The 250,050-nt window shown below is 37.0% G+C and overlaps 3 protein-coding genes and 2 non-coding genes across 12 annotated transcripts; 3 read left to right on the top strand and 2 right to left on the bottom strand.

Annotated features, from left to right (window-relative positions):
• The first annotated feature begins 11,769 nt into the window (after window positions 1–11,769).
• On the top strand, window positions 11,770–96,847 carry KLHL5 (kelch like family member 5). 4 transcript variants are annotated; one of them, XM_074349089.1, is made up of 13 exons: window positions 11,770–12,115; window positions 31,602–32,078; window positions 33,196–33,294; window positions 44,365–44,547; window positions 47,191–47,327; window positions 47,957–48,153; window positions 52,426–52,638; window positions 60,594–60,780; window positions 66,131–66,355; window positions 69,842–70,004; window positions 75,197–75,409; window positions 76,915–77,086; window positions 80,602–81,765. In XM_074349089.1, exons 2-13 carry the CDS (start codon window positions 31,696–31,698, stop codon window positions 80,626–80,628), a joined length of 2,199 nt encoding a protein of 732 aa, XP_074205190.1. In that variant the 5' UTR covers window positions 11,770–12,115; window positions 31,602–31,695; the 3' UTR covers window positions 80,629–81,765. The 4 variants fall into 4 exon arrangements, with proteins under 4 accessions (XP_074205190.1, XP_074205206.1, XP_010960971.1 ...); XM_010962669.3 differs by lacking the exons at window positions 11,770–12,115; window positions 80,602–81,765 and adding an exon at window positions 81,784–96,847 and having other exon boundaries at window positions 31,623–32,078; XM_074349105.1 differs by lacking the exons at window positions 31,602–32,078; window positions 33,196–33,294; window positions 80,602–81,765 and adding an exon at window positions 81,784–96,847 and having other exon boundaries at window positions 11,983–12,115.
• Window positions 90,445–90,548, top strand: LOC123618983 (small nucleolar RNA U13). Its single transcript, XR_006727479.1, has one exon. It is a non-coding gene; the product is annotated as a small nucleolar RNA U13 (small nucleolar RNA).
• A 2,843-nt stretch (window positions 96,848–99,690) lies between the features above and the next one.
• On the top strand, window positions 99,691–176,642 carry WDR19 (WD repeat domain 19). 4 transcript variants are annotated; one of them, XM_074349083.1, is made up of 38 exons: window positions 99,691–99,773; window positions 101,612–101,703; window positions 102,003–102,068; window positions 103,896–104,021; window positions 108,146–108,261; window positions 111,894–112,009; window positions 115,251–115,331; window positions 116,491–116,603; window positions 116,881–117,054; window positions 118,850–118,920; window positions 119,384–119,556; window positions 119,644–119,758; window positions 120,601–120,707; window positions 121,442–121,564; window positions 126,965–127,114; window positions 131,030–131,177; window positions 131,306–131,510; window positions 133,980–134,139; window positions 135,009–135,119; window positions 136,738–136,847; window positions 140,248–140,305; window positions 142,602–142,742; window positions 142,822–142,904; window positions 143,365–143,448; window positions 144,742–144,888; window positions 145,209–145,333; window positions 147,346–147,458; window positions 148,943–149,011; window positions 156,186–156,263; window positions 157,786–157,882; window positions 159,419–159,543; window positions 162,102–162,183; window positions 163,970–164,120; window positions 165,938–166,061; window positions 166,810–166,886; window positions 167,215–167,339; window positions 173,128–173,171; window positions 176,147–176,642. In XM_074349083.1, exons 1-36 carry the CDS (start codon window positions 99,768–99,770, stop codon window positions 167,324–167,326), a joined length of 4,029 nt encoding a protein of 1,342 aa, XP_074205184.1. In that variant the 5' UTR covers window positions 99,691–99,767; the 3' UTR covers window positions 167,327–167,339; window positions 173,128–173,171; window positions 176,147–176,642. The 4 variants fall into 4 exon arrangements, with proteins under 4 accessions (XP_074205184.1, XP_010960969.1, XP_045378339.1 ...); XM_045522383.2 differs by lacking the exons at window positions 173,128–173,171; window positions 176,147–176,642 and adding exons at window positions 100,965–101,134; window positions 172,797–173,111 and having other exon boundaries at window positions 99,732–99,773; XM_010962667.3 differs by lacking the exons at window positions 173,128–173,171; window positions 176,147–176,642 and adding an exon at window positions 172,797–173,111 and having other exon boundaries at window positions 99,692–99,773.
• TRNAG-ACC (transfer RNA glycine (anticodon ACC)) lies at window positions 155,902–155,974 on the bottom strand. Its single transcript has one exon. It is a non-coding gene; the product is annotated as a tRNA-Gly (tRNA).
• On the bottom strand, window positions 174,409–238,120 carry RFC1 (replication factor C subunit 1). Of its 2 annotated transcripts, none has more exons than XM_010962662.3 (25): window positions 237,780–238,120; window positions 228,037–228,162; window positions 221,782–221,857; window positions 219,436–219,558; window positions 204,159–204,391; window positions 203,224–203,301; window positions 199,944–200,021; window positions 198,703–198,790; window positions 197,541–197,821; window positions 194,870–194,977; window positions 191,898–192,077; window positions 190,605–190,709; window positions 188,078–188,477; window positions 186,492–186,604; window positions 185,116–185,230; window positions 183,695–183,786; window positions 183,361–183,498; window positions 183,116–183,211; window positions 182,894–182,992; window positions 181,566–181,720; window positions 181,323–181,440; window positions 179,757–179,902; window positions 178,145–178,358; window positions 176,817–177,008; window positions 174,409–175,799 (listed from the first exon to the last, which is right to left on the bottom strand). In XM_010962662.3, exons 1-25 carry the CDS (start codon window positions 237,780–237,782, stop codon window positions 175,716–175,718), a joined length of 3,441 nt encoding a protein of 1,146 aa, XP_010960964.1. In that variant the 5' UTR covers window positions 237,783–238,120; the 3' UTR covers window positions 174,409–175,715. The 2 variants fall into 2 exon arrangements, with proteins under 2 accessions (XP_010960964.1, XP_010960965.1); XM_010962663.3 differs by having other exon boundaries at window positions 186,492–186,601; window positions 237,780–237,938.
• Between the last annotated feature and the right edge of the window lie 11,930 nt (window positions 238,121–250,050).

Below are 250,050 nucleotides of genomic sequence, written 5' to 3'. Positions count from 1 at the left end.
ACCCCCTTTTAAGTGCCGGGCACAGTCCTGGATTCTGGTGTTCAGAAAACAGTATGTCTAGAAGATAGCAAACAGTACACAATGTCAGGATAAACTAGAGACACATGTAAAATTTTGGTTCTACTTTGCTACATTGTATAAAAGCAGAAGAATGGGACTCATCATTCTACCTATAAACACTGTGATTATTGTTACAGAATCCACATTTTCAGTTCCCATTTCAAAAAACAAAAATCTTTCATTGTGGTAATCCCAGTGAAATAAACTGCATTGTCTTAGAATACAAATGAAGGGTAGGCAAAATTCATGGTGAATAAAGAATATGTGCCAACAAATATTTTTATTCTCTTGTTCTTGTATTCTGGTTTAAAAAAAAAAATGGTACCAGATATTAGCAAACATTTTCTCCTTGCTCACTCCCTCTTGTACCCCTACCACCCATCCCATTCCATTTACCCTATTTCTTGTTCTTACCCACCCAGCCCTGGGCTTTATGGAATGATGGGTGAGCCAGCACTAAGAAGCAGGGAACAAAGGTGAGTATGAATTAACTGTCTTTTCTTCTGATCGGCTGCAACAGTTTGATGAACAAATGGAATCATGGGATAAGAGACCTTATGACCTGAGTGTAAGAACAGTCAAAACGGGAGTAGGACGTCAAACACAAGACTTATTTTATGAACAGCATCAAGGAACATTCAAAAGAAGAGAGGAATTGATGAGAGTTATGGCCCACACCAATTACTGCACTGAGACACACTGAATTACAGGTCAGGCAGTGTCTTCAGTAGAGATGCTGGTAGGGACGGGTGGGATATCCTGTTCCTTAATTCTTCCTTGATCTTACAGGTGTCACTAAATGGTCAATGGACACTCTACTCCCCATTTTGACCCCGTTTTGATTCCCTCAGACATTCTCTTACTTATGAATACAAACACTCCAATCATAACTTTACCAATGGAGATGAAATTGTTCAAGAAAGTATTTACTTGATATAACACCATTAAGTCAGTTTAGTTCCTGGTTGAATTTTCCTATAAAGGCAGTTAAACCACTTCTATACTTTTCCTCTTTAATTTTGATTTTACTGAAACTAGTTTTGTTAGAATCTGTTCTTTTCTATGAATGACAGTGCTTTGATTCATTTATTAATTCTTTTGTCCATATTGCATTTTATGGATTTGTGAGGGTTTTGTGTGTGTTTGATTATACTTGTAGATCTTCTGTCTTCCTCCCCACCTCCATCCCTCCTTCCCTCATATGAGCTCAGGCTGGTATTCCTATTCTTGAGCACCTGGAAGACAAACTTCCCTGGCAGTTCCATGGGTTCTTTGTCATTGTTGGGCTGTTTCATGTTCTCTGCAGCTGACTTCTCTGGTGCTGTACAGATGGTGGACATCAAGAGACCAGTCCAGGGTCCCTAAGTCCCAGGACACTGCCTGACTGCTCTGAGGACACAGGGATCATTATCTCATATCTAGTGGTGACCACTAGCTGGACACCAATGTGTCTCTCTGATTTAGTAAATCATAAGAAAATCATGATATGCTCTCAGATATTTCATGAACCTTTTATTCCCCTCAATTGTTCTATTTTATTTTAATCTAATTGTTACAAATACTTTTGATCATTCTACCTACAATGACTAACTGCTGAAAGTGTTAGAAGAGCAATAGCCAGTAACAAGTTCCAAATATCCCCTGGGCCAAATCCTCCAAGATTCAGTAACAAGGGTAAAAAGGGTTGAAGCATCTTGCTTTTTCTGACTGTCATAATTTATCCACTAAAATATTGCATTATTGAAAATTGCCACATAGAGTATGTCATTAAATATTTGCATTTCAAAGACCAGCAATCACTAAAATTTAAGAATTAAGCTGCAGTTTCTTGTAGGTAGTGCCTTAGAAATAAATAAATATGGGTTGTGCTAACTCTTGATTTTATTTAACTTTTCATATTATTTTGAAGATAGAACTGAAGCAACAGAAATGTTGGAAACAAACAAATCTGGAGCAGACAAGCATATAGTGGTATATAAGAAGCTTTAACAATGTTATTTGTGGCTTGGATTTATACACTATGAAGGACAGAGATGTGGCAAGCTCTAAATTTTTAAGTGTGACTCTGAATCATTGTTAGAATTTAATGTGGATATTTACCCTAAGGAACTGTGAAGCCCTGAGTTACTCCCAGAGCTCAAGGAATGGGTAATGGTTCTCCTCTCTGCCTGATATTCTTCTTTAGATAATATTTTTTAGATTCCTCCCTTGCATCTGTGCTCAGTTTTCTTTTGTATTTCTGGACCACACCTCTCTGTCAGCCAAATGTGAAAACTCTGCAGAGTAAGTTATTTCTAAGGACTTTATTTGATTTTTAATAGCCCACAGATCAAAATTTATTTAACTGTACTCCAATTGTGTCTTTAAAATTTTTTTGATATAGCATTACAGTGTGAATAGTCACATGTATAAATGTGTGCAAGTCTGATTATAGGGTAGGATTATGAAGACCAATAGCATAAAGATTTTTGAAGTTCTTAATTCAACAGCTGTCTCCCAGAAAAGCTGTGTCAACGTACACTCTACCAATGGTAAATGAGCATGTCCATGTAGCACCAAACTTTGACACTGGCCTTTTGTTCTTTTAACCTTTGTCAGTTTGAAAGGAAAAAAAAAAAAAACTCAATATGCATTTCTTTGATTGCCAGTAAATCAGAACATTTTTGATATTTGCTGGCAATTTGAATTTCTTCTCTTGTGAATTGCCTCTTCGTGTCTTTCACTGGAGCACTCATATCCTTGTTACTGCTTTACAGGCCTCTTTTCTCTAGTGGGAACATGGATCCTTTGCCATGTATATTGCAAACACTTTTCCCAGACTGTTCGTTTCCCTTCTGTGGATGATTTTTTCTCCCTCAACTAGTTTGTGACAATTTCCAAAGCATCTTCACAAACATCAGACTATTAAAGGAGCATGACTACAATCCTTCAATTACTCATCCACTGTGGGCTTCTCCCTCCTACCTCAATGAAGGAATAAGACATTAATATATGTAAAACAGAAGAGATAGTTGATACCACACTAGTGTTTAACTTTCCTAAGTCTTATAGTTCATTTTTGATACTCAGGTTCTCAAAATGCTTTAATGTATCTACACTTATGATCAACTGATAATCTTAATTAAATAACTGTACATTGTGTGCTAGATACTTTTTTTAATGAGAAAACCCCTTATTTCAAGGAGCTGCTCTACCAGGAAAGTAAGTGCAACATACTTTTTAAAAATAATAATAAGTAACCTTAAAAATGATGGTTTGGGTTTAATGTCTATGTGGTTATCTCTTATGTGAAATATACACTTGTTGTAATACTTTATATGAGCAATATTTTTTCTATTTTTTCCCTTGCTGAAACTACCCCCAACCCCCTCACTATGTTCTGTGGAAAAATCTTTCAAGGTGAACAAAAACAGTAGCAATGATCAATGACATTTATTGAACGTTTACTATCTGCTACTGTACATTGTTGACCTAAAACAATTAGATTGCCAATTATTTCTCCAGGAAAAAAAAAAAAAGAATGTATTCAGGATCAGCAAAGAATTGCAATTCAGAGTCTGTCACCATGGCGAGCCACATGCAGGTCTCTTGTATAGAGGCAAGAAGGAAAGGTGAAATGGCTGTAGTAAACAAAGAGTCCATGGCTTTTCATTGGCTGGGTTGTGGCAGCCTCTCATTGGCTGAGCGCCTGCCCAGCCCAGAACAGGGTCTTTCTTCTCCCTGTTGGGCTTTGCTCTTGTTGTAGGGTGTGAGAACTCCCCCTTCCAGCCTCCCAACTCTATTTGATTGAGGTTTCTGTTTATTCATTTTTTACAAAGTTATTGAACGTTTTATGTGGATTATTTTATTCAATCCCCCAGCAACTTTCTGAGGGAGTTTCTATTGTTATTCCATTTTTATAGGCAAAGAGTATGAGCTATAGAGAAGCCAAGTAATGTGCTTAAATTCACATCGTGAGTAAACAGTAAAGCTAAGCTTCAAACCCACAGTCTGACTGCAGACTTAATGCTCTCAACCATTGTGCTATACCCCTAGTTTCAGACTGCATGAGAACACTTGTCTGTCAGGAAGGGTCACTTATAAAATAATAATAGTAGCAAACACAAACATAGCCCTTTCTGTGTGCCAGACACTTCTCTAGTCCAGGGTTTCTCATGGGTGGCACTACCGACAATTTGGGCTGGGTAATTCTTTGTCAGGGAGTGGAGGGGCTGTCCTGTGTGCTGTAGGACGTTTAACAGCAGATGCCTGTAGCAACCCTCCCCACCCCGTTTTGATAACAACAACAAAAAATGTTTCCAGACAATCCCAGATGTCTCTGGGGTGGGCAAAACAGCTCCCGGGTGAGAACTACTGTGCTAAACACTTCACTTACATTAAGTCATTTAATCCTCACAACAACCCTATGAAATAGTTACTATTATTTCCATTTTACTGACTTCAGACCAGTTCTATTCTAGGTAATCTAACATCCAGCAAGTGAATGTGAAACACAATTCATAATCTGGATCAGCCTAATTAAGTCTGATTGTATTACCTGTGGATAAGCCATCTACTTTGGCAACACACCAATGCTTGGATTAACACATTTTGTTGGGGGAAATAAGCTTCTATTAATGAGGTCTGCCTAAGTATAAAGGGGGTCTGGGGAAGCTCCAAAGTCCTCATTCATTTTGCAGTTCATTCAATATACTTACTGAACACCTGCACGGAGTCAGGCAGTATCCCGAACCCTGGAGGTGAAGTGGTACATGAAACAAAGTCCTTGCACTCATTCTTGTGGGATGCACATTCCAGAGACAGCAGTCAAGAAAATAATGACAATAGTTTATTTTCAGATAATGTTAAGTGTTCTGGAAAAAAAACCAAGGCAGAGTATGATATGCTAACAGAGAGTCGAGCAAGACACATGTTGGTTTAAGTAAGGGTGTTAAAGAAGGCTTTATATGATTTCTTTTATACGGCACTAAGGAAAAGCAAAAGTGCAGGGACAGAAAACAGGCCAGTGGTTGCCAGAGGCTGGAGATGGAGGGAGGGGTTGACGACAAAGGCACACGAGGGAGTTTTTAGGGTGATGGAAATGTTCTAAGTCTTAGTTATCTCTTGATGGTGGTGATTACACAACTGTATGCAAAAACTCTAGAACTGTATACCTAAAAGGGTAGGTTTTACTTTATGTAAGTTGTAACTCAATACACATAATTCTCTCTCTCTCTCTCTCACCCATCTTTCTCCACACAGGCTTTTTACTGTTTTACGAATGGAGGTTGTTGAGAAAGGGGCGTGGGTGTTGTGTCGGAGGCTGGACTGTGTGCTAGAACTCGCATTGCAGAGCAATTCAGAGAGATCCTCAGGTCAGGCCGGCAGGAGACCACAGCCTTGCCCCTGCTTACCCTGCGACCTTCAGGGGCTGTGGTGACGTTGTTGCAAAAAACCTCAGAGCACGTGGGCACATGGGAGGTCACCCTCAGCAGCCAGTTCAGCTGGGCCAACCTGGGGAGTACAGCCGGCCCCAGAACCAGAAAATGTGCTCAGCACCGCTCAGACCACAGGCTGCGGTTCATTGAGCAGCCTGCTCTCTGTTCACCTCCTTTCTCGGGGAAGATCTGGTTTAATCTGCCACCACCGTGTTTAGAACGCTCGAGACTGGGCAGAGTTCACCTGAGGTCTCACCCACAGGCCTCCTCAGAAGTGTCACGCCCTCACGTGCCCAGCCCATATATGGCTGCTTGGCCCCCACTGTCCCCACACCACCACCTGTGGCAGGAAAAGCAGGGTTTGTTTCCACTAACAAAACCTGCTGCGCTGAGATAGCAGCCTGTGCAGGAAGGAACCTGCTGCGGTCACTTTCCTTAAAAGGAATATGAGGCAGGCTGGTCCGCCCCAACGGCACACTCAGAGAGGGGAAGCAAGAGGGAAAGTCTTCCTGGAATGGATTCCTAGGACCATTGCTGTAGCTCAGCCGCTGGGAACAAAGTTTCTGGAAATTAATTTGACCTTGAAATGTATTATTGTGTTAGTTACATGTATAAAGAGATAGAAAAGCACAATCGAAACATTCTTCATGACGCTAGAATAGATCACCTTTGACCCTTTAGGAAACAGAGTGAAATCAATAGTAGTTGAGTGTCTGATAGTTTTAGGTCCAATAGGTCTAGTCTCAGGTAAAAAGAACCGGCTGCAACAAGAAGGCTCTTCTAAATTTCAGTAATACTATTTCTTGATTTTCTTGGTAATGGAGGGGAGGAGGATGAAGTGTACTCACAATTTGACATTGAAATGCCCTATTGTTGCAGCCAATTCTTTTTATCTGAAGACTGGACCTACTGCATCCAATACTTTCAGACACTGAGCAATTGATTTTATTCTATTTCCTGAAGAGTCAAAGGTGCTTATACTCTAGCATCCTAAGGAATGGTTTTGTGTGTGCATGTGTGTATGTGTGTGTGTGTGTGTGTGTGTGTGTGTGTGTTTTATTTTTTAGGTTTTAAATTGAATGAACAATGTTTTGGTTGTGCTTTTCTGTCCCTTGATATATGGAATCTATAAGTAGTACTATTTCTTTATTTTCTTGGGGATGGAGGGGAGGCGAGTGAAATGTTTGTTTTCTTCCGTCTTCATGCTGCTGAGACCATTGGCGCTAATGTGTACGGTGCGTGCCACCTTCGATTCACCCACTGTTTTTGTATCTCAGGTCAGCTGCTTGTTTCTCAGCCAGAATCTTTCCTCAAGAATTCTGTGCTAAGTATAGTCACTGAATATAGAATGCAAGTGTGAACACAGAGGGATGCGTGCTTTTAAAAAAGATAAGCAAAATGGAGGAGGAAGATGAAGCATGATGACTGATAAGAACTTTCGAGTTTGCATGTCTGTCTGAATCATCTTTGTTATTCTCTCCCCCGTAACAAGCAGCACAGGGTCTTCCATGTGAAGGCCTCTTCATCATATCTGGTAAGTATTGCTGAATGAATATTCTATAGCACAGTGACAAACCTGAATTCTTAACCCTACATAGTGGTGATAAACTTGTTCTCTGAGACCATTGAGATGGAAGCCAAAGAAGTGGTTCCTGCCTGTTAGGCAGTGAATCCAGAAGCAACATATTAAATATGAAAATACATCCTAGAATATTGTTTAACTAACTCATAAGAAATCAACATTAGTAATTATGCAACTGTCATTTTAAAAGGCAAAACAAGCATATTGAGGTGCTGGAAGAGTCTCTTTAATGCATGAAAATAAATGCAAGTACTTTGTGTTTATTGCCTTGCCTTACGTGTTTATAGAATCCTAAATTAAAGGCCTTCTAAAGTTTTGTAGTCTAACACTATGAATTAGAGGAAAGGTTCCATCCATGCATGTTATAATGCTAAGGAAAGGAAATGCTCACAATCTAGTAAGTTGCCATTTCTTAAGGCTTTAGAGGCAAAGGGTTTTTTTTTTTTTTTTCATTCATTCATTCAACAAATATTTATGAGTACCTGCCATCATAGAGCCCTCAGTCAGTCAGGGAGACAGACAGTAAATCAGTGTTCATATCCCATCAAGTACCTGCTTCTTAGAGGAGCCTGCAGGGTATTATGGGAGCACAGAGGAGAACATGCTCAGCCTGGAAGATTCAGGAAAAAGACTGCCAGAGGAGGTGACCCTTGAGTTGAATCTTAAGGACTCGTGCAAGCAGAGATTAGAGAGGCAGGGCATTCCAGATGAAGGAAATGTATTTAAAAATATAATTATAGAAGAAATGATACATCTGGACACTGCAAATCATTCAGAATGGTCACAGACGTGGTGAGGTAGAGAGGGGTGAGATTATAAAGGATCTTACCACCACACTAAGATGTTGGAACTTGACCTTGAAGGCAACAGAGTCACTAAAACTTCTTAAGCAGGATCCTGGGGGATGAACAGAATTAGGTTCCTGTTTTAGAAAGGTTACAGAGACTGGCAGGAAGTGTTTAAATTTGTTTTACAAATACCATTTTTTCCCCACCAGAGTGTGGCCTGATTATAGGAGGCCTACTTATGAATGAGTGGATGGAAATATATAAGACAACACACATTCCTTCCCCCACATCCCGCACACTGTGTAAGGCAGGGGCAGGTTGTGGGGAGGGGGGTCCCTGGTTTTTTCGTTTTTTTGGTTTGTTTTTTTTTTTTGGTTTTTTTTTTTTTCGGTTTGGTTTTTGGGTTTATAATGAGAAATACTATTAAAAGTAATCCTAAAGCCTCTAAAAAAGATACCATTCCTGGGATCTAGATTTTGAACACAGATACTGTATATAATGATATTGAAGCCTTTAATTCTCCCCACCCACACAATTGGTAGTCAGAGCAGAAAATGAAAAGTCAAACCATTTCTCTACTAAGGGCATACTAGGATTAAGCTTCATTTGCTACCTATCAGTACTACTCTTTAACCAGATTAAAACATTCATTGTTAACCTTACTATCGTGATTATTATCAACTGAAGTCATTTGAACACTCACAAAGGACACTGTATTAGCACCATCTATCAAGTTATCAGTAGAGCAATCACATTTTATGTTCCATTATTCCATTTCTGATTACCGCTACATCGTTTCATCTCAGGGTAAAATATTAAAACTTTGACAACATTTTCTTATCTATCATTACTCTCTGATTCTGTGGATCCATTTATTGGCCAAGTTGTTAGATGTCACCATAAATTCTTAACTATGAATGCTTCTTCAATTTCTGTTTCTTAGTATATTGCCAGAATAAGAGATTAAAAGCTGCCATTTTCAAATTCTAATTTTAAACTGGGTAAAACCAGGCTGTATTTTAGACCTTATTAATACGTGTAAGTCATATGATTCAGTTATAAAATAAACTTCATGAAAGCCCTTTGGCCATTACAAAGGAATACAAGCTATCTTTCCTAGGTGAAGTTGATACACAAAAAAATGAATGTGGGTCGAGAGGAGGGCCGTGTTCCAGGTCTTGGCTGAGTCCCTGGGATGTGCCCTGCCAAGTGTGAATCCTTGGCTTTGCGCAGGAAAGAATTCAAGAGTGAGCCACAGTTGAGTAAAGGTAGATTTATTTAGAGAGATAGACATTCCATAGACAGAGAGCAGGCTGTTTCAGAAGGCAAGAGAAGGATCACAAGGTATGGGCACTGGGTGCTCAGTTTAAAGTAAAAGTAGCTATAACTCCATAGACAGAGTGCAGGCCATCTTACTCAGAAGGGAGAGCGGCCAGGAGCTGTGGGGGTTGTTAGTTTTTATGGCTCAGTAGCTTCACATGCTAACAAGTGGGAGGATTATTCCAACTCTTTGGGGAAGGGGCTGGGATTCCCAGGAATTGGGCTACTGCCCAATTTTTGACCTTTTATGGTTAGCCTTGGAACTGTCATGACACCTGTAGGAGTGTCACTTATGATACTAATATATTACAATGAGCATATAGTGAAGCTCAAGGTCTACAAGAATTCAAATCTCCCACCATCTTGAGCCTCAAGGCCTACTGGGAGTTGAATCTTCCACCATTTTGGTGTTAACTTCTGTGTCATTCCTTGAATGGCCGTACTCTGCCCCCTTCCTGTCTCAAAGTCATTCATTCATTCAAAAAATATTTGCTGAGTATCTACTATCTGACAGACACAGTACGTAACAGACACTGGAAATACAGCAGTGAACTAAATGGACAAGGTTCTGCTCTCAAGGAGCTGACATTCTAGTGGGAGTAGAGAAACAGATATATTGTCAAGTGGTGGTAAGTACTGAGAAATGAGCAGATGGTGTGGGAGTGGGAGTGGCAGTTTGCAGGTTTCCATAGCATAGTTGGGAAAGGCAACAGGAAGGAAAAGGGAGACGGTGAACGGCTAAGAGCCTTCATAAGACAGAGACATGCAGAAGCTTCACTGGCAAGTGCTTGGTGTGTTGGCAGAAGAGGAAGGAGTCTGCTGTGGGGCACGGCAAGCGTGGTCTGAACTGAGGCCAGCATCAGGATGTCAGATCATGAAGGATGTTTGATTTGATTTGCCTTCACCAGGGTGGTGGAGCAAATGAACTGAAAATACAGAGTAGTAAATCAAACAAAATAGATTTCAGGACTGAACAAATAATATAATTAGCATGAAAAAAAGAGAAGAAGGTATATGGGAATTCCTAGTTCTTAAATTAGGATTCATTGTTTGTTTTTACTGCAAATGTAATCTGATTTGATTGTAATGCTTTTCTAGCCTTTCTTACTGTAAATGCAAAAGAAAAAAACTGAATTAAGTTTCCAAAACGGAACAATAAATATGAGAGGAAAAACAGGAGTATGAGAAGAATGTCATTTGCTGTTAATGTACACAAATGTTAACATTGAGAAATCAAATGAGGGCTAAAAAATAGTATCAAATTCCAAAAATTCAGGCTATGGGTATACACAGCTGTCTTTTGTACTTGAAGACAATGTTACTGAAGTAATTTTTATCTGTGCGTGTAGGTGTGATTGCCAAGAGGGAACGGGGAGTCTCTTCCAGGTGGCTCTGATAAAAAAATGTTTCCTGTGCTTTGTGGTTGGAGCCCTCAGTGGTAGATTTTGTGAAGTATCTCTTCCTGATTGTAACAGTTTTAAATCAGCCCTTTCAACTAGCAGTCCATGTCAGTGCTTCATTGTTTTATATTATGTTGCTTTTTCTAACCACTTCCCCAAGTGGGAATGTTGAAAATAGATCCCTAAATAGATCTCCCAGCCACCTGAGTTTGTTGCCACAATTTGGCTACGTTATTCCACTAGTAACTTAACTCATCAGTCTTCTGAACCATTTGCTTGCAGTTTTCATTATGGACACATATTGAAGATCTCCTGATCAAATGTCATTTTGGGAGGACTAACCACATTCAACCCTCCCATACTGGATAGAGATGGCTCAGAGTAGTAAACATTTAATCTGCAAATAATGAACATATGCATTACTCTGCGAACAAAAGCAGTTGGACATTGCCTTTACACATCACTTGAGACAAACCAAGGAAACACCTTCCCTTTATCCACCATGAGCTCAATGGGGGCAGGGACCTTAGCTGTTTGGTTTAAGATTGAGTCATCATACGTAAAGCGTTTTAGATTTGTGTTTGGCATCTAGGCGCTGAATAAACTAGTTACTTTCAATAAAATATACACTGGCTAGAGAAGACTAAGGAACCAACTTTTGTGTAATTCCTATCATCCCACCATTGGAAAACAATGCTTATGGCCACAAAGTTGAAGATCATAATTGCTATGGCACAATATCCACAAATCCACTACCTGGAGCACAGTAATTATCAGATAGTTGCTAGGGGAAGGGTTGCAGAGGCTGGAAAAGAGAGGCAACTCTTGCTGAGTTCCCTCAAAGCTCTAGGACAAAACAGCCCTATTCTGCAAGGAATCAAAAAACACAGGCCGTTCTCTGATCGTCTTCCAGCCCTGCAGAGGGACCTCTTCCTAAACTTCCACCCCCAGGGGCCGGGAACAACTGGAATCTTTGTCAGGTCCTCCGCGCCCCTTCCCCTCCCCCCAGGGCCCGGCCCAGCCTGACGTCCCCCTCCCCCACGAGCTCCCCTCCCCGCAGCCCGCGCCTTCCCCTCCCCTCTCCTCCCGCCCCTCCCCCGTCTCCTTTCCCTCCCCGGCCCAGGCCATCGGCGCCCCCCTCTGGAGGGGAGAGAAACCCCCAAGCGGGCAACAGAGGCCGTCTCCCGGGGCAGGCGGGCGGGCGAGGAGGGGGCGGGGCCTGGCGGGAAGGGCGGGGCGGGCAGCCGCTAGCGCCGCGCCGGGACTGACGGGCCAGCCAGTGCCCGACCCCCACCCGGCCGCCCGCCCCCTTCGGGGCTGCGCGACGAGTTTCTTCCCCCAGGCCTGGTGCAGCCTGACGGAGGGGGAGTGGCCCGCTCCGGGCCAGCCGGCGCCGGGGGTGAGGCTGCCCGGAAGGGGCTGGGGGCACCCGAGGGGCCAAGCATCCCTCTCCTCGGCCCGCCGGCCCCCACCCCCCGCCTTCCCTCCGCCTCCCGCCTGGCCGCCCCGCCCCGCCGTGACCCCCGGCCGCCTACGGAGCCCGACGCGGTAAGTGCGACTTCCTCCTCGGCGTCGGGGAGGGGGCCGCGGCGGGTAGCCGCGCGTCGCGGTCCGCTCCCCGCCCCCACGCGACCCTCCCGCCGGACCGCTGTCGCCCGAGTCCCTCTGGGGGCCCGGAGGGGTGGGCCAGGCGGGGACCTCCCCGAACCGCGCCTGGGGCTCGAACCCCGGTCCGGCCTCCCGCCACGCAGCCGAGAGCCCGGAGCGGAGTCTGGGCCGCCCTTGAGTTGTGCAAAGTTCTGGACGCGGCGTTTGTGGCCGGCCGGCCGAGATCGTGGGCTGCTGTCCAGAATCAGTGCTTCTTCCTTGTATTCTACCAATAAAGCAAACTGGAAAACATACCGGATTTTTTTTTTTCATTGTTACCCGCAGGCTATCATAATCTTAAATTTTTAAGTAATTGCCTCACCCCCGGAGTGTGGAGAATCAGAAAGGGACTTTATTCCAGTAAAACCGGCGTGTCTGGTTGAAACTTTTTCATTTAGGTATTTCATTGCATTATCTGGGATCAAAAGCTGACAAAGAAAGTTTGCTGTGTCCAAAAGAAAAGCATTTCTGCCGTCTTTATTATAGTTCCTTTTTTAAAAAAATATTTTTGAATTATTGGTACATTGACAAAATTCAAAAAGTTCAAGAGATCACAGTCTCCCCACCCGCCAGTATTACCAGTTTCTTGTGCATCTTTCTAGAGATTATGCCAATGTCCTTGCTTCTTTTTAAAAATGAAACTGCTGTGTATTAAGTGCTAGCAGTTACTGGTACCCAATAAATGGTAATTCTCATTCCTTTGAGAAACAGTTTAATAAGTCTTTTTTGGTTGTTAGACCGCTGAAGAACTCATAATGATTTTTTTTCTGGTTTTAAGCATTTCGAATTTGATTTTATTGTGAATGTGTATGTTTTATTGGCTTGTCATAAATACGTGAATACTTTTTTACACAAAGGTGACACTGATTTGGGGGGTAATAGGACGGGTAGGGAGAAATCAATATGATATTGTAAGAAAATAGGACAGTATATACAATAGATAGTTCCAAAAATGACTGGAAGCAACTTAGTGTCCACATACTACTATAGGGTAAAACAAAACTAAATGAGAAAATTGAGGCAGAGCAGGGAGAAAAAAAGACTACAAAGTCAAGGGTAAGATATTAACAAGTGTGTACTGTAAGATCCCCTACTTGAGATGAGTCATAGTTTTGGCTCTGGGCTTCTCTAGCGGGTGGGGGTGGGGGGGTTGTAAAGTAAGTTTCAGTGTATTTCTAATTCCAAGAAGAGAAAAACAAACCAGTTCTTCTGCCTAAGCAGGGCATTTTTTAGTAATGAGGCCCAAGAGGAACATTTTTCTCATGGGCCCTAATAAAAAGGGAGACTGTTGTGTTGCAGTTGACAACACCACCTTTAAAATACCCTTACAGAAAATGGTGACTTTTGGATAACAGTGTTCTTCAGTATAGAGCAATAGTAAGACTCTAAAGATAAGTTCTCTGAAGGCTTAACTTGAGCCATTTGTAAGTTTAGATTACCTAGAACCCTGTTTCCCAAACTGAGTTCTAAGGCATGAGAAATCAATAGTTTATTTCTTGAAATAAGGTTCCAAACTCAAAATAACTTTGAGATAGCTGGGTCAGACAAATTTCAAAGGTTTGTTTTTTTTTTTAAACTCAATTCCTTGGCTAATGTTCAAGTTTACTCTCTTAAGGGGGGATATATTTTGTGACCCTGTCCAAATTTATTTGACTATGAAACAAATTGAGAACCAGTGAACCCATAGAAATGGATGGATTGCCTATTCTTCAGGTGATTCTTCGTGAATATTTCTTACAGCTGAGATTTGATAAGAATTAGGGAGCAAAGAGTTTGAGGTTAGCCAATTTATTAAGAACCAAAGTGAAGATAATCTAAAGGTCAGAATTTAATAGACTGTATATCAATGGAAAAGGCTACTTTTCCCCAGATTTCTTTTATAGTTCTTCATTGTTCTGCAAATTGCCTTTTGAACCAGGTGATCTCTAAGACTTGTTCTGTGCTTCAGGGTATTCAGGGTCTTGAATTAGACTAGGTTAGGCAAGTAGAACTCCTTAAAGGATGGCTTTATTCTTGGATGTAAATATGTCATTGATTTTTTCTTTTTATCATAAATACTGTGGATACTATTAATTAACTATGAAACCCCAGAATTCTGTAGCTGTAAGAGATCTTGGAAAGCATAGTACATAGTGGAAAGGGATTTGGAGCCAGAAAATCTGGAATTGTGCCACTAATGTGCAGGGTTGTTTCCAGTAAGTTTAGGAACCTCTCTGAATCTGTTTCCTTATTTGTAAGACTAGAATGATGACAGCACACAATTTATTCAATAGAGGTTGAGTATATTGAGAGTCCATTGGTACTGGGTAGTAGAAAAACTGCTTTAAGGATGCAAATGAAATAATGTATCAAGAATCCTTTACTGTCTAGATTTTTTCCATTCCTGAGTGTAGATCACAAGAGTTTGAACGGCAAGGAATATCATCCTATCCAAATGTATTTGGTCCCTGAGTTTCAGATAGTAAGTAGTGAGAATTGAGAGAATAAAGGATTAGTCCAAAAACTTACTTGACTCTATTCAGTTCTTGTGTTTGGATTTTGAGAGTTTGGATAATGAGGGACACTTCTATAAGAAAGTATTTGATAATTGATGCAGTGCTATGCAAAATGTTACCATTCTAAAGACAAATTGAAGGCCAGAGCTATTCATTGTCTTCACTCCATTTGTGAGTGAGGGGTTTATTGAGTTTGTCAAGTAGGGTAAATAATGATGGGGATCAAAAGACCCTCACTTCTTAGTGGTTTAAAACAACAAAGGTTTGTTTCTCAGTCACATTACATGTCAGGTTAGGGTCAGCAGGAGAGCTCTGTTCCAGTAGTCATTTAGAGCCCCAGATTGTCAGTCTCCATCTCAACACCTGCTTCCATGTGTGTTAGGGCAGGGGAGAGGGTGTGATAAATTGCGCATTGGCTCTTAAAGGCTTCTACATGAAAGTAACTTCCACTGCCACTTCATTGGCCAAACAAGTCATATGACTGCAACCCAGTTTCAAGAAGGTGGGGACGTGAAATTCTACCTTGAGCCCAGAAGGCGGAAAGTGGAAATAGTCTGTGGACAATCTTAAAGACTACGACTAAGCAGACTTCATAGTCCCATATGTTAACACAAAATTCTGAATAAATCAAATCCAGATTATGTTTTTCAGTATTCTATTTAGAGAATAGAAAACAGCATTTCTTTGTGTATATTTAATCATAGAATTATGCTAATGATAATTATAAAGAACATCTTTTGTTAATTGGAACTGAAATGCTTTTGAAAACTTTCAATTAGATGAACCGTTTGGCCAAGTGGATTTCATTATTCTTTAATTATATGTCCATTCAGTAAATATTTGTTAAATACGGTGTGTATGCAGCACTACGTTAGATCCCATGAGGATAAAAAAGATGACTGGAAAATTTACACCCCAACAGAAAATAGCTATAATTGAGTTCTCACTCTTTCCCTTTCTCTTTAAAACAACATTAACAGCGTCTTTCAATATGACAAAACCTGATTATGTACACAAACACCGTTACACTTTGCCTCTAACCATCTTTTTTGGTCTTAGAGATTATTTGGTGACAACTTATAGAGAATTACTTAAACTAATTTAAGCAAAAAGAGTGTTTTGTCAGAAAAAGGATATAGCTTTATGTCAAACAAGGGCAGGAAGTGCGGCTGAGTCTCAGAGGCACCTGGCATCAATAACAGAAAACCAGGATGGGGGCTGCTTTCCCTCTCCAGGTCTATATGATTTTTGTCAGTGTCTCTCTCTGCACATATACTTCATTCCTCTTTTTCTCTGTTGACTCGTTTTCTCTATTTTGCTGTTAAATGGGTGTGTTTAACCTAAGAGTTCACATGCTAGAAGCCTTTAGCCATTACAGAAGAACTAATTTTTTTCAAAGTGCCACATCTTGATTAGTTTGTAAGTTAACCACTATCAGAATTTGGAAATAATAGAGTTGGCCTAAAGTATAACAAGTTAGGTTAATTGACAACTTTGTAATAGGGAAGGAGGCAGTTCTAATAGCCTAAGATGAAAGAAACCTGTGATGCTGGTGAAAGTTCTACTGCATAATTAACATCAGCTTGCAAATCTAGTGGGACAGGCTGATTAGAATAATCAGGATAAGAAGGTAGAACTGGAGCTGACTTGCAGCAACAATATCCCCTCCCTGAACACTGGCAAATGCCATCCCCATTGTAATCCTTTCATCCATCCCTTTTCCCTCTCCCAAGGTACAGATTACTGAGTTGTCTAACTCTTATTAAGACGCCTACTTTTGATGCTGATACATACAGGGCTCCTTGGTTTTTCCCCCTGGCCAATAATGCAGGAAGATGGAAGTACTTAATCTACTGCCTTTCTCTGCTCTTTTCTTCCCTCCAAATTGATCTGGACTCTACTCGGACACTTCACCCTTTAACATTCTATTGCCGTATTTCTCCACCAATGTAACCTATTTTTATTCTCAATAAATTTCCATTCTTTTTCTGTAAACTTTGTGCTTAGCTTCTCTAGCGAAGTTGGCATTCTTTACCTATGCAATATCGCCTTTCTTCTTGGTTGAAAAACATCCATAGCTTCACATCAGCAGATGGCTGAACGGATGGACTGTGGTGAGGTAGTACATGTTTCCTGGAAGAGGGGATCCCCAGAAAAAAAGAGTAACAACACAGGAAGTTGAGTGAAAGCTGTGAATGACTTCAGGTGGGGTTGGTCAGGAATATATATTAGGCTAAAAAAAGAGACAAAAAAAAGAAGGGACTTGGGTTCAGTTTGTAGAACATCTGGAATGTCTTTCTAAGACATTCTTACAGTCTTGTTGCTGTGCAAATGAATGGGTCTTCCTGGATTCAGATTCAGAACTACCGTAAGTGTCTTTACTCAGAAGGGTATCAGAGAGAAACCACAGGCTGCCAGCAAGGCCGCAGCACATGTGCCTCATTAGTGGTTGTGATCCTCACAGCAGGTCATGCAAGCAGGTCATGTCGCCAACTGGGAGACAGTGTGCCACGTGAAGGCTCAGGTGTGAGCACACAAAGCTCACATCAGGTAGTGACAGAGCTGATTTGACTTAAAAAAAACCTCATGTCCCACAGAAGACAGTATCTCTTATGTGACTTCATAGGCTTAACTTCCCGGGTCCCCACAAGGGATAAGCCAATTACAAGAGCCATCACACTTAGTAAAGTCAAAGCTATGGCTTCCTATGAGGTATTCACAATTCATTTACTGTTCCTCTGAGTCCAGATGCAAATTTACTAATCAGGGGGATCATTTTTACTGTAAGCATTGTTGCCTGGTAACGTAGTTGACATACCTGTTTCCATCAGGTTGCCAGGGGAATAGAGGTAAGAGAGTTAACTGAAGGTTATTGGCAAAAGGGAAAAAGATTTGACCCACACTTGTCCACAGTGTCTTCCATTGTCCTTTTCATGTGGGAAGTATTCAGCAATATTCATTTGGTTTACTTTGATGTATTGTGTTTCAACTATTTTTATGACAGGAAAAGTGTGAAACAGGAGTTGAGAGTAGGGAGGTAAGGCTGGGCAGTTCAGCTAGGACTACTAGATTGTTAAAAAGCACTGAATTCCGTACTAAAGATCTTGGCTTTTATTTATCTTGTAGATGTTCAGGGAGGAAAAAAAAAAGCTTTGAGGAAGAATGATGTGGTCAAGAATGACACTTCGGAAGGTCACTTTGGCTGTAGTGTGGAGAGTAGATTAGAGGAGATTCAGATTTGAGGCTGGTTGGTTCATTTCTACTAAGTATTTACCTTCTTTTGGGGAGGTATTTCTTGGTAAGCAGAAAGAAGGAATACTCAGTTCTGTGTTTTGCAGGAGTTTAGAACTGCTGGACAGATTCTGCATGATCCATTAGACGGGCCTGAACCAGATCGTCTTTCTAAATTTATTTGCCACTCCCCTACCCACAACTTGGAGACTGGGTGTTTGGGAGGATTACTCTGAACTGCCTCCTAAGAACATTGGATTAACACTAAGAAATAATCCTAACGTCCACTGGTCTTCCCTGATCACCATTTGACTCACTAGTATGCCGTATTTTGCTTTTTGCCAGAGTTAAATTATAGAAGTCTTTTGGTGGCTTTTTCTCTTCTTTCTTTCGTTTTTGTTTTTTTTTTTTTTTTTTTTTAAAGTCGGTTGTACAGCAAGCCAGGGAGTTTCTTTAATGGCTAACTGGTTTAACATTTGCAGTGATTAACCGTTTCTAATTACAAGAAGTTGTGAAACACAGCGCTTCACGTTTTCTCCTCTCACTGCTTACGGCACCCTTTTTACCCTTTCCTTACCCAGATTACACCATTCCATCTAATATAAAATACAGGTTATAAAATCTGATTGGTCCTACTGCAGAACCAAGTTGATCTGTCGTGGTCGGCTCATTGTGTTCAAAGAACTCAGGCAATTTTGCTTGATTCTATTTGTGTCTATAGAGTACTGATTGATTACTTTTTCCCAGCATCATAAAGCTGCAGAGAAGACAGAAACACTTACTGGATTTGGTTCAGGTCAGTAAAAGATAAAATTATGGCTATCCAGATTATTACTTTTTATGGCACAGAAGACAGCTAGGTGCACATGCCAAACCTAAAGTATGCAGCAGGAATTGAGCAGTGGTTTGCCATCATATTTATGGTATTATAGTTTTCATCCTTGGGCCACAGCAAATATATACTTAAATTCACAAAATCTGAGGAGTAGGTGGCAAGGAAATCTTTCTTTTTTACCTGTTGTCAAGTCAAAGATCTATTTTAAAAAGTAAATACTCTGTTATAATCTTGCTATGGTTTCCATAATACCCATTGTGATAACTTTTATAGATGAGTTTGGGGATAAAAAGGCCGTATAATATTAATTTAGCAGGTTTTTAAAATTTTACTTGCTCTGCTACCAGTCACTAGTACCATCTGAGGGATGAAAAGGCACTTTTGATGTTAATGTGGGTTAACACTTCATCCTGTAAGAAGTAATGACAGAAATTGGGAGGGAGCCAAGTGGGGTGAAATAAAAGTCACATGGGCACTAAACTGCAATTATGATGAACTTAACAATATTTTATTATATTGGGAGTGATGTGTTAAGTACCCTTTTTTTCTTGTGTAGTGCCTATTTGATTTTAGTTTGGTCATCTTATTGGTGAAGCGTTTAAGTCTGCTCTCCCGCTTTCTTCTGGACCTTGATAACCTAGATAACAAATCAACTGTGCTCTTAATCTGCCTCCCAAGTTGGACGATGTGGGAAATACTTCCTCAACCTTCTCACAAGGTAGTTGCGAGTTGTGAATGAGACTACTTTAAAAACAAGAAGCAATGTGGTGTACTTGAATGTGTATGGTCTTTAGAGAGACCTAGGAGACGGCTCTGCTGCTCTGCAACCCAGCAGAGGGGTCCAGACTCCTCGCCCTAACTTTCTGATGACCCCTTCTTTGACTTTGGACTTGATTCTTTGTAGCAGTAGCCTTCTTCCCTTTGGGAAGCCAAAGAGTGTGGTGTTTTGAGCTATATATGTGGCTGCTATTTTTATCTTGTCTGTTGTAATGTGAGGAACTCCTCTGGGTGGGCCTGGTGAGGAAGGAGCCGGCTGTGTGAGGAGCCAGAGCGTGGGGTCCCTGAGCGCTGTGGGCAGATCCAGGAGCAGCTGAGTGGCCTAGGATTACGGATGACCCCAGAGTGCACTGCAGGGAGGGCAGTGATGTCAGAGCACAGACGAGGACAGCACTCTTTGGATCTGAACGGGACACTGACTTGAAGGACTCTGGACAGCAGGCTGTGATGGACACTGGCCATGTTCTTAAAGGATACTTCTCACGGCAAGAGGCAGGGTGGTCAGAGCTTTTGGGGGCTTGGTTAGGTCTCCCAGAGGAGGGCTGTTGTGTTTTGCAAGTTGGATTAGGGAGAGGCCCAGGTCCAGGCTTAGAATGCTATCGATGCTGATCGGTCACCTTGGGAAGCCAGATGTCACCTGCACCACCTGACTCCCTGGAACACGGAACCGCCCTGCAGACACGCGTGGGCCTCCTGGGCTGTCCCGCTAACACCTGTCGCCGAGTCATTGCTCCCGGGGCCCAGCACGTCCTTGACCTCCAGCTGGCCAGTTCGCTCTTCACCAAGAGGGGGTGCCCACCGAAGGGGGAGCCTCCTCAAGGTGTTGATCAGGCCATTCTGAGCTTTTGCACCTGTGCAGCGGCCCTCCGTCTGTGTGGACTGCAGCTCGAGCCAGGGCCTGTGCACTGAGGCAGTGGGGTCCTTTCTTGGCGTGTAGGGGTGGGTGCTGCAGGGGCTGCCAGCCTGGGTGTGCACTTGGGGAGCTCCTGTTTGCAGTGATGGCGTTTGGAAGGGGTTAGCTCTCTGATACCCATGCCATGTCCATCCACCCCACCCCTTTTCCAGTCATGAGCACAATGGTCTTACATTGGATTTTTGTAAAAAAATAAAATAAAATGAGACTCTAACTCAAAAAAAAAAAAAATTGAATTCAGATTGAACCCTGCTGCTCACCAGAGACATGCAACCTCACTTCACATCAGTATCCTCACGTGTGAGGGGAAAGGGGAATGAACCCTGTTTGCCCGAGTGTCTGTGACAACTAAATGCCCCACTCAATATAAAGTATTACGCTTGTTATCGTCCACATTGACACAATCAGGAAATAGTAGCTGCTATTACAAATCTAGATTCTTACTCACTTGCACATGCTACTTACTTAATCCCATTTAACTGAAGAGAAAACCAGAGATTGAGGAGGAGGTGAAGCGTTTTGTCCAAATTGTACATCTGGCTGGGGAGTGGCTCAGTTATTGACTCATGTTCTTGGGACATCATCTCGATTAGTAGGCTGCCACTAACCAGTGATAATGCGGGAGAATGACAGCAGAAGCACCCCCACCAGCTACCTCTGAACTGACCCATGGCTTTAACCTGATGCACTCTATTCCCTTTATAAGTTATACTTACCCATCCCAAGAGCTAACTGATCACTGGCGGATGGGTAGGCGGTTCCACAGCAGACCCACGCGACTCTGTGCCTACCTCTTGAGTTGGGTACTTACCAAAAGTTGGTTGTGTTTGTTCACAGACCTGTTTTTAACAGTTATTCTTGTTATAGTAACTATAAAATCTTTGTAGACATGTAAATTAATGAGAGTATAAGGAAAAGAGAATTCATTCTTGGAAAATTAAGTTGACTGCTTTGGAACATCATCTCAACATAAGTGAATTGTTAACAAATTTGCTGTCAAATTTGATGAAGGCTGGATAACTGTAAAAGACGGGGGAGGGGGGCGGAATCATCAAAAGTATAAAGCAGAGCCTGTCAAAGTGCCCAAGTTCATGGTCCAGCTAACTGGTCTTTAGACTGTTAGTGGTTCTCAAGGAAATAAGGACCCCACACCAGAATGTAAATTAACTACATCACTAAGCACTCTGTTTGGTTCAGCTAACAGTTTTTTCGTGGTAAGACTTTCCCCTTGAAGGAAGCAGTGCATTAATTTACATTCTGGCACAGGCTTTTTGTCGCGTGGTGGATAGACCACTGGTCTAATGGATTCTGTATTCATATTCTTTCAGAAGTGCTTTCAAGTTTTGTCTCCATTTATAGAAATCATAAGTGGAAATCATAGATGATGGGTCATTGTGGGCATGGCTTATGCAAGAAAGAGGGCACAAACGTAGCAAGAGACCCACATCAAATATATGGCATTAACCCTATATGAAAAGATTTGTGAATGAATGTGCATTTATGTTGAAATAAAATCTTTAAGGATATGTAAATATAATTTTTATGATTACTGACTTTTTCATTTAATGGAGTAACTATAGGTTTCATCCAGCAAGAGGGCTTTTATTATCCTCAGAGTTCCAGCTTAACTGGAAATATGTCTTCGACTTCTGCAGCTGTCTTAGCATCCTCTGCACACCTTTGTGTTTTTTGATCATGTTGTACTGCAGTTTTTAAATTGAATGTCAGTTCTCGTATTGTAAGTGCTTGAAATGCCATAGTAGCCCTTTCTGTAGCCTTCATGGAGTTTCCACTCTAGGAGAGAAAGCAAGCATTAAATAATTTCAATGAAATTATTGAGCTATCTGAGCAAGTAGTTTGGGTTGCTGTGTGATCGTATAACAAGGAGACATAGTTTAAAGGTTAAAATTTGTCCCATTTTCACCTTGATCTTGTGTAAGTATGCAAAGGGTACCCAAAGAAATAAAATCCTTGTCTTAGATGGCTTTTTCCACGAGATCACACTTCAATTTTCAATGTATAGCAGAGTTCTCAATTGCTGAGCTTTCAATCTACCATATAACTTACAAAGCTAAATCTCTCACCTTGTTACAGCTGAATTCAAATTAGATACTTATTTTTAGTTTTCATTTACTGATAAAATCAGAAATATACCCCAAATATTTTTAACACAGCGAAAGATTTGACATCGTGCTAGAAATCTAATTTTGGATTTCAGAGTGTATTCTAAGCTTTTTTTCATTACGAAATAAATTTTGATGTCATGTGTTTGTAAAACATAGTGAAAAGAACGCAAAGATAACCAGTGTTAATGGCCCAGGAGTCATTTCTCTACACTTTAAATTTCTGATTTCTTAAATAAATTGATTTTTAATTGTAAGCTAAATATGGCTCTAGATCCCATTTTCCTAGCTATTTGGTTGGTAGATACATAATTAAAGCTAAATTTGTCTGAAGCTACACTCAGCCATCCTGAAACTATCCTTCTTACTTTCTTATTTATGTTACTATTACCACTCTTCTTCCAGTTGCCCAGGTTTGAAAATACTGTCATCTATTTGTCATCCTGTCCATTTGCCACAGATATTTTATCAGATCTGTCTCTGTAATATCTTTAACATCCATCCGCCTTTCAGGCCTCATTGCTTCCAAACAAGGTTACTGTCCTCTCACTTCAAAGAATTTTCTAACTGGTATTCCTACCCATAGCATCTTGCCTCACAAATCCATTCTTTACTTGCCAAATTAATTTTTTTGAGGCATACCTCTAAAATCTCAACTCAAGAACCTCATTCTCTCCCAAATAAAGGACATACTCCCTGATAATTCATCAAGGGTTTCATTCAAAACTTTCTCCTCCTATATTTTTAGATCTTTCAAATCACAGTCTGTGTCATTCATTTATTTCATTTACTCTTTGGTTTAAATCCAATAAATGAATGCCATGCACTCTACAAGTTGTTAGGGATAGAGTGGCCCTTGACCTGATGAATTTTCCTGTCTGTTTTTTCATCTGTGAGTTCTTTCTGCGTACAGTACAATTTGTTGAGTTTACATAAATAACAGGATTTTTTTTTTTAATTTCTAATACTTGCTCTTTATGATGTTGAAGAAGAGGTAAAGAATATCTGATATATTTCTGGAATTAAAGTTAAAATTAAATCTCAAAACTTTTCTGATATTTTTCTGCTATCATACATTTTTAAATGTTACCGAAATTATAGCAGTCTTCAAAATTTTTTTAAATAAGCCAAATTTTGAAAAAAGACGTAATATGACAGAGTTTTAAAAGTATCCTGGAATTACCAAACTTTAAAGGGTTCTTTGAAATTATGTGTTGTCATTTTTTTAATTGTTGAGGGAAAACTTGGGGAGGTGAAGTGCTGCTGAGTTAGTACAGTAATATTAATTCTGGGTGTGTTTTATGTGATATATATAACACATTTAAAACTATAGAGATAGATCCATTAAAATTGATTACTCATAAAACAAATACTGTTGTCTTAAAATCTCTATGTGAAGAGAGGTTTGTATAACGATTACCCACATAAACCAGTTGGCAGAATGGCTGCAACTCGAACTGTTGAGAGAAGCCATAGCTTTAAAAGCCACACTGTTGAAGTGAGCCCATCTGCAGTCTATCTTAATGACATTTCAGTGTTACTGTTGTAACACTGAATAGTATCATCTTTTAAATTCACAAACTAACATTTGAGCAGTTTTGAAGCAGAAATTGCATGTGAATTCCTTAATTACATTTTGAAAAATGTATTCATAATCGACACTTAATCTATTTTAAATAGGGTGTGAGCTTTTGTATCTCAAGTTTAAGTGAAGCAAAGTTACTTTGAAAAGGTACAGAATATAATTTGATAATCAGTTTGAAGAAAGTTTTGTGTCAGTATGAAAAGACATTTGCTGTTTAGCCAACAGATTTCAAAGTGATAAAAATTTTATGCCTTAAGAATGAAATAGAAAAAAGAAATTCTTAAAGCAACATATTGTGATTTTTCTCTTAGGTTGAAAAATACTGAAAAGGTTTTTGTTGCCAGAGGTAAATGTTTTCTAATATTCTTTTTAACATTTGGTTCTTTATTTTATAATTTAAAAAATGTACAGTATAAGTATATACCTTTTATTATTGCTCTTACAGTTGTTGGATTCATTCTTTCATTAGAGAAATATTTATTGAGCACCTGTCTTTCAGGTACTGTTTTAAGTGCTAAGGGCTAAAACAATGAACCAAGTCAGTCTCTACTGCAGCTAACTTTGTAGTGAGGATAAAGATAACAAATAAGGGAGAGAACAGCTAATATATCAGGTGGTAGTAAGTACTACAAGAAAACCCAGGAGGCTCAAGGGGATAGAAAATGATGAGGGGGTCTAGTTAATGTGGAGTAGCCCATGCAGGCCACTTTGGTAATTTAACAATGTAATAACTTTTAATATGTGTTGATCTTTCATAAATAATTACCCTAGGAAGTACTACTCATCAGAGCTGGAAGAATATTTGAGTGAAACAATATTAAATTACATGGTAGAACTTGATGGGACAGAAAAAGTGTTATTTAAATAAATGCTGAATTCCATGCCATGAAAGCATTAATGTTTAAATTTACTACATATTTTTCATAAAGTATTTGATCCAAGAATTCAATTAAGGTAGAAAATAGTTCTGTGAACCCGTTTCTAACTTTGGGGCTATAAGAAGCTACTTTACCAAAAAGATAATTTTTAATGTATTTTGTTAGAATGAAGATTTTCCTGCAAGGTACCCATGCTTAGACAGGCTTAAGCTTAGGCAAAAATTATTAAATTAGAGATCTAGCTGTAAGGGATTTTGAGCAAATTCTGTCTTTGAGGAGTATTTTCTAGTTTTGCTTGCCTAAATTCTCCCCATTTGTCAGCATTTCTCGTAATCAATTTGACATTTACAATTTTTTTAGTAATACTGATTTTTTTAAAACTTTAATTTTATTTAAATATTCTATTTTAATTGTTATTTTTGTCCTCTTTCTAAGTTCTGTTTTTTTTTTCTTTGATTATATTTACTAGAAGATAAGAGAGTATACTGGCAAATTTTTTAAGAGCTAGATCTTTATTAATTCTGTCATTTTTCTTCTTAGTTTCTCTCTAATTTTTATTATTTCATAACTCCTTTTAGAGGACTGATTTGGCTTTCAACTTGGGTAGACTGCTTAGTGTCTGTCTTTTTTTCCTTTTTAAATAATGAATGCATTTAGAAAGTTATAAATCTTACAAAGGAAATATTCCCCTTACTGTAACAATTTAAGCCATCCACTGTGCTTAGGTGCCATTCCTTTTATCAAAGCCTTCAGTTTTGTTTTGTTTTGTTTTGTTTTGTTTTTGCTTCATGGTTCTGCCTACAATCATCAATCTCATCTTCCTGCTGGAGCATTCTCATCATTCTGAGATGTTCCGTATCTTTTAAACTCAAATAAACAAATGAGCAAAACAGATGCATTGTCTTGATTCCTCAACTCTTCCAGCTGCAGGCTCATTCCACAGCCTCACTATTCGGCAGAACTTTCCTAAGGAGTTGTCTATACATGCTCTCTTACTTCTTATCTTCCATTAACTCTTCAACCCACCATAGTCTGGCTTTTGTCCCTATCCCTTAACTGAAACTGTTGCTGTCTGACTTGGCAAAATTTTTACATTGCCTACTCCAGTGGGCATTTTCCACTCGACCTCTTATTTGACACAATGATCATCCCTTTTGCTTTGAAACACCTTTATCCTTTGACTTGCCTTAAACCATGCCCTGCTGATTTTCCTCTACTTCATTAGTTGTCCCTGTCTCCTTTGGTGTGTTTATCTTTTAGAGTTCCTTGGAGCTTGGATCTGAGCTCCAGGAACATTTGCCCAACTATCTGACATCTCCACATAGATGTCTCAAAGTTACCTCTAACTTAACAAGAAATATACACTAATTTTAAAATATCATAGCTAATGAGGGAGTGTGATAAAATGACTAGATACAATATAAATGTACTCAAACTTTTGTTACAGTGGCAATAACCATGTGGAAATGAAACTAGAAAGGTATTGCATTTACAACAGTGAGAAAAAAAAGGAAATGAAAGAACATGATAAAAAATTTAATAAGAAATGCACAGGACCTATATTTAAAAGATTTTAAAGTCTTATTGATGAGCATGAGATCTGAACAAACTATAAAACATATATTCTTGGATTATATTTACTAGAAAAATTTTAATGTCATAAAATGCCAGTCATCTCAAAATTAACATACAAATTTGATGCAGTTCTGATTAGAATCTCAATAGGGTTGGGGCTTTTTTCAGAGGAGAGGATTGGGTCATATTATTTAAAGTATATATACAGAAGAGTAGATAATTAAAATTAGATTTAAAATTATTTTAAAAGAATATATGTGGAAATAAGAACTTGCTTTAACAAATATTAAACATATTGTAAATGTACTATAATTAAAACATTGCAATACTGGCATAAAATAGACAAATAATGGAACATAATTAGCATTCTGAAATTGATCTCTGTATATGGGAAGCTAATTCATAACAAAAATAATACCTCAATTTAGTGGGAAAGGGTGGCTTATAGTAAAATGATGTTGATAATAGACTGAGGGCTCATATTAGAAATATAAAGAGCTCCTACAAATCAAGAAGATAAAGACAGACAAGGTAATAGAAAAAAAAAGAGAGAGCAAGGGAATTTAAAAAAGGACCTTTCACAAAGAGGCAAGCCAAATGACCAATTCACATGAAAAGTTACTCAACCACATTAATAATCAGAGAAATGTAAAGTAAAACCAAATGGGTACCACTACACCACCATCATCATGACTAAAATTAAAGTCTGACAGTACCAGTGTTGGCTGCATATGGAGTAACTGGACTTCCCATATGCTGCTTGTAAGAGTGTAAATCAGTAACAAGAATCAAAGTTGAATGCATATGTACGAAAATGTTTATAGAATTACTTGCAAAAGTCTAAAATCAGAAACAACTCAAATGTCAGCAATGAATGGATTTGGATGGTCATATATTTATACAATGGAATAAAAACCAGCTATCAGCTGCTACAGACTACAGCACGGATTAATTTCAAAGCAATGGTGAGTAAAGAATATATGAGATTCAAAACAGATAAAATTATGCTAAGGATGGTGGTTACCTTTGAAGGTGCTTGTGGAAGACTTTTGAATGCTGGTAATGTTTCTTTTCTTAACCTGAATAGGGTTGACATTGTGATAATTTATTGGGCTCTCTACTTATGATTTGTACATTTTTCTATTGTATGTCAAACTTTAATTTTAAAATGTTTCTAAAGGTTGCTCTCCATTTGGGAAATAGATTAGAAAAAGTATTTGTAAAACAAGACAGATGAAGAGTTAATATACAAAGAGCTTCTAGTTGATAATAAGGAAAAATCAAACAGCCCAAGAGAAAAATAGGCAAAGAGTATAAGTAGCTAGTTCAGAAAACTACAAATCAAAATGGTCTATAAACCTATGAAAATATGCTTAAGCCCGGTAGTCATCAGGAGTTTAAAGAATTACCATATTCATTGTTGACTGGTGGGTCTATAAAAGTAAATGAGGATGCCCTCACTTCACTTTTGAAAACATGAATCTCAGGCAAGTGAGTTATCTATTCATTCCTTCAGCCCAGCAGTTCCACTCCTGGGAATAAATTCTATAGACAGAAAAGTCTCACAAGGACGTTTATTTCAACAGAAACAAAAACCTGAAGTCAGTTCACATGTCCGTTAGCAAGGAGGTAGTTTAATAAATTGCATTTTATAATTATGAAATATTATGCAACTATTTAAAAATCATTATTAGTTTATATTTCCATATATATAATTTTGGTGAGAAAAGCAAAATGCCAAAAATATGTATACAATCTGATCTCTTTTATAAAACAATAGCAAAATCCCCTGTATATGTGTATAGAAGTTTGGATATGGCTTTTATTAAACAAGGACAAAGGTGTGAAAGGCTGTACACCAGGCTGTCAACACGATCACCAGGAAGAAAGAATGGAGGAAAATTGACAAAATAAATGTCTCTGAAAAAAAAAAAACATGCAGAATGAGTCCACTGATGCAAAAGATTGGGGTGCTGGGTTTTTTTTTTGTATTGTATGTATATTATGTATGTATGTATGTAACTAAACCCATGATTATGACAGCAGGGGCTAAATATTGGACTTGGCCTTTGCCAACCCAAATCCTAGCATCCCTTTTAAAATCTGAAAGCCTATTTCAGTGACTAACTAATCTCCTACCTGCATCTCTAGCCTACTCAGAACAGCTACTGTATTAAAAAAGTATTTATTTAATGTATATCTCAATATCTTGGTGAAAAGGGTCTGTGGCCCCTCTTGAGAGTAGAAGCATGGTTTAACATTTTAACATCCATATCTCCTTAAGTCTTTGTATTTCTTCTCCATATCAAATTGAGAAACATCTGGCATATCAATGGCCTTCAATGAAGTCCACTCTTGTGTTGAGACTTCATCTGATCCACCAAACAGCAAAACAATTAAAATTAGCTATTGGAGCTAGCACGTTGTAAGTGGACTTCTCTGGTAAGTGTTCTCGTATTGGCAGAATGAATCCAATTTAAAATTAATTTATATAAAATTATATGTATTAAAATGTATTCTTTATAATGTTCATTTATTCTTTTCTCTGCCAGAGTATAGCCTTCTTAAAAGAAACATTTGTTTCTTATTCATCTTTCTACCTCTTGTGGTACCTTGTACGTATAAATGCTTGGTAAATACTTACTTGAATGAAGAGTGATGGTAAGATCATTATGAACTACTGCAGTGGCATTTCTTCATTGTGGGTCTATACCGTGCACTGCAAGATGTTTACCATCTCTGGCCCCTGCCCATACAATTGCCCATAGCCCTCTCTGGTCATTCCAGCAACTAAACATCTATCCCCCCTACTTCCAAGAAGGTTTTTTGGGATGCAAGACCAGAGGGTTGGTGCTACCCTTGTTGAGAACCACAAGGCTAGAGTAATTGGAGAAGCCATTCTCAGGGCAGCAGTTCCTCTGCTAAACCTTGAAGGATGAATAGGATTTCAAAACCAGAGAAACTGGGGCACAAACAGCATATGAAAGAGGAAGCAATATAACATAGACCCTGTCTTAACTGATGAAGTATGTGTCTCTGTTGGAAAATAGTTAGAAACAATGTTGGATAGGTAGAGTGGAGTTAGAAGGGTGTTGAGAAAAGGAGTGTGACAGAGGTGAGAGTAGAGGGAGAAGTGTCGATCACTCTCTAAGGCATCCTGCATATTACCGCCAAATTCATTTTCTAAAACATTGCCCTGTTCAGCAGTCCACTTAACATTGCCTGCTAGCCTTTATATCTTTGCTGGGTGCTCACGGCATTGTATCTCATCTTATGCATCCATCCTTATCTCTTACTACTCCTTAAAATTAATTAAGTATGTCTGGCTGGCTGATCAAACTGGTATTTCCCTGTCTGTCTTTGTCGATATGCCCACTTCATTCTTTTATTAGTATCTTTCTTCCTTTATAAGATCTTTCACCATCCTGACTATACAATTTCTTGGTATTCTTAGAAGCCTTTTCCCTAATGAAACTGGCCCATAGCACTTCACACAATCTTGGCATTTCCTGTTTCTCTGATAGTATTTATGGTTTGTCCTGTGCTGTTTAGCACAGGTTATATATGCTTTTCATTCCACTCATTCTTATTTCTCTGAATAATTTTTATTCTCCTAAAGAGCTTTGTGATGTTAAGATACTTGCCTCACAGTATTTTTTGTAATCCTCCAAAGCAGATCTTTTCCCCACTTCACTCATTTGATAATAGTAATTGCCTTTTGAGTAAAACTATTTGATGTAGCATTAGATATTGAGCACCCTGAAAACACAAATTCTGTATTTGTAGATTATAAAATGTTCATACTGCAGCATTATAGTGTTTCTTATATTTAAGTTATCAAATATTTTTGTTTCAGTAACTCAATTATTTTTGAGGTTAGGAACCAAGATGTATATATCTGTCCCTCCCAATGCCTAGTAGAGTGTCTTGCTCACAATAGCTGTGCAGTATTTTAAATTTTGATTGCATTTGATTGATTTTTTGAATTTGCTTTATCAATTCGAGCTATAACCATGATCAGACCATTGTTCTGTTTTGCTAACAACAGGGGGCACCATTAGGGTACTTATACGCCCAAGAAATAATCCTGTCCCAGTCCTAGGGAGCTTTCTGGAGCCGCACTTTCCTTTTCCTAAGTAGTGTCATAGAAATCTGGCTATTGTACTAAATCAGCGTGGCCCAATCCTAATTATAGACCAATATTGACTTCGGGTTATTTATTTGAAAAAGAGTAAGTACTGTTATAGTTTGGTCCTTTGTAGTTTTCTAACTTTGTCTTTCTCCTTGTTCCCAATATTCTTTGCTCAAATAAAATCTTACCAGGATCTTCCTATATTAATGAAATACACTCCTCTTCTGAAGAAAGAAGATAGAGGTGGAGAGCAGTGAACGGGAACCCCACCTTTTTATTCCTCCTCCTTCCTCGCCCCTCATCCAAAGAGCACAGCTTGAAAAATCTAACTCATCTAATTTTAAAATGCTTTAAATAAAAAAAAAATGTTTTATGATAGCTCACTTAGGAACTTAGAATAAAAATAGGAACACTTTAGTTTTACAGTGATTTTTTAAGTACAAAGGAGAATGCTGTGGACTACATTTCTTGTTTCAGCAATAAAAGAGTTAATATACTAAGCAGCAGAGACTGAGATACTGCCACGGGATAGTGCTTTCTGTCTCTGTCATTTGTGGTTTAAGAAAAGGGGGTGGTGTTCTGCATTTGAAAGGATTTTAATGAATGCTGTCAGTGTTTGCGAGAGCTAATGGTCAGTATGGGAAAGGAGAGCAGGGGAAAGTGGTCTAGCTGCTTCAGGATAGGTGGATGAGAGTTTGTTCTGATTGAACGGAATGTTCCACCGTGTTTCATCTTTTTTCATTGTCCTTTGTTCTTTATAATGTGATATATTGGTATAAAAGTAAATGTAGATATATATGTGAATGTGATTTATCTTCCTTTCAATTTGTTTATTGTGTACAGCAGGGCATATACTTCTCTTGTCTTGGTTGGATGCATAAATCTGTGTGCAGTGCTTTTTGCCCGTTGCCTAGACGATCACTTGGTTTCTCTGAGGATGTCTGGTTCTCGTAAAGAGTTTGATGTGAAGCAGATTTTGAAAATCAGATGGAGGTGGTTTAGCCATCAAGCAGCATCTCCTAATTCTACAGTTGACAGCCAGCAGGGAGAATTTTGGAATCGAGGACAGACCAGAGCAAATGGTGGGAGAAAGTTTTTAGATCCATGTAGCCTACAATTGCCTTTGGCTTCAATTGGTTACCGAAGGTCCAGCCAACTGGATTTTCAGAATTCACCTTCTTGGCCAATGGCATCCACCTCTGAAGTCCCTGCATTTGAGTTTACAGCAGAAGATTGTGGCGGTGCACATTGGCTGGATAGACCAGAAGTGGATGATGGCACTAGTGAAGAAGAAAATGAATCTGATTCCAGTTCATGCAGGTCTATTATTTTCTTACTGTTAGAAGTGGGGTGTGGGGTATATTCTCTATACTGTTTAAAATAATTTAGTATTATTATTTAAAATCTATGATTTTATATATATATATATATATGTATATATATATACATATATATGCATATATAATATCTTGGTATGTAGTACTTTTGCTGGGATTTTAAAAATTGTTCTAATATTGACTTTAATTCTATAAAATTATAAAGACAACAAATAGCTTTGAAATATGTTATGTTCCATATATAGATCTGGCTCTGCCTTGAAAATAATATATGGTAGCAATTTTATGCATCATTGCTTTGCAGTTTGCTTCATCCATTTACCTTCTATAGTTATAGCAAAACTGTAAGACATTTCTATAATATAAAAATTTTTAGGACATTTCAGTTTGCAACAGATTATAGAGTCATGTTTTAATTTTAATGAAAATGAAAGACTTTACAAGGAGATGCACATTGCAGTTGCCAATAATTTTTTACACCCTTGCAGTTGTCAATAATATTTTTCTTATTATTTCTCTTTGTCCTATGTCGCAGCCCTTCAGAGTAATACAGAGAATACAGTAACATGTCTCTTCCTAAGATGACAGCTACTAATTCCTGTTATCTTCACTTCACTGAAAATTGTGCTATTTAGGGAAATGAAGGACATTCCTTCAGTAACGTATAAGGGAACATAGAAGAGCTAGTTGTGTGTGATTGGCTAGTGAAAAGGGGGCAAAAATAAGGGGAAATGAGTTTGAGGAGAGAAAAATCGGTAATTTTGTAATGACTTTATCTTCACCCATGTGGAGCCAGGCTTATCTTTGAAATAAATTTTCTTAATCAGTTTAAACTACTATGGCATATTATGTAACAAGTTAGAGTCTTGAAAGTCATCTTTCTGATCATCTTCACTCAAAAATATTTAAAGGCTTATTATTTTTCTAAATTGATTACTGGATCCTTTTTCTTCTAAAATTTCTCTGCAGGTTTTAATAGCACTTGTAATTTGTATGTTGGTTATTAATATAGGCATCATAAGAGATGGAGACAAAATGAGTTCATATATTCAATAATCTCTTACTGGGGAATATTTACTGCCTTCTCTTCTAATCTTCAGAATATGGAATTCTGAACTGTGGTGTTGGAATAATAATAAATATAGACCAGTCATCTATAATCATATGTATAATGAAGAGAGGGGAATATCTCTACATAGGTAACTAGTGTATTTAATTACAATTTTTAAAATTAGTTCATGATTTAGCAGTATCTTAAGGGAATAGGAGCCACTAATAATTTTAATATGGAGAGCAACTGAGTTAATATGGTTTGATTGTTTTGTATTTTCTTTGGGTACTTGTTGCCATAAAGAGAGTAATTTATATAGTAAAAGGTTCAGGGTTTATCATTTTTGTGGGAAACTGAAGAGTAATCATCTTTTCATTTGGAAATCAATACAAAGTATCAAGAACATTTTTAACAAAATTAGAAAAAAAACAAAACATTCATTCATTTACCAGCCTAAGTATAAAAACCTTAACATGTATCTACTACCTGGAGAGATTATACATAATGTGAGTATAAAACTTATATACATGTATAATCTTAGAAAGGTTATACACACATGGTATAATTTACTTCCTTAGAGCAAAGGTAATTTGCATAGCTAATGATTACTGAAATTAAGTTAATCTGTTCTGTAGAATCCATATTGAAATATCTTGATGGGATATTCATTATGACAGAAAAAGATTGCTTTTTTTTCATTAAGAGATTGCTATGTGCATCCTTCAAGAACATAACTGACATTTTTATTTAGAGAAGTTATAAAAATAAGAAACTTTTTAAATCTAAAATAAGTTGTTTTAAAAATACTAATTGTTTTAACATGCTAGTTGTTTTAAAAATGCTAATCAAGAAAATTGAAAGTAAATAACAAGATGGGGAGTAAACAGTTTACATCTGTAGTCACCAATTTCTAAAATATCATTTTGAAAATAAAAGGGATTAAAGAAAATGTCTCTGATTTTTAGATATAAGAGAGGAAATGTGTGAAAGATATTTAATATTCTTGATGGCTTGAAATTTCTATCTTAACATCTTACTGCAAAAAAGTAAAAAACATTCAGATTTTAGGTATGTCAATTGTGTGTATACTTTCACTTTTCCACTTTTTTCTAGATTAAATATATTTAATTCTCACATTCTCCTTTGATCCTTCAGCTATGAGTCTTTGATCTTTGTCATGAGGATACATTTATTTTCCTCCAGCTTTTTGATTAAGTGAGCAATCTCTCTAGGTGTTTGCCCTCTACTGTAAAACAAATCAAAAACTATCACCATTAATGTCAAAAAAAAGCTACACTGACATTCATCAAATTTTGTATATAACTTGGGAATAGTCCTTTTTCTTATATAATATTTGCAAATAATAAAATATATAGTAAACATTTTATTTGCATATACTATATAGATTGATATCTTAAAATATTGAAGGCATAATGGGAAAATACATAAGATATATGGAAAATTTCTCATTTACATGGCCATAATACTTACACAGATCTCAGAACTTAGACTGAAATTTTGAGTTATTAGAAAAAGAGGAAATCAGTTGAGTGTATTTATACATATACCTACAGTGGGTAGACAATTTAATTGAAAGTGGAAGTTAGGAGGCATCACATGTTGCTAATGTGTTTGATCAGTTGCAGTCTATGCAGGAGAAATGTCTTCTTGAGCCTTAGACTTAGGGTGATTTCTGCTGCCACATATCTAAGTGATTTAAAAGTTTCTCACCTTTTAACTTTGATCTTGGGTCTGTAGCCTCGCCACTTTTTCTCCATAGGAATCATCTAAGCCATTACTTCATTGTTAAAATACAAACTTTGTTTTTTACACCGTGAAGAATTTTAGATCTTAAGCAACAGAGTTGTCACCTTCTGTGTGAGCAGTAAGTTCCTAAGACTTTCACTCAGGATGAATTTTCACCAGGGCTGCAAGGTTTACATGGTGGCTCACCATGTGCCTATAGTATAAACACAGTTTACACTTTACTTGATTTGCCAGCTTTGAAATTATGTAATTTTGACATATTGGGTGAAATCTCTTATTTCAAACTTTGTTTATAAAGTTAGGGTTTAATATTTTATATGTCAGACTATTTTTAGTCAATGTATATAAAATATTACTCTACAGTATCCACAAAAAATAATAGCTCATATTGACTGGGTACTAACTGTCTGTGAGACACTGTTCTAAGCATTTTAGTACTATATTAACTCATTTAATCTTTACAAATTTCTGAGTTAGATTGCTACTATTATCATTCTAATTATACAGATGAGGCCAGTGAGGCACAAAAAGGGTAAGTAACTTGCTCAAGGTTAGTAAGTGAAATGAAACTGCATTTTAAAAACCTATATAAATTTACAACAGTTTTAGATTTACAGGAAAATTGCTGAGATAGTAGAGTGAGATCCTATACACCCCATACCCAATTTCTCCTCTTATTAATGTCTTGCACGAGTATGGTATATCTGTTACTATTGAACCAATATTGATACATTATTGTTAACTAAAGTCCATACTTTATTCAGATTTCCTTAATTTCTACCTAAAAATCCTTTTTCTGTTACAGGATCCTGTCCAGGGTACTAGTTACATTTAATCATCTCATCTCCTTAGGCTCCCCTGGGCTGTGACAGTTTCTCAGACTTGGTTTTGATGACCTTGGCAGTTTGGGGAGTCAGGTGTTTTGTAGAATGTCTTACTCAACTGGGATTTTTCTGATATTTGTCTCGTGATTAGACTGAGTTATGAGTTTGGGGGAGGAAGACCAGAAAGGTAAAGTGCCATTTTCATCACATCTTATCAAAGATACATCCCATCAATCAGACTTGTCATTATTGATATTGACCTTGATCACTTGGAAACAGCTGCATTTTTGAACCCAAAAAATTAAGATGTAGACTTCATGCTCACATACCAGTAGGCAGCTCTCTGTGCCTATTCATTTAATCACTGACTTCAACTTGGGTTAACATAATAGTTAATGATTCATTCTAACCAGTTTCACCTGCTCTCCTCGACTAATTTTCCCAGGCTGGCTCTTGGAAAAGCCAAGGCTGGCTGGCTTACAGGTGTAGTCTCTTGACATGCCCACAGCTCTTTACCCACAGTCACCCAGTCCATCTTGTTGGATGCTTGCTACCCTGTGTTTCAGCTGCAGATATCACTGAACTCTTCTATCCCTTGTCAGTTGATTTACTATTCTTTGACTCATCTTGAAGGCATTTAGGCTCTTCTCCTCTCCCAACAAGGGGGTTATCTTTATAATATACCATTTCTCAAGCGCCATCTCCTTTTGCTTGACCCTCTTTATGCTACTTCTCCCTGTGTAAATCAATCTGTTAATTCTGGTTCAGTTTAAAATTAAAATCTTCCACATTTCCACATGAAAAAAAATTTGTTTCCAGAGATGGCAAAGTTCAACTACAATGTACTCGTATATAGGAAGGATGTATTGCATTGTCCTCCCTCGCACATATAGGCCCAAGTCATAGCATGGATTCCCTTGACATAAACTACGGAACCTCTCCCCAGAAACCCTCCACATGTGTGTGCAGGTATGTGCATGTATGTGCACTCGTGTGTGTTAAGTATTTCATGTAGGGTTCAAGGAGTTCATGAACCCCCTAAAGCTTATCTGTACACTGTGTCAATCAGTGTTCTTAGTTTTAAGCAACTGAAATTGACTGACTGATTTAAACAGAATAGGAATTTATTGGAATCATATTAGTTCCCAGAAAGAATCAGCTTAGGGAAAAAGACTCTACAGTGGCACAACTGGCCTTTATAACCCCAGATTTTTGAGACAGAAGAACCTATCTTTATGACACTTATTGCTTACATTTTATTTTCATCTATTTGGAACTGGATAGTGAAGTTTTATGTTTTTAGAATTAGATAATTAGGCATGAAAACAATGATAAACACACACATAATCACTCATATGCACAGAGACATGTAATTTGGTTATTTAACTTTAGGGAGTATATTAGTAGGGAAGAGGCTAAGATAATATATCAACGAGATTCGGAAATACAGTGGCTCAAATAAAATAGAAGTTTGTTTCTCTATGACCTAGCAGATGGGCCAGTGGCCCAGGACAGACAGGTAGCTCTGCTATACAAGTTGATTCAGAGATCCAGGTTCCTTCCATGTTGTTTCTCCATCTTGTTGGGTGTTATTCCTTCTTTGTGGTCAGTGTTTCCTCAGCTCCCCCTCTGCATCCTAGCCTGTGGAAAGGACCACGAAAGAAAAGGAAGGAAATTAAATAACACAAGTTGCATTTATCAGTTCTGTTCACATTCCATTGTGGAAAGCCTAGTCACGTGGCCATGACTAGTTGCAAGGGAGGCTCAGATATAGCCTCTGCCTGGGGAGCCATGTGTCCTGCTAAAACTCATTACTGTGGTAGATGTGAAGAATGGTTTGGGGGTTAATCAACAGGGTGCAAGAGGTGAAGACAGCTGGTTAGAACTCTTCAGAAATCTTTGGATCTAATTTTTTAATGAGCTTTTTTCCCCGCATATTTTGTACTATTTTTACCAAAGGGATATTCACAAATAAAGATAAGCAAAAATGGAAAAAGAAAAATCACTAGTTACCCTGGTACCACAAAATAACAACCATTAACAATATGAGGAAGTATCCTTCCAGTATATTTTAAATATAATGAAATATGTTTTTAGAATAAAAATATGAATCTTACTGTACATCTTATTTTGTAAACTTTTTTGCCCAATGTAAACGTTAAAATTAAGACTCTTTTAGTCACAAATAACAAGCTCAAACTAACTTAAGCAAAAATTAGAAATTTTTGATTCACATAAGTAAATAAAAAGTCTAATGTCTTTAGACATGTCTGAATCCAGATACTCAAATAATGCCAGAAATCTTTTTTTCTCTCTAGATTCTCTTTTCCTTTGTGATGGCATTTTCTCGGGCAGGCTTTCTGTGTAGTAGCAAAAAAGCCACTAGCAGCTCCAAATTTACTTTTTATCGGCTTAGCCTCCTCAATGGAAACAGAGTGACCCTTTTCCAAGATTGCCAACAAACATCTTGAAACTGACTCTGATTGGCCTTGTTTGGATCATATGTCCACCCAAACCAATCATCATTGCCAGAAGAGATGATACTCTTATTGGCCAGGCCTCAGTCCCTACCTCACCTTTGCCCAGGGGGAAGCTTCAGCTCTGCCTGTTGTGGACTGAGGTGGGGAATGTGCGGTTTCCCAAAAGGTAAAGATGGGTCTGTTACCCTAAGAAAGACTCCCGAGTAGGCAAAAGCAATATCCACTAAAACAGCTTTCCATGTCATATGTTCTATGTCTTTAAAAATGTTTGCACAAACACACCTTTTGTTTATTTAACCGTTACTCTTTTTTTGTTTTTTGAATTTAGACTGTTTCCAATATTTTCCTGTTAGAAACAGCCTGTGATAAACCCTCCCTGTAGCCAGATCCTACATACAGGTCATTATTTCCTCTGGATAAAGTCTCAAAGGTGTGCACATTTTTAGAGTTTTTGATTTGTATTCTCAAATTCAGTTCAGGAACATCACTGCTATTTTAATTCTCAGCAGCATTGTATGAGAGTGCCCAGTGTCCCTTCCCCTTCACACTGGTTATTATCTTATTTAAGAAAATTTGATTCTTACAAACAACATTTAACTTTCACCATAGACAGTCCGGCCACAGGACCAGAAGAGAACCCCTTAAATTCTAAAACGAAACAATATTTCTCTTGAGAAATATTCTTTGCCTCTTGTCGTTTCTTTTTATACACCTGCCTTGTCCTGTCCTTAATGATAACCCCAACTCCTCCTCCTCCTTACTCGTCTGAACTCTAGGGCGTATTTCAGATCTCATCCGCTACTGTTGCCTTTCGAAACACTAGCCCATATGGATCTTTCCTTTCTGTATATTCTGATAGCAATTACATTCCAACTGGGGATGTATCAGGTGATCTGTTGGAGAAATAGTAAAATATATATATGCGTATATATATATTAGAAAGTCTATTTACATTTTATCTCTTAAACCTCATTTTTCTATTTTATAATATAAATAATAATTATACAATGGTATGCATATGTATATATATATATATATATATATATATATCTTTTATAAACTAATAAATATCCATATATTGGGGTACATGCCTAAAAGTATACTGAAAAGGATATACATAAATTTTTTTAGAGACTGCTAGTCTATAGTAAGCAATGTACATTCTTAGTTTACATTTGTGATTTTGAATATGCGTAAAAGATGCCAAAAGATTCATGATATAGTCATTTGCGCTTTGGCAAAAACATGAATTCTGAATGCCAGAAGCTGAGGCAGGGGGCTGGGAGTGAATCAGTTACCTGGGGAGTGAGCCAAACGGACTCTTTAGAGTTTCAATGCAGCTTTGTTTTCTACTCAAAGTCATATACAGTATAATTCTTGTGAATTGATTTTTTAAAACTTCTTTTGAAAAATTACTCTGTTAAAAAAGCCTCTTGCAAGTTCTGGTGATGAAAGTGGAGAAATCTAAATAGTTTGCAATAAAATGGTAATATTGGCCACAGTACATAGTCTGTGCCTCTACACACGTGTGTGAAATCTGAAGAATTGCAAGTATTAGTGTTGCTGGTTAATTTTTTCCACTTTACAGAACTTGAATCTTCAAATTCCAAGTCCCTTCACTAAACAAGTCATATCTTCTTAACATATCCCCACAGTTTCTAACAACTGGTGCCATGCTGCATCTAAGAGCTACTCTGTAAATAGCTGGTGACTTAATTTGTTTGGTATTTACTTCTTTTCTACATTAAGGCATTTTTCTGACTTTCAAATTCATTGCCTACTGCAGAGGGACAGTAAGCTAAAAATTAATGTTTCCTTATAGCCTGGAAATACTTAGCAATGTAGAGTTCATGACAGTGGAATGTCTGTTATAAAAAGATTTGAATGATCTCATGATCATGATGCAATTCTTTGAAATGTGACTTACCGTCTTAGTAACATCAAAGAAATAAAACTAAACAGAGGTGTTAGATATATTTCCTCTGCTATCAGGTAAAGATCAAGTTAGAAATCCCAGAGAAATATGTCTCAGTGTTCCATAAATGGCCTATTCTCAGATGTTTATATTATGGATTAGGATGTCCATTGAGTTTATTAAAGGCCATTTTTACTTAGGAATTATGAAATTTAGTTACAAAAATTGATAATACTGGGGACCACTTTAGGAGGACAACCAAACAATCAACGTTATATAAAGACAAAAGGCTGAGATTACAGGCCTTCCCTTTGGCCTTTGAAAAAGGAGGGTCTACTAAGAGTAGTTTATTTACCTTGATTGTGTGCTTATTCTGTGCTGGGGCTATGCACTTATTATTTCATTTAATAATCCTCCCATGAAGGATCCTTTAAAAGAAAGTACTATGTGTTACTCATTACTGTACTGCTGTTGAAGGTAAGGTTTAGAGAAGTTAAATAACTTGTCCAGATACTAGTGACAGAGCTGAATCAACGCTATGTAATAGAACCTTCTGCAGTGATGGAAATGTTCTGTATCTGCAGCATCCAGTCTGGCAGCCACTAGCCTCAGGGGGCTGCTTGAGCATTTGAAATATGACTAGTTCAACTAAAGAACTGAATTTTTATTTTATTTTATTTTATTTTAATTAAAATAGCCCCATGGGCGTAGTAGCTACTATATTGGATAGCACGGCTCTAGAGCCTTCCTTCGTAAAATGCTCTTAGTCACTACACCATACCTCTCCAATTCAACCTTCAAACCAAATCACATAATTGGAAAAAACAGTAAGAAAGTATTAACACCGTAATTAGACAGAGCCAGAGTATTAAAAACATTTGATTAGTAAGGGATAGAGATATTATCTCCGTCCCATAGAAGCCTAAGAGACGTGCTCTCTTACACCCAGCTAAGGGGCAGTGACATAGCAGTAGACTTTTGTCTAAGATCCTTAATTTTAATGCCCCTTTTTCTGGTATGTTATCTTCATTCCTGTTGTACCATCTGTCTCCCTTCATCCCCTTAGTCCTTACACTCACTGACGCCTTAGGGTAAAGGTAAGCAAAAATGTCCATTCTTTTGCGAGTGGTTTGACCAACATTCCAAATGTCTCCTGATCCTGGCTTTATAATCAGCTACCTGTATGTCCTTGGTTGATCACTTTGAGCCATTTTGAGCCTCAAATTTTCTTGTCTGCAGAATAAAGGAGTTGAATTAAATGACTGCATAGGTTCCTTCTAGGTGTAAAAATTCTGTATATAATGGTTCTCATACCTAGAGAACCTATACTTAGGGTATAGAACCATACCTAGGGTTCTGTAGTTGGGATGGATATGCAGTAAATTCTTTTTTCAAGTAAATTCTTGCATTATTAAAGTTGCATGTGCAAGGTCCTACGTTTCTTAAAAACAAGGCAGAACAAGAAATGCTAGAAAGCTGTGCAGCTCTTCAAGTCTGAGTAGCTCTGTTCCTACCTCTTCCATGTTCCTTTTGTGAATGGATGGCTTCACTTTCCCATAGTCTACAAATCAGACGCCTGCACTTCTTTTGATCCTTCATTTGGAGCAGTGGGAGTGATTGCTATACCCAGAAACCTCAGTGAATTGTCACATTGAAATAATATGTTTATTCAACGTATGCTAGCAGTCAAAGCCTTGAAAGGAAATCAAGAAGTTTGAAATACTGTTTTATAGAAGCATAGTTGTTTTGTTAATGCATATGTATATAAACAATTTTGATGTTTTACCTTTATGCTCATTTTGAAAAATATTCTATTAAGTTCTGCTAGTTCATTGAAAATAGTGAAAGAAATTCAAGTTTACACATGTCTGAAGTGTTGTGTATATCAGTGTTTTAAATCTGTAAGTTCATCACATGCTGATTTGTATAATGTATCCATCTCTTGTCTGAAGTGTACCGATGGTCTTCAGCCTGCGATGTGTGTTAGGATCGCCTGTAAGGCTTTTAAAAAATATGATGTTTAGGTCTCACCTCAGACCTAGTGAATCAGTCTTAAGGAAAGAGACCTTGAACACAATGCTGAAATGCTTTCCATATTTCCACTATTAAAGTTCTTGTCAAGAAAAGAAATGGTCTCTTTATTAAATGAGCTTATACCAACATCAAAGCTAGCCTGTAATAACTTAGTGATGTTAGTATTATAAATTCTGTTGTTTTTTCAAAATTTAACATTGATTAGCATTTATATTTGGATGATGGCAATTGATCACTCAAAAAACATTCAACTAACTCATGTTTAGTCATTACTGAGAATTTAATATAAAGTATAAGAAATGTGATACAAAATATAGCAGCCCCAAGAAAAAAGTTACTTACCTCATTTTTTCTTGTTCTTGGAAGAATTTGGGCTTATACAAATCAGTGTTCTAATCCTCCCTCCTTCTTAGATCACTAGTACTCATAAATCATTTGTCAGTATTTTCACAGTATACAAACTTCATTTTCTTGAGAAATGTTTTCAATCTTCAAGTTGTTATTTATCAAAGTCAACGTTATTTATTTTTGCTTATGTTACATTTTCCCTAGATTTTTAAATAGTTTCTAATTTTCATTTATTTGCATATATAAGCAACATATTACTCAATACATTTTTATACTAATGATCTTAAATATAAAGTTGAGTATATTCTACCAGATTTTCCAAGTGCCAGTATTATTCATAGTGCACAGTATATACCTTCTAGATAATACATATTTTGCTTCTATTATCATTATTGACAATTAACCTCCAAGAACATTTTTTAGGGCCCATATTTGTATGGCATTGACAATGTGATGGGCTGGGAGAATTTAGGTAGAGATATGTATTAGTCAAGGCACTGATAACTTTTGAAACTGATAAACCTCAGTCAACATGAGCATTCTTACTTGAGTGACTTTGCATGTGTATATTTTACTCTTCTTCCATGTAAGTCCTTGGTACCCGTGGATAGAGAAGGAAAGAATGGGAACTACATACCTGCTCTTAGCCACTTTAGCCTGTAGGTGACATGGTTCATTTCCATCATAAGACTGCACCTATCTGAGAGAGAGGCTGGGAAATGATGTCTAGCTATATTCCCAGGAGAAAAAGAAGGAAGTTTTTGTTGAGCAATTAGTAGTCACTACAACAGCTCTATTTCTGCCATGAACAAACTCTGTGGCTTCTGGCAAGGCACTTGATCTCCTTGGCTTCAGTTTCCTTTATTTTAAAAGATCCAATGAGGTTTTTCTTTTTTGATAAGGTTATTAGCTATTTATATTAAGAAAATTCTCTTAAGATATAGTGAGGCTAGATTCAACAAAACATCAGAATCACAATATCCTTAAAGTAAATCTGACAAGAAATGAGAACTAAGTTGTGGCACAGTTGGTGGCTTTGTAGTTAATTATGTAACTAAGGGATATTGATTACATAACTAAGGGATCACTTGATTCAAGTGATCTTGGAGAAGAGATCTTGGGAGGAGTGGATGTAGGATTTCATTCTTAGTCCCAATTTTTTAATTTTTTCACCATTTCTATCAGTATATCATAATGAAAACAGAACTCATACTCTTCAAGTTATAACTTGGAAATTTCAGACAGTTTTTAGATACCTAGATTAGGCCATCAAATTCTTTTAAACTGTGATCTGAGTTATAGGTTACTCCAGCTTTTGAAGACTAGCCAGAGAAGCAAATGAATTATTTATAATACTGTTTTTATGATAATATATTTTGTATTCTAAATAGTTATCTTATAAATCAACTGTGAAACATAACCCATTTTTAAGTAAAGGATGGCTTGGATTTAAATCTCCAAGATAGTTTAATTGCCTTCCTACCCTTCCAAAAATGATCTCTTAAACCCTTAAATATAATGTTAGGAGCTATAGCTATCAATGTGAATATATTTTGGCTCTTTTTCAGCAGAGGTGTTGTACTGACCAGAGGAGAGACCTCAAGAATGGACAAAGAATATGTGTAGCTATTAACTAGAAGATGTCACAATCACTCACAATGTTTGCAAGACACACATATGCTTTGAGCCATAACCAATTTTAAAAGGCAAAAATGATGAATGATTACATTAGTACTGGCTGGTAGCATCACTTCTATTACATTTAAAGGCTCTAAAAGGACTTGATAGGAAAGAGAGATACTTTTAGCGTGATAGTGACATTTCAAAACATGTGTTCTCTTTCTTTTCAGGACCTCCAATAGTAGTCAGACATTATCATCCTGCCATACTATGGAGCCATGTTCATCAGATGAATTCTTCCAAGCCCTTAATCATGCTGAGCAAACATTCAAAAAGATGGAAAACTATTTGAGGCACAAACAGTTATGTGATGTAATTCTGGTTGCTGGTGATCGCAGAATTCCAGCTCATAGGTAATTGTTTTCTAAACTTCTTTATGTGTGAACTATTTTCTTGATAATTTGATTATGCATGTTAAGGTAACTTGTTCTAATTAATTATTCCATGGAGTATTTTGGTGATGGTTTAAATTTCATGGAATTTCTGCAAAGAAAACAGTGCATATGATGTTATTACACATTAAAAGACCCAAAAAAGGTCACTTCATCTCTAGAAGCATAAAAACAAGACATACCAGCCTGAAATCAGTCAATATTATTTGATATAGATTTCAGCTACTATGAGCAGCACCCCACCTAATTTTCCTATTAAATAAATTTAAATAAACCCAATGGAAATTAGAGCTGTGAGTATTTAGAAACAAAAAAGCTGGTGGAATGGAGTGACAAAACTGTTGAGTTTTTAAGTAGTCACATCTCTCCCAACTTCTGTTTGCTGACCTCCAGGAAATATGAAAGGCAGTGGTGCTCAGGAAAAAAAAGCCTTTAACACAAATGAAGTATTATTTCTTGATGTAAGGAAAGGAAATGGGAGCCATTTAATAAAGAACAATTCATTATTTTTCTTCTAATAATTCCGTATTTATTGTTCATTGTTAATCACTATTATGATCCCAGAGGTTTTTGGTTTTTTTTTTTAATGCCTTTCAAGACTAATTAACACTCTGTCCCAAAAGTTTTGTTAAACCCTCTGAGTGAAAGTAAAATCAGGAAGAATGGGCTTGGTCTTAGAGTTTTCAGTGACTCAATCAGCATACATTTATTGAGATGCTACTATATATTGTGACAAAAGGTCCATATTATGAGCATGGGTTTATTAGAAAGATAGTTCAATCTGAATTTCATAAAATCACCTCAAATTCTCTGTTTCCAAAGCAGAACTCATTACCTTACCTGCGACACTTGTGTCAGCCATCACCATCTCACTTGGATTGCAAGAAACTCCTGTTTTCACTCTTTTCCTCTGCATTCCGCATTCTGTTTTCTACCCAGCAACCTGAGTGGGCCTTTAAAATGGAACTCAGATCTGGTTGCTGCTCTGATCAGACTTCCCAGTGACCGCTCATGTCACGCACAGTGTGAAAGCCATGTCCTCACAGTGGCTGGTGTGGTTCAGCCTGCCATTACCTCTTGACTGTTCTGCCCTCCTGCTCTCCTCCTTGCTCACTCCACTTGAGAGCCTACTGACCCTTTTGTTCTTTGCACCTGCCAGGCATACGGCTCATGCCTTTGGATTTTTGCGTTGGCTGCTCTTCTGCCTGAATGCTTTTCCCAGATACCTGTATGATGAATTCCTGCACCTCCTTCAAGTCCCTTCGCAAATGTCACTTTCCAGTGAGACCACCTATTTAAACCCACCATCCACTCCCCATTTGCCCTTCTGCTGCTTTTTCCCCCATGGCCCTTGTCACTTTTTGATGTGCTATAGAATTTACTTCTGCTGTGTATTGTTTGTCTCCCTTCCCTGTAGAATATAAGACTGCATAAGAGAAGGAAACTTTTGTCTATTTTTTACTCTAATGTATCTCAAATATCTAGAACAGTGCCCAGTGTTTACTAGGTGTGCCTTAGTATTTGCTCAGTGAATGAATGAATGGGCAGTTCTCAGAGGAACCTGAATGGCCAACAAACATTTGAAAAGACCTTCCACCTCACTAACAATCAGGTGAATGAAAATTAAAAGAATGATGAGGTACCATTTAACACCTTGCAGATGGCCAAAAATTTTAACATCCGACAATATTGTGGGGCAATATTAACTCTTAAACAGTGCTGGTGGGAGAGTAAATTGGCACAGCACTTTGGAGAGCAATTTAGCAAACCCTACAACTCAGCAGTGCCCTCCTGGGGAGAGAGGAGAAGGGAATTACAGAGGAACACAGGGAGCTTCAACTATTATCTGTATCAGAATTTCTACTTCTTTAAAAAACAAATAAAGTAAATCTCTGTAAGTGTGCTGATATGGAAATATGTTCCAAGACACATTATCAAATAAAAAATGTATGTTTTGAAAAATATATATATAAATAACCTATTTTTGCTTATATGTGACTCAAAAATCTGGACAGAGACATACTTAATATATAGTAATGTATTGTAACAGAATACACCGCTTTGTATTGTGGTAACAAAGATAATTTTATGACAAAGCACAAACATTATAATATACTGTAATAATTGAAAAATCATAAAAGTTAAAAATAACCTACTAAAACCAGTCTCAAATGTCTCATATATTTACTACTTCTACAATTAAAAAAAAAACAGGTTATTTTCAGAAGTGATAAACAGGAGAACCTTTACATTTCCCCCCACTTTTTATATTGTCAGCTTAATGCTGTGAGCTTGTAGCTTTTTTTTCAGGATGTTAAAAGGGGATATTTGAATAGTGAATGGGTAAGTCATTTATCTCAGCAGAAAATTTTCAGTAATGGTAATTTATTATTCAAAGGGAGGAACTAGAGCATAAAGCAATTTGTCAAACTTAAAATGCATTTCTCAGGACCAAGCACTTTCTGTGGGTAACAAAGTTTAAAAAAAAAGAAAGAAAGAAAGAGAGAAAGAAAAGAGAAAGAAGGAGAGAAAGCAGCCGCATTTCCTAGTGAACATCAGCTTCGATGTTGTCACTGATCTTTTTTTCTTCTAATATGTTCTCAGATTGGTGCTCTCCTCTGTCTCAGATTATTTTGCTGCCATGTTTACTAATGATGTCAGGGAAGCAAGACAAGAAGAAATAAAAATGGAAGGTGTAGAGCCAAATTCACTCTGGTCCTTGATTCAGTATGCATATACAGGTAAGAAATCTGAAAATAGAAACTTGATACCTCTTAGATTTAAATTTCATTATTAGATCTCAGATTTCTGCTTTTAATAAAGCCTGCCACAGCCAACAGTTAATTCTACTGTTATAACCACCACCCCTCATGATTCCTGTATCTATATTAGAACCTTTAAAATGATTATCATAATTAAGCTTTTGAATGATATTTTTAAGTGTTCATGTAATAATTAGATGAGCTATGTAATGTTTTAGAATTATCACACTTAAAATTTGAGTTTTATATAATAGATATGTTACTAATTAAATCATTCTTTAAAATTCTGGAAACAAGCTATTAGTTTTTATTTTAGTAGGAGTCACAAAGAGCTAATAATTCTTTTTTCGTATTTAGTACTTTTTTTTCTTTTTTGAATGTCTTAAATCATCTATGTCTGGAATATGTGTAATGAGCTCTTACTTTAAAATACTACGCACAAATTGTGCTGAACACTGGAATTTGACACAACATTGTAAAATGATTATAAATCAATAAAAAATGTTAAAATAAAATAAAATAAAATAAAATAAAATACTACGCCAGTTACCTTACAAACTAAAGTTCATATGTTTCCACAGTTAACGTAATTTCTTTTTGTCGTTAAGGCCGCCTTGAATTGAAAGAAGATAATATTGAGTGCCTGTTATCTACAGCTTGCCTTCTTCAGCTTTCACAGGTTGTAGAAGCATGCTGTAAGTTTTTAATGAAACAGCTTCACCCATCCAACTGTCTTGGAATCCGTTCTTTTGCTGATGCTCAAGGTTGTACAGATTTGCATAAAGTGGCTCACAATTACACTATGGTATGTATTTTCTGGAAAGCCGGAAGGCACATGCTCTCTGCCTGATTCCTTACTGCTGCAGGCTTATCTCCATGTTGCTGTTCTCCCAGGGCTCTGCCATATGTCTTGAGGTTCAGGTGCAGGTTCACTGTCTAGTGTGTCATAGTTCCATTGAGTTATGAGGGAAAACACCAAATAATATTTCTCCTGGGTATGAGAGTCAAGCCTCAAATTATCACAGCCACTAATAAGCTGAGCAGTGGCCTAGGACCATTCAGTCAAGATTTTCAGATCTGCTCCTTTTTGAAGCCGGATTTCTCCCGAACATTTTACTCTGTAGCACATGGATGAATTTCAGAATTGTCCACATATTCACTGACGAAAGTTGGTGGTAGTGACTGTAGTGTATCGGTGCAGTACCGGTACAGCAGACAGGAGATGAAAGGGAGGCTTTTTCTTAAGGATAAGTCTGACTACATGATAAAAAATGTTTGTAGCTATGTAGAAAGATGTTCTTATTAATTGTAGCAAATGACATACTCAAAATAAATTGCAGGGGGTTCTGATTCAGAAGCCTAGAGGATAATGATTTACAGATTGATCTAGGACAGCAAGAAAATAAGGGCACGTGGAGGGCATACTGCTAGGACCAGCCTCACCGTTTTAAGAGTAGTGGGGTTTGGAGAAGGGATGCGTGGGGATTTTTAAGGGATGACCATCTTGCCACATGTGGATCTTCAAAACTGGGCAATGATGAAAGACTTTTGCTTTAAATGCCTCCAATAACATTGACATACGAATATATCATTATCCACGTTACTGACTTTGTCAACTTCTAGATGATTTTTTTTCAGGGGCGGTCAACCCTCTCTACCATCCCCTGCCCTTCCATTGAACTGGTTTGTATGTGAAGGGATTGACAAGTACTTTAGGAATATTTCACTAGCAAAACAGAGATTTGGAAAAATTGTAAGAATAGGTATTTACAACTATTGAGGAGATTAATTCTACTTACTTCATAAGTTTGATGTGGGGATTAAATGCATTAATGGAAGTTTAGCACTTAAAACACTGATTGATACATCATATACCCAGTCAGTAATGATATCATCACCATCACTGCATAGATTTGCTCTATTCAGCACAGTAGGGATCTGTGTGGGTGAGCAAAAGCACTCAGACAAAAGCACAACCTTTATGATTCATTATTCTCCCTGTGGTGTCATCACTTCTCAGAAATGTTTCTTGTTTATGATTTGCAAAGTGCTTCAAGTGAAAAAACAGAGAGTGTGCAACAGGGCAATACTGGGCAATACAGACTTAGCATGGTTCTAGGTTAACATCTTTTGAGTTAAGTTCTTTGAAATATTTTTCTCCCTCCGTCTTTCTCCTTCCTTGTAGATTTCATGTTTTAACCTTTACACCTCAAGTTCAAAAACTTTTTGAACTAAGATGAATATAAGTAAACTAAAGCTGGGTTTTTTTTCCTTTGTAATCAGTTCATAATTTAAGTAATATCTCTTTCCTACAAAGGAGTTTTACCCACATGAAAACATTTGTATGCATTTAGGTCATTCCTGTTGTTTACAGTAGAGGCACAATTGCTGCTTAAAGGCTTAGATACAAATTAAATTTAAATTAGCTCGATGTTTATAAAGCTATTTTCATAGCCAATTAGTTGTGGTAGTTTTTTTTTTCTCAGGGCCATTATTTGACATTATTCAGTTTCAACAGAGACATGAAATTGAATTCTAGTAACAATAAGTAATTTAGAGACAGATTGTGTAATGTGAATTGTTGCTATGGGAACTGAATGAAATGTATAGCAAAGTTCAATCTTCAATTTAAATAAATCCCTCAGTAATTTCATTTGCTTAAAAACTATTCCAAAGGGAGAAAGAGCATAATGCTAGCAAGTGTTTGGTAGTATGATAGCTGTTTGTATCATAAAGTGGAGTTAAAATATGAAGTAAGCACGATGCCATAGAGTGAAATCAGTTACCACAATCAGTAAATAGGGCGCGTACTTGGGATGTTCACTGATCCTGCGTGAATACAAGTAGAAAAGGATGGGGAATTCCCTCTTGTAATCCTGAAATCTGGAAACTTGTTCTCATTGCCAGTAAATGTGACCTGGAATACATAATTTATCCTCTAAAAAAAGTTTAATACTGGTTATAACATTACAAATATTTAATATTGTTATCGATTTATAAAATAAACATTTGATTTTACAATTTTAAATTTTGTTTCTTCATCTAGAAAACCTATAAAAACATTGGATTTTGCTAAAATACCTGCTTCACACCAAATTAATACTTTTGAGAAGCACTTTGTGTTTAACCTTGTTGAGTAGTATTTCCGCAAGGTGTTGAAAACTCAATTGTCACTTAATACGAATTATACTAGAATGGAGTGGGCATTGTTCTGAAATAGATATATCAACAAATAAACTATTAATGAAATGAAAATTTATGTAATCTTTTTCTCATTGATGAAATCCAGTTAATACCATTTAAAAATATGGCAGTAGTTACTTCAGTGTTGTATAAATGTTGGCTGTGCTGTATACTATAATCTAGAACAGTTAGAAATGTACATTATTTTGATTGCTTCAGAATCTCATCTAAGATTATGTAACAGATGTCTTTCCATGTACCCATGTAATCTTTTTCTTTGAAAATTTTAGTGCCTAAATAACAGTCCATTGAGTTACAACTCCATAGAGCTGGACATTAGGCTATTTCCCATTTTTTACTGTTGTAAATAATAATACAGAGAGACACCATCAGAAAAGCATCAGCTTTCTTTCCCCCTCTTGTGAATTATTTGCTAAGGATTAGACTACTCATGGGATAACTAGGTTGGGAGCTTCAACATTTTTATAGCTCTTGCTTTGTGTTACCAAATCATTTTATAATGTCAGTATGCAATTGAGTAGAACAGTTTGCTTGAAGCCATTCCAGCCCTGAGATTTTATTAAAATATATTTCTGAAAAATGATAATCAGTCATTTAAAATAGATTCATTTGGGCATCTTTAACAAATCATGATGAATTGAAGCAATTGAATTTAGTTAATTATTCATGTATGGTTTTCCTCTTAAGAATTTCTAGAAAAGGAATGAAATGTCAACCCAAGATAAATTTTAGATTAGTACCTAACTTGGGTTACTGGAGGCTATGTGAAAAATATAATACTCATTTTAATATAGAAGATAATTATTGATAGTCCTTATCTCTAGCTCTAATTTAAGTAGCTTTAGCTATTTTTAAACAGCTCTAATTTAAACAGCCTTACCTTTTTTACTAAAACTCTGTGTGTTGAGCTAGCCACAGTGCCTTATGAAGCATAAGAAAAACATTAAGGGACAATACATCTAGCATTTGCTTTTATGTCATAACTATGTAAACAACTCATGCGTTAACATTTGTAACCTTGCACACCAAAGAGTATTTCCCTTCTTTTTAGATTGTTTAGCGTAATAGCCTAGTAAAAGTTATTACCTCACACCTAAGGGCATTTTTATCTTCCATTTCAAATTATAGAGGGCCTGATTCTAGAATGTGGCCAGAACTGAGTCATCTTTAGTCTAAAGTCCTGTAGTCCCAGTGCATTCTAGGTCAACATTTTTATTTTGGCTCTTTTTGCTATGAGACCAAAAAAATTTTGTATGTAAATCTGGTTAAAAGAGATTGAAGTTTTCAAATCAGACCTAAAATCCTTGGTGGTCTTATAAATAACATTAAAACACTTTTAAAGGCCAGTCTGGTTCTAGGATATCCCTAAGGACACTTGTGGCCCAGAATGGCCTTGGGAAATTTAGCCACCCTGGAGGCCATTTCTGGGTAAGAGAAATGACTTCATGCTCACTCAGGTATTTGGCTTCCCTGTTGGCCAGATTCTTCGGCAACCACAAATCTCAACCTACTTTTGATGTTAGAGTATCATACATCTCAGTGTCTATTTCATTTTTCCTATTTTCCTTTGAAAAACTTGCCAAAACTACTCCCTAACTTGAGCAAAGTGATACCTAAAGTCCCAAATTTATTTTTAAAATTGTAATAAATAATATAACACTTTAATTCTACTTAAATAGAAATAAGAATTTTAACAACATAATTACAGTTTAAATGTTATTTTCTAAGGTTTCTTTCCTAGCAAGCAATAATACTAGGAAGAGCTAAAGTATAAACTTTTTTGGTATCTAATTCAAAAGTGTTTCATTTCTTTTAAGTAAATTGTGATGGACAAAAGAAACAATATGGTTTGTATGCTCTTTTTCCCCTCTAGGAACATTTCATGGAAGTAATTCGAAACCAGGAATTTGTATTATTACCAGCCAGTGAAATTGCAAAACTCTTAGCAAGTGATGACATGAACATTCCTAATGAGGAGACAATATTGAATGCACTTCTTACTTGGGTCCGTCATGATCTGGAACAGAGACAGAAAGATCTCAGTAAACTTTTGGCTTACATTAGGCTACCTCTTCTTGCACCACAGGTAAACAATTTTTAATCATTTAAAATCAGTGTCATAACTTCAACAACAGTAGTTGTTGTGACTTTGAGTAGTCAGCCTTCCACATTCTCAGGCTTTGCATCCACGGGCTCTGCATCCTGGGTTCAACAAAGCATGTATTACAAAAAAAATTTTTTTTAATTTCCAGAAAATTCCAAAATGCAAAACTTGAATTTGTCCCATGCCGGCAACTATTTACATAATATTTACATTGCATTTACCACTGTTTACATAGCATATGCCTTGTATTAGATATTGTAAGTAATCTAGAGATGATTTAAAGTGTACAGAGGCTGTTCAGAGCTAATATGCAAATACTACACTGTTTTATATCAGGGACTTGAGATGTTGGTATCCGCAGAGGTCCTGGAACCGATCCCCCCACCCCAGAATACTGAAGGACTATTGTAGTCCCTTTATGCTAATTACATTAACATGAGCTTGTCTGTAGGTTTTTTCCTTTAACTCTTCTATTCAATAAGGTTATTATACGTATATGCCTATGAAATGTTAAGGTGAAAAGATAGTGAGCTGAAAAAAGATCTGTTTATGTTCTCAGCCCAGAAGGTCTGACTACCTAAATTGCATCCTTTAAGTAACATTGTTGCTTTGGGGTTAGTAATTTTATTTGACTCAGCTATAAACCTATCCTGGCAATTGAAGAATTAATAAAGCTGCTAATGAAAGGAACACTGGACTCCAGGAACCAGGAAATTTAGATTAATTCATTTGCCACACATTGATTAAATATCCACTAAATGCTGGATTCTGGTGATATATAAGTTAATGAGACATGGTAACAGTTCTAGCTCTGATGTTTTAAAACTGTGATTTGACATGTTCACATACCTCGGTTTCTTCATCTGTCAAGAGGAGGTAACATCCTTTATATCTGACAGGATTTTTATGAGGGTCAGAAAAATGTTCTGTGAAGTAAAATATGCTATAAATAATAATAGTATGATTATTATTATTTTTAGAATTGAGAGATATTTGGTTGGTATAGTCAAGGCAATCAGTCATAACATATTTACATGCATAGTTTCCCCTTTTAATAATTTCAGCTAGAATAAACAAAAATGTCCTCTGCATACTTTGCTGCTTATTTTGAGGCCTTAAATAGAGTCCTTGAAAGTAGAGAAAGAATGAGCTGTTACTGTTCAAGATCACATTTTGTTGTTGTTTAAAATGCCGTGAGCTTCCTTTTATTTGTATTCATCTTGAGGATTATGTATTATTTCAAGTTGTTGTGAGCAAAAGTTACTGTTTGCTCTCTACCGTACAGAAACAAAAATCAGTGCTGATGCTTTTATAAGAAAGATCTCCCTCTTCAGAGTAAAATATTTTATGAATTCGTAGAAGTGAAACTGCATGAATTGATAACAATTCAGGAAAAATAACATCAGAAAACATTTCTCCTTAGTCTCACAGACATAGGAAACAAACTGTGGTTACCAGAGGGGAAGGGTCGGGGGCAGGGATAGATTAAGGGTTTGGGATTAAAAGATACATATTACTATATGTAAAATAGATAAACAACAAGTACCTACTGTATAGCACAGGGAACTATATTTAGTGTCTTATAATAAGTTGTAATGGAAAAGAATCTGAATATATACATATATATATATATATACACACACATATACATATATTTTTTTTTTAAAAAGCATTTCTCTTGAAATCAGATTTAAAGAGAGAGCTGTTTTTACTGGTACCTAACAGAATGTTTTTCTTACCCTTTTCTACGAGAAAGAAAATAAAATCTGAAAAATCCTAATAGACTTTTAAAAGAATCTGTGCAGTTGAGTAACCTGACAATTTACTTTAGTCCTGCAGTTTCAAATATTTATGATACTATATTTGCATGACTCTCAGAGACCTTTAAAATTTCTTTTATCCAGGATACTGCTGATAATCGTAGCCATAGTTGAAAGGCACTTTGGAGATCATTTGGTCTAACACCTGTTGTACAAATGAAGTAACAGAACAAGAAAGTAAAACTGTATGTTTGAGATTACAAAGTGATTGCATAAATCCCTGTCCTTCTGCACTGTAGTTTTATTTGCCTTTGCTGCTTGGCTAACATCATAGATTAGAGCTAATAAGAGTCACAGGTAGAACTTGAACCCAAATAAAGTTCTGTGCCTTTTCCACTGAACTGTTCTGCCTCTTGAATGTACTTTGTGTAAAATTGCTAGGATGAAGGCTATGATAGATATATAAACATGACATTATGAAAATAATTGGAGTAGCCCACCCAGACTGATCATGGGGAAGCTGGAGAATCTCTGAAGTGTCAATCTGCATCCTTAGTTAGCTACCAAAGGAAGGGGCATGATAGCTCAGGCAAGTGGGAGATTGTACCTAGTTATGAAGTCGTGAGCAAATATATTGTGTTCTGGAATTTGAAGATAGCTTGCATGGCTAGAGTGCAGAAATAAAAGGGCAGTGTTGAGAGATGAGGCTGGAGAGGGAAGCAGATCACGAAGAATCGCTAGTCATGCCACAGGGTTTAGATTTTATCCTAAAAGCAATGAGAAAGCACTAAAGGATTTTAAATAGGGAATGGCATTATTAGCCCTTTGTTTTAGAAAGCTCCTATGACTGCATTGCAGAGGATGGATTGGAGAGGTCAAAATAGAAATCCATTAGGAAGTCTGTTGGATTCAGACAAGTGAATTAAGCACTCTCTGGCAGTAGAGGTAAAGAAATTAACTACCAGGGTCAAAAGCTGCTTAGGAGGTAGAACTGATGCAACTTAATGACCATGTGAATGCTGGGGAGTTGGAAAATGAAGGGTCAAGAAGAATTCTGATTTGTACAACTAAGTTAATAAAGGTGCTGTTATCTAAGACAGAATACAGAATGAAGAGCTGATTTTTGAAGGTGGGGAAAGAAGCTGAGGATGGAACCTTGTTCCCAGAGCTTCTTGACACCTTTAATCTTCTTAAATTCTAAGGAGAAGTTTTGAAAACTACTTCTTTAGGTTGTTGAAGCCAAGGGGAAGAGAGTGACATCAACCAAAGAGAACACAAAAGCATAGGGTTGGAAACCTAGGAAATACGAATATTTATCGGTAGTTCCCAAATCTGCCGAAGGAAGAAATTTTAACATCATGGGATGCTACAGAGAAGACAAGATAAAGACACAAAATAATCCACTGGATTAGCCCAGTGGCTTCCAAAGTGCCATCCTAGCTGTAGGATCATCACTATGTGGGAAACTGTTTAAAATCCAAATAATTAGGCCACCACTCTACACCTACTGCATCTGAAACTCTGGGGATGGGCCTGGCAAACTGTGTTTTAAAAAGCCCTCAGGTGCATCTAACGCACACTCGAGTTTGAGAACCACTGTTCAAGCCTGATGAGTAGCAATGCTGGAAGCCACATTGCCCTGTATAATGTAAACAAGTTAATAACACCTTTTTGAGCAATTTTTCTTTTTTACAGTGATAATACTGTTTGCACCATTGTGACATTTAGAAATAGTAGAGGGGTTTTTGTTTTTGTTTTTTTCCTTACTAAAAGTAAAGGGCAAGTTTGCAGAAAGGAGTTGTCAAGTCATAAAGCTTTGAAGTAGACTAAAATCATCAAGAAAATGTTGGATTATATTCTGAAAGTTTTATTTTAAAAGATAGGAAAATGATGAAGTAGCTAAGAGAGTAGATCTTAAAACTTCTTAAAAAAATTGTAACTGTGCAGGGGTAGATGTTAACTAGCCTTACTGTGGTGATCATTTTGCAGTATATACATATATCACATCATTATGTTGTACACATGAAACTAACATGTTACATGTCAAATATATCTCAATAAAAATTAAAACAAAAAGATGAAAACAAAAAATGTCTAATGCCTATCAAACAAATGACTGATTTTTTTTTAATTGCCATTGGGTCCAGTTACTTAAAGAATTTACTTTTGTGAAATAGTTCCTTTCTCAATGAGGTCTTACTCTTCTCTGTTTATATGAAACATTCTATTTAACCTAGCTAGAAGGGGTTCAACTTAAACATTAGTAAGTTTATGGTCGTGTCTCCTTAAAATGACGTAGGAAATAATATATATAATTATAATCCTCTACCAAATGATCATTTCAGTGTGGCTTTTTAAAAAACCGAATAATCCAGAAGACAAATGTGTGTGGTTTTATTTTACCTTTGAAAGTTTCTGGACTTTTCTGTTTGATCACATTTTAAATAATGTGGATAGAAATACAGGAGACCCTTGAACAGCATGGGGATTAATCTATGTATAACTTATAGTCTGCCCTGCATTTCTGAGGTTCCCCCACAGCTGTGGATTCAACCCACCACAGACTGTGTTAAACTGTAGTATTACTATTGAAAAATATACATGTATAGGCCAACTGGTGTAGTTCAAACCAATACTGTTCAAGGGTCAACTGTATTAGGACATTATTTTAAAGAGTTTGACACCTAAATTCTCAATGTTCCCAGTGGTTAGCCTGTATTACAGGTATCTTGGTCTTCCTGTTCTCAATTCTCATTACTGTTTTTGACTAAAATTCAGAAATACAAAATGTCAGTATTTACCTTTAGCATTCTTTTAATATATAAGTTTTGGATACCAAAACATTTTTTAAAGCCTATAGAGTTCATAAATCATTCACAGTCTATTTTTCACTCTGAGTAGTAGGGGGGACAGTTTTAGAGAATAGTCATATGGTGAACAAGTATGTGAGTGAAGATAAAAATTTACAAATTGAAAATGTTTCTTCTATTTTCTAAATGCTCCCATTTTAATAATTTGCCATTCTCTTATGGCAGAGAAGTTACATAGTATTCACCTAAATGCAGAGTATACTAGAGTTTCTATTTTGTAATCCTCTCTCTGTGCCTTCTGAATGATTTTCCAGATATCTGGTGCCTTCCATTTGATTAATTGGACCCTTGGATTAATGGATTCATATTTTCTTCCATTACTTTCCTTTCTCTACTTCAATATAATTAATCCTATTATTCATAAATGATAGACATTGTCCAGCATGCTGAGAAATATATTTTATTTCATATTGCAGTCACTATTAAGTCTTCTAAAGCTTTACTTTCTATAGTTTTTTCACATTTATTTCTATTTAGAAAGGACTAAAACAATTACGTCTATATAATGAAAGTAATATAAACACTAAGATTAATCTAAATGAGCCAACTCAATGCATATTCATTAATGATTTCTCTAGCAAGTATAACTATATTTTGTGTGCACAGAATATGGAATAATTAATACCAGAATTTATACTCTGGCATAGGTCTTGAGACTTATGTCTTAATTTGGCTTTTTTGCCTTTAGCATGCTGTTCTTGGTTTCCAAGTGCCGCAAGCTATTACAGTGACTTTTGTTAGAGACTCTTCCTTCTTTTCTATTATCAAAATATGGACATATTCTCAACATTATTAACCATTAAGGAAAAGCAAAGTAAAACTCCATTTCCCACCCACTCAAGTGGCTAAAAAAGTAGTAATAACTAGGGTGAGAATGTGAAGAAACGGGAACCCTCATATACTGCTTGAGTGAATATAAAATAGTGCAGCCACCTTGGAAAACAGTTTGGCAGTTTCTTAAAAATTGAATACAAATTTACCATATGCTGCAGCAATTCTACTCCTAGGAATCTACCCAAGAGAAATGAAAATAGATATCCACACAAAGACATGCACACAAATGTTCTTAGCAGCTTTATTCATAATAGCCCAAAACTGGAAACAACATGAATGTCCGTCAGCTGGTGAGTGGATAGACAAAATGTAGTGAATCCATACAATGAATTATTATTCAACAATAAAAAGAAATGATACACATGGATGAACCTCAAAAACATCCTAAATGAAAAAAACAAGACACAAGAGACCACATATTGTATGATTCAACTTACATAAAACATCTGAAAAAGGCAAATCTATAGAGACAGATTAGCACTTGGAATAGAAGATGGGAACTGAGATTAACAGTAAACAGGCATGTAGAATCTAATTGGGGCGATGAAAATGTTCCAAAACTGTTTTATGGTAATGGTTGCACAACTTGGTAAATTTACTAAAAATCATTGAATTGTATACCTCAATGGTGAATTATATGATGTATAAAATATACCTTATATTATCAAATACAATCCTGCAGTGTTTCAAAAGGATAATACACTATGACCAGGAAGGTCTTTTTCCAGGAATATAAGAATGATGGAGTATTAGGAAATCTGTCAAGGTAATTATATCAGTAACTTAAGGGAGAAAAAGCCATGTATGATCATATCAATATATGGATAAAAGATATTTAGAAAAAATAAGCAACCATTCTTAATTTTAGAGGTCTAAAGTAAAATAGAGAAGAAAGCAACCTATGTATAATAAAGATAGATTACTAAATGCTATATTAACTATTATCCTAAATAATGAAACACTAAAACCATGTCAGTTTAAAACAGAAAAATGGATATTTGATATCACCTGATTATTTAACATTGCTTTGAAGATTTAGCAATTGCAATGATAAAATAAAAATGAAATAATTGGCACATACATTAGAAAAAGATGTAACTATCCCTGTTTGGTGATTATTATGATTGGGTGCCTAATAGCTAGAGTTTTATAAAGGAATGTGGTATAGTAGTAGGTTATAATAGAAGTGTACAATAATCAGTAGAGTTTTCTCTCCTCCAGCAAAATATATGCAAAATGGAAATTCAAAAATCCACTCCCAATAACAACAAAAATAATAAAATTTGTACAAATATATTTAATAAAAGAAAGGCAGATACCTATATAAAGAAAGCTATAAACAAATAGAAAAGCTTCTTGAACAGAAAGACTTAAATCATAAAAATGTAAATTTTCCCAAAATAATAAATAAGTTTAATGTAGTTCTAATGTGTTAGAATTCCAACAGGATCAAGATGGTGAAGGGGAATTAGATAAATTAATCTTTACTTTATGTGAAAAGTAAAATCTCAAAAATAGCCAAGAAAACTATGAAAATAAACAGTGAGGGTAGATTTATATCATAAAAACAGAATATGCTATAAAGACACTGTAATAAAACATAGTATTAGAAAAGAAAAAGACAAATAGACTAATGGAACAGAGTAGAGAATCCGCACCACCCCCCCAGAAAAAGGGATCTCAGACATCTAGAGATCTAGTTATGACCAAGGTTCAATTCAGTTGGACATGGAGGAAATTATTTAGTAAATGGCCCTGGTACAGAACAAGCTATCCATCTGGAAGAAGAAAAAAATATTCCTCAACTCATACTCTTTTTAAAAATTAGTTTCACATGGATCAATAGCCTTAATAAAAGAAATAAGGCAATAAAGAGATAGGGGAATGGAGAATCAAGCACAAAAGGAAAAGAAATACATTTTTAAAAGGCAGTTGTAATTATATTTACAAATTTATATAAAATTACATAAGTAAAAAAATAGAATTCAGTGAAGCACAAGGATTTTAATTCTTTTAGAATAATCACCATTTGAAGTTCTTTGCCCTTCAAAAAATTGGGAAGTTTTGTTTTTGCTGTTGTTGCTGGCTGAACATTGTTTAGAGAGGTCAGATAAATGCAGTCTAATTAGTCAACTCCTACTTATAATTATTCTTCAGTTAAAACTATTTCTAATTTTAAAAGGAAAATCATTTACTTTGGAAAATATAGAAAAGTACTAAGAAAAGGTTATTGAAAAAGCCATTTCCCCACTACCGAGAGATAAGCACTATTAAGATCTTAAAGTACCACTTACCTTCCTCAGTTTTTGTTTTGAAATGTAAAATGTAAATGTTGCATTTTTTTTTTAGTTAAAAATAGATGTCCAGACTTGGATATTTTTAAAGGAGATCATTTCCATTTGGGACTAGCTTATTCTTTTAACCTTACAATTTTCACGGTCATTCAGTATATATGCTCACTATTCTTTTCTAGTTCTTGGCAGACATGGAAAATAATGCACTTTTTCGAGATGATATAGAATGTCAGAAGCTCATTATGGAAGCAATGAAGTATCACTTATTACCAGAGAGACGGCCCATGTTACAGAGTCCTCGGACAAAACCTAGGAAGTCAACTGTCGGTACATTGTTTGCAGTTGGAGGAATGGATTCAACAAAAGGTATTAAGTAATCTTTTATTTGAAGGAACAGGAAAAAATGAATATAAATTAGTAATAAATATGGCCAGAGAGCTCCTGGGAGAAGCAGCTGGTTCTAGCACTGGGGTCGGAAAAGTACCAGATAAGCCTAGAACATCATGTTATTCCAGAAAGTAAGGTAGCGCTCAAAGAATGATGGAGACAGGTCAAGAGACACAGGAGACAGTGTGTAGGGGCTCCCACTGTCCAAACCAGAGATAATTTCAGCATCAAAGTAAAGAATGATAATAAAAGATTATAAATAGGGGAATGCTAACTGATTAAAACATAGAAGCAAGGATGGGATTAGAAAAATCATCATTTGGCAGTCACCATATTAATAACCAATTCAGTCAAGAATCATCAACGGATGTTAAGGCTGGTAGGTAAAAGTTTGAGGACAGGATTTTTAGTCTCAAATTATCTCCCAGCTGCTTGTTTATTAGTTACAAAACATAAAATGGTATCTTTACAGTGGAGAGATCTGGCACACAGCACCTTAACTAAATAATCAAAGTTCGTGTCGTCAGTAATGAGACTAATCAGCAGCCTGTGCTTCTTATGATGCCCTGAGAACTCAGCTGCACATCTGTGGTGTTCTTGCCAAAAGTGTATAATCCAGACTTCACCATGAGGAAAAGACCAATTCACGTTGAGAGACATCCTTCAAAAGAACTTGTGTGAAGTATTCCAAAATGTTAATATCAAGAAATGCAAAAGAGACTGGGGAATTGTCTCAGATTAAAGAGACTAAGGAGGCATGACAGCTATTATAAAACATCATCTTAGATTGTCTTCTGCTGTTAAGGACATAGTTGGGACAAATGACAGAATCCAAACAAGGCCTGTAGATTAGATAGCAGTATAGTATAAATGTTGATTTCCAGATTTTGATGGTTATATTATGGTTTTGTGAGAGGATTTCTTGTTTTGAAGAAGATACACCACAGTATTTACGGGTACAAGGGCATCATTTCTGCAACTGACTGTTAAACAGCTCAGAAAAACCTCCTACATACATATACACATGCATAGAAAGCAAATGTAAAAGATACAGGCTGGGGAAATCTGGCTCAAGAGTATCTGAGAATTCTTTGTGCCCTTCTTGCAGTAGTTGTTACCCAGAGTAACAGTAACAGCGACAGACACCATACACAGTGCCTACTCAGTGTCAGGTATTGTGCTAGAAGCTTTTGTGTATGTATTATTTCTAAGTATAATGTATCTACTTCCTCTGAATTGCTGGTCCTAATAGTCTGCTGTCCCCTGACAATACTTCTGACTTCTGGCTACCTCTCTGGTCTCAGCTCATTCTACTTCTCCCCTCCCTCCTTCTGTTCCAGCCTCATTGGCCTCCCTGTTCATCTGACATTGCATTAGCTGTTCCGTCTCACTGGGAGGCTCTGCACCCTGATATCAGAATGCCTGGCAGAAATTCTTCACTCAGACCACCTCTCAAATGTCAGTTTACCAAAGAGGATTTCCATGACCATTCAGGAGCAACCTCTTGCCCATCACTTTCTAATCTTCTGCTTTCCACTTTCTCCTTACTCTGCTTCCTGTTTCTTCATAGCATCTAACACATTTGTTTGTAGTCTGTCTACCTCTTCCCCCCAAATAAGCTCCAGGAAAGCAAGGATTCTGTTTGGTTCACTGATATATTCCCATAGCCTAGAACAGGATTTTTTACATAGACAGCATCAGTAAGTATTTGTCAAGTGAATGAAGGTTGTCCGCTGCCATCTCTTGTATTACTTGTATGACTAAAGCACTTGATGTACTGATCATTTCTAAAGGTTTCTCTTTTATGTGACATCTCTAAGGAATATAAAAATAGCAGCTCTAGCTGAAAATCTTGCATTGTTATTTAACTGTCAGGTTCATGAAAGCAGAGATATTGATATAGATATAGTGATTATCCCATATAGCATATACCATAGTGCTAGGTAGGTATAGATGCTTAAGTTTTAAATATAGGTTTGATGACTAAATGGTACAGAAATATATAAAGTAAGATAACTGACTAGAGTTATAGAAAATTTTTGGAGATGTCCACTATCCAGATAATCAGTCTGAAAATGGAAATTAAGTATCTACTTTGTGCCAGGAACTGGGATTGGCTTTGTAGTCATTACTAGCGCTTCCTCTTTCCCTCTTTCTTTCCCTTTTGTTTTTCAAGACTTTTAACTGTTGTCTCTTTATCAATTATACTCTCTCACTTTGATTTTATTCTCATACTTCCAACTTGTATAAAATATCTGCTTGATGTTCAACTTCCACCACAAATTTGGTGTATCCAGATCTTCTCTGACCATGTTGCTCAGACTTTAGAACTTGGGCTCATAATTCAGTGCTCTTCAATGGACTCAACTCTGACTCATTTAAGCAGGCAAGGAATTTTTTGGAAGGCTACTGAAAAATGGATAGGACTACATCCACTGTCCCTGCTTCCTTATAATTCTTGCTTTAGACTTTTTTTAAACTTTTTTATTTTTAATGATTTTTTTTTCTCATTTTTAGGGGAGGTACTGGGGATTGAACCCAGGACCTCGTGCATACTAAGCATGTGCTTACCAGTGAGCTATACCCTCCCCACTAGATTTTAAATTCTAGGTGCAAGCATCCATTTGACTAGCTTTAGGTCAGTCCTGGGCCCTAACATTCCAAGGACAAAGAGAAGGAATATCTGTCTTTTCAGTCTTCTGGGAGATAGGTTCCTGTTCCTGCCTCCCACCAAAGCTCATACATACAGTGAAAAATTCTGCAAGCATGGGAAGGGAACTCGGCTACTAAGTAGCCAAGTAAACAGTATAGATTTCCTCTCTCTCTCTCTTTGTCTTCCTCTCTCTGACTTAAACTCCAACAGTCACCAAGTAGCTTCTTTCAAATGACTCTTATTCTTCCAAATTTCCACTGCCGTCTTGCTATTTCCATTTAGCCTCCTATCAGCCCACAAATTTTAATTATGTTAGTTTTATGGGAATAGCATTCATTATATTGTTAATAGGTGCCAGACATTATGCTAAGCCTTTGCCCTACATTATTTTATTTCATCGTCCTAGCAACTCTGTATTATTGCTCTTTTATAGGGGAGGATATAGGAGGGTACTGAGACTTAGAGAAGTTAATTAACTTTCCCAGGATCACACAACTAGTGATGGAATCAAGATTCAAGCAGGCATTTTGACTCTGAAGACTCTACTCTGCTTGACTCTAATGTTAACTCTTCTGTTAGCATGCCATTACTCTGCTCAAAAACTCCAGCAATCTCTATTTCTTACTACATAAGGTGTAAATTCCTTTTTCAAGACTTTCTATAATCTGCCTTTGCGGCTTGACCCACTTCATTTCTAAGTCTTTTTAATAATCAAGAACTCTGAGGTTCTGTCCTATTCACACTGTCTTCCCAGGCCTTAACTTATCTTATTCCCAATGTCTTCATAATGAAGAGCAATTTGCATTAGTTGGATGGTAGTCAGATTATTGGGTTCTTAGTCCCTTTGTATATCTGTTTAGTATAGACATCAGCAAATAAGCCGATAATGGTTCTAAATAGCCACTAAAAAAGTCAGAATATATTTGTGCTTACTTTTTTTTAAGATTAGTCCTTCAGTATAAATTATGGAAGTTCCAAACTTTTACATAGGATTTTGCAGTTTCCTAGGATTTTGTTATTTAAGGATATATTTTTAAGATATATGTTTTAGACTATATTTTAAGATCTTATGTCTTTAAAAATTATATTTGGTATTTAGCAAAAGACTCTTTAGTTCCCCATTCATAAGACTATGATACTGCTTAGTGAACCATATCTAAAAGAAATAACTTAAAATTCAGATTTAAAATATTCTTTAAATTCATTGGTGAGGAGAGATGATTAGCATTGCCTTTTTTTTGGAGGAAGGAAGGTCAAGTTTAGAGTGATTATTCAAGTATACCATTACATAAAATAATCTAAGAGTATGAGTAAAATCTCATTATAGTTAAAAATTACAAAGAAAGAATATTCAAATTCAAAAATATTTTTGAATAGCTACTATGTATAATGGAGTCTATTTTATGAAAATGCGAAGATGGAAAAAGACTTGGTATTTATCCCAAGTAACTTAAAATTTGTATAAAGTAAATAAAAATAATAAAAGCTATAATATATGACAAAAAATATATTTCATGTGTATGTGTGTGTATTTCTAAATTTTAGGAGATTGTCAATAGCATTAGTTCTCTGATGATCTAATTGTAACAAGTACCTTAGAATAAATGTTTGTCTTGATTGTCATCCTATAAGAATGTCACTGATTGCATGTTGTATTAGAAGCTTGGAAGAGAGAAGTAAAGTAGATATTGATGGAACTCTTCATAACTGAGGGTTGGGTAAATTTGTTTTAAAGGAGTGGGTCTTTTTTTTTTCCCTTAACTCCACTGGTCTAACCTCATAAAGAGAATAAAAGAGTTCCTTGGATCTTTTAATTCTTAAAAAAAATGTAGACACCATCTGATAGTTGTTCCCTAAACTTTCCACTTTCATAGTTCCCAAAGCACTTGATCCACACTTACGCTCTTGCCCTTCCCAGTTGCAGTAGAGTGTGTATCCCCTCCCTCCTCCTATGAAAGCCAGCCCCTCACCTGTGCCCTGGCACTGCCCTTTCCTGCCTCCTCAGGAACCTCACACTGTGAATGAGCATCCCTTCAACTCCTGTATTTTCAGCTTCTTTCCTCACTACTAGATCCTTCCCATTAACATTTAAGCAAACTCAAGTTTTTCCAATTTTGAAAGCAAAACAGAACAAAACCTCCCTCAACCCACCTAGTAATTCTTCTTTCTCTCCTTCCTTTTATAGGCACACTTCTTAGAAGAATCATCTGTGCTCAGTGTCTCCATTTTCTCACCTCCCAATCATGTCTCAACCACTCAAACAAGGGACTTCCCCTAAAGTCATCCATGACCTCCATGTAGCTAAATCCAGGAGTATGTTTTAGTCTTCATCTTATTTGATCCTCTCAACAGCTATACATTTTTTTACTTTGGCTTCCATCATGCTAAACCACCCTGATTTCCTCCCATTTCTGGCTGCTGCTTCTGAGCCTCCTTTGACAGATAATCCTTTCTCACTTGACCTTTTAATACCAGAGTATGGTGTACATTCTAGAGAATAGTAGGACATGGGGGCAGAGATATTAGCAGAGACCAGATCATGCAGGGGTTTATTGGAATATAATAGAAGTAGTATTGTCAATGCTAATAGAATTATACTTCTGTATGTGTAATTTCATAAAATATTCAATCATGGTAAGCTTTGTATTTGCATCACTTCTACCAATTACTATCAAGGAGCAACAAGCATTGAAAAGTATGACCTCCGTACAAATATGTGGACTCCTGTAGCAAATATGAATGGGAGGAGGCTACAGTTCGGTGTTGCCGTGTTAGATGACAAACTGTATGTGGTTGGAGGAAGAGATGGACTGAAAACTTTGAATACTGTAGAATGCTACAACCCCAAAACAAAAACTTGGAGTGTGATGCCTCCTATGTCTACACATAGGCATGGCCTTGGTAAGTATAATGGCAGATTTGTTCATAATGTCATATCCTAGGCTTGCGTGGCATTTTACATTCTTTACCAGGCAGAAGATCAGTTGTGGCAGCTGCTCAGTCAGCAGCAGTCACCAAGCATTGCTTCACATGCTGCCTGTTATCTGAAAAGTAGAAGCAGAGAAAACAAGCAGGTGCACAAAGGTATTAAGTGCAACCAGCACAAGTGAAAACGTGAATATTTAAGAATTGGGGTATAGCATGGACTGACAAGCCACCTTTTGATGTATGTGTTCTGTGTTGACAATTAGTGTTATCTGACCTCACTGAAATGCTTATTTAAAAATCTTTAGCATTATTGTGTTTCGTCTTTATCTCTTGGTTTTTAAGCAGAAATGAATAAAACCCAGAAAAATTTTGAGGTAGCATAGAGTATGTAATGATAGAGACTTTTCATTCTTTAATTCAATGATTGACTGAGTAGACATTGATTAACATGTGCTGTGTACCGCGCTCTCTGTTCTGTAGATGTACAAAGATGAGGAAGACACTATTGTTACCCTCAAGGAACTGATGCTTATTCTGAAATGAATAGAATAGAATTTAGGGTTTTTGTATCAAGTGACCTCTCTTTCCTCATAGGAGAAAGAATAGATGAAATACAAAGAACTGTTTACTGAGAGTGAAGGAGAGGAAAATAAAATTAAGTGGGTCTTGAGTGTATGTGTATCACCCAGATTTTGCTGCATAACAAACCACTCCAGAGCTTAGAGGCTGAGACCAACAACCATTTATTTAGCTCATGGATCTGTGCATCAGCTGGGCAGTTCTTCTGGTATGGGCTGTCTTAGAAGATTTCTGCGGGGTTTTCTCGTGAATCTGGGGTGGGCAGGTTGGTTGGCTAGTTGCTCTAGAATGGCCTCACTCACATGTGTAGTGGTAGACAGGCTGTCAGCCTGGGCAGTAGAGGCAACTGGACCATATGCCTCTAATCACTCAAGCTAGCCCAGGCTTCTTGACATGCTGACAGTCAAAGAGTTTCAAAAGCAGCAAGAGAAGCTAAGTCCCAATGCACAAAGACTTTTCAAGCTTCTGCTTGCATCATGTTTGCTAACATCCCATTGGCCAAAATAAGCCACATGGGCAAGTCCAGATTCAAAAAGTAGAGAAATAGACTCCTCCTCTTGATGGGAGGACCTACATAGTCACATTGCAAATAGGCATGCATTCTGGGAAAGGAAGAATTTGTGACTCTATTGTTAATTTATCACAGTTTGGAAAAGGTTGAAAATAGTTGTAGTAAAGAACTTGATAGGTCATCATAAAAGATGAATTAAAAGATGGGTGAGTAGCAGTGAAGGAATAGTTGAGTATGGATAGCATTGCTCTATACTATACTCAGTTTATTAGTACTGAGCACAAGAGTAGAGGTTGCCCAAAAAGCCAAAAAAAAAAAAATTATCTAGGCATGAAGATTGGTATGGTAGTGGGTACAGCGAAAGATCAAAGAGACAAGGGATTCTACTAGTTGCTGTTAGGTTTCAGTGAAAGATGGTCTTAAGTTTCAAGTTAGGTAAGGGAATAAAACCAGAGAGTTAGGGCTAAGGTACTGAGAGAGGAGCTTAAAATCAACTGTATGAAATTTAACAAAGAAAACTATAAAACGTTACTCTTGAGTCCATAAAATCAACTATTACATAGTACGGAATGGTAAGATGTATCTTAAAAGCAGCATGAACAAAACATATAAATTTGTGTTGACCATAAAATCCAGGCTCAATAATGTGAGGCAACTGCAGAATTTCCCCTACTATGGGGAAAAGAAAGTCAATTCTAACTTTATGTAAATTATAATAGACATAGTACATAGAATGAGCATCCCCATGACCCAGCTATGTCTCACACAGATTAGATTGTGCATGGAATACTATCATTAGTTCTCGGTACCATGCAGAAGACTTTACTGAATTGCACCAAGTTCAAGGGAGAATGATCATATAGCTCAAAGTATCTTCCTTAAGTCTTTATTTCAAATTTTTGTGCCATTCAAATCAGGCCTTGTTCTTAATTTACCTTATGATAAATACTGTTTTAAATTTGAACTTATAAAATAAAGTTTTACTTAGAAACACTCCTTTTATCTCTTTATACTTGGAAATTACTTCAGACTTCATTTGAAAAAGTAGTTCTGCTGCTAAAATTTCTTTTCAAAGCTGCTATTAAAGGATTGGATTAGATGGATTAGATGGACATTTAATCACATTAATTAGATGTAATTAATCAAAGGGCTCTTTCTTCCAGCCCTTTGATTAATTACACATATACACATACACACACATATATGTATAATTGGATATATGTTATAGATATTTGGAAATAGATAAATAGATCTCCCATAGCCAGTACTGGTAAGACACAGATAAGTGGAATAATATGTTGGTTTGGGTCCTACATGAATGATGAATATTTATATCTCATCTGGCCATTATTTCACAAAAATAAATATATTTGTGTCGCAAAATTTTTATTTTGGCCCTCAAGTGATACATATTTATATCTCATCTGACTATGATCGTGTCACACCTCTTCTCAAAACCCTCTGCTGGCTTTCCATCTCTTTTAGAATAAATCCAAAGTCCTTATAATAGTCCTGACCACCCTGCATAATCTGACTCCACCTTCTCCCTCATCTCCTACACTCTCCCCCTTACTCACCCTGCACTCAACTGGCCTCCTTGTCCTGTGTACCACAGACACCCTAAGCAAGCCGCAGGGCCTTTGTACATATTGTTTCCTTTACCTCACCTCCTCTTCCCCCAGGTACTTTCCTGTCTAGAGTCCTTAACTTCTTTCACGTTTTTGTTCAGATGTCACTTTATCTGGGAGGTCTCCCCTGATTCTCTCTACCCTTTTATTTTGTTCCTTTTTTCTTATAAATACCTGAAATATACTTTGCATCTGTTTCCCAACTAAAATATTAGGTCCATCAGGGTAGAGCCCTTACCTGTTATGTTCTATTAAGTATCTGTCACTTAGTAGAAACTCAATAGATAGCTATTTGTTGAATAAATGAACAAATGAATATGACTTGGTTGCCTCATGATGAATCACACAAATAGATTGTGGTATCAAATCTAACTACAGCAGAATCTCAAGAATTTGAATTAAAGAGGGAAAGGAATAAAATTGCTGTTTTCAAATATATTGTAAATCCGAATGATTGAGAAGTGTTTTAAATATGGCAATCTGTACATCTTGTATACTTTTTTAAATAACTTTGTCCTGTTGAACCTCAAAATACTTCCTCTAAAACTTTTAAGACCAGGGCTACAGTGTTATTTTTCCTCCTCACTCACTCACTTGCCTACTGAGAAGAGCTATGAGGAAGTCAGGTATCTTTATCATAAATTTTTGCTTAGTTAAATTTGCATGTTAAAAGTTCGTTGTATTTTTATTTCAGTTAAGATGTGATTTTTAGGTCATTGCTTCTCTCCTGTCTCCTTGTAGGTGTGGCTGTGCTGGAAGGTCCTATGTATGCAGTAGGAGGGCATGATGGCTGGAGCTATCTGAACACAGTGGAAAGATGGGACCCTCAGGCTCGCCAGTGGAATTTTGTTGCCACTATGTCCACTCCCAGGAGCACAGTAGGTGTGGCAGTGCTCAGTGGAAAGTAAGGAAATATTTAAAGTTCCAGTTAAAACACAATAAAAATTTATCAAGCGATATTACTGTCCAACTTAAAGATATATAGAAATAAATCATGAGAGAAATACTTTCAGAGTGATGTAAACAAACTTTAAGATAGTCTCTTTTTATGCTAGTTCTAAATATAAATAGCTCAACATTAAGTTAGTCTTTCATTCTAATGTGTAGATATTATAAATTTCTAATTATCATTTTGAGTGGCGAAATTTTATAAAAATATTCAATGTAGTCAAAATCCAGTGGTTTATGTAGCTTTAAAAGTATATGGTCTTTTTTATTTTGTTTTTGAAAAGTAATTAAAATCTTTATTATAGTCTCTCTAAGATGCTTAGGAGTCATTACATGTATAATGTACAGCAGAACTTCAAATGATCCCTCACCCCATCTTTCTCTCAGTGTTTCATATGTCATGAAGAGCTCTCCTCTTCACCCCTACTCCCAAAATCCCCCAGATAGTTCCCCTCAAAACTAGTCTTTGTTGAATCTAAAAGTTTACAGTCTTTCAGAAGTTGTGTACTCTCTCTCAGTGTTTCCCTGAATAATTCCTTCCATCTCTTCTACTGATTTATTCTTGCTTTTACTTCCTTTTTATCTCAATAAACTGCTGAAAACTGGAATGGACTTAGAAAGAAGTGCTTTTTGCCTCTTGCCTGCTGTAAATAAACAGATTTGGGTAGAGCCACCACCAATAGTTCTTGGTAACTCAGAGGCTGACTACATGGTTTCTTTTGCAGGACTCTTCCGTAAAAATGAAGCCCTGCGTGGTTATTAAATAAAAGTTGTTTGTTGCATAGCTTTACTCACTTAAAATACTTTATCATCATTTCCAGAAAGAGGAAAGAATCAAGGTTAAAATACAGGTTTAAAATTATTTGTAAGATTGTTATTGATTATTAAAAGAAAAATGAGAAAATATTGGTGATATTTTTATATTTTATGACCTAAGATCTTGTTTCCTCAGGGCCTAATATTTTTGTTATTTTTTAGCACTCTTACAAGTGATGATAGAGAAATAGAAACCCATTTTTTAAATGCATCTGATCTCAGTACCCCTCCTCTCATTTGTTTTAGCTAAAGAAATAACTTCAAAATCCATCACTACATCTCTTTCCTAATTCCTGGTAGAAGAGTCAGCCACCAAAGAATATAGATATTGAAAAAAATGACTGTATCTGGCTAGAAATATTTATTTCTAATAGAGGATAAAAGAGTAAGTGCATTCTCTAAAACCTGACTTCCAGACCTACAGTACCCTGGACTTCTGGGCATAGAAGTATCTTACTTTCTTACCTTTTCTTGCACTCTAATGAGAATTCAATATTTCAGTCTTTAACCTACCTGAAGCACAATGTATTGAGTATAATTCTGAGACAACCTAATAATCGTATCAGAAGCTAAGGATACTTATCTACTAAACAGTAAGTTGATTTTGAGAGTACAGTCTGTCCTACATTGTGATTGTAACTGGTCTATTGGGATATCTCTCAAACTGGTCACTTTGCCCCTAACCTGAACTCTCTCCCTTTCATTCTTCATTTTAGAGACTCACCTAGTGTTCTACCTAAAACACAAAGAGGACCATGTCACTTCCCTGCTTAAAAGCTTTCAGTAGCTTATCTGATGAAGCCTCCTTTACAATCTTGCCTCTGTCTCCCTCTCTAGCCTCTGCTCTCTCCTCTTCCCATGCCTAATACACCTCAGGAGAACTAATCTATTTGTGAAAAATACATTGTTTCACACTCCTGTTGTCTTTTAACCCATACCATCTGTCTTAGAATGTTGTTCCCCCACTTTCCTACCTGGCAAACTCAGCATCCTTGAAACTTGCTCAAAAATCACCTCCAGAAGACCTTCTCCAATCCCCACTTTTGTCTTTTCATTCCTGCTACACTCATTGTCCATTCCATCCTCATCAATTTTACTGTAGATAATTTGTGTATAATTGTACTGCAACATGTACCACTCCATTATTGTAGTCTTTGACTAGTCCATCTCCTATAGCAGATCATGGTCCTGCATGACCTGGTCTGACTTTTTATTCCTGATACCTAGCACACTACCCAGCACATAAGTCTGAAGTGTGCAACCTTGCTGAAGAATATCCTGGTGCCAGTCAGATGCAGTGGTGCTTTAATCACTCCAAGGAGAGGATATGTTAATCCATCAACCAGCGTTTTCCTAAGCTTGCTCTAAAATAAAGTAACAATATTTTAAAATATTTTGTTAGTTTCCATTTTGGGGTACATATCCAGAATCTGGAAAAAATAGAAGTTGTTAATTTTTTAAAAAATAGGCCATTGATTGAAAAAATTAATTTTGTATCTTCTCTCTACCAGTCCTTTGTGATTTAGAATAAATCATTTCACTGTGCCTCATTTTTTTTAATCTGTAAAATGAAAAGCCTGGATTAACTGCTGTTTTTGTTATTTTAAATTACTTTACAGTGCTTCCTGATGAAAAACATAGTAGTTTTTTTAGGGAAGAACTGTTTTGATGTTTTATAAGTTTTATCTTAAAAATTTCAAAGTGTTAAGTTGCATTCCTACCATGTTTGACAGAAAGATGCTTTACTTAGATTTCCAACTGCTCAGGCTTCTTTAAGCCACTGGCTTGCAAGTACTTTGGCAACAGAATCTCTCTTTCAAGTGAAATCTTGTAAAAACCTCAATACTTGAGGCAAATGGAAGTTCAAGTTTATTAAAAGCTTATTTTAAATTTATCACATGTTTGAGTTATAATGTTTACTTATAAAAATCAGTGTAGAAGAATAATCTGTTTTAAAAAACAAAGATTATTTCTATATCTTGTTTTGGTTTTGTTGTCTAGTATGAAGAAAATTCTGATTGACAGTTCTAAGAAGCTAAAAATGGAAATAGTTATTTTAACTACTAGAGCGATTTAATTGGAATCTCAGGAAATTCTTCAGTTAAATTGCTCAAGTGGTTTGTAGGTTTGTAGAAATTTTTTTTTCTAAGCTGAATATCTACCAACCACTTCTATTCTTGATCATAATTTTTGAAGTCAGGCAAGACCTAAATCTTATTTTAAGATATATAGTATGATACTATCTCAATTTGACAAAATCTCTCTCTTTTTATTGTAGTAGTTACAGTCTTGGGGAAGAAAGTTGAGTTCTGAATCTTGCATGGCATTTAATTGAGCCAGGTGATATTTTTGAAAATGAAAACTACTTTTTAAACTTCAATTTCAAATGAACCATTTTGGGGACTTTCTCAAGTTCTCCACAGAGTCCTAGTCTTCGAATACAGTTTGAGAACCATTGCATGAGATAATGATTCATCAGGAAGTGTTACCAATAATACATTTTAGCCCTTAACATTAGCTCAGTATGAACACTGTACATTTAGCATCTCCTAAAATGCCATTTTCTAAAAGAGGGCCAGTGGAGACAGATTTTTTTTTCCCCTTAAACACTTATACCATGTTTACCATGCGTCAGGCAATGTTCAAAATACTTTAAATTTGATCATCAATAATCGTGTGAGGCAGGGCTTATAGATTTTATGGATGATGTAATTCAGGCAGATGGAGATTAAATAAATTTTCCACAGTCACGGCTAGTAAGTGATAAGCAGTAGAACCAGGATTCAAACCCAGAGAGTTGGGCTCTGAGTTCGTGCTCTTAATCACTGTACTACACCACTTTTCACAAGGAAGAATTCGCTATCAAGAAGGTAGGATGCCTTGAAGCCTATTATAGTATGTGTGTGTGTGTACATGTATTTTTAGTTATTGACATCTTCTGGTTATTGATACCTTCTAATATTCTGTGATACATATTTAAATAATTATTTTGCTAAGTATTAAAGATGAGGACAGTTTAATGTTAAGAACAGTAGCACAAAAAGTACTTTTAACAAATAAAATTTTTAACAGATTAAAGTTTCAAATAAATTTCAAATTGCATACTGTTGATACAGTATAAATTTAGAACAAAATACTGCTACAACCATATTTTGCTGTTTAAGATATGGTCATCTTAAGAACCAGTTGAGGGGCATAGGTACTTCATGAATTAAAATTATGAAATCTGTCTTTTAAATAATGTATATTTAATCATAAATAGAGTTTTAATGGGCAGAAATTTGACATAGTTGAAGTATTATTTCTTGAGAATAAAAAATAACTAAACATTAACAAAGGCATCCATAAATTCAAAATGTATGTGTTTTTGTACAAATAGTGAACTGAATTTGTTATTCTTTCTTAAAAACTGATAGAAAAAATATCTACAAAGAGCTTCCCAAGTAAGCAGCAAATATAAGATTTTTATGCTTAATAAAAAATATTCAGATGTTCAAATATTTTAAATATTTTATGTATATTTTAAGCTCAGAATAAAAAGACTTTTAAATTAGTGCAGTATATTGATTGAGAATGAATTAAAATTGATTTACAAAAATTGACTTACATATTTATTTTAGATAATATAGTGTGTTAATGTCCTAAACATTGCCTAGGAGATCAATACATTTCAGTCTATAGTTTTATTCTCATATTTTACTGTTACAAGTATATCCCAGAGGACAGTTGACTGTACAACTGTACATTAATATAACTCTTATCCTTCTTCTGCTTCTTACTGTGTGACCATGTGCAAGCCTCTTAATCTCCACGAGCCCCGGTTTCTTCACCTGTGAAACAGGGATATAAATGGTTTGTCATAGCGTCATTGTAATGATTAAATTAATGCATGTAAAGTGCCTCGCCTGTGGTAAGTGCTCAAAGAAGGTTAGTTTCTTTCCTTTATCGCCAAGTCCTATCTTAGCTATTTAAGAAACGCCATGGTATATTTATACACCATATTTTATCTATTCTAAGACTCATTTTAACATCTCTAAAATTGCGATGCATTTTACAGTCAATGGTAGCATGTGAAACAGATGGCAGCTGTGAAAAAGTTGTCATTGCTTTCATGTGAGTTTGTTATCTTTTTTATGTCTTTACAGAATAATATATGATATATAATGTGCTGCTTAATTGGTGACACACCTTCTTTCTTAATGTCACATAAATTGACAGTGTATCTTCTAACTGACGTCATCTTAAATCCAGTTAAATACCATAATAACCTCTGTCTTAAGCATAACAAAAGCACTGTCTCTTAGTTATCATTCTGTTTGTTCTTTTTTACAGACTTTATGCAGTTGGTGGTCGTGATGGAAGTTCTTGTCTCAAGTCAGTAGAATGTTTTGATCCTCATACTAATAAGTGGACACTCTGTGCACAAATGTCAAAAAGGCGAGGGGGAGTAGGTGTCACGACCTGGAATGGACTGCTGTATGCTATCGGAGGCCATGATGCTCCCACGTCCAACTTGACTTCCAGACTCTCAGACTGCGTGGAGAGGTAAATTCCTGTGAAGGAAAACTAGGAATAAAAAGACAAATATAAGCCTCTGCCACTTCCACACAAACTGGTATTCTTTGTTGAGCAGCCACCATGGGCAAGGTGGTTCCTGAGGAGCTTTGTAAACATCGTGCTTTCTGTCTGCTCAGGCCGCCTCTCGGTCTGTCTCCAGCAGCCTGTTCAGAGTCTTCTCTCAAACTTTAGAATTGCTTATAGAATTTATTAATCGAATCATATGACAAACACTTATTGTGTACCTATTTTGTACTGGACATTGTACCTAATAAGGAAAGGAGTTTGATGAATTTCACAGCAAATGAATTAGGAGCTAGAGGCCAAATAAAAAGTGAAAAGGAGAGGGACACTTCTGACATATTTTTATATAAAGTGAGGTAACATGAAATAACAAAATGAAGGGCTAATAAGGCTTAAAAACTTGAACAAGTCATCCTTGTTCAAAACTCAAATATAGGGCCAGGTAAAGAGCCTGATGTCACTGGAAGCTCTGGACAGCGGTTCAGGCTCCCATCTGCTGTGTTTAATGGAATGGAGAGAGCTGAAGGGATTTAAGAGGTAGAGTCAATAAGAGCATGTGTGAACACTCCAGAGGAAAAGGAATGCTTCATTCAGTCAAGTGGATGGCGGCCACTGTCACTAGAGAACAGAGTGATGGAGAGAGTGGCAGGAAAGGAGTGAGAGGAGGTAGGGGCAGACCATGTAGAGTCTTTCAGCCTTACTAAGGATTTTGGACTCTAAAGAGCAGTGGGAAGTTAATGAATGTGTGTGTTGTATTATTTAATAAATTATAAATGACCAGAGGAAGAACAAGAAGTGAAATGAAGGTTTGTTGATGACAACAGGTACTTTCTATGAAATGATAAGTAGAGTTGGTTGGTGGTTTTTGAAAAAGTGGTGAAGTTACACATGCATTTCACCTGTGTTCAGGAGAAAATAATTCAGACTATGCTTGTTACCTGTTATAATCCAGGAAAAAAATATGGAAGTCTTTAAATACCTTGTGCCATAAAATGCAGGCTGCACCCAGTGAAAAGTTGTTCACTGATACAAGAAGTATTGGAAGCAATATAGATCATCTTAGCATGATGTTTCTGCTCTTAGACAGACAATTCTGGGCAGTTCTACTTAACATACTTCATGAAATGAATAGGAAACTCCAAAAATGGAGAGTTACAATGTTTGAGACTGTAAGTCATCTTAGCTGGAGCTTCATATAATGGTTTCCTCAAATTTTTGGTAGGCAACCTAAAACCTTAAAGCAGTTGTAAACATTTACATTAGCTCTTTTGACTAGTTTAAGTGTTATGCATATGCAAAATTATAAGTTAAAGTTTTCAGGAGAATATTGATATTTTTCTCTAAAACTATGTTCAAATGTACTTTATATAGCAGATAGTAAGACATAAGATAGGATTAAAGGACAAAACTATTTTTATGTCAAACATTGTGGGAACAATGTCAGTTCCAGTTCTAAAATTTTCTTTCAGATATGATCCCAAAACAGATATGTGGACTGCAGTGGCATCTATGAGCATCAGCAGAGATGCTGTGGGGGTGTGTTTACTTGGTGATAAGTTATATGCTGTCGGAGGGTATGATGGACAGACTTACCTTAATACAGTGGAAGCTTATGATCCCCAGACAAATGAGTGGACCCAGGTATGGCCTTTCATTTTTCCATCATGACACTTACTCTGTTTTTGTTAAAACAATTCTATTGGTAAAACAGATCTCTCAATTATGTCCAATATCAAAATATATAGCAGAAATATAGTAAAATCATCTCTTAATTAAATATAAGAAAACAGAGGGAATGTTTAATTTTATAGTATAGTTAAAATCCAGAACAGAGGTAGTTCTAAAGTCTAAGTTAATACTCAGAGAAATTACTTGTTTGTTTTTCTTTTTTTTTTTTTTTTCTTTTTATTGAGGTATAGTCAGTTACAGTGTGTCAGTTTCTGGTGTGCAGCATCATGCCCCAGTCATGCATACACACACACACACACACACACACACAACACATATTCACTTTCATATTCTTTTTCATTAAAGGTTATTAAAAGATATTGAATGTATTCCCTGTGCTATACAGAAGAAATGTGGTTTTTATCTATTTTAATATATAGTGGTTAACTTTTGCAAATCTTAATCTCCCAAATTTGTCCCTTCTCACCCTCTTTTCCCCAGTAACCATAAAATTGTTTACTATGTCTGCGAATCTGTTTCTGCTTTGTAAATGAGTTCATTACTGTCCTCTTTTTTCTTTTTTTTTTTTAAGATTCCACATATGAGTGATATATGGTATTTTTCTTTCTTTCTGGCTTACTTCATTTAGAATGATGATTATTATCATTATTATTATTAGCTGCCACCGTTTGCTTGCTGAGAATTGATGAGATGTTCTAGCACTGATAGAGCTGATAGGACCACAGGAAGGCTGTATAACTAAGGGAGGGGAGATTGTGGAAAATAAGAAACAAAGATGGTAGTCACAAAAAAATGAACAATGATTTTTACATACTCATACCACTGATATATGGGAGCAGATCAAATGTCTGGTCATAACCTAATTAAAGATGGGAATCCTAAATTACATTAACAGGTGAGAAACTTGATCAGCAAGCTTATTAACAGGAAGAATTCTGTCTATGTCTGGGCAATGCCTAGCACTTCTAAGAAAGATCTTTTGAGATCTTTGTTTCCATCATCATCAAGAACAGAACCATGAATCTTGTACCTCTGGCACCCAGTTTAGTATCTAGTATACAGAAGACACTGAAATGTTTAATTGAGCCAAGGTTTTCCTATATACAAGGAGCAACAGTAACTGCTGTCAAGAAAACAAAACTTAGGAGAATTCCTGCTGTCATAGAACTTAACTGCTTAGGTGAGAGCTGCACGTTTAAGGGGAGGATCCACCCTGTGCAGCAGCTGGTATGAAGTGCCCCGTGGTACAGGCAGTGAGCGCATAGGAAATCAAAGAGAAGAAAGAAAACGGGTGTTGAGAAGGTTTCATTGAGAAGAAGTGGGATTTAATTTAAGCCTTAATGAGTCAATCCAATTCAAAAAAGTAAAAGGAAAGGGGAAGTTTGTATGAGAAAACATGAAAAAAATGTGACTAAAGCAGAAATACGCAGGCTATATTAAGGAAGTATGGCTGGTTATAAGGCTCCATGCTTGAGAAGAGTTGGAGTTCTTATGGAGAGGAAGGCTGGATTCAGGATGGAGGTCTGTGATGGTCAACCTTAAGAGGTTGGTAATAAGAAACCAGTGGAGACTTTTAACCAAGAGAGAGATGCAGTAATAGAAAGTCCATGTGTCAGCAGCTGGGGACAGAGTAAGTTGGATTAGGAGCAAGGGAAATGAAGGTTGGGTGAAAGGAAAACATTTAGAAGGTTGCTTCTGTTGTAAGGCTTGAGGTGTTAAATATATAGATGGATTCAAGAGATGGTACCAAGTCCTGTCTGTTTTTTCTTTATATGCTTTCTGGCTTGTATAGAGATGCAGCTTCTGATGAAAACAGCAAAGGAAAGATCAGATAGCATCTTATTAGATAATGAAATAGAGCATTTAAAGAGAGGAGAGAGGGTTTCAACAGTGCAAGAAAGAATGAAGAAAATTTGTCATTCATGAAGTTGTCAGGACCTTTGAGAATATGATAGTAGCAGAAGCCACCACCCAGTGTAAAAAGTAAAGAGAAGAATAAAAGTAAATGTGGGAGCTAGAGGGGTGTACAATTTTTAAATGATGATAGAAAGTTAACACTTACTGAGTGCATTTTATGTACCCAGCTCTATTCCAAGCACTTGTCATTAAAGAACTTATTAAATCTTCTCAACAACCCTGTGAGGTAAATACTGTTACTTTCCCATGATATTGCATGAGGGGTCTGAGACAGAGAGATTAAATAGCTGACCCAATATTGCACAGTAGATAAATGGGAGAGTTAGATTTGAGCCTAGGGTCTTTTTCACAATAGAGATGAGGACAAGAGAGTTGAAAGAAATTCAAGACCAGAAGGAGAAAGCAAAATTGAAGGGCACTTTCCTGAATGTAGGACAGGAAACAGAATTGAGGGCAAAGGCTGGTACTCCTCAGACTGGAGGAAACGATCTTACCTTCTAAGACCGGAGAGAAAGATGAGAATATGAGTATAAAGGATATAAAGTGTTTTAAAATGAAGAGAAGGATAGAAAAAGAGACTTAGATTGTATGACTGTGATCTTGTTTCTTTCTTAAGTGAGCTCACTCAGTGAAGGGTTGAGAAAGCATAATTTGAGGGCTTCAACTATGGAATTTCATTAGAAACCATGTGGCCACCTACCGTCAGTCTCCCACCATGGCGGAAGTAGTTGTGAATGACAGCAAAGGAACCCCAAAAGAGACAGAGGAATCTTTTTCTGAGATGTATTTGATTTAAGCCACAAGGAAGTCGATTGGCCAGTATTTCAGATTTGGTATTACAGATAATTAATACTTTATGCTGAGTCACTCTGTATCAGAATTAATAATATGTGACCACATAGCTCTTTGGTCTGCAAGCCATCTCTATTACTATTTTAAAGCACCTAAATGTGAACTTATAACCATAGTATCTGAAGAATAAATGTTTTCCATTTAATGTTCCAACAAATGGACAAGAGGACATTTGTACAGGGAATGAAATGAGATGACCAAGTCTTAAGCCACCACCCACTCCACTACCAGCCTTGACCCACATCAGGAAGTGACTGCATTGTATTTAATGAATTCTCCAAACTATACTTTCTAGCTGGTTTTCATAACAACAGCAACTATTCACAATATAGAGATTTTAGTGTCTTGGGTGTTTTGAGGAAAGCTGTTAATTTCAAGCAGACATTTTGATTTAATTGACATAGAGATTACTTCTAGAATACTGTAAGTATATATGGTTTTAAAATAGGTTATTAGTTCAAGGAGATATAACAGTGATCAAAACCAAAACAACTGATTCAGATGAAGAACAACTAAGAATTCTCTTACAATTGAAGTTGGATGTGTTCTTAAAATCTACTCATTGGTGCAGGGTGCAGGTGTCAAAATGATTAAGAAATCTTTTTTTTTAATAACATCTTTTTAAGCACTATTCTCATGTATTTTTATCTTATTTTATTGAGAGGGAGGTAATTAGGTTTATTTAATTACTTTTTTAGTGTAGGTACTGGGGATTGAAGGATTGAACCCAGGACCTGGTGCATGCTAAGCACACACTCTACCACTTGAGCTGTACCCTCCCCCAAGAAATCATTTTAATATCACATATTTGACAAAAACACTTTATGACATACCTCCATATACATAAGTACAAAACAAACTTTCTTAATACATTATATTAGTCATCTGTTCTCAAATGCCAATTTGGTGGGGGTGATTAGGTTTATTTTCATTTATTTATTTGTTTATTTTTTAATGGAGGTACTGGGGATTGAACCCAAGATCTTGAGCATGCTAAGCATATGCTTTACCACTGAGCTATACCCTCCCCCCAACAAATGCTAATGTTTTAATTCTCTTAGGTCAGATACATAGTTTGCTGTGCATTCTTACTGTGTTCAAAGTAGCCCTTTAAAAACTATCCTTGCCCACACTTAGTTTCACTGTGAATTTCCCAGTGTCTAGAGTACTCAAAAGACAAAGATTTAAGAATTGTTCCTTATCCATAAGTGACGATTATGTTTTGTCCCCTTTCACTTGCACTTCTCACTGTCATAGAGTTTAGTCACTAGGTTTGTTTCCACTCCTAGGGAGTTGGATGGGTGGTATTTATTATTCATTCCCTCCACTAAAAAGGAGTAGAGTGGGTTTACACTTTCCAGCCATGTGGAGAAGGTCAGCAATAAATATGAACTTAGCGGTTCCTCCAGAGGAAGCAGATCGTGGGCATACGGTGTATTTGTGTGCTCTCTCTGCAACAGCATTTCTGTTACCCGGCCTCTCTGGGTAGTACCTGGTATTTTCTCCATGGTAATCACAAAGTTACTTTAGGTATTTAGCATTCCCTCACATCCATATTGTGCATCATTTTGGCCAAAATAGGGTTTCACGTAGAACAATTCGAGAGCTATTAAGAAAAAAGATCACCCTTAAAGAGAAGTGAATACTAGATAATTATGTCCTATACCCAAACCAGTTTAGTTGGTGAAGCTTTGGCATCAGGAGGGAGGTCCTGTTCAGATGGAACAGGGCCAGCAGTGGGGATAGAGCAGCAGGGTGGGGGCAGCAGCTCTTTTGCCTATAAGTACAGACCGTTTCAGTGTTGCACCGACTAGTGTGGTATTATCAGCGTTTTTACCTACAAACCCAACACCTATGTTTTTTTTGTTTGTTTTTTTTAGGTTGCTCCACTGTGCCTAGGAAGAGCTGGGGCTTGCGTTGTGACTGTAAAATTATAACTTAGTGCTTTGTTTTCTAAATGAAGATATCATCTTCCTTTATGAATTTAGTATAATTATTCTACTATCAATGGGTATGTTTTTAGTAAATTAGCAAGGCCGCATTCCTGGGCACAAAGTGCCTGATCTCTAAGTGAAGATGTTAAAACAAAGGAGGAAAGAGTGGACAAACCAGGATTAAATATTTTCATTTCTTAGTAAATCAAAACTGCAGCTGGTGGCTTGTGAACATATGTTCCTGATACAAAATATGAGGACAAATGCACTGCTTCTGAACACAACCCAGTGCTAACTGGGAGTTTCGTTTCTTAATAATCAAGCACATTTCACTCACGTTATCTAGGCTGCTTTTATTACAGTGCTAATACAGCGAATTAAAACTTGTAACGTTTTACTTCGTAACTTTATCATACATGAGTTACAGTAATTTTTATTTGTTTGTTTAACCACAACCACTGTTTTAATGACATACTGAAGACTATGCATTTAATTTTTCTCAGAAATAGCTGCCATATATGTGCTTTGGTTGAGGATTGTATTTCTAGAATTGGCTTAGTCCAATGAATAAAGAAAAACGTTAAAGAATTAAAACAACAATGACCAAATAAAAACTGGATAGGATCTTTGGGATCTATTTAAACATTCATTCCATCTAGATTCAACAAGAACTCCATGTTATGATATTCTTAAATTGGAATTGAAACATGGTGTTTTGCATTAAATTTAAGATATGCAGTTTTATGTGGAGAAAATACATGTTCTATGCCCTCTAATGTTCTTTCACCTAATTAGTATTTAATTATGTGGATTTGCTTTCTTTTGTATTATTAAAAATGTTCTGATTTTGTCTTTTGATATTGACAGAATTGTATGGCTGTTCCTCTTTTCTCAAGTCTGTGTTTGCGCCCCTGCCTTGTTTCTTACCTTTTGCCACAGTTAGTAATCCTTTGTGCTTCTTTGTAATCAAACAGTTTGGGGGGAATGGGTTTACTGAATGTTTGAAAAATAAGTTTAAAGTTTATTACCCAAAGTTTTGTACATTTGTAAGCTCTTAATTACACATGTGAATGTTAATATTCTCAGTGAATTATTTATTGTTTGCAAAAAATGCACTGGGCAGTAACATTTTACGATAAATCTTTTAAGGTATAAGTCATTAACTTACATCTTAATATAAAGTGAGTACAAACTAAATTCCCATCTTTTAAAATACTATATTGTGGTTAATGTGTTTTTTATTTTGTATCAAGGTAACCTTTCTTTTAGTTGCTTCTTTTAAGAATTAAAACAAACGTTTTTTTAGCTGATTTTGAATGCTCATAAAATATTTCTACCTTTGAAACCAAGAAATTTAGTACTTCTAGTCCCAAAACAAATTCCATGGGCATTTTACTGATGTGGCCACTAAGAAAATAATAGTGATAGTGACAAATATGTTAATATTTCATATATTCATTATACTGTGGATATAAAGTCAGTTATTTTCCTGATAAAGAGGGATCAGCTGTAGAATATATTTACAAATTTAGGGTAAGGGAGAGAAGAGGAAAAGGTGTAAGAAACAAACAAGAATTCCCAAAGCAGAAACATACCAGTACATCCCTTCTTGACTTAGAGACTTAGACCTGTGACTTGAAAAGAAAATGCTTCTACTTGTGATCATTTCTCATCTCCACTCGCTTGTTCCCTGCACCCTCAGTGGAGCCAGACTCACCTCAGCGTAAAGGAACTGATTCTCTTCTCTGAGGATCTTCCTTTCCTTTACAGGATTCATTAGAACAGTCCCTTTGATTTTCTACCCCATTTGAGGGCCCCTCTAATGCAGTTTTGTAGTCAGTAGGATGTGCTCTCCTGGATACTAGTGAAGACAGCACTTCTTCTCTAGTGACAGAGCATTTGCCAAAACATTTATTCCACTCCTAGTCTGGGATCTTATAAATCTAGAGGAAAATACTGCTCTTTCTTGTATGCATCATCCAGCATTGCTGCCTTGACTTTTGCTGTTAACTTCTCCATTGACATGTCTGGCTGCTCTTTATTTTAACCCCAGTTAATGACCACCACATGAAAAATAATACTTGCTAGTAATTATTGAATGATTATTATGAACTAGCAACCAAGGTTTTTGCATGCATTAATGCACTTAAACTTCATAACAACTTTATGAGGTAAGTTCTATTATTATTCCCCCTTTATACAGATAAGGAAACTGGGGCAAAGAGAATTAACACCCAGATTTATATATAAGAAGATTTATATATTTATATAAGATTTATATATAAGAACTAAGTGGCAGAGCAGGGATTTGAATGCAGACAGTCTGGCTCGGGAGTCCTTTATCACTCCTGCTTCTAGGTAGAAAAGAAGTTTTATTTTATGTGAGAAATTATTTGTTTTAATAAAAAGAAAAGTAAAGGAGGTTTATGCCTTTTAGAAGTAAAATTTATCAGTCACACTCTTATCAGAAATTTTTGGTTCCTTAGTATCAGGGGGAATTTTGTCTAAATCTCTTATAGAATTTTATATACATTTTGCTTTAGAGAAGTAAATGCAAGAAAACATATTTAAAGTTTTATATGAAATATTAGATAAATTGCATGGTGTTTTGGATGAATGAACCATAAACAAATTCATTCATCAAAAATACACTTTGCTGCCACAAAGCAGATAACCTAGATGAAATGGACAGATTTCTAGAAACACAAAATTACCAAGAAGAAAAAAATCTAAACAGACCTATAGTAAGGAAGAGATCGAATCAATAATCCAAAAACCTCTCAACAAACTACAGAACCAGAATTTGGGTTGACAAATACAGACTGTATACTATGACAGACTAAGATTCGCTGCAGGAATACAGGGATAGTTCAACATACAAAAATCAATCAATGTGATATACCATGTAGTAGAATGTGGGGAGCTCAGCCTGAAGAAACCAGAACAGTGCCATGAAAATAAAGCTCTTTGTTATTTAAAAAAAAAAAAAAAAAAAACAGAATGAAGGGGAAAAGAAACAGAATGATCATCTCAACTGATAAGAAAAAGCATGTGACAAAAATCAACACCTTTTCATGGTAAAAGCAAACTAGAAGGAGAATGGAATGTCCTCATCCTGTTAAAAGGTGTTCATGAAAAACCCACAGGTAACAACATACTAAATGGTGAAAGATTGAAAGGTTTCTCTGAAAGTTCAGGAAAATGCCCACTCTGCTAGTCAACATTATACCAGAAGTTATAGGCAGAGCAATTAGGCAAGAAAAAATAAAATAACAGGAATCTCAATTAGAAAAGGAGAAGTAAGATTCTCTCCATTAGCAGCTGACATGATCTGACATATTAAAAATCCTAATGTTTTCAAGGTTCATCCATGTTGCAGCAGGTATCAGTACTTCATTTATTTTTATGGCTGAAAAATGTTCCGCTATATGTATGTACATCACAATTTGTTTATCCATTTGTCAACTCATGGATATTTGGGTTATTTCCACTTTTGACTACTGCGAATAATGCTGTTATGAATATTTGTGTGGAAGTTTTTGTTTGAACACATGTTTTCGGCGTTTTCTTTTTTTTTTTTTTTTTTTTTTTGGTATGTACCCTGGGTGAAGTTGCTGTCTTATAGGGAAATTCTATGTTTAGAATGATGCCATTTATATGAAATACCCAAAATAGTCAAATTCATAGAGACAACCAGGGTCTGCGAGGAAGAGGGAATAGGGGATGAACACGGGTTTTCCTTCTGGGGTGATGAAACTGTTCTAGAACTAATTAATGGTGTGGTTACACAACTTGACGAAAGTACTAAATGTCACTTATGGTCAATTGAGTGCATATTTTACAACAATAAAAAGTTTTACTAGGTACATTACAAATTGTTATTTAAATGTCATAGCAATATATATAACTAGGAGTAAAACTCTGCATTTATATACATTCCAAGGAGAATTTTTAAAAGTGTAATTTGCAAGTAAACAGATGTTTTAAAAATCTGACAGAAAGGCTCTTTAGATTTTAATTCTGGTCTAAGAAGAGAGTGAGAAACAATGACAAACCTAAGGGGAAAGTTTGATTGGCAGCTCTTCCCCAATGCTTGGTACACAACTGGCATTCCATAAATGTTTGTTGAAAGTCAAGACCAGTATCTTTTCATAAACTCTGTATAATGTTTGAAATTGTCGATAATATCTTAATTCTTACTCAGGAACAAACATTCAGTAAAATGATATATAATTTTACTATGAACTAGATTATAAATTCCCATGGAATATTTTCATTCTATTTTACTTTTTCAATTGGAGTAAAACAAAAATCAAATGCCATGAGAAGTTAAAGCCTAGTTTTGGCATTTCCTCCCTCTGGATCTCAGATACCTTTATCTTTGTAAGACTGCACCGTCTGATGGGAGACTCCCCCATCAGAGACTCTGTCCTTACGACTAAGGACTGAGAAAGTATGATGTTTATTTTTTATCTTCTCCGGGGCCTCAGCGACTCTGGTATCTCGTGAATTGCTTAAAGATGTGCGGTATTGATTGATGTAGGTATCAGCATCGTGACCAGACTTTACCGCCACCCTATTTTCCCCCAGCCCTGGGTAATTATTTCCTTTGGGCTAATGAGGTGCATCTAGAGAGGGAAGCCAGGGAAGCTTGGGAACCATATTCAGTGCCCTAGGTCTCTGCCCAGGCTGGTTGGTTTCATTTGATGAGATTTCTTTTGGATTAAAAAAAAATTATATTTAATTGATGTGTTTTAAAGTAGCTTTATATTAGTGAGTGACTAATACTAGTATAATGTTTGTGCCTTTAAAATAACTAAGGTAAGCTGGGAAGGCACACAGTGACTCAGTGACCATTTGATTGTGCTAAATGGTAGCATGCTCAGGGTATTAAAGTTACCATGAGTATACTATGTTTCAAAACTATTGACTGTTTATTTTATTTTTCTGAATAAATTCTCAGAAAATTCTATTGTCACTTCTAAAAAAAAGTAAACATTCTACTTGAAATTAAAAAATAGAATCAACTAAATTTTAAAAATAGTTTTCCTTAAAGTTATGCATCTTTATAAATCTGAAATACATGGTAAACTGGGCAGTTCAAAAGTGACATTGATGGGGTAAATTCTGTGGAAGGAAAGAAGTCCTTGCTTAGTGGTGGCTGAAGCCATGAGGTTAGAAGCTGTCATTCAAGAGCTGTCTGGGTCAGGGACAGAAGAGCTGCTGCACTGCATGTGAACTTCAGAGAAAGAAAATGCTGGGAAATAAGTTTAGCAAAAGCTGACCTACTTATCTGTCTGATTCTGTATCAGAAACTCAGCAGCAGAGCTACAGAGAAGGACTGAGGGAGTTAGTTAATCCAGTGGAGAATTCATTTATCTCAGAAACTTTCTGATCAATAAGGCATTGAGCAAATCAGTCGGGAGACTAAACTCTTACACGATAATAGATCATAACACAAAGGAGGAGAAAGAATGTTAGTTTCTTAAGGGCATGTACTGGGGTGTATTACTGTGTTCCCTGCAGCACTTAGCGTGTGGTCTACTGTTAAACCTTCGCGTAATAGGCTCTTGCTAATTACTTGTTGAATATAAATATCAAGTAGACTAGGTCCCTGAGGTAAAACACCTCAGAGGTATTGGAACCTAGGTTTACAGTCAGGCAGATTCTGAATCTCAGAACAACAACAACACATTATGAGATTTCTTTGTTCACATATGGAGGTGGGTGAAGGTAAAATTAGAAGAGGGGTGCAAAGCACTAGCATGGACATGGAAAACCAGAATATGTTCAGGAAGTAAGGAGCAGCCCTGGTGAGCTGACTGCAGCATCAAATACGTGCAGAGGAGTCGAGGGAAGTGTCAGCTAATTTATTGTTTTATTCAAATTAAGGATGACACTTACCCTTCTATCTGTGCATGACTCTAAAATAACATGGAGAAGCCCCAGATGGTCATAATAACGGCCAGAGATGCAGTCTGCACACAGGCCACCGTCTACTCCCTCCCCTGCTCTTCCCTCTGACTTTATTTAAACAGCCATATGGACCACTTAAATAGCTAAAGTATGTTAACTAAATGATCTATTTTCTCTTCTCCCAGCAAGATTATGACAGATTTTCAAATGTCACAGGCATTTTACCCAATATTTGGGTGGTAGGAAATGTTTATAATAATTTCTCTGCATTATATAAATTCTTCATAATAAGAAATCGTCATTGTGAAGATGGTACTAGATGATTGTTTAGGTCCCTTTCAGCTCCAGTAGTCAGTAATGCAGGTTGAGTATCATCTGACCCTGTCTTGACATTGGTACCCACCAGATATAACATCTTGGGATTTCCATCCCAGACGGAATCCAGAATGCTACAAAAGTTATCCATCCCCCATTGCTTGAACTACCTAGTCCAGTGATTCTCAACCATGGCGTCATGTTAGGATTACTTGAAGAACTCTTAAAATACCTAAATGCCTGGACTCTACCCCAGATATGGGCATGTCAGCCCCAGCTGGAACCCAGGTGATTATGTGCATCCATACCAAGAAACATTCCTTTTTGAAGGCCAAAATTAAGAGAAAAGTAGCCAATTCAAGGTTACACTTCAGCATCTAGGTCAAAAGAGTAAAGGTGGAGAAACTACAGGTCTGAGGTAAGCACACTGCAGGCCATAGGCCGAATCTGTCTGCTGTTCATTTTTGTAAATAAAGTTTCAGTGGACACAGACACGCCAGTTTGTTTGAATATTGTCTCTTGCTGCTTTTCTGCTATGACAACCTAGTTGAGCAGTTGTGAAAGAAACCATATCTTTCTCTTGATGTTTACAGAAGAAGTCTGCCAACCTGTGCCTCGAGGAGCAGTCTTCATCACCTAGGAAATGAGGCCTCTGAGGATGGAAATGAGGAAAATAATTACCTAGCAAAGAAAACGGTAAACCAAGGTGGAACTCCCAACATCAAGAAAGGGATTGAAAAAAGACAGAGCGAGGATGAAAGGCTGAGGAACAAGGCCTTGAGCTCGGCCTGTCAGGCCTCCCCACCAAGTCTCTAAGAAAGTCTACTCTGGGCCTGAAGGCAATTAGAGCCTTTCTCAGGTGTTGAAGCGTCTGAATGAAATTGGGCTAAAAGCTCATGTTTTATTCAGTTGCCTCCACCTTGGTAATTTGTTGAATATATAGGGAGGTTGAGTCCCCTTGATTATGTAGTGGACAGTGTGCTGAGCACTTTGTATATGTTAATACATTTCATCTTTACAATAGCCCGATGAAGTAGATATGATTATTCCCACTTAACGATGTCGAAACTAGCTAGTAAATAATAGAGCAAAATTAAAAAACCAACCAGACATGTATGACCTTAGAGCCTTTAAAAAAAATCTTTGCAGGATTGCCACATGGAGGTGAATTTTAGCTGTCTCGATTACATAGGATGATACATATTTGATGCCAAAATCAGATATTGTGATAGTGCCCTCGTCACATCTGTGCTACCTGTTAAGTTTTTACTTTTAATGAGTAGGAACAGGCTGGGTAGTCCTGTATACCCTACACACACACACACACACACACACACACACACACACACACACACACACACCTTACTAAGTACCTTTCTGTGGTGAGAGGACAAAAGAAGGGCATTTTGTAAGGATGGCATATTCAGTGTCCTGGGTACAGAGAAGGATTGTTGTTGTTCATAGAGTGAAGAGCAAGGATGCTGAGTAGAGCAGTAATGGATGGAAATGAGAAGAAGAGGCATTAGTAGAAAGTCATAAATCAATTATGAGAAGTTTAGTATATTTTAAGAGAGACAAATGCTTCAAAATTCTAAGGATATGAGGAAGATGCTTCTGTAGCTATGATATATTAGTCAGGGTCCAGTCAGGAGACAGACACCACATAATCGTTTGAACAGGGAAGTGCTGATATAAAGAATCATGTGCTTTAATAAAGGATTGGACTCATGAAGGATTGGTTATTAAGGTCTGGGATTTGATTCTGCCTATTTGCAAATTAGTAACTTAGCCTGATAATGTTTCATGGATGCTGGCAGAAGACACAAAATTCCTGGATCAGAGACAAGGGGCTTTATTACTGAAGCACAGAAAGCAGCATGACTATCATCTTTGGGTTAATTCCCCTTGCCTCCCAAGTTCCCTAGAAGCAGCTTGGAGGATCCCAGGTGGGAAGTCCCCTGACATGAGGAATCTCCTGCCTTTGGAGTAAATGGTAAACAACCCTAAATTTAAGCTGTGTCTCAAATTTTAAACTTAATGTGTACTATTTATTACTCCTCCCATGATCTGATTCCCTTGTTCAGCCTCAATTAAACTTCAGATTCAGAAGTTCAACAGAGACGTGGAAGTAAATCTCATGTTCTAACAAAAGGTCAACTGAGAGAGGCAAAGTGATGTTCTCTTCCTTTTCTGCAGGAACTAACAATAACAACAAAACCGGCTCTGGCCATCTTAGACTATGACATAGCAGACTATGGACCTTTCCTTGGAGAAATGGGAGGGAGAAAAAAAAAGAGCTACTAAGTACTGGAAGGAAAAAAAAATGATTTATAGGGGATATCACAGAGCTGAACAGAGATGGGGAAAATAAAGAATAGTAGTTCGTAGTTCATGAGCGTGATGATTGGGTGCTCATGCACCTGTGTGACATGTGCCTCCCTCGAACCTTGTTACAAGGTTGGCACATTACCCATCTGACATGAGAAAAAAAAAAAAGAATAGAGGATGAAATATTAAGATTTACATGGCTTTTGAAAGTAAAAACAATAGAGAATTAATCTAGTAAAATAAAAACAATAAATAATTTAAATTTCTTTTTTAAAAAATCATTTTCCTTTCCTAATAATGCAATCTAAAGCCATTAGGTGGAGCATGGTAAGGATGGCGTCTGCAGTGGTGCTGAGGGAAGTCATGGTGGTCCAGCTTCAAGTATTAGAGTCCAAGTGGGGTGAAGGGGTCATCCTACCGAGGAGAGGGGTGGGCTGGGGTAGGGTGTCAGACCCCAAGCAAGGTAAGGAACGTAACCACACAGGGGGCAGCCTGCATTGGAGAGTCAGAGCCTGAGCAGTGAGGAAGGGGTGTGTGTGGAGAGGCTGACTCGAGAAAAGCCTAGAGAGGAGTTAGAGCCCAGCAGGGAGGGGTGGGCATCCGGGCAGAGGGGTTGGGGGAAGGGATTAGAGAGTGTTTGCATACAAGGGTGTGTTACTGAGATTTGTAATAAGAAATAACATATTTGATCTTCCTCCCAGTTTCTAGCACACAGCTCCTGAAATCCTTGGAATTTCCTGAGATGAGGTCAATTCGTTGTGTTAATGAGGTGAATTTTGGAAAGCACTAAGGATGGAGATTGGTTGCCAGGAGAACCAACTTAGTGATTAGTCCCACCTCCCTGACCTCAGGGGAGGGGGAGGGGCTGGAAGTTGAATTAGTTGCAAATGGCTAATGGTCAATGATTTAACCAATTGTGCTTATATGATAAAACCTCTATAAAAGCCCAAAAGGATGGTGTTCTGAGAGCTTCCGGGTTGGTGAACAGTTGGAGGCTCGAGGAGAGTGGTGTGATAGGTGAGGGCATGGAAGCTCTGAACCCTTTCTCCATACCTTGCCCTATGCATCTCTTCCATCTGGTTGTTCCTGAGTTATATCCTTTTATTATAAACCAGTAAGTAAAACATTTCTATGAGCAACTCCAGCAAATTAATGGAAACCAAGGAGGAGATTGTTGAAACCTTCAATCTATAGCTGGTTGGTCAGAATCACAGGTGACACCGGGACTTAAGATTGGTGTCAGGAGTGTCTGGGTGGGTTGGGGAGGGGCAACGGTCTTGTAGGACTGAGTCCTTAACGCTTGGGATCTGATGATATTTCCAGGAAGTGTCAGAATTGAGTTAAATTGTTAGGCCACCCAGCTGGTATTGGAGAATTGCTTGGTGGTGTGGAAAAACCCCACAGACAGCAGAATTGGTCCCAGAACCATTAAAGAGGGTTGATCAAGTTAGTGATTATATTAAGGATAATGAAATACTAGAATCTCACTGTTGGAGAAGGGAGTTATAAATACAAACAAGCAAACAAACAAACTAGAATGAACCCTGATAGTATTGAATTGGAATTGGACACATCAGTGTGAATTCAGTTTTCAAGAAAGATTTAGATAGATACATAGATAGATAGATAGATAAATATTCCCTAGCTGAGTCCACAGAGAGTCTGGGAATAGCAATGACCATACCCTGTACCCAGACCTTGGCTTCTAAATACCATTTTTTACTAAAAGGAATGAAAGATCCTTGGAAAAATGGCTAGTTCCAGAGATAGGGCAGGGAAAATACAAGGTGAACCTGGAACATATTATTGTGCCAGTGAACAAGGCTGTGCTCAAAGAATGTTGGGGGCATAGCAAAAGAACATGAAGTCAGCTTCCAGGAGCTTCTACTGGCCAAACTGGAGCCAATTTAAGCATAAAATAGAGTCATGAACTATATCCCTTTGAATAAAATAAGAACCCATACAGATATAAAAAAAACATACAAACTGAAATTTTGATATGGGACAAGTTACTTATATAGTTTTAAAATATCTCCCCCCAAATATTCATTTATTACAAAGGGCAAAGAATAACTTTACAGTTGAGAAGTCTGGCAGATACGGCTTTAATCAAATGATCAAAGTGAACATCATCAGAGTGGGACAAATCAAAATCTTACATCACATGATAAGATGGGGTGAGACGAACACAGCATCACTTCTGTGACATTCCTGCCAAAGATGCACAATCTGTATCTAATCATGAGGAAATATCAGACAAAGTAAAACTGAGAGTCATTCTACAGAGAGTAGCCTGGAATTTTTAAACATGTTGAGGCATGAAAGTTAAGATTGAGCAGCTGATTGAAGACTAAAGAAACATGACAGTTAAATGCAGATTAACTAGATTGAATTCTTTCACTGTAAGGGACGTTATAGAGACAACTGTCAAAATTTTTATGGTTCTGTGAATTAGATGATAGCCATGTGTTGATGTTAACTTCTTGGTTTGTATGGTTGTATTGTGGTTTTGTAGATAAGTGTCTTTGTAGTAAATACAAAGTATTCTGGGGTGATGGGCCATCATGCTGGCAACTTAGTTCAGGGAGAAAAAAAGTTACTTTCTGTAACTTTTGATTGTTTCAAAATTTGGTAATGTGGTGTTTTAAAAAAAAAAAAAAAGCCCATTTTAGGCTTGACAACACGTTCTCCATGTTCTAAGTGTCCTCCCAGTTTTCCACAAAGCAAATTTCCTGCCCTCCTCCGGAGTTCCTCAGAATGTCTTTATATCTTCTCTCTCTCTCTCTCTTTTTTTTTTTAAATAAAAATTCATATTTATGGTGTGTTTTCAAGAAAAAACTTGGAAGTCTGCCGCTACTTAATATAATATTCACATCTCTCCATCCTACTACTATGATCTTTCCTATTCTGTTTTTATTTTCCTTAATTTCTTCCCCTTCCTTTGGCATACTTCTCCTCTGTTCTTTTAGAGAGTTGTCTTCAATCAATTGTTTACCCTTGGAGGACAGGCCGAGAAGTTTTTGAATCACTTATTTTTGGGACAAGGACTACGCTTTGGTCCCTGCATGCTCATTAGTGAAGACCTAAACACCCAGTTTAACAAAAGATTCAAAGTCTCCAGATACAGTATATTCTTAGGTATATTCAGAATATAGGCAAGTCACAGCTTCTACCTAAGGCTCTTTATGAGACAAAAAACTTGGATCATGGGATTAACTAGAGCCAATAGTTATTTTATGACAAGCTTTAATCTGATTTTCAGAAAAGCTAGTTTTGTTTTATCAAGAAAATCACACTAAATGTAAAGATTTAATGTTTGTGCATAAGGTTGTTTTTTTTAATTAAGCTTTTTTTTTTTTTTTTTTTTTGGTTTGATTTTTTTGGGGAGGATGGGGGTAATTAGATTTATTTATTTTAATGGAGGTACTGGAGATTTAACCCAGGACCTTGGATATGCTAAGCATGTGCTCTACCACTGAGCTACAACCTCACCCTAAAAGTAACCATTTTAAAGCAAACAATTCAGTAGTATTTAGTACATTAATAATGTTGGGTAACAACCACTTCTGTCTAGTTCCAAAACATTTTCATAAGTCCAAAAGAAAATCCCTTAGTCACTAAGCAGTTACCACCCCCACCCCCCATTCCTCCTTTTCCAGTCCCTGATAACCAGCTATCTGAATTCTGTCTCTATGGATTTACCAATTCTGGATACTTCGTGTAGAATTATACATTTGTAACTCTTTATGTCAGGCTTCTTTTATTAAGCATATTTTTAAGATTCATCCATGTTGTAGCATGAAATGTATCAACACTTCATTCTTTTTATGACTGGAATAACATTCTGTTGTATGTGTCTATTTCAGTTTGTTCACCCATTCATGGACATTTGGCTTGTTTCTACTTTTTGGCTAACGTGAAAAGTGCTGCTATGAACATGTGTGTACAAGTATTTGTTTGAATCCCTGTTTTTAATTCTTTGGGGTATATACCTAGGAGTGGGATTGCTGAGTCATATGGTAATTCTACGTTTAACTTTTTAAGGAACTGTCAAACTGGTTTCCAAAGCAACAAAGACATTTTGCATTCATGAGTATAGGTTTTTAAGAGAAGTAGCCATCCAACTTCAGAAACAAAACAGGCTTTCCATCTGCTTCCTTGGATTTGGCAAATCTAGAATAAATCAATAGTTCTCACTCTGACTGTACACCACAGAGTTAAAAAAAAAAAAGAAAAGAAAGAAAGAAAATACAGTCTTCATTTCTAGAAATTCTGTTTCAATAAATCTCAGTTGAGCCTGAGCCACCCCAAGTGATCCCCAAGTAGTTCTAGTGGCAGTTGGGATTCAGAACTAAAATGCGAACTCAGGGGAAGTAGTGCAAAAAATTCCCTCTAGAGAAGAGGAATCATTAAATTGTCATGGACCCAGAGCTAATTTTAATTTCTTAATTTCCTTGGATATTTGATTCACAGCCATGTATCTGCACATAGAATCATGCTTGACACAGAATTGGACAAAAATAATTGGCTTAATGTTGAATATTCAATTATATTTTAAGCTTAAAATTAATCATATATAATAGCAATTAATAATTTTTTAAACGACATTCATATTTTTAGCTACTGATGTTAGTTAGGAAACCAAAGGGAAATGTGTTCAATTTAGGATCCCTGATCAAATATTATTTTTGAATACACCATCTTTCCCTAATTATTGTTATGCTTAGTAGACTTCCTTTCTCTATAATATTGGTAGGAAATTATTTCTTCAAGTGGCCATCATTTTAAAGTCTAGAAGTATAAATGATAAGTTGGAGGCAAAATATAAGATAATCAAACAATACTGGCATTTACTGGAAATGTAGTGTGCAATAAAAACTCTCTATATTTATATCTACTTATTTTAAAATCTGAATTCTACCTAAATTTCCTAGTTCCTTTTTCTATACTTACTATTAAACATCATTATTTTTTCTCCCCAAGCCCATGCTATTCTCTTTCTCTTCACCTTGGTAGCTCTCCTCTCTCTCTCTCTTTGAAAAAATATTTTCTGGATATTATAGTAAGTTATGTTACTCATTTTTTCCCTAGTATCATTTTGACAAGCTTCATGCAATTTTTACCAGTTTTTATAGCAGATTCTGACAAATATTTTTTCATAATGCCATGCTTTTCCAAATAAATTAGTGGTTCCTGAAGACTGCTGTAACACATACTTATTTATGCTTAAATAAACAATTAATTATAAGTTGTATAGTTTATATTAAAAAAAATAGCTTTGTGCTCTCTAGAATTACCCCCTCCCATAGGTTGTATAATGGATTGGCTAATTCTTCAGGGAATCTCTCCCAACAAGCAGACAACAGATCCTTTCCCAGATGAACAAGCTTAATCATGTTCCTGGTTCTTAAGTTTTAGAATGGGAAGCTGTTTTTCCCTTTTCTCTCAAATATTATATTACATAAGATTTTGTATTCAGGTGAGGATATATGTATTTCCAAAGGATACAAATATTTCCAGCTAAAAATATTTTTTTATCAATTTTCAAGTTCCAATATAGAAAAATGAAGCTGATAATTATCACTACAATGGTAATCATATTACAATATATAAATGTAGCAAACCAATAAGTTGTACACCTTAAATTTATACCATGTTGTATGTCAAACATATTTCAATTTTTAAAAAGTGAAGCTGAGAAAGTTAAGTACATTATCTAAGTTACTAAGTGGTTGTTACTGGGTTCAAATAACCTTGTCTACATCTTCCACTGTACTTCATTACCTCTAAATAGCTTTTGTCCCTTATCTATTGAAATCCTACCTATCCTGTTAGCCTAATGAGAAAAACAGAACCTTTAAAAACAAGAAACCTAGGCATTAATTGGGATCCCTGATTTATGTAAAATAGTAATACTAAATGCTTCTTGCAGCCTAAAAATAATAAATTGAAAAGTGACTTTCATAAGGCATATACCAGGAAAAGATTTGTTGCTTTGTAAACTTAATCAACATTAAAAAAATACAGACTGTTTTTAGTACAACACGTATGACAAAGGCTTCAAAAAGTCTTTCGTTAGGACTAAGGGTCATTGAGTGGGCAGTATAGTGTATATTATTAAATAATTTGCAGAAGAGCATGTTAAAGTGGCCCACAAATATTTGAAAAGTTTTCAAATTTATTAGCTCTCAGAGAAATGTAAGTTAAAGTGACAATGAGTATCCTTATGAAGCAATCTCTTGTGGTTTTGATTTATATTTCCCTGATGACTCATGATGTTGGGCAACTTTGCCTAAGTTTATTAGTCATTCATATATCTTCTTTGGAGAAAAGTCTATTGAAGTCATTTGCCCATTTTTAATGGGGTTATTTGTTTTTTTATTGTTGTGTTGTAAAACTTCTTTACATATTTTGGATGTAAGTCTCTTATCAGATAAATGACTTGCAAATATTTTCTGCCAGTCTATGGGTTGTCTTTTCACTTTCATGATGGTGTCCTCTGGGGGACAAGAGTTTCACATTTTGATAAAGCCCCATTTATCTATTTTTTTCTTTTGTCATTTGTGGTTTTGATGTTGCAAGATAATAGGAAGTAAATATATTGATCTCTGCCCCTGGTTCCTGGCACAGAGCTCCTGCAACTTTTGTAATTTCCTGGGCGATAGGAGTGGCTTTTGTTGTAATGAGGTGACTCTGGATGGGCTCCTGGATGGCTCCTGGATGGGGGCTGGTCACCAGAAAGACTAAGGCATGATTGTAAGCTTGGAATTTTCAGCCTCACCCCATATTCTCTTGAGAAGGGAGAAGGGCTGAAAATGGACTTAATGATCTACCATGCCTACGTGATGAAGCCTCCATAATCATCTGGGGTTTACAGAGCTTCCAGGTTGATGAACACACCCCTCATCGGGAGGGTGACACACCCCAACTCTGCGAGAATAGAAGTTACTGAGTTCAGAGCCCTCCTAGGCCTTACTTACCCTATGTATCTCTGCATCTATCTGTTCACCTGTATCCTCTAATAAAGTGGTAAATGTTTCCCTGAGTTCCGTGAGCTGCTCTAGCAAATTATTTGAACCTGAGAAGGAGGCAGTGTGAACCCCTGATTTGTACCAAATCCAACAGAAGTTGTGTATAACCTGGGGGCCTATTATTCGAAATTGGCATCTGAATTAGGGTGGGACTGAGCTCTTAATCTGTGGGATCTGACACTATCTCCAGGTAGTGTTAGAATTAAGTCATAGGATACCCAGCTGGTGTGAAAGAGAATTGCTTGGTGTGTGGAAAACCACATACACATTTGGCGACCAGATGTGAAGTGATAGTTTCTGTATAAATAATAAAAGGAGACAAACGGGAGAGAAAGACAAGGTAGGGAAGAACTGGGTTTTTCTCTACACAGGAGGTGGAAGACTGAGGGTTTTTTCCAACTCAGGTGTCATATCCAAGAAATCACTGCTTACACCAAAATCATGATCTTCTATTTTTCCTCTAAGAATTGTATAGTTTTAATCCTTACATTTAGGTCTTTAATTCATTTAAGTTAATTTTTGTATATTTTGTGAGGTGGGGGGGTCCTACTTCATTTTTTGCATGCATACCCAGTTGTCCCAACACCATTTGTTGAAAAGACAATTCTTTCCCTCATTGGATTGTCTTGACAACCTTCCTGAAAATCAGTTGGTCACAAGTGCTTATTTTTATTTCTGGACTCTCAAGTCTATTGCATTGATCTATATAGCTATCCTTATGCCAGTTTCACACTGTTTTGGTTCCTATAGTTCTGCAGTAAGTTTTGATGTCAAAAAATGTGAGTCCTCCAACTTTGTTCTTTTTTTTTCAAGTGTTTTGTTTATTCTGGCTCCCTTGGAATTTTAGGATTAGCTTTATTTCTATAGCTGGGAATAGACCCATAACAAGAGATGGAATTTGCAACTGAAACAACTTCCCACCCAAAAAAAAAAGTGCTCAATAAGACTAATTGCCTAATATCTCTTAATAAGTTGACTTCTTTCAGTTCCTTATATCTATTCTTACTCTATCACTTTACAGTGACCTCTTCTTCTGAGAGAAAACCAATAGTCTTAAAAATAACTACTATGAACCTCTTGAATTGCTTCTCCGTGGTTTGCAGGACTCTATACTCTCCTGATTTTCTTTCTTTCTCTCTTTCTTTCTTTCTTTCTTTCCTTTTTTGTTGACCTAATTTAACTTTTCTATATGTAAACTTCCACTGAAGGGTGGTAGAATATATCACCCCAAAATATGCCACTTTGGCATAAGGATTATTTTGAGCTAAAGGTACAGGAGATGCAAAAGGACATTCTACTCTTCCCTTTTCATCCTGAAAACAGGAGATTAAAAACTCCCATGTAAAAGATGCCCTCCCTGTACCAGAAGGAAAATAACATTCCTACTATCAAGGAGAAGTTGAGATTAATTCTGTACAAACAGACCTTGTTAAAATTATTTTCTTCCTTTAGCTTTACTACATAATTTAGTTACTTTTTCACAATTGTCTCTCTTTGTTTAATCCAACAGAAAAGCATATAAGTTTCACCAATTCTTTGGATCTCTTCCTTATGAGGGCTCCCATATCATGTAAACATAACACATCTAAATTTGTATGCTTTTCTGCTGTTAATTGGTCTTCTATCAGTTTAATTCTCAGGCCCTAAGAAGGTAAAAGTAAAATTTTGTCTCCTTACATTCCCTAAATCTAAAAAGTCCCATTCACTCTTAAATATTACAAGGACAATTTCTGAATTTCTACTTCTCCAACCTTTTTCTCCTTCACCCAATGACCTATTAAAGAAATCGTTTACTTTGCAATTCTTGCATCCAAAATTAAAAATCTGAAGATACGACCAGCAGAAATCAGTCTTCAGCTTTAACATCCTTTGAATGGCTGCAGAGTAATCTCTTTCGAGGGAACCAATTCTTAGCTTTTATCCAACACTTAGCTCCTTTCTTTTCTTGAACTTCTCAGCGCCCCCTCTGGCCACCAGGCTCCTTAGCAGCCCCTGTTGCAATTTACGCAGGCGCATTCCAGGTCTCACAGTGCCCGCCTCCTCGCGGTGAGTCTCCGAATCTCATCCAATCAGGGCCCAGCCAGAAAGCCCAGGCTCAGCAAGGTCTCGCGACGCTCAGCTTCTGAGGGTTTTGCTTCTCTGGCGTCACGTCATCCCAGTCCACGCCTCCTTCCCTCCCTCCCCGGCGCAGGGCTCCGAGAGGCACCGCCCTTCAGCTGGCGCTCGCTGATTGGTCACTGCTCGCGCTGTCTCCTGGGTGACGGGAACGCGGTAGCCTTCTTGGAGGAGACCGGGTGCGCCTGCGCACTTGCTAGATCGCGCGGCCGCTGGAGCTTTGAGATGAAGGTAAATAACCTACAAACCCCGGGGGGGCGGGAAGACGCGACCCCTGACCCTCCCCTTAGCCCTTCGAGCATCGCTTTGAAGGTAGGGTTTGTGACTATCTCCCTCCTCCCGAGTGCGTGAGGACTGGAGAAAAGAGCGGGATGACCAAGGATGGAGAGAGCAGGGGCGAAGTTGAAGGAATGGGGAGAAAGGAAGGAAAATTGAAGAGGAGAAGGCGGGGAAGGAGGCCTCTCGTTTCTGGGATCGCGGACGGAGGTGAAGCTGTGTGGGAAGAGGGAACGCCGCTGCGGCCGGCGGTGAGCAGACTGGATCTGAACACCCCGGACTTCGCACGGCAGAAGGAACATGTCGTGTGAATGTATTTGGAGGGTCGTGGTGAAGTTGACTCGTTCGGACGTCACGAGCTGCCTAGTTTCTTGCAGCTAAACCCCTGGCAAGCCGCGCAACTGCTCAGCACCCTAAAAAGAGTGAAAGCCTCCGAAAGAATAACCTCAAATTGTACTGCCTGTGACTGGTGCAATTTTACAGATCACTTGGTGGCAGTGTACAGTATTCACGGGGAAATTGCACACGTAGATCTCACACTCAAGAGCGTCATCCTCTGCGTGCACAATTCCTAGGCTTGGGCTTCTCGTGAACCCTATTCCCCGGTCCCTGGCTACAGCTCATTCACTCTTTATCAAGTAATACCCCCGCCCCCCGGCCCTGATCTGGTAAAGAAATGGAAAGCTCGATTTTAAAATTATTTTATGCATTCTCATGGCTATTAGTGTGGAGATTGGAATTGACGGACCGGTAATCTTAACTCACATTTCTAAAGCTCTTCACAATTTATGAAGTACCAGAAGTAATGAGATAGTTATACCTGGTTTACAGCTGAGAATTCTGTGCTTGAGGCAATTTAATCTACCTGCTTTAAGCCCTACAGCTAATAAATAAAGGCAAGGTCTAAACGTTGGTTTTCTGGTTGTAAAGCTAGCACCTTTTCCATCTCATTGTATGGGTAGCGAGCATCTATATAGCTACTTTGAAGAAAATTAATATGTAAATTCACAACCAGAAGGAGATCTGCCATGAAGCTAGTGAAATTCAAGTTTAGGGATCTCTCACTTGCATGGTAGGATTCCAGGGCAATGTGGTCATAAAATTGCAAAGTAAGATGCGTTTAAACTTCTTTTTTTTTTCTGTAAGGGTGTCTTTGTGCTCCACAAAACTTGGATGTACCTGTGATTATAGCACATCCCTGTTTTCCACAGAGGTGGATTTCATCTTCGCTTTAACATAGGAAATGCCTATGATTGGTGTTTAATTTTGACCACTGGAAGAGTTTTATGTTGCCAAATTAAACACTTAATGATGAAGTAAGTAAGTAATAGATAAAGGAAAAAAATAATTTTGAAGGAAGTATGGGCATTTTGTATTTCTATCATGGTTAAGTTTTTAGTGGCAGTTTTGTTAATCCCCCCAAATCCATGCCATTGATAACTAGCTAAATTCAAGTTTAAATTAGTTAAATCTTTAATAGCTTTAAAACACTAAGGTTATAAATTTTTATAAAATTAATATTGAAAAACATTCAAATGCAAAAAAGTTTTATTGCAAACGCTTCCATACATATTGAGGTCTGTGCTTTACCAACCAGACTGTGGGTTTTTTGTCTGGTTGGTTAATTGATTCATCATTTTGTTTGTTATATTGACTTCTTTTGGGTAATCTGTACCATAAGCCCTCACCATCCTGAATCCTACTGTTTTCATTATTGTGTTTTGACATCTTTTTTGATCAACACTTAATTGTATATTTTGAAAATATAAAGATTGTGGGTTTTTGTTTTTTAGTGTGTTTTCTCACTGCTAGAAAAGACTTGGCTTGGCACACCGATACAGTTTACCTGGCAGAAAACATCAGGAAACTACCTTGCAGTAACAGGGTAAGAAATCATTAAATGTTAGTATGTCATCCTGACTCCAAATGGTTGTATGCCCACCTAACCCCACCATCTATTCAGTAGAAATTCTTGGATGAAATTAAAATGGTGGGAAAAGTAATATATTCATTTCTGTTAACATCATAGTTCATAGAAATTTTTTCCTGATAATAATTTTTTAGATATAAATTATGAAACTATCATGAGAGAATATTGAAATCACTTGGATGTAAAAGACTTTTTATATAGAGAGATAAATAAGAAACATTTACATCATATCTTTGTGTTCTAATTGCTTTTAGAGCTGATCATATTGTGAAAATCTTTGATCGCCATGGTCAAAAAAGAAGTGAAATTAACTTATCTGGGTAAGTACAGAGGTAGATCAAAAACTTTTTCAGGCTTTATTGCCTAAAAGATAAAAAAAAAAGCACTGTTCTAAGACTATAATCAAATAGAATTTTATGATTTATATCTAAACTGTATCTCCTCTTTTGCTTTCTCCAGTTTCAAAGAGGTTTGTTTTTTTATACCATAAGCAGTCAATGAAATATGTAGCTATATAGCATATAAGTTAGAGTTTATACTTATAAACACTCATACATTCACAGATGAGCTTTAAGGCAGAATTATAAATGAGTCTTAAATGAGAATTCTTACTTCATTATAAATAAGCCTTAGTGTGTATATATGCAGCTAAGATATGCCTGTATGACATGTATTATTTCCTCTCTAATAAATTCTTGGAAAATACTTTCCGTATACTTCTTAAAGGATGAAGACTTTATATTATCCATTTTAAGGAAATCCTTCTAGATTCCAACAAGCATAACGAAAGCATTTTTAATGGTTCCATGTAATCATTACCTGTGTTAGTTATTTTACTGATAGTCTCAGTGGTTATTAACGATGTGTCGAGTCCTTCAGCTGAATGGTCTTATGCTGCCAGGCATTTTAAATTCATGTCTGCTTTCTGTAGTTTATTGCCACCATCTTTGCAAATCAGGTTGTTTTACTTCTCTCCCACCCACCTGATGGCACCATGTTGCTATTTCTCATCGCTCTCTTAATTGTTGCTTCTGGCTTCTGTATTCTGGGGTACAGAGGGAAAGCTCGTTATAATCTCGTCTAAAGTAAAGTAAGAAGGCACTTAGTAGGAAAACTTCTTTGAGTAAATTATATGAGCTTTATTACGTGATCTCTGTGACATCTATTTTGATTATATATGGCCTTATTTTTTTTACATCTAAGTTCTTTGCTGTATTGATTAAGTTGAATTACACTGATAAAAGATCTCCAGATAAACCAATTGATCAACAATTTGAAGGCCTCCCTCTTCCATGCTCCACATATCTCTGAAAATATAGAAAATTAAGATCCGACAACATATTTTAACAGTTTGAAGAATAACTGAAGTAATTCCCCAGCTGTCTTAAATGTAAGTCTGAGTATGGCTTACCCAGATACCCAAAATAACATCAGAGAAGGAAAAGCTAATCCTCAAGGAAGTTTCTAAATTATAATAAATGCTCTGGAGTAATTTTAAACAGTAAGAAACATGTTAAATAGACCATTTCCTATTTATAACTATTTTGGCATGTTAATTGAATCACTCTTCTTATTCTATTAAGGTATGAAATGAAAGTAACATTTCTTACTATTTCAGAATTCAGTCTTATTGTTGTTTACAATCCTGCACCTACCCAGCCTTGATCTGTTTAGTACACAGCTTATGTAGATATAATTTCACTTCTTATCAGTACCTTCTTTTTCCCTTTGTAAATCTGGAAATAATCTTTCAAAAGGTGATTGTACAAATTACCTCCTGATTCCCAGATGTGATTCATTTCTAGAGGTGCTGGATGAGTTTGTTTTACCAAAAGGCCAGGTTCCTTCTAGGTATCAAGAAAACCTGCTAACTTATCAGGTATAATTGCATTTAATATTGTATATGAGAGTGATATTTAAAATAGAATTCAATTTTTTTCTGTCTCCTCAACAACAACAAAATTGATGTTAGTATTATCCAAGCAGTGAATGATGAGTTATAGTTTTCACTTTAGAAAGTTTATGACCTATTCAAATAGATTGAATGATCTTGTTACAGGAAAAAATCACAAATAGTTGAGTGTTTAAATTTCTTTCTCCTACTTAAAAAAAAAAGTATAGTGATGTCTTGCTCTCTTTTTAACAAGTAACTGTGTTGCTATGGACTGGGATAAAGATGGAGATATCCTAGCTGTGATTGCCGAGAAATCCAGTTGCATTTATCTATGGGATGCCAACACAAATAAAACCAGCCAGTTAGACAGTGGCATGCGGTAAGAACAACTTTTTTTTGAATCTTCGCTTAGAAGCATGAATGATTTGCAGATTTGATGCTAACAATACTTACTACTTTCATCATAAAGATGCATTGTTGGATAATTTTCTTATAAAGGAAAAAGTTCATTTCTTTTTAAATTGTTATATTTAACTCTATTAATTTTGCCCAATTAATTAGAATAAAATTGTTATAATTATAAAGTATAAACAGCTTCTTAAAAAGTTGCTTTCAATGGAACAGACTAAAAAGTCCAAAGGAGAAGCAAAACATATATGGGAAAACCTGTAGATGGGATTGGCTGCAGGCATGGCTGAATCTAGGGTTCTCATGATGCAGTCAAGACTGTCTCCATCTCTTGGCCCCTCTTTTCCCTCTGTTGACTTCTTCTAAGTCAGACTCTTGATGGCTACTGGCAGGTATCAGCTTAAACAGTTCTTCACAGCAAGTTATGCCAGAGAAAAAAGCATGTCCCTGTCCCATCCCCAGTGTCCACTCAGTTCTTCAAAAGGTCTCTGAATGGGGTAGGCAAGGCCGTGGGATTGATAATTCTACCTGGTGAAGAGTAGGGTGAGGGTGGGGCAGTTCATAAGGGGGAAAAATCCTGGGCAGACAGAATGTATTATAGATCCCTGCTAAGATAGAAACCATTTGGCCATGTGGAAAAGAAAAACTTGTCAATATTTACAGCTAAAACTGTAATTTTGACCTTGGACAAGTTGCTTAACCTCTCTCTAAGCCTCAATTTCTTCACATATACAAAATGGGTTTAATAACAATATCTGCCTCATGGCATCATTTGGCCTGCAGGTGGGCAGGAAGAGATCACACACGGACACTAAGATTAGACTATAATTTGCCAGCTGACTTACCAAGGAATATCTGAACCTAGAGAAAGCAAGTGGCCTTGCAGAGCAGGACCAAGCATAGCTTAGTGCAGTTTCCTTTGACCCTCCAAAGTGATGCACAAGGTATGCATCCACAGGTGACGGTGTCTGACCAACATAAAGTCTTGCTGGATCTCAAAATCTTCATTTCTTGCTCTGTCCTTTTATACTTTGGTACATCACCGTTCAGAAGGATTTTACACAGGCTGTGTGCTTCCATTCAAGAAGATGTTTATAAACATCAAGTACTGGTTCTTGAACCAGATTCAGCATCACGGAGGCTACATCTTCACCCACAGAAAAGTGCATAATTAATCCTAGGTGTTTCAAATTGGCAGCTCTCTGCCTCCCACCATCTATCTTCCCATTTCTTCAGGTCATCTCAGAATTGTTGTAATATTTAATTGTATGCCATGGCCAGGCACCAAAATAAGAACTGAGTGAATGGTAGATGTTACTGTAATTAAGGTGAAATTAAGGATGTTTTATTGTTGCTATTAATATCTAATGTCTAAAGGCCTTTGGCTATAGAAAGGTATACCTACTACTATTTGTTTTTTGTTAATTATCAATCAATCTGATACATTATGATAGTTAATAAACAACATTTTTTGTATTAATTTTTCTTAAATATTTTGCTGACTTAAGTTTCCTTCAAACAATTTAAATTTCATTTATAAATTTTATCTGATTTGATTCTTTGGAGCACTTTAAACACAATTCATAACACATATTCAGACATAATTATTACAAAACTTACTACTACTACTCAAGTATCTTAAATCATTATGTTGACACAATGAATTGAATTTATTTTGTCACTTTTACTAAATGACTTTCATATCTTTTTAGGATTAATTGGTATTTACTCTGACCCTACCTAGGCTTACAGCAGTAATCATTTAGTTATGTATCTGGGATAAAGCAGTCTTTCCAGAGAAAACTCTAAATACAACATCTGGTTCATCAGCCAGTTGGATCTTGGTTAGATCATGGGACATGGTTGCTTCTCCCAAGGCCACTCAGACCTGAGCACTAGTCATCCTACTCAGCCTGTTTTCTAATTGACCTTCAGTTGTCCTATCAGCAAGAATTTTTTAAGCCTGTGTCTTTCACATAGGTTGCCAGTTTTTTGTTTTGTTTTGTTTTGTTTTTTTGGTAGCCAGGTGCCTTTTCCTAAAATAATGTAGTCTTTAAATTTTGCTTGGCCAGAAATACATATGATTATTATACATTGGCCTGCTCTGTTAGCATTATTGGAAACTTACATATTGCTTAGTATCTCATTGTACTTTGTGGGGCCTTTTGGAGGTCTTATCTCCTGCGAGAAGAGAGATGGAGTCTGCTTAATTAGCTCTTCTCTTGAAGACATTTGATTACTTGATCTTCTTGGAATACACTATTTAAGCCTCTTTCTAGTTGGCTGTCGTGTGACTGTTAGTAAGGGTAAACTACTGGATGGACTAATATTGTTACACTGCTCTTACTGTATTTGACCACAGTTGCTGATCAGACCTTGTTCTTGTCATGTAATCCCTCTTTTCTCCGGTACTATTTAGCTCACTCACAATTGTTTTTATTCATGTTTTCTCAGAAGCGGACTCCACAACAGGATTAAATGTGTAAGGTATTTATTACAGTAAATACCTGTGGAGGAACATAGAGGGGGAAGAAGGGGCCAGAAGAGCCATCAGACGATAGTGCATGTCTGACCCTTGTGAAGGAGAGAAGGAAGGAAGAAATGGGCCTAGAAGCAGCACAGTTCTAGAAAGTTCAGCTAGGCCTATGGGGGTCTTTGAGCCAAGGATACCCATCAAAGGAGTCCTGTGTGTCCCAGGAATGGGCCTCAGCAGTATCCCTGCCGTGCTCAGTCGTTGTCTGGGAGCAGCCCATGGGAGGACGTGGCCCCAGCACACTGAGGTGATGGATTCCAATGCCTAGCAGCTGGGGGCCTTGTCAGTTACACTTCTATAGTTGGCGATCTGAAAGGTATATTCTCATGGCTGCCATCCCTACTTAAACTGATAGAGACAAATGCGTATTTATCTTTCATAAAATATGTACTTAATATCTTTTATAAAATATATTATATACTTGATATAATAAACATATAGTCAATTAAAGAAACCTAGCAGCCTGGTATGTTAATACTTTAAATTAAAGTTAATTTTTTAACTAAACATTTTATTACACTCACCTGTTACTACAATTAACTTTTCATGTGCTTTAAGTGAATTTTTGTCCTCCAAATATCTTTATGGTTTTATGGCCTTTCATAAACCAATTTGTTTCAATAGAATATGTAATACTTAATGCTCAAAATCCCCTAATTTAGTCAGAGGAAGCCCCTTTAAGCTTACTCTTTTGTCCTTTTATTATTGCCCTCAACACTCTTGAAAGCCAGGTTGCTTTCTGAAAACAGTTGCACGATCTGTCAGTGGCTCTCAAAGTTTAGCTGCATCCAAATCACCTGGAGAGCTTATGAAAACACAGGCAACTGGGCAACACCCCCAGAGTGTCTCATGCAGTAGGACTGGGGTGGAAACTGCGAACTGGCATTTCTAAAGCTCCCAGGTGATGTTGCTGGTCCTAGGATTGCACTTTCATGACCACTTTTTTAGATCCATTGTTATTTCTTTCCTCAGTATATGGAATGAGCTACTCTCCAAGGAGTTCTGATTCCCTTTGGTAGAGAATTATATAAAAGTTCAATTTGTGAGTCCTAGGATGCACATTAAGAACTGGTGGTAGGCAAATGTGCTTCTACCTCCTTCTGAGCTACTTTCAATAATGACAGAGCTGGAAAATGTATATCCTTTTTCAGGTCATGAATTCCCAATGATTTTTCCAATTTAATATATCATGTTATTGGACCCTACTTTTTTTTAAAGTATGAGATGTTATCATCCATTAAGATTTTTACCACATTTAGAGTTACAATCATCATTAGCAGACAAATTAATAACTATCTCATCATGAGTCATTTCATGAAATTCCATCATGACTGAATTGAAGCTTATATTTATTATGCATTTGTATTTTAAGTACATTAAAGATCACTTTGTAGTGTCTCAAAATGTCTTTATCACTTACTCTTTGTCCTAAAGCATTAAGTTGTGATTTTGTACTTCCACTTTTAAGTAGATGTTAAAATTATGCATGAAGTACTTTTTAAAAGGGCCACTTAGGGGTTATGATTGTGAACTGTCTAGTAATTTATATCTCAATGTTACAGGGATCAAATGTCTTTCCTTCTTTGGTCAAAATTTGGAAGTTTCCTGGCTGTTGGAACTGTTAAAGGAAATTTGCTTATTTATAATCGTCAGACATCTCGAAAGATTCCTGTCCTTGGTAGGTGATGGCTGGAAACACTGCTAAATATTTGCGATGCTTTACGTAAATGTAAATTTTATCACCTCAGATTTTCCTGATATTGCAAGGGAAATTTTGTAATTTAAAATTAAGATTCCCCATACATCGAGCTAAGCTAGAAGGTCCCTCCTCACTCCCTACTAAGAATTTCCCAGGCTACGTAGAACAGGTTGCCCTAAGGCGAGCCTGTGCCTTTGGACACTAGCACATTAATAGCATGCCTTCCATCTGCCCTTTTCTCACCCAGATTGCACCTCTGGCATGGTATAGCTCATATGCATATCAACACATTAGGAGGTGGGCTGAAACATCTGGTGACTTCTTGGACCGAGTATATCCAGATTCCTAATTCTGACCCCTCATTCTCTCCAAACACCAATTTAATCTCTGTGTTGGGTAGGATTTATAGTTGCCTCAGGGTATATGACTGGAGGTATGTGTGTTTATTCCTTCTCTGACCTTTTTGGTTCAGTCTCTTCTATGCCGCTAATCTCTGGTCACTTAGCATCTGCCCTCTAAATACCCAGGAGGAGACAGTATTGATTCTTTTCAATTACTGTAACATCATGCTGGTGAATGGTGAAACCAGGGGGCTTACTTACATACAGATGGCCAGTGTAATTTACTGCTAATGAAAGAATTAAATGCTGGAGATAATAGTGCCCACACAGAGAAAGTGCCTTTCAGTTAAGGACACTTTTCATTTCAAATAATTTCCACATATATGTAGATCTTTAATGTGAATATCTTTAGTGCTCTATAGCTAAACAGGTATGTCACTGATCCATTTGAAAAATTAAACTAAAAAATTTTGTTACAAAAATGAGCTTTCACCATATAAATTAGTCTATTTGACTTCAGTAGCTGTTTTCTGTATCCCACTTCATTTGCAGGTATATCCTACCAGTTAACTTTTAAGCCCCAGAAATTTTGACACTTGAGGTATAAGAAAATAATTTGTCAAAGCTTGATTATTATGTGTCAATATTTGTCATATACACATGATTTTATATGTGATTTTTGTATTTAAATGAATAGTAATTCTAATCTCAATCTTATTTATTAACTATGTAAAGTGGACCTGAAAAGATGCAGGTTAATTATATATCTTAGGTCCTTTAGCTGCCTCTTTCAGAGTTTGTTGTGATTTGTGGCTCTGCCTTTTTTCCTTTGAAATAATTTACTTTCCCAAAACCAAGCTATTCCACTTTTGAAAGCAGCTGTACCATAGCATGATCAGTGAGCAATTTTCACAGTAACTAAACATCTGTTACCTTGTTTCATCTTGCTGATTTATTTCCTTGAACTAACTAGACACAAGCAGTTCTCACTTTGCATGGTTCTAATGTGCATGAATTCCACTGACCACAGTTTATTTAATATTACCAGTCTCCTGATAACCTGATTCAGTTACCGTCATATATTAAGTATGAGTTAATATTAATTAAATGAGTCAGTACATATAAAGTGCCCCAAACACTGTAAGTGTGCACACAAAATGTGTTAACTCTTATTCCTGATGTTAAGGCCAACCTGACTTTTGAGCACTAGAAGAATAGGAGAGATTTTCTTCTTTCTTTCTTGAGTGTAGAAAGAAGTTTGTCTTTGGCATCTTTTCACCTCTCTTGGTGTACTCCTTTTTCCATTCTAGTGCCCATTACTCTGGGTACCCAGCTCCAGTGTATCACCCAAACCCCTTAATCTATGGTCAGCAAACTCTCCTATATCCCAGGCTCTTCTCTGAATAGTCCCTTCACTTTTGTGCTCTGGTCTCCTGATCTGAAATACTATCTCTATAGTCCCGTATTTCTCTCTTCCAAACTCTGGACTCATATATCCAATTGCTTACTCAACATCTCCAATGAGATTTCTAGTAAACACTTCAAATTTAATATCACCAACCCTCCTTTTTTATTTTTCACCAAAACCCTTTTGACCCGTAGCTTTCCCCTCTTATCATGGATGACATTCCATCCTTTTAGGTCTTTAGGCCAAACCTTATCGTCATCCTTGACTCATCTTTCTTATACCTTCCATACTTAATTTGCCAGAAAATCTTGTAGAATCTACCTTCAGATACCTCCAGAATCAAGACTGTTCTCATCACCTCTACTGCTACCACAATGGTGTGGGGCTCAGACATCTTCCACCTGAACTTCTGCAATCTCTTAACTGGTCTCCCTGCTTCAACTCTTGCCCTGCTGTAGAATATTCTCCACCCAGAAGCCAGTGAGCCTTCTACTCAGAACTCTCCAAGGGCTCTCCATCTCACCCAGGGTCAAAGTCAAAGTCCTCACAGTGGCCAGCCAAGCCCTCCATGATCTGGCCCTGCAAACTCTCTGACTTCATCTCTTACTCGTCTTTCTTCACTTCCTGTCCTCCATCCACACCGGCCTCCTAGCTGAGCCACTAACACACTAGGCACACTTTGGCCTCAGGGTCTACTCACTTAACGATTATTTGTTTAAGAACCTACTTTCTGTATACATACTGTATTAGGTTCTATAAGGGGTGCAAAGGATAAATTAGACATGATCTCTGTCTCAGTCACAGCTGAAATAGCTAACATTTGTAGCACTTCTGTATGCCTGGCGCCCTTCTAAGTGCTTTAACTCATTTGCTCCTCAGCCCTATGAGATAGCTCCCCCTATTACCCCCAGTTTTTGGACAATGTGACTAAGCCATAGAAAGGTTAAATAACTTACACAAGGTTTTGCAGTAAGTGGTGGAACCACTTATTCAAATAGGCAGCCTGCTTCCAGAATCTGTGTGCTTAACTAACCTTAAGACTCCTGTGTATTTATCTATCCCGGGACCTTCAACAAATGCCCGCAATGTTAAGTGTGTGACTTCCACCCCAAAATGTAGTTTTTGCACTGGCTAGATTGTTCAATTAAAAAGCATCCTGATACTTAGTGGCTATGTCATATCCCTCACTAGCTAAATGACTATTTTTAACACAAGTCTCACTAAATTAATATTTGTACTTCAGTATTATCATAAATCCTTCTGTGTCCTTTCATTATATGCGAATAGTCAAAACTATGATGTTGAATCTGCATATTCCAAGGGTCTACCACAGTATGAAGCTGAATATAGTAAAAATAACCTCAGTACTTTGAGATTTACTTCTTTTTTTAAAACATTTTTAACCCATTTTATTTATTTACTTATTTTTTATCTTATATTTTTAATGGAGGTTCTGGAGATTGAACTCAGGACCTCATGCATGCTAAGCATGCACCCTACTACTGAGCTATACCCTCCCTTCAAGATTTACTTCTCGTAAGACATTATCATGATGGGTTTGGTTATATGGTAAACAAACTTGTCAAGGGGTGGAACATCTTTTTATGTTGTAGCCTATGCTCATAGCCACATAAAAAGTTGGAAAACAGGATTGCCTTTATTTACTGTTATCTTGATTTACAACTTGGTAATAAACCGTTTTAAATAAGGTTGCTTAGACGCTGCTTTGATGAGATTTTAAATTCTGTATCTGCTTAATTTCCATGGTATATTACCTAAACTTTCAGATTGACATCACAGATTAAAAAAAAATTTTTTTTTGAGAAATCAGTATGTCTGTACAAAAATCATCTCTTTTTCAGGAAAACATACTAAGAGAATCACATGTGGATGTTGGAATGCAGAAAATATGCTTGCTTTAGGTGGTGAAGATAAAATGATTACAGTTAGTAATCAGGAAGGTGACACGATAAGACAGGTAATACAGTAATCTCTCTCTGGTCTGCTCTGTTCACGTTTTCCTCTGAAATAAAGTTTGTCCATCAAAGTGAGCTATAAATTTGAAAATCTCTATATGAGATATGTATATAATTACTTCATATACTAAACATCAAATTTTTTTCTTATGTATTAGGACATTTTTCTTTAATATGAATACTTTATCCAAATATCCTTCTTTGTACATTTCCCATTATCTAGTGTTAGCATGGATTATCAGCTCTGTGGTTATAATCAGACAGTGTATTTGTGAAATAACTCCTATTTTATACATACATATTTACAATGTAAATGTTAACAACTGCACTCAATCAGGTCTGCTTGATTCTAAAGCCCATACCTTTAACTAATATGTTAAATTGCTTCCCAAACTAATCGTGATAAAATACCTATCACCTTATAAGATTAACTGTCAAATTTTGTGGTATAGCTTACAACTCCTGTAGCATTTTTGAGATAGAGGGGAGAAATGGAAGTTGAATTATGACTCTGTAAGAGAGAAGATGATCTAAATCAGTCAAGTGTAGGCTAAACTATTGTAACAGACGCCAAATTATAAGGACTCAGGATATGGTAGTTTGAGTGGCTTTTTCCTCTTTCTTTTTTCTCATATAACAGAGAAGTAGGCAGGTCATCTATGTATCTCTGCTTCACAAGGTGGTATAGGGCCCCAGATTCCTTTCGTCTTATTGCTTTGTCGTTTTCTAGGGTGTTTTGCCCTCATGTGCATAGTTAAAGCTAGCATACGGGTACCACATCTGCATGTCAGCCCCAGGGAAGGGAAAAAGAGAAGTGGAGTGCAAGAAATTTGTGAACAACCTGACCTGGAAGATACAGTCATTATTTCCATTTATACCGTATGACTCGAACCTAGTTATATGGCCCCACCTAGGGAACCTGCAAGTTTAGTCTGCCTGGGTGGCCATGTGCCCTGCTAAAGCTTGTTTCAGTGGACATTATAAGACATGTAGCAATCACTGTCATTCACTCCAAGGCAGAACAGAACAAAGATAAGAGGAAGAACTTATTACAGCTTGTTCATGGCTTGTTCAAGACTGGACTGACTGAAGATTTGGGCTTTGAGAATTTATAGAAGATAAAACTGAACAAAAGTATGATTCTTGTATCTGGAAACCTTTGAAAGTTAGGGAGAAGTAAATAATTCAATCATGTTGAGCAGACCATAGCATGATTACAGTGGTTCTTGAGGAAGATTAATCAGGCATTACTGTATAAAAAAAAAAGCTTCTAGAAACCTTGTAATTTTGATCACTCTATATCAGTGCCATTTAGAATTAGAATGGAACAGGTCCCCCCTCTTGTATCCATATCAGACATCATCAATAGATACTGGCATTTTTTTTAATTCACTGAATCAAGATATGACCTTACAATACTTTTCCATATAACATCCCAGGAAGCCTTTATTGTTCAGACATTATTTACATACCAGATAACTATTTCCCGTTTTAATTTTTACTTATTTTTTATTGAAGTATAGTCAGTTTACAATGTTGTGTTAATATTTGATATATAGCATAGTGATTCTGGTATACCTATGTATTTATATTCCTTTTCATATTCTTTTTCATTATTGGCTATTACAAGGTATTGAATATAGTTCCCTGTGCTATACAGTAGGACCTTGCTGTTTATCTATTTTATATATAGCAGTATCTGCAAATCCCAAACTCCCAATTTATCCCTCCACCCACTCCCCTGCCCTTTCCTCCCTGGTAATTCACAAGTTTGTTTTCTATGTCTGTGAGTCTATTTCTATCTTATAAATAAGTTCATTTGTGTCATTTATTTCCCATTTTTAATCGCTAAGAAGTTGCTTCCAGAATTTAACATACTACATAAGTTGTGATATGGTAAATAAAGCATACATTATAAGTACTGGTTCATTTGGTATTTTCTCTGAATTGCTTTGACTTGGCTGTTCTGCAGAGCACTGCAATGTAATTTGTGTGGATCTATCTTTATTTATCCTGATGAGGACTTGTTTTGCTTCCTGAATCTGAAGATTACTGTCTTTCATCAATTCTGGAAAATTCTTAGTCATTATCTCTTTGAAATTCACCTCTTGACCTTTCTATTCTGTCTTTCTAAAGCAAGTGTTAGGTGTATGCTGGACCTTCTTATATCTCTTAATTTTTTATTCATAGTTTCTTTTTGTCATTCTGTGAAGCCTTCAGTATAATTTCCTCAAATCAGTTCACTTATTTTTCAAATTTGTCTAATCTTCTGTCTAGCCCATTGAGTCTTCTTATTTTAATGGCTCTACTTTTTATTTGTAGAAAGTGCTTTGAAGTTCATTTAAAAATCTGCTTGGACTTTTAAAGAAAGTGTTGTCTTTTTTCATATTTATGAGTCCTTTTATGTTTTTAGTCATTTTAAAAGTATTTATTTTATGATCTCTTTCTGACAATTCTGTTCTTTTTAGATCTGCTGACTCTTGCTCTTGTTGCATTGCTTCTTTGTTAGTTTTCTCATTTTGAATTGTGAGCTCATCTTCAGCAGGGCTTATCTGTGGAAGTTTTTTGCAGCCTTGGGAGAGGCTTTATATTTGTCTTTGCCAAACACTGCAGGGAGTTTCTAGACCACTCAAAGTATAAATCTGAACCTCAGACTATAATGAAGATAGAAGGGGAAGTCTTTGATTTGAAAACAATTTTCTTCTGCCCCAAAGCCCAGCCTGAGTCAAATGGGCTTCCTTATTGTCTCCCTTTACATGCTGCTGCTTTGAAAATCTGCATCAGATATTCAGATTATTTTTCATGAGATAATGTCTTCTGCCAATCTGTGTCATTTGTGTCCTGGACTTTTTCAGTGAAATCTTTTTCTTCATCTGAATCATCACTTTTTCTTCTTCCATATCTACATCACCAGGAATTTCTTCAGCACTCTTAGTCTCCATAGATAGGAGCAGCAAATTTACAAACATGGAGCACAGGAAAGAAACACAGCATCAGTTTCTGCACACACTTTGCTTTTCAGTTTGATCTTTGCTTATGGTCCCTGGAAGTTTTCCTTACCTTCTTTCAAGCTTATCTTAGCCATTTAATAAGATGCGTGTTCATCATCCAGAATTTCTAGATGTTTATAGCAGTGGAATTTTCAGGTTTTAGTCCTATAACAAAAATGAAACCTGTTTTATTAATATAATGAATTTCAGTGTGGGGTTTATTCATCGTGATATAGTATGTTCACCCCTGCAGACACCAGTGAGGTCAGAGCCTAGCGACATGCAGTTTTGCGTGATGAAGACTGATGACCGAGCCTCTGCTGCTGAAAGCATGGTAGGAATTCTAAATCAGATCCATGCCCAAATTATTTTGGCAATTTTATAAGATATACTGTCTCCTTTTCTAGGATGGTTCAGAATCTATAGCGATAAATAAATTATAGATAAATATAGTCTGTCACTTACTAAACCAGTGTAGGTTTCTCAGGCCTAAATGTTTTGTTTTGTTTTTGCTGCTACCTAATATCACGGCCAATGAGGACATCTTCCTGTTACATTATTGTTGCTTATCTCATTCTTATGGTAGCAGAAACAGTGGGGATTACCTTTATAAACAAGAGTATTCATTTCTGTATGATTTTAAAATTTTCACTCTGAGATGTGACCAGAGCTCTGGAAATTATAGTTTTTACTTTTTTAGTATCCTAGATTCATTTTCCCTGCCACATTTTAACATTCTGAAATCCAGATGATTTTCACAATCAATAAGAATATGTTTAATGAAGTAATGTTTCTTTATTTCTTAAAAGCTATTATTAAATTGACAGCATCTGAGAATCAAGGAAATATATCAAAGTGTTTCTCTTTTTATATATATCCATTACCCTTAATGAGCCTAGATAAGTAATGCACTCTTTTCTCTCCCCAACACAGTTACACCGTCAACTGAGAATTACAGTTAAGTGTTGACTTGTGAGTAACAGAGGGATGCTAGTTGAGCCACATTGACCAGTGACCTGCAGGTGATGGAAGGAGTGATGATATAAAAAGCCAAGCTAGATGATCCACACGAGTGTGGATCTGCAATCCCAGATGGCTCAAAATCAAAATTAGATGGCCTTACAAGACTCTCTGTGCTCTTAATATGAATTCAGCTTCTATAGGACTGTGTTAGACTTACATTCCTGTACTGCTCAGTAGTCTTATTAGAGTATAGAGAAATTTTTAAAGTTATTCCATCAAGCTATTTTAACATACTTCCAAAGGTATACTGGATATGTGTAAAGCCAAGAATCCTTCCCAGACTATGTTAGTAAAGTGTTACAAATGTTTTGAGTTAGTCACATTGTTACCCTACTAATTATAACATTTAACACTTCTAAATTTGGCTCATTGTTTTTATAAATTAGGTTTATGCTATTTGGATTTGCTCATTGGCCTTTTCATGAAGTACTGAGTAATTCATTTCAAAATCTCTTAATCTTTCCTGGCAGATAAGTGTGGTAGTTGGCAAGAAAACTCTGTTTCTTTTTAATCTGAATGAACCGGATAACCCAATTGATCTGGAGTTTCAGCAGCACTATGGCAACATTGTCTGCTATAGCTGGTATGTACAAAAGCTCATTACTGAAAGATATCTCTGCATTTTTCCATACTAATTATAGTGTATTTAATTTTTGTCTGTAGCATTTTAACTTCTATATATAACATTTTCTGGATTACAGTCTATGATCTAGTATGTGAAACTACCTAGCCTGTTATCTGACAAATAGGCCCTTGATTAATTATGTTCTCACTCCTTAGTTTTAAGGTACTTGCTTATTTACTGTGCTGCCAATGATAGTTCATTTCCCTTTTTACTGTATTATTGCCCTTCGCTATAGGTATGGTGATGGCTATATCATGATTGGCTTTTCACGTGGAATTTTTGTGGTCATTTCCACTCATATTCGAGAGATCGGTCAAGAGATATTTCAGGCTCGTGACCATAAAGATAGTCTAACCAGTATTGCAGTATCGCAGACCCTTAACAAAGCTGCTACGTGTGGTGATAGCTGGTAAGTTATATTCATATATTCCCAGGAAAGCTTATATAAGGAATATTCAAGAGACTCAGCAAGATGTTACTGGCTAATATGAATCTGTCATTCATACTTGCACTATTAGAACATGTTTGCAATTAAAAATTTCTAAGATGCTTTTACCTCTGCCTTTCACACTCAGGGCAAAACCCAAAATACTAAATGTGTACTAGATACAAAACCAAAAATGGAGTATGCTTGAAAATTCATCTTTAAAATAAGCACTTCTGGGTAACGTGGAGCAAGCACGCTCCGCCCTGTCTCTCTCACTGAATACAGCTGTAAAACCCGAACAGAATCTGTGGCACAGCTACTTAGGGACTCTGAAAAGTAAATAAATAGGCAGATTGGAGAAAAAGACCAGAATTTGAAGTACCACTGACCCAGTGGTGAGTTTCCCATTTGTCTTCTGGTCTCCCTCAGCCAGGACTCAGGGCAGCCTGAAACGTGGAAGCCAGCACCAGAAGAGAGTCAGAGGGAGCTCTGAGCGAAGCCCTCTAGTTCTGGCTCAAGTTGCAGGAAAGGGAACTCCTAACGCTGGGAGCTGGAGGAATCCCTCAATTTTCTTTCTTTCTTTTTTATTTTTTTTTTTCCTTTATTCTCTCATGCCCCATCCACCATACACTTCCACCATTTCAGTGGCAGCAAGGACCCACAGGCACCTAAAACTCTGATGAAGGGTAACCTTCCTCTCCAATTGGAGGAGCTGTGGTCCCGAAAAGGTGGGGACACCCCTGTTTTTTATGTTTCTCTCTGTCCTCTCGCTGCTTGGCTACAGATATAGGTGCAGTTGTAGAAAGTACAAGGAAGAGAAGAGTAACTAGAATCCCATCTTTCGTGCTCGAAGACCAAAATAAAGGAGCCCCAGGGAACCAGATACCAGAGAAGTCCTGGAGAAGGAGGAACTCTGGAAAGCAAGCCTATAAATATATTTACGAACTCTCAGGCTCGCCTCTGAGCTGTGTTATGTGTCTCATATCCTCAAACCTACCAAAGACTTTGAGAACTGAACTAAGGGATAGATCATAGCCCAGGTCCTATACTGGCTACTCAGGCCATACAGAGACATATCTGAAAATCACTGCAGACAGTTTGGTAATGGAACTGACATTGAAACCATAACCCACAGAAGTCTGGTTGAAATGTGTGGCCCGAACCCAACTGGGCTCATTGCCTGCTTAAAAATAAATTAATTAATTAACCTTCTCCATTGGATTTAAATAAGACACAGAGTCTCATAATAACATAATACTCAAAATGTCCAGAATGTAACCCCAAATTACTTGACATATGAAGAATCAGTATAATTTTAACTTGCTTGGAGAAAGGCAATTCAAAGATGGCAATGCCAAGATGATACAAATAGCAGCTGTTATAAAAGTGCTCCTAAGAGTAAGGGCTAGCATTCTCAAAACAGATTGAGAGGCAGTCTCAGGAAAGAAACAGAACCTATAAAGAAGAACCAAATGGAAATTTTAGGACTGAAAAAAATATAATTAATGCAATGTTTCTAAGCTGTAGATCAAAGAACTAAATTGGGCACAACCACCCCCACCCCACCCCTGCCACCTCAGGAAAAAGAAACAAAAAATTTAAAAGAGAAAATATAATTAAATATAGAAATGTTAATATTTTCTTAGCTTAACCTAGTAGATCCTCATGCATCCCTTTTTGGAGAACACCGACCTGTTCCACAGCTTATAACTATTCGTGAACATAAACAATTTTACTTAGCACTTGTATTTAAAGTATATATGTTTTTATTTTTCAGCATTAAAATTCATGACTTGGCAGAATTGAAAGACATGTATGCTATAATCAACCTGGATGATGAAAATAAAGGTACTGATTTTTCTGAAGCAGATTGATATTTGATCCTTTTGATTACAGAGAGTAATGTATTTTTTACTGTATGGTTTGCATTCATTGTAGGAGGAAGTAAAATTAACACCTATCATTGGAGTTCCCTATATAGCATCCTTATTTTAGTAATTACATTGAGTCATACTCCTTGACTAGAAGGATATAAGTCCACTTTCATTCAAAGATTTCTGAAGTGTTTTATCTCAATTTCCAGTTGTAAAATCTAAATTTTACATACCTTCCCTCTGAGCCAGTGTTGAATGAATCTGGGCTCATGTTCATAAGCCAATCCATGGTGAATGTCCTAGTCTAAATAAAGACTAAGCTATTTTAAAATTTTGAAGATTTTTAGACTTCTGGTAGCTCAAGTGAAAACATTGCTTGTTTGCCTGCAACAGCATACCTGTTTTTGAATAACCCTTTATTTTGTCAATTATTTCAGGGTTGGGCACCTTGTCCTGGACAGATGATGGCCAGTTGCTGGCACTGTCTACCCAGAGGGGCTCACTCCATGTTTTCCTGACCAAGCTTCCCATCCTCGGGGATGCCTGCAGCACCAGGATTGCACATCTCACCTCTCTCCTTGAAGTCACCGTAGCCAACCCTGTTGAAGAAGTATGAAAATGGTGTTATTTTTATTTGTTAATAAAATCAAAACCGTTTCAGCAGTTGATTTCCGGTTGTTATTTTTCTTTGTCATAGGAGCTTCCGATCACAGTTTCTGTCGACGTGGAACCCAATTTTGTTGCAGTGGGGCTTTATCACCTGGCTGTGGGAATGAATAATCGGGCTTGGTTTTATGTCCTTGGAGAGAACGGCAAGTCTAAATCCAATTATTTTCTTGTCTAGCATATAATTTCTGTTTTTATTTGGGAAGCACTGATAGTTTCTTTTAAGACCAAGTCTTTCACTCTTTTTTTCTTCAGACATCTCTTTCTTAGCTTAAATTGTTTTGTGAATCTTCCAAAAACTTTGCATAATTTTTGGAAAGGTTTTATTCTTTACCTTTGTAGTGATCTTTAGAATTGGACCCTGGATTCAAGTTCCCTTCTCCCCTTTTAAGCTGGGCGACTGTAGACAAACTCTTTACCCCTCTGAGCCTTGGTTTACCTATCTGGAAAATGAGGATTCTTCTACTTGTAAGGGGTCATGAAGAAAATTAAATGCAATGAAATGTGTGATGTGCTTTTTTGCACAATGACTATCTCAGGCGTTGGTCTGGTAGGTACTTAGTAAATGTTGATTCCCTCCCCACTTTATTTTTTGAATAATGACCATTAGCATCTAAAGGGAGCTTGCTTTTTCTTCCATCCTTTTTCCCACCCCTTTCCCTACTGGAGATCAGGTATCCCTTAGCAATAATGCCAGAATTATCCTCAGATAGAGTATTCCATTAAGCTTATTATCACTATGGCTTAATTTTTGGTTGTTTTGCATGTGATTTTATCTTATATTACTTTGTTTCTTGTGAACCATTATGGAATTCCTGGAGGCGAATTTATATGGCAACTAAGATTTTCTTTAGACTGGCTAACGTAAACATTTTAGGTTCAGAATATCCTTGCAAAGGTGCACATTTAAAAATTATTTGCAAATTTTTTATATAAGATAATTTTATTTACATTTTAATGCATTGTTTGTTTTCTTTAACTGCTACAGCTGTTAAAAAGTTGAAAGATGTGGAATATCTGGGGACAGTAGCCAGTGTTTGCCTTCATTCTGACTATGCGGCTGCACTTTTTGAAGGCAAAGTCCAGTTACATTTGGTAAGTACAATTTTGATGTCCCAGAGGTGCTCAGATATGTGATGACCATGAACAGTCTAATGTCTTATTATCAAGAACTTTGGTCAAGAAGCAGCAGTGTACAGACTAGCTAGAAAGCCAGGAGTGGACAAAGGATTAATAAACTTTACCTTTCTGCATGAGATGTTCAATAAACTCGCTAGCTCTGTTCCCAAGAAACCTGGCAGAGCATCAGCTGTACTACTCACAACATTGCTTGTGGTAAAAATGACCATGTAAACTGCATCTAGAAGGAACTCGAAGTAAACTATACAAACTAATGGGAACACCATTCGTCTGGGTTCCTGGAATGCCCTGGTCCATGTATTCGGCATGTCACTTGTAGGAATCCTTGAAAAGATGGCTGTTGGTTGTTCAGGGGATATTGGCCTCTGGAATATGGGGCTTCTCAACCAGGGCATCTCCCACATCTACTTCTTGGCTCTTTGCTTCTGGGAATCCAAAGAGATTAGCTCCTAGACCTTTGCAGAGCTTGTGGTGAAGACTCTTTTCCCACTAACAGGGTGTCTAATGCTGCCCTGCTGGCAAGCTGGGCTTCCTGCCTGATGTCTTTCTGAGTAAACTGGTGTGTGGTAGTCTTGTGGGTCTGAATGTTTAGTTGACCTTAAGAAAAAGGCTCTCCCCTATCTCCTGTATATTGCAGACCAAGTATATTCAGATAAATCTATGAGCCACTGTTATTCTTTATGTTTTAGATAGAAAGTGAAATTTTGGATGCTCAAGAAGAACGTGAGACTCGGCTGTTCCCAGCAGTGGATGACAAGTGCCGGATTTTATGTCACGCCTTAACTGGTGATTTCCTCATCTACGGTACTGATGTACGTATTGGCCTCTTTAATATGGAACATGGGGGAATTTCTCATTTTTACTTTGTACTATAAGATATTTATTTTATATGAATATATACTGTATATAATACAAATATATAGATGTTATATATAATTATAATATAAACATTATATATTTACATAGAGCACATAGCATGATTTGCTAACATCAAGTGCTTTTATGATGATAAGCAATTTTGATGGCACAGTGAAAAGGGCAGACTTTGGAGTCTGGAAAATCTAGACTCAAATATTAGTTCTCTTACTTGCTAGTTGCTGCCTGATGCCTCCCAGCTTCATTTTCCTTATCTAGATGCTTTCAGGATTTACTTTGATGACAAACGTTAAGACACCTCATTCAGCTTTAGATCTCCAGTGCCTATATCTAGTAGGCATTTGATAAATATTAAAATTAATTAAATATTGAGAATCTCACTTCAGTCTTTTGAACTACCAATACCATATACTTCTAAATATTGCATTAGCCACATGTACATAAACCATAGCCATAGTAATAGCATCTTATATTTGTAAAGAGTTTTCAAAGATTTTTCAAAGCACATCATACCTGTTACCTTGTTGCTAAAAGAATGCAGTGAAGTTGGTTAAAAAAAAAAAAAGGCATTGTTTTCCACATTAGAAAAACAGTTATTCACTGTTTCAATGGTTCCATTTTCTCACATTTAAAAAAAAAAAAAATCATGTTTTAAAACATACTGCCATAAGAGAGACTTTTAAAATTGAAGTTTAACCTAAAATGATCAATCTTTGTCCTAATATACGTAAGTAGAGTAGGTCTTATATATGAAGTGAAGTGGTAAATGATATGGTAAATAATTAGTAAATACAGTACATTTGTATGACACACAATGGTTTACAGAGCCCTGATCTCACTTATTTTATCTCATGAAAATAAACAGGAAAGTTTTAGTGATGAGGACACTGAAGATTGAGAGGTTAGTAAGTTTGTAGTAGAGGTGGACTGGAACAAGCAAGATTTCCTGATGGAAAATCTCTTCCCACTATGCTACACGGCATTTTGAAGTAAGAATCCAAAGTGTAGTACTCTGCCAGTAGTGCAGCATTTATCTCAATCTCATTCTTTTTTTTTTTCAGTTGAGATATAATGGACATATAACATTATATGAGTTTCAGGTGTACACCATAATGATTCAGCGTTTGTATATATTGCAAAATGATAACTACAATAAGTCTAGTTAACATTCATCACCATACATAGTTACGAAATCCTTCTTTTCTTATGGTATACCTTATTCTTGAGTGATTCTGAAAATGTCAGTGTTTTTCAGCAGCTTTGTTGGTGTGTAATTGATATACAATAAACTGCACTATTGAAAGTCTCCAGTTTGATACTTTTGACATATGTATACACGTGTGAAACACCATCAATTCAATCAAAATAGTGAACATTTTCATCACCCCCAAAGGTTTTCTCATGTCCCTTTATGATTCCACCTTCCTATTCCTCCCCACTAAGTGCTTTCTGTCACTGTAAGTGAGTTTGTATATTCTAGAGTTTTACGTGAATGGAATCATATAGAATGTACTCCTTTTGTGAGGCTTCAGTATAGTTATTTTGTCAGTAGTACATTCCTTTTTCTTGTTGGGTAGTATTCCACAGTATGTGTGTATTATAATTTGCTTACCCATGAACCTATAGATGGACATTGGGGTTGTTTCCAGTTTGGGATATTTACAAAGAAAGCTGCTGCAAATAAATTCATGTTTAAGTCTTTACTTGGACATATGCTTTCTTTTCTCTTGGATAAGTAGAACGCTACATCATATGGCATGTATATGTTTAGCTTTTTAAGAAAATGACAAACTCTTGTCTAAATTTGTTGTACCATTTTACATTCCCATCAACAGTGGATGAGTGCTCCGGTTCCTCTACGTCCTTACTAACACTTGATGTAATCAGTATTTTACATTTTAACCACTCTAGTAAGTGTGTAGAGATAGCTCATTATGATTTTAATTTGCATCTCACTAATGGACTAATGAGATAGAGCATCTTTTCATATGCTTATTTGCTATCTGTATATCTTTGGTGAAGTGTCTGTTCAGATTTTTTTTTTACCAATTCTTAATTGATTGTTTTCTTACTGAGTTTTGAGTGTTCTTTATATATTTTGGATTCAAGTCTTTCATCATATATATTTTTTGCAAGTATTTTCTTCCCAGCATGCAAGTTGTCTTTTCATTCCCTCAACAGTGTCTTTCAAAGAGAAGATTTTTTTTTCTTAATTTGGACCAAGTCCAGTGTATCAATTAATTTTTTTATAGATTTTGCTTTTAGTGTCATCTCTAAGAAATCTTGGCCCAACCGAAGATCACAAAGTTTTTCTCCTATGTTTTCATCTAGAAGTTTTAAAGTTTTATGTTTTACATTGAAGTCTGTGATCCATTTTGAGTTAATTTTTGTTTATGCTGTGAAGTATGGATCAAAATGGGGATTTTTTTTCTTACATATGGGTATCCAGTTGTTACAGCACCATTTGTTGAAAAGGCTGTTCTTCCTCTATTGAATTGACTTTATACTTTTGTCAAAAATCAGTTGTCCATAAATGCATGGGTTTCTTTCTGGACTTTCTGTTGATTCTTTTGATCTATTTGTCTATCTTTACATCAGTATCATGCTGTTTTGATTACTGTAGCTTTATAATAAGTCTTAAAATCAGGTAACTTTCGTGTTTCCTTTTCAAAGTTGTTTAGGCTGACAGTTTTTTCTTTCAGTACTTTGAAGATGTCATTCCACTGTCTTCTTGCCTGCATTATTTCCAACAAGAAATCTGTCCTCCTTATCTTTGTTCCTCTGTGTGTAATCTCTTTTTCCACAGGCTGCTTTTACTGTTTTATCTTTATCACTGGTTTGGAGCAATTTGATTGTGATGTGTCACGATGTAGTTTTCTTCATATTTCTTGTGCTTGGGGTTGTTGAGCTTCTTAAATCCAAGGGTTTATAAGTTTAATAAAATTTGGAACATTTTCAACCATTATTTCTTCAAATGTTTCTTTCTCCCTCGTTTTGCCCTCCAATTTCAGAAATTCCAATTACACACATATTAAACCTCTTTAAATTATCCCACAGTTGATGCTCTTTAAATTTTTTCAATTCTTTTTTCTCAGTTTCATTTTGGATAGTTTTTGCTGCTGTATATCAAGGTCTCTAGCCTTTTTTTCTGTCATGTTTAATCTGCCAGAATTTCTTCCATTGTATTTTTCATCTCAGACATGGTAGTTCACTTGCAGAAGCTATATTAGAGTCTGTTTTTATATCTTCCATGTCTCACTCACCTTTTAAACATATGCAGTGTAGTTATAATAACTTTTAGTTACCTTGTCTGCTGATTCTAATATCTGGGTCAGTTCTGGGTCAGTTTTGATTGATTAATTATTCTCCTCAATATGAGTTATGTTTTCCTGAGTCTTCGCATACATGGTACTTTTTCCTTGTGGGATGCTGGATGTTTTTGTATTCCTAAAAATACTCTTGAGCTTTGTTCTGGGATGCAGTTAATTTGCTTGGAAATGGTTTAACCCTTTTGAGCCTTACTTTTGTGATTTGTTAGGCAGATGTGAAACACTGCTTAGCCTACAGCTAATTATTTCCCACTTTTGAGGCAACATCTTCCTGAGAACTCTACCCAATGTCCTGTGAATTACGAGTTTTCCAATCTGGCTGTTGGGAACAGTCACCATTCCCAGTCCTGTATGAGTGCCAGTCACTGCTCACTCTAATTCTTTTGAGTGGTTCTTTTCCCCAGCATCAGCGGTTCTCTCATATGTATACAGTGATCAGTACTCTGCTGAAGACTCAAGGTAGACCCTCTGAAGATCTCCCAGGTTCTCTCTCAGTGCAGCTTTCTCCTCTCTGGTACTGTACCCAGTAAAGTCTAGCCATCGCCCCCTCTGCCTTCACCGGATTCTCAGCTTTGTATCCTCAATTCAGGGAATCACGCTCCGCTTGCATTTTCTCTCCTTTAGCGATGGCTTGGAAACTCTCTCAGGGTAAAGTTCGAGCAACCATAGGATTTACCTTGCTTGTTTCCATCTCTCAGAGATCATTGTCCTCTGTTGCCTCATTCCAATGTCTTGAAAACTGTTTTCTTCATGTATTTTGTCTGTTATTTTTGGTCATTTTGGGTGGGAAAGTTAAATCCAGTCTGTTTTTCCATCTTGGCCTGAATAGAAGTCCAAGATGTTGTCACATGTTTTTATCTTAATTAAACTTTTTATTTAGAGATCATAGTAGATTCACATCAGTTGTGAGAAACTATACAGAGAGGTCCTATGAACCTTTTTCTTAGTTTCCCCCAGTGGTACTGTTACATTATGTACCACAAGCAGATATTGACATTAACAGTCAAGATATAGAACAGTTCTGTCACCACAAGGATCCTTCCTGATGCTCTTTTTTTTTCTACACTCACTTCCCTCCTGCCCCTACCCCATCCTTAATCCCTGATAACAAATAATTTGGCTTTTCTAGTCTATTCCAATGACCTATGAGTCTATCCCTCTACCAGTACTGCACAAATCTTGATTATTATAGCTATAAAAAAAGTCTAGAAATTTAATAGACTATTTTTCCCACTTTATTCTTTTTTCCCCAAAAACTGTTTTAGCTATTCTAGTTCTTTTGCTATTATATATAAATTTCAGGATAAAATTTTTTTGTAGATACTTGTCTGTGTCTACAAAAAAATCTTTTTGAGATTTTTGTTGAAATTGTATTAAACCTGTATATCAGCTGGGGAGAAATAACATGTTTACTATGATGCCTATCCAAGAACACAGTATACATCTCCATTTATTTCAGTCTCTTTGATGCTTTCATTAGTGTTCTTCAGTTTTCAGCATATAAGTCCTATGCATGCTTTGTTAAATTTACACATAAGTATTTCATTTTTTTGAGTGATTAAAAATGGTATTCTATTTTTTAAAATTTTGATGTCTACATGTTTGTTGCTAATATATAGAAATACAGTTGATTGTATCTGGTGAGTTTGGTTTTTTATTTTAACTTGATTTTCTAAATTATTAATAGCAAAGAATTTTTAAATAACATGATTTGAAAGTCACTCTTAATAAAGGTGTTGCCTACAAGTAGAAAATCTAAAAATCAAGCTTTAATATCACTAAGAATATTAGAATTGATAGACTGTTGAATGTACGTTCTCATTTTACTTATTTTCTTGGGTCTCTACTTTGCTTATATAGTAAATATTATTCTTAGACTCTTCCTCGATCAAAAATATGACAATTTTTTCTCTTCAAATTAGGAAGTATGTTTAACATTAATGCTGGAAGTCAGTATTTTCTTGACAACCTTTTATTTCTCTGACTGTATTTTTTTTTTTTTTTTAGACTGGTGTCATTCAGTATTTCTACATTGAAGACTGGCAATTTGTTAATGATTATCGACATCCTGTCAGTGTGAAAAAGATTTTTCCTGACCCAAATGGGACCAGATTAGTTTTCATTGATGAAAAAAGTGATGGATTTGTCTACTGTCCAGTAAGTCTAAAAAAGTTTTCAAATGCTTGTTTAAAAAAAAATGCAACATATAAAAAAAAACTGTTTTTTGAATATATTTTATATATAAAATTATTTTCTCTTAAACAGTGCCAAAGATTATAGTACTTTGTTATCATGTTTGTGATATGTTTGTGATCTGTTTTCTGTCAATTTACATCAAGAAAACTGTTTCCATGATTTTGTAATTTTTAGTGTCAGCCCCAGAGAGATTTTTTTTTAATGGAAAGAATAGTTGTTGTATTCTACACCACTTTAACCTTGTTTACTGCACAGTATTGCAGCATATCTCTAGGTGCGTGAGTTTTCTCTCCAGAACTGCAGTAGCTTCAGAGGGCAGGGACTGTGCCCTGTTGTTACTGCTCACCTCAGATTATTTTCTTCTTCCATTAAAGATCTGGAACATAAATGTGTTTTGTATTAGGTGATTAAAAACAGATGAATCCATTTTTAGACTTAGTTACTCTTCTTTTTAAATATCCTCAACTTTTTAAAAAAATATAGATTTAGAAAAAGGATTTGTGTTTTTACATCATCTACTATACTTGGACTTTTTAATTTATTTTTGATATCCAGGTGATGGTATTTAGTATGTTCTTGGTCACAGCTCACATTACCTACAGCTGCTCTCGGGACCCATCCCTAATAGCTGGTCCCCAGGCATCTGTCCTTCACCATAGTGAAGACATGATCCAGTGAAGACAGCTCTCCTCCCACTAGACACTCTCCTAGGTAATACGACTTCCTTCCTTCTGTTTCTCTCCCTCCCTTCTGTTTCTCTCCCTCTCTTCCTCTCCTTCCTGGCTTTTTTTCTCTTCCCTTCTTTTCTTTTCTATTTTTCCCTTTCTTTTCCTTTCCTTCCTTCTTTTTTTTCTTTTCTTTTCTTTCTTTGACAGATATAATACTTTCCACAGGAGTGCCTGGATTAGTTATGCAAAATTCCTCATGTGCTAGTTCTTACTCATCCCATTCCTCAGTCACAAAACAAATGAGGAAAAATAACTTAAATATAAAGATAACCTTGAGTTCCCTCTACCTGATAAGGAAATTCAATCTTGTAAAGATTCCCTTTCTCTAACAGGGTACAAGGAAACTGGGCTGCCTTGCTTCCCTATGTAGGTTCACTGCAGGTTGATGCATTTTTCTTCTCCTTTTACAGTTCTCCTTTACTTGATAATTTCTGTCAAAAGGCTAGAATTTCCTCTCTCATGGGGTTGGGATGAGATCTCAGTGAGCTGATTTTTCCAAACATGTTATCTGGCACAGAGTAGCCACTTAGCAGGGGTTAGTTAAAGCCCTTTACCTCTTTGCCACCACCAGCCCTCGAGGTCCAGAATTTTCTCACTCGTTGCTGTTCATCCCTAATCTCTTTTCCAACTTTAACCTGCAACCCAGTTAAGTTAAAAAGAAAAACCCTGGAAAAACAAAGTCCACACAGAAGAATGACTCCACCAGAGCACAGGCTCTCCCTACCCCAGCATGGGGTGGAGTGTGTGCTTCTTTCCAAACTAAGATCTCATTGATAAGTTAAAATTTTAGGTTGTTAGATGAGATATCTGAGGGCTGTGTGGTGCCCACAGGAGTAAGTCCCTCTTTTAAATAATATCTAGACTTTCCTATGAGTAAGGCCAGCTTGGCAGGGAAGGGAAAGGAGGGCTAGTGGCTCAGAGCCTCCCCCATGGCCTCAAACCCAAGAGGAGGCTGTGCTAAGGCCCTTGGACCCTGGACCAGAGTGCTGTGCATTTTATTTGATTTTAACACCTACCCCATCATAGTGTGCTACTATTTCAGCTAACTTTTCCCCTCAACTTCAAAGAATTTGAGACAAACACTGCTTTGTGATGTACACATGTGAAAGTATATAATAATTCAAAGTACAACTATTCCTCTTTAAAATTCTTGTATATACTCACAATTTCCCTCCATACGTAGATTTATTCAACCTCTTTTCCCTCACTATGTGGATGGTAAGGAAGTGACTCCTGTTATAAATTAGAATTGGGAGAGATGCCTTTTTCCCTACACATGCCCTGATAAAACAGCCTTCCATCCCATCACTCCCTGTACGCCCATAAAGGATGACTTGTGGTACATTGTAGAAAGTTCACAAACGGGCAGTAGAGTGTAGTAGTTAAGTGCATTCACAGACAGACAAACCTGAATTTACGATTAGTTATAACAACAACTAATATTTCTGTGCTGAGTATGCATTCCATATATCAGGGATCTTTTTTAATCCTTACAGCAGCCCCAGGGATAAATACTTGTATCATCGCCGTTTTACAGAGAAACTAAGGCATAGAAAAGATAAGTAACTTGTCCAAGGTCACACAGGCAGCAGATGGTATCAGTGGTGTGAGCCTGCTCCGGCTTCCTCCAGGGCTCTCACTTTGATTGGATTCCCCGTTTCCCCATCTATAAAATGGATACAAGTTCCAGTATCTACTTTGTAGGTTGTTGTATAAAAATCAAATGGGGTGATATACATAAAGCTTTCACAGCACCTGCCACACAGTGAGCGCTTAAATGGTTACCCTTTTAAAAAAATTTCTACCATCAGTCCTCTGGCATTGGTGTGCTCATCCTTACAAACTGAGAGTCAGCATGACAGAGCAGATAGAAGCATGAACTGTGGAGCCAGACTGCCTGGCTTCTGACTCTTCAACATACTAGCTGGGTGACTTTGGGCAGATTTCTGGGTGCCTCTGTGTCTTCATCTGCAAAATGGGCACAATTATAGTATCTGTCTTACAGAGTAAAAGATTAGAATTAAATGTGTATTAAATTATATATATATTTTACGTATCTAAAAGTAATTATATATTAAATTAAGTACAATTTATAAAATAAATTAAGTAAATATAAGTACAATAAGTGTAATTAGATGTAAGTACAATACCTGGTAAGCAGCACTATCCAATAGAAAGACGATTTGAATCCCATATGTAATTTTAAATTTTCTACTAGCCACATTTTTTAAAAAAGGGAAAAAGAAACAGGTGAAATTAATTTTAATATTTTTAATTTAACCCAATATTATCATTTCAGTATGTAATCAACATAAAAATTATTGTGATGTTTTACACTCTTTTTTTTTAATACTGACTCCTTGAGATCCAGTGTGTGGTTTACAGTAACCCACATCTCAGTTCAGACTAGAATTTGGACATTACAGTACTCAGTAGCCACATGTGGATATTGAATAGTGACTACTACTATATTGGACAGGACAGCCCCATAATATTAGTTATTATGATTGGTAGGAATTTTATATTTCATTCTTATTTTGAGAGGAAGATAGATTATGGAGGAGGCAGGTGTTTCTCAGTTCCATATTCAGGATATATATAAGCCTATCTGCCTGAGGTCACAGGGCTGTGTGGATTGATTTTTTTCATAGCTTATATTTCTGTAACTGTTTGTTTGTTAGAATGCATTGTAGAGAAGTCTTTGAAATACAACACACCAAATAAAATTTATTTAAATTTCAAATCATATATGAATTAATTTGTTTCTTCTCTAGTTGAAGCATTTCTGGACCTAGTATTATTGAAAATTGTCTGAACACAAATGTGTTCATAGTTTAAATTTCCATCATCTTGAGCAATTTCAATTATTTTTCCTTAACCTAAAGTTTTCTGTCCAGACTTGTAGTTTTTCTTAAAGATTCGCCAAATCGTAGATAAAACCCGTGATTTTCCATATAACCACAGTTTTTTCAAGCCTGGTATGGAGATGGGAAAAGAAGCTTACCTTGGGGTGTTGTTGAGCTGGTACCAATATGGGTGGTAAGCTTAGCCAGCTAAGGCTGCGAACAGGCTCCTTTCTACGAAGGCAAATAAATGATAATGATTCAAGTACAGACTCAGGGCAAATCTGTAAATCCTTATTTTGTAGGTTAATGATGCTACCTATGAGATTCCAGATTTTTCACCAACCATAAAAGGTGTTCTTTGGGAAAACTGGCCAATGGATAAAGGTGTGTTTATTGCCTATGATGATGATAAGGTGTACACTTACGTCTTTCACAAGGACACCATACAAGGTACTTAATCGCTTTTTTGTACATTTGTTGAGAAATAAACTTCCATTGCAGTGAAATTAAAACACTTCTTTCTGATGCGTGTGCTGAGTATTAGCTTTCAGCATTAAGATGTCCATTTTATAATACAGGATCCAAGGTCATTTTGGCTGGTGGCACCAAAGTTCCCTTCTCTCATAAACCTTTGCTGTTGTATAATGGAGAGCTGACCTGCCAGACCCAGAGTGGAAAAATAAACAACATCTACCTTAGCTCCCACCGCTTCCTCGACAGTTTAAAAGATGCAGGGCCTAACGAACTGCGGCAAATGCTGACACAGGCTTTAATGCTGAAAAGGTAGGGTTTGAAACACTTCTTGTGGGGCTTCTCCTTTGCTTTTGTGAGTTTAAAGGTCAAATCTGGGGGGAGGGTACAGCTCAGGAGTAGTGTGCCTGCCTAGCATACGCGAGGTCCTGGGTTTAATCCCTACTGCCTCCATTAAAATAAATAAGTAAATCTAATTACCTCCTTCCCCCCAAATAAGTAAATAAATTAATATTTAAAAAAGAAAAAGAAAAAAAGGTCAAATCCTGTTAAAATAGACAGAGAGATGGAAATAATAGTATTTTCCTCATTTGCTTCATGGGATTACTGTAGGCTCAGCTAAGATGATGGATGTGAGAATGTACAAATTCTAAAGGAAGTACTCCTGTACTGTCAGTGCTTTATTCCAGGAAAAGCCCTTCAGAACAAAAACGTTTCTAACCACCCAAACAGCATAGTTATTGTGAAATTCTAATAAACCTAATTATTTCAACACCATCTTAATTTCATCGTAACAGTTTGCTTTTGCCTGCCTTGTGATTTTTTTTTTTTTCCCTGTTTTCCTCTTACCTCCTCTGGCCACTATGAATTCCTTTGTGATTCTAATTCTTTGGACCATCTCTTCAGTGTTGCTCTTCCTCAGGGTCCCTTGAGCTCTTTTCTTCTTTTCTCACTCTAATTATTCTTCCTGAGTGAATCTCCTCAAAGATGCTTTCAATACCATCTATTTGAGGCTGACTCCAAAATGTGCTCCCTTGACTTAAACCTGTATTTACCACTGCTCCCCACTCACATGTAGTGGGGAGTCCAAAAGTTCCTCAGACTGGCCCTGTTTAAAACAACTTGTCATCTTCCCCAGCCTCCTCTTCTCCCCGATCCGATCGCACTGTGCACATATCCTAACGCACACCTGTACCTACACACACACCCCTGCACCTACACACACATACACACACACCCCCAGATCCTTTTCTGCTCTGGCATCCCCCACCTTAACTTTGGCACCCCCTTAGAGTCATGTGTAACATGACCATCTCCTGACGGCTCTCTGCTGGTAGCCTCGTGACAGTCTGATCTGTTCTCCACACACTTTTGAAAATGTGAGTCTGATCCTCTCAATTCCCTACTGAAGATCTTTTAGTGACTCCCTGTTGCCTTTAGGAAGAAACCCCTACTTCTCAGGGACCTCGACATGACACGCTGGGCACTTGATGATTTAATACCAGCCTCAGCTGTCCCCACTCGGCCACTCCCTCTCTGTTCACTGCTTGAATTCAGTATTTTTCGTGATTCCTTGCCTTTTTCATCCTGGAATGCCCCTCCCTATCTCTGAATGGAGTAACTCCTCATTCTTCACCGGTCGGCGGAGCCCTCTCCAGCTCCAGGAAGCCTTCCCCGAAGCCCTGTGAGCACTGGCGGTCTGGGTCAGGGGCCTTTCTGATGCGTGGCCTCAGAGCCAGGTCCGGCATGCAGAGTGATTTAGAGCACGTTCCCGCTTACACTGTGTGACTCGGCTGGTTTTTTAAGGCCTCTAAGCCTCACTTTCCTCATCTATAGGGGAGAAATAATAACATTACATGGTGGATAGGGTTGTTGGGGTGATCTGGTGAGAGAATTTACAGCCAGCACTTAGTGTAAAGATTCACGTGCTGTAGGCACTCAGCTACCTCTGTCATTCTGTGTCATCGTCGTCTGTGTACTCATCTGTCTCTCCCGCCTTCCCCACATGTGCCTGCCTAAAGGACAGGGACTGCTTTTGATCTTTGCATCTTGGTTCCAAGCACAGTTCCTGGCACATAATGGTGCTCAGTGAATGTGTGTTGGATGAGAAAATGCATCAGTGAATAGATGGGGAGGGGTAGTGTGTTCGTTAATATAAGAGTTTCACAAAAAGTCTCATTGGCATTTATGGTTAAGTTTTAAAGAGGTCAACAATCTTTTGCTGTCATGGTCCAGATGGTAAGTATTTCAGGCTTTAAGGGTCTCTGTCACAGCTGCTCAGGTTGGCCACTGTAGTGCAGGACCAGCTGAGACAATCCGTAAGGACTGGGCAGATGAATGGCTGTGTTCTACCCGCATTTATTTCCAAAAACAGGCAGTGGACTGGATTTGGCCTGTGGGCCATAGTTGGCTGATACCTGTTTTAAACTTCCAAATTTATAGGACTAGAGTACTCATTTTATTAGACTTAATGTGAGAAAAAAAAATAATTTTCATCTATGTGTGAAGTAAACCAAATAAATAAATAAATAGAATTAGTGTTGATGAGAGAAGGTGGTTACCCAGAGAAGATTAAGATTAATTCAAGAAATCCAAGAAAAAATATTTGCACAAAAGAGGGAGAAGAGTTTATGCAGTTTTTTGTAACTTGAAATTGATGATTAAAAATTGAGAAATGTTTTTGCAAAATTCATCTACTACGTAACATTAAATGATATACAGTCTGAAAATTGCCCAGTAGGGGGCAGAGTTCCCTGATTAAGTTATATACTCAAATCCTAGGTTTTCTGATGCCTGGGAAATGTGCAAGATTCTAAATGATCAAGTAGCCTGGAATGAGTTGGCCACAGCATGTCTACACCACATGGAAGTGGAGTTTGCAATCCGTGTTTATCGGACAATTGGAAACGTTGGCATGGTGATGTCCTTGGAACAGATAAAGGTAAACAGCATCTTATGGGAATGATCAGATTAGGATTTCAATGGTATTTATTCAAACATTTGTAATTTCTGCATTTAATCTTAACCTAACTCATAAACATTGATAGACTATTAGTGGGAATGCAGTTTGGTGCAGCCATTGTGGAAAACAGTATGGAGATTCCTCAAAAGACTACCGTATGATCCAGCAATTCCACTCCTGGGCATATATCCAGAGGGAACCTGCACCCCAATGTTCATAGCAGCACTGTTTACAATAGCCAAGACATGGAAACAACCTAAATGTCCATTGACAGATAACTGGATAAAGAAGTTGTGGTATATTTATACAATGGAATACTAGTCAGTCATAAAAAATAATAAATTAATGCTATTTGCAGCAACATGGATGGCCCTGGAGAATGTCATTTTAAGTGAAGTAAGCCAGAAAGAGAAAGAAAAATACCATATGATATCACTCATATGTGGAATCTAAAAAAGAAAGACAAATGAACTTATTTACAAAACAGAAACAGACTCACAGACATAGAAAACAAACTTATGGTTACCAGGGGGGTAAAGGGTGGGAAGGGAGAAATTGGAAATTCAAGATTTGCAGATGCTGACTTGTATATATAAAATAGATAAACAAGTTTATACTGTATAGCACAAGGAACTATATTCCATATCTTGTAGTAGCTTACAGTGAAAAAGAATATGAAAATGAATATATGCATATTCATATATGACTGACGCATTGTGCTGTACACCAGAAATTGATACATTATAAACTGACTATACTTCAATAAAAAAATAAAATAAAATTTTAAAAAAGTCAAAAAAGAAGTAAACCCTTATGTTTCTTCTCGTTGAAACTGCTTTAATTTCTAGGGAATCGAGTACTACAATCTTTTGGCAGGACATCTTGCCATGTTTACTAATGACTTCAACCTGGCTCAGGACCTGTACCTCGCATCCAGCTGTCCTGTTGCTGCCCTGGAGGTATGGCAGCCAATGCGGGGTTGGGGGAGGACAGACAAAGAGGCAAAGAGGCTCTCACCTTCTGTAAAGTTAAAATCTCTCAGCATCAGACACCACATGCCTTCCCCCTCTTAGAATTCAGACTTTAGCTCTAAGAACCCCTGAATCTTTGGTATTTTCACTCTGCCTTCTGTGGAGCCATAACGGCATAATATTGTAACATCACCAAATAATTTAAAGTCTGAATGCGGCCAAAATTAACAGATAATATAACTTAAAAGATGCATACAGATAAAAACAGCCACCATTTACTGAGTGCTCACACTAGCCGGGCACTTTTCTAAGCGTTGACATATTTTAATTCATTTGACCCTCACAACAGTCCTCTGAGACAATACTACTATTTTCTCTATTTTCCAAATGGGGAAACCAAGGCACGTATATCTTTTATTTACTGTATAAAATTCTCTTGTGTATGAAGAGGTGAGCTAAGCTTGCGTATCGTCACTAGTTTTCCAGAGGTGAGCATTGCAGGGGAAGGACCAGAACAGAGTGAAGGACCCAGTGCAATGCAAAGAAGAAGAGAGCCCTGCCTGTGTAGAATAGCGGTTAAGGACACAGACTTTAGAGTTGGATGTGTCTGAGTTCAAATCCCAGCTCTGTGTAAACCTCGCTCCAGTTACTCATTCTGTCTTCCTGTGCCCTAGATCCCATTTAGAAGAGGGATAACAATATCTAGCCCACAGGGTTGTTGTAAAGATTAAAAAATGAGATGAGATCTTTTTGGAACAGTGCCTGTTGACAGGAAAGATGCAGAGATGGTGGCTGTGGTCACTAACATTCCACATCAACCAGCATTTCCACAACTTCACAGAGAAAAGCATATCTACTATTAATCCCACAGCTTCTCTTTTTCAAGTTGTACTATAGCGAATTTTCATTTTTAAATTTTAAGTGAACTAAATTAATTTTAAGAAAAAGCTTAGATAATTTTACAATATTATTTGCAATCATTGGGGATACCCTGAGAAGTTTTTAGAACTTGAATTGGTACATACTCCAAAAAATTAATGGTTTAATCTTTAATGGTTAGTTTATATGTGGAATTGTGTATCAGACACAGTTAAAAGACCTCAGGAGCCAGGGAGAAAGACACATTCACATTTTACTTATGTTTGCTATTATTTGTCTCATGATATAGGTTCAGATTTTCTCATAAAATAACATCAGTTGCTATAGTACAGTATTTCTCTTCTTAAATTATCACCCCTCTAAGAAGAAATATTCATTTTTAATTTAGTTGGTTGAACTGAATTAGTTTTAATTCAATTTAATTTTTTCCTGTTGAGAAAAATTAAATACTAAAAAGAATAAGGTTTTGTTTAGGATTGCATTTTGGAGGGCCAGGAACCATTGTAATAGCCAAGATGTTTTTGCTCCCCAGCATCCAATTTTTACGCCTTTAGGGGCTCTGTCACTGCAGTGAGAATGTATGCTGTAGTAATATATTGTCTTTGGAAAGATCGTTTCATTTTTTAAACAAAAGTATCTGTAATCACTTTTATTAAAACTAGCACTATATGGTGACTATGCAAAATAATTTTCTCATTTGAAATGAATGTCTTTCTCTTCCTAACAGATGAGAAGGGATTTACAGCACTGGGACAGTGCTCTGCAACTGGCAAAGCGTTTAGCCCCAGACCAGATACCATTTATATCGAAAGAATATGCTATTCAGCTTGAATTCACGTAAGTCCTCATCTTTACATGTTTCAGTCAGTATCTAATTATTGAATATCTTCATTTCTGAACTGCCATTCATTAGAAGGCCATTAATTTAATAATTAAATCCACTGATTTAATAACTGCTTCTTAGGGGGGAAAAGCCATATTAATTGTACATCCAAAAATGTTTGATTGTAACTAATGATGTCTTATCCATGTATTTATCCACTTTCATTTTCAGCATCAAAATCTAATTTGGGGGGTCTAAGTCTTTTCTATATTTAGAGTCTAAGTATTGTTTTGAATAGCATTTGGCCAACAACAGTTACACATAGCATCAGAGTGACTCTGCTTTTCTTAACCTTTGTTCATGATCTTGACCTCTTTGAACACTGTGAGAATTTGCAGTGTGATTTCAAGGCACAGTGAAAAATACCAGACTTTGGTCTACAAATCCTATTTGCTTAGATCTGTGCTTTCTCTTTTTTACATTGAATTGCACATGGATGAAAATTCAACAGTTAATGTTGAAAATCAAGCCAGAAGCTTTTCACAGGTGGATAGGCAGTGCTTGAGTAATGATCCTTCCCAATGCATAATGAATAGGCTTCACAGACCTTTCCTACCTTTGGAAATGCTGTAATCTGTTCTGAGAGATTTAGAATTTTCTAGTGCTCTTAATTGTTAAACAGTCTTACTGTCAGCAGTCTTAGTTGACAGACTATACCTTTTTATTTCAGTGCTGCATAAAAGCGTAATTTTATTTTTAAAAAAATTTTTTATGGAAGTATAATCAGTTTACAATGTTGTGTTAATTTCTGGTGTAAAGCATAGTAATTTGGTTATATATATATATATATATATGTATATATATATTCCTTTTCATATTCTTTTTCAATATAGGCTATTAAAAGGTATTGAATATAGTTCCCTGTGCTATACAGTGGGACCTTGCTGTTTACCTATTTTATATATAGTAGTTTGTATCTGCAAATCTCACACTCCCAATTTATCCCTCCACCCACCCACCCCATTCTGCTCGGTAACCATAAGTTTATTTTCTATGTCTGTGAGTCTGTTTCTGTTTTGTAAATAAATTGGGTCTTTTTTTAGATTCCACATACAAGTGATATAATATGGTATTTTTCTTTCTCTTTCTGGCTTACTTCACTTAGTATGACAATCTCCAGGTCCATCAATGTTCCTACAAATGGCGTTATTTTATTCTTTTTTATGGCTGAGTAGTATTCCATTGTAAAAGTGTAATTTTAGAGGCATTTATGATCCAGTTTTAAGCTCACATTCAGCCATGGTTAATGCCACTAATGCAAATAACCTGCAGAGACAATAAATGAATAATTTATTTGCAAATACAAATTCACAGGTGTTATGTGCAATGACAGCTACATCACAACTGGACAGTTTCTTTTGACATTTGTTATAGGATGTATTCCAATTTCAAAAACTATGAAATATGGAAAATGTTTTTTGAACAAAGAAAATATGGTTCTGACATTTGATTTTTTAAAAACATTTTTATATAGTTCTGCTTTATTTTCATACATACTTTAGATTCATTGAGAATATTGACACACAGATTATAGTTGTAGAAATTATTCTCTCAAAAAGTACTCTTTCATTTCTAACCAAAATACTTTAACATTTTCCATTTTGCAAATAAAAACTTCTTGGAGATTTTATTTCTTTCTTAGTCAACCTTGATTTAAATTTGTCACATTTCTGACCCTTACAAAGTAAATCCATATATTGAAAAGGACGAATTGGAATCTTAACACAAGGGACGAGGCCTCAGGGCCCTGGCCCTTCCTCTCTGTCCTAAGAGTGGCTGGGTCTTAGAGGATAAAATGTCTCTGCTAAAGAGAAAAGGGTCACTACATTGGGAGATGACCCACCATGTCTTGCCAGATTACAAACACCCAAGTAAGCTCAGCGACCATCCAGAAGACTTCCATTGTCTCTTCTTTCAAGGGAATCAAAGCTTTTGTGCAAACTCTCAAAAACTTCTCATGACAGTCAGATGAGCTGAGCCAGCTGAAAACCTGTGCTGTTGTTATTGTTGTTCTTTAACCCTTTCTGCTCAACACTTGACCATGAAGCCACCAAGTCCCAAGACTTTCACTGCTATTTCTATGCGGACTGCTGGATCCTGATCTAGATACACACCCCAGCCCCCCCAATCAGGAGAATTTCCCTTGTGATAATAGAAGCTAAGTAGGTGTATCTCATCATCATCAAATACCCCATTGGCCACTAGTTGCTGATTTTGACACTAAAGCCTTAGGCCTGTACTCAGTTCCAACAGTCTTTTTCATTATGTATCCAAGACCTTGATTAGGTCAAAGCAGGACCAGTCTGTCAGCTGCAGGAGGGCATTAGAATAATAAGCTAGAGCCACAAGAGAGTTCCAAAATAAAACAGTAATAAAGTAAGTGGGCTAAAATATCGTAAATAAAGTGAGAGTTCCAAAGTCTTAATTTCACATCTCCTAATTGGGCTTGTCTGAGGAAAACCTCGGGTTCCTGAATCAGGAGGAACTGGCAGGAGATATCCCTAGCTGTGTTGATATTATTAGATCCAAATATTAGAAATTTCTATTTAGAAACATTGTTGACTTTGAAGCCCTGGACTGTCTAAAAGTTCCTAATTAATAGAATAGCTTCTCTTCCAAAAAATTCCTTGTAACTAACAGATGATGAACCTGAGTGAGACTGAGAGAGGTTGAATAACTGGTCTAAGCTGGTAAAGTGAAGCTCAAATAATGCCATTGTCAGAGCTGATTAATTTATTCTGGATGAGATTGTTTTTCAGAGGATGACAGATCTCCAGATGCATCTTAGGCAAATTAGTGATCCATTCTGTCTCAAGTAGTAAAAATGAATTGAGGTAATAAATATGACTTCTGGTTGTGCAAATCCATGTTAGCATCAGTCATGGGATTAGAGAGTGGTATTATCTATATCATGTATAATAGTTTTTATTAGAGTAAGAATCAGAGCCCTCAATACTGTCATCCCTCATGTTTTCCTCCATTTCTACCCAGATTCTCTCAATACATTTTGTGCTTATAAACATTGGGTGTTTGGGAAAAAACAGTGATTTTAACAGTCACATGATTGTCATTTAGTGCCCCAAAGGTGATAGATAAGCAAAGGTGGCCCATAAAATTTAATATAGCTCCCCAAAATGCCCAGCATGCTACAAGTTATTACTGTACAGTCTAGCTTAATAATTATCCTTAAAGTAGCAAAATAATGAACTGCACTTGAAAGGATGCATGCATATATGTTGTGTATCACATCTTTTATGAGCTTAAGCAGCTCAGTGAAAGTTTATCTTTTAAATCTTGTTTATGTAAATAAGATACTTAAATGTGTATTAAAATTCACTCTGATTTTTCTTTCAGGGGTGATTATGTAAATGCTTTGGCTCATTATGAGAAAGGAATAACAGGTGATAATAAGGTAACCTTGAATAAAGATCAGATGTGCATAATTATTTGGGGGCTTTTTGTTAGTTTCATTTTCTTAATCTTATTTTCATTGTATTTATTCAGCATAAAACAGGTGAGCCTTTTCAGTTTATTAACAGCTTTGCAAGGATATAGTTAGATCATTTTACAATACTTTAAAATCTTAAAAACTGAAGATGGCAATATTTTTATCAGCCTAAAAAAGATATGTTTTCTATTGCACCCCAAATATGAGCTTCTTATTAAGACTGGGAGTAAGATTTTTGTTCTTTCCCACTTACAGGCTATGGTTTTCATAAGATTTTCCTTTTACTCTTAAAAAGTTTCAGTAACCACTTTGAAACTGAATTCCCAGTCCATTAAAGTTTGTTCTACCTTTTCATCCCTCATGTTGTATCTTTTATGATGAACCTGGTAAGCATGTACTTTACCTACCATTCCAGCCCATTCTCCCATCCCAGAATTTAGGTCAAGAAGCTACATTTTGTGATAGAAATTGATGTTTTTAAGATAGGTGACATCAAGATTGAAAATCTTTTTATTTTCTATTTTATATCTAGCATTTTATTATAAAAGTAATACAGTTTCTTCTTTTTTAAATTCAAATTATGTTCATACTTTTTTTTAACAAACGTATTTATTTATTTGTTTGTTTATTTGTTTGTTTATTTTGGTGGGGAGGTAATTAGGTTTATTTTTTTAATTTATTTTTAGTAGAGATACTGGGGATTGAACCCAGGACCTCATGCATGCTAGGCAAGCATTCTACCACTGAGCTTTACCCCTCCATTTTGTTTTATTCAATTTGAAAAATCACCAAAATATATTAAACTAAAGAGTGAGAGTCCAACATTCTCTCTTATGTCCACACTCCTTAAGGCTAACCAGTGTTCATGATTTTATGTATTTCTATCCAGAATCTCTTCTAAGCATATAGCTATGTCTGTAATAGGGAATATTACTAAAAATGAAATAATTCATTTCTGTTCATTCAGCAAAGATCACCTGAGAATCCAGTCTGTGGAAAGCAGCATTTTGTTGTATGGTCTTTCCAAATTAATACAGATGAATGTCTTAATTTTTTAAGAGCTTCTAAAATTTCATCCTCTGGATGTATCATAGTTTTTTCATCCAGTTGTTTTGGGTTTTGTTTCAATCAAAATCCCTGCAGTGAATATTTGACCTAGTACCTGTATCTTTAACTACATAAAATAGTATTTCTGAAGGATGTAGTCTTACAGGTGGGATTTCTAGGTCATAAAATGTGCGCTTTTAATTTTTTATATGCTAGATTGCTCTCCAAAAGAACTCGTAGTTATTCATACAGCTGTCAGTCATGTATGAAAGTGTTCGTTTCCCCCACATTCTCAACAACACTACCAATCTCTACCAATCTGATCAGCCAAAAAAGGGGGGGGGGGATATTTTATTTTGTGTGTGTTTGATTATTAGTGAAATCAAACATGTTTTATTTATTTATTGGCCAATTGTATTTTTTTTATAAATTACCTAATTGCATCTTTTGCTCACTTATCTCTTAGAGTTTTGACATTTTCTTTGTTTGGCTCCATCTATTTTAGTTCATCCTCAGTTGTGTTATCAAATACAATCACCCATGTGGCTATTTAAGTTATTTAAAATTAAGTAAAATGTAAAATTCAGTTCCTCTGTCACACTAGCTATGGTCAAGTGCTCGGGAGCCACTTGCGCCTGTCAGCCACCATGTTGGATGGGGCAGATAGAGAATATCCCCATCGTCACAGAACTGCTTTACATACAACGTCATCTGATGTTCCATTTTGATAGTTCAGACTGGCTATTTGGAAATTTTGTTAGTTGTCTTTAATGAATTAAATAATTCTAAATAAATAAATAATAAAGGTTTTATGTTTCATCATACCTAGAAGAGAAATCTTCCACTTGATAAATGGTCTTTCTCTTAATTTTATTCATGGCATTTATGCTATGTACTCAGTTTATTTCCTCTCATATAAAATTTTATACCAAGAAGGTATACAAAGATATACAAGGTATTATAACAAAGGAGCAGTAAAGTTTTGATCTTAAGCACAAAAGATCCAGACTTTGGAAGAAAAAAATATATAACTTCACAACAGATGATTTCTTTTTTTAAAGACTCAGTGTTACTTCAAAATCTTGATTTGCCTGAAAAGGTGACTGAAAGTAAACTATAACCTTTGGGCTCATTTTAGATTTAAACTGTTTGGCTAAAATACATCATTTTAAGTTAAGGTCTGATTTGTTGGTTATTTGCCTTGTAATTATAGGAACACGATGAGGTGTGTCTGGCTGGAGTGGCCCAGATGTCCATAAGAATGGGAGACATCCGCCAAGGGGTGAGCCAAGCCCTCAAGCACCCCAGCAGGGTCCTTAAAAGAGACTGTGGTGCCATATTGGAGAATATGAAGGTAGGCATTTGTGCGCACAAATTTCATGTGGTCTCGTACATAATAAATTTAGTATTTTAATCATCTTATATCATTTTAGCAATTTTCAGAAGCAGCTCAACTCTATGAAAAAGGTCTCTACTATGACAAAGCAGCATCTGTCTACATCCGCTGTAAGAATTGGTAAGAATTTGCTAAAATTTGTTCTCAGCCAGTGTGGAAAGGAGCATGTGTCCGTGATCTTCCTTGCTGCTCCTCCCACCTGGACACCTGTTGCCTCTCTCTGGGCCTTCTCTCCATCTCCTCTTTTTCTTCCTAGAAGAGTTCATATTAATAGTTCTTTTTCCAAAGAACAGCACATTCTCTAGGTTTGATATGGGGAAATCCCTGATCAAATAAATTATTAGAACAAAAAAAGCCCTATTGCCCCCAAAGAGTTAATGAGCTAATCCTCATTTTCCCACAGAGGGTGGGCTAGTGAGGTCAAGGGCAGGAGAAAAAGCTATTAAACCTTTTACCTGTAGACTTTCTAAAGATCGTGATAACTGTTTTTTTGAATCCTAAAAACTAATATCTGATTGTAGGAAGCTACTTTTGGAGTGAATGTCGTGCTGATACGATTCTCCTAAACCTACCTTTCTAGGGCGAAAGTTGGTGAGCTTCTGCCTCACGTTTCTTCTCCAAAGATTCACTTGCAGTACGCCAAAGCTAAAGAAGCAGATGGAAGGTTTGTACGATTTCTCAATTTTATATAAATTTAAAATAGTATTTTATAAATTAGCTATTGATAATTGGCAACCCTCTAAGAAAGGCAAAGCAGAGGACAGAAAACATCTTCACTCCTCATCTGGCCTGAAGTGCCAGGCTATTAAATTTTTTCCATACTTAATATACCTCAGTCAATGTTTTATGTATTCGGGTATAGACTACTGTCTCTTTTTATTTGAGAGTTAAATACTAGCAGTTGAAATTTTGATACAATGTGGCATGAAAATGAAATTAAGCAATAGTTCTTTTATTAAGGAAGATAACTTATGATGCAGATGAAAACAAGAGTAAAGAAACATGAATTCCATACCTATGGCTGTAGGCTGTACTGTCTAAGCCACAGAGCAGTATTAAAATATAGTGATGAATAGTTAATATCCTAAACATACAAAGCTTTCCTGCAACTTAATATAAGAAACCCAAAGATGCAAGGAGGAAAAGGGCTAAAGACAAGAAGTCTCAGAGGAGGAAATACAGCTATGAAACTGTATTTCATGCAAACATGATAAAGTTATATCTCACTAGTAGTAACTGAAGTAAAGCAACAGTATATCATTTTAACCTATCATATTGGGAAAGATTTACTTTACACTAATAACAGTACTGTCAAAATGTACTTGTTACACATGACTAACCACAGTGTAAATTTCTAAAGTCTTTAGAAAGTTATTTGGCAATATGTATTAAGAGATTTTTAAAGGTTAATACCTTCTACTTCTAGAAAAGTAACCTTAAGAAATAGGGAAATACACTAAATATCTTGTTAAAATGGAAAGAGCTGGAAAGAGCTAGAGACTGAGAAGTCTTGAGCTCCATCTACAGGTCGACACACAAAGATTTTATATATAACTGTTAAGTTGTATCTATAATTGTGAAAAATTTTATATTTTCTGTTTTGTAAAATAAGTCTATATTGCTATTATAATCTTCCCACTTAAAAATAGTAAAATGTAAAAAATTAGATAGATATGGTGTGGATGAGAAAACAGAATTCAACACTGATATTTTCCTGTTAGTTTATCAAACCCCCAAAAATAACATATTTTAGTGAGATGGTTCCTGGTGTTCTTTCTGATTAAAAAAAAAACAAAAAACAAAAACAAACAAAAAAAACAAAAAAACGAGTTCAAGAAAAATAAGCAACTACCATCAATAAAAGAGAGAAGCATCCCAAACATTTATTGAGATTTTTTTCCCCCAAATTGTAACAGTGTTAAGAAAGTTGTCCTGAACTAAGTATCTCCTTTTATAGATACAAAGAAGCTGTTGTGGCCTATGAGAATGCAAAGCAGTGGAACAGCGTGATCCGCATCTATCTGGATCACCTTAACAGCCCTGAAAAAGCTGTCAGTGTTGTCAGGGAGACCCAGTCCCTGGACGGAGCCAAGATGGTAGCCAGGTAACATGATGCATTGGTATTTTGGGACTTTGAAAAACTAGCCTTAGAAGAAAGCCCCCACTTCCCCTTATCAAATAAATCAATGCCAATGAAATATTTATTCTTCACTATTTTTCTAAAAATTAGTTCTAAGTGTTTAAATTCAAAGGCTGTTGTATTTAACATATGAGAGTGTGTTTTCTAAATACAAGCATATGGTATAGAACTACAGTTTACCACATACATTTTTACTTTTAAATGGTTTCTCATGGTTGAAAAATATTGTATTTTGTAAATGACAAACTTATTTTATATGTAATTTAATAAAATACTTGTTTTAGGTTTTTCCTACAGCTAGGTGACTACGGGTCTGCCATCCAGTTTCTTGTTATGTCCAAATGTAATGATGAAGCTTTCACACTGGCTCAGCAACACAACAAAATGGAAATCTATGCAGACATTATTGGTAAATATTGTTTTTCCTAATTCCTCTTAAAGATTGTATCATAGAAACACTTTGACTCTTTGAAGCTAATGATCCGATTGGTATACCCACAAGCACACGCACACACACCGCTTAGATACAGATATGCACGTGCCTATAGGTTACTTGTTAGATTTCAGAATCCCTACTATCACCTTAAAGGTGAGATGGAATTATAAGACCACTTTCAAAAATTAAGGTGTTTTGGGTGGCTTCCACGAGAGGCCAGATTTCCCAAATCCTACTATTGATCAACCAATGGTAAAGCAAGTTTCCAAAATGAAGGTAACAGAAAATGCAGTGATTTTTGAAAAAGTAAATGTTTTCATAAATTTTTAAACTTGAGTTATGAATTAAGAATATATGATTGATTACCTTGATTAAAAATGATATATACAAGATGTGGTTTTAAAAGATTTTGAAAGTCCAAAAGAAAATACTGTATTCTGAGAGTACCTGCTTGTAGCTTTTCTTCCTATGTTTGCAATTATCCTCAGAAACAACTAAAACAATTTTCAGATTTTCATTTCATGGACCATATGTAACATTATTTGTGGGGTGGTTTTGCTTTTTTATAATTTTTTATTGTGGTAAAATATACATAACATCAATTTACCATTTTAGCCATTTCTAAGTGTACAGTTTGGTTGCATTAAGTACGTACACATTGTTGTGCAACCATCACCACATTCGTCTCCACAACTTTTTCATCATCCTGAACTAAAACACTGGACCCATTAAACAATAATTCCCATTCCCCTTCCCCCTCAGCCCCTGGGAACCACTGCTCTACTTTCTGTCTCTATGAATTTGACTATTCATGGTACCTCATGTAAGTGGAATTATAATGTTTGTCCTTTTGTGTTATTTTGTTCACAAATGACCACACAAATTGATGGTAGGATTCATGAGAAAATTTTTGTTTCAATCTTTAAGGGAAATGATAGGTAAAAGCAAATTCTAGTATCTTAGGAAGTCATTCAAATAATTGGAGAAAATAAAGAACTAAAGATAAAAAGAAGGTACAGATAAAAGCAGCATTGCAGTTATTAATGTTTAATTTGACACATGACATTTCTTTCCTAACATTGCAAATCATCATTGCACAAAAGCCTTGAAGTTTTTCTAATTTTTTCAGAAGGGTGTGTCTTAGCCTCTATCATATGCGCACGCACGCACGCACGCACGCACGCGCGCGCACACACACACACACACACACACAGAGCCTCCCACCCCCACAGCATAACCCACACTCTTCTCCACCTTGCTTAACTTCCTTCTCTTATAAACTCTCTATCTGCCTTGGGGTGGGGCGCAGGGCTACTCCTGTACTGTGGTGCCCCACTGGGCCTCCAACTCCCACAGGTTAATGTAAACAATGAATTGCAACTCCAGTAGCTTTTAGGTCTTCTGTGCTTAATATATTTAAGCTTCAAATCAAAAGAAAAACAATACCAAAAAAAGGAAAACCTAATCTTTAAATAGCATCTATTGGCCGCCTGAATATCACCTTCCTCATCTGACAAACACGTACAAACTGTCATTTAAACTGGGCGTTGCTGAGAGAGGGAGATGGGTTACGTTTGCATTCTGGTGAACTTTGCTTCTGATCGTTCTGAATCCCTAGGCAAATCTTGGGTTGATATTATAGTCATACTTGTGCTTGTGGTTTTAGGAAATGAGATTGAGACTTAAAAAAATGATAAAAGTTGCTAAGGATAATGTGCAACCACAGCCTAGATTCTCACAAAGCCTCATAATTTCCTCTCCTGATTGCTGTTTAGAGTGAAGAGAAGATGGAACAGAGTGGTTATGTGGGGTAATTATGGTGAATGTGTTTGGTGATGAAAACAGACACTGATAATAATACTTACTGTTAAAAGGTTTTAATCACCTCTTTTTAGATCACCTGTTTTTAGCTCTTATTTTGAGGTTAGCAATAAAAGGTAAACAAGTTTTGCTCAGATATTTTACTCAGTGAATTTCTGTTGTAGGTTCTGAAGACACCACTAACGAGGACTATCAGAGCATTGCCTTGTATTTTGAAGGAGAAAAAAGACATTTTCAGGCTGGAAAATTCTTCCTGCTGTGTGGCCAGTATTCACGAGTGAGTATTTGCCAGGAAAACATACTTTGGCCTCCACAGGAATAATTAGAGGAAATATTTTAAAATACTTTATGCTCCCAGAGACCCAGATTTGAAATCTCAGAGTCAACCTTAAAATCTTCCCCTCTCTCCCCCTCTGGTCATGTTCTCCCTAAATCTCTCTCACAGGTCTCGTTCTAATTACCATCGACTTAACTCGAACCTGGGTCACATCGCTTTAGATGATTGCAAAGTGGTTTCCTGTTTTCCTTGTTTTTTAGTTTCTCTCTCTATAGCTCATCTCTTTCGTTTTGTCCCTTAAATGGTACTGACTTTGGTTGCTAAAGAGCCCCTAAAGCAGGCGCTTTGGTGTTCAAGCAAGAAATGGAAACAGGTGAAGTTGTGGGCTAAGGCTGCGTGTTCATTGTGTGACAGGGCAGGGACAACTGGACGGCACCTGTCCTGTCTGAAGGGAACAGCTGCTGCTCACCTCCAAAAAAGGGTTGCCCTTCAGGAGTTGGTGCCCACTGGTGCCAGACCATAGGATTTTTCACAAGAAATGAATGTCTGGGTCTCCCAGTTTTAAAATATGGGCCCAGATATTTGTATAACATCTCACTGGCCAAAGAAACATGTCTATGTGAATTCAGCCTTCAGGCCACCAGTGTGCTGTTCTGGCCTGTTAGAAACTGAGTCCAAGCTCCTTAGCAGGCAGGCGAGAGAATTTCCACAATTTGACAGACCAGCCTGAACATCCCAGTCTGGCATCTAGCTTTTTTCACTGAAGAAGCCTACACTTCCACTAGCCTTCTTCCATCCATGGTCTTCCCCTGGACCCCTCCCGCCCTCTTCTCCGCCTCCACAGACCTGTTCACCTTCAAGTCCTTTTCCTCTGGGGTACCTTGGCATCATCCTTGTGTTCAATCATCTTTTCTTCCTCAGAGCACCTGTAAACCACCTGGCAGTACCACCCATTTGTCTCTTAATCTCTATAACCTTAAACATACTCACAGGTGTGGTGGTGTGGTGCAAGGGTTAGACAACCATGGCTTAAAGTGATTGGCGTCTTCTATTATCATCACATCACATGCATCTCCCCAGGTAAATTGTACAGGATACAGAAAGGTGGTCCATATAATATCCTTCCTGGTATTTTCCATAGCGTCTGGCACAGTCTCGTATTCAAAGCAGCAGATTGTCAGTAAATATTTGTTGAATGAATAAATGAATGAAAATAATTAAATCTTCCTACTAAAAGAGGGCATATTTTTCGCTCTGATTTCTTTCAAAACCAGAACTAGATTCTTCAGAGGGTCAGCTGGATCCTACCACTTTTTAAACTACACTCAGCCTTTTAAGTATTTAAGACCCAGCACTGTGCAAGCCCCTGGTTGAGATGAAGATACTTTCACAAACTACAATTACTTTGTGTGTGTGAAAGCTTTGTTTTTCCCAATGTGAAGGCAATCTGAAAATTTTTCATTATTATATAATTCTCATTTCAGGCACTTAAACACTTCCTAAAATGTCCAAGCTCAGAGGATAATGCAGCAATAGAAATGGCAATTGAAACTGTAAGTAAACTCTGTACTGAAACTTTCAAGAATGCTAATTTTTTAAAAACCTTTTGAAGAAAATTCCAAATATTTACAAAAGTAGACCAAACAGTATAACAAACTCCCATGTACCCATCTTCTCATTTCAACAGCTGTCAAAGCGTGGCCAGTCTTATTTTACTCACCCCCACCCTTTTTCCCTGTATTATTTTAAAGCAAATTACAGACATCATGTCATTTCATTTGTGGTTCAAAATCTATCTCTAAAATAAGAACCTTGGGATTTTCTTTTAGGTGTAACTTGCATACAGTAAAATGCATGAATCCTAAGTATACAACTCAGTTTTTTCATGTATGTACACCTGTGTAACCCCTACCCAGATCAAGAGAGAGAACATTTCCAGCTCCCCAGAAGGCCCACTCATGATGCCTCCAAATCAGTGCCCCCCACCAAGGGTAACAGCACTTCTGACTTCTTACAGATTGGTTTTACATGTTTATGAATTTCATATAAATAGAGTCATACATATGTTCTCTTTTGTGTATAATTTCTTTCGGTCAGCATTAAATCTGTGAAGGCATCTGTGGTATTCATGTAGCAATAGTTCATTCTTATTCATGGCTGTGTAGTATTCCACCATGTGACTGTCACAATTTATTTACCCATTACTCTGTTAATGGACACTTGGGTTGTCTCAGTTTGCACATATTACAAATAAAGTTGCCATCGGAGCCATTCGTGTCTTTTGGTGGACATAAGCATTCAGTTTTTTTGGGTATGTATCCAGGAGTTAGAATTATTAGGTCATAGGGTGTACATATTTTCAGCAATAGTAGGTACTGCCCAACATCTTTTCAAAGCAGCTGTGCCAGTTTCACTCTACCAACAACGTAAAGAATGTAGTTGCTCCCCATCTTCACCAGCACTTCTCAGTCTCCTTCATTGTAACTAAGCTGATAGATGTGTGGTGGTCTCTCATTGTGGTCCTAATTCGTTTTTCTAAAGAATAATGATATTGAGCACCTCTTCATATGTTCATTGACCATTTGAATATCCTCTTTTTATAAAGTTCTGTTCAGTCTTGTTTCTGATTTTTAATTGTATCGTCTCGTCTTATCCTTCCTGATTTATAGGACTGAATTATATATTCTGGATACAGACCTTTTCATCAGACATACATGCCTTGTGAAAATCTCTCAAGCTGTGGCTTGCCTTTTAATTCTCTAGTGCTATCTTGATGAAAAGAAGTTCTTAACATTTAGTAAAGACAAGCTTATGAATCTTTTCTTTTATGGTTAGTCCTTTTTTGTCCTCTTAAGAAATCTTTGTCTATCCCATGGTTGTGCAGACATTTCTCTTATGTTCTCTTCACGTAATTTGGTTGTTTTAGCCTTCTTGTGTAGGCCTATGCCTAAATCCAAAGATTCTTATCTTTTGTGTATGTATGAAGTAGGAGTCAAGAATCTTTCTTTTCCATATGACTATCCAGTTAATCCAGCACCATTTATCAAAAGACTGCCCTTCCCCCTACTGAATTCCTATGGAGCATTTGTCATAGATGAAATGATCAGGTATGTGTGAGTCCGGTTTTGGGCTCTTTATTCTCTTGTATTAATTTATTTGTCTAGCCTGTACTAATACCACACTATCTTAATTACTGTATATATGTCTTATATTTCTACATCTATGGAATTGCCTATTCTAGACATTTTGTGTCAGTGGAACTATATGATGTGACCTTTTTGTGTCTGGTTTCTTTCATTTAGCATAACGTTTTCAAGGTTCATCTGTGTTGTAACATGTACTTTAGCCCTCTTATGTGTATACACATTGTGTGTATCTATTCATCAGTTGATAACACATTTGGGTTGTTTTCACTTTGGGGCTTTTATGAATAATGCTGCCATGAACATTTGTGTACAAGTTTTCACATGGACATGTGTTTTCATGTCTCCTGGGTATATACCTAGGAGTAGAATTGCTAGGCCATATATTAAGTTTATGTTTAACATTTTGAGGAACTGCCCAGCTGTTTCCCAAAGCAGCTACACTATTTTACATTCCCAGCAACAGTGTATTGGGGTTCCAGATTCTACAACAATAATTTGATATTGTCAAACATCTAGTTAAAGTACAACTTTCCCTAACTGTTACATAAATGCTTTTTCACAGTTGGTTAGTTCACATCATATCCAGATAAGGTCCTTGCATTGCACTTAGTTTATATATGCCTTAAGTCTCTTCTATCAAAAGACTGTTCCTTCCCCATCTCCTTCTCTCTCCCTCCTTCCATCTCCTCCTCTCTTTTCTTCCCCTTCTTCCTCCTCCTCTCTTCATTTTTTTTCATTTTCTTTATATTTTTATTGAAGTATAGTTGATTTACAATGTTGTGTTAATTTCTGGTGTACAGCACAGTGATTCATTTATACATATATATTCCTTTTCATATTCTTTTTCAGTATAGATCATTACAAGGTATTGAATATAGTTCCCTGTGCTATACAGTAGGATCTCGTTGTGTATCTATTTTATATGTAGTAGTTAGTATCTGTAAGCCTCAAACTCCCAATTTATCCCTTCCCCACTGGTAACCATAAGTTGTCTTCTATGTTTGTGAGTCTGTCTCTGTTTTAGAAATAAGTTCATTTGTGTCCCTTTCTTTTTTTAGATTCCACATGTAAGTAATATCATATGGTATTTTTCTTTCTCTCTGTGGCTTATTTCACCTAGTATGATGATCTCCAGGTCCACTCATATTGCTGCAAATGGCATTATTTTATTCTTTTTATGGCTGAGTAATATTCCATTGTATAACTATACCACAACTTCTTTATCCAGTCATCTGTTGATGGACATTTAGGTTATTTCCACATCTTGGCTATTGTAAATAGTGCTGCTGTGAACATTGGGGTGCATGTATCTTTTCAAATTAGAGTTCCCTCCAGATATATGCCCAGGAGTGGGATTGCTGGATCACATGGTAAATCTAATTTTGGTTTTTTAAGGAATCTCCCTGCTGTTTCCCATAACAGCTGCACCAAACTACATTGCCATGAACAGTGTAGGAGGATTTTCTTTTCTCCACAACTTCTCCAGCATTTATTATTTGTGGACTTTTCAACAATGGTCATTCTGACTAATGTGAGGTGATAACCCATTGTAGTTTTGATTTGCATTTCTCTGACAACTAGCAATATTGAGCCTTTTTTCATGTGCCTGTTGGCCATTTGTATGTCTTCTTTTTCCTCTTCTCTTCCTCCCTTTCCTTCCTCTCCTCCTCCTTCTCCTTTATTTCTTCTCCCCTCTCCCCTTTCACTTTACCTTCATTGTTTTTTTTTTTGTTAAGAAAATGAGTTATTTGTCCTGAGGAATTCCTGACATTTAGAGTTAACTGATTGCACCCTGTTAAATCTGATTGTGGTATAATTTATCTTGTTTCTCTGTTGCCTGTATTTCCAACCAACTAGTAACCAAATCTATATGTTTAATTAGACATAGATTTTATATTTTTGGAAAAAACTACTTCATAGATGATGCCATGTACTTATTTCATCACATCAGTAGCCCCATGTCTTAGTTCAGGCTGCCATAACAAAATACCACAGACTGGGTGGCTTAAACAACAGAAACGATTTCTCCCAGTTCTGGAGGCTGAGAAGTCTAAGATTAAGGCACCAGCCTGGTGAGGGCTCTCTTCCTCGCTTGCAGATGGCCACCTTCTTGCTATGTCCTCAAACAGCCTTTCCTTGGTACTTTCTAATGGAAAGAAAGGGGATCTCTCTTGCTTCCTCTTCTTATAAAATCACTAATCCTATCATGAGGGCCCTAACTTCATAACCTAATCTAACCCTGATTACCTCCCAGAGGCCTCAACTTCAAATACCATCACTTTAGCAGTTCGAGCTTCAACATACGAAGAGGAGTTGGGGGATCAGCTTTCAGTCCATAACAGCCCATTTTTATTGCCTCTCTTTTTATGGTGTTAAGGTTGATTATTGGGTGTAGGTGTGATCAGCCTGATCCATTCGTTACAAGGTTTCCCATAAAGCTGTCACCTAATGATTTCAGCACCAATTATGTTTATTACCTAGATCCATTTTTTCACTTGGAGTTACAAAATGGTGTTCTAATTCTGTCACTCCTCTTGAACTCCATATCAGCTATTTGGTTACTCTGAAAAGGGAATATAGGGTAAATACTTGAGGGTTTTTTTTTCATTTTATTTACTAGTTTTCAGAATAATACGTTAGTTCCCTGACATCCTCCAAAAGTGACTGATGAGGTGCTTTTGTTTTTAATATCATTATGAGCTCATAGATTTTTAGCTTATTTGATATATTTTAATTCATTGCAGTTGATATTATTTTTGAGTCCCAGATTATTCCTTTACATTGAGTATTTTTTTTTCTGTCTGACACAATCCTATTTGTCTTTGAATCTTCCTTGCATTCAGGTACAAGATATTACAGATTTCATTTCTTGCCCCAGTCCTGGAACCAACCATTTCTCTAAAGGGTTCTGTATCTTTTTAGTGAAAAATATTAGTTACAGATTATAATTTGGGTCCTAAGAATATTCACTGCTACTGAGCTGATCATTGTTTCTAAGCTTTTTCAGTAAGAATGTTGACATTTTTATTGTGACACAAAAAATTAGTATTAATTTTCTAAAAGTATCTGAATTCGAAGCTGCAGGGGAATTATTAAAGAGAAGAAATTATTCTTTGGCTGTTCTCAAAAGGCTATTATTTAAAAAAAAATTTACTTGCTTTTCTCTGCACATCTGCAATATTTTCTAAGACCTACTTCCTCCAGGAAGCCAGAATCAAAACTTGCAGCAGTTCCCAGGAGTACATCCCCCACGTTCCCTCCCGAAGAGAGACTGGGACTCTGGTCCCAAATTCATAAATCCAGAAGGGCTCTGACTTGGTCAGTTTAGGTGTTCATTCCAGGATCAATCAACTGGTGGCCCCAGCGATGGAATATCATGCCTGGGTAAATTGGGTCAAATTCCCACCCCTAGACACTCTGGCCTCTGTGGCCATGGAGGTGCGGGTCCTCTAAGATACAGAAGTCCCACTGGAACCCCATGGTTGAGATGGAGGCTGGAGCATTTCTCAGAATAGTGGAAGGGATCAACATCAGACAAAACTATTGCTGTCCCTTGCAACTGTCAAATTTCTCTCCTCTCATTAGTTAGTATTTTTTAATGCTACACCACACATTTTGTAAAAATTTTGTTAAGATCAGGGACATGTAGTCTTTAAAATTAGTATATTTGTATTCTTAATCCATTACCAAGATTACTTCATTCAGACAAGTCCATTCTGAACTTCACTCCTGGATAATTTTTCTGAAGTCCAATTTTGAATCATCTTATTCTCCAGCTCCCATTGCTTCATTATTTATTCCCTGACCATCCTTCATGGATCACACACAGAGTCTGATATCCTTGGAGGTGATCCAGGCTAACCTCCATTTTACTGATAAGGAAACTGAGGTCCCAGAAGATATATATGACCAACCTAAAGACGCCCAAATAGAGAGGCAAAGAGCTAGGACTAAAACCAAAGTCTTTTTTACAGCCAAACCATCTTATTACACTCCTAGGTCAGTGGTCTGTGCTACAGCTAACCTGGCCACTTTGACCTGCGTAGTTCAGGGCTCCCTTCCTTTGTTTCTTCACTCTCACTGTTACCAGACCCAGAACACCCTCCCTCCTACACCCCTGCCCTTCAAACTCCCACTCACCATGTGGGACCCTCTTCGCATACCCCTTCCTATAAAGCTTTTCCTGAACTAGCCTCATTTAATCCTTATAACAACTTTGTGAGTTATGTCTTATTTTTATCCTCTTTGAGGTCCCAAGAGTGACCCGCTCTGGATCACACAGGTGATCTTTGACCTCAGACAGGCTGGCTCTTCCCCATATGGGCTTATTCACCCAAAGCCATGCCCAAAAGCCATCCAGATGACGAGCTCTGCCATTTCTCTTCCTTCCTCATAGCAGTGGCAAGATCAGAGGCAACAGATGGGTCAAAGCTTAGCTTTCTTGCACCGACAATGACCATGGTCAGCGGACTGTGTAGAAATTCTGCAGCCCGAGAGCCTCTGCACCCCACGGGCTCACAATCACCTCGTCTGTGCTCAAGTCTAGTGACCCTGTCCTTCTGCTAGTGCACAAAGGACTTCTGAACTACTTCTTAGACTTCCCCTGGGTGTTGCTCTGTCCCTAATGAGTTTCCTTCCTTTTCCAGTGGCTTTTCTCACTACATCACTAATATGACAAGAGGGCAGTGCTGTTCTGTTCAGTGTTCTTCCTCTTGGTTGAGCTCCAGTTGGGTTCTTGGCTCACCTCTTTTTTATAGACATGAGACACTTAAGCCTCTTAATCTTGTCAGTAATTATTTCTACTAACTAAAGCTAACACATTTTCATCCTCTCATATAGTAAATAATTTTCCTGATCAATACCACCCAACAGGGGAGTGATTTATGGAGGTGACTTTACGATGACCCTCAAATCTGAATTTCCAGACCAGAGTCCTCTCCAGAACGTCATATTTCCAGCTGCCTGTCCTCTTCTGGGATCCTCTGGCCATACTTTTGTCTTCATTTTTGATTACACTTAGCCTTGTGTACAAACACATTTCCTCAGGAAGCCCTGGAAATGAGGTGCTCAGCTGCACAGTTTGTATGAGGCCCAGGATGTTATTCTGTCACAGTCACTTAAGAAAGTTTTTATTGAAACATCCAAGAAGCATATTCTCTCTGTGTGTGAAAAAAAGAATACTACTACAGCATTTTGATATAAAAAGCTATAGCTTCTAAGGATGGATTTTTTATAATTTTTTTCTTTTGGGGGGTAATTAGGTTTATGTATTCATTTATTTTAATTTTTTTTTTTAATGGAGGTACTGGGGATTGAACCCAGGACCTCGTGCCTGGTAAGCATGCACTCTACCACTGAGCTATACCCTCCGCCCTATAGCTTCTAAGGATGAGTTTTCATTACTGGAGACTATAAATGAATGAAGACAGACCCTGAGCTTACATCATGTTTCAGGCACTTGACTCTAGGTATTTTTACATATTTTTAAAATTCCACCTCCTCAGCAGATTATTTGTCCTCCCCCCCCCCCCTTTCTAGGTTTAAGATGCTGAACTTACTGTTTCTTTCTCTTCCTAAACAGGTTGGTCAGGCCAAAGATGAGCTGCTGACCAGTCAACTGATAGACCACCTTATGGGGGAGAGTGATGGCATGCCTAAGGTACTAAGGTGTTTTCTCCACTGGGGTATTTAAGTATCTTAGTAACAGTTTTACTTTGTTCTGCTGTGTTTTTATTTATTACAGATTTTGCATCATAGACTTACAAAATTTTCTCTCTAGATGCAGCCTTAGGTCATCTGCACGGAACCTGCATTTTAGATACTGTGTACATTCATTCTTTGCACTTGGCCTTGCCCCCTGTGAATTAGCCATACCCCTCGGGGTATCAGTCCTTACCACTCACAGTTTTTATCAACTGTTATATTTATTTATTCTAGGAATCATGAACATGATTATTAGAATTATGAGTTAGCAGTAATCCCTAAAAATCAGTGTACTTTGTTCACATTTCAAAAATTATGGAAATTAATAAAAATCCTATCTACCATAAAACCCACTATAAAGTAGAAATTATTAAGAACATATTTGCAAAATATGTGATTCTCTGGGATTTTGTGCAGAGGTTGGTCTTCTCTTAGTCCTGATGAAGGCAGACTCCTTTGACAATGCCCTCAGAGCCTTTTTCCCCTTCTGCTTTGGTGTCTGCTTGTGAAGGAATTGGAGTACAGCTGACCTTTGAATGATATGGGTCTGAGCTGAGCAGGTCCGCTTATACATGGATTTTTTTCAATAGTGAATACTGTATACAATATTTACTGCATGATCCCAGGTTGGTTGAATCCGCAGATACAGAGGAAGTGTGGATACAGAAGGCTGACTATAAATTAAATACTAACTTTCAACTGTGTGGAGGGTCGGAGCCCCTAACCCTAGTGATGCTCAAAGGTCAACTGTAATTGATTTGTCTACAAAGTGCTGGAATGTCATAGCTGGAGTGGATTGTAGCCATCCTGATCCCTGAGTCCACTTCCTGTATTTTACAGATAAAGACACTGAGACCCAGGGAGGCTAAGTTAACCTGCAGAAGTGCACAGCACATTAAACTGTGCCAAACCCCCTCATCTTATGTCCACTGATTCAAATAATCAGAAAACCAGCCTCAACTATGTGAAATTGTTTAGAGTTGAAGAAAACAGGAATGGAAAGTGAGCCAAAAAAAATTTTATAGGCCAGAGAAATTTATGTAGGTGTAAAAATTTTTGAAATTTTGCCAAGTTAGTATATGGTATAAGAAACTTTCCATTTCAAGTACATGAGAACTCTGGGGAGTGGGGTTAGGAACACGGACTCTGAAGCCAGACCATTGTGGTTCAGATCCTGGCTCTGGAAAGGTCCTGGGGTGTTTCAGTTTCTCATCAATGAAATTAGTATATAATCATACCTTTGTCCTGGAGGATTTAAACAAGTTATTTCTTAAGTATTTAGAATACTACCTGGCACATGCTAAACCCTGAATAGTTGATACTTGATAAATAATTCTTTATTCATTGGCTTTTTAAAAATAGTATCAACACTTAGTTACTAGAAAGTGAATGTGATTCTAACTAAAAGGCAAATTTTTAGGTGTTTCTCCCCTTAGCTAATGAAGAAAGTGATGTTTCTCTAATGATTTGTGTGTCAGGATGCCAAGTACCTGTTCCGCCTGTACATGGCCCTGGAGCAGTACCGAGAAGCCGCCCGCACCGCCATCATCATCGCCAGGGAAGAGCAGTCTGCAGGTGGGGTTCATGCTCTTCTCCCCAACATTCATGCTTTTCTCCCCAAACAGATAGTAGAATCGAGCTCCAGCTCGTTCTCTGCCTGGTTCTAATCTAGGCTTGCTTTGAACGCAGAAGACTAGGGGGATGGCCATTTCTAGGTTTCAGAGAAGGAAAATAATTCACCACCACAGGAGGACGTAGAACAACTCCACTGAGGGCTTCTCAGGTTAGGAGCTAGTTCCTCTCCTCCTCCGTGGCCTCGGTTTCTGTCTCCTGGATGACGACCCTGACCTCTCCAGCCTGCAGCGCACCCCCACCCACCCGCCCCCACTTGCACAGCACTTTTCCATCCATCCCAGGTATTTGGCTTTAAGAATATAGAAGATACTAGAAGATGGAAGACAACGTGGTGGTATTATTAATCTTGTTCTTTATAACATGCACGGGCTATTTATCGAGTCTCTAGAATGGTTCTGTTCACTTCTATGATCTGTAAATATCTCTTGAAAAAGTCAGAGAATTAGTCTGATAGCTTCACTAATTTTCGCAAGCTGATTCTTTTAGATATTCATTAAGTGTGGAATAGTTTTGGAAAATGTGGAATGAAATAAGTCATTCTTTATTCAGCTATGTTTATCTAACACCTACCACCTCTCAGACATGTGGTAGGAGCTCAGGACTCAGCGGACTGAGCCGTGGTCCTGCCCTCAAGGATTCTGGACGTGATGGGAAAGACAGAAGTAAATCCATGTTGCTATACAGGGTGAGAAGTGCCAGAGTAGAAAGAAATACATTAGAAAGTCACCAGGAAAGGGGATCCACCCCATCCTGAGGGTTGGAGGTGGGGAAGGTGGAGGATGGAGGTGAGACCAGACAACGAGAGCTTCAGCTGAGCTGAAAGGATGAGCCAGCAGGAGCTGAGGGAGAAGGGGGTGTGCGGGGAAAGAACACACATGCTTGGAGGGACGTTGCGACACTGACTGTGACTGAGCAGGAGGGGAGGCAAAAGGTAAGGTTAGAAAGGTAGACAGGCAGTCCTGAAGCTCAAGTCCTCTGCTCTGAAGTTCGCACTTGATCCCTATGGCCATGGGAGGGTTTTATTGAGGGGTGTAACCTTGAGGTCTGGGGGCCTCAGGCAAGGCTTGAGTGTGTACAAGAACACTCCGACATCAGATGGAGGCAGACGAAGTTCAGAAGGAATACTGATTGGTACACTCACTAACTGCAGAGAGATGTCAAGAAGCACTGACAGTGGGCCTGCGGGAGGAGCTGAATTTGGGAGACTTAGGAGGTAGACTCAGAACTCGAGGACCAGTTGAACTTTGGGCCAAATGGGTGCCCTGAGAAAGAGTGAGCTGTCTAGGCCAACGCCATCATTTTCTCCCTGAGGGACTGTCAATTACAGCAGGAAAACTACCAAGTTACTTTATATAAGAAATTATTAAGATATTGCTAGTAACACGATTAACAAAATCCACCTGTAAAATGGGGGCCCACAGAAAGTCCTCAGATTTCCTCCTTTGCAGTAATGTCATCTTACTACCTCTTTTCAAGGAAACTATCGGAATGCGCACGACGTTCTCTTCAGCATGTATGCAGAACTTAAATCCCAGAAGATCAAAATTCCCTCTGAGATGGCCACCAACCTCATGATTCTGCACAGTTACATACTAGTGAAGGTGAGGCCCTTCGTGCGACTTGGCACATCATCTGCCAGGTGTGTTCATCCCCTGATGGGCTTTCCTCTGGGCCCCTCTCCAGTGGACTAGAGCCATTTCCTGGATCTCTGTATTGTTAAATAAAAAAACCAAGATACAATATGCCAAAAAAAAAAAAATACTAGCAAAAGTAGTTTCCTAAAGGGATCGTGGCGTGGGGCAGAGGAGGCGTGGCGCCAAACCCAGTCAGGGGAGACGGGGGAGAGCAGGTTTCTCCGTATAGTGTATCTTTTTACATTGTTTTGATTTTGAAGCATATAAATGTATTACCTGGTCAAAAAAAGATTTATTTAAAACATTTTTGTTTTAAATAATAAAACCAGAGCTTCCTAGTTTATTAATTCTAAGATGGTGGATTATTACATAATTCCACTGTGTTTTCATACTATTTAGTTTCCATCTCAATATAAAAATAATACATATTCACTGAGAAAAAAAGTCTAATGAAAAAATAATATGCCCTTTGTCCATCAGCAGATATAACAGTTGTTAATACTATGTTATATATATCCTCCATACTTCTAAAATACATGTGTGCACTCTTTATTAATTTTTTTACCACATTAGGATTATATTTATGTCCGGTTGTCTATTGCATTTTTTAATCAGTAATTTTCAATAAAAAACAAAATAGAGCATGTGAACCTGAAATACTTCTATGTACAATTTACATAAACTATAAAATGTTACATAAATATTTATATATACACACATATCTTTGTAAAGATACAGGCAGATTCTAACTTACATATTTTCCAAATTTTCATTTATGTCAAAGTACATCTTCCCATATTAATGCTAAGTTGGTTTTCAGGCCAGTCCACAAGAGCGTATTTAATTTTGAAGCTTCCGAGGTTACAGCCATCACATTATGAGTGACTTAGATCCTAATTCTGGTCTAAAACAGCACTGGCCAGTGAGCTTTCTGCAGTAATACGAGTGTTCTGTATCCACTAGCCTGGCTATGGAGCACTTGAAATACAGATAGTGCAACTGATAAACTAAATTTTAAATTTTATATAATCTTAATTTTTAAATTTAAACAGCCACACCTGACTAGTGGCTACCTATCATATTGGGCCCCAAGGGCCTGTAGTATTGATGGTAAGGGAAAATTTAGAATTCCAACTTGCAAATACTCTTGTACCGAAAGGACTACAAAGGGGGAGGGAGGTCTTCCTCAGCTTCAGACACGAGGGGTGGTGCCCACGTGCTGGGGGCTCAGAATCCAGCAAAATGGAGCCTTTAGGGGAGAAATAAGTCGATGGAAGACGGGAACAAAAGTAAGGATTCCTGTAAGAAGCCTCCAGGACCAGGGCTTCCTTCCACCATAAGCCAAAGGGGTGGTTCTCAATCCTTTTTCTTTCCCTCCGGCCCTAAGAGCTGGCCCATCTTCTCCATTGGACCAGACATCCTCCTCCCTCCCTCTGAAGAGCACTCATGGGGCTTTTCCCCTCTGCTCTAGTCTCTTATTCGAGCACCAACACTTTCAAGATTTTTAACTATTTGTGGTATCAAAAGGAAAGCTATGAGACGTTACCAGGTAAGAACTAATTGAGATAAAAATGCCAGAGGCATCTTTGAAACCAAGACCTGGAGAAAGGCATCCACATTTCAAGGGAAATGGAGGCCCGGCTTTGGTGGATGCTTCCTCCCCAGAGCTGGGACAGGGACCTGGGCTGAAGGACAGCCTGGGACCTTTGCATGTGGAGGGCTGAACTGGGCAGTCGGAGGCCCAGGGGAGTCGGTGGAGGGCAGGGGAGGACAAGCAGCAGGGGCTGCCCTTCCCTGTCTTTAGATTCAGTTAATACGTAGTACATCATAGTGCGCAGTAAATTATGCCATCATCCATCTGCTCAGACCTGATGCCTGGGAGTTACTCTGTACTCACCCTTCACATTGTCACAAATACCATCAGTTCTGACTCCAAGTCTATCTGCTTCTCTACCCCCCACTCTACCCCCGCTCTCCTCTCACCTGGACGACGGCAGTGACGTCGTGGCCTGGCCCTGCCAACTCTCCAGCCTCACACCATCCCAAGTGGACCTCCTCCTTGCATCTCACATCCTACTCTACCTAATCCCAGGCCCCTCCAGCCGGGGTTGCCTCTTTCCTTTCCCACAAGCAGCGCCCTCTTCCTGTAACAACTCATCCTCTCTCCTCTGCCTGACTAGCTCAGTTTTCAGGTCACACAACTTGGTAAAGTTCATGTTGTTAATCCCGCAATCATGGCCACTGTGATGGACCAAGGATTCGAACTCACGTCGAGTGGTCTAGGGCAAAGTGAAAAGCAGGTGGTAGAGTAGGGGTGAGCCTGGTGAGGTCGTGGTGCGAGGCAGCAGCTTCTGGGAGGAGAGAAGTAAGGGAGAAACCCCGAACGGCCTTAGCCAGGGAAGGCTGCAGGGGTCCTGTGACCACCCTGTTCAGGGTCACAGTCAAGGAGTTGTTTATTTGGGGGAATAAAGCATGAATTAGGGTTAATCAAGGTCTCTAAGATGAGTAAAATTTGCTTATTTCAGATTCATGTTAAAAATGGAGATCACATGAAAGGGGCACGCATGCTCATCCGCGTGGCCAACAACATCAGCAAATTCCCGTCACGTGAGTACCGAGAAGGGCCCCTGGGCCACACCTGTGCCCGAGCGTAGCCTGAGGAGCTCTGTCCTCACCAGCTCTGCAGCCACTCTTCTCCACACTATCAACTCAGTCAGTCCTTACAACCCATGAAGTGGTATAACCAGGGCCCCCAAGAACACCCCAGGTTTGATAACTCACTAGGAGGACTCACACAACTCAACATATAGTAGTCTAGAGCTAAGGCTTTTTACAGGGAAAGGATACAAAGCAAAATCGGCAAAGGGGAGAAGCCCTGGGGTGGGGTCTGGAGGACAGATGCAAGCGTCCAAGAGTCCTCCCAGACCAGCCACACAGGATGCACCCAACACCTCCCGCCAACATATGTAAGATGGCGTCCAGCAGGGCGCTCACAAGAGACTCAGTGCCTGGGTGTGGTCTTGGGGGCTGGTCATGGAGGCACCCCCTGCTTGGCATGTACCAAGTTGCCAGGTTCCCAGAAGGCAAGTGCTCAGCATAAACCACATTGTTCATACAAAGAGTTCAGGCACAGGGGTCCACTCTCCTCAGTTCTGGAAATGGCGGGAACTCTCCCCAAACCCAAGTTCCCAGGTGCCAGCCCAGGACCAACCTCTCAAGCAGGTCTTTCTAAGGCTAACTGTCTCAAGACTGCACACGTGTCCTATTATTCTTTACCCTATTTTACAGATAAGCAAACTGGGACAAAAAAGTGAGGTAACCTGGGCCCGAGATCATACTGCCGGCTAATATAGGTCTGACTGTGTTCTCAACCACTATAGGCCACTGCCTCTGAAAAAGGTCCCATTATTCTAAAAGACGTGTCATTATAGCACTCTTCAGTGATTCTATTTTGTCACATTCTACGATAGAGGTCAACAGATTTTTCTGAAAAATGTCAGATGTCAAATGTTCAGGGTTTGTGGGCTACATGGTCCCTGTCCCAACTATTCAACTCTGCTGTTTTGGTGTGAACCATAGGTAAATGAGCATGGCTGTGTTCCAACAGAACTTCATTCTTCTGGACACTAAAATTTAAACCTCATATAACTTTCACATGTCACAAAATTTTCTTTCCCTTTTGATATTTTTCAACCGTTTAAAAATATAAAAGCTTTCTTAGTTCACGGGCCATACAAAATCAGAGGGCCAAATTTGGTCCACAGGTCAACATTCACCAATCCCTGTTCTCTAAATGTGTTCTTTTTTGTTACATGGAAAAGACTGAAATAATTGTACACCGTGCTGGCAAAGGGTGAGATTGGACAGGCACTGTCGTGACTACTGGTGGGGGACATTGGTATGGCCTTTCTAGAAAGCAGTTTGGCAGTTTGTGCTAAGAGTGTTTTTGTTTGTTTGTTTTTTAAGTCCTGTTCTTTGAGCCAGTAATCCAACTTCTAGGTACTTGTGCTAGAAAAACAGGTGCATGCAGAGAGGTTAGTGCATGAAATTGTTAACCTCCTTCACCCATTCATCAGCAGCCCTGTCAAATGCAAAACTGTATCCCAGAGGCAGGGAAGGACGCACACAAAAGGCTACCTGGAGGGAGTGGGGGTCCTGGCGTTACAGGCAAAATACAGTATAATCAGGAAAGACAAGGTGATGAGCAGTTACCTGACTCCCCTGCTGTGCCTAAACAGGTCCTATCTGGTTAAGCAGGTCCTCATTAAACAGGTCCTGTCTGGTTCTGTTTAGATTTTGAGAGGAGCGAGCCTGCCTGCCCCGGAGCAGGGAGGGCATCACGCCAGCGGAGGCGACGTGCTCTCTCCGCAACTCAACTCCATTTGCATTGCAGACATCGTGCCCATCCTGACGTCGACCGTGATCGAGTGTCACAGGGCCGGCTTGAAGAAGTCTGCCTTCAGCTTTGCAGCTATGTTGATGAGGCCCGAGTACCGCAGCAAGCTAGATGCCAAGTACAAAAAGAAGATCGAGGCAATGGTCAGGTGGGCAGTGACAGCTGTTTCTACCATCTGATCCCACATTTCACAAGAGTATCTTTCAGAACATAGCTGCTGAAGTGTGGACTCAACAAGAACACAGATTGAGGGGGAGCAATTAGGACTGTACTCAGTGGCCAGCAGCAAGAAACCCAACGAGGGCTTAAACAGGTCAGGAGTTACTTGCCTCATATGCAAGGCATCGTAGCCCAGGGCTGGTTCTGCTGTCCTGATGCCACCAAGGACAGATTCCCTCCACCTTCCAGCTTTACCACCCAGAGCAGAGAAGTTTCCCCCTCGTGGCTGCATGGTTGCGGTTGTCTGCCGCGACTCGAGATACCAAGTCCCCATTCAATGCAGGAAGAAGTAGGGAAATTAAAAGACCACAAGGTCCTTGCCTTTTTAGTTAGGAAAGACACCAGCCCCTGGACTTGCATGCAGGGGCAGCTCTGGATGGCTGCTTCTAGCTGAGAAGCACATTGCTGAGGAGAAACAAAGTTCTGTTGGCAAGGAAGAAGGAAAGGGTGGCTATTAGGTAGGCAGCAAACAGTGCCTGCCAGAGAGGGCCAAAGAGTGACTTTTTAAAAAATTTATTTGTTGGGGGAGGGACTAGGTTTATCTATTTATTTTTAGTGGGAGTACTGGGGATTGAACCTAGGACGTTGTGCATGCTAAGCATGCACTCTACCACTTGAGCTATACCCTCCCCTCGAGAGTAACTATTTCTTGGTGTAAGAAACTTGGTAATTACAGTGCCTACTGCCAGAGGAGAGTTCGTTTCCAAACCCTGTGTAGCTCCTAAGGCACATCAGGCATGTCCTCACTTCAGAAAGTGGTGAAGCGGCCGGGTTTTCTACAGGAAAACCAGGGAACAGTAGCACTCGCGTTTGCAAAAGGAAAAATTCATTGCAGTCATGTAGTAATTCTGTACCACTACTGTTCCAGGTAGTGATGACATTCGGGGCACTTGTTAGTCCCGTTATGACCAGGGAACCCTCGTGTACCTGAATCTTGACCCAGAACTCTCATCTCAGCCACGGGAGATGGCTGCTCCCGGAGCACTGAAGGGAAGCAAGCGCTGCGTTTTTGTTAGCTGGGCTCATGGTAGAGAATCAAACCTGGACAGGGCTGCATGAGCACTTCCTTTTTTTTTATGATAAGCCAGAGTAGCTTCAGACCAAATCAGGCTGACCCAGCACACCTGCCAGCGGAGTGAAGCGGGGAAAGTGCTGGAGCACACGAAACCCCCCCACCCCCATTTCGTGCCACAGCAGTCTGGCTGCCGGCCTGGAAGAGGTGCTGGTTATTCTCTCCCTGCGCAAGAGGGCTCTGTAGCTATGAGGTCTGATACGGTACCTGCCAGCCACGTGTGGCTGTTTATATTTAAATTAATTAAAAGTGACTAAAATTTGAAACCTACTTCCTCGTACTGCCCGCATTTCAGGTGCTCTGAGCTCCACGTGGCTCGTGGCTGCCGCGCTGAGCGCACAGAATTAGAGCCCTGCCACTGTCACGGGAGGTTGTGCGGCACAGCTCCGGGCAGCCTTGGCCCCTTCAGCACACAGAGGGAGAGACAGGTGCGAGCTCGCTGCTCCGGGGCAAGGAAGACAGGAGACAGCCAGACCCGCCCATGTTTTCTGCCACACAGTGTACTGTGAACTCCAACTCCCAAAGGTGGCCTACACGATGCTACCGTCTGACCGGTCTTTATTCCTCTTCCCCTTCCCTGGGCTGCAGCCTGGGCCGATGGCGAGCTTGTTAAGTATCTGTAGTCTCAAAGAGTCTGAAGAAGTAAGTGCATTACATGTGATTCTCCCTCACAGGAGACCTGATACGTCTGAGACAGAAGAGGCCACAACCCCATGTCCATTCTGTGAATTTCTTCTACCAGAGTGTGAACTCCTCTGTCCTGGATGTAAAAATAACATCCCATATTGCATTGCAACAGTACGTTTGTCATCCTCTCCCTTTCTTGGCGTATGTCTATAACCATTCGAATGCTTGATGTGTGTCAATACTTTTTTTACTTCTGAATCTCTCTTCCCCCTCTAATTTCCTGCAACATTAGCATATAATTTCATGATCAGCAAGGTTGGAAGTTATATTCAAGGCATATAAAAATCTGAGTACCAGGAAGGCACTCGGGGCAGGGTGGCACACGCTTGGGGGTCAGACAGTCCTGGGTTTAGAGCCTCTTTCTGCCAGTTATTGGCTACATAACCTGATGTGGTTTGCTTTTTCCTTGCTAGGTCCATCCTTAACAATACTTGCCTAGTAAGATAAACTGCAGGTTGATGAGAGAACATGTATGAAACCTTAATACCACACCTGGCATGCTGCAGCACTTAATAAGTAGTGGTTTTTATTATAAACTTTAAGACCTATTATTAGAAAAATTTTAAGTATCAGATTATTTACTAATCACTAGGCTAATATAAGCTTTACTTTAAAGAAAGCAAAGTTAGGTAAGGATGTCACAATATTGAAGATTGTTCTTTTATACCTGAATCTGATAAATGAAACTTGGCTTTTGTCCTTTTGATGTCATCTTTCTGATCAACTAACCATCTATGTGAAGTATCAGTAGTTTCATAATTTAGCGGTCTTTTACCTGTGTAACTGTGTATTATAACTGAATAATGCTGAGAGTCTTAAACATAAAGATTAATTTTACTCTTCAACTTACTGTTTCCAGGGTCGACATATGCTGAAGGATGACTGGACAGTGTGTCCACATTGCGACTTCCCTGCTCTGTACTCAGAATTCAAGATGTAAGTGTGTATTGTTTCACTGAGTCATACAGATTTATCGGAAAATGGGCCTTTCATTCAGCCTCTTTTATTCTGAGGTCTCCTTATTTGTTCATGTTCCTAAAAAAATCTCTAAAGACCCAAGTTATCTTCTTGGAAGAATCTTCTATGACCTTTAAGAACATTTTACTTAAAGGGAAGGATCTTGCATGAGACTCAGTATTCCTAATTCTTAAATCTCATGGTGAACACGTACTAAGAGGTAGAAAGGAACAGTCGTTTTCCACATCACAATAACCAAAGGGAATACTGCATATTTAATCTACTCTGCCTTTCCTTCCCCAAACAGCATGTTAAATACTGAAAGCACATGTCCTATGTGTTCAGAAAGATTAAACTTTGCTCAACTGAAAAAAATCCCAGACTGTACCCCGTACCTGCGGACAGAGGTGGAGCAGTGAGTGGCAGGTGCAGGTAAGTGCCAAGCCGTCCACTCACCTTCCAGGACACGAGGTCCACAGGGTAGACACAGCTTTACAGTTCGTTTTGACACTGACTCTTTTTTGTGCGTCATGTAACTTGTCAGATTTGAACAAACAACACACCTTTGATGAACTTAAAAAAAAAAAAGCTAAAATGCAAGTTGTGGTCTCCATAGTGACAAAGGTCATTTGGCCAAGCAGCATCATGGATTCCAACCAGAACACATTTTATCCAATCACATGGACTTCTTTTTAATCAGTCCATTAAAACTACAGCCAGCTAATAACAATGGAGTTTTTTAAAGTTTTATAGTTCAGGAGAAAATACTGTAAAAATTTTTGCTTCCAGAGACTTGAAAAATCCCCATTTCTTTTCCTTTCCAAGTTTCATTTTTGTCTCACGGAAGCTGCACATATTCCTTCCACCCTCACTCCACTGGCAAGGATTTCCTCATACGGCAACACATACTGCAAGCGAGGAGGCAGGGAAATGTAGTCGATAGCCGGGAAGCCAAAAGCCCCTGCCAAAAACTCAGAAGAGTCTTTAATTAAAAGTAAAAAGGAGGATTAGTCCCTGACACAGCACTAAACCTAGATAAAATGAACTCTAGGTTTTCACATAAAACCTGTTCTTGCAGTCTTCCCTCCCTTGGTAGCTCTACCCAACCAGCTGGTCAGGATGGAAATCTGGACATTATCTTTGATTGATGCTACCCTCACCACCCATCACCCAGTCCATGGGCAAGTCCTCTCAGTGTGCCTCCAGTGTACCTTGTTCCCTTCCTCTGGGGGCTTTTTATTGCACCTGCAAAAACAAAGAGTCTAAGAGACTCTGTATGAGCAGGCCCCAGCCTCCTCCTCTGCTCACCATGCTGCAGCCCCACTGGCCTTTTGGCTGTTCCTCGGAGATTCCAAACTGCTTCCTGCAGCACCCGCAATCTCTCCCACTCCCACCAGCAGCCTACAGGGGTTCCAGTTTCCCCACATCCCCACCAACAATTGATATTGTCTGCCTTTCTGAGTAGAGTCATCCCAGTAGATGTGAAGTGGTGTCTGTGGTTTTGATTTGCGTTTCTGTAATGATGATGTTGAACATCTTTTCATGTACTTGTTGGCCAGTGGTTGTTGAGTAGCGTGTTGTTGAATCTCCACATATTTGTGAATTTTCCAGTTTTCTTCTTGTAATTGATTTCTAGTTCCATACCATCGTGGTCAGAAAAGATGCCTGTTATGACTGTCTTCTAAATTTAGTAAGACTTGCTTTGTGGCCTTACCTGTGATCTGTCCTGGGGAATGTTCCATGTGTGCTTGAGAATAATGTGTATTCTGCTGCTTTTGGATGGAATGTTCTGTCAATGTCATGTTAAGTCCATCTGGTCTAACATGTATGTCACTTAAGACCAGTGTTTCCTTATTGATTTTATTTCAAATGAAAATCTATCCACTGATGAAAGTGGGGTAATAAAGTCCCCTACTATTATTGTATTGCTCTTTCTCCCTTGAAGTATATTAATACTTGCTCTATATATTTAGGTGTTCCTACGTTAGGTTCATAAATATTTACAAATGTTACATCCTCTTGTGGACTGACCCCTTTTCTTTATATAATGGTCTCTCTGTTCCTTATTACAGTCTTTGTTTTAAAGTCTATTTTGTCTGATGTAAGTAGGTATAGCTACTCAAGCTTTCTTCTGCTTTCCATTAGCATGGAATATTTTTTTCCATTCCTTCCCTTTCAGTCTGTGGGTCTCTTGTAGGCAGCACTTTGGTTTTTATTCATTCTGTCTTTTGATCAGAGAATTTATATTTAAAGTAATTATTGATAGAAAGGGACTTCCTGCCATTTTGTTAATTGTTTTCTGGCTGTTTTGTAATTCCTTTGTTCCTTCTTTTCTTGCTCCCTTCTCTTCCTTTGTTTTCTGTACTGGTACCCTTAGGTTTCTTTCTTATCATCTTTTGTCTACTATAGGTTTTGCTTTGTGGATACCATGAGGCTTATATAAATTGTATCATTAACAGTCTATTTGAAGTTGATAACAACTTAAGTTCAAATGCCTTCTAAAGCTCTCCATGTTTACTCTCCCCATCCACAGTTCTGTTTTTGATGTCACAATTTTTATCTTTTTGTTTATCCATTAACAAATCATTGTGATTATAGTTATTTTTTTATTTTTGCCTTTTAACTTTCATACTAGATTTATAAGTACCTACCATTATTCTGAATTTAATTATATATTTACCTTTACCATTGAGATTTACAATTTCATATATTTTCCTATTATTAATTAGTGCCCTTGTGTTTTAGCTTCAAGTCCTTTAACATTTCCTAAAAGGCCAGTCTAGTGGTGATGAACCCTCCTTAGCTTTTCCTTGTCTGGAAAACTCTTTCTCTTTCCTTCACAACTGAAGGGTGGCTTTGCCAGGTAGAGTATTCTTGGTTGGCAGAGGTTTTTTTTGTTTTTTCTCTTTCAGCACTTTGAATATATCAGACCCCTCTTCTAGACTGCAAAGTGTCTGCTGAAAAATCAGCTGATGGTCTTATGGGGGGTTCCATTGTACATAACAAGTTGTTTTCTTTTGCTGCTTTTAAGATTCTCCCTTGTCTTTAAATTTTGACAGTTTAATTATACTTGGTGTCTTGGTGTGAGCCTCTTTGTGTTCATCTTATTTGCAACTGTCTGGGCTTCCTGGATATAGACATGTTTCCTTCCCCAAGCTAGATAAGTTTTCAGCCATTATTTCTTCAAATGAGTTTCTTGCCCCTTTCTTTTTCCTTTGGGGCTCCTATAATGTGAATATTGGTCAGCTTGATGTTCTCCTGTAAGTCCCTTAGGCTGTAATCACTTTTTCATTCTTTTTTCTTGCTGTGCCGATTGGATGAGTTCCACTGCCCTGTTCACTACTGGTCCCTCTTTCGCTTCATGTAGTCTGCTGCTGAACCCCCCCTGTTGTATTTTTCAGTTCAGCTCTCCGATCTCAGTTTGGTATTTTCTTATTTTCTCTTTATTGAAAGTCTCTGTTCATGCATCATTCTCCTGACCTTGATGAGTGTCTTGATGACTCATTTGAACTCTTTTATCATCAGGTGAATCACTTATGTTTAACTTCTTTTTCTGAGGTTTTATCTTGTTCTTTCATTTGGAGCCTATCTCTCTGTTTCATCATTTTCCATGACGCTCTGTGGGTTCTATGCATTAGATAAAACAGCCACTTCTCCCAGTCTTGAAGGAGTGGTCTCATGTAGAAAATGAGCCTTATTTTTCTACCTTACCCTAGTTCTTGGTTGTCTGTCAAAACTTTGTGACTGTTTGAACAGCCACCTTGTTCTTAGTGGCTCCCTGTAGTTGAGGGTGTGCTAAGACCTGTCAGTGTTCCAAAAGGAGCATCTCAGCCAGCAGCTAGATGCAGGCTGCTGGAAAGCTGGACTCTCAGGCCACAATTATTAAGATAAGCAAATAGGCCTCTTTCATGGAAAGACTAGGCATTTCTGTCTCTTGCCTCTGCATTGAGTCCTAGGGGATAGTTGGTTAAGAACTGATTCTGTTTGTTTCTGTCCAGTAAGACCTGTGGACGTAAGCCCGGCTGGCCACCAGAGCCAGGTGACATCCAGGGGTGTTCCCTGGATGCAGCACCAGACTTGGACACAAGCTCCTTTCTGGAAGATACTGGCAACTTAGAGCAAGGCAGAGGGAGAGCACAGAGATGGCACTGCTGGCCTATGCTGTCTCTGGGTTATTTTCAGTTGGCTCCTAGATGTGTGTTAAATTAGAAGACTGCCCCTCAGGCCAAAACTCTGAAGATAAGCAGACAGGTCTCTTTCATAGAAAGACTGGATGCATTTCAACCTGCTACCTCTGCACTGGACCCTACCTGGAGGATTAGCCACCATGGGTCCAAACAACCCCATTTAGAACTGTTTCTTAGTTCACACTATCCTTGGAGAGCTTGTGGATACAAAGCCCAGCAGCTTTCTCAAGCTACAGGTTTGGAAGGCCTGTCTCTGAGGTAGAAGGCTTAAGTCGGAGACCAGATGTGGGGTCCAAACCCGTCACTCCTCGGGAGAAGCTGGGAGCTGTGATCCCCTCCCAGCTGTGGTATGACTGCACGGAGGGGCAGGAAAATGGAAAGATCATGTCAGCCTCTCCCACCCACCCTGATGTGGGCTTTTCCTTGTTTACTGGATGCATAGGAGTTGCTTGGCTATTTTCTAGATATTTCTCAGAGGGAATTATTCTGTACATAGCTGTAGATTCACTGTGTCTGTGGGAGGAGTACTTCAGGAGCCTCCTACATCACCATCTTGAACCAGAACCTATCTCAGTTTCTGGGTCAGTAGGGTAGGCATGGCTTAGCTGTGCCTTCTGTTCAGGGCCTGACAAGGCTGCAGTTGGCTGGAGCTGCATTCTCCTGAGGCTCAAAGTCTTCATCCAGACTATTTGTTTGTAGACTTTGATCAGAGGACTGAGGCCTTCAGCTCCTAAAGGCAGTCTGCAACTTTGACACGTGGCACTCCCTACAACAAGGAACTGTACTTCTTAAAAGTCCAGCAGAAGATTGGACTTCCACAGGGCTTATATGCAGATTTTGGCATAACCCCTTTTCAGGATCTTCTCCCTCACATTTTAGTAGCTCTGGCAGCCTCAGAGTGTTCTGACTCTCCCAGCTAGTAAGACTAAGACTTCACTGTTTAAGCTCTAGCCATCCTGTGCCTCGTGGACCTGCACTCAGGTGAAAAGGTATATAGAGATGAATCTCAGTAGATTTCTCTTCTTTGACGAATGATACCTTTCCAATTTCTACCTGCTTTTGGCTGCTCTTCAATGCCCTTCAATAGTTATTATATTTTATCCCAAATCTGTAACTATTATCAGTAGGAGGATTAATTTGCAACTTTGCTACTTCCAAAAACAGAATCTTGCTTGTTTTTGGTAATCTTACATGGACTCTCTCCAAACACTATCCCTGCATTAAAGCCGAGCCTTAGCCCACAGTATCATAGCTACCTGTAGGTAAGCTTCCGGGAGTCACGACTGTGCGTCGTCTTTTTAGAAAAGTTACTGCAAGTGTCTTATGACACAGGGACTACTGGTTGAAGCTATTGTTCACTGACTCCTTTTAGACAATCATTAAGTTTCAGGAAAATTTCTTCTCTACAGATTGCTTAGCACTAACTTTGCACCTGCCAGTAAGGTGGCTGTTACCATTCTCACTTTATAACAGAGGTTTGCCCACACAATTTTAATCAGTTAAAGGCGAAGTAAAACTCAGTTCTAATTACAGACTGGAAATTTCTCACTTGATTGCAGTGATCCTGCTGCACACTCCAAAAATGAGCAAAAAAACCATCTTTATTATGCTTGGCTTTAGTAGTAAATGCCAGTTATTACTTGAAACCCTTCTAAAAGCTTTTTTTTTTTTTTTTGCTTTTTTGCTTTTTTGTCATTTCTAGGTGTAATGTTCCTGAGAAGATAGCATTTTTCCACAGAAGGCTGTGTTTCTACCCATGGTAGATTTAGAGATGGTCCTTCCTGGATACAGAAAACAAAACAAAGGCGACCTTTCCAGGTCACCACTTTAACTTCTGTAGAGTGGCAAACAGAGACATATAACATGCTGTTTATTATACTTTGTATATTTCCTCTTCTGAGTCATACATATGCTACACTCTGCACTGTTACTATGACACAATTGTAAATATTCAGCTTTTTGATAACTTTTATATTTTGAAATATCTCCTTTAAAATAAACTTACTGATTAGATGTTTGTAATGTTTTCCCAGATTTAAAGACAAAAAGGAAGGTGGCTTTGAACCATATTGTGAAGGTGAGACAACACAGATGTTAACAGTGTTAAAAAGTCTGAAATGAGAGGGCTTACACAAATCAAGGCTATTTAGCAGAATCAGTCCTAGAATAAAAACATCAAAAATCAGTAACATCAGCATTTGAAAGAATGAATGAAACTATAAGCTTATGTCTCTTGAGTCATTATACTGCATATTATGGAATTCCTGTCACAAAATTAAATCATTTGACTTCCTCTGAAGATGTACATTAATCAAAATCTCCAAAGTGGCTGGAGGGTTCCCTCCCTGTACCACACACCCCATACTACACATATCAGTATATGCTTCTTTGCCATGCAAAGCCAATGTACCAAAGTCTGAGCAGCTGACAGAGTCACGTAGCCTAGCTCTGACTGTATCAGATGATATGACTGTACAGTACAGCCATCAGCTTCGCAAGCATTACAGAGGTACCTAGGAGCCTAGGGTACAATCCGAAGTGCCAATATATTTTATAGCATCCAAGTATCCATATGCATGATGCCTCCAGCTTTACGATCTGTTCTTCCCTCCCAAAGGCTGGCTAGAGGCCTTGGCCTTTCTAAGTGATAATACAAGTCATTATCATTAAATTTACCCTTAGTCTCCTTGTTTTCCATTATCACTGGAGGGATGTTGTAAGGTTACAGGAATAATAAGAGCCACAGGCACTTGGGATCTGTGGGGGTAAGCGCATTATATTTGGGGAGTTATGGGTCTCAGACACTCACTAATGAGCATAATGTTCCAGAACTTACATAGGAAGATACTCCTCCAAATACGTACAACAATGTGCTCCTTGTTAATAATTTCAAGAGGCCAAATAATGGTGCTGCAAATAAAAGACTGCCAAAACTTAAAAGATGAAGGATGAACAGTAGTGGTTATACAGTAGTAGTTTGTATACTTGATTTTTTTTTGGATTTGGCAGTCTGTAACAGTTTTTCTGCTACAGAGATGCTTTGTGGCATTCTGTAGCTCCAAATCATAATGTACAAGTAAAGGACACTGTCTGTTGTTCTGGCTGCAAGGAGATTACAGTCCCTTTCCTGAGGAGCACACAGCAAAGTAGGCAGATATGACTTTCATATCCAAAAGCAACAGAAATGGAAGAATATGCATAAGAAATTTATGCTCACCTCCTTGGTGAGGTGAAGCAGTCACCAATCAAGGAAATCTTCACTGAACCAAGTTCAGGCGGTGCTTTAACAAAAAGAAGGACATGGCTCAGTCGGCAAAGGCTTAACGCAATGTTTTACTCCCAAAATGAACACTGATCTACAGGAAAGACATTTTTCACACTGGTAAGTACACTTTAAATGTCTCAAGAACTGTCTCACCTCCCAAACAAGACTATCGGTTCCTTAAAGGCAGGGAAGAGAATACTGATTTTACATTCCTTTTAGCACATATCTCAAAGAGGTCACACATACTGCTGAACATTTACTGACAAAACTACGGATTAAAAAATTGCTAGACACCCAAATCCCAGGCTAGCTCCACAGCCTCAGGGGCCTCTCAACAGTACAGTCACAGGTAAAATCTAAAGTTCCAGTAGGGTCTGTGGAATCTGTCAGGACAGAACTGGATCTCCCAGGGTCAAAGTAGCCCAAAACCAGTGTTCTTTTTGTCCCAAACCAGAGCAAGGTAAGATCCGTCCCAGTCTAGGCCCTACCAGTTTGAAACTGACAAGCGGAGACTCTGGGAGGATAAGCATGCCTGACAGTCTTTCTGCAGCCACCATACCTTCTGATAACAAAAAGTCCTCTCCGTGAAACTCCGTTCATAGCAGAGATGTGGCTGACACAGAGGGCAAGTTGGGAATTAGAGCTCTCACTCTTCAAATGCCAAAGTTATGTTTCACACAACAGGTTAGTAGGAATATAGTTAGCTTTCTTATCTACTCATTTGCAAATTAATAAGGAAAAAATATACCAACATAATATTTTACTGTACAAGATGACAATCTTAAGAATTTGTACATGTATCATTTTTATGTATGTGGAACATTTTTATTCCTAATTTATATTTTGCAAGATATTTGACAGTATACAAAGAATACCCAGTTCTAGGTGGTGATTGTTTTGTATTATGATTTATTTACATTTCACCACGTAATAGGAACTACCTTTTTTTAAAAAATCAGCATTGGTCCTATAATGGCCATTAGGATAAATTCTTAAGCCTACAAAAGCTGCTTTAGTATCACTGTTCCCAGACATGTTACTGTTAATTAAAATCTGACTTCGAAGCCCACATGTAGGTTCTGACTCTGAGTGCACAGTCATTTTGAAGTACAATCTTATTAGATTGACAGGGGACAGTGGGGGACCCAAGCAGTCGTATCAACCTCTATAAGAGGTGCACATCAGCCTACTGGTTACAACATCCTTCTGGCTGTACCTCCGTTTGTTTATAATGGGACCATGAGGTGGCCCCATTGTGCTAAAACATGGTTCCTTTGGAAAAAGCAAGGCGTCTCCAGACCAGCTAGACTGGTCAGCAGGGTGAGTAAAGGTTGCTGTCAGTAGTGAAAAACGGTTTCACTTCTTTGAATTTTTTCCTTTTCCTTTTCTGGATTCCTTATCTTTTTCTGATTTTGAAGGCTTTGAAGATTTTGTCTTTTTCTGTTGGGAAGGAAAGATGCACAAAATAGTAAACAGCTGTGTTTATGAGTAAATGAAGTAAGTTCATCTGTTCAATAAACCCAATCTTTACCTACCACGTAATAAAGAAGAAAGGTTGCAAACATCTAGATTTTGAACTCCCGCTACTCCTCATGAGCCCACCAGCAACAGCTGGGCTAGCTCAGCCTTTAACTACTGAGAAGCTACTCAGGCTCTAGAACTAAAACATCTTCCCTGCTGTGCAGTTTCTTGGACTTACAACACAGGTAAATTAGGAAAGACAAAATAAGCAAGAGATAATTTACAAATAGGGTAATGTTTTCATGAAGCATTTCCTTTTCTTTCAGTTTCAGATTAGAGCAGGGGAGAAAGGCGGGCTTCTTATGTCTACACAAGATTAGCAAGAGCCACCCTGGAGAAGACCGCTATTCCCACCCCTGCGCATATACAACAGGGCAAGAATGCTGTGCACACACACTAAGGATAGACGGGGATACAAGCTGGATTCCTTTGCCTCAACCACCAGTAACATGGCCTGACACCACAAATGATTTTAATCTTTCCTAGAAGAAGATATGGATGTTTTGCTCTGAGAAATTTCTACAGGCAGTTCAATGGATACAGCAAAACCCCACAAATAACAGAAGGGAGAAATGGTTCAATTTAAAATGCTTTTCTTGATTATGCTGTGAAAATGTGTGTCTGTGGGTAAAGCATACATCAATGGCAAACAAAATGGCCCTTCTCCTAACAGAGCATATAACCACCAATATGATGGCCTGTTTTCTTGCAGTTTGGCTCTTCCACTATTATAAGCAGACTGTTCATATAAATGAAATCTATAACTCACCCTCGGAACTGTGACGAACCAAAAAAACTTTAAAAAGCATTTTCAGCTTCCTCTGCTACTTGCTAAACAGGCCCTGAATAATTTCTAAAGGCAAGTCATACACAAGAAAAGGTAAGCCACTTTGAGGGAGCATCACAGCTTCTCCTATTTGTAGATTAAAACACTACCTTGATCATAGCATCAGTTTCCAAAGTGTCCTGGTCTTTCTCATCAGATTGAGAGTCATCTTCATTTAACTCTTCGTTGTATTCAGAATCCAGTGCTGGGCCTGTGCTGAGTCTGTGTGTCTTTACTACCTGAAGTGAATATGGAGTAAGGTGGACTTCCTTATTGTAAGCTCTTGTGAAGGCTGCTTTCACCTACACAAAAAGAATAGAGAAGGTTTTTTAAAATGTTAAGTGCCAAACAATTCTGTTCAACTCTGTAGGCCTAAAGGTTTGAGAGAGCCTGGGAACCCCTTGAAATTGTTCGTAAAATATGTATGCATGTACACGTAAATGTGCATGTATGTGCCTTTTTCTGTGGAGAAGTTCCACATTTTTCATGACATTCTAAATAGAGTCCATAAATCAAAAAGATAACAATCAGTATTTGGGAACATTAAGCAGGTTTTTTAAAGTCATGTTAAGTCATCGTTTTTATCTATTCAGTGCTCTGCAGTTCTACAAAGTGATAAGCGAAGTTAGTGAACCAATAAATCAAAAAAGGCTTACAATAAGGTGCAAGTTAAAGTTGGCCTTTAATTACCACAAAATATATAGATTCGCTTTACCGTAGAAATTTAGGTTATTTAAAAGTACTAAGTAACTTGAAAACCCTTAGCTTCAAACATGTAAACCTAACTGTAGAATTAGTCCACAAATTCTAACAATGGATGTCTCTTGTGAGAATTTACCCATAGCCATTAAGTCACGTCAAAATTCTCGAGGAGGCAAGCCACAGAGAACATGTCTTCTAGAACAGCACCAAATAAACAGGCACAAAGGTAGGGTACTAGATATTACAAATTCATGCTGTCATTTGAATTTTTTCATGCTCATTATATACATCAGGGAAAACATTATTACATAATAGATCATCCAACTGTAACAAATACACTGAATCCACAGATTAGGCAGATTAAGAAAAAGTATAAAAACGCCCAGCCTGTAAACACTTCTTTCTTTTCATAATGCATTACCATCATCTCACTTTTACTTCCCCCGGCTCATCTGCTCATCCTTATAAGGAATACATTTATATTTGCTCCTCAGATTTCACACCTTGCTTTTCCACTCAACATAAAGCAAAGATAAAACTACAAATTTTAAAGTCAAATCCAGAAGTCTACTTTTAATATTATACTCAAATAGTCTCTTTGGAAAGCATACACCATAAGCAAAAAGCATTTAAGTGAAAAAAAATTAAACTTTTAAAAGTATCTAAAACATCTCTGAAGTACTCCTAGTACATGGTAATTACAAAGTATTGGAGACCCAGTGGATATACAATTTACCTTGGGATCCAGCTTGGAGAAGGGACTAGGTCTGCCTCCCCAGCTGCTAATTTCCATGATATTCTCAAAGTCTTCTTTCATCAAATAATATGCGTCCATAAGAGCAACAACATCCTGTACTCCTTCTATCCCTTGTGAGGTCAAGGGCTGTACAAGTGCATCCCTTATATGTGACAGATAATCCACGTTTACAGTCCTTTTGCTGGAGTAAGTTCTTAAACCAAAACAAGAGAGATATACCTGTAGTCAATGAAAAACTACCACCAACTCAGTTTGCTGGAGTTTAATCCACTTTTAATAATGCTCAATAGAATGCCTACTATTTAACAGCTGGTGTAAGGAAACTTAGCATAGCACTACGAGGCCAATGGATACACAGCAATATATCTGCACGAATATAGTGGGAGCATCAAAGGGGATACCCCTGGGGCACAGTGATGCATCATCTTTTAAAAAATGGTGGGCAAGGAATAGGAAAAGCGCTGAGAGGTAAGCCTTCAGCTTGAACAATGAGAAGAGCAATGGGGAAAAGAGCCCTTTACAGCTTCTAGAGGCTGCCTACATCTCTTGGCCGATGGTCCCTTTTTCCATCTTCAGTGCTGGTAGTGGAAGTGTAGCATCTTCAAATCTCTGTCTCTGATGGACTCTGCTGCCTCCAACTCCTTTTTTTTTTTTTTTTTGTAAAGACCCTTATAATTACATTGAGCCCAACCAGATAATCCAAAATGTCAAGAGGGGAAAAAATTTGTGTTGTTTTAAGCCATTAAGTTTTGCTAATTTGTTACAGCAGCAAAAGGAAACTAATACAAGGGTGGCAAAAAAAAAAAAAAAAAAAGCCCTATGCCATAGGCTATGAAGAGGGAACACAGTAGTAAGTAGAATTCTACAGGAACAGAAGAATGGAACTATCTCAGTTCAGTTTTAACCAAAAGTTAAGGGTGAACCAATATTCTCTCCAGGGATCAGAAAGGGAAATAAGATTGCTCAAGTAGTTCTTCATGGTTAAAAATGAATAACTGAAGTTCACTTAATATTTGGGTACACACATTTCTAAGTTTCTAAGCTTTAACAAAATTTTACCAAATAATAAGAATTTTTGAACTTCCTTAAACTTCTCTAAGCACACTGGTTTTCAATCATCTGAGTATCCACCTTCTGTTATACGTGAAACTGTATCCCCTATTCCAAATGACTAAGTCAGTTTACTATTAGAATAGGAGGTAAAAACTAGTTCGTTTATTTAAATAATTCCCTTTTTTCCTATTAAGTTATTTGTAAATCAAGATATTACGTATGCCTACTAGTAACAGGCATAGTCACAATAACAATAAATAATAGCACTACCTCAGATTTATACAGCTTTAAAATGTAAAGTTACGGCACATCACTGTCTGGCTTTATTACCCAAAGTACCCTTTTAAGTGATCAAACAAGTGTTATACCAATTACAGATAATAAAACTGAGGCCCACAAAATATAAGGAACTATCTATGATCATTTATCTAGTTTGCAATAAAACCAAAACAACAAATCTTTGTGACTCATGCTATCTGTATGAAAGACTAAACATACCACACTAACAAAATGCCAGACGTGATGTAAAACCACTTACCTGAGACTCATATGCAGTGCTAGGTCCTGAACAATACGATCATGTTTGCCCATAGATGAGTGCCTCCCCAACCAGCTTGGAAAGGTGGGAAACTGGGTCATGTACCCTCTCATTAACTCTCCAGGAAGAACACTGGCATAAATGGCCTGAAAAAATTAATTGCAGTCCACAATTCAAATTCAGTACAAAAGTAGCTTCTTTAGCAGCTGTTCACCTCCAAGCAATCTCTGGAAACTGAAGCAACACTGCCCCAGTACTAATTCCAGGGTAGTCAGGCCCCTTCCCTCCGTCTCTGATCTGTGGGTATGGGAAATTTCGACCTGAGAAAATAACTAATTGCAGTAAACGCCTTGGTCCAAAATATGTCATGGCCCTCAGAGATCATCTTGCCAACTCAGCCTCCTCAGCCAACTGATCCCAACATACACTAGTTACTTCTCAATGCCAATGTCACAGAAGAGACTTCAAGAGGAATATGACTGTCTTTAACATAAGCTGTTGATAGAAGAGTTGGATCAAAGTATGGAAAATCAAATAGAGAATCAAGTAAACTGGAACTTAAGAAAAGTTTTTTTAAGGGTATCCTTGGATATCCTCTATATCCAGGGTTTCCACTTTTTTAAAGGCTGGAATGACACATGAATTTCGTATCCTGCTTTAATAATATTCTCTCGTAAGTATTTTTATATTAGATCATCTTTACAAATAATTTTAAAGGCTGCAAAATGTTCCATCAAGAGGATTTACCATAATTAATCATACTCCTACTGCTAAGCATGGAAATTTTCTCCCATTTCTTGCTATCAGAATGAATGCTTTAAGGAAGACTTTTTGCACATTAAGCTTTTCCTGTGTTTCACATTATTTCTTTGGAATAAATTCTCATAGGTATAATTATTAGGTATTAAAAAAATAAACACTTTTAAAACATAGGAGAAAGGACTCTTTAAGAGAAGAATGGGCCTTCCAGAAGTCCCTTGCCTGTCACTCAGGTCAATACTACTACATAAATGTACAGAACTCAGAATTCAGAGTTAATTATGAAAGTTTGCAAAACTCTGTTTTGAGTAAAAGGTATCAACCTAGATTAAGTACTCAATATAAAGTAAAAAATATAAAATACAAAGCTGCCTCTTTAGCAAGGAAGAATAAAGAAAATCAGAATAATCAATTCATTATTAGAAAAGTGACTGTTGACCTGCCCTGGCTACATTTCTTCAAGGATGAGCTACTTAGTAACAACCTGGGAGGCCAAGAATGACCAAAAAAAGAAATGGATTCTTAAGGTAAAACAGAGCAAATGAAACGTTTGACTCACATCTTAGTTATAACCAAAATCCAACATTCCCATTTCTGTAAGTCCATTTACATAAAAACACTGAAAAATAGGACTAGATTAAGAAACAGACAATAGCAACCATACAGTATTTAAATCTATAACAGATTGTATTTTTGCCATTAAGAGCCATAATGTTCTGACATTTCAAATAACTATAGGAGCTAAGAGCTAGTTTGTTCTCATTAACTAAAGCAGAGTCTGCACTTTAAGGAGAGCCCTAAGCCTACCTGTGTGGGCAGAAGACTCCAGTTCTGCTTATTCCGGATCTGCCGGTCCACTAGGTCACCATCACATATGCTATCTGCTGCTCTGCTTAAAAGCATCAAGTGCTTTTTCATGTCACCCCTGCGGGAATAAACAGGTCTGGGTTACACCACTGTCCACACTCCACACCCCTCCTCGCCAGGTATCTGGCCTTCAAGGTACTGGGAGGGTACTAATTCTACCCCTCACTAGCTCTGAACACTCACCCTGCAGCTACGGGCTTCACGTGTATGTAGTTCTCCTGGACAAAGAGGGGTGCTATTGAATAATCATGAAAAAAGAGATCTGATTTGTCCATAAGTGACATATGAGCAGTCTCCTCTCCAGCTGCAAACACTTTCCGGGCAACATCAAATGGGCCCTAAAAAGAGAGAGGGACATACCTAGTAGATGGCCAATATCCAAAACACTGACAACAACAAGGGCTGGCTCACATGTGGAGCAACAGAAACTCTCTTTCATTGCTGGTAGGAATGCAAGATGGTACAGTCACTTTGGAAGACAGATCAACAGTTTCTTACAAAACTAAGTATCCTCTTACCATACAATCTAGCACCTGTGCTCCTTGGTATTTACCCAAATGAACTGAAAATATCCACACAAAAAACCTGCACATGACTGGTTATAGCAGCTTTATTCAAAACTGCCAAAACTTGGGAGCAATCAAGATACCCTTTAATAGGTGAATGAATGGTACATCCAGACACCGGACTATTAGCACTAAAAAGAAACATTATAAAGCCATGAAAAGGGATGGAGAAAACTTAAACGTACACGTCTAAATGAAAGAAGCCACTCTCAAAAGGCTACATACTGTATGGTTCCAACTATATGACATTCTGAAAAAGGTGAAGCTATGGAGACAGTAAAAAGATTAGTGGTTGCCAGGGGTTGGAGGAAGGGAGGGATGAACATCAACGTACCTATAAGTGTACCCTTTTGGTGGGGGATGTTGATAGTGGGGGGCATTATATAATTCTAGGACAGAGGATGAATAGGAAATCTCAATTTCGCTGTAAACCTAAAATGGCTCTAAAAATGTTGATTAATTTTTTTAAAAGGGGGGGGGAGCACTGTTTAATCATTGCCCTAACTGTAATAATAAAACATGACTGGTGACTAGGTGAATCAGAACACAGGGATAATTGATACTGACCTCAACTCCAGTCTGAGAGAGGTCATTAAACTATAAACCATTTGAAACAAGATTATTCTGAACAGTTGCAAAACCATTCAAAACATGTAATCCATACGTAAGGGACTCTGAAAAGGCCATTTTATAACTATTGGGGCATGAGTATAATTTGAAACTTCCTTTCCTCAAAACTTAAAATTACAATGACAGTCATTAAAGAAAAATTCATTTGAATTAGAAGCTATTTGAGCAGCTGCCTATATCTCTTACTACAAATATCCACAGGTTCTACAGGTGTATCAAAGAACAATAATAACTGTTTCTATTGAATTAATACTGACAGGACAAGAAGTTCTTTGGCTAAGAGTTCTTCAAACTAAGAATGTAAATTTGTTTTACCAGTTTGATATCCTTTTTGGCTCTGTGAGAATCAGCCTTGGCCTGGTCGTAAGTTAGTGCCTTACTTCGTGCACACCACATACTCAGATTGTGTAAAACCTAAAAGAACCACAAATACAACACTGTAAAGATGGGAAAATATTGCCACTCCTTGTCCCCAAAACACTGAAGGCATCAATTCAACAGAATCATCAACTGTTACGTAATATATATTTAATTTACCTGTCTGATATCTTGATTGGCTCCCAAAATTATTTCATTCATAGCTGGAGGAGGGATCTTTAAACCCTCTTTAAATGCAATAGACATCATAGCACCCTGAAATTTGACAAAGGGGAATGAATTGTCACTGATGTTTTTTTAATTCATATAATCAGATTTTTAAAAATCTTTATCAGATACTTTAAAAAACTGATCCAAAAATATATAGGATAGTGTGATGGAGAAAAAAATTCCAATCATCATACCTTAATCTGCTCAACCCGAGGTCTTTGAAAACGAAGATCAAAACAATAATGAACCAAAGAGCGAATCTTGGGATGATTTCTATCATTGCACATACAAATAATAGGAATTTTTGTATGTTTTATTAGGGCAATTAATTCCTGAAAGGAAAATTTGCAACACAGAAATAATTATCTAAAAACAACAACAAAATACCAAACAATGTATGTATCTTAGGTTTTAAAACCTCCTCAGCAACATGCCTTAATTGCTATCAATACCACAGCATAATAATTACTCCTTTAAATTTTTTTTTAAACCTAAAAATCAAGAGTAAAACTGCAAAAATTTCATTACCTGAATTCCTCCCCTGTCCTCACTGCCTGCCATGCCATCGACCTCATCCATGAGGAGAGCGTGTTTCATGCTTACTGAGTGGACTGCTCCAGCTGACCCACGTTGAGAAGCAATGGGATGGGATGAAAACAAAATAACAGTTGTTCAAATACTGCCGCTTTAAATATTCATGTAACATTTTAAACTGATACAGAATATATGTCCATGGTCCAAAATTCAAAAGGCACAAGAGTAAGCAGTGAAAGGAAATTCTCTCCCACCTCTGCCCCCTAGAGTACCCAGTTTCTCTCTCTAGATGCAAACAATGCGAACAGTCTAATGTACATATATCCCTTAAGAGATATTCTATACATACTGAAAATGTGTGCATAAAAATACACACTTTGATTTCATCATTCAATATATTTTAGCAATCTGTTCCTTATCTGTAGATATAGAACACCTCATTCTTTTAAGGCTATTTAAATATCCCATTTTACACATATATCATAATCACTTTCCATTGATAAAATATAAAGATGCTTCCATGTTTCCAATCTTCTGCTATTATGAATAGCACTAAATGAATATCCTACATAGATATGTCATTTGCATATATAAAAGTATAACAGGTGCTAAATTCCAGGAACTAGAATTTCTAGCTTAAAAGGTATGTGTAATGTAACTTTAAGAAATACTGTCTGATTGCTCTCCAGAGTTGTACTGATTTACACTCCCAGCAACCATGTATAAGAGTGACATTTCCTGAGCAAATTCTTTTTAACAATGATTTTCTACCACTTAAAGTACCAAGACCCAGGTGACCATGCAACATACCACAGATTCTAAACATGCAATAGGATCTGTAATTTGGGCACCTTATTTTCCCCATAAACTCCGGCCACACTAGCTACACCTGAAACCAAGTGGGACTTTCACACTGGGTCTTTCCTCCTCCTCTACTACCTTTGCCTTAAATAACCTCTTCTATCCACAGACTACTCTCTTTCTTATTCTTCAAAGCCCTCTGAATAAATGTCACTCTTTTCCTGGTAGCTTTCCCCAGTGCCCCAAATAGAATCATTCTTTCATCTACAGGCCTCTGTCACCTCACTCACGCACTGTATTAGTTAGTTATTTACTTTCCCGCTTCACAGGATTCACCTGTGAATACTCTAAAATCACATGCAAAATGCATAAATGTCTGTGCGTACATTTTTATCACATTCTCAGAAATCACAAAGACCTGAAAAAAAAAGGTAACTACTGTCCCATAAGAGTTAATTCAAAGGCTTTTCTTATTCTCTTATTAGCCCCAGAATTTAGTAGGGTGCCTCGTACATAGTAACATTCAATACTGGTTACTGACCATTGAAATGAACTTGTTTTTCTTACATAAACCTCCCACCCCTCAAAAGAAAACTGTACAAAACTCCACATACTTGAACAAAAGCCTTTGATGCTGGTATTATTCAGCGATTCAGCAACAATCTCCTTCAAACTGTTCTTACTCCGAGTGTCACTTGCATTCAGTTCCACGTAGCTATATCCCAATTCCTAATCAAAATATTGGAAACCATTTCTAACACAATGCAGATTATTAACTCTCCCCCCAAAAACCAAGGCAATTAAGGAAGAAAGAGGACAGAAAAATCACAAAAGTAACCATGGGTAAAAAGATAAAGTAGAATCCTAACAGACAATGAGATTGTAATATGCCTCACGATATTAAGAGATTTTTAAAACAGCATATACATACATACCACACACACACAAACACACACAGATTTGGTCTTAAAACCTCAGCTGATAAATCACTAACCTGGAAGGGTATATTTGAACAAGCAATGTTACTAAGTTAGCTTCTTAAAGGCCCAAAAAGAATTAAATATAACCATCCCAAAATTTCAATATCAGATACAGAATTAATCTATATTAAGATACCAAAAAGTAATTAGTGACTCTTTAAGATAAATTATAAAATTAAATCATTCTTTGTCAAACTATTCCAATATATAATCTTTCTCTCAAATTGTGGAAGATCAAATAATTTGGACTCATTTCCCAAAACTGATCATTATATTGATTATAAGGTAATTCAATTCCCCCAAAAAGTAATGATAATAATAATGGGGAAAAAAGAGTCATCTTCACAATGGTAGTGACTAGGGAAAAATCTTTGGTTTTCGTTTTTTTAAATGTTCATAAATAGAGTAGAAAATATATAGGGATTATACCAGCTAAAAATTAATGCTCTGATCCATGCAATAAAGACTAAACGAAACTACCAGCTTATGGGACAGAGAGTTGGGAAATCCAGCAATAAATTTAAAGTAAATTTAAACTCCCTCACTTTATCATTCTGATGCCATTTCATGTACCGTTTCATACCATACTGATTTGCTCTAGTGTCTTGTCCTCTCATTGTCTGGAGATATAGCAGCCGTAGGGAAAACAAGAGCAAAGGCAAGATCCCACAGCAGTGAGGAGTTGGACTATTGGGGTTCACACTGTGCCACCAGCCTCCTCTGTAAGCCCCCTTCCTTTGTCACATGAGGAAGTACCTATATTCAGTACACAGAATTCTTCCTATGAGGGTATATATTAGATAGCTGTATCTATAAGAATCTGTAAGACATATTTATCTTACCTAGAAGATAATGCACCCAAGGGCTTACTAGCTCACTGCCTGGCACAGAAGAAAATACCACCTATTATAATTACCAATATTTTAAAAAGGATGAAAATGACAAATATCCCCAGAACCAAAGCAAATTCTAAAGGTTTGACTTTAGAAAAGTAACAACAGAACACTCACCTGACAAACTAGAGAAGCTGTGGTTGTTTTGCCAACACCTGGAGGGCCTGAGAGCAATGCAGCTTTAAAACTGGAGCCATCATCTTTGCCTGCAAATTTACCAACCTTTGCTGCTGGGAAAAAAGAAATTCCACAATGTTAACCTATATTATCCAACAGAAATGCAAAATGGTAGGAGTAATTGTGCATAAAGTTAGCATCAAGAACAGTCCTCCAGTTTAGTTCTAAATTTGTAGGATATTTTCTACAAAGTATAAACAACAGTTTCCAGGGCATGTAGTGAAATTCTACTCACTCCCTACCTCACCTTCACTCAAAAAACTAAAACTAACTTTAAAACTCTGATTTGAAACAATTCTATGAGTTTCCTTTCCTACAAAAGCACAGGTCATGGAGCAGACCAGCTGGGCTCTGATCCTAACTCCACCACTCATCAGCTGGGAGAACAGAAGTGACTTAACCACTCTGCATGTGTTTCCTCCTTTGTAAAATGAGGGTAACTATAGTAATGTGCTTGGTAGGGATGTTGTGAAGACGGACATGCTGAGCACAAAGCCTGGCACACCTCAGTAAATATTAACAAGCACAGTCACCTACATGATCACACAAAGAATGAACTGAAGATGTTGTGTCTACAACTATCCTGCCCAGCTCAACTCTAGAGCTTTCTTTCTCCTCTTATCACATGGGGGCCCGGCACATAAAGTGTGTTCAACACATACACAGTGACTGAGGGAGAGATGGTTAAACCTACTGTGGGAGTGGGAAACTGCAGTTCACCTGAAGCCTTAAGTCTTCTCCAGGCACACAAAGCACTTACACACCTTTAATTTGGTTTTTGAAAGAGAAAAGGAGTCAGCTTAAATTTAACCCTGTATCATTACAATTCTATTATGTTATAAATAAAATAAACTGTCACTGTTGGCCAATGTCTAGTGACTATCTAGACATTGTGATTAGCAACGTCAGTCCCAATAAAAAATACTTTGGACATTAAATGTATATTGTGACTGCTTGTTTTCCATGCCTACCAAAGCAAACATGCTACTGGGATTTTTAGGCTGCCTGCTCTGCAAGCGAGCTCAGCGTTTTATTTGCACCTCTCCCCTTGAGGTCTCCTTGGCCCTCTCAGGGGTCTTGGTCTCACATGTCTCAGATCTTGGTACATGTATTCTCCCCCACTCGACATCCCCCGCCCTTCACCCAACTAACTCCTTCTTAGTTTCCCAGTCTTAGCTTAAATATACGTTCCTCTAGGGATGGGAGCACACATCCCCATCCCTGACTGCACACCTCCACCCCATGAGCACTACATACTTAACCCTATAACAGCACTTAGCACAATATATTTTAATTGCTCGTTTCATCGATGTCTTCCTCACTGACTGGGAGCTCCTTGAAGGGGACTGTGCTTTGTCCATAAAAGCACTTCTGGTATCTAGTACAGCACCTGAGCTCAGAGCAGGTTCTCAATAAATGCTTGCTCAGAGTTCAAAGAATCAACTATTATACTTCCTAACAGATACGTCACTGAGCAATTACATGGTGACAGACACACACAAAAATGAATGAAGTTGTAAAATCACCGCATTTCTTATCTTCTGATGGACTCTTGTGCCAGTTTTGGAGCCAGCGTAGGAGTTTGTTGGCACAGCTCTGGTCACCTTGCTGTCCAATTATGGTCTTGAGCGAGGTTGGCTTATATTTATCCACCCAGAGCAAATTTTCCACTTTGTTTTCACTGCTGTCATCAGCCAAATTCCTAGCCCGGCTGTCACCATTTGTCTCCTCAGCCACCTGCTCCTTGAAGTCCAGGCCTCTCCGAAACACACTTGTATCTTTTTTTATTGACTTTATAGAGCTTTCTCTCTGGGGAGTCAGCTGGCACTTTTTAGATTCTGATTCCTTCTTAGTTGGACTAATTTTTCTTTTTCCTCGGTCATTTTTTTGGGGTGTTCTTTCCAATTTGGATTTTTCTTTCTTCATCTTAAAAATTGGAAAAGTGAGGAAAAAAGAAACCTGATGAGATATACAGAATTTCTATCCTGCAACATGTACTCTAGAGGGCAATCTGAGGTATCCAAGTCAGCTACCCAACCTAAGTCTGTCTTTTCACAATGGACTCTGCTGTTTGTGGAAACCCCACCTTTCCAACTTTATAAAAATTAACAACACACCAAAAAGCACCCAAACGCAATTTTTTAAAATGAAAATATATTAGTTTTTAAAAGTATTACAAAATCAGTTTTAAAAAATGTGAATGATTAAGACTTTTTGTTTTCTAATTAAAATTTAATTCTTCCACAAAAACTTGCATACAAATATTTAAAGCAGCATTATTACATTTTATATAAACAAATAATTATATATTATAGCCAAAAAAATGGAAACAACCCAAAATGGCCATCAACTGATGAATGAATAAACAAAATGTGGTATATCCACACAATGGAATACTAATCACCAATAAAAAGGAGTGAAGCATTGATGTATGCTTCAAAGTAGCTGAACCTTGAAAACATAATGCTAAGTGAAGAAAGCCAGCCACAAAGGGCCACATATTACATGTTTCCCTTTATATGACATGTCCAGAATAGGCAAATCTGTAGACAGAAAGCAGAGTAGTGGTTGCCACCGAGTGGGTATGAAGAGTGGCTGCTAATGGGTACAGGGTAGGGGGAGTGATGAAAATGTTCTGGAGTAGAGAGTGGTGACAGTTGCACAATCTTGTGAATATACTAAAAGCCACCAACATACACTCTAAAAGGATAAATGTTATGATGTGTGAATAATGTCCAATAAAAAAAAATTAGTGACCCTTTAGTAGTAAGTGGATGCAAATGTTTAAGGAAAAACAAGGTACCAGCATAGTGTTAAAGTATCTCTCCAAGATATTCATCAATTACAAAGAGAAAACTATCACTTCACTCCTGGGAGGACCAAGCAGAAATCACCTTAACCAAGTAATAAAGTTTAACATCATCAATAGTAAGACATAATGGGGGAGAAAAAGACGTACTGACATCAAACACAGCTGATATGATGCACTGAGGAGGACCCAAAACATCACTTATGTGGTCTTCTTGCCAAAAATGCATAACCTCAATCTAACTATAAGGAAACATCAACATCCCAAACTGACAGACAATCTACAAAACAACTAACTAGTATGCATCAAATCAAGATCATAAAAAGACAAGGAAAGACTTGAAGAACTATTACAGACTGGAGAAGACTAAGATGACAACTAAATGCAGTGTGGGATCCTTGAACAGAAAAAGGACAAGGGGGGAAAATGTGAAGTTCAGATAATGTGCAGTTGTAGTTAACAGTATGGCATCAATGTTAATTTCCTGGTTGTGATAACTGTGCTATGGCTATATAAGTTGTTAGTATTAGGGGACACTGGATGAAGGGTCAATCCAAGTCATTCCCCAAGAGTTTTCTAATTGGAATAAATGGGAAGACCACCTTGCCACCTGGGTGACCGAGCTGGGGACATTAAACTTGGGCTGCTAGCACCTGTGTCCCACACATGGGAAAGTGGGAATGAATGAAGCTAACACCAGGAGGAGACAGACAGATTGAAAGGGTCATAAAAGCACTGTGGTCTGCACATCCAGTAGCTCCTACATCAGCCTCACCCTGCCCATGGTACGGGTATGTGAGTCACATTTCTTCCCTTTTTGCTAAAGCTAAAGCTATGGGCTGGTTTCTGTCATTACTGAAAAAGTCCTAATATAGTTCTAATTGAAAATGATTTTATCATGCTGATACCATAAATGTATCCTTTAAAGAACTCTCAAGCACTAAACTGCTGCACAATGTTACTACAAGAATATGGAGAGAATGGACATTTTCATAAGTAGCTGTGGTCAGTACAGTTCACTGTCCTCTTTCTCCCTCCTCACACTCCCTTGAGGAAGGTCAAGAAATACATCAAAAATGACAGCCTAAAGCAGAGTCCACCTACTCAGAAGGAAATAAGGGAAGTCCATCTGCAGTAGAAGGAAAAGGTAATCTTTTAGCCCACAGGCCTTTACCCACCCAAGAAATGTCTCTATGAAACAGGAATACACCAACTTAAATAGATCAAGTTCATTTTATACAAACCTCAGCTTCAGCTGCTATTTCATACTTGGACTTCTTCCCTGGCATGGTTCGAATCAGATTCAATAGGCCATCTTCATCAATAATTTTTGTTCCCAAGGCGGCTGCCTATTGATTAAAAATGCAAATCACTGAAACGATTACTTTCTGTAAAAAAATATATATGATTCTAGGGCTTGTCAAAAGGTGAAAAATCACATTTGTAAATTAGATAACACTGGGATCTTTCTTAAAACCATATTCATGAAAAAGTATCATTAAAAAGAAAACAGCAGATGCCTCCCCCAGGAGTGTTGGGCTGGCACCTGAGCAGCACACTGCCACTGCTGTGGACTGCTTTACCTTTCCCTCTACCCTACAAAGGGCAAAGCCACGCGGGCTCAAGTCCAGCTCTTCACACCCTCTCCCAGGGTTGATCGGCTGGCGCTCTCCCCCACCTTCTGCCCTGCTGCTAACAGAACTCCAATGTGTCCATTTCCAAGGGATGACTTATAACTGGTCTAAGAATCACAAAGTCCTCATCCTCCCAACCTCCCTCATAGCTCTGAATGGCCATGTGACAGGTCTGGCCAATGAGACTTCAGTGGAATTCTACATGAGGTGCCTCCAGGAAAACTCGTATAAGGTCAGTCACAACTAGTGTAACATCTTGCCACTGCTCCCTATTTCCTGTGTTGAATGTGAACTTGAGAGCTGCAGCCACCTTGCAACACAAGGCAACATGCATGAAGATGAAAGCTAACACAGTAAGGATAACAAAAGTGGAGGATGGAAGTAACCTAGCTACATCTCTGAGGTACTGAACCATCCCCCAGGAACTGCTTACCTCTGGAATTCTCATAAGGTAAGGAAATAAGCAGGTATTTGTCAAAACCACAGTTAGTTAGGTATTCTATTACCTGGAACTAAATGCAATCCTACCCAACAGGCCTTCCAATAAAAAGAGCTTCCAATAAAAAAACTTAAGATGGAGTCCACAGCAGCATACAGGAATACTTAGGACTAGACAAAGAGGAAAACTGCATTTGCTTCTTTCTTCAAAAAAATTTTAACTAGAATACTACGCTAAGAAAGCCAAGTAAATAGGAACTGTGCCTTCAACTGGAAAACCAAAATCCTGGGGTAGAAGCCAAACAACACTTGTGTGGAGAAAAAAATAATGTAGGGAAGAAACTACTTTTCCATTTTTCCCCTTCATTTCACTCTGTGTAAAGGACATTACTACCAATGGTCACTTCAAGGGCCTGCCAAGGCAAACAGGCTGTCTCCCTGTGCTGAGAAGACAGCAGTACCCACCTTATCACTCTTGGACTGACCACTGTCGCGACCCCTGACAAGGTAATTTGTCTTCTTGCTGACATTTCCTGTTACTTTTCCCCCATAACGCTCAATTAGAGACTTGGCCTCGTCTCGTTCAATGGACTCCAGCACTCCTGTGATTACAAATGTAAGGCCTTCCAAGCAATTTTCAGCTCCCTAAAAACCAAAATGTTCAAGCAGAGAGGAAATTACATGGAGCTTTCCAAAGAAATATTTGGCATCAAAACTGCAGGAAGTTGATTTTTCTCATTTGACATCATAAATAATCTCAGCATGAAAAAATCTGCAGGAAATTTAATAGCAAATAAGCAGAGCCTGAAATGAAATCCTGAGAAATTCTTCTGTAGGCTAACAGTTAATAAACTTATAAAACCATACATCCAATATGGTTAGGAAAGCTTATTAAAATTATCCATTCATACTATTCTCATTTTTTTTTTAATATTTAAACTACTGCTTAACTTGTATAACTTTAAGTAAACAACCACATGCACCTACAGAATATCTTTGTGAAAAAAGTAAAGTTTCAATTCTGAAAAAACTAAAACAAGTTTGAACTCCTGCTCTTCTCTCTGGCTGTTTACTCCCCCACCCCATACTAAATCTAACAACCTGTGAGTAACTTAAGGGCAAGAGCATACAATCTCTTGATTGGAAAGATCTCTTGATAATACAAAAAACACTGGCCAAAGAGAGCTGGATGGAAGAGACATTTAATCTTAATTGGAAATGTGTATAGCTACAGACTTGTTTTTACTTCTGCAGTGGTTCAATATGGTACAGCCAAGCAAAATGAAAATTATGTAAACCATTCGAAATTACTTATTAATAGAGAACTGAGATCAATACAGACTTAAAACAGGCTTGAAAAGAAGAAACTAAACAAAATTCAAAGACTGCCCCAATACAAGTTCAATCCTTCACCATGCAGGTGAAGAACTATTCTTGGGGGATTTAAAAAAAAAAAAAAAAAAGCCATAAATCTGCTTGGAGAGAAAAGGTTGACTAACTACATCTCAAAGTCCCTATGATTCTAGGATTGAAATGATCTTGTAAAAACTAAACTACTTAAATTCTTCTCAACAAATTTAAAGTAACTTTAGAAAATGCCACATGCAAACCCCTATCCCACACTCCTTAATTAACTATCATCTCCTGAACTATCACACACTGTGGCTTTATCTTTTTACTTATCCAATCTCCACACTTCTAGCCTCCCTACCAAACCCTTCCACTCTAGAACTCTTCCTGCAGGGCCAACAAACCACCCAACATTCTCAACCTCTTCTCCAATATCCCCTCCATGGCTCTGCCTTCACTGATACCTGGCTGCCCCACTAAGAACCCCACTCTGCCTCAAGTCCCCTCAAGCAGAGGCTTTCTTAGTCTTTCATACACCACGTGCAGGAGGCAAGACTGGTATCTTCTATAAGCCCTGTAAGGCTCATCTCTCCCCCTTTTTCTTAGGGGAACTACTGATCTCCATTTGTGCTCTGAATCTCCTGCCCTTCTACATTCTCAGAAACCTCATACTACATTTGATTCTTCTTCTCTTTCTGGTAAACCTTCAGTCTCTCCCTTTCTGGTACGTCAATCCCATCACACACACAAAAAAAAATTAAAAAACAAAAACCACGCTTTAAGTATCTCCTACCTTAAAAACACTCACATTTTCCCTCTAAATCCCACCTTCTATTTGTAGGTAGAAGTCCTCTCTCTCCTCTCCCCTTCGCAACCAACATACAAAAAAAACCCTATCACTTATGCTGCCTCCATTTTTTCTCCTCTCACTCACTCTTCAATCCATTTCCATCAGATTCTGCCTCTATCATTCTATTGAAACTTCTCTTGATCAGTCATGTTATTAAATGCAGTGGACAATTTTCCATCTCCTCTTAATCATTTTTAAAAAAAATCTCTCTTGCCTTTGCTTCTGTGACACCACCTTTACCAGGCTTCTCTCCCACATTTGTGGCTGCTTCTTCACAGTCTGAGTTTCACCCTCCTCTGCTTCATGAAGAAGCTAGGCCCAAGGCCACCCTCTCTTCTCACTCTGCACTTGCTGGTTGGGTGACATTAATACCTTCACACATTATCTACATGCCAATAATGTCCACGTTTTTACATCCTGACTTCTGTTCTGAGCTCTAGCCCTGCATATCTAACCTGTCTGCCTAACATTTCCGTGTGGCTATCTCACATACATCTAAAGCCAGCATGGTGACAACAAACTCATTATCATCTCCCTAGATCGGCTGTGCCTCAGCGGCATCAGCACCCACCCAGCTGCTCGTGCCAGTAACCAGGACACCATCCTAGAGGCTCAACCCCACTTCCAATCATCACCAAGTCCTACGGATTTTACCTTTTTCATTGAAACTACTTTACTTTTCAATACTTTCTCTGCTACTGCCCTAGAGAAGTCTCTGTTACTTCTCACCAGCTTTCCTAAGGGAGCTCCCTGTATCTATTCCCCGCTCCACTGCACTCTATACTCATAGCCAGGATGCTCTGTTTGAAACACAAACTTGGCCATACTATTCCCCTACTTACAACGCCCCTTGGGGCCAGCTTCCTCTGTTATACTTCCAAAGAGCATCTTGATTTTTCCCTTATGGCACATATCACAATTATAATTAAATAATAATTTATTTAATGTCTCTTTCCTGAGTTAGATCATAAGTACCATGACAGCAAAGAGCATTAGTCCTGTGACTGCCACATCTTCAAAGCTCAGCCCTTGCAGGGCAACATGTTACTTAAAGGAAATTTTTTGTAAGTATCAAGCAGTGATTTATAAGGTGAATAAACATCTGTAATTTGTAAAGATGGTGACTAAGGCTTTTCTGTTAATGTTTGACTATTAATTATCTGCTGCTGTTAATATAGTGAATACACACATGGACCCGCAGGGCAGAGGCCCTGACACATCCCCTCAGTACTCTTACCTTTGGTATTTCTTTGGAGCCCAGGGCTTTGGGACCTTCTCGATTTAAGTAGCTCCGATAAGCTTGATAATTACTGCGTCTCTTTTCAGAATCTTCAGGACTTATAGACTTCAGGGAGAGGGAAAATAAACTGAATAAAATCATGCAAAATTCATGTAAAATTAAAAATACACATCAATAAATAAACAGTAAGTCATTTCAGTGTTTGGTCTTGATAGTAACATTTTTAGCTACACAGGTACTCCCCAATTTACACATGCCCAGCTTATAAACACCCCTATAATCAGCCCTTCTCTGACCTTTCAATACTCTCTAAAGGTACATGCCTCAGGGTAGACTGGGTGAATAAGCCAAGTTGCTAGCCCCAAGCCCAAAAAGACAAAAAAGTATATTTTATTTCAAAAATTCATGTGAACTTTTAGTGGGGAGGGTATAGCTCAAGTGGTAAAGTGTATGCTTTGCATGCAGGAGGTCCTGGGTTCAATGCCCAGTACCTCGTCTAAAAATAAGTAAATAGATAAATAAATTTTTAAAAAACAAATTACCTCTTCCCCCCCAAAAAAATTCACATGAACTTTAAATTCTATTCATAATATATCATGTGTATTTTAATGGAAATAACTAATTTTTCCCCAAATCAACCTGAACACACAAGAAAATAATCCTATTTTTATCCAATGGCCTTGTATACCCTGAAAATAACATCTCCTCTATACCCCTGAGGATATGAGGACTGCAGTCTGAGAATTAATAGCCTCATATAAACAGCTGGCTCAAATAGGGGCCAAGCTTTGCTCCAAAACAGCAGGCAATTCTACATGCCACCACCCTTCCTTCTGTGTTTAATTTCTCCTATTCTATTTCTCTCAAGAGGATCTTACCATGGTGTATCTCAGAAAATCCTGGGGAATTTTTAAATATGTATCTTTGGATGCACTCCAAGTTTTTGATTCAGAGACATGGGATATGACTGAGGCATGTGTATTCTGGAGAATATCCTAGGTAATTCTGATTTAAGAACCACTATTAAGAATGGTCTCTGCTGTTTTTTCTACTTCCTAATTTACATTATTTTTAACTTGTAAGCCACCTCAAATCCCTTTGAGAATAGACAAAAAATACCATTTCTATGCAAATAAATGATTTAATCAACAAAATGGGGTGATTTGCTTTGGTTTTGAGTTTAATACGCCACTATGGGATGATCCTAGACCTTAACCCTACTTTTTAACAGCGGTTCTCAAATGTTGGGTGCGTTCATACCATCTGAAAAACTTTTTGAAACACACCAGCCCAGACCACATGCCCTAGGAAACCATATTTTTAACAAACTTCAGAGAAAAGTCTAATGCATGCCAAAATGGGAAAACTATTCATTTATAACATTAACTCCATGAAAAAAAAGAATTATAAACAAATTATAAAGTAACTTTGAAGCACACCCATTTATGAAGTCAAAATTACTTCACTGAGATAGACTGAATTTATAAAATAATTCATATTCCCAAAACTACTTAAGTAAAAGTTCTCTGAATCATTTCTATGCCAACTTTGATAAGTAACACTATCATTTAAAGATTTCTTCTCCTTTAATAAAATAAGACAAGCCTCAGTAAATTAAACATGTTTAGTGCACCTGAAGGAAAACATTCATCCACCAGCTAAGTATTTAGTGAAGAAAAATCTGAGACCAAAAAGTTAATTGTTCCCTTAAGCATATTTATGACCACTGACCAAAAACAAAAGCATCTAGAAATCATCACTATTTAACAGTTCTGCACTAAAAAATAATGGTGATAAGCAGTTAAAATAGATAATATTCTCCTTTTAAGCCTAAGAGGCTTGAAGGAATAGTGGTTTCTCATTATGAATCTAGTAAGGTGGTTCCAAACTGGAAATTCTACAAAACCGTTCAACTCTCAAATATATATGAAAACAAAGAAAATTTTTGAAAACTCTTCTGTATTACTTTACTGTTTTTCCCTTTGAAAATGATTTCAGTATCTCAATACTGTTAAACAGGAGAAAAAGGATTACATTCAGGAAAAATCCAAATAATAATTATTTTAATAATAATAGCAAAAACTTATATAGCATTTACTATATATGAGGCACTGTTCCAAGTGGTTTTATATTAACTCACTAGGCACTATTATTACCCCTATTTTACAAATAAGGAAACCAAAGCAGAGAAAAGGGAAATTATCAGACAAAGGTCACACATTAGTGTCACAGGGCTATGATCCGAAACTGGCTCTGGAGTCCGTGCTCAGAGCCACCATGTGATACTGCTTTTTTTGGCCTCAGAGGACCTAAGTTCAGAATGGCTCTGCCACGTACTAGCTGGATGATCTTGGAAAAGTTACTTAAACCATTTCAGCCTGTTTCCTCATCTTCAAAAGTTGTCAATAAAAGTAAGTATCTCACAGGGTTGCTGTGAGAATTACATAACATAGCACATGTATTAGCACAATATCTGATACTCATTAACACTCAATAAATATTGGCTAATTTAGCTATATTAATAATCTACAGACTACAACAGTATCTTTAAATAAGATAATATCTTAAAAGTACTATAATGACTTATAAGGTTAGAAATAAAACTTGAAAACAATCAAACCCAGATCAAAACATAGCCCCAAAATGATACACTTTTAGAAATTTCTACCTCTTGTTTAGCTGGAGAACTTTTGATTTTCTTAGGAGTTCTGGTCTCTTTCAGTTCAATGGCATTTTCTTTTCTTTTTGAGCCCATAGGCTCTGTTTTTTTATAAGAACTCTCTTCTCTTTTTTTCAAAGTTGCCAGCTTGGAACTGGCTTTTGGAGAAGAAGTTTCTCCTGTTTTATGAGCTGATGACCTAGAATGTTGAGATTCTTTTGAACTTTCACATTTAGTTCGCTTCTTAGGACTGCAATTCTTTCTTTCATCTGAAAATTGTTCTGCTTTTACTGGGAAGAAAGAAAAGATTATGAATGTTGTTTTTAGAAAATGATACTCATTTCTAGATTATTAAAATATCAAAATTATTTTTTCATTTTTCAACTGAATAATCTTCATAGCACACAGTATATAGTGATTTTCATTAATATTTTAGTTCTTCAGTTTATTCAGAACATTTATTTTTAAAAATTAAATACTTCTATGTTACTTCTTTGTATAACCAGATCAAATTAAGGGATCTGTACGTCTTTTTAAATATAAATTGCTCATTAATTGAAATGATATGGTAAACTACATCTGAGAACATGGACTTAATTCCACAGATAAACTTCAATGATCTGAAATTCACACAGAGAAAACTTACTAACTAGAATATGTCACATAAAAATTCTATCTGTAATATCATCTGAAATTATCCTGGGATTTCAAGACTAAAATTATATGAACAGATTTACTTATAAGATTAAGCTCACCTACATTAGCAGCTGGATAGATACCAGAACTAGATATCTAAAAAATAAAATCTACAGACAACGAACAAAGGAGCTTCAGATGACCAGTACAACTCTGAATCAACTCTAGGAACCTGAAGCATCTAGTTTTGTCTTCATATGTTGAAGTCCACACAGTTGCACAATATTTGGAAAGGAACATGAAGCCAAGAGCGGTGACACATTTCTCACAACAATCATAGAGCAGACAGGCATTCAGCACCAGCTAATATCCAAACAGCTTCCAAAGTATCTAAGTAGAACATCTCTAGTACTCCTATGAAATAATATCTACCTAAGAATATTAGGCAATTATGAACAGAATGTTTAAACAAGGTTACATGAATTTTCTTCTATAAAGATAAATGTTCCAGCTTGCTTTTTTCTGCTAGTATTACCTTTATGAGGATATTTAGGTTTGACTGCTTTACATAAATTGGCCTGTACAGATGAAAACATCTCTCTCTCTTCTGGGTCCTTTAGAGCCTAAGAAAACAGAAAAGGTGTCAAATGCAATAAATAACAGGAAAACTATTACCACAAAATATGTTTTTAAAATTGACCAAAGATTAAGGGTCACCTTCCGAAGTACCAGAACAATCTAATAAATTTTCATTCATTCATACACGAAATCTCTGGGACAAAATGAGGCATACTGTATTACTTTTAATTTTACAGATGAAGAAACAGATGAAAGAGTATTAAAGATACAGCTATAAAAAATTATCCCTGTTGTTCCCCACTTCTGTGGGAAAACAGAAGACTTGTTCCTGCTGTCTTCATCTCCACTCTCAAATTGTTAGTATTACACAGTTAAAAACTAAAATCTAAACCCAAAAGACTAAATTAAAGAGAATCCAAAGCACAAAAGTAAAATAAAGAGTACTTTCTCAAAAGAGAAAAAGAAAGTCCATTTTCTCCGCTGGTCCTTCAAAACTCCATTTTACAAAGAGGTCACAAATTGGGGTGCGTGACACAGTATTTTTTTAAATAATTAAAATTTGAATGCCTTTAGATGAAGTAAGGCTTTTCAAATGACAAAATCCCCACCATTCCCTATTGTCTTACACTTGCCTGCCGTAAAATCTTTTAAAATAGTCAGATATTGATACTGAAAATATTAACAGAAGGTGATTCAACAGAAATAAGGCTAATTTTCTAGAGATCAAGTGCTTAAAAAAATCTTGATGCTTTCAGAGATTCCCAGCAATAGTCATTATTACTTGAGACTGTCCTAATACAGACCTAAAAGTTAGCTAATTAGAAATAGCAAAATTGTGCTTCAAAAAAAAGACAGTAATTAATATTAAAGTTGCTACACTTTAGGTTCTGTAGGAGTCTTTATAAGTGCTAGTCTCTGAACAAGTACATAAGAATCCCTTTGTGACAGAGGAAGTAAAAGCTGTAGTTTGTTGTTTTGTGAAGAAGGATTCTGGTTGGCTTTGGCTCTATCAACCTTCCTTTAGAAGAATAAGTTTCTCAATGAGCTTCCCCAAAAACATTTTTTATAAATTAGAATAATTTAGCTATTCTCTAGAAGAGTTACTCATGGTTCTATCTCCAGAGCCTAGAATACACAGGTCTGAAAGGGAACACTGTTTTGTATTGTACAAAGTGCGAACGTTTGGTAAAACATCACCTTTTTGGACTTGGGTTCTTCATCCAACATGGCTAACGTTCTGGCAAACTCTTCATCTTCATGCAGTTGTCTCTCCAGCTGTAAGAAGTGTTAACACAGTGAGTTGCTCTTTTTTCTTTTTGTAAATGAAAGTTTTAAAATGTTTGGTTCATGATAATTAAAAGAAACTGGAAAAATATTTTCCAGAAAGTATCTATGATATTTTTCCACTTAACAGCTAAGTATCGCAGGTTTGTTTCACTAAGCCAAATTAGATTTCAGAACATTTATTTCTAGTTTTACAGGCATGATAGATAAACTGAGCATAAGGTTCTCAGTCTTTAGCTTTTTCTTAATGGTCCCAGTGCAACACTTACAGATCTCTTATTTTCATTTATTTTAATTTCTAAGAAGAGCTCAGAAAAGAATCATTATCCTAATTAGAAAAACAAAAGAGGCAGGGAGCCAGAGGGGTCACACAAAAAAACAGTGAATCTAAGAAATCAAGAAAATTACATACTTTCTTTGCACACAGTACAGTAAGATATATACAAATGCAACTATCACTAATAACATTAAACTTCTATTTTCAATTACTAATTCAAATGTATACGTGCTGACTTATTTTTAATTCAATTATAGTTGACTTAATATTATATTAGTTTCAGCTGTACAAGATAGCAGTAATTTATCTGTTCTGACTTTTGAAATTTAAGTCATATCAGTTTCCCTAACATACTAATGCAACATACAAACATTCCAGTTACCTCATTGTTATTTCCAAATATATTTACTTTCAGTAAAATGGAGCTCTTCCAGAAGAGAACGTGCGGAAGTAAAATGTATTTCTCATAAACTAATTTTATGCCCCCTGATAAAAAGGCCTAATATAACGTTGAACAAAAGTTTCCGTATATTATTCAAACAAAGGAAAGGACCCCAAAATCCACCCAATCTAAAAGAAAAGGCTTTGAAATTGGCATAAGCCTGATAAGAACTCAGTTACCAAGCCTCCTTTTGTTTATAAAATGAACTCAAGCTACACAGAATTATAAGCAAGCCAAACAGACGCACATCAATATACCCTCTGTTGCCTAATGTTTCTTTACCATAATTGAAACACACATTCAATTTCTAAAAACAATACGAAAATCTTTATCATACAAAGGTTCTTCAAACTCTAAACTTCCAGTGGTCCTGCAAGGATTTCTGGTTGAACTCTATACTGTTTTTCTAAAAATATCACACTACGTAGAATACTTCTAGTAAAGAGGATTCTAGATGTTTTAGAATATAGAAGAAATTTAAATACTTCCATTAGAAATTCATTATTGTTAATTATGGCATCATGTGATCAAAAGTCCTATATTGTAATATAATGTTTGATAGTATTCAACATACTGATTTACATGTTAGATTCTGAAAACATATGTACTATAAATGAATAAACAAAAAGGTGTGGGGGCAGAGGAAAATAGAAACTCTTAGAGGGATAATTAAGAAAGATATTATCAGTCAGTCATTAATACCCTCAGAGTCCTTCATCAGACCTATTACCCAAACAAGATTTTGAAAAAATGTGATAGAAGTGGGAAAACAGGATCGTGATACAAAATACCACACCTGTTTTGGGAGGGACAGGGTAAGCCTCCAGTATTTGGGATATATAAGGAGAAGTCAGGTCCCTAAAAATGACTTCACAATTTTACCTAGGCCATTTGTGCTACCTTGAGTCGTTTGAGTAACTGTTTGTAGTTTATATAATTCAGTGTAACTGAGTAAGACGGAAAAAGATTTTGAAGACCCAAACTATAAACTACCAAATTAATAAAACGTGAGCAGTTACATAGATATATTCCAGAAGACTGGAATTTGGTTCTCTCACAACAATTCTTGTCAAGAGCCTCTTCCATGCCAAGCACTAAAATGAGCCCTGATGTCACAATAGCTGAGACACAAACAGCCCCAGCAGGTGGAGTTAAAGCCTATATACAGGAAGACACTTACATAGCAACTTAAGAAGACATTTAAATAAATGTTAACAGTAGCTACATGGGGTTCAACAAAGTAAACAGAGGGGTTTCCAACATAGTGTAGGAAATATGAGAATGTTAAGACTTAAGCTAATAAATAGGAAAGGGGTTCAAATAGCAGGTATCAACATCTGGAGCCTCTAACAGAGATGAACGCTCCTCCCTGAATTACCTTTTTCACTTGGCTTCCATAAAATACCAAGCTTTCCTGAGTGTCCTACTTCACTAGCCCCTCTCTTAAATCTGCTTTGCTGATCATCCTCCTCTTCCTGACCTCTCACTGTTAACAGTGCCCCAGAGCTCAATCCTAAGCTGCTTCTCTCCACAGCATCGCATCCAGTGACACTGGTTTTAATACCATTCAAATGGTAATGATCCTAAATATACTTCTTCAGCTTAGACCTCTCCCCAGAGTTCCAGATTCCTCTATCCAACTACCCACCCTTCACTTCGATTTGTAAACCTATCAGATGTCTCAAACTTATGTCCAAAACAGAATTCTTGATTTCCCTGCACCAGTGCTTCAGTATTAACAAATGGTATCACCATTCACCCAGTTGCTCAAGGCAAAAAACACCAAGTCACCTCGGGACACTTGCACTTCCCTTTCTCTCTGTTTTGAGGAAATCTTCCAAGTGGCCAGCTCACCATTATCGCTTAATTTCGTGTCCCAATGTCACTTCCTCAGAGGGGCTTTCCTGACCCCTCTATTTAAAACAGAACATCCGTAACCCCACTGATCACCTCAAAATTCTCTCTTTACTTTTCATAGCACTTATAATGACCTGACATTACTTTTTTTAAATACAGTATCCTTAACACCTAGAAGAGTGCCATGCACTCAGTAAGCGTTCAGTAAATACCTACTGAACGAATGTAACAGGTTTACTACAGAAAGCACTCTGAACTGAAGACAGATTTAGGGATCACCAGCATGTACATAGTACTTAAAGCCGCAGGAGTGAATGAGATTGCCCACAGTGAAAAAGAAAAGAGCAAATGAAATCATTTTAACTGTACTAAAGGAAGCTTCCATTCAAAGAAACATAATAATAAATCTTTAAATATTTATCCTCTGCTTTCATAATTTATCTTTCATATAAATTTAGATTTTCACATAGTATTAGATTTTAACTTATTTTACACATTAAATCTTACAATGAGGCTCAATCCAAAATTAGACTAGAACAATCTTAACTGTCTGCCTGGGTAGACTAGACAGCAAGTCATGACAACAAGTTAATGATAGCTAAACAAAATGCCAATACCTCTGCATCTTCGTCAAGTTGCAATTGCCTGGCAATAGCTTCATCTTTTAATCTGGAATCATCTGCATTTTGTGGAGGCTATATTTCAAAGAAAATCAAGCAATATCAACATAAACCTTAAGTTAAAAATAAGGTGTTTTTTCTTAACAATAATTTGAATAAATACACCAATGAGGGATAAGTATATTAGTCATGAAACAGTCTCAACACACACCAGCCAAAAAATTATGTCCATGGCTACTCCCTGACCATATCCAATTTCCTAATGAGTGAATATACTACGGACAGATGGTTCTCATTTAATTCTGCTGAAATGTTCAAAAGAAGTACCAAAAAAAAAAAAAAAAAACCTATAGAGTAATATCTTGGCTTTAGAAGTGGTCCAGAACATTGGCAAACCAATATATGAGAATGATTACATTGTCTTATGGAGGCACTAATGAAATCATCACACCCCATCTGGCAGGCTTGAATGTAGGTAACTACTTTCACTAATTTATCTGCATGTCTGTTTCCTAAACCTCCAGAAAAAGATGAATCCAGTATCAGCCAAAGTAGAGAAGGTCAAAGTACAGGTAGGCTCTATTCATAAATTATGAATTTATGACCTCATTTGGGAACAAATTTATTGTTCAGTTTTGTCTGACTGAGATAAATAGTAAAACAGGTTTGCATTCTGAGTATTTAAATCCTAACACAATTTATTCTTACGATTTAAATGATCTTTTTTCATTTTCAAATATGAACAACTTAAATGTGTGATATTCTAACTTCCTCATCCTCCAAAGTAACAGCAATACATTTTACCCATAATCATAGGAAAATTATTTTCATCAATAAAATGCTGATCTACTTACATCCAAGTTTCACCTCTTATTAACAACAGTGAATAGGTACAAATCCTGAACACTCTCGGTCACATGTAGAGCACTCACCTCTTTTCTTCTGCTTGCCACCATCTTCTTATCGGATCTTTGGACACTTCCAGTTCCAAAATAATCAAGCACTGATGTAGGAGTAAGCTTTATAGGTGATAAAGGCTTATTCTTAGTCTTAGTGTATTCTTCATTCTTTTTCATGTTTGATGCTCCAAGGTAACTATTTGTAGATCCTCCGTTCTCTTTTGATTTGGAGGCTGCCTTCTTACACACAAAGTCATCTTCTTCATCTTAAGGGGAATATAACCAAATATTGTTTGATAAAACATTAATTCTGATTATAAAAACAACCACTTCCATCAACTTTATGAAAAATAAACAAGAGCTATGGGATGCTTTTTTCTTCCTCTTGGATAAATGCAACAGTTATCCTCACAATTACCAATGCCAGGTCCGTAATACACCATTCCCCGCCCAGAGTACACAACCCTATTTATTTACTCATTTATTCAACAAATATTTACTGAGTATCCATTGTGTCTTAGGCACTGAGAATACAGCAGTGGAAAAAAAACAAAGCAAAAACAAAAATCCCTGCCTTCACAGAGCGTGGAGTCTAGAAGAGAAAGCAGATATAGAAACACACTGTCAAGTTGTAAGTGCTCTGAAGAAAAAGTAAAACAGGATGAAGAATTAGAGTGATGAAGGGTGCTCTTTTAGATAGGATAGTCAGGAAAAGCCTCTTTGATAAGCCACATCTGAACAGAGCCCTGAAATGGAATGACTTGAGGCAAGAATGTTCAGACAAGGAAAACCCTAAGGGCAAAAGCTTTAAACTGAGTGTGGTTGGAGGTTCCTGTGACTGCAGCACAATGAAGGGGGTCCATCACAACAGCTAAGGTGAGAGAGGTAGAGGACTGTGGGACTTAAATAGAAAAAAAATTAGATTTTATTTTAGAATGAGAATCCACTGGAAAATTTTCAGCAGATCAGTGAGTAATCCAACTTAAGCCATATCCCTTGGAGAACACACTGTTGAGGGATAAAAGCAAATGCAGGGAGATCATTTGGAAAGCTACTTGACATAGTTCCAGAGGAAATGTTGAAGACTTTGGACTAGGGTGGTGTTTGCAGAGGTAGAAAGAAGCTGTCAAAGTCTAGCTATATATTGAAGGTGGACTGTCTATCAATATCTCACCATTCATTTGACTTTGTTTTGTTACATTTTATTTTCTAAAAAGTTTCTACTAAACATCTGTTTTTAGAAGTCTTTCTAAGCAGTCATGACAATGTTTAGATAATTAGAGACCCAAAAAATGCACCTCAAAATGGCCTTAGTAAACTTTTTTTGGTTGGTTCAGTGATTCACAAGATAAAAAGCTTTTTACTTTGTCCTAATAAAGAGAAATCCAATAGAAAGAAAAATCTAAAAGGCAATTGTGAAGAGTAGGCCACTGTAGGGGAGGGAGAATTCACTTTATAAATTTGGTGCAAGGCCACATACAATGGGTCTTACTTCCGCTCAGGTACTCATTCAACCAAGAGCATTTGCTAAGGGTCTTATGTGAAAGCATTATGCTATTCCTAGGTGGCTGCCATCTCAAACATAAAAAGTACCTAAGATATGTAAAAATCAAAAAGGATTTAGTCTTACTCTCTAATTCTATTCATATTAAAATGAAACTATGAACTTTACAAAGCATAACTAACTCTTACAGGTTCCTGAGTACTGAATGCAAAAATGCAGTATTTAAAATTAAGAGAATAGTAGACATCTCTGAGGATGCCCACAGAGTTCATTACAAGTCCACATTCTCTAAGAACTTATACCCTACCCTGCCCTCCAAGGGCCTCCAATAACCATAGATGTGTTTATTAGATGGCTCCATATTCCTTGCCATCATAAACTGGACGAAGAGTGGGCACTTGAACAAGGTGGGCCCAATCTTACCCCTGAACTAATGTGTACAAAGATTTATTCTTGTACTCAGTGAGATACAACAGTGGCCTTCTAATAAATTCCATTTTGCTTACAACAAATGCAATCAAAGCTTTTAATTAAAGCATACCTGTTTTTCTTATCTTCAACTATAGTCAATCTACCTTTAAGCTTAAACTAAAAATTCATTCATCAACCTTTCTAAGCATATTCAAAGCTTGATATACTTACCTGATTTCAGTTTAACCATGTGTTGACAGGAGTCAACAGACTAAGTTCAGTCATTCATATTTCTGCTCTCCCTATCTGACAACCAGTCCTTCTCTGTCTCTGCCATCTGATTCAGATGGTTCTGCAAAAGCTAGGTGACATTATCACCATTCCACTTAGGAACAATAGCCAAGCAAATCACCCATAATAGTCCTAGTAACCACTGAGAATGGAATCTGAAACTCCTTTCCTGCTATCTAAGATCACAACGTGATGAATTATTATGTAATAGAAACCCCATTTTTTAATAATTTATGGTTTGTCTATTGTAAACCTCTAGACTCAGTTAAGCTGTAGCATAACCAAATCAGTAGCACTCAACACCAAACTACTCTACCTTAGCAGTCAAAACAAACTACACAAAATGCCCGTAAGGAAAGATCCAAAACAAAAACAACATTGCTGATATCCTGGCTTTAATTAAAAACAAAATAAGAAAACCACAAAACTGAGACCTCCTAAGTACCGGACATCCAACACATCTCCTTAGGCAGTAAGTGCAAAATTAAAAGCATATCTAGTGTACATAAGATAAGACTTCTAATCTTATCTGAGAGCTTATTAAATTTTATAATTATTACTTGGCTTGCTTTAAGTTCAACAACTGTACTTCTGGGCAAGAGGGATTCCATTAACAGAGAAAGAACAAAATTAAGTTGTCTCTGTGAAATGGTAGTCCTCTAGTAGTTTTCCCCCCATTAAAAAATGCCAAAAGCAGTACATCTAGCCATGCATTCAAAGAATATGACAAAAAGTCCCAGAACTGAATGGACCAAGGTGACCACTGTTTTCCTGTTAGAGTTCTTTCTTCATCACATAAGAACTTCCTTATTATGTAAAATACTGTATCTGTCCTTAAGAAATTAATTCAGACAAGATCAATCACTGCTATTTGGTACAGCCTCAGAAAGGGAAACAATGGTATTGCAGGTATTTACAATCCCTAGCTTAACCCTTTTCTCCAGCAATCTTGTAAACATTTACAGGTAATAGGCTAACATGAAATTTAGTGAGATCAAGAATTTCTAAATATGAAAATGAATATATGTATGTACATGCATGACTGGGACATTGTGCTGTACACCAGAAACTGACACATTATAACTGACTGTACTTCAGTAAAAAAATAAAAAATAGAAGAATTTCTAAGACTATCAGATTAAAAGGATTGTTGGCAAGGGTGTAGGAAAATGGGACCTTCACATACAAAATAGGCAACAGTATTTTTAAATATTAAATTTTTAAAAATCTTTATGGGGGCAATCTTGCAATATGTATCAAAACCTCACATACTGCATATTCATTAACTGAACCCAGCTATTCCATTTCTAAGAAATTAGTCTAAAACCAAAACAAAATAAAGCAAATGAACACATACACAAAGATATATGTATAAAAATGCTTCTGTAGCATTTGTTCATTCAAAAGTATGAAGAACAGACTGCAAAAGGGCAGAAAAAAGATAAAGGAAGTATTAAGGGACTAACACAATTTAGGCAAAAAAGAAAGCCTCAACTACGACAGTGGCACCAAAGATAGAGATAAGTGAACATTGTTTATAAAGTCGGAAAACAAATAACCTAAATATCTATCCATATGTTCAACCATGTAATGGAATTCTATGCAGCATCAGAAAATTATAATATATATACATATTTACTGACATAAAGATATTTGTATGTTTATTAAGTGACAAAAGCAAAAGACAGAATGCTTATTAATGTATATATATATCTACCTATCTATATATTTATAGTTATGCTTTTTAAATCCAGAATTTCAAAGATCTGAAAAGAATAAAATGTTAGCAACCTTTATCTCCGGATAGGTGATTACGTATTTTTCACTTCTTTCATCGTATTTTTTGTCTGCATTTTATACTTCTATTTTTAACCTATATCTAATATTTTAAAACAAATTGACTATCTCCTAGAAACTCCCTGTTCCCTTGGCTTTGAGACAGAAAAGGCTTGGCTTTAGCTTCTCCCTCCTGTTTTTCTTTGCTTACTTCTGTCATTGTTTATCAGCATGTCTGTTAATTCTGTCATTAGCTTCAGGGACTTCATGGTATCTTTTTATTTATTTACTATTAATAATAGTTATCATAATTGAGCATTAAACTACCTGCCAGGTACTCTACCACATTATGTACAGTGCATTATCTTCAGTCAACTAGTTCCATCTCTTATTCAATACATGGATCCCATTTTCCAAAGTGCTGAAAAACATACAGACTGGGCTTAAATACTTCCAAAATTGAGCAGTGTAATTCAATGTGATCTCCTCTTTACTTAGTGAATAGCACTACTGTACTCTTTAGAAGAGTTCTTCCTTACATTAAGCCGAAATACTTTCCTGTAAATTTCACCTATTTTCCTTAATCCATCCTTTTTCACATTCAGCATTTGAAGACTGCCCTCATTCCTTCCTTAGGTCCTCTTGGAAGACAGTTTCAAACCACTCACCATCTGGGTCACTGGGAATATTAGATTTTTAAAAATCAAAGTGCCCAATATTGCACCTCACCATGTTATAATAGACATTCAATAAATATAAAAGATATTCAAAAAATAATACATTTTCTAGTGAAAACAACATGAACCAAAAGTCCAAAAAACTAGAATTCTAACCTCACTTCAACTTACTATTACTATTTTAATTAATTATCTGGGATTCACTGTCTTCCTCTGCAAAACGTTGGACCAAACTCTTTTAAGATTTTCCCTTCTATAATTCTGAGAATCTGTGGATAGTTACATAGAGTTTTTTAATTAGTATATTCAACACTGGTGAGAATGTGATGAGTTCGTATCAATATAAACACTAACTATGGAAGTGTAAACTAGTATGACTTTTCTAGAAAGAAATATCGCAAAACATATCTAGAACCTTAAAAAAAGCTCATAACCTCTAGCATAGCAATTCTTGGAAATAATCATAGATGTTGACAAATATTTATATACAAATATTTTATCACACTATTAAGAACATGAAAAATGTAAGCAACAAAAATAATTAAAACCAGAAAGGCTATATAAATTGTGGTCTAGTCATATGATGGATTCACGCAAAAGTTAAAAATTAAGCCCAAATTTCAAAGCTCAAAAAAAATTACAAAAACAGCAAAATTAAGCAGAAAAAAAACAAAAATACATCACTTTCTTCTTGTAGGTCAGCTTTAACATTATAGGTATAAAATGTCACGCCTAAAAGGGAGCCTCTTTTCACAGCCTTCTCTATTAGAGATCTCTTTACAATAGTGGAGGGTAACACAGCTACTCTCTAAATGTTTGGCTTAGAATACATGGGTTTAAACTTAACAATGTCTTCAAGCTATAGAGCCAAAAACTATACTATACCTAAACACAAATATAATTGTATAAACATTTTCATAGATACTGAGTAAAAATGTAATATGAAGTATTCTATATGAAATATCAAGTATGTTTTCATTGTACTAAGCAAAAATTGTACAAGGTCCGTTTCTCTACTAGACACAAAATAAATAGCTCTCCAAGCTCCTTGGAAAGCAGGAGCAATTCTAGTGAAATAGTCATGCAAAAAGGAAAAAAAAAATCAACTTGCTTGATTTGACACTTATTTAGTGCCCTGTGATTTGTGCACTTCTCCAAACTTCCTATAGTTATGAGAAAAACACCAAAAAAGTAAATTCATGATCCTGGGCATAAAGATATTTCTTATCAATATAGAGGATTTCATCAAGGTGAATATAGGAAAATAAATAGATATTCTATAAAGTCACAGGCATATCTGAAGGCATTCTGTCATCTTGGCTTGATTACACTAGAAAATCTGAAGAAAGCAGCAGTCCTGCTGTCTCCACATTATGACTTCTGAGCAAGCTGTCTTAAGACCCCTTCAGCTAGCCCTTGATATTTCGAAGGCTATATTCCAATATATTTTGAAGAAAGAAGGCAAAGAAGGCCAAGGATTAGAACAATGCAACTAGCTCCCTGACAAAGATAGTCATTTACCAGGTGTTGCTGTGACCATCCTCACATAAAATAAATATCTTACGATCCTACACAGTGTGTAGAGGTGAAACATTCCAAATAAAGTTATGGTTGTTTTCCTTTTTTAACATTTGTTCTTGTTTTCTAATGAGCCTAAATTTGTTCTGCCTTGTCAGAAGCCAAAGGCAAAACTGTGTTCTCTTCTCCCTAGAAACTTATAATAAAATAATGACAAATAGATCTAACTCAAATTTCTGTGACCTAGTTGAAAATCATGGGCAATTGAACACTCAGAATTTCCCCCCAGGATACCTGACTCCTTCTAAAAACATCATTTATTTTTATTTATATACAACATAACCTCAAATGTGGTAACAATCACCAAGAAAACTAGCATTATCCAGTGCAGAGCAGAGGAATTGCCTGGAAGAGAAGATTGCTTTGCCACTTTGAGTTAGGTACATTCATTTATTTAGAAGGAAAACAAATGAAAGAGTAAGAAAATAATGGGCAGGTTTCTAAAACAATCTAATTCTGAAGTTCCCACTGCAGAGAGTTTGGGATTCTGATTTTTTTTTTTCCCTTCAGTCTGAAATACACAGAAACCAACAGACACCATGCCAGAGAAATCTGGTTATAGAGATTAAAAATAATTTATTTTGCAACAAGTCAAAAACCAAAAAGAGAATCTGAGTGTGTAGAGCCTTTTTCTACTAAGTTCCTTTCTGAAACTTCCTTGAGTCAAAAATTCATACTGTCATTTTGGTTGTGGACATAGAGAAAGGTTCACGCATGTTCAGTCTTCAATAAATACTCGTTAATTAAGTGGATGGAAGAGAAACTACACATACCATCGCTGCACCAGTTATGAGGTGTGAGAACCAGACATTTTGTGGTGAATCACAAAATGATTTATGTGGTGAATAAGATATACTGCAGTATAATGAAATAAAACTGAGACTGCTCATCTTTAATCAAGAAATTGGAGATATCATGATTCTTTACTAATAAATCCTCTTAGAATCAAATGGAATTGATTATATGTTAAGAATAAAGCTATTTAATAATTCATGAGGTCTAGTGAGGTAGGTAAGTAACATTAAGACAAAAAGTACTAGTTTGTGCTGTGATGTTATCTACCACATAAGTGCTAAGTCCCCACGAGAGCAGGAATACCGTCCATGGAAAGTCACAGCTGGTTTTAATTACTGGGAAAGCAATGAAGAAGAAAATGGAACATTTCACTACTTACGCTCCTCCTTCCTCCACTGCTTCTCCCAGAAAAAGAAAAAGGTTTGGGCTTAGCGGGGGGAAGGCTGGACAACTGGCCACAGGTACTCTATCCAGAGCTTCTTACAACTCTAAGGCATGAAACAGGCAATAGGAGGAAACCTGACTGGTGAAAAAGGTTACGAGAGTGGTTCAGCAATGCAATTCCCCACTTCCGTTCCCATTCTACTTCCCTGCACAGGGGAGGATTAACAATGCTGATTTCAGTATTAAGTCCAAGTATAAATCACCTATATATTATTTTATTAGTACTTAAATTAATGACATTTTCATAATGTAATCCTACTTCCTTAGCATTCTGGAATACAATCCTGTGTCTCTCATGGTTTTACAAGTGCCCGACAACAAAATACGTGTTAACAGAACAAACAACAGTCTGTTCTTTTTCAAAGATGCTTCAGACACTCAATAATCATTCCAGACACCCTAGTGCTTCATTTTTCACTATGTCCTTTTCAATTCTCCTTCTCCATATGCCACTGAATTCTTTTCAGGTCTCAAATATGCACTACGGAAAAAGGACTGAAGAACAAACCAGGCAAAAATGCTTATAAGAAAGCATCTAGCTCTAATAACGTTTTAGTCAAAATGAATTTGTGAATAAAATTGCTAAAGCAATGAGTAACCTCTGAATCATCATATAAAATGGAAGAAGTCTCTAAAGATTAAAGAAGAGAAATGGAGTCCTAATTGTCAAAAAGAGAAAGACACAACCACAGAACTATAGAAGTAGAAAGGGTTGGTGACAATTCTCTGCAACAATATCAAGAGCAGGTCAAAAAGAAGAGTATTTAACTGAAGCAGATAGAGATTCACTGAAAATCAACTATGCTGGCTTAAGTCACCATTTATTTTATGAGTTACGGGACTAGTAGATGAGGTAAATACTAGAAACAAGGATGTCAGGACTTCAACAAAGCATCTACCAAATTCTCTTCCAATAGGCTGTGGCAGGGTTCTCACCCTCAGCATTATTTACATTTTGAGGCAAATATTTGTTTGTTGTAGGGAGCTCTCCTGTGCACTGTAGCATGTTTAATAGCATCTCTGGCCTCTACTAACTAGATGCCACAGAACCTGCCAGTTGTGATGATCAAAAATATCTCCATATATGCCAAAGGTCCTCTGGGAGGCAAAATCACCCTTGATTAAGAGGCAATGAATGATGGCAAGATGGAGAAATACAAGGAAAGTAACAGTAGTTACTAAGATTCATAAGCAATTGAACAGCTTATTCATAAGGCATTGAAAAGCTGTATCCAGGGTACAGATAATGAATTAGGTCGATTTTGAAAAAGGTTTCTTTACATGTCCCTTAATACTAAACAATTTTACTGCTGAATAAGAAAGAGATACATAATAGATTTATCGAATTTGTAGATTAGATATATATCAGCTAATATGAAAAAAATAAGTGAATGAGGGACATCCAAAGAACTACCGGATTCTTCCAGAGTGAAGCTTTGTGCAACCTTAGATTGAAAATTGATTCTCTGAGAATAAGCTTTTTTAAAGTAAGTCTTAAAGCAAACCCAAATATTAAGTAGTTTTGAAGATCAAATGAGACAGATAGGAAATATAAATCATAAATGATGCTATTCCATTTCATGAAGTCAGTAAAAAAAAGTATTTTGCTGTACACCAGAAATTCACACAACATTGTAAACTGACTATACCTCAATTTAAAAAAAAAGTATTTTGAAAAAATTTTATAAAAGTGTACAAGACAAAATTGGTTTTAACATTATTCTCATAGAATTCTCCCTGCCTTTCACTGTGGACACAAGGGTCTCAAAATAAGAGATTCCAACACAGAAGATACTGTAATTATGAAAATACAAGGTAAAATACTAGGTAGTATTAATCTGGGGTAAGTAACTGTGAAATTTTAAACTGAACTTTAAAAGTAGATTTTCTCTTATAAATATAATTCTATAAATATAATCTCAAATCTCTCCTTCTCCCAGGAAATGTGTCTTGAACCTCCAAAAGTTACCTCTCTAATGTCTAAATATCCTTGGAAGATATTTTTATCACTGTTTGTTGTTTCCTTATATTACAATTTTTATGTAAAAGGTATATCTTCCCAATAGACTTTAAGCCCTTGAAGACACGACTAAGCTTTATTCTTCTACCTATTTCATAGATTGTCCAGTACAGTGCTGTGCAGTGAACACATCACATCTGCTAAATAAATTAATGAGAACTTAATACTGTTAAATAAAAGTATACAAATTTAAAATTTTTAAAAATAGATGACAGAATCAGGATACAAAAGCCTGGAATCTAACAAGATAAAAACATAAGCGTTTACTTCAGAAAGAAATTTAATGAGGATAAATGTAAAGGGCTTGAGAAGCAGAAAGTGGAAGCGCTGCTCTATTCTTCATTATACAGATAGATAAACTACATTCTTAAAATGAATGCCACTGAACCTCAAGAGATACTATTGTCTTCTAAGTGATTATATTTTCATTGTGAATTGCCTACTTACTGATAGTTAATTAGGTTCTATTGTAATGAAGCATAACTAAGTATGTTCACATCAATAATCCAATATCCAAAATAAGAGTATGAGAAAAATTGAGTGCATCCTATTAAATTCTATACAGAAGTTTAAAAGAATGAGATAGGGATCTTTCTGTATCGAAGGAAAGAAAGAATAGGGTTGGGGGGACATGGAGGGAGGGAAGGAAAGAGGAAAGGGAGGGAGATGAAACACATTAAGTTATGAAAAAGCAAGCTGGAGAAATGTTACAAGATGCCACTCTCAAATATGTGTATGTATATATGTACACATGTATTTGTGTGTGTGTGTGTATGTATATCTGTTTTAATTTATATAGCTATGTAAGGTAAAAGGGATGAATGAGGGAATGGAACATTTTATCTAAATTGTTTAATTCTTTTCAGTGAGAATGTGTTACTTAGATAATTTAAATAATATTAATCTAAATAGTCATCCCCCAAAATGCTAAACTTAGTTTCTTTTATAGTCTTAGTGCACAAATCAATACTAATTTTTGAACAAGTATGATCAATAAAATATAATATACAGTTCTTAAGTTTCCTTTCACTTCAAGGAAATTTTCCATCTCAGTCACTCTAGGTTTCCCTGAAAACGGTCTAAGAAAAGCTCTCTACCCTATACAAAATCTATTTCTATTTAACTGGTACACAAAACTACATGTCTCTAAAAATTAGCAAAAAGAATGTTATACACCACCTCCAATAATATTTTCTGCTACTATTTCCCCAAGTCACAAGTCACTGACACTACCTGGTAACCTGGAGAACACTACATTCCCAGTTCTTTCCCATTTAATGTCCCTGAAATAATCCTAACTTCAAGAGCACTATCTGCCTCTGGAATTATGTGCTTAATGAAAATTTACAGTCGTAAACTATTCTCAAGACAGGGAAAACCAACACTATTTTCAACCAAGCACCAGCAGCCCCTGATGAAATTGCATAATAAAAGGTCATCTATGCCAAACAAAACTCAAGGTCTCTTGCTTCATTCAACAGCTAAAAGTAAATATATTTACCTAGTACAAGTATTTGGGTTTTTACCAAGCTACAAGAACATTTTACTACACAGTCAATGGTTAGCTATGAAGATATTTACAAGCAATTTTTTTCCTTTTCCTGTAATTTGGGAAACTACTGTAGTTAATGTACTTTAAAAATCAGTAAGTAATAGGGGGGATGGGTATAGTTCAATGGTAGAATGCACTGCTTAGCATGCACGAGGTCCTGGGTTCAAACCCAGGTACTTCCATTAAAAAAAAAAATCAGTAAGTAATAAAAGACAAATTTAATCAAACAAAGTGACAGTGAAAAGTGTGTCATGGAGTTAAATGATAAGCCTAAAGTTCTATATAATAAAATAGCCTAAAGAACCATATACTAATATAAACAAATGTACCTGAAGTAGGTTATTTTCTAAAGTAAGGTTATTTCATAAATATGTGTCTCGTTTATAAGTCATGTGTAATAGGAATAAAATGTGAGCCACATTTAAAAAAAAGTAAAAAGAAACTAGTGAAATTAATTTTAATAATATATTTCACTTATTCCAACATACTCAAATTATTATTTCAGCATGTAATCAATGCTGAAAAATTATTCCTAAGATGATTTATCTTTTTCTTTTGTACTAAGTCTTTGAAATCTGTACCTCCCATGTACAACACTCTCAAGTGCTCAATAGCGACATGTAACTAGCAGTGCCCTTACTGGACAGCAAACGTCTATGACATAAGTGGGTCAAATATAATTTCTAAATTTCTAAAGCACAGTTATATAATCAAAAAAAGCCCTATAGGAACTTAAGCAAAAGCAAATTTAAAGGCAGATGTAGGCATACAATAAAGTCAAAATACAAGAATAACAGTTAATACTTACTGAGCACTTACTATGTACCAGATCCTATTTTAAGTGCTTTTCAAGTATTATCTCATTTGATCAGCACAAAAACTCTGACCTAGGCACTTGTAATATCCCCATTTTACCAACAGGGAAACTAAGACATGGGGAAGGCAAATGAAGGTTTAACCCAGGCAAGAGGTTTAACTCAAGAGCTCATGCTCTTAAACACTACACATGCTGTACTTCAAGAAAAATAAAAAATAATTTTTAAAGTTGGCTTATAAAAAGTATGGAATAGTAAAAGCAAAATTAATTCTTTTGTAATTAACAGGTTTTTAAAACTGAATCTTGTCATATAATCTTTCTTCATAAGAAGTTCCAAATCTCAAAACAAAAAAAAATTACAACTAAAAGGTTAGAATTTTTATTTGTAAACTACCACAAATACTTTATTTAACCTTATACTGGTAGTGATAATATTTACATTTACAATGTGAATATTTACTCATAATCAGCATTGAAAAATTATACTTTTAGCTTAAAGAAAGAATTATTTTAATGTCAAGCAATTTCTAATTAATTTATTAATTTCAAGAAGCTACAATTTTCTTTTTTTAAAACTCATTATATCTCTGATTTTATTATGCTAATTTTATTGCAGACCTCCTTCTAACAGTCTCATTCTCTTTACAAAGGGAAGGAAAAGGGCTTATCTTCTTCCCATCCACCTGTCATTTCAAGGCATCAAAAAGTCTGAAAGGATAAAATAGGTAAGAAAACGGCTAGCTTCTTTCCTGTATCCCAACATCATATTAGATGGGTATACTGTACCAAGATTTTTTGCTAAAACAGGGGACAACATTCATTTCCACATATACATTCCCTTGGCAGAATGACAAAAACACTGCCTAATGTTCATAAAAATTTCAGATAAAATGCTGGTTATCTCTTCAGAAAATAACATTCAGAAACACCTGGTCTGAAATAAACAGCCCTGTGTTAAAGAAAATCTGTGGTCAGAGCTTAAATTGTCTGACCCTTCTGTGTACTTAAAATCACAAGATAATGATAACCTTGCTCCACAGGTGAAGGCCATAGCTGTCTGCACACTAACTTTGACCTTTTCAGGGTGTCATTGGAAAGCCTGATCACACCATCTTCAGTTACATAATAAACCTATCACCAAACTGTTTTTAGCATCCCTCCCACATATGCAAAACCTGACAAAAGTGGCCAGATCTAAGAGGGGGGCTTTTTAACAGAAGAGTGCATTTACACAAGATGCTTGAGCAGATATTTAGCAACAGAACTGAAAGGTTCAAGAGTCAATCTACTACATGCCATAAAGAAATATTTCAGTGTAAAAAAAAAATTTTATAGAAAATATGCTGTCACTTATTTTGTCTTTGATCATTTAAACAACTTTATTAAATATGTTAATATTTAATGATGAGCTATAAAGCTCATCTATGGACTTTTGTTTTTATTTTTCCCTTTTGACAGCCTATCATTTATGTTTTGGGCACTGGGTCTGGCCCTTTCATATGCCTCCTCCCATTAAGTTTTCCGAACTAGCCTATTCAATTGGTGTTTCTGCTTTAATAGAAAGGGAGAAAAGACTCCCTTTAGCCCACACAGCTATTAGATGGGAACCAAGAATGTACCCCCCAGGCAGAGCTTCTGACCGTCTTCCGGTCTCAGGTTCTTTCTACAACATAAGGACTTCTTTCCTGTTTCCTTCCCTACTTAATTATCAGTTTATCTACAATGAGTACCTTCACACTCTCAAGTAACAGCCCATACATGTAAGCAAATTCCAATCACATTAAAACATTAGAGGTAATTGCATGGTATGTAAATTATATCTCAATAAAGCTGTTGTTTAAAAAAATTTTTTTAATGTAAGCATGCTAATAACATCAACTCTCCAATTATTCTAATAGGAGACCATGGATAGCATGGCTGAAGAAAGCCCATAGGTAATCCAAAAATCTAATCTACAACTCATCCCTCAAAATGTTTACAGATCAGTCTCTTACTATTGTTAACTTTTTAAGACTCTCATTACTTCAATCCTAGATTATAGGAAATGCCTTAACCTCCCTAATTATGATTTTTCTATTCTCCTTCCCACCCTAAATGCTCACAATCTAGCAATCACTCAAACACTATTTTCATCATTCCATAACTCTGTTCAAAAACTTTATAGGTTCCCTTTTCTCTGCTATATTAAGTTCCTCTGCCTAGCTTTCAAGGTCTTCCCTAAACCAGTTTCATCTACCTCCTACTACCCCTCATCATGTGGGCAATCTCTATGGTGTCCTACAAACATATCAAGCCTTGTGCTGGATGCTGTGCCTTAAATAATCCCATCCTATTAACCTGACATGTTCTTTCCCTCCATCACCTGCTCATCCTTCAAGGGTCAGATCAAATTTTACCCTCTCCATCAAGCCCTCTTCCTGACTATCGTATATAGCAGCCTCAGGTAATTCCTACAGTATTAATAAGTCTTTAGTCATCTTTTATCCCCAGGACCTAGTATCCAGGATGTAAAAGACTATACATAAATGTTCGTTGAATATATGTTGTAACATGCTGTGCCAAAATAATTGTGGTTTTTACCCTGTCTCTTCAAACCAAGTGTATTCACTAGCAATATAAGTAGCAGAGTGCTAAAAATAACGGTGTCAGAGGTTTTCCTCAAGGTGAACAAATCAATGAGGTATCAGATGCTCTAATGGCCCCTTCAAGCGTTTCTATACAGGAATTGATTCAACAAACTCTATGAATTTGAAAATGGTCTCCTCTAGGAGTTAACAATGCTAAAATCAAATGACTTTACAATGACCTATTCTATGTCTTTTTCCCTAAGATGACAATATAATTCAGGGCTTATCACCATAAAAGAATACTATCTATGAAACAATTATTTATACTATGAAATCTTAAGGTTAGTGTACATTTATAAATGTCTTTTGCTTTTTGACCACTCAAAACAGATCAAATAAATGTAAGTATAAAGAACAATCATTTTTTGAAAAGCCAGTGCTAAAATCTTTAGTGTCACTAGATAATACAAGGAATTTGCATCACATCTGTGCTAGATTATAAACCACAAATATGAATAAACATTATATACTTAGATTGTTATGACTTTAGCCCAAGATAAAAAACAACATAAAAAAATTTTAAAACAACCTGGTAATATTTCAATACCTGATTCAAGATAGAGTTTCAATATATATGATTCAATATGGAGCACTTAAAAAAAATTTCAAGAGCCAATTCCCCTGTAATTGGCCCTTAACCCACAGAAAATGCCAAAGGTAATTACAGCCTTTCCCTGGTAAGTATAATTCAACAAAGAAAAAAGGCAGCCGAAATTCAGTTCAAAGTAAAGGAGGTACATTTAGATTCCAATGAGAAACTCAACAACATAACACACACTATTTCTCTCTGAAATAATAAACATACTCAGTACCCTTACCTGTTTCTGAAATGTATGTAACAGGATCCTGGTGTCTAATTTTAGCAGGTTTAGAAGTCAGTGGCAATTTTTCTGATTGCTTTTTGGTGTTTTTTACCTGCATTGTTTCCTCTGATTCTGAATCTGAACACAACAGGTAAATAAACAAAACTTTGAAAAGAAATAGTATAATACAGTGTGTTTTTACAAAGGTTATTAACCAATTCCTCAAGACCATTTTCAAGGCAAATCTCTTTTATAAATTCTCATAGGTTACTTCAACCCACTTGGGCTTTTGTTATTACTTTTCTGTTGCTGCTATAACAAATCAGCACAAACTTAGTGGCTTAAAACAACACAAATATATTATCTTACAGTTCTGGAGGTTACAAATCCAATTTGGGTCTCACTGGGCTAAAATCAAGTACCAGGAAGGCTGTGATCCTCTCTGGATACTCAAGGGAAAAATCCATTTCCTTGCCTTTTCCAGTTTCTAGTGACAGCCAGCATTCCTTAGCTCACTGGCCCCCTCCTCCTTCGTCTTCAAAACCTACAACATTAGGCAAGTTCTTTTCATGCTGCCATCTGATTCTCTGACCTTCTTCCATAGTCAGTCTCTCTCTAAATTTCTTCATCTGCCTCCCTCTCCCTGTGAATATAGGGCCCACCCAGATAATCTCCCTACTTCTAGGTCATCTGATTATCAACCTTAATGTCACCTGCAATTTTAATTTCCTTTTGCCATATAACCCAACATATTCATAGGTTCTAGTGTGGATATCTTTGGGAGCCATTATTCTGTCTACCACAATCTAATCACCCAGAACATTTAAATGTAAATCAAGACAAAGTAGAAGTATCTAGTATATGCCTGGTACAATGGGAGTTTCATAAACTTTAGTATCCTTTCTCTTCTTCTCACCATGCATTTACAAATCCTGTCTCATGCTGTTCAAAACTGTACCAAACAATTAAATTTCCACTTTCCCAAAAGATGGAAACTCTGGGGGAATGGGGGTATGTACTTATTTCAAATTCTTTACAATATACAGCAGCATAAGACTCACAATAAACACTCAATTAGTTTTAGATTTGAGTCAGAAACTTTGCCATCACTGTCAAAATCCTGACAATCTATAAATGCTTCCTTATGTTATATTTTTAATTTTAAAAATTCACACCAGATAGATCTTGTCCAAAACAGCAAAACCTAAAAATTCCTGAGTTCTACCATTATTTTAACATACCATAAAAGGCATGCATAAAAGTGTACAGTTTCTATCTTTAAAAGTACAGTCGACCCTTGAACATGGGTTTTAATTCTGCAGGTCCATTTATACATGAATTTTTTCAATAAATATATTGGAAAAAAATTTGGAGATTTGCGATAATTTGAAAAAACTCACAAACCAATCACATAGCCTAGAAATATTGAAAAAATTAAGAAAAGGTGTGTCATGAATGTATACAATATATGTAGATAATAGTCTATTCTTACATACATATAAGGTGATATTTAACACAAAATTAGTATGTGTTAGTCTTCTATTTTGTACATTTGCTTTCAAAGAATAATATTACTGAACAGTATGCCTCTGTCTCATACAGGATACTGCATATCAGCCTATGCACAGGTAAGTGTTTTTTTTTTAATGTAACAATGTTTCTAATACTATATTATGAATATGACTGTAATACTGTACGCCATGACAATTTTATAACGATTCATTCATTAGTGAATAGCCTAGGCTACCATGAAGCAATTATTATTAATTGGCTGTTTATGTTATCAGCAAGGCTTCTGGTCAACAGCAGGCTATTAACAGTTTTTTGGAGGAGTCAAAAGTTATATGCAGATTTTCAACTTGGGGGAGAGGTCAGAGCCCCTACCCTCGCATTGTTCAAGGGTCAACTACATATTCAAAGAAAGTGTTTTAATTGTGTTTGATTCTTTTTAAATGCAACAGAAAAGGACCAGATTAAAAGCATAAAAATTAAATTTTAGATCTTTGTTTCTGAAGCAATATTTTAAGGCACTATTTTAAAATTCAGTTTTCAAGAAACTCAGCTGAAAGAAAATAGGTATTTTTAAAAATAAATATACCATATTCAAATTAAGTTTGAGACATGCTATATATACTATATCCCTTTCTGAACAAAACTTTAATACATGAACATATTTAGGCTCTGATAAATTCAGCAGTGTAATAAAATTGTTTTCAACTTCATTGGAACATAAAGCCCTCTTCTCAAAGCATCTAGTAACATCATAGAGAACTGTGTCTCAGAACATCAGTTTGGTAAACATTGTTCTAACAGATACAAAATAATTTTTAAAACTTTAAAGCTTTTATACTGAAATATTACCTGAATCATAAATGATCCTCTTTTTCTTGTTTGGTTGCTTCTGTCTGAAGTCATCATCTTTACAGGAACTATTTACCTATAAACATTACAGTATAATTAGAACATAAACTATAGAAATGATCCCTGAAATGTGTATGTAAGACTGAACGATTACACTGTACACCAGAAATTGACATAACATTGTAAACTGACTATACTCCAAGAAAAAAAAAAAAAAGAAAAACAGAAAGAAAAAGAAAAGAACACGAAGAAGTCCATATAACTTAGCTATTTTTTCCTCATTAGATTTGGGCTTATTAGTTCACAGCTGGAGAAACACTGCCCCCCAGGAGACATTTTTGCTTGTCATAACTGGGGTGGGGCTATTACCAGCATATAATGGGTAGACTAGGGATGCTACTAAACATTCTACAATGCACAGGGCACTCCTTAACAACTAAGAATTATCCAGCCCCAGACGTCAATAATGCCCTAATTAGGCTAAAGAAAAGGCCAGACTTATCATCAAAAAGACAAGAGATGACAAATACTGGCGTGGATGTGGAGAAAAGGGAAGCGTTGTGCACTGTCGGTAAGATTGTAAATTGGTACAGCCACTATGAAAACAGCATGGAGGTTCCCCCCAAAATTAAAAATAGACCTAACTACCATATGACCCAGCAATTCTACTTTTGGGAATATACCCAAAGGAAACAAAAACACTAACTTAAAAAGATATCCACACCCACATGCTCATAGCAGCATTATTTACAATAGCCATGACACCAAAACAACCTACTTGTCCATCAATGGATGAATGGATAAAGAAGTTGTGGTATATGTACTACCTCAATCACAGATAGATCCATAATAATGGAATACTATTTAGCCATAAAAATTAGGTTATCCTACCATTTGCAACAACATGGATAGAACTTGAAAGTATTATGCTAAGTGAAATAAGTCAGGCAGAGAAAGACAAATACTATATATCTCACTTGTATGTCAAATCTTTTAAAAAAACAAAACACAAACAAAAAAAACCTCATAACCAAACTCATAGAAAAAGAGATCAGATCTGTGGTTACCAGAGGCAGGAGGTCAGGGGAACTGGAGGAAGGTGGTCAAAAGGTACAGACTTCCGGTTTTAAGATAAATAAGTGCTAGGGATGTAATGTACAACATGAAGACTACAGTTAACACTGCTGTATGATATATAGGAAAGTTAAAAGAGTGGATCCTAACAGTTCTTAGCACAAGGAGAAATTTTTTCTTTCTTTTCTTTTTACTGTCTCTGAGATGATGGATGTTAAACCCATTGTGGTAATCATTTCATAATATGTGTAAATCAAACCATCATGCTGTACACTTCAAACTTAAACAATCAAGCATGTCTATTATTTCTCAATAAAACTGGGGGAAAAAGATTGGCCAGATAATAATCACATCAGATGGGAAAGAAAGAACTGTAGAAAAAGCTGTACTATTATTCAGCTCCATTTTCATTACTAATCTATATGTAACACAGAATAAAAGTATGTCAGCGATTAGAAGGCAAGAATTTACTGAAAATGAAAGATAGAGACAGAAATAAAAGCTAAGGATCTGTGGGCCTACCACTACCCAATGCCTGGTGGAAAGCTAAATAAAACCAAGGCAAAAAAAGGTGTTAATGTTTATATTTTCAGTTATGTATCACATTTCTAACATACTTATTAAGTACTACTAATATTTTGTAGTCATACATCACATTTCTAATGTATTCAAATTTTCCAAAAAAGCATCAAGAAAGCAGACAGAAAGAAATAAAATCAATTATAAGGGAGAACTATGTTTCTATCCATTATAATGAAACTTCAAAAACGTAAGCACAATTAAGTAGCTTGGAAGAAAATGAAATGAATAAACCATTATAATTCAAATATTACCAGACCAAAGGACAAAATTAGAAACAACCACAGTAATTCAAAAGTAGAAGAGGGTATCCCAGAAAGGAGAGAGCCACAGAATGGAATAGCCATGACACCAAAACAACCTACGTGTCCATCAATGGATGAATGGATAAAGAAGTTGTGGTATATGTACTACCTCAATCACAGATAGATCCATAATAATGGAATACTATTTAGCACAATAAACTTAACCCAAATTTGTCAATAAACTTAACCCAAATTTGTGGCTGTCTCCTGAACTACATAAGCACAGAACAACTCCAAATACCCAGATAAAGTTAAAAAAGTTAAACAACTATGCCCGCTGCTGCCCATCATAGGATGGACAAGAGTTTGGAGTTTGAGTTCAGCCAAGTTAATTGCCTGCTAAACCAAAAGATTTAACACCCTTTGGAGGAATATAACAGAATCCAAAGTTCCTACACTGTAAAATTCACACTCTCCAAGGTAAATCCAAAATAACCAAACATACAGAGAAACAGGAAATGTGACCTGTGATGGTTAATTTTATGTGTCAATTTGACTGGGCAACAAGGCGCCCAAATATTTCATCAAGCATTACTCTGCGTGTTTCTGTGAAGGTGTTTTTGTATGACCTTAACATTTAAATCAAACTGAGTAAAGCAGACTGCACTCCCTGTTAAGAGTGGGCTTCATCAAACAAGTTGAAGGCCTGAAGAGAACAAAAGGCTGAACCTCTCCCAAATAAGAGGATTCCTCCTTCATGATTGCCTTGAAGCTAGGACATCAGTTTTTCTTGCCTTCAGACCAGAACTAAAACATCAGCTCTTCCTGGGACTCAAGTCTACTAGCTTTCAGACTGGAACCACATCATTGGCTCTCCTGGTCTCCTGTTCACAGGCCTTCAGACTCAGACTTGAACTACACCATCAGCTATCATGCGTCTCCAGCTTGCCAACTGTAGGTCGTGGGACTTGTTAAGACTCCATAATCACATGAGTTGATTATTTAAAATAAATTTCTTTTCAGGTTCTGTTTCTCTGAAGAATCCTGACCAACACAGATTTTGTTATTGAAAAGTGGAGTGCAACTGTAAAAAATGCCTAAAATATGGAAGCACCTTTGGAACGGGGTAATGGTGGAGGCTGGAAGAGTTCTATTGGACACGCTAAAAAAAAAAAAAAAAAAAAAAAAGAAAGAAAAGGTCTAGACTGCTGTAAAGAAACTATTGGCAGAAATTTGGATGTTATAGGCAATTTCAGCAAGGTCTCAAGAAGAAAAGATGAGAGGTATAAAGCCGCTATTGTCTTGAGAATACATGTATCATCATAAACAGAATACTGGTAGACATATGAGTATTAAAGGTCATTCTGTTAAGGTTTCAGATAGAAATGAGGAACAGGCTATTGAAAACTAGAGGAAAGGCAGTCCTTGTTATAAAATGGCAAAGAACTTGGCTGAATTTGTGTTCTAGCGCTTTTTGAAAGACAGAACTGTAAACAATGAAACTGGATATTTAGCTGAGGAGATTTCTAAGCAAAATGTTGGAAGGTGCAGCCTGGGTCTTTCTGACTCTTCTAGCAAAATCCATGAGGAGAGAGATGAATGGTTAACCAAAAAAGGAACCAAAACTTAAAGATCTGGAAAATTCTCAACCTGTCTACATTGCAAAAAATGAGAATGTGTGTCCTGAAAAGAATACTAAAAGTTTGTTGGACTATCAGCTGATAAAGAGATTATGGGATATACATGCAAAAACACTGCCAGTTTGAAATGAAGCAGACAAAATGAAGAAGGCTATCAAGCTTCTTGATTCTACAGGATAGGACAACAGAGTTATTCAGCTGCAAACCTACACTATTCTCCAAGAATAGGAAAGAAAGACCCTGAAGGAGATTGAAAGATCAAAGCTGCCTCATCCCCTATTCCAAGAGATCAGACAGCATCTACCCAGTAACCTTGGGATAAGACCACCCTGAAGAGCTGTGGAGGTGGGACCACTGCCCCAGTGGGTCCAGAAGGCAGGGCATCAAGCTATAGAAGAATATTCTCAAGCTTTAAGATCAAACAAAATTTGCCTTGCTAGATTTTAGACTTGCTTGGCACTGCTACCCTTTCTTCCTCCTGATTTCTCCCTTTTGAAATGGGAATGTACATTCTATACCTGTCCTACCATTGTACTTTGGAAACATATGTTGTCTGGTTTCACAGGTTCACAGCTGGAGAAGAATTTTGCCTCAGGATGCATCATATCTCAAGTTTCACCCATATCTGATTTACATGATAATTTTAGATAAATCTCTGGAGTGTAGAGCTGATGATGCAATGAGTTAAGACTTTTGGGGGCTGTTAGAATGAAATGAATGTATTTTGCATGCAAGGACATGAATTTTAGGGGGCCACTGGCAGAATGTTACAGAATGAATGCTTGTATCCCCAAAAAATTCGTATGTTGAGTTCCTACTATGGCTGTATTTGGAGATGGAGTCTCTACGGAGGTAATTAAGATTAAATGAGGTCACAGGGATGACCCTTGATCTGACAAGTTAGTGTCCTTGTAAGAAGAGACACTAGAAAGCTCATCTGCATGCACACACATGCACACACTCACTCACCCTCTCTGTGTCTTAACCACTCTCTCTCCCTATGCACTCACACCAAGGAAAGACCTTGTGAGGACACAGCAAGAAGGCAGCCATCTGCATGCCAGAAAAACAGCTCTCATTATAAAATGAATTGGCTGGAATCCTAATCATAGACTTCTAGATCTCAGAACTATAAGAAAATAAATTTCTGTTACTTAAGCCAGCCAGTCTATGGTATTTTATGGTAGCCCAAGCTAATACATGAGCCATAGACTCAAGATAAAAGGCCTTAACTGAGACCAAGCCTAATATAACCCAAATACTAAAATTAGCAAACAAGAAATTTAAAGGAGCTACTATAGCTACACTTATGAACATAAAGGAAAGAAATTAAAAACCATGAAAAGGAACCAAATGGAGAGTCTAAAATTGAAAATTTTAATATTTAAAATATTTACTATGTAGGCTTAACAGCAAATTGGACACGACAGAAGAGTCAACGAACCTGAAGATAATAATAGAGAAATTATCCCAATCTGAAGTACAGAGGAAAAAAAGAACAAAATGAATAAGCCTCAATGATCTGTGATGCAATTACAAAATCCTAATATGTATATAATTGGAATGACAGAAGAAGAGGAGAGAGAGAATGGGGCAGATATATGTATTTGAAGAAACAATGGCAAAGAGATCCCAAATCTGAAGAAAGATACAGATTTACAGGCTCAAGAACCTCAGAAACCCTACAAAGTATAAACACAAGAAAACCACACCCAGCTACACCATAGGTAAAGTTAAAACCCAAAGATAAAAAGACAGTCTTTCAAAGCAGCATGAGAAAAACAATGCATTAAATACAAAAAACAAAAACAAAAAACAATATGAATAACTGCTAACATCTCATCAGAAAAAATGGAGACCAAAACACAGTAGAACATCTTTAAAGTGCTGAAACAAAAAAATGTCAATCCAAAAATTCCATATCCAGCAAAAGTAACCTTCAAGAGTGAAAGTAAAACAAAGACAAAAACTTAACAGAATTCATTGCCAACAGACCTATCCTACAAGAAATGCTTAAGAAAATTCTTCAGGTTTAAAGGAAATAACATTAGATGGAAATTCAGATCTTCAATAAGAAATGAAAATCACCAGAAATGGCAAGCACATGATTAAATATAAAAGATCATTTTTCTCTTTTAATTTCTTTAAAATACATGTCAGTTTAGAGCAATAATTATTACACTGAATGTGAAGTATTAACATAAGCAGATGTAATACATATGGCCAACTAGGGCATAAAGGATGGGGCAGTGGTAAACCGATCTGTAGTTGCAAAACTCTTATATTTTACACAAAGTGTAACTCAGATACATTATTGCAGCCATTGCCTGTGCTTTTCATAGTGACATATCTTAACTTCTCTGAAGCCCAAGGAGGACAGGGAAAAGAATAAAACTTTCCTCCAAAGCCTTCCTTCACCTGAAGTCCGATACCATTCACCTGGGACTCATGTCTCTATGAGCAAACTTTGGTCTTAAAATGCAAAGCTGTAACAACTAAAAAGGGTTCCACCACTACTTCAGGAAAATACAAGCTATGAATGAAGTAAAGCCATGTTAACTAGAAATAACTAATACCTTATTACTTTTCTTCTTCCTCTGCTAATAAATGAGTTGAAATCTATATTTACTATTACTCAAGGCTCCCAATATATCAAATCTCAGAACTGAGTTTATTTAACCTTTTATACAATTCAGTATCGTATCTGGAAAACTGACCTTGATTTCCTTTATTCCTCTCTTTGCTTTTAAAGTTTCTTCAGCAGACTTTTTCTCATTCTTCTTTACTGTTTCACTTACAAGTTTCTTTCCACTTGGTACAACCCCAAAGAATTTCCGAATATCCTAAAAGCAAAAACAAGAGATGCACACACAAACATTAACTGCACAAAATTCTAGTTTCAATTGTAAAAAGGAACAACTCTACACACACACTGGTCTACCCTCAGTATTTATTCAGTGAGATAGTTCCATGTGTGCAGCAGCATTCTTTCTATATGCAAAAGTTAACTGACAGAATTATCTGAGTCAGAAATAATGTGCCTAATGAAAAGTAATATTAATTCTCAGAAATTGGGCAAAAATAAGTGAAATTTTTGTTAACAATAGCACAATTACTAAAAAGGCAAGTAACAAGTATTTATTGACCATGCATGCACATACCCCATTACTTCAGGCACAGTAGGGGAAAAAATAAAAGATGAAGAATATAATCCTTGCCCATGGGAGTTCTACTCTAGTTTGGGAGAACAATAACTCTCATAACCCTGATCATTTAAGATCTTAATAACAAAGAACCTTGAAATTATTTTCTTGTATATGATTTTTCCAAATCCCAAAGAAAACAATTTTGATGATTACAATATTTTCTTCAATTACTCTATCCCCTGTGTTAAACAGTAGAATCAAATTAATCATATTGAAACATTTGTGATGTAATTTACAATTAAAATCACTCACCTTTCTTACCCTTTGCATACATAATCTTCCCTACCCTTTTAGATTTAAACTTTGAAAAAACTATGGTGTAGAGGAAAGGGAACAGACCTTAGAATAAGAAATCCCTGGCACAAATCTCTGCTCTAGTGGTTTCTAGCTATGTGACTTTGGGCAAGTTAATTTAATCTGTTTTCTCATCAGTAAAGTTAGACTAATATTCCCTACAGTTTATGGATTAATTACGCATCTATCACAATTTTGGTTCAGTAAAAAGCTTCCCTCCCCCCTCATTAATGAACTATTAACCCTTCATGTCACTGAAACATAACCCATTTACAGTGATCTCTGCTCACAGGCAAGGGTATAAGGAACAGAGAGAATAGTGAGAATTTAGGATCTGAATTTCAAAGAACTGGATTCAAAAGCCAGTTGCACCGTTTTCCCATTTCCTATTCTTAATGGTTATAAAACTGAGTTTTCAATCCTGTTTACATGTTTCAATCTCTCTCTCTTTATTGTGGTGAGGAAAACGCCTGTTAAAAGTACTCTGTGAAATGTAAGAAAATTAACAATTTTTCCTAGAACCTGGCAGTAATTGTCATACTTTGAAAATGTCAAAAACCCCAAACAAGTGTGTTATGCAAACACACCAACACACACACAAATAGCTTTGTGGTTAAGCCAATAAGCAAAATAGATAAATATCTACATTAAATTTTTTTTGAAAGGTTACAGACTTCCCTGGTTTTGTACCCTCTTTTGTAAATTTCTTAATATAGAAAAGTCACAAATCCATCTTAAAATTACACCATTTGCAGAATGGATACCTCAGCTATAAACCTGAGACATTTGTGTCAGGTGCTAAAGAAATGATAGATGATAAAGAAGGCCAGAAAGCCATTGCCTTCCATATAATTTGCAAAGAATTGAGTTTGGGGCTGACAACTACTCACTTTATTGCTTCTGGAGGAAATGAGAGTTTCATATTGGAGTTTCACTTTTAAAATTACCAAGTGAGTATTCACTCAAACAGTGGTGACTTTTTAAACAAACACACACACACACACACACACACACAGCACACATGCACCATGGATATACCAAAACTGAATATTAATAATCAGGTTGAGGGGAGTGGGTATAGCTCAGTGGTAGAGTGCATGCTTAGCAAGCACAAGGTCCTGGGTTCAATCCCCAAAACCTCCATTTTAAAAAAAAATCAGGTTAAAGTTGGTGGTGGTTTTCCATCTGTGTTAGAACCACAAATGCTTAAAACCGCAAAGAGAAAGAAAACAAAACAATTCAGGAAGTGGAACTGTTGGTTTAACGTCGAGCTTGCTGATTTGTCTGTACATAGTGCCAATCCTCAGCACTGTTGCAACCCTTCCTTCCTAAGTAATTCTTCCTAAGTATTCACACCCCATTTCTTTTCCTTTCCCTTTATTCTACCCTACACTCCCACTCCCTATGCTCTTATAGTCTGACGGCAGCAGAATAATTAAAGAAATTACAGCAACCTGATCTAACTTAGTACATAGTAAAAATCTAAACTTTTGGAAAAGAATTTTCATCAGAATGGAAGTCATTCTACTTACACCTTTTTAGGGATTATCTCCAATGTGAGCAGCCATCTGGTGTATAAACATCTAAGAGGCAAAGGTCACCAATTTGACATTAATTTATAGTGTGACTTCATCTTACTCTTCAACTAACATTCCCTGTCTGGTATTCCAGATCTTTAAAGAGTTCATGAAATGAAGTACAAGCCTAGTGACTAATCAAACTCCCAAACAATGGATCTGAACATCACTCTTACCTGCACAGAATTCTTGGTGAGTATATGAATAGAAAAAGGAACACATTTTTAAATTTACTTTTATCATTAAAAGGAAAGTCCTTTTGAGTAGAACATCAAGGCTAGAAACCATCCATAAAGAAAGACACATCTGGCTACATAAAAATAAAAGATGCCATAAGCAAAATTAAAATATAAGCAACTAACTTGAAAGTATCTACAACATGTTATATATAAAAGGTCTCCCACAAATCAACCAAAGATAACCCGGTGGAAAAGCAAATAAAAGCTATTAGTAGGAAAATTAAAAGAAACACAAATAACCAATAAACGGAATAAAAGATGCTCAACTTCACAAATACAAGGAGATAAATTAAAACTTGATTATTTTTCTCTAAGTGTTAAAAGATTGATAATGCCCAGATTTGTCAAAGATGTGGGCAAACAGATGCTTACACACTACACTGCTAATAAAAGTAAAAACTGGTATAACCTTTCCAAAACAATCCAATAATATTTATCAAAAGTTTAAATGTGCATACCCTTTGTCCCAGTAATTTCATTTCTAAAAGAAATGGCAAAAAAAAAAGATAGTTTTATTTGGGGAAATCAAGAGAAAATAGTAATTAACTCTTCTTTCTTTTTAAATAGTTACTCATTGAACAAGTCAGTTCAAATATAGCAAAAGATTTAGGCAAAAATCACATAAAAGTTGAAACAAATTTAAAGTATAGTTAAGAACAACACGTAAGTTTTTCATGCTTTTACTTATAGGACTACTGGGACATAGATTTTATCTTCGATGATTCTTTGAGGTAAATAAGGCAAATAGAATGATTCATCTCCAGTTTATAGGTAAGTGGAATTAAGTCAGACAAATACAACTTTTTGTCAGTTTTGCCATTTACTACCGGACACTTGGAATGAATTACTTAACTTCTCTGGCCCTTAGTTTCCCCAGGATGCCACTTGCCTCACAGGATTCCTGTGAGCATAAAAGGCGGCACACCAGAACGGAACCTGGTCCACTGACTCCAAATCCCTTTCACAGTTCTCCACTTGACCATGACTGCCCCCTCAGAGTTTTCCTGTTTAAGGATCTACGCAAAAGTAGCCATACCCTACAACTAGCCACGCGGTGTTTCCCTTCTCATTATTCCTGATACATCTGATCCTTGTGTGATTACAGGCAGGCACTGTGCCAGGGACTTAGGACACAAATTGAAAATGCCCTTATGAAGCTACTTGGGAGACAAATTAGTATATACAAAATTAAATACAAAACAGTGCTAAGACACAGCTAATCACCAAACTGTAAAAGCACCAGGAGCACCCAACACAGGGAGCCTTCAGGGACAGTTTACAAAGAAGAAACACCTGAAATGGGTCCCAAAATGAATAGCAGGAGATACTTCTCACAGTCATAGAAATCTGAGCTGGTACACACTGCTGTAAGTCCACACAGCAAGCTTGTCTACCTTACTCATCACTGCATCTCAAGTTCAGGTCAACATGTCAGATAAGTAGATGCTTAATTAATACTGGCTGACCACATGAATGGTCATTCCTTCACATCTGGGCTCAGAAACAGAGGTTCTTGATTACAGAAAATGAAATTCATAGTAGATTTGTTTTTAAACATTGTGTTTTAATTTAATTGAGATTAATTTTTTTGCCATGATCTTACCTATTATTCTTTATTTTAAGAAATTTTAAGTGGGTATTAAATCAACACTGTATTATTTTAGAGGTAAATTACTAAAGTTGGCCTTTTATAATATGGTACTCCCTTGTCATATTACAATATTGTAGCTACAAAAAGCAAAATACTTTCACTTTTAGTACAATACTTTTTCTTCTTTGGGGCTTTTCCCTGAAGCTGATTAATGGCTCTCCATGAACGCTAAGTTAAAACCTGCTGATCCACATACTCACACTACGCAAGCTAACTCACACCCATCTCAATGTCAGTACCACCTATAAACACACTGATACCTCCTAAATCTTGCCTACACTCTAGACCTCCCAGTTCCATATCAGTGTAGCCAACAGTCTGCCATATACACCTCTACCCAAATGCCCCAAGAGTGCCTCCAACTCATAAGGTCCAAAACTAAGCTCATATTCTTTTAGGACTGGCTTCTCTCCCTTTATTTCCCACTTCAATGCATAGCATCACCATTCATGCAAAACAGAAGAATGGGCACTCTCTCCTCCTCATTCCAACCCTCTTGTCTAATCATCCCACCTAACCTAACCTCCCAAATACTGCTGTCCTTTTCCCTCTATTTCTATTGCCAATACCTTGACTTAGGGTTTCATTTATTCCTTTAACAAACTCTTAGATAAGCTTTACTCTGTGCCAGACAATTATTTAAGGACTTTAAAAAACTAACTACTTAGATCCACATAACAAGTGTATGACGTTCTTTAACTTCAATTCACAAACAAAAAAACTGAGAATACCAACAAGACATTTTCTAGTAAAAGTTTTGAAATTTAAGATGCTTTTAAATGTAAGCAAAAAGATCTTTTGCCCTCTCCTACCCTAAGATGTAAATAAAAATGCTACAACATTATTAGAGAGAAGCGCTGTCTATCAGGCAGCCCAAATGCAATTTTAATATACTTAAGTCAAGACAAAGACCCCACCAAGTACTCAAAAAAATCATGTATTTTTAGAAGTTTCCAACTAAGTTGGTTATAAATCTACTAGTAGAGTTAGAGATGAAAAAAAAATCTTTTTGCAATAAATACTCCTAAACCTGCACAGAAATAAGCTATTTAAAGTTAAAAGGTCAAAGTACAGAAGCTGATATATATTTATTCTGAAGTATAACCAAACCACTCTAATTACTTTTTTCCACTGTTGATGGGTTCAACCAACAAACAAGTTATATTCGTCTACCAAAAATGTGAAGAGAAAGCAAATCATGCCACTGTGTTCACTTACTTTGAAGAGAACAGATTTTATGCAAAATAAGTACTGTGGAGTGGTTGCCAAAATACTGTTTTGGCTTTACTTCTCTATTTTGAAAGTAACAAAGAAATACATTTTTGATTAATGTTTTTAAATCATCCACCAAATCCACAAGCAGAAATTGATTATCAACACACTTTACAAAATCTATTTAAATGTAAAAATCATTTACCTTGAAAACCACTAAAAGGCAAAATTATATATCTGACTTAAGTTGTATATTGATAGCAGCACAGCGAAGACAAATTATGAAATAATTTTAAAATGGTTAAAATTATATTAAGGCCTTGTACTTAAAAAACAAAAAGTAACTTCTTGTAATGCTTTCCCATAAGATCAGGAGAAAGATCCACTCTTGCCACTCCTACACAGCACTGTGACCAAAAAACCAATTAGGCAAAAATTTAAGAGGCAACTAGATTGGACAGGAAGAAGTAAAACTATCTCTATTTGCAGATGAAATAATCTTAAATAGAGAAAAGCTTACGAAATCCACTAAAAAACTATTAGAACTCTACATGAGTTCTGCAACGTTGCATGATACAAGATCAATACGCTGAAACCAACTGTATTTCTATATCGTGCAATGAACAATCCAAAAGTGAAATTAAGAAAATAATTCCATTTAAAGTATCATCAAAAAGAACAAAATACTTAAGAATAAACTTAAGTGTAAAACCCACACTCTGAAAACTATACAACATTCCTCAAAGAAATTAAGGAAGACCTAAACAAATAAAAGATAGCCCATGTTCATGGATCAGAAGATATTATGTTGTTAAGATGGCAATACTCCTCAAATTGACTAACAGATTCAACACAATCCCTATCAAAATTCCAGTTAGTTTCTTTGCTGATTCTAAAATTCTTATGGGAATTCAAGGGACCAAGAACAGGGAAAACAATCTTGAAAAAAAACAAAGTTGGAGGACACATTTACCAATTTCAAAGCTCACCATAAAGCTACAGTAATAAAAAGTGTTACTGGCACTAGGGTAAACAGATCAATGGAACAGAATTAAGCGTTAAAAAAAAAAAAAAAAAAGACCCTCACATTTGCAGTCAATGGATTTTTGACAATGAAGCCAAGATAATTCAATGGGAAAAGAACAGTCTGCAAATGGTGTAGTAACAACTGGAGATCCAGTACAAAAAAATAAACTTGGACCTCTACTTCACACCATATACAAAAATTAACTTAAAATGGATCAAAGTCCTAAATGTAAAAGGTAAAACTATAAAATGCCTAAAAGAAAACAGAAGTATATATATTCATAACCTTGGATTAAGTCGTGGTTTCTTAGATATGGCACCAGAAGCTCTGAGGAAGTGATGATGTGAGACTTAAATGATGACAAAAAGGCAAAGAATTTCAAGAGGAAGAAGAGTATTCCAAGAAGAGAAAATAGCAAGTATACGAGTTGGGACAGAACCGGCTTAACACACTCAAAGGACAGACAGATGAGATCAGAAAGGTAGGGAGGGGCCTTAGAGGCCAAGTACTAGTACCTATGGCAAAAATTACATTATAAAAGGGTGACTACACTACTCTGAGGGAGCATTCACATAATAAACTACAATGTGAAAGGTATCCCCCAGAATGGGGCAACCAAGCAGCTTAGATGTAGCCAGGCTTTCTTGACAGTTCTTCAAAAAGGCTGTCCCTTAAGTCTCATGCATGTTTGATTCAACTTTGTGCACATTTTCAATAAACAATTATGCCAGTCAATGAATTACATATGCTGACTTCTAAAACATGGCATCTCTCAGATTTCATACACATTTTGAACAAATAATTAAATCCTCACAGCAATCCAAATCATTTACACAGCTACTTTTTTATTCTATTTATTTTAATTTCAATTCAATTCCTTTTTTAATAGGCATTATATTCACATGGTTCAAAAATTCAAAGAGGTAAAATGTCTCCCTCCCACCCTGCCCTTAGACACACACTTCCCATCTTTGGAGGCAACAAATGTTATCAGTTAGTTCCTTGTGTATCCTTCACATCTTCAAGCAAATACATATACATTCTTTTCTCTTTTTCTACATAAAGTGGTAGCATATTTTACGTATTGTCCTGCACTTTCTTTCTTCACTTAATTATCTTGGCAATTGTTTCACATTAGGACATAAAGTGTTCTCTTTTATGGCTGCATAGTATTCTATTTTGTGGGTACAGTATTATACTCCTGTACTGCTAACTTTAATTAGAAACGATTTGAGAAAAAGATGCAGCTCCCAGGGCAAGAGCTGCTAACCTTGCATCCAAAGAAGGGCTGCATAAGATATGTAAATCCCCTAAAATAGTGTGTATGTGTCTATATGTATTTCTGTGGGCAGAAAACTTGCACTCCATTCACCACATTATCAAATGGAGCTGTGATCCAAACAAAAGTTAAGAACTACTGTACAATATAACTTGTGCACAGGTGTTCAATAAACATATGCTGAATAGAATTTTGGTCTAGGGTTCTGCTAATTTGTGTACTAGAGACAGAAGGACTAAATTAAACACCAATACAATCCAAAACTCTTACGTATTTTATAGAACTTTTTCCCTTTACAAACAGCAAAAGTGATCCATCTGACTCCCTTTTCTGAAACGGGCTTTATTTTTCATCTGCACCATGAACAAGAATACTAAGAAAGAAAAGAACAATTATTTAAAGTAACTGAATGATCAAAAGTTGACTATACAAGCTGTTGTTCACCAAACTGACAACATCAGAGGTCCCTTAAACTCTCTGTAATGTTCCACAGGGTCCTTCCTGAGAAAATTAGATCATTAGTCATGTAGTTGTATATTGCCTACCACAAGCCAGACACCAAAATAGAAGCTCTACGTTATTTAATCCTCAAGACAATCACTTAAGGCAACTTTATCTTCCCCCCTTTTACAGGTATGAAACAGGATTTAAGAGGTTAAAGTAAAGCTATTTATTTGTTGAAAACCACTTAACCATTAAATGGCAGAGCAAGACCAAAACATCACCTCACTTTCATCTTCAAGACTCCAAATCTCATCAACTTTCCACAATACCTGAAGTCTAAAATGTAATTATGACCATTTTAGAGAAGTGGTATAATGTAGTGGTCAGAAGAATCTAGGCTCTAATTGTAGTTCAACTATTTATTAGTTATGTCACAAATTGTTTAAACTTGAAAAGCCTCCTTTACCATCTGTAAAAATGGACTGCTGTGAGGTTTAACGTTATCATATTTAAAGGTATGTAAAACAAACAGCTCACACACTGACCTGAAGAAGATACTTGTTACAAGGTGGCTATTATCATTATTTCATCCTTCGTTGAGTAAAAATATAAAGGCTGTAAGGTTTCCTAATGTGGCATAAAATTCCACACACCCCACCCCACTCCCAGCATGTTGGAATTATGACAAATGAGCTAAACAGTGATTGAAAAATAATTATGTCTGATTATTAAATAGGTTCTGGCTTAACAGACCATCATAAGTTGTCCTTCAAATTATTTCAAACACATACTTGCACCTATTGACATTCCAGTATGTTTTGACGGCTGCAAAACTATTTCGCTCTCTATTTAAATGCTTTATGCAAAATTATACTATGAGGGGTTTTTTTTTTAAGATTATTTAACATCAGGTGGTAAGCGATGGCAGCTGTCAGATGTATTTCAGCTGTTTCTACTAGCTGTTTTCCCCTCCTTGTAAACCATGTTCTCTCTTTGATTTCCATGAACTCATCTAAACAAACTAGAACACCCTCTCCTTGCCGTCAATCTCAAAATGACCCTATGATAAGCGTTTCGCAGAGCTGTTAATGACGAAAGTTGAAGGCCTGAGGCAACTTATCTATTAGAAAAGAAGTTTGTTACATTTTTCTCCTTCATGACCCAAAACTTGAAATCAACGCTCTAGGCAGGACTCAAACTGAGGTTCGAGGCAACGCTGAACAGGAAAAACAACTTTACAGCTAAGCCCAAATAATCACCTAACATTACTCCCTTCCTTTCTCCCTTCCCCCCAAGAGTGAAAAAAAAGTGAAACTGCCGCACAGCACCAAGAGCCCTGCGCGCTGGCTGCGGCCGAGAGCTGAAGCCCCACGGAAAGCTGTGCGACCAGTGCCCCTTCCCTGCCTTCGCTCCCCTCCGGAGCCACGCATCGCGGTCCTCCCCGACCCTCCATACCAGGCGTGCCCGGTCCACACCCAGCCTGCAAACTCTCCCCAGCCCCTGAGGCGCACGGCCTCCCCCGGGGGCTCACCATGGCAGCCCACGGACGAAGGCGCGGCGGACAGGCCGGCCGGCAGGCGAATCCGTTACCGGGGCTCACGGTCCCTTCGCGCCAACAACTTCTCCCGCGAAGTAGGAGGTCGAGGCAGCGGCGCCCGGTGATGACGTCAGGAAGCGCACAGCTTCCTCTCGGCCGGGGCGGGAGGCGGGAGAAGCGACGTGGGCCCAGGTGCCGCCCCTGAGGCCGGCGGGCCGCTGTTCTCTCGAGGAGCGGCGGGACCCAGGCCCGCGCCCAGATTTTTTGCCTTCGGCTTTTGGCGGGGGCGCTGGAGTGGGGAGCTTCCGAGATTGGCTTCCTCGGTTCCTCCCGGATACACGTTTGAGGGGTGCATTGCCCTACTTAGTAACTTTAGAATGTTTCTATTACCAGCCGCAGTAAGACACATTTTAGGTGTATTATGTTTCACATATTACATCTCAGTATCTATTCTGAACAAGAATTTCATCAAACAGTATTTACCCTGATTTTTTTTTTCTTAAATGTTTGCCCTACCAAGTTGTTTTTTTCGTCCACTTTCAAGTGGAGATCCGCAGTTTGAAAACTGTCTGGCTAAAGGACAATTTTATGCTGTATACTTCCAGAACAAAAAAGACTTAGGTAAAATCATCTAGTCATTACCACCCACTCCATTTTATAAATGAAAATAGGCCCAAACAAGCTAAGGGGCCTAGGCTGGGAATCTAGGCCTACAAATTATTAAACCTGCTCTAAGTCCCTCAAAGGGGTGTGTCTGTGTGTCTGTGTGTCTGTGTGAGTGAAGCCAAGGGATGACAAAGTATGTCTATAGAAGAACAATGATCCCGAAAGCTTTGGAGTAAAAAGGTTTTATATTAATAGATAACCAATTGAACTGTGGAATAGAAAGTGACATTTACATACAATTTTAAGAGAAAAACGTGAGACCTTTAGGAGTTTAGTGGGGAGAGCAATATCTCCCTCCAGCTTTGGCCCCAGACTTTTAAATCCTTGTCCGTCCACCCACCCACCCCTTGTTCCCTCTTGCATTTTATCACACCCATCTCTTTACAATGAAAGATAGTAAAGCCTTCTGGGGTAAAGCAGAGGCTAAGCATGGAGAACTCATATTTATTAAATGGCCACTGTAATATGTTCCAGACATGCAGCTATTTTTTTTTTTTTGATGTATAGTCAGTTTACAATGTTGTGTCAATTTCTGGTGTACAGCACAATGCTTCAGTCATATATGAATATACATATATTTATTTTCATATTCTTTTTCACTATAAGCTACGACAAGATATTGAATATGTTTCCCTGTGCTATACAGTATAAACTTGTTTATCTACTTTACAGACATGCAGCTATGGACTATCCCAGTTTAACTCATCTAATACCTACATTGATGCTGGCAACTATTATTATCTCCAATTTACAAAGCCGTAAACTGGAACTAATGAACAGGGCCTCATTTAATGGGACACTCTGAAGCCAGTGTGCTTGGGTTCCTAGCCCCACCACACTAATTATGTGACCATGGGGAAGTTACTATGGCTCAGTTTCCTCATCTGTAAAATAAAGATAATAGTACTATGTTCTTCATAGGGTTATTGTGAAATTGTTCCTGGCATATAAGCAGTAGTAATATTTTTTTTAAGTCAGCTGTTATTATTATTACACAAGGCTAGGTATTATCAAGGGAGATAGTTCAAAAAACAAACTTACCTACTCCATAATTTTGCTTAGGGAAATATTTGATTGGGGAGGAGGGGATTCATCAGATCCTTTGAGAAATCAATAAAAACTATGAACCAAAAAAATTAAATAAAATAATTTTTAAATAAATAAAAACAAAAACTATGAACCTACTCTCCAGAAAAATGTACATAGCAAACACATCATGTAACTTTTTACCTATAATTTCAGAGAACCTAAACCAATTTACAGTGTTCATTGTGTTATGAATAAGTGAATAAGATATATTTTAAAAATTTTACATATCTTTTACATTATACTACTTTAAATTTTTGCATTTCTTCTTCAGTATTTTAAAGGCTTCCTTGAATTTAGGTGAGACCTAAGTCAGAAGACTGTAACTTTCGGAAAGATACTGAACTGAATTTGTTGGATTGTTTAGGAACATTTACTTGGAAATATTCTATCTCAGAAAAGTACCAGATTAAAAATGGCTGTATATGCTTTCATACTCCTCCTCCAACGTGAGATGACCTGTAACTGATTTGACCAAAGAATATGGTGGGAATAATGCTATGACAGTTCCAAATCCAAGCTTTCAGAGGACTAGCAGCTCCCACCTTGCTCTCTGGGAACCTGAGCCACCCTGTAAAGCAGGAGAAGGCACCAGTCAAGCCCAGGTTTACAGCCATCTCCACCAGGTACCGGGCTTGTAAGTGAAACCATCTTGGACCCAGGATACCAGCTGCTAGTGGAAGTCCACTAAGTGACCCAAGTCAACACTACATAGAGCAGAAAAATCACCTACTCAAGGCTTGCCTAAATTCTCTGACTCACAGTAGTTTGAGGATAATAAAATGATTGTTCTTTTAAGGTATTAAGTTTGGGGACATTCTGTTGTAAAGTGATAGATAACCAGAGCAGAAATGTTTTAAAGAACCCAAAGGGTAACCAAAAAATAGGCATGAACAGAATATTCATGCTTATTTTCTCTGCTGTGGTGATTTTCACTGATGCATCATTCAACAAATATTTATTGAGCATCTGCTCTGTGTTGGCACCTTTTTATGTGCATGCTGGGAACCAATAGTAAACAAGACAGACAGCCCCAGCTTCCCTGAAGTTTATATTTTTGAAGAAAAGAGAAAAACAAGTCAGTAGACAAAAATAAATGCTATACCTTCAAATAAGGGTAAGTGCTATAAAGAAAGGGTTTACAAGATTTTAAGCCAAAAGACTATGATCCCATCATTTTTACACTTTGTATTTTATGACCAAAAAGAAAAAAAAAATTACTATGTATTCTATGGGAAAATATGATACTCATTTGTTTTCCATGGCAGAGAAATCTGAAGAGTGCTAGGAGATTGCCAAATGTGATTTTTTTCAATTTTGTCTATAGCAGAGCAGCAGTCTCCTGTTAAGTTTGTTTCTACATAATAACTACATCGGACTTTAACCCTTCCTGGGCACTTTTCCATAACAGTGTCTATTTGGAATTTCTTCGAGGCAAAAGACCAGCCTGTGTACACCTACCATTTCTATGTGGCCTTTCTTTGACCATAAGAATAAGATGATAAAAGGTCATAACTACTCCCATGTCTCAATATTAACTGAAAGACTGCAGTGATGCATCTCCCAGAGACTGAGGATACATGAAGAAAGAATAGAACAAATGAGGGCTGTGTAGATAGTTTTTCAGAGAGGCAAAGAAAAATCATTTATCAGTGATGTAAAACATTAGCTAACAAAGATTCCTCGCGTGTTTTCTTAAAAGTATTTTCATCAAAACTATTTCCTCATGTTTTCTTTAGTCTGCTTTCTTTAATTCAGGTCTTCTTAGTATAAATGTTTCTGAAACCAGCTGATGAGTAAATAAGACTAATGCTTCATTTGTAGAGTAACATTGGTAACAGATAATACAGCAATTGGATAAGCACTGCAGTCTCCAGAATTAAGAGTGTCTATTAAAAGTCTAAAATATTTTGTAAAATATTTTTTCTTTTAATAATAGTTTGAGACCTATCACAGAGAAGACACATTTTAAGAAATACATTATATATTGGATCTGATCACCTAATGCTCACTGGCCTTGTCTTAATCCTTAAAAGAAAGGACTTCAGGGAAAACTTTGTCAGCAAAGCCAATTTTGTGAAAGTTAGGGCTCTCTTTCCCTCCCCCACTTAAGGATATACCACTGGCAGAAGAACTGCTGACGTTCCATGAAGAACTCTTTCTCCCAAAACTTATTAATATTGACATGAATGTGTCTAGTAGTATGTTTCTAAATTTGTGAATAATTGGATTATGTGAATAATAATTGGCTCTCTTTCCATAACATATACAGAGTTAAATTGTTGCCCTCCTGAAACTGACTAAAAGCCCTGTGTTAGTTAGAAAGTGCATGACTTGAATTTTGGTCATCCTTTATAATCTAACTAACTAGTGCCATGTGTAAGTAGAAAACAATTGCAAAGGACAATATAAATTCTCAGTGTTAATGCCTGTGCCTTACTTAACTTATCTGTGTGATAGGAAGAACTCTTTACAAATGGAGTCAGTTTGAAATGCTTTTCAGAACCACAATAGTTACATTGTCTTTCCCACAGACTTTTGTAAGTTAACAGAAATCAATCGAATTTTCACTGTGCAACAACAAATGTGACTTTCTGCCCTCTGGACAAATATTAGCATGTCCTGCTTTGTCAGAATTTATTGGAACATTTTCCTTATAGAAAACAGCCCATTAGGCAGCTTGTCTTTTTCTGTGTTTGTGATGCCTGCAGAGATCCAGAACAGTGATACTGATATTGTAATCCATTTATGAACATAACATTAGGTCATAATCTGTCAGCATTAAAGTGCACATGTTCTAACTTAGGAAATTAGGCACTATGTCATTTATCTTAATTATCTGATGATATCCAGTTAATCTTCTTAATATGATTATGCATGAGTAATTAAATTTTTATAAACTTGCCTGATGATATCCTATAAATACAAAAAAGTTTGTTTCATTAATAAAGCAGTATCTTCACTTAGATTAGAAGAAACATTTACATTTAAATTGTAAATTTAACAAAAAGTTTGTAACTTTACTATTGACATACACATTTGATTATATATACATACACACACACACACATATATAAATATATATAATGTATTTTCAATTGCAGATTAATTCCCTGAAATATTCATCGACAACTTTAAAGGTATTTATAGACAGAGCAACAGGAATGCCAATAGCATTTTGTGGTGATAGTAGATTTTATGATTAGGATAATCTTTCCTTCTCCAAGTCCTACAAATCAAAGTAATTCTAGAACTGTTATTGTTTCACAGAAATAATGAGACATAGCAAATAAAAGAAACTGCCATCAGCTATCTGAGAACTGTTGCTGTAGTAAGGAAGGACCACATACCTGGATATTATATACCTTTAAGACTCTTGAGAATCTGAGTTTCTATAATAAGATAACACCCAAAATTTTAGTTCATATTTCAATAACATTTGAAATGAAAATATTTTTGAACTTCCATGGAAATCTTACAGGTCATCTTTCTTCACATGCAACTTAAATAAAACTGAATATAATCACTGTTTTTAGAAGGTTGTGTGTATTAGAGGTAAAAAAAAAACTTTTAAATGAACACAAGTCAGAATAGAAAAGATGCATGAAAAAGGAATTCCAATAAATTCATATTTTTCATAAAATATACAGCAAAATCTTATTCAAGTGAAGTCTGATTCATTGCCATAAAAAGAAAATAAGCAATGCTTTTTAACATATCTTTAAACTGCTAGTTCATATAGGAAGGTCTAACCTTGCTTTAAGGCAAAGTCAAGTGCTTTGGACTCTATATTTTAAAATGTTATACCTAGTTTGATGCCTTTATATAAATATTATCATTAGCTCTGGGATAGTGAGAAGCACTGTAATTGGTAAAGTAAATACAGCATATCGCTAATGCCTAGGCTTCTCTAGACATTTTTCAGAAAATATTTGTTATAGTTTAAGAGTATGATTTGTAAAACTTAACATTTCTGTATGTGGAAACACATTATAATTGAATACTACCTCTTTTCTCTTTCTCTACCATGTATGCATAATCTAAATCTGATCATTAAAAAACATCAGACAGACCAAAGTTGAGAAATATTCTACAAATTAACTGACCAAGATTAAGCAACAGTGTCAAAGTAAGGAAAGATGGAGGAACTATCACAGATTGGCGAGGACTAAAAACACACAGTAACTAAATGTAATGTGGGATCCTCGACACAAAAGACATTAGAAGGAAGTAAGGTAAAATCCATACCTTATTAAGTAGTAGCATAGCATAATATTCTGGTTTTGACCATTGCAAATGATCATGTAAGTTAACATGAAGCAAAACTGAGTGAAGAATGTGTGTGAACTCTCTGTATCGCTTTGCAACTTTTCTATAGTATAATTTATTTTAAGTTAAAAGAAAAAGATGACCCCAAGGTGGATGGCTATGGGGTTGAACAAACAGGATCTGAGACAGGAAACAAGAATTTGGTTTTTGGATGTGTTAAGTCTGAGATGGCTTTTAGACGTGGTTGAAAACGTGGAATGAAAGAAATAGTCATGAGCAAAGAAATCAGAAAATTTATATTTATGCCCAAATAATGTATAACATGGCTATGAATCTTAGTAACATTTTTAAGGATTCTTTGTTTTAAAAAAGTGAAGGTGTAATTCATAAATTATTAATAATTTGGAACATAAGTCTTTATGATTTCAACAAAGCTCTTCTTCATGAGAAGTGTTTCTTGATGAAGCACTTTCTGCCCTTGGCTTCAAGGGCATCTGTAGTCTCCAGGTTTTCTTCCTTCTTCAGTAGCCACTCCTCGGACTTGGGTTCTGTCACTCCATTTAGTGTTTGATTGCCCCACGGCTTGTTTCTATACACAATGCCTGGTGATTTCATCCAGTCTCATAGCCTTACATACTGTATGAACACTGACACTTCCAAATTTCCATCAACTGATAATTTTCCTATAAATTTCAGACTTACAAATCCATTTTCAACTTCATATCTCCCCTTGGCTGTCTAATAGATACATCAAAGTTAATAAGTCCAGTACTAAACTCTTCATCTTCCCTCAGAAACTTGCATCTCAGTTAATAGCACTTCTATCCTTCCATTTGCTCAGGTCAAAAATTTTGAAGTAATTCTTGACTTTTTCTCTCTCTCTCTCCCTCTCCCACTCCCTGTCCCTCCCTCTCTCTCTCTCTCTCTCTCTCTCACGCACACACATGCAGAGACATACAAAACAGACACTCATATCCAAGCCATCAGTAAATTCTGTTGGCGCTACTTCCAAAAAATAACCAGAACCTAACAAATCTCACTACTTCTACCAGTAACGTGCAGGTCAAGCCACAGTTAGCTCTCCCCTGGCCCTGACTCTGCTTTTGACCCCCTTACAGTACATTCTGAACACAGCAGCCAGACTGATTATTTTGCAATATGAGTTAAATCATGTCACTCTCTGCTGAAAACTCTCCAATGCTCCTCTTCTCACTAAGAGTAAAAGACAGATTCATCCCCATCCCCCTACACTATCTAGTCCCATTACCGCTCTGTACTACTGCCTACTACTCTCAGCCACACTGACCTCTTCATTATTTCTTGAAGGTACCAGACATGCTTCTGCTTCAAGGACTTTTCACGCACTACTCACTCTCTACCTGGAGGCTCTTCTCTCAAATATCTGCATAGTCTACCTCATCACCAGTGCAAAGCCTCTGCTCACAGTCAGAGATGACCAAACACCAGCATGATGGTAAGAGTCAGCAGAAAGAACAAAAACCAGATTTAGATTCCAAATAATTAGCAATTCAGAAAATACAACAGCTATGGATGGGCTATTTACAGATATAATCACAAAGAGGAACATTGCCTCTATTGGCCTTCAGTGTAGGAAACAGAAATCACTCTGGGTATTTCACTCAGAAAAGAGTATTGTTTTGTTATATTTTTTTACAAGGAATCTGGCATTTAATATGTTGGAGGGGCAGGGGCTGAAGAAATGATTTCAGACACCATCACTAGACTTTCTGCTTTAAGGTCACACTTGGAAACTGCAGCTTCCGTTGCTGCTATCACTACCACTGCCAATGCCATGGCCTCTCACACTTGTGAATTTAGAGACAGTCCAGGGAATGTGGAGCTGACCTTATAGCCACTCATGATACCAGAGATGGTCCTACCTATCTACTGCCAGAGAAGGCATCACCTCTGTCTCCTTTCAAAAGTTTGTTTGAAAATGATCCTCAATTTTTTTCAAGTTGTTTTATTGATAGTGCTTTACACACTCAAGTATAGCCCACAAACACGTTAATCATTTAATATTCTTGAACTTTTCTCCTGTTTGGATATACAAAATAGAATGTTGGTAAGAAAACAGCCTTTAAAAAATTTTGAAGAAAGACAAAAGAATAAAAAAAAGAAGATCCCAACCTAGAACTCTTAACCCAGCCAAACAACCAAACAAACGTGTGGCGGAAAACACATGTAATTTGCCCTCTCCCCAAAAATGTATTCCCTCTGTAGCTTTTTTCAGGAAACTACTGGAAAATGTGTTTTACCAGAATGAGGGAGTACACAAAGAAGAAGAAGGCATGGAGGTAAAGAAAACAGGTGATCAAGCACAGAAAAAAAGGAAGGGGAATCCCCAGGTGGCAGCTGTGGAACAGGTGTGGAGGGAAGTGGTCCAGACTGCAGCAGTGTCGCTCAGGAGAAAGGCTAGCAAGGGCTGTCATCACCATGCCCTCTGGACAAAGCTACTGGGGCATTCACTCCATGACAAGAAGGAAGTGAACCAAGAAAAGTTAAAAAAATTAGATTCATATAATGGAATCCAATCAGGAAAAGGTAAAGGAATTCCTAAGATGTCAGCAAAGGGAAGTCCCAAAAACACAAACAGGCAGAAGGAAGCAGGCCCAGAGCATCAGTAGATAGAGAGAAACAAAGGTCTCTGGGAGGGGGGATTCCAGGAAAAAAAGATTGAAACTAATAATAGAGGAGATTGGCCTTGTACCTGCTATTGGCAGGTGTGGGGACTTAGCAATAGGTACAAAAGACAGCCAAGCAAATGAAAAACAAAGCAATTATTATTAAACCACTGGAAAAACAAAGAGAGAAAATGATCATAGTATACTATCATTTACAATATTCAGCAATAAATAATATTTATATAAAAAATAATGTAAACTCTAAATATCAACTTAACCAAAATGGTAATTTTTTAACCAACAGAAAATGGTGATATGAGAAACCTAAATCTTTATCTATCATGAAAGGATATCAATAGTTTGAAACAAAGGAATTGAAAGATAACAGTACCTGAATACTATGCATGTACAAATGTGGAGATATACAAATTCTAGAAGAACAACTACAGAGTTGAAAGTGGGGGAGGGGACTAAGGGGAGTAAATACCTTAATAAAAACAAAAATTAATTTTAAGAAGATCACACACAAAATACAAAATGATAAAAACACTAAAAATAGTATATAGGAGAATACCTTTATAATTTTAGACTGGAGACTATTTTCCTATCCCAGAAACCCAAAAGGAAGTGAATAATTTGCACAAAAATGAAAAACTTTTGCACATGTAAATACATTAATATTCTGAGACCAATTGTGGTGATGGTTGCACAACTCTGAATATACTAAAAACAGTTGAATTGTATATTTTCAGTGAATGGATTGTATAGTGTGGGGATTATATCTCAATAAAGCTGTTTTTAAAGAGTTAAAGGACAAACTGTTAGGAGAAAACATTTGCTGTATATATATATCAGACAAGGGATTTAAAGCTTTATATATAATAAGCTTCCTCCTCTAATTCTTTAGAGAAAGAAAAAATAGAAACATAAGCAAAGGAGATGAAAAGGCAACTCACAGGAGAGGAAATACAAAGGACCAGTAAGTACATGAAAACATTAGTAATCAGAGAGATCCAAATGAATGCAAAAATGAAATGCCATTTTTCTTTACTATATTGACAAAAAAGAGAACGACAAATAATGCCCAACACTGGGGAAAGTGACTGTCATGCACTAATGATAGGAGCTCAAAAGTATCAACTGCCTTTCTGAAGGGGAGCTGGGAAATACCCATAAACACAGAAAATGCACATACCCTTCAACCCACCAATTCCAGTTTTAGCAATATCCTGTATCTCTCACGTATGCAAAGTTATTGGACTTGGGGTTGTTAATTGCAGAATTCCTTGCAATATGAGAAATAGAAAAACTTAAATGCTTACCAGCATGTAAATAGTTAAATAAATAAGATAACAGTGTACCTATGCCGTGGAATATTATGCATCTGTTGAAACACAGTGAGCTAGATCTATGTGTACTGATAGAGAAAGAGCTTCAGAATAAATTATTAAGAGAATAAAGCATGTTGTGCATTGTGTACATGTGATCACATTTATGTTTTTTAAAAATACAGAAAATGTGTGTGTGTGTACACTCCAAATTTTAATGAGGGGACTTCAACTTTTTGGCTCCATATTATTTTATTTGCAGTCTTTTAAAACCACCTCTTAATAATTTGTTTCTAGTATTTTTTAAAATATGAATTCTAAAAAGAAACAGAAGTCAGATGTTTAGTCAGGTATACTGAATCAGCCTACAGGGGTGGAGATTGAGCATATGTATTTGTTAAAACTCAAGAGATGACTCTGATACACAGCAAAAATTGAGACTGTGGAAAAGTATGGAAATCCCTCAAAAATTAAACACAGAATTGCCATATGATCCAGCAGCTGCACTTCTGGGTATACACTCCAAAGAATTAAAAGCAGGGACTCTAACAGATGTTTATATACTCATATTCATAGCAGCATTATTCACAAGAACCAAAAGATAGAAACAACCCAAAAGTTCATCAATGGTGAATGGTTTAAAAACATGTGATACAATGGAGTATTATTCAGCTTCAAATAGGAATTAAATTTTGACACGTGCTACAGACAGATGAACCTTGAGGACATAATGCTAACTGAAATAAGCCAAACACAAAACAAAATGTATTGTATGATTTTACTTATATGAGGTATCTTGAGTAGTCAAATTCATATAGACACAGGAAGTAGACTGGTGATTGCCGGGCACCGAGGGGAGGAAGAAATGGGGAGTTATTGTTTAATGGATACAAGGTTTCAGTTGGGGAAGATGAAAGAATTCTGAAGGTGGATGGTGATGATGGCACAACAGTGTGAATGTACTTAATGCCGCTGTATGCCTAAAAATAGTTAAAATGGTAACTTTCATGTTATGTGTATTCCACCACAATGAAAATGTTTTTAAAGACCCAGAAAAACTACTTTTTCACTTCTTCCTGTGTGATGCATCTCCATTTATTTCTAGAAATTCAACTATTTATACTGATAATGCCCATATCTATTACCTTCACAAAAGATCTTTCCTCAAACATCTACCCACCCATTTGATATCTCATATCTCAAATTCAAAGTGTTTAAAACACTATCTTCTTTTATCTTCTGAATTCTCTATTTCACCCAGTTGTCCAGTCAGAACTCTGGGTCACCATTGGCCCCTTCCTCTCCTAAACTCAGTCTCAACAGCCAATTGATTTTTGAGGCCTTGTAGATATTACCTTCTAACTAGGGTTTTTTTTTGTTTGTTTGTTTGTTTTTCCTTTGAGAAAACTTTGTTGACACTCTAATACTGGGACTGTTGAGATTATTGATCAGAAATGTTAAGACAAGACGTTTCCTTTATTTTATTTGTTGCTTTGTGGGCATGGTAATTAGGTTTATTTATTTATTATTCAAGGTGCTGGGGATTGAACCCAGGACCTCATGCAGGCTAAGCACACACTCTACCACTGAGCTATACTCTCCCCTCTGACTAGTTCTTGAATCTGTCTCTTTCTCTCCATCTAAATTGCTACTACCTTTGTTCAAGATGCATGATTTTTCACTCGGATTAACAGAAGAGCCTCTTAACCAGTCTCCCTGGCTCCATCCAGAATTACTCATTCCCTGCCAGAGTGACCCTCCTAGAACACAGATCTGCTCCTGGCACTCTCCTGTGGCAGAGAAGGCTAGATAACACCAAAATGTATGCTCTTCCTTCTATAGCATTGTGGATGGATTAGAAAATAGAGCGACTGCCCAACCCACCTTGCATCTAGATGTGCCACAGGGATAGTTTTCCCCAGTGGAATGTGTTTAGAAATTATGTACATTACTTCCAGGCCAAAGTTTTCCACCTCAACCTGCCGAGTGCTGGGGGTGAGGACCCTGCAAGGCCTTAGGGGCAGCTGAACCACATATATAAGCAGCCCGGTTCTCTGAATCACTGTGGAGAAGAGCCACCTGACAACTGGAAACTCCTTCTTCAGACAAACATGTGACAAATGACCTTCTGTTTGGGCCTTGACTTTGTATTTTGGGGTCTATTTGTACAGTATTAACCTAATTTTCCCACTTGCTTAAAATATATCCAATGACTGCCTATTTCTTTCAAGGTAAAGCCCAAATTCCAGTAACATGGTTTATGAAGTTGTT

The sequence above is a fragment of the Camelus bactrianus genome, chromosome 2, assembly GCF_048773025.1.
Source record: "Camelus bactrianus isolate YW-2024 breed Bactrian camel chromosome 2, ASM4877302v1, whole genome shotgun sequence".
Taxonomy (NCBI): domain Eukaryota; kingdom Metazoa; phylum Chordata; class Mammalia; order Artiodactyla; family Camelidae; genus Camelus; species Camelus bactrianus.
The sequence above is the reverse complement of the archived record's forward strand: the minus strand, read 5'-3'. Positions and strand labels throughout refer to the sequence as shown.

Excerpts from the sequence above, each read along its gene's own strand:
- KLHL5 (XM_010962669.3), top strand. The coding sequence starts at position 31,696 with ATGTCTGGTTCTCGTAAAGAGTTTGATGTGAAGCAGATTTTGAAAATC. Across the intron at positions 52,639-60,593 it reads TACCTCTTCTTGCACCACAG|TTCTTGGCAGACATGGAAAA; the intron begins GTAAACAATTTT and ends ATTCTTTTCTAG. Across the intron at positions 77,087-81,783 it reads AGACAAATGAGTGGACCCAG|GTTGCTCCACTGTGCCTAGG; the intron begins GTATGGCCTTTC and ends TGTTTTTTTTAG.
- WDR19 (XM_074349083.1), top strand. Across the intron at positions 145,334-147,345 it reads AATCTATGCAGACATTATTG|GTTCTGAAGACACCACTAAC; the intron begins GTAAATATTGTT and ends TTTCTGTTGTAG. Across the intron at positions 157,883-159,418 it reads CAGGGAAGAGCAGTCTGCAG|GAAACTATCGGAATGCGCAC; the intron begins GTGGGGTTCATG and ends CCTCTTTTCAAG.
- RFC1 (XM_010962662.3), bottom strand. Across the intron at positions 203,302-204,158 it reads TGGCAAGCAGAAGAAAAGAG|CCTCCACAAAATGCAGATGA; the intron begins GTGAGTGCTCTA and ends TTTGAAATATAG. Across the intron at positions 183,212-183,360 it reads CTCGGGTTGAGCAGATTAAG|GGTGCTATGATGTCTATTGC; the intron begins GTATGATGATTG and ends GTCAAATTTCAG.